This window comes from Pseudophryne corroboree, chromosome 3 (assembly GCF_028390025.1).
Source record: "Pseudophryne corroboree isolate aPseCor3 chromosome 3, aPseCor3.hap2, whole genome shotgun sequence".
NCBI classification, from domain to species: domain Eukaryota; kingdom Metazoa; phylum Chordata; class Amphibia; order Anura; family Myobatrachidae; genus Pseudophryne; species Pseudophryne corroboree.
This window is the reverse complement of record NC_086446.1, coordinates 805,435,304-805,723,661: the sequence shown is the minus strand read 5'-3', so window position 1 is coordinate 805,723,661 and position 288,358 is coordinate 805,435,304. Positions and strand designations below refer to the sequence as shown.

The window sequence follows — 288,358 nt, the reverse complement described above, 5'->3', positions numbered from 1 at the left end:
ATTTTTCGGGTTTTGTGTTTTGGTTTTGGGTTCGGTTCCGCGGCCGTGTTTTGGGTTCGACCGCGTTTTGGCAAAACCTCACCGAATTTTTTTTGTCGGATTCGGGTGTGTTTTGGATTCGGGTGTTTTTAAAAAAAAAAAACCCTAAAAAACAGCTTAAATCATAGAATTTGGGGGTCATTTTGATCCCAAAGTATTATTAACCTCAAAAACCATAATTTACACTCATTTTCAGTCTATTCTGAATACCTCACACCTCACAATATTATTTTTAGTCCTAAAATTTGCACCGAGGTCGCTGTGTGAGTAAGATAAGCGACCCTAGTGGCCGACACAAACACCGGGCCCATCTAGGAGTGGCACTGCAGTGTCACGCAGGATGGCCCTTCCAAAAAACCCTCCCCAAACAGCACATGACGCAAAGAAAAAGAAAAGAAAAAAGAGGTGCAAGATGGAATTGTCCTTGGGCCCTCCCACCCACCCTTATGTTGTATAAACAGGACATGCACACTTTAACCAACCCATCATTTCAGTGACAGGGTCTGCCACACGACTGTGACTGATATGACGGGTTGGTTTGGACCCCCCCCAAAAAAGAAGCAATTAATCTCTCCTTGCACAAACTGGCTCTACAGAGGCAAGATGTCCACCTCATCATCATCCTCCGATATATCACCGTGTACATCCCCCTCCTCACAGATTATCAATTCGTCCCCACTGGAATCCACCATCTCAGCACCCTGTGTACTTTGTGGAGGCAATTGCTGCTGGTGAATGTCTCCACGGAGGAATTGATTATAATTCATTTTAATGAACATCATCTTCTCCACATTTTCTGGATGTAACCTCGTACGCCGATTGCTGACAAGGTGAGCGGCGGCACTAAACACTCTTTCGGAGTACACACTTGTGGGAGGGCAACTTAGGTAGAATAAAGCCAGTTTGTGCAAGGGCCTCCAAATTGCCTCTTTTTCCTGCCAGTATAAGTACGGACTGTGTGACGTGCCTACTTGGATGCGGTCACTCATATAATCCTCCACCATTCTTTCAATGGTGAGAGAATCATATGCAGTGACAGTAGACGACATGTCCGTAATCATTGTCAGGTCCTTCAGTCCGGACCAGATGTCAGCATCAGCAGTCGCTCCAGACTGCCCTGCATCACCGCCAGCGGGTGGGCTCGGAATTCTGAGCCTTTTCCTCGCACCCCCAGTTGCGGGAGAATGTGAAGGAGGAGATGTTGTTGACAGGTCGCGTTCCGCTTGACTTGACAATTTTCTCACCAGCAGGTCTTTCAACCCCAGCAGACTTGTGTCTGCCGGAAAGAGAGATCCAAGGTAGGCTTTAAATCTAGGATCGAGCACGGTGGCCAAAATGTAGTGCTCTGATTTCAACAGATTGACCACCCGTGAATCCTTGTTAAGCGAATTAAGGGCTCCATCCACAAGTCCCACATGCCTAGCGGAATCGCTCCGTGTTAGCTCCTCCTTCAATGTCTCCAGCTTCTTCTGCAAAAGCCTGATGAGGGGAATGACCTGACTCAGGCTGGCAGTGTCTGAACTGACTTCACGTGTGGCAAGTTCAAAGGGCATCAGAACCTTGCACAACGTTGAAATCATTCTCCACTGCGCTTGAGACAGGTGCATTCCACCTCCTATATCGTGCTCAATTGTATAGGCTTGAATGGCCTTTTGCTGCTCCTCCAACCTCTGAAGCATATAGAGGGTTGAATTCCACCTCGTTACCACTTCTTGCTTCAGATGATGGCAGGGCAGGTTCAGTAGTTTTTGGTGGTGCTCCAGTTTTCTGTACGTGGTGCCTGTACGCCGAAAGTGTCCCGCAATTCTTCTGGCCACCGACAGCATCTCTTGCATGCCCCTGTCGTTTTTTAAAAAATTCTGCACCACCAAATTCAAGGTATGTGCAAAACATGGGACGTGCTGGAATTTGCCCAGATTTAATGCACACACAATATTGCTGGCGTTGTCCGATGCCACAAATCCACAGGAGAGTCCAATTGGGGTAAGCCATTCCGCGATGATCTTCCTCAGTTGCCGTAAGAGGTTTTCAGCTGTGTGCGTATTCTGGAAACCGGTGATACAAAGCGTAGCCTGCCTAGGAAAGAGTTGGCGTTTGCGAGATGCTGCTACTGGTGCCGCCGCTGCTGTTGTTGTGGCGGGAGTCCATACATCTACCCAGTGGGCTGTCACAGTCATATAGTCCTGACCTTGCCCTGCTCCACTTGTCCACATGTCCGTGGTTAAGTGGACATTGGGTACAGCTGCATTTTTTAGGACACTGGTGACTCTTTTTCTGAGGTCTGTGTACATTTTCGGTATCGCCTGCCTAGAGAAATGGAACCTAGATGGTATTTGGTACCGGGGACACAGTACCTCCAACAAGTCTCTAGTTGGCTCTGCAGTAATGATGGATACCGGAACCACGTTTCTCACCACCCAGGATGTCAAGGCCTCAGTTATCCGCTTTGCAGTAGGATGACTGCTGTGATATTTCATCTTCCTCGCAAAGGACTGTTGGACAGTCAATTGCTTGGTGGAAGTAGTACAAGTGGTCTTACGACTTCCCCTCTGTGATGACCATTGACTCCCAGCAGCAACAACAGCAGCGCCAGCAGCAGTAGGCGTTACACGCAAGGATGCATCGGAGGAATCCCAGGCAGGAGAGGAATCATCAGAATTGCCAGTGACATGGCCTGCAGGACTATTGGCATTCCTGGGGAAGGAGGAAATTGACACTGAGGGAGTTGGTGGGGTGGTTTGCGTGAGCTTGGTTACAAGAGGAAGGGATTTACTGGTCAGTGGACTGCTTCCGCTGTCGGCCCAAGTTTTTGAACTTGTCACTGACTTATTATGAATGCGCTGCAGGTGACGTATAAGGGAGGATGTTCCGAGGTGGTTAACGTCCTTACCCCTACTTATTACAGCTTGACAAAGGGAACACACGGCTTGACACCTGTTGTCCGCATTTCTGGTGAAATACTTCCACACCGAAGAGCTGATTTTTTTGGTATTTTCACCAGGCATGTCAACGGCCATATTCCTCCCACGGACAACAGGTGTCTCCCCGGGTGCCTGACTTAAACAAACCACCTCACCATCAGAATCCTCCTGGTCAATTTCCTCCCCAGCGCCAGCAACACCCATATCCTCCTCATCCTGGTGTACTTCAACACTGACATCTTCAATCTGACTATCAGGAACTGGACTGCGGGTGCTCCTTCCATCACTTGCAGGGGGCGTGCAAATGGTGGAAGGCGCATGCTCTTCACGTCCAGTGTTGGGAAGGTCAGGCATCGCAACCGACACAATTGGAGTCGGACTCTCCTTGTGGATTTGGGATTTTGAAGAACGCACAGTTCTTTGCGGTGCTACTGCTTTTGCCAGCTTGAGTCTTTTCATTTTTCTAGCGAGAGGCTGAGTGCTTCCATCCTCATGTGAAGCTGAACCACTAGCCATGAACATAGGCCAGGGCCTCAGCCGTTCCTTGCCACTCCGTGTGGTAAATGGCATATTGGCAAGTTTACGCTTCTCCTCCGACAATTTTATTTTAGGTTTTGGAGTCCTTTTTTTACTGATATTTGGTGTTTTGGATTTGACATGCTCTGTACTATGACATTGGGCATCGGCCTTGGCAGACGACGTTGCTGGCATTTCATCGTCTCGGCCATGACTAGTGGCAGCAGCTTCAGCACGAGGTGGAAGTGGATCTTGATCTTTCCCTAATTTTGGAACCTCAACATTTTTGTTCTCCATATTTTAATAGGCACAACTAAAAGGCACCTCAGGTAAACAATGGAGATGGATGGATACTAGTATACAATTATGGATGGACTGCCGAGTGCCGACACAGAGGTAGCTACAGCCGTGGACTACTGTACTGTGTCTGCTGCTAATATAGACTGGTTAATAAAGAGATGTAGTATGTATGTATAAAGAAGAAAGAAAAAAAAACCACGGGTAGGTGGTATACAATTATGGACGGACTGCCGAGTGCCGACACAGAGGTAGCTACAGCCGTGGACTACCGTACTGTACTGTGTCTGCTGCTAATATAGACTGGTTGATAAAGAGATGTAGTATGTATGTATAAAGAAGAAAGAAAAAAAAACCACGGGTAGGTGGTATACAATTATGGATGGACTGCCGAGTGCCGACACAGAGGTAGCTACAGCCGTGGACTACTGTACTGTGTCTGCTGCTAATATAGACTGGTTAATAAAGAGATGTAGTATGTATGTATAAAGAAGAAAGAAAAAAAAACCACGGGTAGGTGGTATACAATTATGGATGGACTGCCGAGTGCCGACACAGAGGTAGCTACAGCCGTGGACTACTGTACTGTGTCTGCTGCTAATATAGACTGGTTGATAAAGAGATGTAGTATGTATGTATAAAGAAGAAAGAAAAAAAAACCACGGGTAGGTGGTATACAATTATGGACGGACTGCCGAGTGCCGACACAGAGGTAGCTACAGCCGTGGACTACCGTACTGTACTGTGTCTGCTGCTAATATAGACTGGTTGATAAAGAGATGTAGTATGTATGTATAAAGAAGAAAGAAAAAAAAACCACGGGTAGGTGGTATACAATTATGGATGGACTGCCGAGTGCCGACACAGAGGTAGCTACAGCCGTGGACTACTGTACTGTGTCTGCTGCTAATATAGACTGGTTGATAAAGAGATATAGTATGTATGTATAAAGAAGAAAGAAAAAAAAACACGGGTAGGTGGTATACAATTATGGATGGACTGCCGAGTGCCGACACAGAGGTAGCTACAGCCGTGGACTACTGTACTGTGTCTGCTGCTAATATAGACTGGTTGATAAAGAGATGTAGTATGTATGTATAAAGAAGAAAGAAAAAAAAAACACGGGTAGGTGGTATACAATTATGGATGGACTGCCGAGTGCCGACACAGAGGTAGCTACAGCCGTGGACTACTGTACTGTGTCTGCTGCTAATATAGACTGGTTGATAAAGAGATGTAGTATGTATGTATAAAGAAGAAAGAAAAAAAAACCACGGGTAGGTGGTATACAATTATGGACGGACTGCCGAGTGCCGACACAGAGGTAGCTACAGCTGTGGACTACCGTACTGTACTGTGTCTGCTGCTAATATAGACTGGTTGATAATGAGATGTAGTATGTATGTATAAAGAAGAAAGAAAAAAAACCACGGGTAGGTGGTATACAATTATGGATGGACTGCCGAGTGCCGACACAGAGGTAGCTACAGCCGTGGACTACTGTACTGTGTCTGCTGCTAATATAGACTGGTTGATAAAGAGATGTAGTATGTATGTATAAAGAAGAAAGAAAAAAAAAACACGGGTAGGTGGTATACAATTATGGACGGACTGCCGAGTGCCGACACAGAGGTAGCTACAGCCGTGGACTACTGTACTGTGTCTGCTGCTAATATAGACTGGTTGATAATGAGATGTAGTATGTATGTATAAAGAAGAAAGAAAAAAAAACCACGGGTAGGTGGTATACAATTATGGATGGACTGCCAAGTGCCGACACAGAGGTAGCTACAGCCGTGAACTACCGTACTGTGTCTGCTGCGACTGGATGATAAATAATGATATAAAAAATATATATATATCACTACTGCAGCCGGACAGGTATATATTATATAATGACGGACCTGCTGGACACTGTCTGTCAGCAGAATGAGTTTTTTATAGAATAAAAAAAAAAACACCACACAAGTCACACGACGAGTGTTTAACTTTTTCAGGCAATCACAATATAGTATACTACTAACTATACTGGTGGTCAGTGTGGTCAGGTCACTGGTCAGTCACACTGGCAGTGGCACTCCTGCAGCAAAAGTGTGCACTGTTTAATTTTAATAATATGTACTCCTGGCTCCTGCTATAACCTATAACTGGCACTGCTCCCCAGTCTCCCCCACAATTATAAGCTGTGTGAGCACAGTCAGATATATACATAGATGATGCAGCACACTGGGCTGAGCAGTGCACACAGATATGGTATGTGACTGAGTCACTGTGTATCGTTTTTTTCAGGCAGAGAACGGATTATATTAAATAAAACTGCACTGTCTGGTGGTCACTGTGGTCAGTCACTACTAAACTCTGCACTCTCTACAGTACTCCTAAGCTCCAGTAAATCAAGTGTCTCTGTCTCAAATCAATCTCACTCTCTCTCTTCTAATCTAAATGGAGAGGACGCCAGCCACGTCCTCTCCCTATCAATCTCAATGCACGTGTGAAAATGGCGGCGACGCGCGGCTCCTTATATAGAATCCGAGTCTCGCGATAGAATCCGAGCCTCGCGAGAATCCGACAGCGTCATGATGACGTTCGGGCGCGCTCGGGTTAACCGAGCAAGGCGGGAAGATCCGAGTCGCTCGGACCCGTGAAAAAAAACATGAAGTTCGGGCGGGTTCGGATTCCGAGGAACCGAACCCGCTCATCTCTAGCGTGCATTACATCTGGGCAAATTCCAGCACGTCCCATGTTTTGCACATACATTGAATTTTGTGGTGCAGAATTATTTAAAAAACGACAGGGGCGTGCAAGAGATGCTGTCGGTGGCCCGAAGAATTGCGGGCCACTTTCGGCATTCAGCCACCGCGTGCCGAAAACTGGAGCACCACCAAACATTCCTGAACCTGCCCTGCCATCATCTGAAGCAAGAGGTGGTAACGAGGTGGAATTCAACCCTCTATATGCTTCAGAGGATGGAGGAGCAGCAAAAGGCCATTCAAACCTATACATCTGCCCACGATATAGGCAAAGGAGGGGGAATGCACCTGACTCAAGCGCAGTGGAGAATGATTTCAACGTTGTGCAAGGTTCTGCAACCCTTTGAACTTGCCACACGTGAAGTCAGTTCAGACACTGCCAGCCTGAGTCAGGTCATTCCCCTCATCAGGCTTTTGCAGAAGAAGCTGGAGACATTGAAGGAGGAGCTAAAACAGCGATTCCGCTAGGCATGTGGGACTTGTGGATGGAGCCCTTAATTCGCTTAACCAGGATTCACGGGTGGTCAATCTGTTGAAATCAGAGCACTACATTTTGGCCACCGTGCTCGATCCTAGATTTAAAACCTACGTTGCATCTCTCTTTCCGGCAGACACAAGTCTGCAGAGGTTCAAAGACCTGCTGGTGAGAAAATTGTCAAGTCAAGCGGAACGTGACCCGTCAACATCTCCTCCTTCACATTCTCCCGCAACTGGGGGTGCGAGGAAAAGGCTAAGAATTCCGAGCCCACCCGCTGGCGGTGATGCAGGGCAGTCTGGAGCGAGTGCTGACATCTGGTCCGGACTGAAGGACCTGCCAACGATTACTGACATGTCGTCTACTGTCACTGCATATGATTCTCTCACCATTGAAAGAATGGTGGAGGATTATATGAGTGACCGCATCCAAGTAGGCACGTCAGACAGTCAGTACGTATGCTGGCAGGAAAAAGAGGCAATTTGGAGGCCCTTGCACAAACTGGCTTTATTCTACCTAAGTTGCCCTCCCTCCAGTGTGTACTCCGAAAGAGTGTTTAGTGCCGCCGCTCACCTTGTCAGCAATCGGCGTACGAGGTTACTTCCAGAAAATGTGGAGAAGATGATGTTCATTAAAATGAATTATAATCAATTCCTCCGTGGAGACATTGACCAGCAGCAATTGCCTCCAGAAAGTACACAGGGACCTGAGATGGTGGATTCCAGTGGGGACAAATTAATAATCTGTGAGGAGGGGGATGTACACAGTGAAAGGGGTGAGGAATCGGAGGATGATGATGAGGTGGACATCTTGCCTCTGTAGAGCCAGTTTGTGCAAGGAGAGATTGATTGCTTCTTTTTTTGGTGGGGGCCCAAACCAACCAGTCATTTCAGTCACAGTCGTATGGCAGACCCTGTCGCTGAAATGATGGGTTCGTTAAAGTGTGCATGTCCTGTTTATACAACATAAGGGTGGGTGGGAGGGCCCAAGGACAATTCCATCTTGCACCTCTTTTTTCTTTCATTTTTCTTTGCATCATGTGCTGTTTGGGGACAATTTTTTTGAAGTGCCATCCTACCTGACACTGCAGTGCCACTCCTAGATGGGCCAGGTGTTTGTGTCGGCCACTTGTGTCGCTTAGCTTAGTGACACAGCGACCTTGGTGCGCCTCTTTTTTTCTTTGCATCATGTGCTGTTTGGGGACAATTTTTTTGAAGTGCCATCCTGCCTGACACTGCAGTGCCACTCCTAGATGGGCCAGGTGTTTGTGTCGGCCACTTGTGTCGCTTAGCTTAGTCACACAGCGACCTTGGTGCGCCTCTTTTTTTCTTTGCATCATGTGCTGTTTGGGGACTATTTTTTTGAAGTGCCATCCTGTCTGACACTGCAATGCCACTCCTAGATGGGCCAGGTGTTTGTGTCGGCCACTTGGGTCGCTTAGCTTAGTCACACAGCTACCTCATTGCGCCTCTTTTTTTCTTTGCATCATGTGCTGTTTGGGGACAATATTTTTAATCTGCCATCATGTCTGACACTGCAGTGCCACTCCTAGATGGGCCAGGTGTTTGTGTCGGCCACTTGGGTCGCTTAGCTTAGTCACACAGCGACCTTGGTGCACCTCTTTTTTTCTTTGCATCGTGTGCTGTTTGGGGACTATTTTTTTGAAGTGCCATCCTGTCTGACACTGCAGTGCCACTCCTAGATGGGCCAGGTGTTTGTGTCGGCCACTTGTGTCGCTTAGCTTAGTCACACAGCGACCTTGGTGCGCCTCTTTTTTTCTTTGCATCATGTACTGTTTGGGGACTATTTTTTTGAAGTGCCATCCTGTCTGACACTGCAATGCCACTCCTAGATGGGCCAGGTGTTTGTGTCGGCCACTTGGGTCGCTTAGCTTAGTCACACAGCTACCTCATTGCACCTCTTTTTTTCTTTGCATCATGTGCTGTTTGGGGACAATATTTTTAATCTGCCATTATGTCTGACACTGCAGTGCCACTCCAAGATGGGCCAGGTGTTTGTGTCGGCCACTTGGGTCGCTTAGCTTAGTCACACAGCGATCTTGGTGCACCTCTTTTTTTCTTTGCATCATGTGCTGTTTGGGGACTATTTTTTTGAAGTGCCATCCTGTCTGACACTGCAGTGCCACTCCTAGATGGGCCAGGTGTTTGTGTCGGCCACTTGTGTCGCTTAGCTTAGTCACACAGCGACCTTGGTGCGCCTCTTTTTTTCTTTGCATCATGTACTGTTTGGGGACTATTTTTTTGAAGTGCCATCCTGTCTGACACTGCAATGCCACTCCTAGATGGGCCAGGTGTTTGTGTCGGCCACTTGGGTCGCTTAGCTTAGTCACACAGCTACCTCATTGCGCCTCTTTTTTTCTTTGCATCATGTGCTGTTTGGGGACAATGTTTTTAATCTGCCATCATGTCTGACACTGCAGTGCCACTCCTAGATGGGCCAGGTGTTTGTGTCGGCCACTAGGGTCGCTTAGCTTACTCACACAGCTACCTCATTGCGCCTCTTTTTTTCTTTGCGTCATGTGCTGTTTGGGGAGTGTTTTTTGGAAGGGCCATCCTGCCTGACACTGCAGTGCCACTCCTAGATGGGCCAGGTGTTTGTGTCGGCCACTTGTGTCGCTTAGCTTAGCCATCCAGCGACCTCGGTGCAAATTTTAGGACTAAAAATAATATTGTGAGGTGTGAGGTGTTCAGAATAGACTGAAAATGAGTGTAAATTATGGTTATTGAGGTTAATAATACTATATGATCAAAATGACCCCCAAATTCTATGATTCAAGCTGTTTTTTAGGGTTTTTTGTAAAAAAAAAACGAATCCAAAACACACCCGAATACGACAAAAAATTTTCAGGGAAGTTTTGCCAAAACGCGTCCGAATCCAAAACACGGCCGCGGAACCGAATCTAAAACCAAAACACAAAGCCCGAAAAATGTCTGGTGCACATCACTAGATTAACCATGTCTTTCATAGGAGCTATGTGGGAGACTTCTGTCTCTGATCATGTCACAGGAATAATGCCATCTTTACAGCTGCCTGGAGCATCTTCAAGATTCTCCGAGCACTGGTGCAATTTCAGGTGCTTGTGGACCAGTCCCCTTTACACAGCATCATGATGTCATGCGCAAAGGAGGCGTGGCTGGCACAGGACGGTCAGAGCCTTTGTTACGGTGTTGCACCTGTATATACTGATGCATCCTCATACATCTAGCCAGGTCCCATGCAACTCTGCTAATGTTGGACGTCTTTTTTGGGCAAAAATGCATCTTAGTCGCAACGCAGTGTGATTAATATGTATAAGGACTCTGTGCTGAATAATGTGGTATATGACATGTGTATATTGTGTGTGTCTGAGGCTGTATACGGTGCAGAACACAAGTTGTATTAGAAAAAGCTGCAGCTGCTGCATTGTAGCACTTCATCTAAAGACTCGGAGACTTAGGGGTAAATTGACAAAGATGGGAGTTCTACAGTATTTAAGATGGGATGTTGCCATAGCAACCAATGAAATCCCAGGTATTATCTTCTAGAAGGTGCTAGATAAATGAGAAGTAGAATCTGATTATTTCATTTTTTTCTGGGCTTCATGGCAAAGGCTGTGAATACTTATGTACATGCGATTTCTTAGTTTTTTTATTTTTCATAAATTTGCACAAATCTCCCAAAAACTTTTTTCATGTTGTCATGGGATATTGAATATATTGTGTGTAGAATTTTGAGGGAAAAATGGAATAAGGCTGTAACATAACAAAATGTTGATAAAGTGAAGTGCTGTGAATACTTTCTGGATGCACTGTATTGTGTGATCTTCACAAATAACTTCCAACATCTATTACAAAGCATTCTCAATAATCAAATCATTGCTTTGCCCAAAGGTAACTTTCATTATCCATTGCACGATACGTGAAAGAATCAGAAATATCCTGTTAATCTTGTTTTTCCACAATATTTGTACCCATGTATTTTATTACTCGTTGTGTCACATTGTCAGACTGAACTCTTTCAAATAAGCATTAAAAAAAAAAAAAGTTTAAAAGAACCGTGAGAATGTGCGACACGGACTGTATCTTACATAAAACATATTTGAAAGTTTTTTTAGTTTCTCTTTATACATTTTATGGAGCAAAACAAGAGCACAAATTGTTCCCATTTTAGGTACGAGCAATAAAGAGATGTAAGAAATCCCGCATACGTAACATGGTCCCGAGAATATGCATCTAAAACCTGCGTACTGTAACATGGTCCCGAGAATATGCATCTAAAACCTGCGTACTGTAACATGGCCCCAAGAATATGCATCTAAAACCTGCATACTGTAACATGGCCCCAAGAATATGCATCTAAAACCTGCATACTGTAACATGGCCCCAAGAATATGCATCTAAAACCTGCATACTGTAACATGGCCCCCAGAATATGCATCTAAAACCTGCATACTGTAACATGGCCCCAAGAATATGCATCTTAAACCTGCATACTGTAACATGGCCCCAAGAATATGCATCTAAAACCTGCGTACTGTAACATGGTCCCAAGAATATGCATCTAAAACCTGCGTACTGTAACATGGCCCCAAGAATATGCATCTAAAACCTGCATACTGTAACATGGCCCCAAGAATATGCATCTTAAACCTGCATACTGTAACATGGCCCCAAGAATATGCATCTAAAACCTGCGTACTGTAACATGGTCCCAAGAATATGCATCTAAAACCTGCGTACTGTAACATGGTCCCAAGAATATGCATCTAAAACCTGCGTACTGTAACATGGTCCCAAGAATATGCATCTAAAACCTGCGTACTGTAACATGGCCCCAAGAATATGCATCTAAAACCTGCGTACTGTAACATGGTCCCAAGAATATGCATCTAAAACCTGCGTACTGTAACATGGTCCCAAGAATATGCATCTAAAACCTGCGTACTGTAAAATGGCCCCAAGAATATGCATCTAAAACCTGCATACTGTAACATGGCCCCAAGAATATGCATCTAAAACCTGCGTACTGTAACATGGCCCCAAGAATATGCATCTTAAACCTGCGTACTGTAACATGGTCCTGAGCATATGTATCTGAAACCTGCATACTGTAACATGGCCCCAAGAATATGCATCTAAAACCTGCATACTGTAACATGGCCCCAAGAATATGCATCTAAAACCTGCATACTGTAACATGGCCCCAAGAATATGCATCTAAAACCTGCGTACTGTAACATGGTCCCAAGAATATGCATCTAAAACCTGCGTACTGTAACATGGCCCCAAGAATATGCATCTAAAACCTGCATACTGTAACATGGCCCCAAGAATATGCATCTAAAACCTGCATACTGTAACATGGCCCCAAGAATATGCATCTAAAACCTGCGTACTGTAACATGGTCCCAAGAATATGCATCTAAAACCTGCGTACTGTAACATGGCTCCAAGAATATGCATCTAAAACCTGCGTACTGTAACATGGCCCCAAGAATATGCATCTAAAACCTGCGTACTGTAACATGGCCCCAAGAATATGCATCTAAAACCTGCATACTGTAACATGGCCCCAAGAATATGCATCTAAAACCTGCATACTGTAACATGGCCCCAAGAATATGCATCTAAAACCTGCGTACTGTAACATGGCCCCAAGAATATGCATCTAAAACCTGCGTACTGTAACATGGTCCCAAGAATATGCATCTAAAACCTGCATACTGTAACATGGCCCCAAGAATATGCATCTAAAACCTGCATACTGTAACATGGCCCCAAGAATATGCATCTTAAACCTGCATACTGTAACATGGCCCCAAGAATATGCATCTAAAACCTGCGTACTGTAACATGGTCCTAAGAATATGCATCTAAAACCTGCGTACTGTAACATGGTCCCAAGAATATGCATCTAAAACCTGCATACTGTAACATGGCCCCAAGAATATGCATCTAAAACCTGCATACTGTAACATGGCCCCAAGAATATGCATCTTAAACCTGCGTACTGTAACATGGCCCCAAGAATATGCATCTAAAACCTGCGTACTGTAACATGGCCCCAAGAATATGCATCTAAAACCTGCATACTGTAACATGGCCCCAAGAATATGCATCTAAAACCTGCATACTGTAACATGGCCCCAAGAATATGCATCTAAAACCTGCGTACTGTAACATGGCCCCAAGAATATGCATCTAAAACCTGCGTACTGTAACATGGTCCCAAGAATATGCATCTAAAACCTGCATACTGTAACATGGCCCCAAGAATATGCATCTAAAACTTGCATACTGTAACATGGCCCCAAGAATATGCATCTTAAACCTGCATACTGTAACATGGCCCCAAGAATATGCATCTAAAACCTGCGTACTGTAACATGGTCCCAAGAATATGCATCTAAAACCTGCGTACTGTAACATGGTCCCAAGAATATGCATCTAAAACCTGCATACTGTAACATGGCCCCAAGAATATGCATCTAAAACCTGCATACTGTAACATGGCCCCAAGAATATGCATCTTAAACCTGCGTACTGTAACATGGCCCCAAGAATATGCATCTAAAACCTGCGTACTGTAACATGGCCCCAAGAATATGCATCTAAAACCTGCATACTGTAACATGGCCCCAAGAATATGCATCTAAAACCTGCATACTGTAACATGGCCCCAAGAATATGCATCTAAAACCTGCGTACTGTAACATGGTCCCAAGAATATGCATCTAAAACCTGCATACTGTAACATGGCCCCAAGAATATGCATCTAAAACCTGCATACTGTAACATGGCCCCAAGAATATGCATCTTAAACCTGCGTACTGTAACATGGCCCCAAGAATATGCATCTAAAACCTGCGTACTGTAACATGGCCCCAAGAATATGCATCTAAAACCTGCATACTGTAACATGTCCCCAAGAATATGCATCTAAAACCTGCGTATTGTAACATGGCCCCAAGAATATGCATCTTAAACCTGCATACTGTAACATGGCCCCAAGAATATGCATCTAAAACCTGCGTACTGTAACATGGTCCCAAGAATATGCATCTTAAACCTGCATACTGTAACATGGCCCCAAGAATATGCATCTAAAACCTGCGTACTGTAACATGGCCCCAAGAATATGCATCTAAAACCTGCATACTGTAACATGTCCCCAAGAATATGCATCTAAAACCTGCGTACTGTAACATGGCCCCAAGAATATGCATCTTAAACCTGCATACTGTAACATGGCCCCAAGAATATGCATCTAAAACCTGCGTACTGTAACATGGCCCCAAGAATATGCATCTAAAACCTGCATACTGTAACATGGTCCCAAGAATATGCATCTAAAACCTGCGTACTGTAACATGGTCCCAAGAATATGCATCTAAAACCTGCGTACTGTAACATGGTCCCAAGAATATGCATCTAAAACCTGCGTACTGTAACATGGCCCCAAGAATATGCATCTAAAACCTGCGTATTGTAACATGGCCCCAAGAATATGCATCTTAAACCTGCATACTGTAACATGGCCCCAAGAATATGCATCTAAAACCTGCGTACTGTAACATGGTCCCAAGAATATGCATCTTAAACCTGCATACTGTAACATGGCCCCAAGAATATGCATCTAAAACCTGCGTACTGTAACATGGCCCCAAGAATATGCATCTAAAACCTGCATACTGTAACATGTCCCCAAGAATATGCATCTAAAACCTGCGTACTGTAACATGGTCCCAAGAATATGCATCTAAAACCTGCGTACTGTAACATGGTCCCAAGAATATGCATCTAAAACCTGCGTACTGTAACATGGTCCCAAGAATATGCATCTAAAACCTGCATACTGTAACATGGCCCCAAGAATATGCATCTAAAACCTGCGTATTGTAACATGGCCCCAAGAATATGCATCTTAAACCTGCATACTGTAACATGGCCCCAAGAATATGCATCTAAAACCTGCGTACTGTAACATGGTCCCAAGAATATGCATCTTAAACCTGCATACTGTAACATGGCCCCAAGAATATGCATCTAAAACCTGCGTACTGTAACATGGCCCCAAGAATATGCATCTAAAACCTGCATACTGTAACATGTCCCCAAGAATATGCATCTAAAACCTGCGTACTGTAACATGGCCCCAAGAATATGCATCTTAAACCTGCATACTGTAACATGGCCCCAAGAATATGCATCTAAAACCTGCGTACTGTAACATGGCCCCAAGAATATGCATCTAAAACCAGCATACTGTAACATGGTCCCAAGAATATGCATCTAAAACCTGCGTACTGTAACATGGTCCCAAGAATATGCATCTAAAACCTGCGTACTGTAACATGGTCCCAAGAATATGCATCTAAAACCTGCGTACTGTAACATGGCCCCAAGAATATGCATCTAAAACCTGCGTACTGTAACATGGCCCCAAGAATATGCATCTAAAACCTGCATACTGTAACATGGCCCCAAGAATATGCATCTAAAACCTGCGTACTGTAACATGGCCCCAAGAACATGCATCTAAAACCTGCATACTGTAACATGGTCCTGAGAATATGCATCTAAAACCTGCGTACTGTAACATGGTCCCAAGAATATGCATCTAAAACCTGCGTACTGTAACATGGCCCCAAGAATATGCATCTTAAACCTGCATACTGTAACATGGCCCCAAGAATATGCATCTAAAACCTGCGTACTGTAACATGGTCCTAAGAATATGCATCTAAAACCTGCGTACTGTAACATGGTCCCAAGAATATGCATCTAAAACCTGCATACTGTAACATGGCCCCAAGAATATGCATCTAAAACCTGCATACTGTAACATGGCCCCAAGAATATGCATCTTAAACCTGCGTACTGTAACATGGCCCCAAGAATATGCATCTAAAACCTGCGTACTGTAACATGGCCCCAAGAATATGCATCTAAAACCTGCATACTGTAACATGGCCCCAAGAATATGCATCTAAAACCTGCGTACTGTAACATGGCCCCAAGAATATGCATCTAAAACCTGCATACTGTAACATGGCCCCAAGAATATGCATCTAAAACCTGCATACTGTAACATGGCCCCAAGAATATGCATCTAAAACCTGCGTACTGTAACATGGCCCCAAGAATATGCATCTAAAACCTGCGTACTGTAACATGGTCCCAAGAATATGCATCTAAAACCTGCATACTGTAACATGGCCCCAAGAATATGCATCTAAAACCTGCATACTGTAACATGGCCCCAAGAATATGCATCTTAAACCTGCATACTGTAACATGGCCCCAAGAATATGCATCTAAAACCTGCGTACTGTAACATGGTCCTAAGAATATGCATCTAAAACCTGCGTACTGTAACATGGTCCCAAGAATATGCATCTAAAACCTGCATACTGTAACATGGCCCCAAGAATATGCATCTTAAACCTGCGTACTGTAACATGGCCCCAAGAATATGCATCTAAAACCTGCGTACTGTAACATGGCCCCAAGAATATGCATCTAAAACCTGCATACTGTAACATGGCCCCAAGAATATGCATCTAAAACCTGCGTACTGTAACATGGCCCCAAGAATATGCATCTAAAACCTGCATACTGTAACATGGCCCCAAGAATATGCATCTAAAACCTGCATACTGTAACATGGCCCCAAGAATATGCATCTAAAACCTGCATACTGTAACATGGCCCCAAGAATATGCATCTAAAACCTGCGTACTGTAACATGGCCCCAAGAATATGCATCTAAAACCTGCGTACTGTAACATGGTCCCAAGAATATGCATCTAAAACCTGCATACTGTAACATGGCCCCAAGAATATGCATCTAAAACCTGCATACTGTAACATGGCCCCAAGAATATGCATCTTAAACCTGCATACTGTAACATGGCCCCAAGAATATGCATCTAAAACCTGCGTACTGTAACATGGTCCTAAGAATATGCATCTAAAACCTGCGTACTGTAACATGGTCCCAAGAATATGCATCTAAAACCTGCATACTGTAACATGGCCCCAAGAATATGCATCTAAAACCTGCATACTGTAACATGGCCCCAAGAATATGCATCTTAAACCTGCGTACTGTAACATGGCCCCAAGAATATGCATCTAAAACCTGCGTACTGTAACATGGCCCCAAGAATATGCATCTAAAACCTGCATACTGTAACATGTCCCCAAGAATATGCATCTAAAACCTGCGTACTGTAACATGGCCCCAAGAATATGCATCTTAAACCTGCATACTGTAACATGGCCCCAAGAATATGCATCTAAAACCTGCGTACTGTAACATGGTCCCAAGAATATGCATCTTAAACCTGCGTACTGTAACATGGCCCCAAGAATATGCATCTAAAACCTGCGTACTGTAACATGGCCCCAAGAATATGCATCTAAAACCTGCGTACTGTAACATGTCCCCAAGAATATGCATCTAAAACCTGCGTACTGTAACATGGCCCCAAGAATATGCATCTTAAACCTGCATACTGTAACATGGCCCCAAGTATATGCATCTAAAACCTGCGTACTGTAACATGGCCCCAAGAATATGCATCTAAAACCTGCATACTGTAACATGGTCCCAAGAATATGCATCTAAAACCTGCGTACTGTAACATGGTCCCAAGAATATGCATCTAAAACCTGCGTACTGTAACATGGTCCCAAGAATATGCATCTAAAACCTGCGTACTGTAACATGGCCCCAAGAATATGCATCTAAAACCTGCGTACTGTAACATGGCCCCAAGAATATGCATCTAAAACCTGCATACTGTAACATGGCCCCAAGAATATGCATCTAAAACCTGCGTACTGTAACATGGCCCCAAGAACATGCATCTAAAACCTGCATACTGTAACATGGTCCTGAGAATATGCATCTAAAACCTGCGTACTGTAACATGGTCCCAAGAATATGCATCTAAAACCTGCGTACTGTAACATGGCCCCAAGAATATGCATCTAAAACCTGCATACTGTAACATGGCCCCAAGAATATGCATCTTAAACCTGCATACTGTAACATGGCCCCAAGAATATGCATCTTAAACCTGCATACGGTAACATGGCCCCAAGAATATGCATCTTAAACCTGCATACTGTAACATGGCCCCAAGAATATGCATCTAAAACCTGCGTACTGTAACATGGTCCCAAGAATATGCATCTAAAACCTGCGTACTGTACCATGGTCCCAAGAATATGCATCTAAAACCTGCGTACTGTAACATGGCCCCAAGAATATGCATCTAAAACCTGCGTACTGTAACATGGTCCCAAGAATATGCATCTAAAACCTGCGTACTGTAACATGGCCCCAAGAATATGCATCTTAAACCTGCGTACTGTAACATGGTCCTGAGAATATGTATCTGAAACCTGCATACTGTAACATGGCCCCAAGAATATGCATCTAAAACCTGCGTACTGTAACATGGTCCCAAGAATATGCATCTAAAACCTGCATACTGTAACATGGCCCCAAGAATATGCATCTAAAACCTGCATACTGTAACATGGCCCCAAGAATATGCATCTAAAACCTGCATACTGTAACATGGCCCCAAGAATATGCATCTAAAACCTGCATACTGTAACATGGCCCCAAGAATATGCATCTAAAACCTGCATACTGTAACATGGCCCCAAGAATATGCATCTAAAACCTGCATACTGTAACATGGCCCCAAGAATATGCATCTAAAACCTGCGTACTGTAACATGGCCCCAAGAATATGCATCTTAAACCTGCGTACTGTAACATGGCCCCAAGAATATGCATCTAAAACCTGCATACTGTAACATGGCCCCAAGAATATGCATCTAAAACCTGCATACTGTAACATGGCCCCAAGAATATGCATCTAAAACCTGCGTACTGTAACATGGTCCCAAGAATATGCATCTAAAACCTGCGTACTGTAACATGGTCCCAAGAATATGCATCTAAAACCTGCGTACTGTAACATGGCCCCAAGAATATGCATCTAAAACCTGCATACTGTAACATGGCCCCAAGAATATGCATCTAAAACCTGCATACTGTAACATGGCCCCAAGAATATGCATCTAAAACCTGCATACTGTAACGTGGCCCCAAGAATATGCATCTTAAACCTGCATACTGTAACATGGCCCCAAGAATATGCATCTAAAACCTGCGTACTGTAACATGGTCCTAAGAATATGCATCTAAAACCTGCGTACTGTAACATGGTCCCAAGAATATGCATCTAAAACCTGCGTACTGTAACATGGCCCCAAGAATATGCATCTAAAACCTGCGTACTGTAACATTGTCCCAAGAATATGCATCTAAAACCTGCGTACTGTAACATGGTCCCAAGAATATGCATCTAAAACCTTCGTACTGTAACATGGCCCCAAGAATATGCATCTAAAACCTGCATACTGTAACATGGTCCCAAGAATATGCATCTAAAACCTGCATACTGTAACATGGCCCCAAGAATATGCATCTAAAACCTGCGTACTGTAACATGGTCCTGAGAATATGCATCTAAAACCTGCGTACTGTAACATGGCCCCAAGAATATGCATCTAAAACCTGCATACTGTAACATGGTCCTGAGAATATGTATCTAAAACCTGCGTACTGTAACATGGCCCCAAGAATATGCATCTAAAACCTGCGTACTGTAACATGGTCCCAAGAATATGCATCTAAAACCTGCGTACTGTAACATGGTCCCAAGAATATGCATCTAAAACCTTCGTACTGTAACATGGCCCCAAGAATATGCATCTAAAACCTGCATACTGTAACATGGTCCCAAGAATATGCATCTAAAACCTGCATACTGTAACATGGCCCCAAGAATATGCATCTAAAACCTGCGTACTGTAACATGGTCCTGAGAATATGCATCTAAAACCTGCGTACTGTAACATGGCCCCAAGAATATGCATCTAAAACCTGCATACTGTAACATGGTCCTGAGAATATGTATCTAAAACCTGCGTACTGTAACATGGCCCCAAGAATATGCATCTAAAACCTGCATACTGTAACATGGCCCCAAGAATATGCATCTTAAACCTGCGTACTGTAACATGGTCCTGAGAATATGTATCTGAAACCTGCATACTGTAACATGGCCCCAAGAATATGCATCTAAAACCTGCGTACTGTAACATGGCCCCAAGAATATGCATCTTAAACCTGCGTACTGTAACATGGTCCTGAGAATATGTATCTGAAACCTGCATACTGTAACATGGCCCCAAGAATATGCATCTAAAACCTGCATACTGTAACATGGCCCCAAGAATATGCATCTAAAACCTGCATACTGTAACATAGCCCCAAGAATATGCATCTAAAACCTGCATACTGTAACATGGCCCCAAGAATATGCATCTAAAACCTGCATACTGTAACATGGTCCCAAGAATATGCATCTAAAACCTGCGTACTATAACATGGCCCCAAGAATATGCATCTAAAACCTGCGTACTGTAACATGGCCCCAAGAATATGCATCTAAAACCTGCGTACTGTAACATGGCCCCAAGAATATGCATCTAAAACCTGCGTACTGTAACATGGCCCCAAGAATATGCATCTAAAACCTGCATACTGTAACATGGCCCCAAGAATATGCATCTTAAACCTGCGTACTGTAACATGGTCCTGAGAATATGTATCTGAAACCTGCATACTGTAACAAGGCCCCAAGAATATGCATCTAAAACCTGCGTACTGTAACATGGCCCCAAGAATATGCATCTTAAACCTGCGTACTGTAACATGGTCCTGAGAATATGCATCTAAAACCTGCATACTGTAACATGGTCCCAAGAATATGCATCTAAAACCTGCGTACTGTAACATGGTCCCAAGAATATGCATCTAAAACTAGAGATGAGCGGGTTCGGTTTCTCTGAATCCGAACCCGCCAGAACTTCATGTTTTTTTTCACGGGTCCGAGCGACTCGGATCTTCCCGCCTTGCTCGGTTAACCCGAGCGCGCCCGAACGTCATCATGACGCTGTCGGATTCTCGCGAGGCTCGGATTCTATCGCGAGACTCGGATTCTATATAAGGAGCCGCGCGTCGCCGCCATTTTCACACGTGCATTGAGATTGATAGGGAGAGGACGTGGCTGGCGTCCTCTCCATTTAGATTATAAGAGACTGAGAGAGATTTACTGGAGTACTGTTACTGTAGAAGTGTAGAGACTGAGTGGAGAGAGTTTACTAGTGAGGACAGTGCAGTTTACTTTATAATCCGTTCTCTGCCTGAAAAAAGCGATACACAGCACACAGTGACTCAGTCACATACCATATCTGTGTGCACTGCTCAGGCTCAGGCCAGTGTGCTGCATCATCTATTATCTATATATAATATTATATATATCTGTCTGACTGCTCAGCTCACACAGCTTATAATTGTGGGGGAGACTGGGGAGCACTACTGCAGTGCCAGTTATAGGTTATAGCAGGAGCCAGGAGTACATAATATATTATATAGTGAGTGACCACCAGACACACAGTGCAGTTTATTTAATATATCCGTTCTCTGCCTGAAAAAAGCGATACACACAGTGACTCAGTCAGTCACATACCATATCTGTGTGCACTGCTCAGGCTCAGGCCAGTGTGCTGCATCATCTATTATCTATATATAATATTATATATATCTGTCTGACTGCTCAGCTCACACAGCTTATAATTGTGGGGGAGACTGGGGAGCACTACTGCAGTGCCAGTTATAGGTTATAGCAGGAGCCAGGAGTACATAATATATTATATAGTGAGTGACCACCAGACACACAGTGCAGTTTATTTAATATATCCGTTCTCTGCCTGAAAAAAGCGATACACACAGTGACTCAGTCAGTCACATACCATATCTGTGTGCACTGCTCAGGCTCAGGCCAGTGTGCTGCATCATCTATATATATTATATATCTGTCTGACTGCTCAGCTCACACAGCTTATAATTGTGGGGGAGACTGGGGAGCACTACTGCAGTGCCAGTTATAGGTTATAGCAGGAGCCAGGAGTACATAATATTATATTAAAATTAAACAGTGCACACTTTTGCTGCAGGAGTGCCACTGCCAGTGTGACTAGTGACCAGTGACCTGACCACCAGTATATATAATATTAGTAGTATACTATCTCTTTATCAACCAGTCTATATTAGCAGCAGACACAGTACAGTGCGGTAGTTCACGGCTGTGGCTACCTCTGTGTCGGCACTCGGCAGCCCGTCCATAATTGTATATACCACCTAACCGTGTTTTTTTTTTCTTTCTTTATAGTCATACTAGTAACGAGTATACTATCTCTTTATCAACCAGTCTATATTAGCAGCAGACACAGTACAGTGCGGTAGTTCACGGCTGTGGCTACCTCTGTGTCGGCACTCGGCAGCCCGTCCATAATTGTATATACCACCTAACCGTGGTTTTTTTTTCTTTCTTTATACATACATACTAGTTACGAGTATACTATCTCTTTATCAACCAGTCTATATTAGCAGCAGACAAAGTACAGTGCGGTAGTTCACGGCTGTGGCTACCTCTGTGTCGGCACTCGGCAGCCCGTCCATAATTGTATATACCACCTAACCGTGGTTTTTTTTTCTTTCTTTATACATACATACTAGTTACGAGTATACTATCTCTTTATCAACCAGTCTATATATTAGCAGCAGACACAGTACAGTGCGGTAGTTCACGGCTGTGGCTACCTCTGTGTCGGCACTCGGCAGCCCGTCCATAATTGTATATACCACCTAACCGTGGTTTTTTTTTCTTTCTTTATACATACATACTAGTTACGAGTATACTATCTCTTTATCAACCAGTCTATATTAGCAGCAGACACAGTACAGTGCGGTAGTTCACGGCTGTGGCTACCTCTGTGTCGGCACTCGGCAGCCCGTCCATAATTGTATATACCACCTAACCGTGGTTTTTTTTTCTTTCTTTATACATACATACTAGTTACGAGTATACTATCTCTTTATCAACCAGTCTATATATTAGCAGCAGACACAGTACAGTGCGGTAGTTCACGGCTGTGGCTACCTCTGTGTCGGCACTCGGCAGCCCGTCCATAATTGTATATACCACCTAACCGTGGTTTTTTTTTCTTTCTTTATACATACATACTAGTTACGAGTATACTATCTCTTTATCAACCAGTCTATATATTAGCAGCAGACACAGTACAGTGCGGTAGTTCACGGCTGTGGCTACCTCTGTGTCGGCACTCGGCAGCCCGTCCATAATTGTATATACCACCTAACCGTGTTTTTTTTTTCTTTCTTTATACATACATACTAGTTACGAGTATACTATCTCTTTATCAACCAGTCTATATTAGCAGCAGACACAGTACAGTGCGGTAGTTCACGGCTGTGGCTACCTCTGTGTCGGCACTCGGCAGCCCGTCCATAATTGTATACTAGTATCCAATCCATCCGTCTCCATTGTTTACCTGAGGTGCCTTTTAGTTGTGCCTATTAAAATATGGAGAACAAAAATGTTGAGGTTCCAAAATTAGGGAAAGATCAAGATCCACTTCCACCTCGTGCTGAAGCTGCTGCCACTAGTCATGGCCGAGACGATGAAATGCCAGCAACGTCGTCTGCCAAGGCCGATGCCCAATGTCATAGTACAGAGCATGTCAAATCCAAAACACCAAATATCAGTAAAAAAAGGACTCCAAAACCTAAAATAAAATTGTCGGAGGAGAAGCGTAAACTTGCCAATATGCCATTTACCACACGGAGTGGCAAGGAACGGCTGAGGCCCTGGCCTATGTTCATGGCTAGTGGTTCAGCTTCACATGAGGATGGAAGCACTCAGCCTCTCGCTAGAAAAATGAAAAGACTCAAGCTGGCAAAAGCAGCACAGCAAAGAACTGTGCATTCTTCGAAATCCCAAATCCACAAGGAGAGTCCAATTGTGTCGGTTGCGATGCCTGACCTTCCCAACACTGGACGTGAAGAGCATGCGCCTTCCACCATTTGCACGCCCCCTGCAAGTGCTGGAAGGAGCACCCGCAGTCCAGTTCCTGATAGTCAGATTGAAGATGTCAGTGTTGAAGTACACCAGGATGAGGAGGATATGGGTGTTGCTGGCGCTGGGGAGGAAATTGACCAGGAGGATTCTGATGGTGAGGTGGTTTGTTTAAGTCAGGCACCCGGGGAGACACCTGTTGTCCGTGGGAGGAATATGGCCGTTGACATGCCAGGTGAAAATACCAAAAAAATCAGCTCTTCGGTGTGGAGGTATTTCACCAGAAATGCGGACAACAGGTGTCAAGCCGTGTGTTCCCTTTGTCAAGCTGTAATAAGTAGGGGTAAGGACGTTAACCACCTCGGAACATCCTCCCTTATACGTCACCTGCAGCGCATTCATAATAAGTCAGTGACAAGTTCAAAAACTTTGGGTGACAGCGGAAGCAGTCCACTGACCAGTAAATCCCTTCCTCTTGTAACCAAGCTCACGCAAACCACCCCACCAACTCCCTCAGTGTCAATTTCCTCCTTCCCCAGGAATGCCAATAGTCCTGCAGGCCATGTCACTGGCAATTCTGACGAGTCCTCTCCTGCCTGGGATTCCTCCGATGCATCCTTGCGTGTAACGCCTACTGCTGCTGGCGCTGCTGTTGTTGCCGCTGGGAGTCGATGGTCATCCCAGAGGGGAAGTCGTAAGCCCACTTGTACTACTTCCAGTAAGCAATTGACTGTTCAACAGTCCTTTGCGAGGAAGATGAAATATCACAGCAGTCATCCTACTGCAAAGCGGATAACTGAGGCCTTGACAACTATGTTGGTGTTAGACGTGCGTCCGGTATCCGCCGTTAGTTCACAGGGAACTAGACAATTTATTGAGGCAGTGTGCCCCCGTTACCAAATACCATCTAGGTTCCACTTCTCTAGGCAGGCGATACCGAGAATGTACACGGACGTCAGAAAAAGACTCACCAGTGTCCTAAAAAATGCAGTTGTACCCAATGTCCACTTAACCACGGACATGTGGACAAGTGGAGCAGGGCAGGGTCAGGACTATATGACTGTGACAGCCCACTGGGTAGATGTATGGACTCCCGCCGCAAGAACAGCAGCGGCGGCACCAGTAGCAGCATCTCGCAAACGCCAACTCTTTCCTAGGCAGGCTACGCTTTGTATCACCGCTTTCCAGAATACGCACACAGCTGAAAACCTCTTACGGCAACTGAGGAAGATCATCGCGGAATGGCTTACCCCAATTGGACTCTCCTGTGGATTTGTGGCATCGGACAACGCCAGCAATATTGTGTGTGCATTAAATATGGGCAAATTCCAGCACGTCCCATGTTTTGCACATACCTTGAATTTGGTGGTGCAGAATTTTTTAAAAAACGACAGGGGCGTGCAAGAGATGCTGTCGGTGGCCAGAAAAATTGCGGGACACTTTCGGCGTACAGGCACCACGTACAGAAGACTGGAGCACCACCAAAAACTACTGAACCTGCCCTGCCATCATCTGAAGCAAGAAGTGGTAACGAGGTGGAATTCAACCCTCTATATGCTTCAGAGGTTGGAGGAGCAGCAAAAGGCCATTCAAGCCTATACAATTGAGCACGATATAGGAGGTGGAATGCACCTGTCTCAAGTGCAGTGGAGAATGATTTCAACGTTGTGCAAGGTTCTGATGCCCTTTGAACTTGCCACACGTGAAGTCAGTTCAGACACTGCCAGCCTGAGTCAGGTCATTCCCCTCATCAGGCTTTTGCAGAAGAAGCTGGAGGCATTGAAGAAGGAGCTAAAAGGGAGCGATTCCGCTAGGCATGTGGGACTTGTGGATGCAGCCCTTAATTCGCTTAACAAGGATTCACGGGTGGTCAATCTGTTGAAATCAGAGCACTACATTTTGGCCACCGTGCTCGATCCTAGATTTAAAGCCTACCTTGGATCTCTCTTTCCGGCAGACACAAGTCTGCTGGGGTTGAAAGACCTGCTGGTGACAAAATTGTCAAGTCAAGCGGAACGCGACCTGTCAACATCTCCTCCTTCACATTCTCCCGCAACTGGGGGTGCGAGGAAAAGGCTCAGAATTCCGAGCCCACCCGCTGGCGGTGATGCAGGGCAGTCTGGAGCGACTGCTGATGCTGACATCTGGTCCGGACTGAAGGACCTGACAACGATTACGGACATGTCGTCTACTGTCACTGCATATGATTCTCTCAACATTGATAGAATGGTGGAGGATTATATGAGTGACCGCATCCAAGTAGGCACGTCACACAGTCCGTACTTATACTGGCAGGAAAAAGAGGCAATTTGGAGGCCCTTGCACAAACTGGCTTTATTCTACCTAAGTTGCCCTCCCACAAGTGTGTACTCCGAAAGAGTGTTTAGTGCCGCCGCTCACCTTGTCAGCAATCGGCGTACGAGGTTACATCCAGAAAATGTGGAGAAGATGATGTTCATTAAAATGAATTATAATCAATTCCTCCGCGGAGACATTGACCAGCAGCAATTGCCTCCACAAAGTACACAGGGAGCTGAGATGGTGGATTCCAGTGGGGACGAATTGATAATCTGTGAGGAGGGGGATGTACACGGTGATATATCGGAGGGTGAAGATGAGGTGGACATCTTGCCTCTGTAGAGCCAGTTTGTGCAAGGAGAGATTAATTGCTTCTTTTTTGGGGGGGGGTCCAAACCAACCCGTCATATCAGTCACAGTCGTGTGGCAGACCCTGTCACTGAAATGATGGGTTGGTTAAAGTGTGCATGTCCTGTTTTGTTTATACAACATAAGGGTGGGTGGGAGGGCCCAAGGACAATTCCATCTTGCACCTCTTTTTTCTTTTCTTTTTCTTTGCATCATGTGCTGATTGGGGAGGGTTTTTTGGAAGGGACATCCTGCGTGACACTGCAGTGCCACTCCTAGATGGGCCCGGTGTTTGTGTCGGCCACTAGGGTCGCTAATCTTACTCACACAGTCAGCTACCTCATTGCGCCTCTTTTTTTCTTTGCGTCATGTGCTGTTTGGGGAGGGTTTTTTGGAAGGGACATCCTGCGTGACACTGCAGTGCCACTCCTAGATGGGCCCGGTGTTTGTGTCGGCCACTAGGGTCGCTAATCTTACTCACACAGCTACCTCATTGCGCCTCTTTTTTTCTTTGCGTCATGTGCTGTTTGGGGAGGGTTTTTTGGAAGGGACATCCTGCGTGACACTGCAGTGCCACTCCTAGATGGGCCCGGTGTTTGTGTCGGCCACTAGGGTCGCTAATCTTACTCACACAGCTACCTCATTGCGCCTCTTTTTTTCTTTGCGTCATGTGCTGTTTGGGGAGGGTTTTTTGGAAGGGCCATCCTGCGTGACACTGCAGTGCCACTCCTAGATGGGCCCGGTGTTTGTGTCGGCCACTAGGGTCGCTAATCTTACTCACACAGCTACCTCATTGCGCCTCTTTTTTTCTTTGCGTCATGTGCTGTTTGGGGAGGGTTTTTTGGAAGGGACATCCTGCGTGACACTGCAGTGCCACTCCTAGATGGGCCCGGTGTTTGTGTCGGCCACTAGGGTCGCTTATCTTACTCACACAGCGACCTCGGTGCAAATTTTAGGACTAAAAATAATATTGTGAGGTGTGAGGTATTCAGAATAGACTGAAAATGAGTGTAAATTATGGTTTTTGAGGTTAATAATACTTTGGGATCAAAATGACCCCCAAATTCTATGATTTAAGCTGTTTTTTAGTGTTTTTTGAAAAAAATACCCGAATCCAAAACACACCCGAATCCGACAAAAAAAATTCGGTGAGGTTTTGCCAAAACGCGTTCGAACCCAAAACACGGCCGCGGAACCGAACCCAAAACCAAAACACAAAACCCGAAAAATTTCAGGCGCTCATCTCTATCTAAAACCTGCGTACTGTAACATGGCCCCAAGAATATGCATCTAAAACCTGCATACTGTAACATGGCCCCAAGAATATGCATCTAAAACCTGCATACTGTAACATGGCCCCAAGAATATGCATCTAAAACCTGCGTACTGTAACATGGTCCCAAGAATATGCATCTAAAACCTGCGTACTGTAACATGGCCCCAAGAATATGCATCTAAAACCTGCATACTGTAACATGGCCCCAAGAATATGCATCTAAAACCTGCATACTGTAACATGGCCCCAAGAATATGCATCTAAAACCTGCATACTGTAACATGGCCCCAAGAATATGCATCTTAAACCTGCATACTGTAACATGGCCCCAAGAATATGCATCTAAAACCTGCGTACTGTAACATGGCCCCAAGAATATGCATCTAAAACCTGCATACTGTAACATGGTCCCAAGAATATGCATCTAAAACCTGCGTACTATAACATGGCCCCAAGAATATGCATCTAAAACCTGCGTACTGTAACATGGCCCCAAGAATATGCATCTAAAACCTGCGTACTGTAACATGGCCCCAAGAATATGCATCTAAAACCTGCGTACTGTAACATGGCCCCAAGAATATGCATCTTAAACCTGCATACTGTAACATGGTCCCGAGAATATACATCTAAAACCTGCATACTGTAACATGGCCCCAAGAATATGCATCTAAAACCTGCATACTGTAACATGGCCCCAAGAATATGCATCTAAAACCTGCATACTGTAACATGGCCCCAAGAATATGCATCTAAAACCTGCGTACTGTAACATGGCCCCAAGAATATGCATCTTAAACCTGCATACTGTAACATGGCCCCAAGAATATGCATCTAAAACCTGCATACTGTAACATGGCCCCAAGAATATGCATCTTAAACCTGCGTACTGTAACATGGCCCCAAGAATATGCTTTTAAAACCTGCGTACTGTAACATGGTCCCAAGAATATGCATCTAAAACCTGCGTACTGTAACATGGCCCCAAGAATATGCATCTAAAACCTGCGTACTGTAACATGGCCCCAAGAATATGCATCTAAAACCTGCGTACTGTAACATGGCCCCAAGAATATGCATCTAAAACCTGCGTACTGTAACATGGTCCCAAGAATATGCATCTAAAACCTGCGTACTGTAACATGGCCCCAAGAATATGCATCTAAAACCTGCGTACTGTAACATGTCCCCAAGAATATGCATCTAAAACCTGCATACTGTAACATGGCCCCAAGAATATGCATCTAAAACCTGCGTACTGTAACATGGTCCCAAGAATATGCATCTTAAACCTGCGTACTGTAACATGGCCCCAAGAATATGCATCTAAAACCTGCGTACTGTAACATGTCCCCAAGAATATGCATCTAAAACCTGCATACTGTAACATGGCCCCAAGAATATGCATCTAAAACCTGCGTACTGTAACATGGTCCCAAGAATATGTATCTAAAACCTGCATACTGTAACATGGTCCCAAGAATATGCATCTAAAACCTGCGTACTGTAACATGGCCCCAAGAATATGCATCTAAAACCTGCATACTGTAACATGGCCCCAAGAATATGCATCTAAAACCTGCATACTGTAACATGGCCCCAAGAATATGCATCTTAAACCTGCATACTGTAACATGGCCCCAAGAATATGCATCTAAAACCTGCGTACTGTAACATGGTCCCAAGAATATGCATTTAAAACCTGCATACTGTAACATGGTCCCAAGAATATGCATCTAAAACCTGCGTACTGTAACATGGCCCCAAGAATATGCATCTAAAACCTGCGTACTGTAACATGGTCCCAAGAATATGCATCTAAAACCTGCGTACTGTAACATGGCCCCAAGAATATGCATCTAAAACCTGCATACTGTAACATGGCCCCAAGAATATGCATCTAAAACCTGCGTACTGTAACATGGCCCCAAGAATATGCATCTAAAACCTGCGTACTGTAACATGGCCCCAAGAATATGCATCTTAAACCTGCGTACTGTAACATGGCCCCAAGAATATGCATCTAAAACCTGCATACTGTAACATGGCCCCAAGAATATGCATCTAAAACCTGCATACTGTAACATGGCCCCAAGAATATGCATCTAAAACCTGCATACTGTAACATGGCCCCAAGAATATGCATCTTAAACCTGCATACTGTAACATGGCCCCAAGAATATGCATCTAAAACCTGCGTACTGTAACATGGTCCTAAGAATATGCATCTAAAACCTGCGTACTGTAACATGGTCCCAAGAATATGCATCTAAAACCTGCGTACTGTAACATGGTCCCAAGAATATGCATCTAAAACCTGCGTACTGTAACATGGCCCCAAGAATATGCATCTAAAACCTGCGTACTGTAACATGGCCCCAAGAATATGCATCTAAAACCTGCGTACTGTAACATGGTCCTGAGACTATGTATCTGAAACCTGCATACTGTAACATGGCCCCAAGAATATGCATCTAAAACCTGCGTACTGTAACATGGTCCTGAGAATATGCATCTGAAACCTGCATACTGTAACTTGGCCCCAAGAATATGCATCTAAAACCTGTGTACTGTAACATGGCCCCAAGAATATGCATCTAAAACCTGCGTACTGTAACATGGTCCCGAGAATATGCATCTAAAACACGCATACTGTAACATGGTCCCAAGAATATGCATCTAAAACCTGCGTACTGTAACATGGTCCTGAGACTATGTATCTGAAACCTGCATACTGTAACATGGCCCCAAGAATATGCATCTAAAACCTGCGTACTGTAACATGGTCCTGAGAATATGCATCTGAAACCTGCATACTGTAACTTGGCCCCAAGAATATGCATCTAAAACCTGTGTACTGTAACATGGCCCCAAGAATATGCATCTAAAACCTGCGTACTGTAACATGGTCCCGAGAATATGCATCTAAAACACGCATACTGTAACATGGTCCCAAGAATATGCATCTAAAACCTGCGTACTGTAACATGGCCCCAAGAATATGCATCTAAAACCTGCGTACTGTAACATGGCCCCAAGAATATGCATCTTAAACCTGCGTACTGTAACATGGCCCCAAGAATATGCATCTAAAACCTGCATACTGTAACATGGCCCCAAGAATATGCATCTAAAACCTGCGTACTGTAACATGGTCCCGAGAATATGCATCTAAAACCTGCGTACTGTAACATGGCCCCAAGAATATGCATCTTAAACCTGCGTACTGTAACATGGCCCCAAGAATATGCATCTAAAACCTGCATACTGTAACATGGCCCCAAGAATATGCATCTAAAACCTGCGTACTGTAACATGGTCCTGAGAATATGCATCTAAAACCTGTGTACTGTAACATGGTCCCAAGAATATGCATCTAAAACCTGCATACTGTAACATGGCCCCAAGAATATGCATCTAAAACCTGCATACTGTAACATGGCCCCAAGAATATGCATCTAAAACCTGCATACTGTAACATGGCCCCAAGAATATGCATCTAAAACCTGCGTACTGTAACATGGTCCTGAGAATATGCATCTAAAACCTGCGTACTGTAACATAGCCCCAAAAATATGCATCTAAAACCTGTATACTGTAACATGGTCCTGAGAATATGCATCTAAAACCTGTGTACTGTAACATGGTCCCAAGAATATGCATCTAAAACCTGCATACTGTAACATGGCCCCAAGAATATGCATCTAAAACCTGCATACTGTAACATGGCCCCAAGAATATGCATCTAAAACCTGCATACTGTAACATGGCCCCAAGAATATGCATCTAAAACCTGCATACTGTAACATGGCCCCAAGAATATGCATCTAAAACCTGCTTACTGTAACATGGCCCCAAGAATATGCATCTAAAACCTGCATACTGTAACATGGTCCTGAGAATATGCATCTAAAACCTGCATACTGTAACGTGGCCCCAAGAATATGCATCTAAAACCTGCATACTGTAACATGGCCCCAAGAATATGCATCTAAAACCTGCGTACTGTAACATGACCCCAAGAATATGCATCTAAAACCTGCTTACTGTAACATGGCCCCAAGAATATGCATCTAAAACCTGCGTACTGTAACATGGCCCCAAGAATATGCATCTAAAACCTGCGTACTGTAACATGGCCCCAAGAATATGCATCTAAAACCTGCATACTGTAACATGGCCCCAAGAATATGCATCTAAAACCTGCATACTGTAACATGGCCCCAAGAATATGCATCTAAAACCTGCGTACTGTAACATGGCCCCAAGAATATGCATCTAAAACCTGCGTACTGTAACATGGCCCCAAGAATATGCATCTAAAACCTGCATACTGTAACATGGCCCCAAGAATATGCATCTAAAACCTGCATACTGTAACATGGCCCCAAGAATATGCATCTTAAACCTGCGTATTGTAACATGGCCCCAAGAATATGCATCTAAAACCTGCATACTGTAACATGGCCCCAAGAATATGCATCTAAAACCTGCATACTGTAACATGGCCCCAAGAATATGCATCTAAAACCTGCGTACTGTAACATGGCCCCAAGAATATGCATCTAAAACCTGCATACTGTAACTAGAGATGAGCGCCTGAAATTTTTCGGGTTTTGTGTTTTGGTTTTGGGTTCGGTTCCGCGGCCGTGTTTTGGGTTCGAACGCGTTTTGGCAAAACCTCACCGAATTATTTTTGTCGGATTCGGGTGTGTTTTGGATTCGGGTGTTTTTTTCCAAAAACACTAAAAAACAGCTTAAATCATAGAATTTGGGGGTCATTTTGATCCCAAAGTATTATTAACCTAAAAAACCATAATTTACACTCATTTTCAGTCTATTCTGAATACCTCACAATATTATTTTTAGTCCTAAAATTTGCACCGAGGTCGCTGTGTGAGTAAGATAAGCGACCCTAGTGGCCGACACAAACACCGGGCCCATCTAGGAGTGGCACTGCAGTGTCACGCAGGATGTCCCTTCCAAAAAACCCTCCCCAAACAGCACATGACGCAAAGAAAAAAAGAGGCGCAATGAGGTAGCTGTGTGAGTAAGATTAGCGACCCTAGTGGCCGACACAAACACCGGGCCCATCTAGGAGTGGCACTGCAGTGTCACGCAGGATGGCCCTTCCAAAAAACCCTCCCCAAACAGCACATGACGCAAAGAAAAAAAGAGGCGCAATGAGGTAGCTGACTGTGTGAGTAAGATTAGCGACCCTAGTGGCCGACACAAACACCGGGCCCATCTAGGAGTGGCACTGCAGTGTCACGCAGGATGGCCCTTCCAAAAAAACCTCCCCAAACAGCACATGACGCAAAGAAAAAAAGAGGCGCAATGAGGTAGCTGACTGTGTGAGTAAGATTAGCGACCCTAGTGGCCGACACAAACACCGGGCCCATCTAGGAGTGGCACTGCAGTGTCACGCAGGATGTCCCTTCCAAAAAACCCTCCCCAAACAGCACATGACGCAAAGAAAAAAAGAGGCGCAATGAGGTAGCTGTGTGAGTAAGATTAGCGACCCTAGTGGCCGACACAAACACCGGGCACATCTAGGAGTGGCACTGCAGTGTCACGCAGGATGTCCCTTCCAAAAAACCCTCCCCAAACAGCACATGACGCAAAGAAAAAAAGAGGCGCAATGAGGTAGCTGTGTGAGTAAGATTAGCGACCCTAGTGGCCGACACAAACACCGGGCCCATCTAGGAGTGGCACTGCAGTGTCACGCAGGATGGCCCTTCCAAAAAACCCTCCCCAATCAGCACATGATGCAAAGAAAAAGAAAAGAAAAAAGAGGTGCAAGATGGAATTATCCTTGGGCCCTCCCACCCACCCTTATGTTGTATAAACAAAACAGGACATGCACACTTTAACCAACCCATCATTTCAGTGACAGGGTCTGCCACACGACTGTGACTGATATGACGGGTTGGTTTGGACCCCCCCCAAAAAAGAAGCAATTAATCTCTCCTTGCACAAACTGGCTCTACAGAGGCAAGATGTCCACCTCATCTTCACCCTCCGATATATCACCGTGTACATCCCCCTCCTCACAGATTATCAATTCGTCCCCACTGGAATCCACCATCTCAGCTCCCTGTGTACTTTGTGGAGGCAATTGCTGCTGGTCAATGTCTCCGCGGAGGAATTGATTATAATTCATTTTAATGAACATCATCTTCTCCACATTTTCTGGATGTAACCTCGTACGCCGATTGCTGACAAGGTGAGCGGCGGCACTAAACACTCTTTCGGAGTACACACTTGTGGGAGGGCAACTTAGGTAGAATAAAGCCAGTTTGTGCAAGGGCCTCCAAATTGCCTCTTTTTCCTGCCAGTATAAGTACGGACTGTGTGACGTGCCTACTTGGATGCGGTCACTCATATAATCCTCCACCATTCTATCAATGTTGAGAGAATCATATGCAGTGACAGTAGACGACATGTCCGTAATCGTTGTCAGGTCCTTCAGTCCGGACCAGATGTCAGCATCAGCAGTCGCTCCAGACTGCCCTGCATCACCGCCAGCGGGTGGGCTCGGAATTCTGAGCCTTTTCCTCGCACCCCCAGTTGCGGGAGAATGTGAAGGAGGAGATGTTGACAGGTCGCGTTCCGCTTGACTTGACAATTTTGTCACCAGCAGGTCTTTCAACCCCAGCAGACCTGTGTCTGCCGGAAAGAGAGATCCAAGGTAGGCTTTAAATCTAGGATCGAGCACGGTGGCCAAAATGTAGTGCTCTGATTTCAACAGATTGACCACCCGTGAATCCTTGTTAAGCGAATTAAGGGCTGCATCCACAAGTCCCACATGCCTAGCGGAATCGCTCCCTTTTAGCTCCTTCTTCAATGCCTCCAGCTTCTTCTGCAAAAGCCTGATGAGGGGAATGACCTGACTCAGGCTGGCAGTGTCTGAACTGACTTCACGTGTGGCAAGTTCAAAGGGCATCAGAACCTTGCACAACGTTGAAATCATTCTCCACTGCGCTTGAGACAGGTGCATTCCATCTCCTATATCGTGCTCAATTGTATAGGCTTGAATGGCCTTTTGCTGCTCCTCCAACCTCTGAAGCATATAGAGGGTTGAATTCCACCTCGTTACCACTTCTTGCTTCAGATGATGGCAGGGCAGGTTCAGTAGTTTTTGGTGGTGCTCCAGTCTTCTGTACGTGGTGCCTGTACGCCGAAAGTGTCCCGCAATTTTTCTGGCCACCGACAGCATCTCTTGCACGCCCCTGTCGTTTTTAAAAAAATTCTGCACCACCAAATTCAAGGTATGTGCAAAACATGGGACGTGCTGGAATTTGCCCATATTTAATGCACACACAATATTGCTGGCGTTGTCCGATGCCACAAATCCACAGGAGAGTCCAATTGGGGTAAGCCATTCCGCGATGATCTTCCTCAGTTGCCGTAAGAGGTTTTCAGCTGTGTGCGTATTCTGGAAAGCGGTGATACAAAGCGTAGCCTGCCTAGGAAAGAGTTGGCGTTTGCGAGATGCTGCTACTGGTGCCGCCGCTGCTGTTCTTGCGGCGGGAGTCCATACATCTACCCAGTGGGCTGTCACAGTCATATAGTCCTGACCCTGCCCTGCTCCACTTGTCCACATGTCCGTGGTTAAGTGGACATTGGGTACAACTGCATTTTTTAGGAGACTGGTGAGTCTTTTTCTGACGTCCGTGTACATTCTCGGTATCGCCTGCCTAGAGAAGTGGAACCTAGATGGTATTTGGTAACGGGGGCACACTGCCTCAATAAATTGTCTAGTTCCCTGTGAACTAACGGCGGATACCGGACGCACGTCTAACACCAACATAGTTGTCAAGGACTCAGTTATCCGCTTTGCAGTAGGATGACTGCTGTGATATTTCATCTTCCTCGCAAAGGACTGTTGAACAGTCAATTGCTTACTGGAAGTAGTACAAGTGGGCTTACGACTTCCCCTCTGGGATGACCATCGACTCCCAGCGGCAACAACAGCAGCGCCAGCAGCAGTAGGCGTTACACGCAAGGATGCATCGGAGGAATCCCAGGCAGGAGAGGACTCGTCAGAATTGCCAGTGACATGGCCTGCAGGACTATTGGCATTCCTGGGGAAGGAGGAAATTGACACTGAGGGAGTTGGTGGGGTGGTTTGCGTGAGCTTGGTTACAAGAGGAAGGGATTTACTGGTCAGTGGACTGCTTCCGCTGTCACCCAAAGTTTTTGAACTTGTCACTGACTTATTATGAATGCGCTGCAGGTGACGTATAAGGGAGGATGTTCCGAGGTGGTTAACGTCCTTACCCCTACTTATTACAGCTTGACAAAGGGAACACACGGCTTGACACCTGTTGTCCGCATTTCTGGTGAAATACCTCCACACCGAAGAGCTGATTTTTTTGGTATTTTCACCTGGCATGTCAACGGCCATATTCCTCCCACGGACAACAGGTGTCTCCCCGGGTGCCTGACTTAAACAAACCACCTCACCATCAGAATCCTCCTGGTCAATTTCCTCCCCAGCGCCAGCAACACCCATATCCTCCTCATCCTGGTGTACTTCAACACTGACATCTTCAATCTGACTATCAGGAACTGGACTGCGGGTGCTCCTTCCAGCACTTGCAGGGGGCGTGCAAATGGTGGAAGGCGCATGCTCTTCACGTCCAGTGTTGGGAAGGTCAGGCATCGCAACCGACACAATTGGACTCTCCTTGTGGATTTGGGATTTCAAAGAACGCACAGTTCTTTGCGGTGCTTTTGCCAGCTTGAGTCTTTTCAGTTTTCTAGCGAGAGGCTGAGTGCTTCCATCCTCATGTGAAGCTGAACCACTAGCCATGAACATAGGCCAGGGCCTCAGCCGTTCCTTGCCACTCCGTGTGGTAAATGGCATATTGGCAAGTTTACGCTTCTCCTCCGACAATTTTATTTTAGGTTTTGGAGTCCTTTTTTTACTGATATTTGGTGTTTTGGTTTTGACATGCTCTGTACTATGCCATTGGGCATCGGCCTTGGCAGACGACGTTGCTGGCATTTCATCGTCTCGGCCATGACTAGTGGCAGCAGCTTCAGCACGAGGTGGAAGTGGATCTTGATCTTTCCCTAATTTTGGAACCTCAACATTTTTGTTCTCCATATTTTAATAGGCACAACTAAAAGGCACCTCAGGTAAACAAAGGAGATGGATGGATTGGATACTAGTATACAATTATGGACGGGCTGCCGAGTGCCGACACAGAGGTAGCCACAGCCGTGAACTACCGCACTGTACTGTGTCTGCTGCTAATATATAGACTGGTTGATAAAGAGATAGTATACTCGTAACTAGTATGTATGTATAAAGAAAGAAAAAAAAACCACGGTTAGGTCACTGGTATATACAATTATGGACGGGCTGCGGAGTGCCGACACAGAGGTAGCCACAGCCGTGAACTACCGCACTGTACTGTGTCTGCTGCTAATATATAGACTGGTTGATAAAGAGATAGTATACTCGTAACTAGTATGTATGTATAAAGAAAGAAAAAAAAACCACGGTTAGGTGGTATATACAATTATGGACGGGCTGCCGAGTGCCGACACAGAGGTAGCCACAGCCGTGAACTACCGCACTGTACTGTGTCTGCTGCTAATATATAGACTGGTTGATAAAGAGATAGTATACTCGTAACTAGTATGTATGTATAAAGAAAGAAAAAAAAACCACGGTTAGGTGGTATATACAATTATGGACGGGCTGCCGAGTGCCGACACAGAGGTAGCCACAGCCGTGAACTACCGCACTGTACTGTGTCTGCTGCTAATATATAGACTGGTTGATAAAGAGATAGTATACTCGTAACTAGTATGTATGTATAAAGAAAGAAAAAAAAACCACGGTTAGGTCACTGGTATATACAATTATGGACGGGCTGCCGAGTGCCGACACAGAGGTAGCCACAGCCGTGAACTACCGCACTGTACTGTGTCTGCTGCTAATATATAGACTGGTTGATAAAGAGATAGTATACTCGTAACTAGTATGTATGTATAAAGAAAGAAAAAAAAACCACGGTTAGGTCACTGGTATATACAATTATGGACGGGCTGCCGAGTGCCGACACAGAGGTAGCCACAGCCATGAACTACCGCACTGTACTGTGTCTGCTGCTAATATATAGACTGGTTGATAAAGAGATAGTATACTCGTAACTAGTATGTATGTATAAAGAAAGAAAAAAAAACCACGGTTAGGTCACTGGTATATACAATTATGGACGGGCTGCCGAGTGCCGACACAGAGGTAGCCACAGCCGTGAACTACTGCACTGTACTGTGTCTGCTGCTAATATATAGACTGGTTGATAAAGAGATAGTATACTCGTAACTAGTATGTATGTATAAAGAAAGAAAAAAAAACCACGGTTAGGTCACTGGTATATACAATTATGGACGGGCTGCCGAGTGCCGACACAGAGGTAGCCACAGCCGTGAACTACCGCACTGTACTGTGTCTGCTGCTAATATATAGACTGGTTGATAAAGAGATAGTATACTCGTAACTAGTATGTATGTATAAAGAAAGAAAAAAAAACCACGGTTAGGTCACTGGTATATACAATTATGGACGGGCTGCGGAGTGCCGACACAGAGGTAGCCACAGCCGTGAACTACCGCACTGTACTGTGTCTGCTGCTAATATATAGACTGGTTGATAAAGAGATAGTATACTCGTAACTAGTATGTATGTATAAAGAAAGAAAAAAAAACCACGGTTAGGTGGTATATACAATTATGGACGGGCTGCCGAGTGCCGACACAGAGGTAGCCACAGCCGTGAACTACCGCACTGTACTGTGTCTGCTGCTAATATATAGACTGGTTGATAAAGAGATAGTATACTCGTAACTAGTATGTATGTATAAAGAAAGAAAAAAAAACCACGGTTAGGTCACTGGTATATACAATTATGGACGGGCTGCCGAGTGCCGACACAGAGGTAGCCACAGCCGTGAACTACCGCACTGTACTGTGTCTGCTGCTAATATATAGACTGGTTGATAAAGAGATAGTATACTCGTAACTAGTATGTATGTATAAAGAAAGAAAAAAAAACCACGGTTAGGTCACTGGTATATACAATTATGGACGGGCTGCCGAGTGCCGACACAGAGGTAGCCACAGCCATGAACTACCGCACTGTACTGTGTCTGCTGCTAATATAGACTGGTTGATAAAGAGATAGTATACTACTAATATTATATACTGGTGGTCAGGTCACTGGTCACTAGTCACACTGGCAGTGGCACTCCTGCAGCAAAAGTGTGCACTGTTTAATTTTAATATAATATTATGTACTCCTGGCTCCTGCTATAACCTATAACTGGCACTGCAGTAGTGCTCCCCAGTCTCCCCCACAATTATAAGCTGTGTGAGCTGAGCAGTCAGACAGATATATAATATATATAGATGATGCAGCACACTGGCCTGAGCCTGAGCAGTGCACACAGATATGGTATGTATGTGACTGAGTCACTGTGTGCTGTGTATCGCTTTTTTCAGGCAGAGAACGGATTATAAATAAAAGTGGTGGTCACTGGTCACTATCAGCAAAACTCTGCACTGTACACTACTGAGTACTCCTAATGCTCCCCAAAATTAGTAAATCAAGTGTCTAAACGGAGAGGACGCCAGCCACGTCCTCTCCCTATCAATCTCAATGCACGTGTGAAAATGGCGGCGACGCGCGGCTCCTTATATAGAATCCGAGTCTCGCGATAGAATCCGAGCCTCGCGAGAATCCGACAGCGTCATGATGACGTTCGGGCGCGCTCGGGTTAACCGAGCAAGGCGGGAAGATCCGAGTCGCTCGGACTCGTGAAAAAAAACATGAAGTTCTGGCGGGTTCGGATTCAGAGAAACCGAACCCGCTCATCTCTAGTGTAGATTACCTGCAGAGAAAGGAGAGCAATTGTCATATTGGTCCGGCACAGCCCTTCAGTATATGGCAAACATGCAGCCACTATGTAGAAGTCCGGGGTAAGTCTATATTGTAATATTTTCATAACCCTTTTAAAAAAAGCCCTTATAATAAAGCCCTGTTCAGCCGGCTGTTGTTCAGCCAGGCATCTTTCCTTATGAATGGTAAGTATCCATGTGTCTCTAGTAATTGCAATCAAGGCCTAACATCCCACCCCCGTTTACAGAGCATGCCATAAAACTCAGCTAAAACAAATACTAAGATAGCAGTTAACAACTATATAAAGTTGCAAGACAGTTTCATCCTACAATACAATGAATATAGGATATAATATACAAATTGACAGTGTAGATTACCTAGTTATATTAACACTATCACTGATGCATATATATTCTCAGCAGATCCAAAATGCAAAGTAGTGTAGATTACCTAGTTATATTAACACTATCACTGATGCATATATATTCTCAGCAGATCCAAAATGCAAAGTAGTGTAGATTACCTAGTTATATTAACACTATCACTGATGCATATATATTCTCAGCAGATCCTAAATGCAAAGTAGTGTAGATTACCTAGTTTTATTAACACTATCACTGATGCATATATATTCTCAGCAGATCCAAAATGCAAAGTAGTGTAGATTACCTAGTTATATTAACACTATCACTGATGCATATATATTCTCAGCAGATCCAAAATGCAAAGTAGTGTAGATTACCTAGTTATATTAACACTATCACTGATGCATATATATTCTCAGCAGATCCAAAATGCAAAGTAGTGTAGATTACCTAGTTATATTAACACTATCACTGATGCATATATATTCTCAGCAGATCCAAAATGCAAAGTAGTGTAGATTACCTAGTTATATTAACACTATCACTGATGCATATATATTCTCAGCAGATCCAAAATGCAAAGTAGTGTAGATTACCTAGTTATATTAACACTATCACTGATGCATATATATTCTCAGCAGATCCAAAATGCAAAGTAGTGTAGATTACCTAGTTATATTAACACTATCACTGATGCATATATATTCTCAGCAGATCCAAAATGCAAAGTAGTGTAGATTACCTAGTTATATTAACACTATCACTGATGCATATATATTCTCAGCAGATCCAAAATGCAAAGTAGTGTAGATTACCTAGTTATATTAACACTATCACTGATGCATATATATTCTCAGCAGATCCAAAATGCAAAGTAGTGTAGATTACCTAGTTATATTAACACTATCACTGATGCATATATATTCTCAGCAGATCCTAAATGCAAAGTAGTGTAGATTACCTATTTATATTAACACTATCACTGATGCATATATATTCTCAGCAGATCCAAAATGCAAAGTAGTGTAGATTACCTAGTTATATTAACACTATCACTGATGCATATATATTCTCAGCAGATCCAAAATGCAAAGTAGTGTAGATTACCTAGTTATATTAACACTATCACTGATGCATATATATTCTCAGCAGATCCAAAATGCAAAGTAGTGTAGATTACCTAGTTATATTAACACTATCACTGATGCATATATATTCTCAGCAGATCCAAAATGCAAAGTAGTGTAGATTACCTAGTTATATTAACACTATCACTGATGCATATATATTCTCAGCAGATCCAAAATGCAAAGTAGTGTAGATTACCTGCAGAGAAAGGAGAGCAATTGTCATATTGGTCCGGCACAGCCCTTCAGTATATGGCAAACATGCAGCCACTATGTAGAAGTCCGGGGTAAGTCTATATTGTAATATTTTCATAACCCTTTTAAAAAAAGCCCTTATAATAAAGCCCTGTTCAGCCGGCTGTTGTTCAGCCAGGCATCTTTCCTTAATGATACTAATAAAAGTTACATTTTAGCTACTGTGTAATTTTTTTGTGCACCACATTGAGGACATTTTCCTTCTTCTTTTTTTGAATTATGCCCTCGATAACAGTATATGATGAAGAATTGCTATGACGGGCAGCGTTACCCTAGTACCGGGCTGTTCCTGCTCTTCTACCCACTGATCTGTGATTGAGTTTATGTTTTTACCCCAGAGCGGGAGTGAAGCTGTTGTCACCCCAAGTCAGCGTACCATGAGACAGGGGCAGGAGGGACTGTTACTGCTACCAGGACCATTTATGAAAAGACTGCAGATGTTTTTTTTAACACTAGGGGAAAAACAGTCTTTATTGGGTGCAGTTAACGGGGACACAGCAACACCCAGTAACTATAGCACAGTACATATACTGTACGCTGCCTCTCCAAGACACACACTCTTCAGATAACACAAATTCAATTAAATTATATAATTTAAGTACGGATAGTGTAGTGGTTAGCATTACTGCCACACAGGACTGAGGTCATGGGTTCTATTCCCAGCATGGTCCAAATGAGCCGTAAAGTTAGTAAGATCTATTGGTTGAAGAAAAGACACTGATAGTTTGCAGAATTTGCTCAGGTATCGTGTTTTACAAGAGGTTCCAAGAGGTTCCAAGAGGAATAGTCCATCAATCTCCCTGATTGCACCTGACCCCCATTATGCAGCTGTTACATTCTTGGGGGAAAAAAAGAAATCAGAGATAGATACATGCAAATGGGATCATCAGCGCCATTTCCCTACATTGGGTATAAGGCACAATGATCCCTATGGCTACATGCGTTTTAAATAAGGTTTCTTGTGGCCACTTACAGGCCACAAGAAACCTTATTTAAAACGCATGTAGCCATAGGATCATTGTGCCTTATACCCAATGTAGGGAAATGGCGCTGATGATCCCATTTGCATGTATCTATCTCTGATTTCTTTTTTTCCCCCAAGAATGTAACAGCTGCATAATGGGGGTCAGGTGCAATCAGGGAGATTGATGGACTATTCAGGGAGTGAGGGAGATCGCTGCTGCAGAATGAGGGAGGGTAGGCAACTATGGTGGAGTTTGTATATTCTCCCCGTACTTGCGTGGGTTTCCTCCGGATACTCCGGTTTCCTCCCACAATCCAAAAATATACTGGTAGGTTAATTGGCTCCCAACAAAAATTACCCCTAGTGTGAATGTGTGTGCGTGGGATAGGAAATATAGAGTGTAAGCTCCACTGGGGCAGGGACTGATGTGAATGGCCAAATATTCTCTGTACAGCGCTGTAGTATATGTCTGCGCTATATAAATAACTGGTCATTTTTACTTTTTACCATTATCATTTTACTTTATAACAGAGTAACAGGTATTTTTGGGGTCACCTCAGACACAGCGCGGCGTTCTTTAGACATATAACCCTGGAATCGTATCCACCCCCCCCCCCCCCCCAACCTCCTCCACCACTTCATGCAGCGATAGAGCGGTCTTCTATGTGCTGAGCTGTTACTGTGCTGCAGTCAGGGCAGTGGAGAGCATGACCGAGCCCAGGTACTTTTCAGGGTGTGTGGCCTAATTAGAGAAAAATACAGAAAAATCTTAACTCTTTGGGGGCCATTCACCACACAGTATTTGCGGCTATGTACACACGTTTTCGGGGGCTAGCTACAAATGCTATGTATCCCCCGAATGTATGAAGGAGGGATGGCAGCAGTTATGTCAGATGCCTGCTGTGATCCTTCCGTTGGCGCCAGCAGCCAGCCCGATGTATGACTGCGGTAACCCATTGTAATCTATGGACCACACATCGCAGAATGTAGTTCCGGCAGGATTCTCCAGGCATTGGGCCCCTTCATCAGACCTGGGCCCATGTAAATAGTACCTGCTCCCCCCTCCTCTCAGCACCACTGGCTGTAGTCAGTCCTTTCTCCCTGCAGAGGACAGCGGGAACCCCCAGGATCTGCCCCTGAATACCAGGGCCCAGCAGAGCTGTAGGCAGCCTGTTTGCAATACTGGACTGTAGGCGCTACTAGTGTCTCACACACACACACACACACACACACACACACGCACACACGCACAATGTGTTAGCAGTTGGGCAAAACCATGTGCACTGCAGGTGGGGCAGATGTAACATGTGCAGAGAGAGTTAGATTTGGGTGGGTTATATTGTTTCTGTGCAGGGTAAATACTGGCTGCTTTATTTTTACACTGCAATTTAGATTTCAGTTTGTACACACCCCACCCAAATCTGCCCCTCCTGCACTGCACATAGTTTTGCCCAACTGCTAACAAATGTGCTGCTGCGATCAACTCTGAATTACCCCCCTGTGTCCTAATAGCACCTACAGCCCACACCCTCTCACTACACCCTCCTGCGTGACATCTTATCTGTGCGGCCTCTTACAGTATATACACAATATCCATATTTTTCAGGAAATGCCATTTTGCCTCATGTGGACAATGAATTTGGCAGGAGTAATGTTTAGAGACGAGCGGGTTCTGTTCCCTGGGACCCAAACCCCCCTGAACTTCACACTCCGAGTCCGGCTTGGGACTTCCCACCAGACTCGGCAAGCAGAATGAGGCAAAACGCCATCATCCCGCTGTCGGATTCTCGTGGGCTTTGGATCCCATATAAACAGCCGCGCATCGCCGCCATTTTCACTCTGGACTTGGAGAGTGAGGGAGACAGACCTCTGTCTGTGGGTGGTGGCGTGGGGTGGGGTTAGTGTGTGCTCTGTAGGGGTGCTGCTGCTGTACATGTGTGTTGCTTTCCTGGCTGTCACTGGTGTTACTGCCGGGTGCTGCAGCTGTACATGTGTGTTGCTGTCCTGGCTGTCACTGGTGTTACTGCCGGGTGCTGCAGCTGTACATGTGTGTTGCTGTCCTGGCTGTCACTGGTGTTACTGCCGGGTGCTGCAGCTGTACATGTGTGTTGCTGTCCTGGCTGTCACTGGTGTTACCGCCGGGTGCTGCAGCTGTACATGTGTGTTGCTGTCCTGGCTGTCACTGGTGTTACTGCCGGGTGCTGCAGCTGTACATGTGTGTTGCTGTCCTGGCTGTCACTGGTGTTACTGCCGGGTGCTGCAGCTGTACATGTGTGTTGCTGTCCTGGCTGTCACTGGTGTTACCGCTGGGTGCTGCAGCTGTACATGTGTGTTGCTGTCCTGGCTGTCACTGGTGTTACTGCCGGGTGCTGCAGCTGTACATGTGTGTTGCTGTCCTGGCTGTCACTGGTGTTACTGCCGGGTGCTGCAGCTGTACATGGGTGTTGCTGTCCTGGCTGTCACTGGTGTTACTGCCGGGTGCTGCAGCTGTACATGTGTGTTGCTGTCCTGGCTGTCACTGGTGTTACTGCCGGGTGCTGCAGCTGTACATGTGTGTTGCTGTCCTGGCTGTCACTGGTGTTACTGCCGGGTGCTGCAGCTGTACATGTGTGTTGCTGTCCTGGCTGTCACTGGTGTTACCGCCGGGTGCTGCAGCTGTACATGGGTGTTGCTGTCCTGGCTGTCACTGGTGTTACTGCCGGGTGCTGCAGCTGTACATGTGTGTTGCTGTCCTAGCTGTCACTGGTGTTACTGCCGGGTGCTGCAGCTGTACATGTGTGTTGCTGTCCTGGCTGTCACTGGTGTTACCGCCGGGTGCTGCAGCTGTACATGTGTGTTGCTGTCCTGGCTGTGACTGGTGGTACTGCTGGGTGCTGCAGCTGTACATGTGTGTTGCTGTCCTGGTTGTGACTGGTGTTACTGCCGGGTGCTGCAGCTGTACATGTGTGTTGCTGTCCTGGCTGTCACTGGTGTTACTGCCGGGTGCTGCAGCTGTACATGTGTGTTGCTGTCCTGGCTGTCACTGGTGTTACTGCCGGGTGCTGCAGCTGTACATGTGTGTTGCTGTCCTGGCTGTCACTGGTGTTACTGCTGGGTGATGCAGCTGTACATGTGTGTTGCTATCCTGGCTGTCACTGGTGTTACTGCCGGGTGCTGCAGCTGTACATGTGTGTTGCTGTCCTGGCTGTCACTGTTTTTACTGCCGGGTGCTGCAGCTGTACATGTGTGTTGCTGTCCTGGCTGTCACTGGTGTTACTGCCGGGTGCTGCAGCTGTACATGTGTGTTGCTGTCCTGGCTGTCACTGGTGTTACTGCCGGGTGCTGCAGCTGTACATGTGTGTTGCTGTCCTGGCTGTCACTGGTGTTACTGCCGGGTGCTGCAGCTGTACATGTGTGTTGCTGTCCTGGCTGTCACTGGTGTTACTGCCGGGTGTTGCAGCTGTACATGTGTGTTGCTGTCCTGGCTGTCACTGGTGTTACCGCCTGGTGATGCAGCTGTACATGTGTGTTGCTGTCCTGGCTGTCACTGGTGTTACTGCCGGGTGCTGCAGCTGTACATGTGTGTTGCTGTTCTGGCTGTCACTGGTGTTACTGCCGGGTGCTGCAGCTGTACATGTGTGTTGCTGTCCTGGCTGTCACTGGTGTTACTGCCGGGTGCTGCAGCTGTACATGTGTGTTGCTGCCCGGGCTGTCACTGGTGTTACTGTTGGGTGCTGCAGCTGTACATGGGTGTTGCTGTCCTGGCTGTCACTGGTGTTACTGTTGGGTGCTGCAGCTGTACATGTGTGTTGCTGTCCTGGCTGTCACTGGTGTTACTGCCGGGTGATGCAGCTGTACATGTGTGTTGCTGTCCTGGCTGTCACTGGTGTTACTGCCGGGTGGTGCAGCTGTACATGTGTGTTGCTGTCCTGGCTGTCACTGGTGTTACTGCCGGGTGATGCAGCTGTACATGTGTGTTGCTGTCCTGGCTGTCACTGGTGTTACTGCCGGGTGATGCAGCTGTACATGTGTGTTGCTGTCCTGGCTGTCACTGGTGTTACTGCCGGGTGGTGCAGCTGTACATGTGTGTTGCTGTCCTGGCTGTCACTGGTGTTACTGCCGGGTGGTGCAGCTGTACATGTGTGTTGCTGTCCTGGCTGTCACTGGTGTTACTGCCGGGTGATGCAGCTGTACATGTGTGTTGCTGTCCTGGCTGTCACTGGTGTTACTGCCGGGTGATGCAGCTGTACATGTGTGTTGCTGTCCTGGCTGTCACTGGTGTTACTGCCGGGTGGTGCAGCTGTACATGTGTGTTGCTGTCCTGGCTGTCACTGGTGTTACTGCCGGGTGCTGCAGCTGTACATGTGTGTTGCTGTCCTGGCTGTCACTGGTGTTACTGCCGGGTGCTGCAGCTGTACATGTGTGTTGCTGTCCTGGCTGTCACTGGTGTTACTGCCGGGTGCTGCAGCTGTACATGTGTGTTGCTGTCCTGGCTGTCACTGGTGTTACTGCCGGGTGCTGCAGCTGTACATGGGTGTTGCTGTCCTGGCTGTCACTGGTGTTACTGCCGGGTGCTGCAGCTGTACATGTGTGTTGCTGTCCTGACTGTCACTGGTGTTACTGCCGGGTGCTGCAGCTGTACATGTGTGTTGCTTTCCTGGCTGTCACTGGTGTTACTGCCGGGTGCTGCAGCTGTACATGTGTGTTGCTGTCCTGGCTGTCACTGGTGTTACTGCCGGGTGCTGCAGCTGTACATGTGTGTTGCTGTCCTGGCTGTCACTGGTGTTACTGCCGGGTGCTGCAGCTGTACATGTGTGTTGCTGTCCTGGCTGTCACTGGTGTTACCGCCGGGTGCTGCAGCTGTACATGTGTGTTGCTGTCCTGGCTGTCACTGGTGTTACCGCCGGGTGCTGCAGCTGTACATGTGTGTTGCTGTCCTGGCTGTCACTGGTGTTACTGCCGGGTGCTGCAGCTGTACATGTGTGTTGCTGTCCTGGCTGTCACTGGTGTTACCGCTGGGTGCTGCAGCTGTACATGTGTGTTGCTGTCCTGGCTGTCACTGGTGTTACTGCCGGGTGCTGCAGCTGTACATGTGTGTTGCTGTCCTGGCTGTCACTGGTGTTACTGCCGGGTGCTGCAGCTGTACATGGGTGTTGCTGTCCTGGCTGTCACTGGTGTTACTGCCGGGTGCTGCAGCTGTACATGTGTGTTGCTGTCCTGGCTGTCACTGGTGTTACTGCTGGGTGCTGCAGCTGTACATGTGTGTTGCTGTCCTGGCTGTCACTGGTGTTACTGCCGGGTGCTGCAGCTGTACATGTGTGTTGCTGTCCTGGCTGTCACTGGTGTTACCGCCGGGTGCTGCAGCTGTACATGGGTGTTGCTGTCCTGGCTGTCACTGGTGTTACTGCCGGGTGCTGCAGCTGTACATGTGTGTTGCTGTCCTAGCTGTCACTGGTGTTACTGCCGGGTGCTGCAGCTGTACATGTGTGTTGCTGTCCTGGCTGTCACTGGTGTTACCGCCGGGTGCTGCAGCTGTACATGTGTGTTGCTGTCCTGGCTGTGACTGGTGGTACTGCTGGGTGCTGCAGCTGTACATGTGTGTTGCTGTCCTGGTTGTGACTGGTGTTACTGCCGGGTGCTGCAGCTGTACATGTGTGTTGCTGTCCTGGCTGTCACTGGTGTTACTGCCGGGTGCTGCAGCTGTACATGTGTGTTGCTGTCCTGGCTGTCACTGGTGTTACTGCCGGGTGCTGCAGCTGTACATGTGTGTTGCTGTCCTGGCTGTCACTGGTGTTACTGCTGGGTGCTGCAGCTGTACATGTGTGTTGCTATCCTGGCTGTCACTGGTGTTACTGCCGGGTGCTGCAGCTGTACATGTGTGTTGCTGTCCTGGCTGTCACTGTTTTTACTGCCGGGTGCTGCAGCTGTACATGTGTGTTGCTGTCCTGGCTGTCACTGGTGTTACTGCCGGGTGCTGCAGCTGTACATGTGTGTTGCTGTCCTGGCTGTCACTGGTGTTACTGCCGGGTGCTGCAGCTGTACATGTGTGTTGCTGTCCTGGCTGTCACTGGTGTTACTGCCGGGTGCTGCAGCTGTACATGTGTGTTGCTGTCCTGGCTGTCACTGGTGTTACTGCCGGGTGCTGCAGCTGTACATGTGTGTTGCTGTCCTGGCTGTCACTGGTGTTACTGCCGGGTGCTGCAGCTGTACATGTGTGTTGCTGTCCTGGCTGTCACTGGTGTTACTGCCGGGTGCTGCAGCTGTACATGTGTGTTGCTGTCCTGGCTGTCACTGGTGTTACTGCCGGGTGATGCAGCTGTACATGGGTGTTGATGTCCTGGCTGTCACTGGTGTTACCGCCGGGTGATGCAGCTGTACATGGGTGTTGCTGTCCTGGCTGTCACTGGTGTTACCGCCGGGTGCTGCAGCTGTACATGTGTGTTGCTGTCCTGGCTGTCACTGGTGTTACCGCCTGGTGATGCAGCTGTACATGGGTGTTGATGTCCAGTCTGTCACTGGTGTTACCGCCTGGTGATGCAGCTGTACATGTGTGTTGCTATCCTGGCTGTCACTGGTGTTACTGCCGGGTGATGCAGCTGTACATGTGTGTTGCTGTCCTGGCTGTCACTGGTGTTACCGCCTGGTGATGCAGCTGTACATGTGTGTTGCTATCCTGGCTGTCACTGGTGTTACTGCCGGGTGATGCAGCTGTACATGGGTGTTGATGTCCTGGCTGTCACTGGTGTTACTGCCGGGTGATGCAGCTGTACATGGGTGTTGATGTCCTGGCTGTCACTGGTGTTACCGCCGGGTGATGCAGCTGTACATGGGTGTTGATGTCCTGGCTGTCACTGGTGTTACTGCCGGGTGATGCAGCTGTACATGGGTGTTGATGTCCTGGCTGTCACTGGTGTTACCGCCGGGTGATGCAGCTGTACATGGGTGTTGCTGTCCTGGGTGTCACTGGTGTTACTGCCGGGTGCTGCAGCTGTACATGGGTGTTGCTGTCCTGGGTGTCACTGGTGTTACTGCCGGGTGCTGCAGCTGTACATGTGTGTTGCTGTCCTGGCTGTCACTGGTGTTACTGCCGGGTGCTGCAGCTGTACATGTGTGTTGCTGTCCTGGCTGTCACTGGTGTTACTGCCGGGTGCTGCAGCTGTACATGTGTGTTGCTGTCCTGGCTGTCACTGGTGTTACTGCCGGGTGCTGCAGCTGTACATGTGTGTTGCTGTCCTGGCTGTCACTGGTGTTACCGCCGGGTGCTGCAGCTGTACATGTGTGTTGCTGTCCTGGTTGTGACTGGTGTTACTGCCGTGTGCTGCAGCTGTACATGTGTGTTGCTGTCCTGGCTGTCACTGGTGTTACCGCCGGGTGCTGCAGCTGTACATGTGTGTTGCTGTCCTGGCTGTCACTGGTGTTACTGCCGGGTGCTGCAGCTGTACATGTGTGTTGCTGTCCTGGCTGTCACTGGTGTTACTGCCGGGTGATGCAGCTGTACATGTGTGTTGCTGTCCTAGCTGTCACTGGTGTTACCGCCTGGTGATGCAGCTGTACATGTGTGTTGCTATCCTGGCTGTCACTGGTGTTACTGCCGGGTGATGCAGCTGTACATGTGTGTTGCTGTCCTGGCTGTCACTGTTTTTACTGCCGGGTGCTGCAGCTGTACATGTGTGTTGCTGTCCTGGCTGTCACTGGTGTTACTGCCGGGTGCTGCAGCTGTACATGTGTGTTGCTGTCCTGGCTGTCACTGGTGTTACTGCCGGGTGCTGCAGCTGTACATGTGTGTTGCTGTCCTGGCTGTCACTGGTGTTACTGCCGGGTGCTGCAGCTGTACATGTGTGTTGCTGTCCTGGCTGTCACTGGTGTTACTGCCGGGTGCTGCAGCTGTACATGTGTGTTGCTGTCCTGGCTGTCACTGGTGTTACTGCCGGGTGCTGCAGCTGTACATGTGTGTTGCTGTCCTGGCTGTCACTGGTGTTACTGCCGGGTGCTGCAGCTGTACATGTGTGTTGCTGTCCTGGCTGTCACTGGTGTTACTGCCGGGTGCTGCAGCTGTACATGTGTGTTGCTGTCCTGGCTGTCACTGGTGTTACTGCCGGGTGATGCAGCTGTACATGTGTGTTGCTGTCCTGGCTGTCACTGGTGTTACTGCCGGGTGATGCAGCTGTACATGGGTGTTGCTATCCTGGCTGTCACTGGTGTTACTGCCGGGTGATGCAGCTGTACATGTGTGTTGCTGTCCTGGCTGTCACTGGTGTTACCGCCTGGTGATGCAGCTGTACATGTGTGTTGCTATCCTGGCTGTCACTGGTGTTACTGCCGGGTGATGCAGCTGTACATGGGTGTTGATGTCCTGGCTGTCACTGGTGTTACTGCCGGGTGATGCAGCTGTACATGGGTGTTGATGTCCTGGCTGTCACTGGTGTTACCGCCGGGTGATGCAGCTGTACATGGGTGTTGATGTCCTGGCTGTCACTGGTGTTACTGCCGGGTGATGCAGCTGTACATGGGTGTTGCTGTCCTGGCTGTCACTGGTGTTACTGCCGGGTGATGCAGCTGTACATGTGTGTTGCTGTCCTGGCTGTCACTGGTGTTACCGCCGGGTGATGCAGCTGTACATGGGTGTTACTGTCCTGGCTGTCACTGGTGTTACCGCCGGGTGATGCAGCTGTACATGTGTGTTGCTGTCCTAGCTGTCACTGGTGTTACCGCCTGGTGATGCAGCTGTACATGTGTGTTGCTGTCCTAGCTGTCACTGGTGTTACCGCCGGGTGATGCAGCTGTACATGTGTGTTGCTGTCCTGGCTGTCACTGGTGTTACCGCCGGGTGCTGCAGCTGTACATGTGTGTTGCTGTCCTGGCTGTCACTGGTGTTACTGCCGGGTGATGCAGCTGTACATGTGTGTTGCTGTCCTGTCTGTCACTGGTGTTACCGCCTGGTGATGCAGCTGTACATGGGTGTTGATGTCCTGTCTGTCACTGGTGTTACCGCCTGGTGATGCAGCTGTACATGTGTGTTGCTATCCTGGCTGTCACTGGTGTTACTGCCGGGTGATGCAGCTGTACATGTGTGTTGCTGTCCTGGCTGTCACTGGTGTTACCGCCTGGTGATGCAGCTGTACATGTGTGTTGCTATCCTGGCTGTCACTGGTGTTACTGCCGGGTGATGCAGCTGTACATGTGTGTTGCTGTCCTGGCTGTCACTGGTGTTACTGCTGGGTGATGCAGCTGTACATGTGTGTTGCTGTCCTGGCTGTCACAGGTGTTACTGCTGGGTGATGCAGCTGTACATGTGTGTTGCTGTCCTGGCTGTCACTGGTGTTACCGCCTGGTGATGCAGCTGTACATGTGTGTTGCTGTCCTGGCTGTCACTGGTGTTACCGCCTGGTGATGCAGCTGTACATGTGTGTTGCTATCCTGGCTGTCACTGGTGTTACTGCCGGGTGATGCAGCTGTACATGTGTGTTGCTATCCTGGCTGTCACTGGTGTTACTGCCGGGTGATGCAGCTGTACATGTGTGTTGCTGTCCTGTCTGTCACTGGTGTTACCGCCTGGTGATGCAGCTGTACATGTGTGTTGCTATCCTGGCTGTCACTGGTGTTACTGCCGGGTGATGCAGCTGTACATGTGTGTTGCTGTCCTGGCTGTCACTGGTGTTACCGCCTGGTGATGCAGCTGTACATGTGTGTTGCTGTCCTGGCTGTCACTGGTGTTACCGCCTGGTGATGCAGCTGTACATGTGTGTTGCTATCCTGGCTGTCACTGGTGTTACTGCCGGGTGATGCAGCTGTACATGTGTGTTGCTGTCCTGGCTGTCACTGGTGTTACTGCTGGGTGATGCAGCTGTACATGTGTGTTGCTGTCCTGGCTGTCACTGGTGTTACTGCTGGGTGATGCAGCTGTACATGTGTGTTGCTGTCCTGGCTGTCACAGGTGTTACTGCCGGGTGCTGCAGCTGTACATGTGTGTTGCTGTCCTGGCTGTCACTGGTGTTACTGCCGGGTGCTGCAGCTGTACATGTGTGTTGCTGTCCTGGCTGTCACTGTTTTTACTGCCGGGTGCTGCAGCTGTACATGTGTGTTGCTGTCCTGGCTGTCACTGGTGTTACTGCCGGGTGCTGCAGCTGTACATGTGTGTTGCTGTCCTGGCTGTCACTGTTTTTACTGCCGGGTGCTGCAGCTGTACATGTGTGTTGCTGTCCTGGCTGTCACTGGTGTTACTGCCGGGTGCTGCAGCTGTACATGTGTGTTGCTGTCCTGGCTGTCACTGGTGGTACCGCCGGGTGATGCAGCTGTACATGTGTGTTGCTATCCTGGCTGTCACTGGTGTTACTGCCGGGTGCTGCAGCTGTACATGTGTGTTGCTGTCCTGGCTGTCACTGTTTTTACTGCCGGGTGCTGCAGCTGTACATGTGTGTTGCTGTCCTGGCTGTCACTGGTGTTACTGCCGGGTGCTGCAGCTGTACATGTGTGTTGCTGTCCTGGCTGTCACTGGTGGTACCGCCGGGTGATGCAGCTGTACATGGGTGTTGCTGTCCTGGCTGTCACTGGTGTTACTGCTGGGTGATGCAGCTGTACATGTGTGTTGCTATCCTGGCTGTCACTGGTGTTACTGCCGGGTGCTGCAGCTGTACATGTGTGTTGCTGTCCTGGCTGTCACTGTTTTTACTGCCGGGTGCTGCAGCTGTACATGTGTGTTGCTGTCCTGGCTGTCACTGGTGTTACTGCCGGGTGCTGCAGCTGTACATGTGTGTTGCTGTCCTGGCTGTCACTGGTGTTACTGCCGGGTGCTGCAGCTGTACATGTGTGTTGCTGTCCTGGCTGTCACTGGTGTTACTACCGGGTGCTGCAGCTGTACATGTGTGTTGCTGTCCTGGCTGTCACTGGTGTTACTGCCGGGTGCTGCAGCTGTACATGTGTGTTGCTGTCCTGGCTGTCACTGGTGTTACTGCCGGGTGCTGCAGCTGTACATGTGTGTTGCTGTCCTGGCTGTCACTGGTGTTACTGCCGGGTGCTGCAGCTGTACATGTGTGTTGCTGTCCTGGCTGTCACTGGTGTTACTGCCGGGTGCTGCAGCTGTACATGTGTGTTGCTGTCCTGGCTGTCACTGGTGTTACTGCCGGGTGATGCAGCTGTACATGGGTGTTGATGTCCTGGCTGTCACTGGTGTTACCGCCGGGTGATGCAGCTGTACATGGGTGTTGCTGTCCTGGCTGTCACTGGTGTTACCGCCGGGTGCTGCAGCTGTACATGTGTGTTGCTGTCCTGGCTGTCACTGGTGTTACCGCCGGGTGCTGCAGCTGTACATGTGTGTTGCTGTCCTGGCTGTCACTGGTGTTACTGCCGGGTGATGCAGCTGTACATGTGTGTTGCTGTCCTGTCTGTCACTGGTGTTACCGCCTGGTGATGCAGCTGTACATGTGTGTTGCTATCCTGGCTGTCACTGGTGTTACTGCCGGGTGATGCAGCTGTACATGTGTGTTGCTGTCCTGGCTGTCACTGGTGTTACCGCCTGGTGATGCAGCTGTACATGTGTGTTGCTATCCTGGCTGTCACTGGTGTTACTGCCGGGTGATGCAGCTGTACATGGGTGTTGATGTCCTGGCTGTCACTGGTGTTACTGCCGGGTGATGCAGCAGTACATGGGTGTTGATGTCCTGGCTGTCACTGGTGTTACCGCCGGGTGATGCAGCTGTACATGGGTGTTGATGTCCTGGCTGTCACTGGTGTTACCGCCGGGTGATGCAGCTGTACATGGGTGTTGATGTCCTGGCTGTCACTGGTGTTACTGCTGGGTGATGCAGCTGTACATGGGTGTTGATGTCCTGGCTGTCACTGGTGTTACCGCCGGGTGATGCAGCTGTACATGGGTGTTGCTGTCCTGGGTGTCACTGGTGTTACTGCCGGGTGCTGCAGCTGTGCATGGGTGTTGCTGTCCTGGGTGTCACTGGTGTTACTGCCGGGTGCTGCAGCTGTACATGTGTGTTGCTGTCCTGGCTGTCACTGGTGTTACTGCCGGGTGCTGCAGCTGTACATGTGTGTTGCTGTCCTGGCTGTCACTGGTGTTACCGCCGGGTGCTGCAGCTGTACATGTGTGTTGCTGTCCTGGTTGTGACTGGTGTTACTGCCGGGTGCTGCAGCTGTACATGTGTGTTGCTGTCCTGGCTGTCACTGGTGTTACTGCCGGGTGCTGCAGCTGTACATGTGTGTTGCTGTCCTGGCTGTCACTGGTGTTACTGCCGGGTGCTGCAGCTGTACATGTGTGTTGCTGTCCTGGCTGTCACTGGTGTTACTGCCGGGTGCTGCAGCTGTACATGTGTGTTGCTGTCCTGGCTGTCACTGGTGTTACTGCCGGGTGCTGCAGCTGTACATGTGTGTTGCTGTCCTGGCTGTCACTGGTGTTACTGCCGGGTGCTGCAGCTGTACATGTGTGTTGCTGTCCTGGCTGTCACTGGTGTTACTGCCGGGTGCTGCAGCTGTACATGTGTGTTGCTGTCCTGGCTGTCACTGGTGTTACTGCCGGGTGCTGCAGCTGTACATGTGTGTTGCTGTCCTGGCTGTCACTGGTGTTACCGCTGGGTGCTGCAGCTGTACATGTGTGTTGCTGTCCTGGCTGTCACTGGTGTTACTGCCGGGTGCTGCAGCTGTACATGTGTGTTGCTGTCCTGGCTGTCACTGGTGTTACTGCCGGGTGCTGCAGCTGTACATGTGTGTTGCTGTCCTGGCTGTCACTGGTGTTACCGCCGGGTGCTGCAGCTGTACATGTGTGTTGCTGTCCTGGTTGTGACTGGTGTTACTGCCGGGTGCTGCAGCTGTACATGTGTGTTGCTGTCCTGGCTGTCACTGGTGTTACTGCCGGGTGCTGCAGCTGTACATGTGTGTTGCTGTCCTGGCTGTCACTGGTGTTACTGCCGGGTGCTGCAGCTGTACATGTGTGTTGCTGTCCTGGCTGTCACTGGTGTTACTGCCGGGTGATGCAGCTGTACATGGGTGTTGATGTCCTGGCTGTCACTGGTGTTACCGCCGGGTGATGCAGCTGTACATGGGTGTTGATGTCCTGGCTGTCACTGGTGTTACTGCTGGGTGATGCAGCTGTACATGGGTGTTGATGTCCTGGCTGTCACTGGTGTTACCGCCGGGTGATGCAGCTGTACATGGGTGTTGCTGTCCTGGGTGTCACTGGTGTTACTGCCGGGTGCTGCAGCTGTGCATGGGTGTTGCTGTCCTGGGTGTCACTGGTGTTACTGCCGGGTGCTGCAGCTGTACATGTGTGTTGCTGTCCTGGCTGTCACTGGTGTTACTGCCGGGTGCTGCAGCTGTACATGTGTGTTGCTGTCCTGGCTGTCACTGGTGTTACCGCCGGGTGCTGCAGCTGTACATGTGTGTTGCTGTCCTGGTTGTGACTGGTGTTACTGCCGGGTGCTGCAGCTGTACATGTGTGTTGCTGTCCTGGCTGTCACTGGTGTTACTGCCGGGTGCTGCAGCTGTACATGTGTGTTGCTGTCCTGGCTGTCACTGGTGTTACTGCCGGGTGCTGCAGCTGTACATGTGTGTTGCTGTCCTGGCTGTCACTGGTGTTACTGCCGGGTGCTGCAGCTGTACATGTGTGTTGCTGTCCTGGCTGTCACTGGTGTTACTGCCGGGTGCTGCAGCTGTACATGTGTGTTGCTGTCCTGGCTGTCACTGGTGTTACTGCCGGGTGCTGCAGCTGTACATGTGTGTTGCTGTCCTGGCTGTCACTGGTGTTACTGCCGGGTGCTGCAGCTGTACATGTGTGTTGCTGTCCTGGCTGTCACTGGTGTTACTGCTGGGTGATGCAGCTGTACATGTGTGTTGCTATCCTGGCTGTCACTGGTGTTACTGCCGGGTGCTGCAGCTGTACATGTGTGTTGCTGTCCTGGCTGTCACTGGTGTTACTGCCGGGTGATGCAGCTGTACATGGGTGTTGATGTCCTGGCTGTCACTGGTGTTACCGCCGGGTGATGCAGCTGTACATGGGTGTTGCTGTCCTGGCTGTCACTGGTGTTACCGCCGGGTGCTGCAGCTGTACATGTGTGTTGCTGTCCTGGCTGTCACTGGTGTTACCGCCTGGTGATGCAGCTGTACATGGGTGTTGATGTCCAGTCTGTCACTGGTGTTACCGCCTGGTGATGCAGCTGTACATGTGTGTTGCTATCCTGGCTGTCACTGGTGTTACTGCCGGGTGATGCAGCTGTACATGTGTGTTGCTGTCCTGGCTGTCACTGGTGTTACCGCCTGGTGATGCAGCTGTACATGTGTGTTGCTATCCTGGCTGTCACTGGTGTTACTGCCGGGTGATGCAGCTGTACATGGGTGTTGATGTCCTGGCTGTCACTGGTGTTACTGCCGGGTGATGCAGCTGTACATGGGTGTTGATGTCCTGGCTGTCACTGGTGTTACCGCCGGGTGATGCAGCTGTACATGGGTGTTGATGTCCTGGCTGTCACTGGTGTTACTGCCGGGTGATGCAGCTGTACATGGGTGTTGATGTCCTGGCTGTCACTGGTGTTACCGCCGGGTGATGCAGCTGTACATGGGTGTTGCTGTCCTGGGTGTCACTGGTGTTACTGCCGGGTGCTGCAGCTGTACATGGGTGTTGCTGTCCTGGGTGTCACTGGTGTTACTGCCGGGTGCTGCAGCTGTACATGTGTGTTGCTGTCCTGGCTGTCACTGGTGTTACTGCCGGGTGCTGCAGCTGTACATGTGTGTTGCTGTCCTGGCTGTCACTGGTGTTACTGCCGGGTGCTGCAGCTGTACATGTGTGTTGCTGTCCTGGCTGTCACTGGTGTTACTGCCGGGTGCTGCAGCTGTACATGTGTGTTGCTGTCCTGGCTGTCACTGGTGTTACCGCCGGGTGCTGCAGCTGTACATGTGTGTTGCTGTCCTGGTTGTGACTGGTGTTACTGCCGTGTGCTGCAGCTGTACATGTGTGTTGCTGTCCTGGCTGTCACTGGTGTTACCGCCGGGTGCTGCAGCTGTACATGTGTGTTGCTGTCCTGGCTGTCACTGGTGTTACTGCCGGGTGCTGCAGCTGTACATGTGTGTTGCTGTCCTGGCTGTCACTGGTGTTACTGCCGGGTGATGCAGCTGTACATGTGTGTTGCTGTCCTAGCTGTCACTGGTGTTACCGCCTGGTGATGCAGCTGTACATGTGTGTTGCTATCCTGGCTGTCACTGGTGTTACTGCCGGGTGATGCAGCTGTACATGTGTGTTGCTGTCCTGGCTGTCACTGTTTTTACTGCCGGGTGCTGCAGCTGTACATGTGTGTTGCTGTCCTGGCTGTCACTGGTGTTACTGCCGGGTGCTGCAGCTGTACATGTGTGTTGCTGTCCTGGCTGTCACTGGTGTTACTGCCGGGTGCTGCAGCTGTACATGTGTGTTGCTGTCCTGGCTGTCACTGGTGTTACTGCCGGGTGCTGCAGCTGTACATGTGTGTTGCTGTCCTGGCTGTCACTGGTGTTACTGCCGGGTGCTGCAGCTGTACATGTGTGTTGCTGTCCTGGCTGTCACTGGTGTTACTGCCGGGTGCTGCAGCTGTACATGTGTGTTGCTGTCCTGGCTGTCACTGGTGTTACTGCCGGGTGCTGCAGCTGTACATGTGTGTTGCTGTCCTGGCTGTCACTGGTGTTACTGCCGGGTGCTGCAGCTGTACATGTGTGTTGCTGTCCTGGCTGTCACTGGTGTTACTGCCGGGTGATGCAGCTGTACATGTGTGTTGCTGTCCTGGCTGTCACTGGTGTTACTGCCGGGTGATGCAGCTGTACATGGGTGTTGCTATCCTGGCTGTCACTGGTGTTACTGCCGGGTGATGCAGCTGTACATGTGTGTTGCTGTCCTGGCTGTCACTGGTGTTACCGCCTGGTGATGCAGCTGTACATGTGTGTTGCTATCCTGGCTGTCACTGGTGTTACTGCCGGGTGATGCAGCTGTACATGGGTGTTGATGTCCTGGCTGTCACTGGTGTTACTTCCGGGTGATGCAGCTGTACATGGGTGTTGATGTCCTGGCTGTCACTGGTGTTACCGCCGGGTGATGCAGCTGTACATGGGTGTTGATGTCCTGGCTGTCACTGGTGTTACTGCCGGGTGATGCAGCTGTACATGGGTGTTGCTGTCCTGGCTGTCACTGGTGTTACTGCCGGGTGATGCAGCTGTACATGTGTGTTGCTGTCCTGGCTGTCACTGGTGTTACCGCCGGGTGATGCAGCTGTACATGGGTGTTGCTGTCCTGGCTGTCACTGGTGTTACCGCCGGGTGATGCAGCTGTACATGTGTGTTGCTGTCCTAGCTGTCACTGGTGTTACCGCCTGGTGATGCAGCTGTACATGTGTGTTGCTGTCCTAGCTGTCACTGGTGTTACCGCCGGGTGATGCAGCTGTACATGTGTGTTGCTGTCCTGGCTGTCACTGGTGTTACCGCCGGGTGCTGCAGCTGTACATGTGTGTTGCTGTCCTGGCTGTCACTGGTGTTACTGCCGGGTGATGCAGCTGTACATGTGTGTTGCTGTCCTGTCTGTCACTGGTGTTACCGCCTGGTGATGCAGCTGTACATGGGTGTTGATGTCCTGTCTGTCACTGGTGTTACCGCCTGGTGATGCAGCTGTACATGTGTGTTGCTATCCTGGCTGTCACTGGTGTTACTGCCGGGTGATGCAGCTGTACATGTGTGTTGCTGTCCTGGCTGTCACTGGTGTTACTGCCGGGTGCTGCAGCTGTACATGTGTGTTGCTGTCCTGGCTGTCACTGGTGTTACTGCTGGGTGATGCAGCTGTACATGTGTGTTGCTGTCCTGGCTGTCACAGGTGTTACTGCCGGGTGCTGCAGCTGTACATGTGTGTTGCTGTCCTGGCTGTCACTGGTGTTACTGCCGGGTGCTGCAGCTGTACATGTGTGTTGCTGTCCTGGCTGTCACTGTTTTTACTGCCGGGTGCTGCAGCTGTACATGTGTGTTGCTGTCCTGGCTGTCACTGGTGTTACTGCCGGGTGCTGCAGCTGTACATGTGTGTTGCTGTCCTGGCTGTCACTGTTTTTACTGCCGGGTGCTGCAGCTGTACATGTGTGTTGCTGTCCTGGCTGTCACTGGTGTTACTGCCGGGTGCTGCAGCTGTACATGTGTGTTGCTGTCCTGGCTGTCACTGGTGGTACCGCCGGGTGATGCAGCTGTACATGTGTGTTGCTATCCTGGCTGTCACTGGTGTTACTGCCGGGTGCTGCAGCTGTACATGTGTGTTGCTGTCCTGGCTGTCACTGTTTTTACTGCCGGGTGCTGCAGCTGTACATGTGTGTTGCTGTCCTGGCTGTCACTGGTGTTACTGCCGGGTGCTGCAGCTGTACATGTGTGTTGCTGTCCTGGCTGTCACTGGTGGTACCGCCGGGTGATGCAGCTGTACATGGGTGTTGCTGTCCTGGCTGTCACTGGTGTTACTGCTGGGTGATGCAGCTGTACATGTGTGTTGCTATCCTGGCTGTCACTGGTGTTACTGCCGGGTGCTGCAGCTGTACATGTGTGTTGCTGTCCTGGCTGTCACTGTTTTTACTGCCGGGTGCTGCAGCTGTACATGTGTGTTGCTGTCCTGGCTGTCACTGGTGTTACTGCCGGGTGCTGCAGCTGTACATGTGTGTTGCTGTCCTGGCTGTCACTGGTGTTACTGCCGGGTGCTGCAGCTGTACATGTGTGTTGCTGTCCTGGCTGTCACTGGTGTTACTGCCGGGTGCTGCAGCTGTACATGTGTGTTGCTGTCCTGGCTGTCACTGGTGTTACTGCCGGGTGCTGCAGCTGTACATGTGTGTTGCTGTCCTGGCTGTCACTGGTGTTACTGCCGGGTGCTGCAGCTGTACATGTGTGTTGCTGTCCTGGCTGTCACTGGTGTTACTGCCGGGTGCTGCAGCTGTACATGTGTGTTGCTGTCCTGGCTGTCACTGGTGTTACTGCCGGGTGCTGCAGCTGTACATGTGTGTTGCTGTCCTGGCTGTCACTGGTGTTACTGCCGGGTGATGCAGCTGTACATGGGTGTTGATGTCCTGGCTGTCACTGGTGTTACCGCCGGGTGATGCAGCTGTACATGGGTGTTGCTGTCCTGGCTGTCACTGGTGTTACCGCCGGGTGCTGCAGCTGTACATGTGTGTTGCTGTCCTGGCTGTCACTGGTGTTACTGCCGGGTGCTGCAGCTGTACATGTGTGTTGCTGTCCTGGCTGTCACTGGTGTTACTGCCGGGTGATGCAGCTGTACATGTGTGTTGCTGTCCTGTCTGTCACTGGTGTTACCGCCTGGTGATGCAGCTGTACATGTGTGTTGCTATCCTGGCTGTCACTGGTGTTACTGCCGGGTGATGCAGCTGTACATGTGTGTTGCTGTCCTGGCTGTCACTGGTGTTACCGCCTGGTGATGCAGCTGTACATGTGTGTTGCTATCCTGGCTGTCACTGGTGTTACTGCCGGGTGATGCAGCTGTACATGGGTGTTGATGTCCTGGCTGTCACTGGTGTTACTGCCGGGTGATGCAGCAGTACATGGGTGTTGATGTCCTGGCTGTCACTGGTGTTACCGCCGGGTGATGCAGCTGTACATGGGTGTTGATGTCCTGGCTGTCACTGGTGTTACCGCCGGGTGATGCAGCTGTACATGGGTGTTGATGTCCTGGCTGTCACTGGTGTTACTGCTGGGTGATGCAGCTGTACATGGGTGTTGATGTCCTGGCTGTCACTGGTGTTACCGCCGGGTGATGCAGCTGTACATGGGTGTTGCTGTCCTGGGTGTCACTGGTGTTACTGCCGGGTGCTGCAGCTGTGCATGGGTGTTGCTGTCCTGGGTGTCACTGGTGTTACTGCCGGGTGCTGCAGCTGTACATGTGTGTTGCTGTCCTGGCTGTCACTGGTGTTACTGCCGGGTGCTGCAGCTGTACATGTGTGTTGCTGTCCTGGCTGTCACTGGTGTTACCGCCGGGTGCTGCAGCTGTACATGTGTGTTGCTGTCCTGGTTGTGACTGGTGTTACTGCCGGGTGCTGCAGCTGTACATGTGTGTTGCTGTCCTGGCTGTCACTGGTGTTACTGCCGGGTGCTGCAGCTGTACATGTGTGTTGCTGTCCTGGCTGTCACTGGTGTTACTGCCGGGTGCTGCAGCTGTACATGTGTGTTGCTGTCCTGGCTGTCACTGGTGTTACTGCCGGGTGCTGCAGCTGTACATGTGTGTTGCTGTCCTGGCTGTCACTGGTGTTACTGCCGGGTGCTGCAGCTGTACATGTGTGTTGCTGTCCTGGCTGTCACTGGTGTTACTGCCGGGTGCTGCAGCTGTACATGTGTGTTGCTGTCCTGGCTGTCACTGGTGTTACTGCCGGGTGCTGCAGCTGTACATGTGTGTTGCTGTCCTGGCTGTCACTGGTGTTACTGCCGGGTGCTGCAGCTGTACATGTGTGTTGCTGTCCTGGCTGTCACTGGTGTTACCGCTGGGTGCTGCAGCTGTACATGTGTGTTGCTGTCCTGGCTGTCACTGGTGTTACTGCCGGGTGCTGCAGCTGTACATGTGTGTTGCTGTCCTGGCTGTCACTGGTGTTACTGCCGGGTGCTGCAGCTGTACATGTGTGTTGCTGTCCTGGCTGTCACTGGTGTTACCGCCGGGTGCTGCAGCTGTACATGTGTGTTGCTGTCCTGGTTGTGACTGGTGTTACTGCCGGGTGCTGCAGCTGTACATGTGTGTTGCTGTCCTGGCTGTCACTGGTGTTACTGCCGGGTGCTGCAGCTGTACATGTGTGTTGCTGTCCTGGCTGTCACTGGTGTTACTGCCGGGTGCTGCAGCTGTACATGTGTGTTGCTGTCCTGGCTGTCACTGGTGTTACTGCCGGGTGATGCAGCTGTACATGGGTGTTGATGTCCTGGCTGTCACTGGTGTTACCGCCGGGTGATGCAGCTGTACATGGGTGTTGATGTCCTGGCTGTCACTGGTGTTACTGCTGGGTGATGCAGCTGTACATGGGTGTTGATGTCCTGGCTGTCACTGGTGTTACCGCCGGGTGATGCAGCTGTACATGGGTGTTGCTGTCCTGGGTGTCACTGGTGTTACTGCCGGGTGCTGCAGCTGTGCATGGGTGTTGCTGTCCTGGGTGTCACTGGTGTTACTGCCGGGTGCTGCAGCTGTACATGTGTGTTGCTGTCCTGGCTGTCACTGGTGTTACTGCCGGGTGCTGCAGCTGTACATGTGTGTTGCTGTCCTGGCTGTCACTGGTGTTACCGCCGGGTGCTGCAGCTGTACATGTGTGTTGCTGTCCTGGTTGTGACTGGTGTTACTGCCGGGTGCTGCAGCTGTACATGTGTGTTGCTGTCCTGGCTGTCACTGGTGTTACTGCCGGGTGCTGCAGCTGTACATGTGTGTTGCTGTCCTGGCTGTCACTGGTGTTACTGCCGGGTGCTGCAGCTGTACATGTGTGTTGCTGTCCTGGCTGTCACTGGTGTTACTGCCGGGTGCTGCAGCTGTACATGTGTGTTGCTGTCCTGGCTGTCACTGGTGTTACTGCCGGGTGCTGCAGCTGTACATGTGTGTTGCTGTCCTGGCTGTCACTGGTGTTACTGCCGGGTGCTGCAGCTGTACATGTGTGTTGCTGTCCTGGCTGTCACTGGTGTTACTGCCGGGTGCTGCAGCTGTACATGTGTGTTGCTGTCCTGGCTGTCACTGGTGTTACTGCCGGGTGCTGCAGCTGTACATGTGTGTTGCTGTCCTGGCTGTCACTGGTGTTACCGCTGGGTGCTGCAGCTGTACATGTGTGTTGCTGTCCTGGCTGTCACTGGTGTTACTGCCGGGTGCTGCAGCTGTACATGTGTGTTGCTGTCCTGGCTGTCACTGGTGTTACTGCCGGGTGCTGCAGCTGTACATGGGTGTTGCTGTCCTGGCTGTCACTGGTGTTACTGCCGGGTGCTGCAGCTGTACATGTGTGTTGCTGTCCTGGCTGTCACTGGTGTTACTGCTGGGTGCTGCAGCTGTACATGTGTGTTGCTGTCCTGGCTGTCACTGGTGTTACTGCCGGGTGCTGCAGCTGTACATGTGTGTTGCTGTCCTGGCGGTCACTGGTGTTACCGCCGGGTGCTGCAGCTGTACATGGGTGTTGCTGTCCTGGCTGTCACTGGTGTTACTGCCGGGTGCTGCAGCTGTACATGTGTGTTGCTGTCCTAGCTGTCACTGGTGTTACTGCCGGGTGCTGCAGCTGTACATGTGTGTTGCTGTCCTGGCTGTCACTGGTGTTACCGCCGGGTGCTGCAGCTGTACATGTGTGTTGCTGTCCTGGCTGTGACTGGTGGTACTGCTGGGTGCTGCAGCTGTACATGTGTGTTGCTGTCCTGGTTGTGACTGGTGTTACTGCCGGGTGCTGCAGCTGTACATGTGTGTTGCTGTCCTGGCTGTCACTGGTGTTACTGCCGGGTGCTGCAGCTGTACATGTGTGTTGCTGTCCTGGCTGTCACTGGTGTTACTGCCGGGTGCTGCAGCTGTACATGTGTGTTGCTGTCCTGGCTGTCACTGGTGTTACTGCTGGGTGATGCAGCTGTACATGTGTGTTGCTATCCTGGCTGTCACTGGTGTTACTGCCGGGTGCTGCAGCTGTACATGTGTGTTGCTGTCCTGGCTGTCACTGTTTTTACTGCCGGGTGCTGCAGCTGTACATGTGTGTTGCTGTCCTGGCTGTCACTGGTGTTACTGCCGGGTGCTGCAGCTGTACATGTGTGTTGCTGTCCTGGCTGTCACTGGTGTTACTGCCGGGTGCTGCAGCTGTACATGTGTGTTGCTGTCCTGGCTGTCACTGGTGTTACTGCCGGGTGCTGCAGCTGTACATGTGTGTTGCTGTCCTGGCTGTCACTGGTGTTACTGCCGGGTGCTGCAGCTGTACATGTGTGTTGCTGTCCTGGCTGTCACTGGTGTTACTGCCGGGTGCTGCAGCTGTACATGTGTGTTGCTGTCCTGGCTGTCACTGGTGTTACTGCCGGGTGCTGCAGCTGTACATGTGTGTTGCTGTCCTGGCTGTCACTGGTGTTACTGCCGGGTGATGCAGCTGTACATGGGTGTTGATGTCCTGGCTGTCACTGGTGTTACCGCCGGGTGATGCAGCTGTACATGGGTGTTGCTGTCCTGGCTGTCACTGGTGTTACCGCCGGGTGCTGCAGCTGTACATGTGTGTTGCTGTCCTGGCTGTCACTGGTGTTACCGCCTGGTGATGCAGCTGTACATGGGTGTTGATGTCCAGTCTGTCACTGGTGTTACCGCCTGGTGATGCAGCTGTACATGTGTGTTGCTATCCTGGCTGTCACTGGTGTTACTGCCGGGTGATGCAGCTGTACATGTGTGTTGCTGTCCTGGCTGTCACTGGTGTTACCGCCTGGTGATGCAGCTGTACATGTGTGTTGCTATCCTGGCTGTCACTGGTGTTACTGCCGGGTGATGCAGCTGTACATGGGTGTTGATGTCCTGGCTGTCACTGGTGTTACTGCCGGGTGATGCAGCTGTACATGGGTGTTGATGTCCTGGCTGTCACTGGTGTTACCGCCGGGTGATGCAGCTGTACATGGGTGTTGATGTCCTGGCTGTCACTGGTGTTACTGCCGGGTGATGCAGCTGTACATGGGTGTTGATGTCCTGGCTGTCACTGGTGTTACCGCCGGGTGATGCAGCTGTACATGGGTGTTGCTGTCCTGGGTGTCACTGGTGTTACTGCCGGGTGCTGCAGCTGTACATGGGTGTTGCTGTCCTGGGTGTCACTGGTGTTACTGCCGGGTGCTGCAGCTGTACATGTGTGTTGCTGTCCTGGCTGTCACTGGTGTTACTGCCGGGTGCTGCAGCTGTACATGTGTGTTGCTGTCCTGGCTGTCACTGGTGTTACTGCCGGGTGCTGCAGCTGTACATGTGTGTTGCTGTCCTGGCTGTCACTGGTGTTACTGCCGGGTGCTGCAGCTGTACATGTGTGTTGCTGTCCTGGCTGTCACTGGTGTTACCGCCGGGTGCTGCAGCTGTACATGTGTGTTGCTGTCCTGGTTGTGACTGGTGTTACTGCCGTGTGCTGCAGCTGTACATGTGTGTTGCTGTCCTGGCTGTCACTGGTGTTACCGCCGGGTGCTGCAGCTGTACATGTGTGTTGCTGTCCTGGCTGTCACTGGTGTTACTGCCGGGTGCTGCAGCTGTACATGTGTGTTGCTGTCCTGGCTGTCACTGGTGTTACTGCCGGGTGATGCAGCTGTACATGTGTGTTGCTGTCCTAGCTGTCACTGGTGTTACCGCCTGGTGATGCAGCTGTACATGTGTGTTGCTATCCTGGCTGTCACTGGTGTTACTGCCGGGTGATGCAGCTGTACATGTGTGTTGCTGTCCTGGCTGTCACTGTTTTTACTGCCGGGTGCTGCAGCTGTACATGTGTGTTGCTGTCCTGGCTGTCACTGGTGTTACTGCCGGGTGCTGCAGCTGTACATGTGTGTTGCTGTCCTGGCTGTCACTGGTGTTACTGCCGGGTGCTGCAGCTGTACATGTGTGTTGCTGTCCTGGCTGTCACTGGTGTTACTGCTGGGTGATGCAGCTGTACATGTGTGTTGCTGTCCTGGCTGTCACTGGTGTTACTGCCGGGTGCTGCAGCTGTACATGTGTGTTGCTGTCCTGGCTGTCACTGGTGTTACTGCCGGGTGCTGCAGCTGTACATGTGTGTTGCTGTCCTGGCTGTCACTGGTGTTACTGCCGGGTGCTGCAGCTGTACATGTGTGTTGCTGTCCTGGCTGTCACTGGTGTTACTGCCGGGTGCTGCAGCTGTACATGTGTGTTGCTGTCCTGGCTGTCACTGGTGTTACTGCCGGGTGCTGCAGCTGTACATGTGTGTTGCTGTCCTGGCTGTCACTGGTGTTACTGCCGGGTGCTGCAGCTGTACATGTGTGTTGCTGTCCTGGCTGTCACTGGTGTTACTGCCGGGTGCTGCAGCTGTACATGTGTGTTGCTGTCCTGGCTGTCACTGGTGTTACTGCCGGGTGATGCAGCTGTACATGTGTGTTGCTGTCCTGGCTGTCACTGGTGTTACTGCCGGGTGATGCAGCTGTACATGGGTGTTGCTATCCTGGCTGTCACTGGTGTTACTGCCGGGTGATGCAGCTGTACATGTGTGTTGCTGTCCTGGCTGTCACTGGTGTTACCGCCTGGTGATGCAGCTGTACATGTGTGTTGCTATCCTGGCTGTCACTGGTGTTACTGCCGGGTGATGCAGCTGTACATGGGTGTTGATGTCCTGGCTGTCACTGGTGTTACTGCCGGGTGATGCAGCTGTACATGTGTGTTGATGTCCTGGCTGTCACTGGTGTTACCGCCGGGTGATGCAGCTGTACATGGGTGTTGATGTCCTGGCTGTCACTGGTGTTACTGCCGGGTGATGCAGCTGTACATGGGTGTTGCTGTCCTGGCTGTCACTGGTGTTACTGCCGGGTGATGCAGCTGTACATGTGTGTTGCTGTCCTGGCTGTCACTGGTGTTACCGCCGGGTGATGCAGCTGTACATGGGTGTTGCTGTCCTGGCTGTCACTGGTGTTACTGCTGGGTGATGCAGCTGTACATGTGTGTTGCTATCCTGGCTGTCACTGGTGTTACTGCCGGGTGCTGCAGCTGTACATGTGTGTTGCTGTCCTGGCTGTCACTGTTTTTACTGCCGGGTGCTGCAGCTGTACATGTGTGTTGCTGTCCTGGCTGTCACTGGTGTTACTGCCGGGTGCTGCAGCTGTACATGTGTGTTGCTGTCCTGGCTGTCACTGGTGTTACTGCCGGGTGCTGCAGCTGTACATGTGTGTTGCTGTCCTGGCTGTCACTGGTGTTACTGCCGGGTGCTGCAGCTGTACATGTGTGTTGCTGTCCTGGCTGTCACTGGTGTTACTGCCGGGTGCTGCAGCTGTACATGTGTGTTGCTGTCCTGGCTGTCACTGGTGTTACTGCCGGGTGCTGCAGCTGTACATGTGTGTTGCTGTCCTGGCTGTCACTGGTGTTACTGCCGGGTGCTGCAGCTGTACATGTGTGTTGCTGTCCTGGCTGTCACTGGTGTTACTGCCGGGTGATGCAGCTGTACATGGGTGTTGATGTCCTGGCTGTCACTGGTGTTACCGCCGGGTGATGCAGCTGTACATGGGTGTTGCTGTCCTGGCTGTCACTGGTGTTACCGCCGGGTGCTGCAGCTGTACATGTGTGTTGCTGTCCTGGCTGTCACTGGTGTTACCGCCTGGTGATGCAGCTGTACATGGGTGTTGATGTCCAGTCTGTCACTGGTGTTACCGCCTGGTGATGCAGCTGTACATGTGTGTTGCTATCCTGGCTGTCACTGGTGTTACTGCCGGGTGATGCAGCTGTACATGTGTGTTGCTGTCCTGGCTGTCACTGGTGTTACCGCCTGGTGATGCAGCTGTACATGTGTGTTGCTATCCTGGCTGTCACTGGTGTTACTGCCGGGTGATGCAGCTGTACATGGGTGTTGATGTCCTGGCTGTCACTGGTGTTACTGCCGGGTGATGCAGCTGTACATGGGTGTTGATGTCCTGGCTGTCACTGGTGTTACCGCCGGGTGATGCAGCTGTACATGGGTGTTGATGTCCTGGCTGTCACTGGTGTTACTGCCGGGTGATGCAGCTGTACATGGGTGTTGATGTCCTGGCTGTCACTGGTGTTACCGCCGGGTGATGCAGCTGTACATGGGTGTTGCTGTCCTGGGTGTCACTGGTGTTACTGCCGGGTGCTGCAGCTGTACATGGGTGTTGCTGTCCTGGGTGTCACTGGTGTTACTGCCGGGTGCTGCAGCTGTACATGTGTGTTGCTGTCCTGGCTGTCACTGGTGTTACTGCCGGGTGCTGCAGCTGTACATGTGTGTTGCTGTCCTGGCTGTCACTGGTGTTACTGCCGGGTGCTGCAGCTGTACATGTGTGTTGCTGTCCTGGCTGTCACTGGTGTTACTGCCGGGTGCTGCAGCTGTACATGTGTGTTGCTGTCCTGGCTGTCACTGGTGTTACCGCCGGGTGCTGCAGCTGTACATGTGTGTTGCTGTCCTGGTTGTGACTGGTGTTACTGCCGTGTGCTGCAGCTGTACATGTGTGTTGCTGTCCTGGCTGTCACTGGTGTTACCGCCGGGTGCTGCAGCTGTACATGTGTGTTGCTGTCCTGGCTGTCACTGGTGTTACTGCCGGGTGCTGCAGCTGTACATGTGTGTTGCTGTCCTGGCTGTCACTGGTGTTACTGCCGGGTGATGCAGCTGTACATGTGTGTTGCTGTCCTAGCTGTCACTGGTGTTACCGCCTGGTGATGCAGCTGTACATGTGTGTTGCTATCCTGGCTGTCACTGGTGTTACTGCCGGGTGATGCAGCTGTACATGTGTGTTGCTGTCCTGGCTGTCACTGTTTTTACTGCCGGGTGCTGCAGCTGTACATGTGTGTTGCTGTCCTGGCTGTCACTGGTGTTACTGCCGGGTGCTGCAGCTGTACATGTGTGTTGCTGTCCTGGCTGTCACTGGTGTTACTGCCGGGTGCTGCAGCTGTACATGTGTGTTGCTGTCCTGGCTGTCACTGGTGTTACTGCCGGGTGCTGCAGCTGTACATGTGTGTTGCTGTCCTGGCTGTCACTGGTGTTACTGCCGGGTGCTGCAGCTGTACATGTGTGTTGCTGTCCTGGCTGTCACTGGTGTTACTGCCGGGTGCTGCAGCTGTACATGTGTGTTGCTGTCCTGGCTGTCACTGGTGTTACTGCCGGGTGCTGCAGCTGTACATGTGTGTTGCTGTCCTGGCTGTCACTGGTGTTACTGCCGGGTGCTGCAGCTGTACATGTGTGTTGCTGTCCTGGCTGTCACTGGTGTTACTGCCGGGTGATGCAGCTGTACATGTGTGTTGCTGTCCTGGCTGTCACTGGTGTTACTGCCGGGTGATGCAGCTGTACATGGGTGTTGCTATCCTGGCTGTCACTGGTGTTACTGCCGGGTGATGCAGCTGTACATGTGTGTTGCTGTCCTGGCTGTCACTGGTGTTACCGCCTGGTGATGCAGCTGTACATGTGTGTTGCTATCCTGGCTGTCACTGGTGTTACTGCCGGGTGATGCAGCTGTACATGGGTGTTGATGTCCTGGCTGTCACTGGTGTTACTGCCGGGTGATGCAGCTGTACATGTGTGTTGATGTCCTGGCTGTCACTGGTGTTACCGCCGGGTGATGCAGCTGTACATGGGTGTTGATGTCCTGGCTGTCACTGGTGTTACTGCCGGGTGATGCAGCTGTACATGGGTGTTGCTGTCCTGGCTGTCACTGGTGTTACTGCCGGGTGATGCAGCTGTACATGTGTGTTGCTGTCCTGGCTGTCACTGGTGTTACCGCCGGGTGATGCAGCTGTACATGGGTGTTGCTGTCCTGGCTGTCACTGGTGTTACCGCCGGGTGATGCAGCTGTACATGTGTGTTGCTGTCCTAGCTGTCACTGGTGTTACCGCCTGGTGATGCAGCTGTACATGTGTGTTGCTGTCCTAGCTGTCACTGGTGTTACCGCCGGGTGATGCAGCTGTACATGTGTGTTGCTGTCCTGGCTGTCACTGGTGTTACCGCCGGGTGCTGCAGCTGTACATGTGTGTTGCTGTCCTGGCTGTCACTGGTGTTACTGCCGGGTGATGCAGCTGTACATGTGTGTTGCTGTCCTGTCTGTCACTGGTGTTACCGCCTGGTGATGCAGCTGTACATGGGTGTTGATGTCCTGTCTGTCACTGGTGTTACCGCCTGGTGATGCAGCTGTACATGTGTGTTGCTATCCTGGCTGTCACTGGTGTTACTGCCGGGTGATGCAGCTGTACATGTGTGTTGCTGTCCTGGCTGTCACTGGTGTTACTGCCGGGTGCTGCAGCTGTACATGTGTGTTGCTGTCCTGGCTGTCACTGGTGTTACTGCTGGGTGATGCAGCTGTACATGTGTGTTGCTGTCCTGGCTGTCACAGGTGTTACTGCCGGGTGCTGCAGCTGTACATGTGTGTTGCTGTCCTGGCTGTCACTGGTGTTACTGCCGGGTGCTGCAGCTGTACATGTGTGTTGCTGTCCTGGCTGTCACTGTTTTTACTGCCGGGTGCTGCAGCTGTACATGTGTGTTGCTGTCCTGGCTGTCACTGGTGTTACTGCCGGGTGCTGCAGCTGTACATGTGTGTTGCTGTCCTGGCTGTCACTGTTTTTACTGCCGGGTGCTGCAGCTGTACATGTGTGTTGCTGTCCTGGCTGTCACTGGTGTTACTGCCGGGTGCTGCAGCTGTACATGTGTGTTGCTGTCCTGGCTGTCACTGGTGGTACCGCCGGGTGATGCAGCTGTACATGTGTGTTGCTATCCTGGCTGTCACTGGTGTTACTGCCGGGTGCTGCAGCTGTACATGTGTGTTGCTGTCCTGGCTGTCACTGTTTTTACTGCCGGGTGCTGCAGCTGTACATGTGTGTTGCTGTCCTGGCTGTCACTGGTGTTACTGCCGGGTGCTGCAGCTGTACATGTGTGTTGCTGTCCTGGCTGTCACTGGTGGTACCGCCGGGTGATGCAGCTGTACATGGGTGTTGCTGTCCTGGCTGTCACTGGTGTTACTGCTGGGTGATGCAGCTGTACATGTGTGTTGCTATCCTGGCTGTCACTGGTGTTACTGCCGGGTGCTGCAGCTGTACATGTGTGTTGCTGTCCTGGCTGTCACTGTTTTTACTGCCGGGTGCTGCAGCTGTACATGTGTGTTGCTGTCCTGGCTGTCACTGGTGTTACTGCCGGGTGCTGCAGCTGTACATGTGTGTTGCTGTCCTGGCTGTCACTGGTGTTACTGCCGGGTGCTGCAGCTGTACATGTGTGTTGCTGTCCTGGCTGTCACTGGTGTTACTGCCGGGTGCTGCAGCTGTACATGTGTGTTGCTGTCCTGGCTGTCACTGGTGTTACTGCCGGGTGCTGCAGCTGTACATGTGTGTTGCTGTCCTGGCTGTCACTGGTGTTACTGCCGGGTGCTGCAGCTGTACATGTGTGTTGCTGTCCTGGCTGTCACTGGTGTTACTGCCGGGTGCTGCAGCTGTACATGTGTGTTGCTGTCCTGGCTGTCACTGGTGTTACTGCCGGGTGCTGCAGCTGTACATGTGTGTTGCTGTCCTGGCTGTCACTGGTGTTACTGCCGGGTGATGCAGCTGTACATGGGTGTTGATGTCCTGGCTGTCACTGGTGTTACCGCCGGGTGATGCAGCTGTACATGGGTGTTGCTGTCCTTGCTGTCACTGGTGTTACCGCCGGGTGCTGCAGCTGTACATGTGTGTTGCTGTCCTGGCTGTCACTGGTGTTACTGCCGGGTGCTGCAGCTGTACATGTGTGTTGCTGTCCTGGCTGTCACTGGTGTTACTGCCGGGTGATGCAGCTGTACATGTGTGTTGCTGTCCTGTCTGTCACTGGTGTTACCGCCTGGTGATGCAGCTGTACATGTGTGTTGCTATCCTGGCTGTCACTGGTGTTACTGCCGGGTGATGCAGCTGTACATGTGTGTTGCTGTCCTGGCTGTCACTGGTGTTACCGCCTGGTGATGCAGCTGTACATGTGTGTTGCTATCCTGGCTGTCACTGGTGTTACTGCCGGGTGATGCAGCTGTACATGGGTGTTGATGTCCTGGCTGTCACTGGTGTTACTGCCGGGTGATGCAGCAGTACATGGGTGTTGATGTCCTGGCTGTCACTGGTGTTACCGCCGGGTGATGCAGCTGTACATGGGTGTTGATGTCCTGGCTGTCACTGGTGTTACCGCCGGGTGATGCAGCTGTACATGGGTGTTGATGTCCTGGCTGTCACTGGTGTTACTGCTGGGTGATGCAGCTGTACATGGGTGTTGATGTCCTGGCTGTCACTGGTGTTACCGCCGGGTGATGCAGCTGTACATGGGTGTTGCTGTCCTGGGTGTCACTGGTGTTACTGCCGGGTGCTGCAGCTGTGCATGGGTGTTGCTGTCCTGGGTGTCACTGGTGTTACTGCCGGGTGCTGCAGCTGTACATGTGTGTTGCTGTCCTGGCTGTCACTGGTGTTACTGCCGGGTGCTGCAGCTGTACATGTGTGTTGCTGTCCTGGCTGTCACTGGTGTTACCGCCGGGTGCTGCAGCTGTACATGTGTGTTGCTGTCCTGGTTGTGACTGGTGTTACTGCCGGGTGCTGCAGCTGTACATGTGTGTTGCTGTCCTGGCTGTCACTGGTGTTACTGCCGGGTGCTGCAGCTGTACATGTGTGTTGCTGTCCTGGCTGTCACTGGTGTTACTGCCGGGTGCTGCAGCTGTACATGTGTGTTGCTGTCCTGGCTATCACTGGTGTTACTGCCGGGTGCTGCAGCTGTACATGTGTGTTGCTGTCCTGGCTGTCACTGGTGTTACTGCCGGGTGCTGCAGCTGTACATGTGTGTTGCTGTCCTGGCTGTCACTGGTGTTACTGCCGGGTGCTGCAGCTGTACATGTGTGTTGCTGTCCTGGCTGTCACTGGTGTTACTGCCGGGTGCTGCAGCTGTACATGTGTGTTGCTGTCCTGGCTGTCACTGGTGTTACTGCCGGGTGCTGCAGCTGTACATGTGTGTTGCTGTCCTGGCTGTCACTGGTGTTACTGCCGGGTGCTGCAGCTGTACATGTGTGTTGCTGTCCTGGCTGTCACTGGTGTTACTGCCGGGTGATGCAGCTGTACATGGGTGTTGATGTCCTGGCTGTCACTGGTGTTACCGCCGGGTGATGCAGCTGTACATGGGTGTTGCTGTCCTGGCTGTCACTGGTGTTACCGCCGGGTGCTGCAGCTGTACATGTGTGTTGCTGTCCTGGCTGTCACTGGTGTTACTGCCGGGTGATGCAGCTGTACATGGGTGTTGCTGTCCTGTCTGTCACTGGTGTTACCGCCTGGTGATGCAGCTGTACATGGGTGTTGATGTCCTGGCTGTCACTGGTGTTACTGCCGGGTGATGCAGCTGTACATGGGTGTTGATGTCCTGGCTGTCACTGGTGTTACCGCCGGGTGATGCAGCTGTACATGGGTGTTGATGTCCTGGCTGTCACTGGTGTTACTGCCGGGTGATGCAGCTGTACATGGGTGTTGATGTCCTGGCTGTCACTGGTGTTACCGCCGGGTGATGCAGCTGTACATGGGTGTTGCTGTCCTGGGTGTCACTGGTGTTACTGCCGGGTGCTGCAGCTGTACATGGGTGTTGCTGTCCTGGGTGTCACTGGTGTTACTGCCGGGTGCTGCAGCTGTACATGTGTGTTGCTGTCCTGGCTGTCACTGGTGTTACTGCCGGGTGCTGCAGCTGTACATGTGTGTTGCTGTCCTGGCTGTCACTGGTGTTACTGCCGGGTGCTGCAGCTGTACATGTGTGTTGCTGTCCTGGCTGTCACTGGTGTTACCGCCGGGTGCTGCAGCTGTACATGTGTGTTGCTGTCCTGGTTGTGACTGGTGTTACTGCCGTGTGCTGCAGCTGTACATGTGTGTTGCTGTCCTGGCTGTCACTGGTGTTACCGCCGGGTGCTGCAGCTGTACATGTGTGTTGCTGTCCTGGCTGTCACTGGTGTTACTGCCGGGTGCTGCAGCTGTACATGTGTGTTGCTGTCCTGGCTGTCACTGGTGTTACTGCCGGGTGATGCAGCTGTACATGTGTGTTGCTGTCCTAGCTGTCACTGGTGTTACCGCCTGGTGATGCAGCTGTACATGTGTGTTGCTATCCTGGCTGTCACTGGTGTTACTGCCGGGTGATGCAGCTGTACATGTGTGTTGCTGTCCTGGCTGTCACTGTTTTTACTGCCGGGTGCTGCAGCTGTACATGTGTGTTGCTGTCCTGGCTGTCACTGGTGTTACTGCCGGGTGCTGCAGCTGTACATGTGTGTTGCTGTCCTGGCTGTCACTGGTGTTACTGCCGGGTGCTGCAGCTGTACATGTGTGTTGCTGTCCTGGCTGTCACTGGTGTTACTGCCGGGTGCTGCAGCTGTACATGTGTGTTGCTGTCCTGGCTGTCACTGGTGTTACTGCCGGGTGCTGCAGCTGTACATGTGTGTTGCTGTCCTGGCTGTCACTGGTGTTACTGCCGGGTGCTGCAGCTGTACATGTGTGTTGCTGTCCTGGCTGTCACTGGTGTTACTGCCGGGTGCTGCAGCTGTACATGTGTGTTGCTGTCCTGGCTGTCACTGGTGTTACTGCCGGGTGCTGCAGCTGTACATGTGTGTTGCTGTCCTGGCTGTCACTGGTGTTACTGCCGGGTGATGCAGCTGTACATGTGTGTTGCTGTCCTGGCTGTCACTGGTGTTACTGCCGGGTGATGCAGCTGTACATGGGTGTTGCTATCCTGGCTGTCACTGGTGTTACTGCCGGGTGATGCAGCTGTACATGTGTGTTGCTGTCCTGGCTGTCACTGGTGTTACCGCCTGGTGATGCAGCTGTACATGTGTGTTGCTATCCTGGCTGTCACTGGTGTTACTGCCGGGTGATGCAGCTGTACATGGGTGTTGATGTCCTGGCTGTCACTGGTGTTACTGCCGGGTGATGCAGCTGTACATGGGTGTTGATGTCCTGGCTGTCACTGGTGTTACCGCCGGGTGATGCAGCTGTACATGGGTGTTGATGTCCTGGCTGTCACTGGTGTTACTGCCGGGTGATGCAGCTGTACATGGGTGTTGCTGTCCTGGCTGTCACTGGTGTTACTGCCGGGTGATGCAGCTGTACATGTGTGTTGCTGTCCTGGCTGTCACTGGTGTTACCGCCGGGTGATGCAGCTGTACATGGGTGTTGCTGTCCTAGCTGTCACTGGTGTTACCGCCGGGTGATGCAGCTGTACATGTGTGTTGCTGTCCTGGCTGTCACTGGTGTTACCGCCGGGTGCTGCAGCTGTACATGTGTGTTGCTGTCCTGGCTGTCACTGGTGTTACTGCCGGGTGATGCAGCTGTACATGTGTGTTGCTGTCCTGTCTGTCACTGGTGTTACCGCCTGGTGATGCAGCTGTACATGGGTGTTGATGTCCTGTCTGTCACTGGTGTTACCGCCTGGTGATGCAGCTGTACATGTGTGTTGCTATCCTGGCTGTCACTGGTGTTACTGCCGGGTGATGCAGCTGTACATGTGTGTTGCTGTCCTGGCTGTCACTGGTGTTACTGCCGGGTGCTGCAGCTGTACATGTGTGTTGCTGTCCTGGCTGTCACTGGTGTTACTGCTGGGTGATGCAGCTGTACATGTGTGTTGCTGTCCTGGCTGTCACAGGTGTTACTGCCGGGTGCTGCAGCTGTACATGTGTGTTGCTGTCCTGGCTGTCACTGGTGTTACTGCCGGGTGCTGCAGCTGTACATGTGTGTTGCTGTCCTGGCTGTCACTGTTTTTACTGCCGGGTGCTGCAGCTGTACATGTGTGTTGCTGTCCTGGCTGTCACTGGTGTTACTGCCGGGTGCTGCAGCTGTACATGTGTGTTGCTGTCCTGGCTGTCACTGTTTTTACTGCCGGGTGCTGCAGCTGTACATGTGTGTTGCTGTCCTGGCTGTCACTGGTGTTACTGCCGGGTGCTGCAGCTGTACATGTGTGTTGCTGTCCTGGCTGTCACTGGTGGTACCGCCGGGTGATGCAGCTGTACATGTGTGTTGCTATCCTGGCTGTCACTGGTGTTACTGCCGGGTGCTGCAGCTGTACATGTGTGTTGCTGTCCTGGCTGTCACTGTTTTTACTGCCGGGTGCTGCAGCTGTACATGTGTGTTGCTGTCCTGGCTGTCACTGGTGTTACTGCCGGGTGCTGCAGCTGTACATGTGTGTTGCTGTCCTGGCTGTCACTGGTGGTACCGCCGGGTGATGCAGCTGTACATGGGTGTTGCTGTCCTGGCTGTCACTGGTGTTACTGCTGGGTGATGCAGCTGTACATGTGTGTTGCTATCCTGGCTGTCACTGGTGTTACTGCCGGGTGCTGCAGCTGTACATGTGTGTTGCTGTCCTGGCTGTCACTGTTTTTACTGCCGGGTGCTGCAGCTGTACATGGGTGTTGATGTCCTGGCTGTCACTGGTGTTACCGCCGGGTGATGCAGCTGTACATGGGTGTTGCTGTCCTGGGTGTCACTGGTGTTACTGCCGGGTGCTGCAGCTGTGCATGGGTGTTGCTGTCCTGGGTGTCACTGGTGTTACTGCCGGGTGCTGCAGCTGTACATGTGTGTTGCTGTCCTGGCTGTCACTGGTGTTACTGCCGGGTGCTGCAGCTGTACATGTGTGTTGCTGTCCTGGCTGTCACTGGTGTTACCGCCGGGTGCTGCAGCTGTACATGTGTGTTGCTGTCCTGGTTGTGACTGGTGTTACTGCCGGGTGCTGCAGCTGTACATGTGTGTTGCTGTCCTGGCTGTCACTGGTGTTACTGCCGGGTGCTGCAGCTGTACATGTGTGTTGCTGTCCTGGCTGTCACTGGTGTTACTGCCGGGTGCTGCAGCTGTACATGTGTGTTGCTGTCCTGGCTGTCACTGGTGTTACTGCCGGGTGCTGCAGCTGTACATGTGTGTTGCTGTCCTGGCTGTCACTGGTGTTACTGCCGGGTGCTGCAGCTGTACATGTGTGTTGCTGTCCTGGCTGTCACTGGTGTTACTGCCGGGTGCTGCAGCTGTACATGTGTGTTGCTGTCCTGGCTGTCACTGGTGTTACTGCCGGGTGCTGCAGCTGTACATGTGTGTTGCTGTCCTGGCTGTCACTGGTGTTACTGCCGGGTGCTGCAGCTGTACATGTGTGTTGCTGTCCTGGCTGTCACTGGTGTTACTGCCGGGTGCTGCAGCTGTACATGTGTTTTGCTGTCCTGGCTGTCACTGGTGTTACTGCCGGGTGATGCAGCTGTACATGGGTGTTGATGTCCTGGCTGTCACTGGTGTTACCGCCGGGTGATGCAGCTGTACATGGGTGTTGCTGTCCTGGCTGTCACTGGTGTTACCGCCGGGTGCTGCAGCTGTACATGTGTGTTGCTGTCCTGGCTGTCACTGGTGTTACTGCCGGGTGATGCAGCTGTACATGGGTGTTGCTGTCCTGTCTGTCACTGGTGTTACCGCCTGGTGATGCAGCTGTACATGGGTGTTGATGTCCTGTCTGTCACTGGTGTTACCGCCTGGTGATGCAGCTGTACATGTGTGTTGCTATCCTGGCTGTCACTGGTGTTACTGCCGGGTGATGCAGCTGTACATGTGTGTTGCTGTCCTGGCTGTCACTGGTGTTACCGCCTGGTGATGCAGCTGTACATGTGTGTTGCTATCCTGGCTGTCACTGGTGTTACTGCCGGGTGATGCAGCTGTACATGGGTGTTGATGTCCTGGCTGTCACTGGTGTTACTGCCGGGTGATGCAGCTGTACATGGGTGTTGATGTCCTGGCTGTCACTGGTGTTACCGCCGGGTGATGCAGCTGTACATGGGTGTTGATGTCCTGGCTGTCACTGGTGTTACTGCCGGGTGATGCAGCTGTACATGGGTGTTGCTGTCCTGGCTGTCACTGGTGTTACTGCCGGGTGATGCAGCTGTACATGTGTGTTGCTGTCCTGGCTGTCACTGGTGTTACCGCCGGGTGATGCAGCTGTACATGGGTGTTGCTGTCACTGGTGTTACCGCCGGGTGATGCAGCTGTACATGTGTGTTGCTGTCCTAGCTGTCACTGGTGTTACCACCTGGTGATGCAGCTGTACATGTGTGTTGCTGTCCTAGCTGTCACTGGTGTTACCGCCGGGTGATGCAGCTGTACATGTGTGTTGCTGTCCTGGCTGTCACTGGTGTTACCGCCGGGTGCTGCAGCTGTACATGTGTGTTGCTGTCCTGGCTGTCACTGGTGTTACTGCCGGGTGATGCAGCTGTACATGTGTGTTGCTGTCCTGTCTGTCACTGGTGTTACCGCCTGGTGATGCAGCTGTACATGGGTGTTGCTGTCCTGTCTGTCACTGGTGTTACCGCCTGGTGATGCAGCTGTACATGTGTGTTGCTATCCTGGCTGTCACTGGTGTTACTGCCGGGTGATGCAGCTGTACATGTGTGTTGCTGTCCTGGCTGTCACTGGTGTTACCGCCTGGTGATGCAGCTGTACATGTGTGTTGCTATCCTGGCTGTCACTGGTGTTACTGCCGGGTGATGCAGCTGTACATGGGTGTTGATGTCCTGGCTGTCACTGGTGTTACTGCCGGGTGATGCAGCTGTACATGGGTGTTGATGTCCTGGCTGTCACTGGTGTTACCGCCGGGTGATGCAGCTGTACATGGGTGTTGATGTCCTGGCTGTCACTGGTGTTACTGCCGGGTGATGCAGCTGTACATGGGTGTTGCTGTCCTGGCTGTCACTGGTGTTACTGCCGGGTGATGCAGCTGTACATGTGTGTTGCTGTCCTGGCTGTCACTGGTGTTACCGCCGGGTGATGCAGCTGTACATGGGTGTTGCTGTCCTGGCTGTCACTGGTGTTACCGCCGGGTGATGCAGCTGTACATGTGTGTTGCTGTCCTAGCTGTCACTGGTGTTACCGCCTGGTGATGCAGCTGTACATGGGTGTTGATGTCCTGTCTGTCACTTGTGTTACCGCCTGGTGATGCAGCTGTACATGTGTGTTGCTATCCTGGCTGTCACTGGTGTTACCGCCGGGTGATGCAGCTGTACATGGGTGTTGATGTCCTGTCTGTCACTGGTGTTACCGCCTGGTGATGCAGCTGTACATGTGTGTTGCTATCCTGGCTGTCACTGGTGTTACTGCCGGGTGATGCAGCTGTACATGTGTGTTGCTGTCCTGGCTGTCACTGGTGTTACCGCCGGGTGATGCAGCTGTACATGGGTGTTGCTGTCCTGGCTGTCACTGGTGTTACCGCCGGGTGATGCAGCTGTACATGTGTGTTGCTGTCCTGGCTGTCACTGGTGTTACCGCCTGGTGCTGCAGCTGTACATGGGTGTTGCTCTCCTGGCTGTCACAGGTGTTACTGCCGGGTGCTTCAGCTGTACATGGGTGTTGCTGTCCTGGCTGTCACTGGTGTTACCGCCTGGTGATGCAGCTGTACATGTGTGTTGATGTCCTGGCTGTCACTGAGTTGTACAGGGGGCAGGGGCACTGTGAAATATAGGGGTGCTGCTGATGTCTTAACATTACACTGGCCCTGTCTTGTATGTTGTAAAATTACAGGGGTGCTGTGAAAATACAGGGGTGCTGGCACTGTTTGCGGTTGCGATGCTTGACCTTCCCAATACTGTATGGGAAGAGGAGGCTCCTACCACCATTTACACACCCCCTGCAAGTGCTGGGAGGAGCACCGCCAGTCCATTTGCTGATATTGAAATTGAAGATGTCACTGTAGAAGTGCACCAGGATGAGGAGGATATGGGTGTAGCTGGCGCTGTGGAGGAAGTTGATGATGAGGATTCTGATGGTGATGTGGTTTATTTTAATAAGGCACCAGTGGAGACAGTTGTCCGTGGGATGAGAAAGCCCATAGTCATGCCTGGGCAAAATAACAAAAAAGCCAACTCTTCGGTGTGGAATCATTTCTCCACAAATACGGACAACAGGTGTCAAGCCATTTGTTGCCTTTGTCAATCTGTAATCTGTAATCCTCCCTTATACTGTACGTCACCTGCAGCGCATTCATCAGAAGTCATTGTCAAGTGACAAATTAAATTAAAGTGAAGTACATTGTCAAGCATGTGCTGTTTGGGGCCTAGTTTTTAAAACTGCCCTCCTGTCTGACACTGCAGTTCCACTCCTAGATGGGCCAGGTGTTTGTGCCGCGCACTTGTGTCGTTTAGCTTAGTCATACAGCCACCTCGGTGCAACCTTTTGGCCTAAAAACAATATTGTGAGGTGTTCGGAATAGACTGGAAATGAGTGGAAATGACTGTTATTGAGGTTAATATTATCGTAGGATCAAAATTAGCCCCAAATTCTGTGATTTTATCTGTTTTTGTTTTTTCCTCCAAAAATCATCCAGATCCAAAACCAAAACCAAAACACACATCTCTAGAAATGTTATGACTTGATGTGACTTGAATTTGATGGTTGAAAATGAGGCATGCCTCAGTTTGACTCCGTACCCAAAAATGTGTCTGCATTCAGATTGCAGGAGAACTGAAGCACTCATCTGTGCTTCACATACTCAGAATTACAAAGCTTATAGCGCCTGCATTAAGTGTCTGCCGGTGGTGTATGAGGTTGGGTGTTCAACCAACTATATTCTGAGCAATGTGTGTCCTAAATACTGTACACAGGGATCTCACTACAATTATCACTGAGGACTCACAAGCTAAGGGTATGAATTTTTGGATAAATTTACTAAGCATCAGTCCGGGGATTTTGCAGCGGTTACTTCAAAACTGATGGGCATTAATGGTGGATCAGAGTTTAAGTGAAACAAAAGTACATTTACCCCTTGGTGTACAAATCCCTTGCTTGGTGTGTTCCTAAGCAGTAACTTTTCTCCAAACAACATCTGAGACCACCTGTGTTTCGGAACCAATGAGTATGACTATAGAATGTTTTATGACCACTGACCCGTTTTCTTTTGATATACTGTATAGGGCAGGATGTAACAGAGTCAGAGTTCTTCCGACGGGCGGGATGGCGGCTGAACGCAGATGTTGTTTTAAAGGGGCAATCATTTACAAGGCGTGGTTATGAGTTGTAAATGATTGCCCCGTTAAGAAAAACGTCCGGGTTTGGCCAAAATCCCGCACGCCGGGCTAACTTGGACTCCATTACATCTCGCATTTGCATTGAATAGACGAGTCTAGAACCCAAACTGCTGCATAGCCAGGAAGCGTCCAGAGGTCGGGAGGACACAGGAGAAGAAGGAGGCGGGAGACACGGTTACACCATTATCACTTTATTACTGTCACCCTGAGCAGAGTGATGCCGGGGAGGATTAAGGACAATGGTGGAGAGTCTGAGGAACGCCGTCTCTCGTGATCGCATTACCGCAGAACTTGTACCTGGAATAAATACAGAGGGAGTGTAAATATCGATAGAGGGAACATTAATCTACTTATTATCCAGAGTTCTCCATTCCCTTCTCTGAGGGGCCTATTATCAACATATATTTGGGGTACAGCCCCCGTCCATTTTGGGGAAATATTACAGCAATTCAGCGTTCAGCTCCCGTAGATTTTTTTCTCAATTCCAGATGTTACCAAGATCCAGAATTAGATGGGGTCAGCCATTGTAGCCTATAGGCAATATGGTATCCGTTTGGCAGGTCAACCCTACTTAAGTCAACAGTCACTAGGTCGACCACTATTGGTCAGCACTGACATGGTCGACATGGGTAAACTGTTGACACAGTAAAGGTCAACACATGAAAATGTCGACACGGCTTTAAAAAAATAATAATAGATTTTTACTTTTTCATACTTTACCATCCACGTGGGCTACGATTGGGAATAGTAACCTGTGCTGAGTGCAGCGGTAGCGCAGCGAGGCACCTTACTCTTCGCTCGCCATGCAAGGGGACGCGGTTCACTAACTGGGGTTCCTGGTCATGCTACGGAAAAAATTACACCAAACACAGTTCAAAAATCCATGTCAACCTTTTCATGTGTTGACCTATCCCGCGTTGACCATTTTCATGTGTCGACTATTTGTCCATGTCGACCTAATGACTTTAGACCTTAAGATGGTCGACCATTCATACCAGGACCAGGCAATATATAGCAGGCAGCATGCGCAGTAGCATGCCTGGGCCGCGCCGGTGAAGGGAAGTGACTGCATTAGTGACGTCTCACACATTGTCGCAGCACCCGTCCTCCTGGGTGAACTTAATTTCTTACTGTCATGATAAATGGGCAATAAGACATTACAATGATTTGGTGTACTACCCAGTAATTGATAAATATGCCCCCTTAGCTCATACAAAAGAGACTCCTCTTAAAGGTTAATTTGAGATAATGATGTATTATTTAACCCTGAACCCGTACTAGCAGAGCCGTGCGCTGCCCCCGAACACGTGATGTCAGGACATAGAGCCTGATTCAGCTTCAGTTGTAGAAATGCAGAAATCGTTATGTGCGAGGACTTAGATGGCAATCGCATGCGCTCACAATCTAAGTCCCGGGGGGAGGTGACGTTGCATCACTTTATGGACAGCGTCGCGGCATTAACGGGGTGCGTTCTGGACAACGGAGGCATGTCCTTTTTGTGGGGTGGGCCGCGGTGGCTGTGTGACATCACATGTAGTGGCTGTGAGCCAAAACATGGCGGCCTGGCAACTGCCGATACTGTTTAGCGATGCGCTCGCATTTTAGTGGGGAGGAGGACCTTGCCCCATGCTGGGTGGCCCCCGCGTGCTTGAGAAAGGAGTTGTAGTTGTGCGATTTCTCACAAAACTACAACTCATGCTGAATTAGGCCTGTAGTGAAGAGCTGCACTGGCCCAAAGGGAAGATTCCTAGTGGCCAACCTGCATCCAAGGACAGTTTTCTGCCATTTATGGTAAAATTAACAGTCATGTACAATCGATGGTTTCTAATCATAATATAAAATGGCCAACCTTACACAGAGCCTGCGCACAGGCCCACTCCTCTCCTAAACCTCTCCTGAAGATGGCGCTGCTCGCTGAAGCTTATAAAGGATAGGGTGGACAGGGTATAGAGAAGAGTACAGAGTAAGGGAAGGCATGAGCTGGAGTGGTAGGAGTAGGAGTACACAGCAAGAGTACAGAGTAAGGTAAGACATGAGCTGGAGGAAAGGAGTAGAGATACACGGCTAGAGTACAGAGTAATGGAAGGCATGAGCTGGAGAAGTAGGAGTAGAGGTACACGGCTACAGTAAAGAGTAAGGGAAAACATGAGCTGTAGGGTAGGAGTAGAGGTACATATCTAGAGTACAGAGTAAAGGAAGGCATGAGCTGGAGAGGGAGGAGTAGGGGTACATGACTAGAGTACAGAGAAAGGGAAGGCATGAGCATTTAGTAAGGGAAGGCAAGAGCTAGAGACTCTAACCCACTCCTCTCTTAAACTGCTCCTGGAGATGGCACTGCTCGCTCAAGCTTAGAAAGGATAGGGTGGAGAGGGTATGGAGAAGAGTACAGAGTAAGGGAAGGCATGAGCTGGAAAGGTAGGAGTAGGGGTACACAGCTAGAGTACAGAGTAAAAGAAGTCATGAGATGGAGAGGTAGGAGTAATGGTACATGGCTAGAGTACAAAGTAAGGGAAAGCAGGAGCTGGAGAGTGATGGGTAGGGGTACATGGCAAGAGTACAAAGTAAGGGAAGGCATGAGCTGGAGAGTTACGGGTAGGGGTACATGGCTAGAGTAGAGTACAGAGTAAGAGAAGGCATGAGCTGGAGAAGTAGGCGTAGGGGTACACGGCTAGAGTACAGAGTACGGGAAGTCATAAGCTGAAGAGTTACGATTATGGGTACAAGGCTAAAGTACAGAGTAAGAGAAGGCATAAGCTGGAGAAATAGGTGTACACGGCTGGAGAACAGAGTAAGGGAAGGCATGAGCTGGAGAGTTATGGGTAGGGGTACATGGCTAGAGTGCAGAGTAAGGGAAGGCATGAGCTGGAGAGGTAGGAGTAGGGGTACACAGCTAGAGTACAAAATGAGTTATAAGAACACGTCGGAGGGCTGGAAGTTTGGATGAAACTCTAATGAAATGAAGGACAGCTTTCCACAGGTTAGGAGGGAGTATGTTAGGTAATGAGGCTGGAGGTATAGGGAGGAGGTGAGGCAGCAATCATTAGAAAAGTGAACAGGGCGTGAGGGAGTTTGTGAGGTATTGAGGCTGGAGGTGTAAGGAGGAGGTAAGGTGGCAATCATTAGCAGAAAGAAGAGGGCAGAAGGGAGCATGAGAGGTAATGAGGCTGGAGGTGTACGGAGGAGGTGAGGCAGCAATCATTAGTAGAATGAAGAAGGTAGGAGGGAGCATGTGAGGTAATGAGATAATAAAGTAAAGAGGCATGGAATTTCCGTGTCCATGTGGGCTAATTCCCCTCCCCTAACTCTTGCAAGACAACTAGGTGAAGAGGGTGTATGATACCTTTAGGAGTGTCCAGCAGTCCAACATTGAGCTGGTTAAAAACTAAAAGGGTGGGAGGGGGTGAGTGCAGCTGAGGGTATAACTATTACTCTCTCAGCAATATGCGTGTTCATTTTCACGGGATGTAGCTACAGCCAGAAGTGACCCAATGAACTCACCTGTGTCATCTCCACAGATGGATCCTAAATTTGTGTTTAACTTTAGGCTTCTGAATTATTATCTCCTTTTATTTTTGTTTGAGATTGTACCGTACTCTGTGTGTATTCTTAAAATAGTCTTAATAATTTTTGTAACTCTTTTTGTAACTAAAGCTCTGAAGTATTCTTGGAATTAAAATCTGAATTCTAATTCCTGACTCTGTGCCTCTTAAAACCTAAGACCTCGTGTGGCCCATGTCTACCTATTTTTTCTAAGTATTGCAGTGTGTTTGTCGGTAAAAGCAAAAGTGTACCTTAAGCACAGCACTAAATTAGTATTTTGCTGGTGTCAGCAAATGTGTTTTTATAACCCCGTGTGTCCAAAGTGACCCCCACGTCATCGATTCTCAGATTGGCATATCTGGAGAAGGGACCAGCAGATCCGTGACAGGGAGTATGTGAGGTAATGAGGCTGGAGGTGTAGGGGGAGGTGAGGCGAAAATTGTATATTATATATATATTGGATCCCCAGCCATGCAGGAATCTGACACTTCATGAATGCCTGATGATACGTTGCAGATAGTATAACATGCAGACTGACAGGACACGGGGAGAAGCCTCATCTCCACTGTACACCTGAGGAGTGGTTCTGACCTCCTGACAGACAGAATTACAGGCATCTTCCATCTATGAGACGTATCTGAGTCATACATACACTGTTCCTTTTCCGTCCTGCACGGTCACAGATTTCGCTCCCAGCTTTTGATTAAAGAGATTAAGTAATATTTTCCAGATAAATGTAACATTAGTGACAGGACCGGGAATTCTTGCATCGATGAACTTTGAGTATGTGCCGCCTGCAATTACCCCGCTGTGGGTGTAAAGGGAGAAGAAATTGGTTCCTTTAAGTCACAAATACAGTAAAAATACAAACAACCTTGGGGTCTATTCATGAAGCAGTGAAAAGTGTGGAGAAGTGAGCCAGTGGAGAGTTGCCCATGGCAACCAATCAGCATTGAAGTAACATTTATAATTTGCATACTAAACAATTGTACGGCGCAGCTGATTAGTTGCCATGGGCAACTTCTCCACAGACTCACTTCTCCACTCATTTCACTGCTTCATGAATAGACCCCATAATACAGAAGTGACATAATATGGTGCACAGTGAGAATGCAGACAGGCACCTGCGCACCCAAAGCACCCGCGTGGAAGCAGTGTGGGGGACCTAGACCCCTAACTGGCAGCTGCCAGATCATCCGCATCGCATTGCTGCGCCCCTGGACAGAGCCCCTTTCCGTGCTGTAGTAATAATATCACTGGACCCGACCTCCGGACTCTTTCCCCAATGCTGGTCTCTCCCACTGTATGTGACAGTGCAGGGAGAGGACATCACACTGCAGCGCTGGTATATAGGGGACGTTCTCTTCCCATGAAGTCTGCGGAATCTCCCCTGTGGGTGAGCGATCACACAGACTCTGCGGTTACAGTGTAGTCACTTGCTCCGCTCCTGGGTGTAACCCGCACATTGGGCGGGATAAGGCAATCTATTCCTCCAATGATCGCATGCATATCTGCATCTATTAACGCCGTATGCATGTGAAGGACAGATCTCCCCCGTAACAGCTGTCCCTTGTGATGTGGGGTCTTCTGGGTTTGTGACACGTGCGCAGCAGGGGACACTGGGAGAGATCTGATTGGGTCGCTCTCAGTGCAATACACATTAAAGAAGCCCATAGGCTTCTACTGGGTAACGCCATCTGCAGGTGTCCTTACCTGCCGGGTCCAAGCTCTGGAATGGATCGCATTGTATCGCCTTCCGGAGCTCGGTGTATGTGGGAATGTGGCCAGATTTTCGTAGGTTTGACCAGAAAATGACCTTTCATGCCCCCCGCCCATTGCCAGTCACAGTCACTACCCCAGGGCACCTGCGTTGGGATTACAGGGTTCCTGTAATGGCGCGCTGCAGCCAGTAGTGTCGCCCAGAACTTCTCTAGGACGCTCCAGGTAGTATCTTCTTCCTGGTGCGGGGCCGGCGCAGGGCGGATAACCACCCTGTTACGGCGCGGATTCATGGACAGTATGCTTGTAGGACGTTTGTATAACTCTGTGCTCAGCTGAAGAAAACTTCCTAATGTGGGAACACGCAGCAGAGGAGTAAGCTGGGTACACACCTACACAATCGCCGGGCCGTCCGCTGTATATGTGTGTGTGCGCTGTGCCGATGCCGGAGCGGTAGTCAATAAACCGCTTGTACCCGAACGCTTCTGCAACAGTCAGGACTGGGAGGTCGCGTCTTGTGTCCCGATCCTCATAGAGGAGCCGCTAAACCTCCTCCCCCCGCGCTACTGCCGCCGCTGCCTCACAAGGGGTCACGGCTTGACACACACCGCTCGGCTGATCAGGAGCGTTTAACCTGATCAGCCGGGGGATCAAATGCATGTGGGGTCTATGTACAAAGCCTTGGAGAAGATAAAGTACCAGCCAATCAAATCCTGTCATTTTTCAAAAACAGCCTGTGACATGACAGGAGCTGATTGGTCGGTACTTTATCTCTCTCCATTTTATCTCTTTTCAAGGCTTAGGGCCTAATTCAGTAAGGATTGCAAATTCTGCTAATTCTGCCATAGCTGGGCAAAGCCGCGTAGCATGCTGACCGGCGCCTCCCCCACTTCAACAAGCAGAAATTGCGAACGCATTACAATTTATGCTCGTTAGAAGAAACTGTGGAAGCCTCCTGCCGGCGCAGCTTAGTTGCGCCCGCAGGATTCCTGCCATGTTCTCGATCACATGATCACGCCCCCGTTTGTTCTTTTCCGCCCCCTGCTCGCGCCGCACTCTGGAAGTGGAGGGTTGCCCGCCCCGCGACTGCCTCTGACTGACAGGCATCACATTTTCTGAGCCCCCCACAGAAAATGTGGGTGCATGCGCCCGCATCTTTTTCTCAAAATTTGCAGCTGGATTGCACACTGCGATCCAACCTGAATTAGGCGCTTACTACATAGACCCCTCAGTTAATGATAAATGCCTCAGTTATTCTGCTCTGCAACATTCAGCTCCGATATCATACTTTAGGCGTTTCTATAATGGGTGTAATGTGTGCGGTACAACACAGGCACCTGGGTCACGGAGGGGCCCACACCGCACACACACTGCACCCATTTTTAATACTTACCTTTCTGGAGTCAAGAGTAAGGCGCTGTGTAGCGGTTAAAATGTCTGCCAAAATGGCCGCCGCGCATGCACAGTAGTGATTTTGGCCTCCAGAAAATGGTGGATGCCATGTTTCTGGAGATCTGCGCATGCTCAATAGACTACTGCAACGAACAGAGGAAGAAAATAAATAGCTACAGTGTATATATATATATATATATATATATATATATATATATATATATATATATGTATATATGTATATATATATATATATATTTGTATGTATGTCTATATGTATGTCTATATATATATATATATATATATATTAGTATGTTCCCTTAGTGCGCTCTTATTATACACTACTGAAATGTCTAATTACTTTATGTCAGTTAGTGTCTGAGTTTACTAACATAAATACTATTATATTTCCAAACGGGAAAGCAAGCTTCAACACAGAGAGAATCCTTTGTCGGTAAGGATCAAAAATAGATAAAAGAAGAAATATCTCTATGGAGCGCTCTTATTCTATAATCTGATATAATTAGATGACTGTTGGTGGATGTTATATAAAGAGAGGATGACCTTACACATTTATACACCCATATTAGAATCACATATATCTCTTTATTAAAAGATTTTGATTTAAAACTTATCATAAAACTTTTTCTTTTCTTTTACATTGGAGATACAATTGTATATTTCAACATTATTTGTATAAGGAAAAAAACAACAATATAATGAGCTTTCACCCAATGCGTTTCGTCTATATCGACTTCTTCAGGGGTGTTTTCTAAATAACAGCTCTCTGTTTATATTGGAATAACTGTACTATTCAAAAGGTATGAAGTTCTAATTGAACCAAAGTTGTACTGAAAAATATTTATTACCAAGTTGAAAAAACTTAAAAGAAAATTATTCCCAGAATATGATAGCGTTTATTGGGATTCCTTATTATAGGCCACCTAATGAATTATATTCTTCTCCAGCATGTAGATATATATTTCATTCATTTTTCTTGGCTCATTGGGTTGGCATTTCCTCAGTTTTTCAAAGTATCAGTGAAGTCCAACAGAAGGGATCCACTTGTAAACTTAGGATAAAAATATCCCTTTAATTTTCCAGCAGTTGTCCTATAGGTCTGCCTGCATAGGTATCCAATATTGGATACCTATGCAGGCAGACCTATAGGACAACTGCTGGAAAATTAAAGGGATATTTTTATCCTAAGTTTACAAGTGGATCCCTTCTGTTGGACTTCACTGATACTTTGAAAAACTGAGGAAATGCCAACCCAATGAGCCAAGAAAAATGAATGAAATATATATCTACATGCTGGAGAAGAATATAATTCATTAGGTGGCCTATAATAAGGAATCCCAATAAACGCTATCATATTCTGGGAATAATTTTCTTTTAAGTTTTTTCAACTTGGTAATAAATATTTTTCAGTACAACTTTGGTTCAATTAGAACTTCATACCTTTTGAATAGTACAGTTATTCCAATATAAACAGAGAGCTGTTATTTAGAAAACACCCCTGAAGAAGTCGATATAGACGAAACGCATTGGGTGAAAGCTCATTATATTGTTGTTTTTTTCCTTATACAAATAATGTTGAAATATACAATTGTATCTCCAATGTAAAAGAAAAGAAAAAGTTTTATGATAAGTTTTAAATCAAAATCTTTTAATAAAGAGATATATGTGATTCTAATATGGGTGTATAAATGTGTAAGGTCATCCTCTCTTTATATAACATCCACCAACAGTCATCTAATTATATCAGATTATAGAATAAGAGCGCTCCATAGAGATATTTCTTTTTTTATATATTTATATATATATATATATATATATATATATATATATATATATATATATGTATGTATGTATGTATGTATGTATGTATGTATGTATGTATAATATCTCTCTCCGCGTACCGCTGTAGTAGATAGATTTCAGTCCTTAGCCTCTGTGCAGTGAGGCCAGTGTCTGGGGCTTGCAGCGGGTGCCGGATGTCAGAGGGGCAGCAGGTGATGGTCCCCTGTCGCCGTCCCCTGTAAGCAGCAGCTGCCAGGTGGTGAAGATGCAGGCGGAAGGGTTTGCAGGAGGCGCTACTCGGCGGGCAGGAAGAGGGAGACACGGACACGCAGCCGCGGCGGGTCCATAGGGAGCAGCTGTCAGGGAACCAGGCAGAGATCTCCGTTCCCCCTCAACTCCCGTGCCTGGGGCACATGCCCCCTTAGCCTCCCCCCTAGTTACAGCCATGAAGTGGGGGTAACTCAGACCTGATCGCAGCAGAAAAATTTGTTAGCAGTTGGGCAAAACCATGTGCACTGCAGGTGTGGCCGATGTAACATGTGCAGAGAGAGTTAGATTTGGGTGCGGTGTGTTCAAACTGAAATCTAAATTGCAGTGTAAAACTAAAGCATCCAATATTTACCCTGCACAGAAACAAAATAACCCACCCAAATTTGCTGCTGCGATATGGTTGGAATTACCCCCAGTGTCCACTAAAGAGAATCAAATCCACCATGCAGAACAGGGGAAGTGGTACTGTGCAGCTTTCCATACATACAGGAAAAGGATAGAAAATGAGAATTACACCCAGCATGCAGAACAGCGGAAGTGGTACTGTGCATCTGTCCATATGTACAGGAAAAGGATAGATAATGAGAATTACACCCAGCATGCAGAGCATGGGAAGTGACACTGTGCAGCTGTCCATATGTACAGGAGAAGGATAGATAATGAGAATTACACCCAGCATGCAGAACAGGGGAAGTGGTACTGTGCAGCTCTCCATACGTACAGGAAAAGGATAGATAATGAGAATTACACCCAGCATGCAGAGCAAGGGAAGTGGCACTGTGCAGATATCCATATATATAGGAAAAGGATAGATAATGAGAATTACACCCAGCATGCAGAACTGGGGAAGTGGCACTGTGCAGCTGTTTATATGTACAGGAAGAAAGGAGATTTATGGTGAGACTTAACCTTGTTAAATCTCTTTCTGAGAGGTACACTGGATTCTACAGGGAATAACATCGGGGGGTGGGGGGGGGGTGTAGAGTAGGATCCTGATCCGAGGCACCAACAGGCTAATAGCTTTGACTGTTCTCAGGATGCTCAGCGCCGCCTCCTCTATAACCCCGCCTCCAGGCACAGGAGCTCAGTTTTGTTAACCAGTCCGATGCAGTAGCAGGTAAAAGTGACGACAACAGTTAGTAGCCACATACACCACATTCTCACGACCGGAGAAGGTACCAGCGGCTAATGCCATACAAACTAAAGCTAAGTGCGTCAGGGTGGGCGCCCTGTGGAATCCAGTCTACCTCGCAGAAAGAGATTTAACAAAGGTAAGCTCTTACCATAAATCTCCTTTTCTGCAGCGGGATACACTGGTATGCCACAAGGAATAACATCGGGGATGTCCTAAAGCAGTTCCTTATGGGAGGGGACAAACTGTAGACCATAGCGGATCTTGCCATGGGCAAGCAGGACTTTTGCTCGGGGCACCGCCTTCCGGAGGGCGCCGCACCATGGCAAGATCCGCTACTGCTGTGCCCTCCGCTGCCCGCTGTGTCCCCCTGTGAAGGGAACTAGACGCTACGCGTCTAGTTTCCCTTCGTGGAGAGGACCTTTGCTGTGTGGTGCGCGATGACGTCATCGCGCACCGCTCAGCATTTCAGCGGAGCTACTACTGTACAGGGGGCGTAACTGACCACGCCCCCTTATGAAGCCACACCCCTATTTCCTGCCCGGGGCGCAAAAAGGGCTCGAACCGGCCCCGACTGTAGCGGGCACAAGAACCCGGCGTCCAGAGGAAGCTTCCTGGGAGGCGGAAATATCGAAGGCATAGAACCTTATGAACATGTTCACTGAGGACCACGTAGCCGCCTTGCACAATTGTTCAAGGGTCGCACCACGGCGGGCCGCCCAAGAAGGTCCAACAGACCGAGTAGAATGGGCTTTGATGGTAGCAGGAGCTGGAAGGCCAGCCTGTACATAAGCTTGTGCAATCACCATTCTAATCCATCTGGCCAAGGTCTGCTTGTTAGCAGGCCAGTCATGTTTGTGAAAACCAAACAGTACAAATAGAGAATCAGACTTCCTAACGGAGGCTGTCCTCTTCACATAGATACGGAGAGCCCGTACAACATCCAAAGACCGCTCTTTGGAGGACAACTCAGGAGAACTAAAGGCCGGAACCACAATCTCCTGGTTAAGGTGGAAAGAAGACACCACCTTAGGTAAATAACCAGGTCTAAGAACCGCCAGGTCACAGTGAAAAATCAGAAAGGGAGACAGACAGGATAAGGCACCAAATCTGATACCCGTCTAGCAAAGGCAATAGCCAGCAGAAAGAAAACCTTTAGAGTAAGCCACTTAAGGTCCGCAGACTCAAGAGGTTCTAACGGAGACTCTTGCAAGACCTCCAGGACCACCGACAAATCCCATGGATCCACAGGTGGGACATAGGTAGATTGAATCCGTGAAACACCCTGAGTGAAGGTATGAACATCAGGCAGAGTCGCAATTTTTCTCTGAAACCATACCGACAAGGTAGAAATATGAACCTTAAGGGAGGCCAGCCATAGGCCCAAGTCCAGGCCCTGTTGTAGGAAAGCCAAAAGTTTGGCCGTACTAAACTTGTAAACGTCATGATTGTTAGATGCGCACCAAGCAAAGTAAGAATTCCAGACCCTGGCTTACGGGCTTATAGGCCTTCAACATAGTTTGAATGACTGCCTCAGAAAATCCTTTGGCCCTCAGTAGGGAAGCTTCAAGAGCCACGCCGTCAAAGCCAGTCAGGCCAAATCCTGGTAAACACAAGGGCCCTGAATGAGGAGGTTTGGTCATTGCGGAAGCAGAAGAGGACGCTCTAGCGAGAGACCCTGTAGGTCTGAGAACCAATGCCGTCTGGGCCACGCTGGAGCTATTAGAAGAAGGATTCCTCCTTCTTGCTTGAACTTCCGCACTACTCTGGGCAGGAGTGACACCGGAGGGAACACGTGCGGCAGCCGAAAGTTCCATGGAATTGCCAGTGCATCCACAAACGCCGCTTGAGGATCCCTTGTTCTTGCTTCAAAGACCGGAATCTTGTGATTGTGTCGAGACGCCATCAGGTCTGCATCTGGTAGGCCCACTTGTCCACTAGGAGTTGAAATACTTCTGGATGAAAGCTCCACTCTCCAGCATGTACATCCTAACGACTGAGGAAGTCCGCTTCCCAGTTGAGGACCCTCGGAATGAATATGGCTGGCAGATGGCATTCCACCCATTGAAGAATCTTTGACACTTCCAACATTGCCATGCGGTTTTGAGTGCCGCCTTGATGATTTATGTACGCCACCGTGGTGGCGTTGTCTGACTGTACTTGAACAGGCCTGTTCAGTACCAGATGGCTGGCCAGGTTCAGAGCATTGAACACTGCCCGCAATTCCAGAATGTTTATTGGGAGGAGAGACTCCTCCCTGTTCCACCGACCCTGAAGAGAGTGTTGCTCCAACACCACGCCCCAACCCCTCAAACTGGCATCCGTCGTCAGAAGGACCCAGTTGGAGATCCAAAAGGGACGACCCCTGCTCAATCGATGGTCCTGCAGCCACCAGCTCAGTGACAGATGGACCTCCGGAGACAATGAGATCATTTGAGACCTGATATGGTGAGGCAGGCCGTCCCACTTGGCAAGAATCAGTTTCTGCAGAGGGCGGGAATGAAATTGAGCATACTGCACCATGTCGAAAGCTGAGGAAGCAACGTATCTTGTCCTGAAGCTTCAGGACTTTCTCCTGTGACAAAAGCAACCTCTGGTTATGTGTGTCAAACAACGCTCCCAGATGCACCATGCTCTGGGCAGGGACCAGGGATGATTTCTTCCAGTTGATGAGCCACCCATGGGCTTGTAGAAACTGGACTGTCAGATCCAAATGACGGAGGAGAACTTCTGGGGAACTGGCCAGGATCAGCAGATCGTCCAGATATGGCAGGATCCGGATGCCCCAACGGCGGAGTGAAGCCGTCATAACTACCATAACCTTGGTGAAAATTCGCTGAGTCGTGGTCAGATCAAACGGTAAGGCCCAGAATTGGTAATGGAGATTGCCAATAGCAAACCGCAGGTATTGCTGATGTGACATGGCAATAGGGATATTCAGGAAAGCATCCTGTATATCCAGGGATACCATATAGTTCCCTGGTTCCAAGGCAAGGACAATAGAGCGAAGGGTCTCCATACAAAACATGGAGACCCTCACAAACTTGTTCAAAGATTTGAGGTTGAGAATTGGCCAGGAGGAACCATAAGGTTTGGGGACTAGGAACAACGTTGAATAGTACCCCCTGCCCCTCTGAGCCAGAGGCAACGGTACTACCACTCCAGTGTCCAGGAGAAATTGTACCACTAAATGGAGAGTTGCTGCCTTCACCTGATCCGAAGGGATATCCGTCAGGCAACAGCGAGGAGGGGGACGTGTCTTGAAGGATATAGCGTATCTGTGAGTGATGACTTCCTGCACCCAAGTGTCTGAAGTGGTCTTCAACCATACCTGGGTGAACTGTAGAAGTCGGCCTCCCACCCTGGGATCCCCCAGGGAGAGGCCCGCCCCGTCATGCCGCAGGCTTTTCAGATTTGGAAGCCGGCTGACGGGCAGCCCAGGCACGTTTAGGCTTGGGCTTGGTGGTTTTGGAAGTGCAAAACTGTTTTGGGTACGCCTGACCCTTTGCTTTACCCGGAGGGCGAAAGGAACAAAAAGAAGTACTCTTAGCCTTCGGGGCCGAAGGAGTAGTACTAGGTAGACATGCAGTCTTGGCAGAAGCCAAGTCAGCGACAATCTTGTTGAGTTCCTCACCAAAGAGGATGTTTTCTTTAAACGGGAGCACCACCAGTGTTTTCTTAGAGTCCAAGTCCACCGACCAGGACCGCAACCAGAGAATACGGCGAGCCAAAATGGATGTCATAGCAGCCTTGGCCGCCAGAACACCTGCATCTGAAGCTGCTTCTTTAATGTAATGAGAATCAGTGACAATATAAGAGAGACATTGTCTGGCATGTTCAGAAAAATTGGACAGAAACTCAGCCTCTATTTCCTAAGCTCACGCCTCAATAGCTTCTGCGGCCCAAGTAATCGCAATGGTGGGCCTATGCGCAGCCCCTGCAAGGGTATAGATAGCTTTTCAGCAGCCCTCCACACGCTTATCCGTTGGCTCCTTGAGAGAAGTGACAGTAGTGACAGGCAGACCAGATGACACCACCAGCCAAGCGACTTGCAAATCCACCGGCGGTGGCGTTTCCCAATTTTTACTCAATTCTGCTGCAAGGGGATAGCAGGCTAGCATCTTCTTGTGCGGGGTGAATTTCTTTCCTGGGTTCTCCCAGGATTCCTGACGTATGTCAACCAAGTGGTCAGAATGAGGTAAAACCAATTTAGTAACCTTCTGACGTTTGAACCTGTCCGGTTTCTTAGATGTAGTAGCAGGCTCAGGGTCAACATCAATCTGAAGAATGAGCCTGATAGCTTCTAACAGATCAGGAACATCCACCTGTGAAACAGATTCCCCATCAGAAACGTCATGATCAGAGTCTGTGGGGTCAGCATACATGCCATCTTCATCGGAAGAGGTATCCGGAACATGCGTGGATTGAGAGGAAGTAACAGCCTGCTTAGAGGACTTCTTAGGTTTAGTCTTAGGCAGGCGAGGGTCAGGAATACGTTTATACAAAGAGCTATTCAATTGCTGTAACTGAGTGGACAGAGCATCTGACAATGGCGGATTAACCGCAGAGACCATATAAGGCTGATAAGGCACAGGAGGTCCCATAGGGGGCACAAGTCTAGTTACCAGCATAGTCAGTAAATTAGAAAAGGCAGACCAAGGCGGGCCCTGATGTGCCCCCGTTGTTACAAACTGACTGGGGGGTACAGAACCCCCAAAACCTGAACCCTCAGCAGCCATGTTATCCTCAAACGCATCTGGGACATCATAACCGCGCACGGCGGAATCAGCCCCAGACCCATTGCCCCCTGTAGCTGATATGATATGAAAGCGTAAACCACGGGCGACACAGTACAATATCAGCAGATATAATACCTAACACAACCCCCTCCCCCCCCCCCCCCCCCCCCCCCCCCCCCCCCGGGCAGTGTGACAGCACAGACAGAGGATTTCTGGAGGTAAAATGTGACTGAAAAACACAGGAGAAAAATACAAAATACGTATATCCTGTGAAAATAGGATTATAATTACCTACCGGTAAATCCTTTTCTCATAGTCCATAGAGGATGCTGGGGTCCACATTAGTACCATGGGTTATAGACGGGTCCACCAGGAGCCATTGGCACTTTAAGAGTTTAATAGTGTGGGCTGGCTCCTTTCTCTATGTCCTCTTACCAGACTCTAGAGTCTAGAAACTGTGACCGAGGAGGAAATAAACAGATAGTGGCGAGATTCACACCAGCTCACACAAACAAAGCAAACCAAGCTAACTAGCTTGAAACTCAGCAATAGCTGAAAACATTACTTAACCAAGTAGCAATGCAGCACTTAACAAAGTCGTACTGAATCAAGTAACTACTGCAGGATAACGAAGCGCTGGGCGGGCGCCCAGCATACTCTACGGACTACGAGGAAACGATTTACTGGTAGGTAATTGAAATCCAATTTTCTCTTACGTCCTAGAGGATGCTGGGCTCCACATTAGTACAATGGGGATGTACCAAAGCTCCCAGAACAGGAGGGAGAGCACGGAGGCTCCTGCAGAACTGATTGACCAAACTTCAGGTCCTCAAAGGCCAAAGTATCGAACTTGTAGAACTTAGCAAATGTGTACGACCCCGACCAAGTAGCCGTTCGGCAAAGCTGTAAAGCTGAGACACCCCCGGCAGCCGCCCAGGAAGAGCCCACCTTACAAGTAGAGTGGGCCTTAACAGATTTTGGACACGGCAATCCTGCAGTAGAATACGCATGCTGGATAGTGATCCTGATCCAGCGAGAGATCGTCTGCTTAAAATCAGGACACCCAATTTTCTTTGGATCATACAGGACAAACAGAGAGTCTGACTTTCTGTGATGAGCAGTCCTCTTCACATAGATTTTCAGAGCCCTTACCACATTCAAGGACTTTGAAGTAATTGAGGAGTAAGTAGCAACTGGCACCACAATAGGTTGATAAATATGAAAAGCCGACACGACCTTAGGAAGAAACTGCTGACGTGTCCGGAGCTCAGTCCTATCTTCATGGAAGATCAAGTAGGAGCTCTTAAAAAGACAAAGGCCCCATCTCCGACACACGTCTAGCAGAAGCTAAGGCCATCAAAGTGACAGCCTTCCACGTGAGAAACTTGACCTCAACCTCCGGTAGAGGCTCGAGCCAATCCGATTGGAGGAACTGTAACAACCCCTTAAGATCCCAGGGTGCCGTAGGTGGCACAAAGGGAGGCTGGATGTGCAGAACCCCTTTCAAAAAAGTCTGTACCTCAGGGAGGGAAGCCAGCTGCTTCTGGAAGAAAATGGATAGGGTCAAAATCTGGATCTTTACGGATCCCAACCTCAGACCCATATCCACACCTGCCTGCAGGAAGTGGAGAAACCGTCCCAGTTGAAACTCCAACGTAGGAAGCTTCTTGGATTCACACCAAGAGATATACTTCTTCCAAATGCGATGGTAATGCTTAGATGTTACTCCTTTTCTAGCCTGTATCAGGGTAGGAATAACCTTGTTCAGAATGCCCTTCTAAGCTAATATCTAGCGCTCAACTTCCATGCCATCAAACGTAGCCACGATAATTCTTGATAAGTGAACGGCCCCTGTTGTAACAGATCCTCCCGAAGAGGAAGAGGCCTCGGATCTTCCAGCAGTAGATCATGAAGATCTGCGTACCAAGCCCTTCTTGGCCAGTCTGGAGCAATGAGGATCACCTGAACTCTTGTTCTCTTTATGAGTTTTAGAATCCTTGGAATGATTGGAAGTGGAGGAAACACGTACACTGACTGGAACACCCACGGAGTCACCAGGGCGTCCACCTCCACTGCTTGTGGGTCTCTTGAGCTGGAACAGTACTTCTGAAGCTTCTTGTTGAGACGGGAGGCCATCATGTCTATTTGAGGTACACCCCAAAGATTTGTCACCTCCGTGAACATGGAGGCTCCACTCTCCTGGATGGAGATCGTGTCTGCTGAGGAAGTCCGTTTCCCAGTTGTCTACTCCCGGAATGAAGATTGCTGACAGTGCCAACGTGTGTTTTTCTGCCCAGAGGATAATTCTGGTTATCTCTGACATTGCAGCTCTGCTCTTCGTTCCGCCCTGTCGGATTATGTAGACTACCGTCGTTACATTGTCCGACTGCACTTGAATGGCTCGATCTCGCAGAAGATGAGCCACTTTAAGAAGACCATTGTAGACGGCTCTTAGTTCCAGAATATTTATTGGAAGACTGGATTCCAGGTTGACCATCTTCCTTGGAAGGCTGAGTGACTGCACCCCAGCCCCGGAGGCTTGCATCCGTGGTCAGAAGGATCCAGTCCTGAATCCCGAACCTGCGGCCCTCCAGAAGGTGAGACATTTGCAGCCACCAGAGGAGTGAAATTCTGTCTTTCGTCGACAGACGTATCCTCAGGTGCATGTGTAAGTGAGATCCCGACCACTTGTCCAGGATATCCAGCTGGAAGGACCGAGCATGAAACCTTCCATACTGTAGAGCCTCGTAGGAGGCAACCATCTTCCCTGGAAGACAAATGCACTGATGAACCGATACCCGGGCTGGCTTCAGGACATCCCGGACCATTGCTTGAATCACCAACGCTTTCTCCTCCAGCAGAAACACCCTCTGCACTTCCATATCGAGGATCATCCCCAGAAAAGACAATCTCCTTGTCGGTTCCAAAGGTGACTTTGGAAGGTTCAGGATCCAACCGTGTTTCCAGAACAGATGAGTCGTGAGAGCAATGGACTGCAACAACGTCTCCCTGGACGACGCCTTTATCAGTAGATCGTCCAGATATGGAATTATGTTCACCCCCTGTGTGCGGAGTAGAACCATCATCACTGCCATCACCTTGGTGAAGACCCTCGGTGCAGTGGAGAGGACGAACATCAGTGCCTGAAACTGACAGTGACTGTCTAACAGTGCAAATCTGAGATAAGCCTGGTGCGGCGGCCAAATCAGAATGTGGAGGTACACATCCTTGATATCCAGGGATACCAGAAACTCTCCCTTCTCCAGACTGGAGATCACCGCTCTCAGAGACTCCATTTTTTATTTGATTTCCCTCAAGTAAGGGTTTAGCGACTTCAAGTTCAAAATTGGTCTGACTGAATTAACCGGTTTCGGTACCACAAAAAGGTTCGAATAGTAACCCTTGCATTGCAAATACGGTGGAACTGGGACAATGACCTGTGACATTTCCAATTTTCGGATGGCGTCCTGTAGGATCGCCCTGTCTGTCAGCAACGCTGGCAAGCCTGATTTGAAGAATCGGTGAGGTGGGAGTTCTTGAAACTTCAGTCTGTACCCCTGGGACACAATATCCTGTACCCAGGGATCCAGGCCAGATGACACCCAGACGTTGCAGAAAAGTCTGAGTCTCGCACCCACCAGCCCATCCTCCAGGCTGTGCGTTCCACCATCATGCTGAGGATTTTGAGGAACCAGATGCAGGTTTCTGGTCCTGGGAGCCTGCAGGTGTAGGCTTTTTGGATTTTGCACGACCACCCCTAAAGAAGGTGGTATGAGGCTTGGACCTTTTTGACCTAGCGGTCCGAAAGGACTGCGATGCAGTTGGGGAAAAATATTTCCTCGTAGGTGTAGCAGAGGGAAGGAAAGGTAACTTGCCCGCGGTTGCCGTGGCAATCCATGCATCCAATGCTTTCCCAAATAGCGCATGACCTGTGTAGGGTAGGTTCTCCACACTTCTCCTAGATTCCGCGTCTGCAGACCATTGGCGTAGCCAGAGTCTCCTGCAATCCGAGACCGACATGGCAGATATCTGTGCAGTCAGCGTACCCAGGTCCTTCATGGATTCCACCATGAACCCCGCAGAATCCTGTATGTTACGTAAAAACAATTCAATGTCACTTCTATCCATTGTATCCAAATCCTCTAGTAATGTGCCTGACCACTTTACTATAGCTTTAGAAATCCATGCACAGGCAATGGTTGGCCTTAACGCCACACCCGAAGCAGTGTATATGGATATGAGTTTAGTGTCAATCTTACGATCAGCCGGTTCTTTTAACGCGGTAGGTAGATCCAGGTGCAGGTAAAACCACCTTTTTAGACAGTCTGGAGACAGATGAGTCAACTATGGGTGGGGTTTCCCACTTTTTTCAATCCTCATCAGGGCAGGGAAAGACAACAGGAACCCTTTTGGGGATCTGGAACTTTTTCTCCGGGTTTTCCCAGGATTTTTCAAATATAGCGTTTTAATTCTTTAGACGCAGGGAAGGTTAGCGAGGCTTTCTTATTATCTGTAAAGTAAGCCTCCTCAACCTGCTCAGGTGGCGTGTCAGTAATGTTTAATACATCTCTAATGGCCTCAATCATGAGCTGCACCCCCTTTGCAATGGATGCTGCCCCCCTTAGCACGTCCCCATCACCGTCTGCTGTATCAGAGTCAGTATCCGTGTAATCTTGCATAATCTGGGCAAGTGCACGTTTCTGTGGGAACATGCTAGAGGGTCTTGCCGGAATAGGAACAGAACCGGACCAAACTGCCATAGAATTCTTTAACACCTGAGTTTCTGTCTCAGTATGTGCTACCCTAGTAGAAATCTGAGAGATCATTCCTTTAATGGAGGTCTACCAGTCAGGCTCAATCATAGGGATCTGAGACAATTCTTGTGTACATGGAATGGATTCCTCCTGAGAAAAAACATCCTCTGCAGCATATGACACAGAGTCCCTAGACATGGCTATGGGAGATAATAAACACCCACACACACATGGAATTGTAGACACAATTTCCACCCCAAGTATGCTACAGAGAGACACAGAGATTGGAGCCAACCCACACACAGCACTTCCTGAGGTAGATATAATACAACTACCTAGCGCTTACTATGTACCTTAATAGACTACACAGTATTTACACAGCCTCCCCCCTCTTCTACAACCCCCTGGTACTGCACAGGATAGCTGGAGTTGTGTGGAGGGACAGTTTCCCCTGTCAGTGTCTGTGTACAGTAACTGCAGGCAGGAAAATGGCGCTGAACGCTGCTGGGTCTGCTCTGAGGAGAAGCTCCGCCCCCTGAAGATGGTGCGTCTTCCCGCACAAATTCTTTATACTGGCCTGAGGATTCCGTCGCTAGCCGTGGGATTCAGTCCCCGGTTAGCGTCTGTGTACTGAGGATTCTGTCGCTAGCCTGGGGATTCAGTCTCTGGTTAGCGTCTGTGACCAGTTTAGGATATTTAGATGCTGACTCAGGACGCCCCTCATAGCGCCAACACTGTGTGCCGCTGAGCCTTCCCTGGAATGCAGCCATTCAGAGCTGCACTCCAACCCTTGTGCCGCCGTATCTCACCACCGTAAATCTTCTGGCTCTGTTAGGGGGTGGCGGAATGCTGTGGGAGTGAGCGTTCGCCTGGGGCGGCTAACAATCAGCACACTCAGGAGCTCAGTGTCCTGTCAGCAGAGATAGTGGCTCGGACCCCTCAGGGCGGACACTACCACCCACCCTCTAAGTCCCTCGAAGCAGGGAGGCTGTTGCCAGCAGCCTCCCTGTGCCTAAACTCTAAAAAAAAAAAAAAACTAGAAAAACTCCTATGGAGCTCCCATAGCTGTGACCGGCTCCTCCCTAAACTGAGTTTGGCAGGAGGGGCATAGAGGGAGGAGCCAGCCCTCACTATTAACTCTTAAAGATTCAATGGCTCCTGGTGGACCCGTCTATACCCCATGGTACTAATGAAGACCCCAGCATCCTCTAGGACGTAAGAGAAATACCTATATTATCTAATAACCCTGATGCACGGAGCCCCCTCAGGTTACAGAATATAGGGATAGCAGTAGGAGTGAGATACACAGAGTAGAGATCACCCAGCAGCTATATGCACACACACACACACACACACACACACACACACACACACACACACACACACACACACACACACAAACACGGTCACATGTACAATGCAGGAATTATGACAAACAATAAAACTGCACTGGACTAGGAATACTATTACTGAGTAAGGCTATGTATATAAACAGATATATCAATGCACAGTAAAAACTGGATGAATATCACAGGGTACTTGTACTAAATAACCCTGAAGTATGCACTTGTTCTTAACTAACACTGTCTAAATGACATGTAGAATACTAAAGTATCCTGTGAATGCACATCGCTGATGATGTAGGCGGCTTTACAGAGGAGGCATCACCCAGCAGTCCCAGAATCAGCGCAGCTGTGTGTAATGGCGCCCAAACGCTGACAGGGAGTGAGGGAGACAGAGAGATGCAGCTCACTGGCGTTTCTATAATGGGTGCAATGGGTGGGGTGCACACGGGCCCACACCGCACCCATTTTAACACTTACCTTTACAGAGTCCAGCGCTAGGACCTGCAATCGCGGCAGAAGTCACCGCCAAAATGGCCGCCGCGCATGCGCGGTAGCCAAATTGGTCTCCGGATCATGGCGGAGTCTACAGCACCGTACAGAGGAGGGGGCCACCCGGAGGTGCACACGGGTGAAAGAGACAATATTATACTAAAGCAGCTACCAGCCATTTTGCATAATGGCAGCCATTCTAGATGTATTTCAAGCTATTATTATAGGTTTATAAGTAATGCTGACATTTATATGATATATGCATGAGACCCTTAGCCCTAGCAACCTGTATAAGAAATATACACTCCAACATATTGATAATGGTCAAGGATCAGCTCAGATGCATATATGGGTTATTAAACCTACCCCTTTAAGAGTTTTAAGTGAATCTTTGTACTACATAAAAACAAAACTTATTGATAAGAAATAATAGCTTGTTAAAAATAATCACCTGTTAGGGAAGAGACTCCCTATTAGCTTGTCAGGTTAAGGAATTTACACCTGCAGATATATAATTGCTAGATAGGAGTTTTTTGGCAAGATTCCCAGATATTAGCAAGACGCCCAGAAAATGACCTTAAAGTATTTCTGAAGGAATTAAAATAGTTTTAAATATAAAATCATCTTTATAACCATTTTAAGTTTTGTATTTAATAACCAAAAGCATGTATAATGTTATATAATAGGTTTCAACCCAATAAGCAGTTATTTGATTCTAGGGCCCTTATTCCGAGTTGATCGGTCGCAAGGCGATTTTAGCAGAGTTACACACGCTAAGCCGCCGCCTACTGGGAGTGAATCTTAGCTTCTTAAAATTGCGACCGATGTATTCGCAATATTGCGATTACTAACTACTTAGCAATTTCAGAGTAGCTCCAGACTTACTCTGCCTGTGCGATCATTTCAGTGCTTGTCGTTCCTGGTTGACGTCACAAACACACCCAGCGTTCGCCCAGGCACTCCCACCGTTTCTCCGGCCACTCCTGCGTTTTTTCCGGAAACGGTAGCGTTTTCAGCCACACGCCCCTGAAACGCCGTGTTTCCGCCCAGTAACACCCATTTCCTGTCAATCACATTACGATCGCCGGAGCGAAGAAAAAGCCGTGAGTAAAAATACTTTCTTCATAGTAAAGTTACTTGGCGCAGTCGCAGTGCGAACATTGCGCATGCGTACTAAGCGGATTTTCACTGCGATGCGATGAAAAATACCGAGCGAACAACTCGGAATGAGGGCCTATGTTTCATAATTTGGTATTCGTTTGGAATGTTCATTGCAATAATCAATGAACATAGCCAGCTAGTACATGTAATTTCCTTAAATGAATTACATAGATGTTTCTGTGAGAAACTATTTTGTTGAGAGCAATATGAATTCTCCAGCTACAGTCACAAGGACATCTAGTTAACTCCCAGGCCGAGATAAAACTTTAATTGCATATGAGAACATTAAAGGAGTATGTTTTGGAATGTCCAAGTGACAATAGAAAGAAGGCTTTCAAGATAAATGTCCAGATGGCGATAAGGAAAAGGCCTCATTAAATTAATGAACAGATACTGATAAGAATATACATACAGGAATGTTAATTGGTTTAATTAAATCATTGTTTATCTTTGCACACAGTATGCTTTGATTGGCTAACACACTGTCATACCTTTATTCCTTTGTTCATTTGTGTATAAATAAAGGCTCCTAAAATAACAAGTCAGATCAGAAATTACTTGCAGAGCTTCTACATATCTCCTATGTGTTGTCTCATTATTTCTGGTCTCCAGCCGGCTGCTAAGTACAGAACCATTGACTGATGTTCAAGGGTATTAAACAGATAACCGAAGAGCGTTGATATACGGAGTCTATCTCCAACACGGGCACCCTCCTCTGTAGAAACGCCCCCGATGCAGCTCCAGGATGGGAACACTTACTCTAAATGGCGCCCAGGGGCTGGGGGAGGGGCTACAGGTCAGAGCCTTATCCCCTTGCTGGACTTCACCACTGGGTTCTGCGGGCCTTAATAAACTGGATTATAGCCTAATCCGACCTGTGCCCTTGCCCTGGTGGTCTAGTGGGGTCCCTTTACTGCCACAGTGTCCATGCCAGTGCGCATGTCCCGCCTCCTAATGGCCATGGCGGATCGCGATATCCAGCTGGTCCCGCCTAGGGGACCCTCTTACCTCCTCCCTGAGTGCGGCCACACGATCCCGGAGAACTTCGGTTAGTGTGTGTGCCCTGGGTAAAGAACTGGAGCCTACGCTGTAAGTACTAGGCAACCAGGGACGCGGGAGTATACAGTGCTGCTGGGGGAGGTGATGGAGCTGCAGCAGGAGATAGAATGATATCTAGCACTAGAGTGCCTCTGCTGCAGCCCTTGAAGTCTTCTATCTTCTTTAAAATCACTCTTCTTAGGGCTGCTGGAGCAGCCCTGCCTGTTAGCTGCCTGTGCACGGAGGTGGGGTTATAGAGGAGGCGGCGCTGAGCATCTTGGGAACAGTCAATGATTTTAGCCTGTTGGTGCCTTGGATCAAGATCCTACTCTACACCCACCCCCCTACCCAATGTTATTCCCTGCAGAAGAATATCAGTGTACCCGCTGCAGAAGGTTTGATAATGCGAAGTACACCCAGCATGCAGAACAGTGGAAGTGGTACTGTGCAGCTTTCCATACATACAGGAAAACGATAGATAATGGTACTTACTCCCAGCATGCAGAACAGGGAAAGTGGCACTGTGCTGTGTTCATACATACAGGAAAAGTAAAGATAATGAGAATTACACCCAGCATGCAGAACAGGGGAAGTGGCACTGTGCAGCTGTCCATATGTACAGTAAAAGGATAGATAATGAGAATTACACCCAGCATGCAGAACAGGGGAAGTGGCACTGTGCAGCTGTCCATACGTACAGTGAAAGGATAGATAATGAGAATTACACCCAGCATGCAGAGCAGGGGAAGTGGCACTGTGCAGCTGTCCATACGTACAGTGAAAGGATAGATAATGAGAATTACACCCAGCATGCAGAGCAGGGGAAATGGCACTGTGCAGCTGTCTATACATATAGAGAAAAGACAGTTAATGAGAATTACACACAGCACATATAGGTAAAGACGTTCACTGTACAGATATACAATGTACGGAAAGGTTTCAGAATTGCAGCCAGTAATTATGTAATATATTATTTTCAGTTAAAAAAAATGACGTCAGGTCCTGAAAGGTTCTCGGTTACACATGGAAGAGAATTGCACCAGCTGCTCATACAGAGAAGTCACAATAACAGGCAATGACTATAAATAAGGCAGATGTGTATGTACCTGTATATCTCATTGTCCTCCGAGCAATTGGAAGGATTACACAGAGTGACTTGTAGAGATCCGAGGACTGCGCTACCGGTGATCTGAAGGGTGACATTGTATCTCCAGCCTGCAGGACAACACAGGAAATGTAATTTATTCTCCTCGTCCTCTCTCCTGCCTCTGACATTGTGGACCGCCCGCACCTACTGCAAATCCTTCACTTCGTTGGTCTGCGTGATACTGCCCTCTCCTGGCTGTCCTCCTACCTCTCTGACCATTCATTCTCTGCCTCCTCTCCTGGCTGTCCTCCTACATCTCTGACCATTCATTCTCTGCCTCCTCTCCTGGCTGTCCTCCTACATCTCTGACCATTCATTCTCTGCCTCCTCTCCTGGCTGTCCTCCTACATCTCTGACCATTCATTCTCTGTCTCCTCTCCTGGCTGTCCTCCTACCTCTATGACCATTCATTCTCTGTCTCCTCTCCTGGCTGTCCTCCTACCTCTCTGACCATTCATTCTCTGTCTCCTCTCCTGGCTGTCCTCCTACCTCTCTGACCATTCATTCTCTGCCTCCTCTCCTGGCTGTCCTCCTACATCTCTGACCATTCATTCTCTGCCTCCTCTCCTGGCTGTCCTCCTACATCTCTGACCATTCATTCTCTGCCTCCTCTCCTGGCTGTCCTCCTACATCTCTGACCATTCATTCTCTGTCTCCTCTCCTGGCTGTCCTCCTACCTCTCTGACCATTCATTCTCTGTCTCCTCTCCTGGCTGTCCTCCTACCTCTCTGACCATTCATTCTCTGTCTCCTCTCCTGGCTGTCCTCCTACCTCTCTGACCATTCATTCTCTGTCTCCTCTCCTGGCTGTCCTCCTACATCTCTGACCATTCCGTCTCTGTCTCCTCTCATGACTCCACCTCACCCCCACTTCCACTAACTGTAGGTGTCCCCCAAGGTTCTGTTCTTGGTTCTCTCCTAGCTATCTATACATCCTCTTTAGGTGACTTCCAATATATGTATGCTGATGATTCTCTGATCTACCTTTCCTCCCCTGACCTCCCCCGGCTCTCCTCACTCGTGTATCCAACTGTCTCTCTGTTGTTATCTCCTTCTAGATGTCCCAGCGCTCTTACACTTAACATGTCTAAAGTTGGTTACACACAAAACGATTACAGACATAATGTGGGCGTTCCCGATCAAACGGAAGGACACATCATTTACATCGTTCCATATGTATAAACGATACCGATGGTGATGCGCGCACTTGCAGGTCACTAGCGACAGCCCCTGATCTTTTGAAAATGTAAGAAGATCTGGGGCTGTTAGTGGTGCCATGCTGCAGACTGCTCTACCCCTCCCCCACCCCTCGGCGCTGTTCGTTCCTCTTCCGGCATTGTTCAGTGACATATCATGCCGTGTGACTTCACCTTAATACTGAGCTGATCATCTTCCCGCTCTCCTGCATAACCTCACCACCCACACTCTCATTATCTATAGATGGCACTACTATCTCCTCTAGCCACCAAGTGCGCTGTCTTGGAGTCATCCCTCTCCTTCACACCACACATTCACCACATCTCACACTCCTGCCACTTCTCATCAGAAACATCTCAAGGATCAGACCCTTTCTCACCCAGGATGCCACTGAGACCCTCATCCACTCACTGGTCATCTCTAGACTGGACTACTGTAATCTCCTCCTATCTGGTCTCCCTGACAATTACCTCTCTCCACTCCAATCTATCCTCAATGCTGCTGCCCGGCTCATCTTCCTCACCAAACGCACTACGTCCACCTCCCCTCTCAGACAAGCCCCTCACTGGCTCCCCTTCCCTTTCAGAATTCAATTCAAGCTTTTCACACTCACTTACAAAGCCCTCACCCACTCCTCTCCCATCCACATCTCTGACCTTATCTCCCTTTACTCTCCCACCCGTCCTCTCCACTCTGCTAATACACGCCACCTTTCCTGCCGGTATGCGGTTAGTATACCGCTCATTGGGATCCCGGCTGTCACAATAGTAACGCTGCGATCCCAACAGGGCCAACATACCACCACCGGTATACCGGAGAGGTAGGTGATTCAGCACACATCTCTTCCCCCACTCGGCACAGCACAATGTGTGCTGAGTGAGTGGGGGGGACACACGGTGGGCCACTTATTTCATCCAGCGGTGAGATTGCTTAGAAAATAAGTGAACATCGGTCCGCGTGTTCCCCATCTTAACACATACCGATCTTCTCCTGCCTAGGTGAGTAACTGCTCCCCGAGTGTCCTGGCTGGAGGTGAGTAATTGTTCCCCGAGTGTCCTGGCTGGAGGTGAGTAACTGCTCCCTGAGTGTCCCGGCTGGAGGTGAGTAACTGCTCCCTGAGTGTCCCGGCTGGAGGTGAGTAACTGCTCCCTGAGTGTCCCGGCTGGAGGTGAGTTACTGCTCCCTGAGTGTCCTGGCTGGAGGTGAGTAATTGTTCCCCGAGTGTCCTGGCTGGAGGTGAGTAACTGCTCCCTGAGTGTCCCGGCTGGAGGTGAGTAACTGCTCCCTGAGTGTCCCGGCTGGAGGTGAGTAACTGCTCCCTGAGTGTCCTGGCTGGAGGTGAGTAACTGCTCCCTGAGTGTCCTGGCTGGAGGTGAGTAATTGTTCCCCGAGTGTCCTGGCTGGAGGTGAGTAACTGCTCCCTGAGTGTCCTGGCTGGAGGTGAGTAACTGCTCCCTGAGTGTCCCGGGTGGAGGTGAGTAACTGCTCCCTGAGTGTCCTGTCTGGAGGTGAGTAACTGCTCCCTGAGTGTCCCGGGTGGAGGTGAGTAACTGCTCCCTGAGTGTCCCGGCTGGAGGTGAGTTACTGCTCCCTGAGTGTCCTGTCTGGAGGTGAGTAACTGCTCCCTGAGTGTCCCGGGTGGAGGTGAGTAACTGCTCCCTGAGTGTCCCGGCTGGAGGTGAGTTACTGCTCCCTGAGTGTCCTGGCTGTTTAAATGTTTTTTTACAATTTTTATACAGTGCGTTACTGTGGCCTTTTTTTCTATCAATCCATCAGTACCCCTACTCTCACCCTTCTTCCGCTCTTTTGGTGAGGATGGGCAGCAGATGGGGGTAACTGTCCATTGGATTGTACTGTCTCTCTCCACTCTCCATACAAATAGCCTGAAATATCTCACAGTAATAAATATGATTTCAGTTTTATGGTTATAATTAACTAATAGGTGCACCTATAAGCCTAGTCTATAAAATATTCTCCAGACAGATCACATTGGTATAACAGTGAAAATGAAGGTGACATTTGTCCCTCACCGTATACTACATTAAGTCCTGATGTAAGGTCTTATATGTGATAATTTGCAGCTCTGTGTGTTGAACAAGGAGGGTAATGCCTTTTGGTGAAAAAATGACCATGTATAATGTGTATATAATGTGTTTCAGGCAATAATGTATGTGATTGATATGGCAACATTGTAAGTGACTGTTACAGGTCTTTATATAAACAACCGAGGCCGTTTCAGGCCGGATTCTGATTCATCAGGGAAACATGTTGGAGAGAAATCCAGCTCTGTAACAATCTGCTATCTGGCAATTAAGTATCATTTGTGCTGAGAATAATCTTAGAAGCATTGCAGAGCTGAATTAGGGGGTAATTCCAAGTTGATCGCAGCAGGAAATTTTTTAGCAGTTGGGCAAAACCATGTGCACTGCAGGGGGGCAGATATAACATGTGCAGAGAGAGTTAGATTTGGGTGGGTTATTTTGTTTCTGTGCAGGGTAAATACTGGCTGCTTTATTTTTACACTGCAATTTAGATTGCAGATTGAACTCACCACACCCAAATCTAACTCTCTCTGCACATGTTATATCTGTCCCCCCTGCAGTGCACATGGTTTTGCCCAACTGCTAAAAAATTTTCCTGCTGTGATCAACTTGGAATTACCCCCTTAGTTATGTGGAACACACAATTATTAACAGTGAAAATGACCTTCTAGCAATATGTGAATCATGAGAAATGTTTAGGAAGTGGTTTTAAATTGCATGTGATTATATGAGGTATACATAGAAAACAATCTTTTTCCTCTGCAAAGATAGCCATGTGATGTGTGTTCGTCTAAAGTCTTTATGACATGCTATCTTCAATAACCACAGTGTCTTGAAACTGCACTTTAAAGAAAAAAAGGAAACTATATGAATGTGTTGATTTATTTAAACACAATGGGAGATAAAGATACCCACTAAATACGAGTGATAATCACTCTATTGTTTTTTGTTTGTTGTTGTATTTTTATTATTTTTTGATTATTCTCCCTCTTATTTTAGATAGGTTAGAAATAAAAACTAAGTTTTAATACTAGTCATCAATTCTTTATGCAATACATCAATAATTATCTTAAAAGAGTGCTCCAAAATGGAATTTTCTTTGGGGCTAGTCCCCACAATATTTTTGCATATAAGTCTTTCATAATTCCAGGAGCACCTCCAGCCGATTTATGATGCAGATGGGAGTGTTCTAAGCATTTAGAGTAGCTGTTTTTTTTGTTAAATGATGTTTAACAGGTAATAAATATTACATATCTGGTGCAGGATAACAATTTTAGCCTTACAAGCCATCTGCACATACATAACACCCTTCAGTACATTGGTCTAGTGTAGGTGTGGGGGGAAATGTCTCTATGGTTCCTTACATCATCTGCACATTTAGCTACGGGCGCCATCTACCATTTCTGATCAGCACATCGGAATCTGCATAAAACGTCCATCTGCTGCAGGTTGTTAGTGGTCTTCCATACAACATTATACTTGTTTCTTAAATCAGGATATCCAAATGTAACTCACGTTCATAGTCATGTTCAGGTCCAGTATTCAGATAATAGTTCTGGCAGGTTGCGTCACCTTCGTCTCTTGTATTGTAGCCCATTAGTGTGCAGCTGCCGTTGGGACAAGGGAATCCAGCACCCTGAGGTGGGAAGAGCAACAGATTTACCTCTGATATGTGCGGAAGAGATTTATTCCCTGACTGCTTGGTACTTACAGCCGTGAATGAGGGATAGTCGTCGGCACAGTAGGCCATGAAACCACCAGGGTTGATGACTGATTCTGTGAACAACTTGACACTGGCGACATGACTGCACTTAAAAATATTCAAAGCCCCTGGAGGGGCAAAGAGAGAAGAGAAAAAACATATAAGCCATGGATGCTAATGACACAATGCATTGTACATATGGAGGTGCAGTACCGAAATAGGCCTATCTGAGGGAATTGTGGGACTGTGTCCTGGTACACCATCCTAGCTTCTTGTGGGCATTGGGGGACTGTGTCCTGGTACACCATCCTAGCTGCTGCGGGAATTGGGGGACCGTGTCCTGGTACACCATCCTAGCTGCCTGAGGGCATTGGGGGACTGTGTCCTAGCTGCCTGAGGGCCTTGGGAACTGTGTCCTGGTGCACTATCCTAGCTTCCTGAGGGCATTGGGGGACTGTGTCCTTGTACACCATCCTAGCTGGCTGAGGGCATTGGGGCTGTGACCTGGTACAGTATCCTAGCTTCCTGAGGACATTGGGGGACTGTGTCCTTGTACAGCATCCTAGCTTCTTGAGGGCACTAGGACTGTGTCCTGGTACACCATCCTAGCTGCCTGAGGGCATTGGGGGACTGCATCCTGCATATCCATCCTAGCTGCCTGAGGGCATTGGAGATGTGTCCTGGTACCGCATCCTTGCTTCCTGAGGACATTGGGGCACTGTGTCCTGGTACATCATCCTAGCTTCCTGAGGGCATTTGGGGACTGTGTCCTGGTGCACCATCCTAGCTGCCTGAGGGCATTGGGGACTGTGTCCTGGTACAGCATCCTAGCTTCCTGAGGGCATTGGGGGACTGTGTCCTGGTGCACAATCCTAGCTGCCTGAGGGCATTGGTGAACTGTGTCCTGGTACAGCATCCTAGCTTCCTGAGGGCATTGGTGGACTGTGTCCTGGTACAGCATCCTAGCTTCCTGAGGGCATTGGTGGACTGTGTCCTGGTACAGCATCCTAGCTTCCTGAGGGCATTGGGGGACTGTGTCCTGGTGCACCATCTTAGCTGCCTGAGGGCATTTGGTGACTGTGTCCTGGCGTAGCATCGTAGCTGCCTGAGGGCAATGGGGGACTGTGTCCTGGTACAGCATCCTAGCTTCCTGAGAGCATTGGGGGACTGTGTCCTGGAACACCATCCTAGCTGCCTGAGGGCATTGGGGATATGTCCTGGTACAGCATCCTAGGATCCTGAGGACATTGGGGTACTGTGTCTGATACAGCATCCTAGCTCCAAGCTTCCTGAGGGCACTATGGGACTGTGTCCTGGTACACCATCCTAGCTGCTAGAGGGCATTTGTTTACTGTGTCCTGGTGTACCATCCTAGCTGCCTGAGGGCATTGGGGGCCTGTGTGGTACAGCATCCTAGCTTCCTGAGGGCATTGGGGGACTGTGTCCTGGTGCACCATCCTAGCTGCCTGAGGGCATTGGTGGACTGTGTCCTGGTGCACCATCCTAGCTGCCTGAGGGCATTTGGTGACTGTGTCCTGGAACACCATCCTAGCTGTATGAGGGCATTGGGGATGTGTCCTGGTACAGCATCTTAGCTTCCTGAGGACATTGGCGGACTGTGTCCATAAATAGCACCCTAGCTTCCTGAGGGCACTAGGGGACTGTGTACTGGTACAGCATCCTAGCTGCCTGAGGGCATTGGGGGACTGTTTCCTGGTACAGCATCCTAGCTGCCTGAGGGCATTGGGGGACTGTGTCCTGGTGGGATCCGGTCTGAAGATTGACAGTGTCTAGGTCGACAATGTTTAGGTCGACCACTATAGGTCGACAGTCACTAGGTCGATATGGATGGAAGGTCGACAGGGTTTCTAGGTCGACATGTGCTAGATTGACAGGTCTAAAGGTCGACATGAGTTTTTCACAATTTTTTTTTGTTTTGGGATTTTTTCATACTTAACGATCCACGTGGACTACGATTGGAACGGTAAAGTGTGCCGAGTAAAGTGAAGGCACCATGCCCGAAGCATGGCGAGCGAAGCGAGCCATGCGAGGGGACGCGGTGCACTAATTTGGGATCCCGGTCACTCTACGAAGAAAACGACACAAAAAAAAAAATCCTCATGTCGACCTTTAGACCTGTCGACCTAGCACATGTCGACCTAGAAACCCTGTCGACCTTCCATCCATGTCGACCTAGTGACTGTCAACCTATAGTGGTCGACCTAAACATTGTCGACCTAGATACTGTCGATAAAACGAACCACACCCGTCCTGGTACAGCATCCTAGGTGCATGAGGGCATTGGGGGACTGTGTCCTGGAGTAGCATCGTAGCTGCCTGAGGGCAATGGGGGACTGTGTCCTGGTACACCATCCTAGCTTCCTGAGGGCACTAGGGTACTGTGTCCTGGTACAGCATCCTAGCTGCCTGAGGGCATCGGGGTACTCTGTCCTGGTAACCCGTCCTAGCTGCAAGAGGGCATTGGTTTACTGTGTCCTGGTGTACCCTTCTAGCTCTCTGAGGGCATTGGGGGCCTGTGTTGTACAGCATTCTAGCTTCCTGAGGGCATTGGGGGACTGGACTGTGTCCTGGAACACCATCCTAGGTGCCTGAGGGCCTTGAGGACGTGTCCTGGTGCACAGTGGTAGCTGCCTGAGGGCATTGGGGGTTTGTGTCCTGATACAGCATCCTAGCTGAGTGAGGGCATTGGGAACTGTGTCCTGGAACACCATCCTAGCTGTATGAGGGCATTGGGGATGTGTCCTGGTACAGCATCCTAGCTTCCTGAGGACATTGGGGGACTGTGTCCTGGAACAGCATCCTAGCTTCCTGAGGGCAGTAGGGGAATGTGTTCTGGTACACCATCCCAGCTGCCAGAGGGCATTGGTTTACTGTGTCCTGGTGTACCATCCTAGCTGCCTGAGGGCATTGGGGGCCTGTGTGGTACAGCATCCTAGCTTCCTGAGGGCACTGGGGGACTGGACTGTGTCCTGGAACACCATCCTATGTGCCTGAGGGCATGGTGGGACTGTGTCCTGGAGCACCACCCTAGCTGTCTGAGGGCCTTGAGGACGTGTCCTGGTGCACAATGGTAGCTGCCTGAGGGCATTGGGGGACTGTGTCCTAGAACACCTTCCTAGCTGCCTGAGGGCATTGGGGTACTGTGTCCTGATACAGCATCCTAGCTGCCTGAGGGCATTGGGGTTTGTGTCCTGATACAGTATCCTAGCTGAGTGAGGGCATTGGGGGACTGTGTCCTGGTGCAGCATCCTAGCTGCCCGAGGGCACTGGGGGACTGTGTCCTGGTGCACCATCCTAGCTGCCTGAGGGCATTGGGGGAGTGTGTCCTGGAACACCATCCTAGCTGCCTGAGGGCATTAGGGGACAGTGTCCTGGTACAGCATCCTAGCTTCCTGGTGGCATTGGGGGACTGTGTCCTGTTACAGCATCCTAGCTTCCTGAGGGCACTATGGGACTGTGTCCTGCTACACCACCCTAGCTACCTGAGGGCATTGGGGGAGTGTGTCCTGGAACACCATCCTAGCTGCCTGAGGGCATTGGGGAACTGTGTCCTGGTACAGCATCCTAGCTTCCTGAGGACATTGGGGTACTGTGTCCTGGTACAGCATCCTAGCTGAGTGAGGGCATTGGGGAACTGTGTCCTGGAACACCATCCTAGCTGTATGAGGGCATTGGGGATGTGTCCTGGTACAGCATCCTAGCTTCCTGAGGACATTGGGGGACTGTGTCCTGGAACAGCATCCTAGCTTCCTGAGGGCAGTAGGGGAATGTGTCCTGGTACAGCATCCTAGCTGCCTGAGGGCATTGGGGTACTCTGTCCTGGTACACCATCCCAGCTGCCAGAGGTCATTGGTTTACTGTGTCCTAGTGTACCATCCTAGCTGCCTGAGGGCATTGGGGGCCTGTGTGGTAAAGCATCCTAGCTTCCTGAGGGCATTGGGAGACTGGACTGTGTCCTGGAACACCATCCTAGGTGCCTGAGGGCATGGGGGGACTGTGTCCTGGAGCACCACCCTATGTGCCTGAGGGCCTTGAGGACGTGTCCTGGTGCACAATGGTACCTGCCTGAGGTCATTGGGGGACTGTGTCTTGGTACAGCATCCTAGCTTCCTGAGGGCATTGGGGGACAGTGTCCTGGTACACCATTCTAGCTGCCTGATGGCATTGGGGGACTGTGTCCTGGTGCAACATCTTAGCTGCGTGATGGCATTGGGGGACTGTGTCCTGATACAGCATCCTAGCTGCCTGAGGGCATTGGGGGTTTGTGTCCTGATACAGCATCCTAACTGAGTAAGGGCATTGGGGGACTGTGTCCTGGTGCAGGATCCTAGCTGCCCGAGTGCACTGGGGGACTGTTTCCTGGTGCAGTATCCTAGCTGCCTGAGGGCATTGGGGAACTGTGTCCTGGTGTAGCATCCTAGCTGCCAGAGGGCACTGGGGGACTCTGTCCTGGTACAGCATCCTAGATTCCTGAGGGCATTGGTGGACTGTGTCCTGGTACAGAATTCTAGCTTCCTAAGGGCATTGGGGGTGTGTGTCCTGGTACAGAATTCTAGCTTCCTAAGGGCATTGGGGGAGTGTGTCCTGGTGCACCATCCTAGCTGCCTGAGGGCATTGGGGGGGGGGGGGGTCCTGGAACACCATCCTAGCTTCCTGAGGGCATTGGGGATGTGTCCTGGACCAACATCCTAGCTTCCTGAGGGCATTGGGGGACTGTGTTCTGGTACAGCATCTTAGCTTCCTGAGGGCATTGGGGGACTGTGTCCTGGTGCACCGTCCTGGCTACCTGAGGGCATTGGGGGATTGTGTCCTAGTACACCATCCTAGCTTCCTGAGGGCATTGGGGATGTGTCCTGGACCAACATCCTAGCTTCCTGAGGGCATTGGGGGACTGTGTCCTGGTGCACCGTCCTGGCTACCTGAGGGCATTGGGGGATTGTGTCCTAGTACACCATCTTAGCTTCCTGAGGGCACTAGGGGACTGTGACCTGAAACAGAATCGTATGCCTAGGACACTAAGGGGTCTATTTACGAAGACTTGGATGGAGACAAAGTCGACGGAGATATAGCCCTAGCCAATCGGCTCCAAACTGACATGTCACAGGCTGGGTTTGAAAAATTACAGAAGCTGATTGGCTGTTACTTTATCTCCATACACTTTATCTCTGTCCAAAGCTTAATAAATATCCCCCTAAGGGGTCTATTCACTAAGCTTTGGATGGAAATAAAGTCGCTGAAGATAAAGTACCAGCCAATCTATCTATCTGTCCGTCTGTCTATCTCAATATCACGGTGTCCCCCACCCCCGGACCCTTGGTCTGTTCCTGCTTCATATTGTCTTTATGTCTGATACATTGTTTTCCCATAGAAAAAGTGCATTTTTGCATTTGAATTAGCTTGCTGCACACTTTAAGGTAAAACATTCCGCAATTACCAGTGCTCAAGTTGGAAAGTTGATAGTTAACGAGGTCAAGAGTAGTCTGCAGTATGCTACACCCCGGCTGATTTCGTCCTCCATTTGGATTGAAATCTTTGTGTCCCACTGATTGGTCTATCCCAAGAAGACCTGAAATATAGATGACACACAGTATATTGCTATGACATGAATACATGCAGGGTCTATGTCATGGTGTATAAGTAGTAACAAATAACACTTTACACTGAATGAAACACAGAAGTAACCCTCTGCTTATATCTGGCAATCACATACAGCAGATACTGTCAGGATCCCCGGACGATACTCTGTGTCAGCTGCTGTACCGACATACGAGGTGCGGCTATTAAATAACAAGACACCATACTGTGTCAGTTACAGGGGAGGGGGGAACATTGACTTTGGACTATCCCAAAACAGTTTTGCAAGTCCCCCCCCCCTCTCGCACAGGTAGTGTGCTGCCACACAGCGTTGGAAGAAGTTGTGTTTTTCCCGAGCGAAGAGCGACGCGTTACCCTTACCATTATGGTTAAATTGAACAATGCACCCACCGAATCTTTACCTAGGCTAGCCGAGGCTTACGGGGAAGATTGTATGTCATGCACATGTGCATAAGTGGCACAAAGGATTTAGTAATGGACATGAGGATGTGGAAGATGCTGAACGTCCTGGAAGGCCTTGCACATTAAAAAAAAAAAAAAAAGTGTATTTTTTTTTCAATTTGCGTGAGTTGACCGCCGACTCAGCATCAGAATATCGGCAGAAATGGGAAACGTTGACACAGAAACTGTGAGGCAAGTTTTGCATCAAGATTTTAACATCACAAAAGTTTGCACTAAGATGGTTCTGAGGCTTCTCACTGCCGAGCAGGAAGGAAAGCAAAAGTGAATTTGTACAGACCTTGTGGAACAAATTCAAGTGGATTCACTTTTTCTAGATAAAGTTATTGCCTGTGATGAAACACAGATCTTTCTGTGCGATCCGGAAACCCCAATGCCAGTCCATGCACTGGAAACACCATCATGAAAGCGTCACAGCAAATTCAAAGCCCTGTTACTGGTTTATTTTACATCAAGGGGGTTATTTGGAAAAACTGAGGACCAAAAGGTGCAATAGTGAACCAACATCACTACAAAAATGTTCTAGAACCTTTGCAGGAAAGAATCAGAAGGAAGAGGCCAGAACTGTGGGAAACAGTCTAATCCTCCATCAGGACAGCGCACCGGCCGCATAGCGCTCTCTGTGACACAGTGTTTGGCCAGGGAACAGATTGCAGTGCTAGATACCCCCCATACTCACCCCAAAGTCACATCTGTGCTCAGGAGACCCTGTTCCGCATCAGGTACTGAGGGAAAGGAGAAATTGACGGAGCTGTGAGACAGCCGACAGATAATGAGCGACAGCACGGCTCTGACCAATGGGATATAAGAGTACAGCGGTGTGTGGATGCCGGGAGGGGGGGGGGGGAGGGGGGGGGAAGTAGTGCATAGAAGGGAAACAGAGATATAATGTTCTTCATGTAATTAAACGTAAATTATAGCATCAGTCTTGTTATTTAATAGCCACACCTAGTATGTAATGCCGCAGGTGATGTGAACCACTGCTCGCAAATTGATCTAAATTCATTATTTGTCTTTGAGTTTGCATAAGTAGAGAGAGCACCATGTCCGTCAAACTCAAACTGACAGGTGGCAACGCCCCTAAGTATGCAAATCCCATCCCTAACCACATCCCTAACCAAACCCCCAACACGCCCACTGTTCATCCCCTTCTGATGTTTTATATAAAATAAGCTTACAAATTAGTTATAAGCGGTGTGTATTAACTCTTAGATGTTGCATCAGTGCATATTATTTCCAATTGATTTGTTTGTTGTTAACGCTTAGTTGCAACAGTAAACAGTAACAGTAAATGTTATTTCCAATTGATTTATAAAATAAGCATGCAAGCTATGAATGCTGTTTATTAGATTTGAGTGGATTTGAGTGCGATATCTATAAAAGTGTATGCTGCTATGCCTGCGGACAAAAGAAGCGTCGTGTTTCGAGGGTCGGCTAACCGAAAAAAGCATATGAAGAATGCGTATTACACCGTATTAAACCCAGGGAGTTATAGCGGCATTGATAAGTTTTATGCATCGAATAATGATGTGTTTAAAAGTGGCGATATTAAAGGATGGCTGTAAAAACAAGATGCGTATACATTACATAAGCCGGTCAGGAAAAACTATAAAAGGAACATGATCTGCGTATCGGATATAAATCATCAATTGCAATGTGGATTAAAATTATTTAGCATTATTTTTGCACACATAGTGATCTTACACAATGTCTATGGTATCCTTATACAGATGAGTAATCCATTAATGGCCCATGCACACAGACAAGACAGTTATGTTAATTAAGATTGGTATCCTTATTGTGACCGATAGTTAAACTATTATTGCAAACAACCAAAGACAGAAATGCACCCACACCAATTTGCGCTATATGTGTAGGTGTTTATCCTAACCCAAAAACAATACAAATATAGAAAAAATGGGCTAACCCCTTCTCTGAGCCTCCTAAAAAAATTAATACCATATATTTCTACTTAACTTATGGATGGGTGGAGCTCTCTCAATCTGCTAACTTCTTCTTAATTAATGAGAGATGTGGTGTCCAGATAGATAAACATGTAAAAATATAAAAGAGCAATCTAGTGTAGCATAATTTACAAGCGATATTAGTCATATAACTTTATCAACCTGTGATTCACTCATAACAGATAAGCATGCATTTCTTAAAAACAGTTTTTTTAATAAAAATTCATCATAAAATATCCAGGCACGGAAATGATGAATAATCCACAGATGTTACATCCATACGAACATTTATGAGGGTGGCTTCCTACCAGATTTACGGAGTATAAGGTGCACATAAATGAAACCAATAGATGTTCCAAAAAATCCCCGGGAAAGATTTCAGCTCCAAGAATGGATCACCCGTCTTCTCCTCGTCTGGTCAGGTCGCCGTTCTGTCCCTCTCATCAGCCAACGCGTTTCAATCAGTGGTTCTGATCTTTTTCAAGGCATTGTCTTGAAAGCATATAGTTAGGAAAACTGAGAACCTGGGATAATTTATCTCAGGCTGATCCCAATTGGGATCCATCTGTGTTGATGCTTTCAATAATGTCCAAATATCTTAAACCACCTGACATGGCCACTCTTGAGCAAGTTATTGTCTCCACCTTTCAAAGCATCTTATTCTATGTTCTACCTATACCTTAATGTATGGCTCAGTGGCTCATGTGGTTTAGCCACTGACCCTGTGTAGATAGAGACCTGGGTTCGGTTCCCGGTCCAAAAACTTATTTTTAGTTTTATTTATTATTTTTTATAAATCACCTGATATATGTACCATTATTGTTACTTTTTATTTCTATTAGACATTTGTGCTCATATAAGCATCTTATACATAAGTAGAGCTACAAACAATCGTTTAAATGAACTTCAAAGATCTTTTTTCATCATCTAGTTATGATGTAGATATAATTCTATTAGATTTATGTCTTTTAATTATTATTATTTTTTGTCAATAAACTCATGTCAGATATAGCCATATGGAGATTCAAATTGTCTGAATTATATATTCTCAGTTATATATATATTATGCATCATTATTATTTGTTTATTTTTATTGCACCTGTATTCCTGTTTTTTTTTATTTTTACTTTCATTCTGATATTATGAGCTGTTTATTCTGTAATAGACTGAAGTAGATGTTTATAACTACTTTATTGAGACATTTCTAAACTGCCTCTACTAAAATTTATTAGGCACTTTAGTATATGAACTGACATTTTAAACCACAACAGTTTCTTAATGATTACTTCTTTTATCTTGTACACCTGTATACACTTAGCCACTTTGGCTTTAAATACTGCTGAGCACAGAGGTAGGAATACACCTTTGAAAAAGTCACGTGATACGTGACGAAACGCGTTAGGACCCCGCCTCATCATCCACCTTGATCCGGGTATCTACACCAGCAACTCTCTGCCAAGATCCAACGGACTTTCATACCGGCACTTCGGTTCCCGCAAGCCGCACACACCAGCACGCGGCTCCTATCAGCTACATCTGTCTCACGTACTACATCAGCCCGGCGGCTTTTACCATCTCCTTGCTGCATAGCACGAGTGGGCAACGCAGGATCAAGAACCGGGGACGCCCGGTCTCGGACCAGCCCACAGGAGAGGTATACATTACAGCAACACAGCTTTGTGACGGGCACATTGTGCACTATTTGGGACCGTTTTTAATTTATCATCTATACAAATGAATCCACAAGTGAAAACCTTGTGAGTAATTACGGATCTTCAACAAGTCTCCTTATATAAGCTGCTCCTAAATTTCCTACGATACCTATATTCATCAAGGTGTGTTTCATTATACAGTTATACATACTACTAACTTTTAAATTATTTGTTTTATAAAAAGCATATTTTTATTCAGTATTCACGGTTAATAAATTGTGTTAATTTTTAAACAAAACGTCGGCTCTTTTCATTTTTTCCCTGATAAACTGCGCAGCCGTTTCCCTGTTTTTTTTTATATTAATGCTGTGGCCTGACAGTCTGTATAGTTTTTTTTAAGTGTTACAATATGGATACATTAACAATACTTGACAGACATGGATACATGCGTATTAAACCTAAATGTTGCTAAAATATATATGCGATAGCAATGATTATATATATATATATACACACACACACACACACACACACACACATACATACATATATATATATATATATATATATATATACACATACATACATACATATATATATATATATATATATATATATATATATATATATATATATAGAATCACATGCCAAACACTCGGGGTGAGGTTTAAGACAGAACCAGCACTCTGCGTAGTTTTCAAGACAGATTTTACTCCAAACTGTACTTCAATCATGAAATAGTCACATCGACATCAGCATAAAACGACAAAGGCATATACTCATCGCATCAAGATGATAATGTGGCACTGGAAAACTCCCTAACAGCCGTTTTCGGTGAACAACCTTCCTCAGGGGAATAACCAGGCAAAGGGTCTAGCTGCCATGTGAAAAAGTGCTTGCGTGTCGTGCAAACGGCTGTTAGGGAGTTTTCCAGTGCCACATTATCATCTTGATGCGATGAGTATATGCCTTTGTCGTTTTATGCTGATGTCGATGTGACTATTTCATGATTGAAGTACAGTTTGGAGTAAAATCTGTCTTGAAAACTACGCAGAGTGCTGGTTCTGTCTTAAACCTCACCCCGAGTGTTTGGCATGTGATTCTATTATTCAGCATTTAACCGGACACCTGCTTTTTATCAATGGAGAGTGTCAGTGCGGCTTCCCGGGACTTTGTTCTGTGATTTTGCTATATATATATATATATATATATATATATATATATATATATATAAAATGTAAACCTAATATCGCTTGTAAGTTTATATTCAAAATGTTGGCAGTGTTCTATGTAAGATAATGCCAAATAAGTTAAATGTATCACATTATCAGTTGTAAAATTATGTGTTTATTAATAAATAAGCTGTTTTTTTAAACTCAATTTGTACATGCCCCCTATAGCTCCACCCGCAGGGTCTGAGTTTTGCATGTGTCAACAACATTTCAGCTTTATAAGGGGCGTCCTGTATCCATTCAATGACAGCGTTGAAATCTCTCACACAGAAGATACTGAGCCAGGAATATGTAAGTATTATAATTATTCACTTTTTTTTTAATTATGTTTTTCCATCTTAGACACTAATGCCTCTGACGTTATCAATTTTCTTATACAGCATGTTTACATTAATTACCGCATGTTTCATTTGTGCTAGTGTATCTATTGCTAACCTTGTCTGTGAAATAATTTTTTCCTAAAAGTTGATTTGTTGCTAATAACCGCCGGGTGCAGTGCATTACTTATTTTGAAGAATGTTGCATGTGTTGTATATATAAGTTTATATGATAATTTTTGTATATAGATGTGTGTTATATTTTAAAAATCAACTACGTCTATTACGTATGAGTGACATCTAGTGGTTTATTTTGTATTAGCAAATTAACATTTTATGTTTTAATTTAAAAAGTATTTAAAAGATTATCACAATTACATGTTCAGTGTTTTAACGTATTTAAAATATAGTATATAATATTTTTGTGATTCATAAGTGTTGTGTAAATATGATATTTAGCGTATATGTTTTATTTATGTATATTTAAAATACATTTATTATAATTTTTGTCTTACAGCATTAAGATTATTTCAAGACGCTGCCTCGGATAAAATAATAATGGAGGTATGTGTTTATGTATGGTTTATTTGATCATAGAGTCATTAAAATATCTTTACAAGCTAGCATTATTATGTAAAAACATAAGTTAATTATAAAAAAGATATAATGTATATTATATTTATATTTAACAGTCAGCAAGTCGTGAAGTATTTGAAATTTCTGATGATGACGTGATCGCGTATCTTTCACAAGTTGATGAGCATCTTTAATCAACCGCTATCCCGTAAGTGGTCATATGATGTTTAACAATATTAGAAAAAACAGAACAGGACAAGTGTCCCTCACTGATTTTCTCCCGGCGCTAATTACAATTAATACTTAGTTTAATAGTGAAACATAGCAGCTGAGTAAGGCAACTTGCTAAGTTGCCAACAATTAAGAACTATTAAAAAGAAAAAGAAAACTCTGTGCTAAATGTACACTGTATCAGACTAGAGTGTGCAGTCTGTCATGTAAAGTAATTGACTCAGTAAGACTCCAAAAGTACATAAAAATCAGTTTATATTCAATAATCTTTAAAAAGTGACAGATTCTAACAAGCAAGCAGCATATACTTTGCAACAATTATCTAATCTGTATTAACCACATTAATTGGTATAACAAACAATATATTAAAGCTAGTTGGTTGGTTCTGTTTGGTAAGTAAAATTAACAACACTGGTGTCCCAGTGATTAATTGAATAGAAAGTCCCGCAAAAGGTGGTCACAGCTTTATAATAAAAAGCTTTAGGGAGATGGTGATGTATAATTACCCATGTGCTGGTTCCTGAAATATTCTGTAGACAGGGTCCATATAATGATTGTGCACAAATAGGTGAATTTTACTTGTGAAGCTGATTAGAAGACTACCGTTCTGTTGACAGATTGCACTGCTCCGAAAGACAGGTAATCGCTGGTATAGAACCCTGTTGGTAAAACCTCCAAAGACTCTCTCCATGTCACGGGTGTTAGACCTCACAGCGGGTGCCAATAGTATTCACTCGATGAGGGCAGATGGAGTCCTGGACATCAGCGGTATATTGCAGAGAACGGAGACAGTGTTACAGCTGGTAGCCGCCGGCTGGAGCGCCCAGCGTGTAGCAAACCGTAGTAGGTTAGAGCTGTGGAGAGCCGTATGTGGGCTCAATTAGCGGGTTGAAACCAAACAACTGAACGTAGAAAGTGGGCGTCAACGCGTTTCGTCTCCTTGGTAACCAGAGACTTCCTCAAGACTTCTATTCAATTAATCACTGGGACGCCAGTGTTGTTAATTTTACTTACCAAACAGAACCAACCAACTAGTTTTAATATATTGTTTGTTAATACAGATTAGATAATTGTTGCAAAGTATATGCTGCTTGCTTGTTAGAATCTGTCACTTTTTAAAGATTATTGAATATAAACTGATTTTTATGTACTTTTGGAGTCTTACTGAGTCAATTACTTTACATGACAGACTGCACACTCTAGTCTGATACAGTGTACATTTAGCGCAGAGTTTTCTTTTTCTTTTTAATACGATGTTTAATGGTGCATAAGTAATGTTATTTTATATGTGTGTGTATATATATATATATATATATATATATATAAAATGTTAAATCTTGTGATCGTAAGTTCATCGACTGCTGAATAATTTTAATTTGTTTTTAAAATGCTTATTCTCGCATAATTAACAAGAATTAATCTTACGCAGGATCAGTCGGTCAAGGGCTGAGAAGGACAGATATATATGTCATAGAATGTGCAATTGGTTCTGCTGTTGAAAACGATTCAGAAGCCTTATACAACATACGCGGATTCACCGAAGTCTCAAAGCAGTTGTATGTATATGTTTGTGAATTTATCTTTTTAAAATAAATGATTCATTTTTACCGAGTGCGCAAAGTAACTGTGTGTGTATTAGAAACATAGAAACATAGAATTGGACGATAGATAAGGACCACTTGGTCCATCTAGATAGCACCTTTTTTATCCTTTAGGTAATCTCAAACCTTTTTGAACCTTAATTCTTTGTAAGGATATACATTTCTCTATACCAAGCATGTTTAAAATGTTATTACGTCTTAGCAATTATCACGTCTTATGGTATGAAATGATTTTAAATTACTCAATTGTATTTCGCAGATAGCCCTAACCGACTATGCATGGAAAAGTATATGCGCGATATGCAAATGCGCCTGCTGCCATCAGCGGAGTCAGAATCGCCAGCTGAGTTTTCTATGAATAGTAAGTTAATTAAACGACGCTATTCGGTTTGTTACAAGCATTTAAAACTAACATTTTTTCACAGAGAAAAATGTAAATCATAGCTGTACATCTAACTAATTGTTTTCTATCGATAGTAAGTTAATTAAATGACGCTATACGGGTTGTGTTACACGCATTTAAAACACTAATTTTTCCACGGAGCAAAAATGTAAATCATAGCTGTACAACTAATTATTTTTGTTTTTTAGGATTCGATGAGGTCTTGTATAACATGGATCCTACGGGATATTGTTGTATAAATACATTGGATGATTAAATGATCGAAGAAGCATCGCCCCGTACAAGCACACCCGATACAATGTCGCATTGCCCCGATGACAAAGAGAATCAATACAGACAGCCGCCAAACAGACATTTACGACTAGTTGGTTCTACACCATTGATAATGAATCAGATGTACAGTAAAATTAATCCCAACAGTCGTGTGAGTGATGTGTCGCGCATAACGCATTGGGTGAATGAAAAACCTAAACAACGGGGTATGAAGAGGAAATTGGAATATACAGACAAAGCAGAGTCTAAAAGAAGGAGGTTGACTACATTACAAGAGGTGCCAATTAGCTGTAACAACAGCAACAAATTCAAGATGTTATATAAGAAATTTCACAAGTGCGCCCGTTACAAATGTATGGTCAGTTGTGGTGCTGACCGTAAATAAACAATACCAATATACAATAACTAATAAGAAAATATGTGTATTTATTTTCTGCAGTGATAATAAATGCACTCTGAATAGGTGATGTTTTCTACTGTGGTGCTGAAAATAAACAATACCAATAACACAGTAACTAGTAAGAAAAAATGTGTGTTTATTATCTGCAGTGACAACTTCTGCTGTATGCAGAGGGGAGAGGGGAGGGGGTTGGGAAGGGAATGGGCAAGAGTAATGCTGGTGCTTTGGGTATGGCAGTGACCTTTAAGTATATAGGAACACCCTCAGGTGGGTGTGCTGGTGCTCCACTTCTAGAGGTGGCGTCCCACCTAAGTAGTGGAATAATGTCCTTGATTTGAATGTGGATATTCCAGAGCCAATAAAAATAAAAATAATAATAATAATAATCAAAGCAGTCACAGTAAACCAAGGACACTCATATCAGAGCCGCACACTAAAGAGTAAGAGGAGGAGGAAAGCAAGTGGAGAGAGCTGCTAATCATCGAGACCTCACTGCGGTCACGTGATCGGGACAACCCGGAAGTGAGGGAGGACGCCGGACGCAGCTGAAGCAGAGACATCGGAGGAGACCGCGAGCGGAGGGAAAGGAGACAGAGCAGCAGCGATCAGGTAAGGGACTCTGTAGGAGAGGAAAAGGCAAAGCGGATAGCTCTATAGGGCTAGAAGCAGTGTCCTTCTCTCTCTCCAAGACAAGCAACCGATCCCCTGTCGTCTAGAGAACCGCGGTGCGCTCACCAGAGCAACATCGGGGTAGATCAGGACATAAAGGGGACACGGTTTGTCCGGAGTCCTCATTTCCTTGAGCACTAGCTCTGTCCCAGTACCCGCACCGCAAGTGGTCACTCAGGGGTACCCCACGCCTTACCTACTGGACTTCATCATTATCAAAAAGACATTTTACTCATCAGCATTATTATTATTATTTTTATTGGCTCTGGAATATCCACATTCAAATCAAGGACATTATTCCACTACTTAGGTGGGACACCACCTCTAGAAGTGGAGCACCAGCACACCCACCTGGGGGTGTTCCTATATACTTAAAGGTCACTGCCATACCCAAAGCACCAGCATTACTCTTGCCCATTCCCTTCCCAACCCCCTCCCCTCTCCCCTCTGCATACAGCAGAAGTTGTCACTGCAGATAATAAACACACATTTTTTCTTACTAGTTACTGTGTTATTGGTATTGTTTATTTTCAGCACCACAGTAGAAAACATCACCTATTCAGAGTGCATTTATTATCACTGCAGAAAATAAATACACATATTTTCTTATTAGTTATTGTATATTGGTATTGTTTATTTACGGTCAGCACCACAACTGACCATACATTTGTAACGGGCGCACTTGTGAAATTTCTTATATCACTGTTATTGATGTGGAGTTTCTAGAGGTACTCCAATAACAAGTTGCTGCCCAAACGCACCCGAATATCCACACGCATGAGCGCCGGATACTCCGATTATAAATTCAAGATGTTGCCTGATCAGGACGATGATGAACAATCGAACTGTGTTAGTGTTAAAACTGATGAATCAGAGATTGCAAAAGGTAAGGGGGTCAATAGGCTCTCAAAAAAGTACAAGATCAAACATACAAAAGAAAATAGGATTATAATAACATCAGTCACTCAGAATGATCCCATTATAATTCCAGACACACAGGTTAATCCCATTATAATTCCAGACACACAGGTTGAACCCGTTATAAATACAGATGTCAGTTATGATTTACTTCAAGACGCAGCACAGTCATTTTATATGTCTGACATAGAAGCTGTGGATGGTCACGAGTATGTTGATATTTCAGAAGTTCCAAACAAAGGGGTTAGAGCATCTGTGGTTGAGTCGCATTCTGCAACGATGGACGATATTGTTGCCGGTCCATCAGGTATTGATGTTAGACAACAACAACGGCCATCACGTCAGAGCACGTTGGCTGAGGCTGACAACGGTCCATCAGGCGCAGTTTTTAACAGGTACGGGTATTGGTCAACAAAACACTACAGGCAAACCCACAAGGGCAGAGTGTGCGAGTAAAGCAGCAGAATTAAAATATAATGTGTTAGGGGCAGTTTGGAGAGAGGTCACTTACATGAACTATGCGTCTACCGGGCTGTTAACACGACTCGCAGAAATAATACACAGTGACAAACGAGACCAGCGAATGCTTAATAAATTTATTAAACTCTATATGGAACTCCCAATAGAACAGAACAACCTAGTTAGGGAGACCTGTGATTTCCTAGAGGTCAACGCATTTGGTAAAAAAACACAGACATGACTATTTATGACAGGGTGCGGTTTGAACAGCATTGCAACGCGTAGAACACAGGGCCATAAAAATACAAACAGGAATTTAAAAGTAAAATGGTCCATAAGAACGTTAATAAACTTAAGAAAACAAAGCAACTTAGACTGGCACGACAAGGTACGCGTAGATTTAATGACCAGAATGACAACATACCGTCACGACACATAGATAGACCACCATCACAGACGGATAGCCTTGAGCTTGTAGCATCACCCGGACCGGATGGTCCAGAAACGCCTAGTAATAATGAGGCGACGCACCCTGGTTTTTTTAGAAAAACATCGACGGGCACGAACGAAATCAACCCAATTTCAGGGCGTCTGAATTACACCATCATTTCCATTTTATTAACTTGAATAGAATCACATCATTTGTAGACGCTATGAGGGCAATACATGAAGCAATAAAGACTATGATCGACAGCTACATGATTAATGTCGACCCTAACCATCATATACAGTTAAGGTTGGAAGGTGGAGGGTTACACAATGCCATCTATTCACACCGTAAGCCGCACAGTTCATTAGACGCCGTCAGTTTTTTGAATCAGATAACAAACATGCTGAAAAGTAATGCTGAGGTTTTATTTGATACAGAGTTGAAATTTGTGATCTCAGTTTTCAAGAATCGCATAGGTGGTGCCCTGATGGGCAGGAGCCTTCGGAGAATACCTCACAGTCTTATTATTGAGAAACGCAGACGATTTCAATAACAGCGGTAACAATCTGTGTCTGGCGGCTAGCCTCTACAAACTTCTGGACAAAGATAACTCCACAGACCACGTGATACACGAGAGGGCTCTCGAGATTCATAAAGCTTTGAATTTGCCCCTTGATAAAATGATCAGCTTAAGCAATGTTTGTTTTGAAAACCATTTAAAGGCATCAATTAAGATTCTCTATTACAGTAACGGAAGCTGGAATTGTTATAGCACAGAGTGTCGATACAAAGACAACATACTGCTCATATTATGGCACAATGATCATTACTATGGTATTTTGGACATTAAAGCTTTTGTGGGTGCCCGTTACTTCTGTAAATTTTGCAACATTGTGTACCACCACAGAAATAAGCACGACTGTCTTTTCTTTTGCAAGTCATGTCTCAGACAGGATTACGTTGATACAGGTCAGGCAGAATTAAGGTGTACACAGTGTAGGGTGTTTTGCAGGTTAACAGACTGTTTAGAGACGCACAAGTCTTTAGCGTTGGCTATGAAAATGTCGTGCCTTCAAAAAATGTATTGCGATTGATGTGGGATGTACACCAATCCCAACCACACGTGTCGGGGTATGAAATGCCCCATTTGCAAAGTGAATGTTGACAATTTTGCAGGTCATTTGTGTTACATTCAAAACATTAAACCTGCAATTCCTACTTTAAAATAATTTTTTTATGATTTTGAATGCATGCAAAAAACGAGCGTGCACATACCTAATTTCTGTTACGTATTAACGCTAGTGGATGAGAAATCCTGGGAGTTTCAGAGCTCTGATTGTATCGAAGATTTTGTAAAAACATTCATGAGACCAAAATTTGCGGGATACACATTCGTAGCCCATAATGCCGGGTGTTATGATGCGTACTTTGTAATGCGACAATTGATTAAGGAAAAATTGAAAGCCTCTGTGTTGGCACAAGGCGGTAAACGGTTCAGCATAACGGTGAGTGATTTAAATATTCGATTTATCGATTCTTTAAATTTTTTGCCCATGCGCCTCAGTCGTTTACCAAAAGCAATGGGTTTTGAGGGTTCAAAAGGATATTTCCCAATTTTTTTTAACAAAGCCGCTAACCAAAATTATGTAGGTGCCATGCCGGATATTCAGCATTTTTTCACGCAATATATGATGGGAACAGAAAAGGTTGAATTCAAAGAATGGTATGAGAGATATAAGCATAAGCCATTTAACTTCCAGGATGAACTTAAATGCTATTGCAAGGAGGATGTAGTAATATTACAGAGGACTTGTAAGGTTTTCCGAGATGCTGTTATATCGATGACCAAACAGGAAGATGTCATATATAAGAAAAATAAGCCGGTTATTGTTGAGATATGTTGATACCTTTCAACTAGTCACTCTGGCCGCTGCTTGCATGGCCATGTACCGATGTAGATTTTTAAAGGATAACACGTTGGCGCTTGTACCGGCTGATAACTATCACAAGACTCAGAAGCGTTACTCAACACCAGCCATGCAGTGGTTAATGTACATAGCGCATACAGAAGGCGTAGACATAAGACACGCATTACAAGGAGGTGAGAAGAAAGTTGGTAGCTACTACCTGGACGGCTATTCAGTGATCGATGGGGACCAAATGGCGTTTGAGTTCCAAAGTTGTTTTTTTCACAGTTGTAGCGCTTGTTACAACCCCGATGATGAAAGCAAAGTGACTCAAACGACCTACGGTCAATTATGCCGCAAGATGCAGGTGAGAATTAATTTTCTTAAGCTCGGCGGATTTCATGTGCGTGTTATTTGGGAGTGCCAGTGGAAAAAAATGTTACAGGATGATGCCTGTCTACAGGAGTTTCTTAAGGGCAAAGGTTTGCCCGAACCCTTGGACCCACGAGATTCGCTTTACGGCGGATGTACAAATGCCATAAAGCTGTATCACAAAGCACAGCTGGATGAACAGATACACTACTATGATTTTACCAGTCTGTACCCATTTGTCAACAAAAACAAATCATATCCTGTAAAACATCCCAGGATCATTTATAAAGATTCTGATGATATCACAACATTTTTGGTAACGCTAAAGTAAAAGTGTACCCGCCGTGTGGGCTTTTCTTTCCAGTTCTACCTGTTAAAATGCTCTGTAGACTAATGTTTCCTTTATGTCGCACATGCGCTGTCTGGACTGGCAGAGTAGTGCGAACATAGTGATGAGGTACGAGCACTCGTCGGTACGTGGTGTACCGTAGAAATAAATTTAGCAGTTGACAATGGCTACAAAGTCTGTAAAATCTATGAAGTGTGGCATTTTGATGAATGATCTGACAACTTGTCTTCAGGTTACATTAAAATGCATCTTAGGGATAAACAAGAGGCTTCTGGTTATCCCGATTGGTGTACAGACTCTGAGAAACGCGGGCGTATATAGACGCCTATCAAAAAAATGAAGGTGTGTCTTTACGACCCGATCACATAGAAATCAACCCCGCAAAAAGACAAATTTCAAAATTGTTTTTAAACTCCTTATGGGAAAGTTTGGTCAACATAATAACATGCCCAACACTAGTCTAGTGTCTGATCCCGACAAGCTTTTTGAATACGCGTTTTTACCTCACTATGGAGGTGTCTGCTTTAGACTTTATTGATAACGACACTATCATGGTAAATTGAAAGTACGCCAAAGATCATTACACCCGATCAAGTAACTGTAATACTTTTACAGCTGCGGTTACAACAACGCATGCTAGAATTGAACTGTACAAACTATTGGATAGATTACAATAAAGATGTCTTTTACATGATACAGGCGAACTGACTAGCGAAATACCGGCCAGTATGCATATAACAGAGTTTGTTTCATCAGGCCCCAAATCATACGGCTATCGTCTAAATAACGGAAAGACCAGTTTAAAAGTTAAAGGTATCACGCTCAACGTTGATAATGCACAATATGTCAACTTTGACAGCCTGAAAGAGTTGGTCTTAGATTACCCTTTAAACCCCGAAGGTGGCGACCAGAAAAAAATTGTGATACATCAATCTGGCATAGTGCGGATTAAAAAATATTGGCAAATTGAAACGTGCATGCTGCAGAAAACGCAAAAATGCGTTTACACTAAACTTACAGATAACTTCACGACGCTTCCATTTGGTTATTAAGATGGATGTCAGACTGCAACATCCCTTTTCATGTATTTTAGCAGGCCCCTTCAATTTGGGTAAAAGTTATTTTGTTAAAATGCTGCTGCACAATGCAACTACGCACATGTCACATGTGCCTGATAATATTGTTTGGTTTTATGGCTGTTGGCAACCTATGTACGATCAGCTTCTGCGTGATTACCCAAGCATGCATTTTATAGAGGGTCTACCAGAGACTTTTAACGACGACCAACTTTTCCCCCCTGATAGGATTAATTTAGCGGTTGTTGATCTGATGGAGTTGACTAGTAATAATTCTGAGATTGAGAAAGCATTCACAAAGTATGTACACCACAGAAACCTCTGTATCATGTACCTAGTGCAAAATGTCTTTTACCAAGGTAAAAAGAGCAGGACGATACATCTAAACACAAAATATATGGTCCTTTTCAAAAATCCATGGGATAAATTGCAGGTGACGACGCTGGCTAAACAAATGTACCCCAGTAATAGTCTGTTCTTTCTGGACACATTCCAAAATGCGACATCAACACCGTATGGCTATTTACTGGTTGATTTAAGAACCAATACGCTTGACGAATACCGTTTACGAAGCGGCTCATTTCCACCAGATGAGCCGGTTGCTTATGTCATTAAAAAGCATACATCTAGAAAGCTGTAATTCCAAAACTTTTAGTCATTTATCTTAGCGCCACTAGCAGTGAGCATGTCGATGCATTTACGTCATAATTGGATGCTTTTAAAAATGTTAATAAAGGCAACACCTGCTCAAAGAAATGCTATTTTATCCAACGCTTCAAACGATTTGGTGACAACCATTTGTTAGATAGCCCTCAACATACTTTAAGGTAAAATACCATTGACACAACGTCAGTTGAATTACCTTAAAAAGAAGCGGGCCCTTATAAAATCGCTTTGTAATAAGAAATGCAACATTGGTAAAAAGAAGCAGTTGGTGAAACAGTCCAATGGCTTTATTGGCTCGTTGCTTTGTTTTGCCATACCGTTAAAAACAGGTCTCCTGACTAATCGTTGATGGAATATGCTGAGAAAATGTATCTAGTGCCTCAGCAGCAGGTAGAATGTTTACGCAACAAACCTGTTAATGATGATATACGTAAAACAGTCACCCAAGGTCTGGATGTGGAAATCATAAACATACTACAGAATAATGATTTATCGGAATATGATAAAGCTATACGTTACACAGCCACTTTGCAGAAATATCTGGTGCTGAGTAAGCAATCTGATAGAGAAATGTCATCTTTAACTCCTTTAACGCCCAAAATGCCAACTGATCCACAAACAAACAACTCTGATCAGTCAGACGGTTCTGACTCTGTTTATCACGATGTTGTGGACGGCGTTAATGCCAGGTATAGGAAGAACTCTGAAATTCTTGTGAGTGAAATGGCCGGGTCTAAACACATCACAAACTGGAACGCTAAAGGCGAGTTTCTGTATAAAGGTAAGCTGTACAGGGATCCAACAGGTTAGATTTAATAAGACATTACGCAAAGCCACAGCGTGTCGAGCCGTAAAATGCCGAATGGGTGGATTGAAATTATGCATGTTATGGCTGAATTAAATATTCCATCCACTGTAGTCAGCAACGCATCAAACAGAATGTACCTAGTTCATTTAAAAGCAGAAACATACTCCGTTGATGATGACTTTTTATTAACTCCAGCGCTAGAAGCATATAAAAAAAGACGCTTAAATGTTTTAAGCAGCCCCGGTTTAACAACCACTCATGGTTACTTAATGCCTAGGAAACGAACTGTAGGATTGTTACAGGATTTACTGTGGTTGAGTCTATGATCTATTTCTATTATATATTGTTTTTAAGCGTTGGCATTGTAATAAAGTTTTAAAAAGTTTGTTTAAAATAGTTATGAAACATTGTATATAAAATGCTTCAAATATCGTACTGATTACAATTGTTATAATATTGCAACATTAATGTATCTGTAAATATGCTTTTTACGTTACAATAAAATATCCTTATGATTTATAATGGTCTGTTTTGTTCTTTGTTTCTAATCGGTGTTTTTGGAAGAAGATCACACTTGCACAACAACAAAGTTTAAAATCATTTATTATAGTTATGAAACATTGTACATAAAATGTTTCAAACACAGGGATGATTACAAGTTACACATTTCTGTATACATTTATCCATATAGCGACTCAAACATTGACTTTTCGGCAGGCGCCTTACAAACATTGCAACTAAACGGTCATTACATTTTGTATCAATACTAAATCGGGTCAGTATTTCCTCATATTTGTAGTTTTTACACATCATAAATATAAAGTAAATACAGTATTGACCGCATACAGCGCTTGAAAAATCTTGTAACCGACTGTTTTTAATTCAAAAAGTATTTGTCACCAAATGTAAAAACTTTATGATATTCTTTGGGAAAATGTCACTGTCCGGCGAGAGACCATAGGAATCAAAGAAATAACAAAATGCCGTGTTCATTAAAATAAATGGCCAACCAGTTTTCGCCTGGCTGCCCGCTACTATGCGTGTTGATTACAAACGCGCAGGGGTAATGCGTCAGTTTATCGGTAGGCAACAGATCACACGGATACGTTCCTTTAAAAATATGCCTTGTGCTTTGCGCAGTGTACAGAATAGTGTTTATCTGTAATGTGTTCATTTTTCAGCAGCGTAGTGTTAATTTATTTCATTTATAGATAATCGTACAGCACATCGCGCCTTTGATTAATTTCGATAATGTTATCAAATAGAGCGTATATTATCACATTGACTGTCTGGTCCAACGCTTCTGCAAAACGGAATTCAGCACATAGATTGCCTGTTCTTATCACGGAAAGGTGTTCTCCACATTCCTGCTCCGGCGACAGATCAAAAGCGAATAGCGTATAGCCGTTGAGGTACTCTTCGCGGTCAGTCAGTATGCCGGCGTCAGATTTCTGCTTATTTGTGATTTGTATGAGCGGCATATACTCTCTTACGGCATTACCATGTTCAAAGTCTGGTTGAAATGGTTTTGCAGGGTGCGGTGTTCAATCCAGATAAAGGGATGCAAAGCTTACATTTTTATGTTCAGAACAAAGTGGATTCCGATTAAGGACTCCTGAAAATGCTTCGTTGTCCACAAAGCCGGCTATGACAGTTTTAGGAACTTGATTTGTGGCTTGTCCGATAACGTCTTTCGCAATATTATGTGCCGCGTTCTTCATGTGCAGTTTAGCTAGCTCTAAACCTCTCCGGAAAAGAGGCACTGCTTTTCTGAAAATACTTCGAGAAATACCGCCTAAACCGCATCCGTACATATACGCGCTGCCGTGAAAACCTGGTAATCCATTACCAGCTTGCGTTTTATAATATTGCGCATAGAGACCCGGATCGCCATCATTTTTAACAGCGACCATTCTGTTTAGTTAATAAATATCGCTTTTGCGTTGTCTAAAGTGTAGTTTCACGATCACTTTACCAAACTTAAATGAGATGTTCTTGTTCTGGTCGTTCTTTATGGCTACTGTGTCAAAATGCGCTTTGCACAAAAGGTATGTAATTGGGCTTCTCGTATGTGATCACTTGACTAACACGTATTTTCGATCTCTGACCATCTTATTTTTTAAATTCTTTTCCACTTTGAAAATTCTTTTATAGTTTTTGGGTATGCTTTGAAGTTCTTCGGGGTAAAAACTACCTGTTATAACTTCACCGTACAGATCTGTCAACTTATAAAGCGGCTTAAGACCTTTAGTGTTCACACTCTGTATGACAAATATTTCCTCAGAATAATTCTCTTCGCAACCTTTCTGAAATATATCCTTATATTTGGATATGCACACGTGTTCGCCGATGGATAAACACAGCGCTTGTTTACCGGCTTTAAAGTACACCATCTTGAAAATTCTCAAAGCGTTAGAGGGCTTCACTTCACACGGTGCACAATTAATCGTTCTGTGATACGTATTATTATAGCTGTATATAAAGTCCTGTAAAACATCTATATATCTGTAAGTATTCTGTGCTGTGAAATAGCGCCACATTCGTGTTTTTAAAGTTCTATTAAAGCATTCTATGACAGCCGCTTTTACATCGTTATTAGTCATAAAATGATGTATATCGTATTTTTCTAACACTTTTTTTAAGGTTTTGTTTAGAAACTCTCTACCACAGTCAGTTTGTAGCTTCTTTGGTACGCAACCCTGCTGGAATATTTTTTCAAAAGCATTAGCGACGGATGTAGCATTCTTAGTCATTAGGCTTTCAGCCCACAATCTCTTACTGAAAATATCGATGATGGTTAGTATGTACTTAAATCCATCGTTGTACTTCGCAAGATCTATGAGCGAAACCAAGTCGCATTGCCATTGATTTATATTCGATACGCATATCATGTTCCTTTTATAGTCATTCCTGACCGGCTTATGTAATGTATATGCATCTTGTTTTTGCAGCCATTCTTTAATATCGCCACTTTTAAACACATCTTTATTCGATGCATAAAACTTATCAACGCCGCTATAACTCCCTGGGTTTAATACGGTGTAATACGCATTCTTCATATGCTTTTTTTGGTTAGCCGACCGTTGTAACATGATGCTTCTTTAGTCCGCAGGCATAGCAGCATACACTTTTATAGATATCACACTCGAATCCAATAAACAGCATTCATAGCTTGCATGCTTATTTTATAAATCAATTGGAAACAACATTTACTGTTGCAACTAAGCGTTAACAACACACAAGTCAATTGGAAATAATATACAATGATGCAACATCTAAGAATTAATACACAGGAGGCTTTTCAATGATTAAACACCGCTTATAACTCATTTGTAAGCTTATTTTATATAAAACAACATCAGAAGAGGACGAACAGTGGGTGTGTCGGGGTTTGGGTAGGAGTGCGGTTAGGGGTGGGATTTGCATATTTAGGGGCGTTGCCACCTGTCAGTTTGAGTTTGACGGAACATGGTGCTCTCTCTACTTGCATATGGCAATGAGTAGTGAGCAACTTCTGACAAATAGAACAATTTTACCATGTACAAAAGTGAACACAGGGCCTAATTCAGATTTGCACGTAATCCTGATGGTGCGCATGTACAGAACCGGTCTTGTGATATTGCTGGCAGCCCTCTCTTGACATGCTGCAACATTTGGGGGGCAGAGCAGGGGCATCACCTGACACTATTCTTCAAAACGGGGGCGTGTCATTCCCGTTTAGAAGGCGTGATGGGTCCAGGGTGTATATCGTCAGATGTAGACTTACTGGACCCGGATGTCTGGATCTGATGTCCATCCTGAGTAAGCTTCAGCTTACGGAGGCTGACCACTGTCTAGCACGGTGAATCGACAATGATGGTTGCGACGATGATCTGAGGCTGCCTCCACAGATGTAGCACTCGAAACTCGCAAGTCTATCGCCTACAGACGTCTCCTGCTGCATTGCAATGACACAGAATTGCGCAGCCACTTCCCTGCGCTTCCTTGTGGCTGTGCAATTCCATGCAAATGTGAATTAAGCCCACAGTACAGGTAACAGTCCATGCAATGAATGACATTCCTGCTACATAGATAAATACTGCACCTCTATTTGTGTGGATAGCGTAAACACGTAGACCATCCGTGGGGTCAAGACGAACTACCGGAGCAGTATCCTGGAAGAATGGTCCAGCGGGGTCCAGACCTGTAACCAGTAACCTCCATTTGTTAGATATATAATATGATTACGGCTATTTATATGGCGCTGACAAAGCCTTTGTGGCACAATATGAATTAAAGAATAATAAACATAAGAATAATAATTATGGAGAAGAAAGGAAAGTGGCGTTTGCTTAGTAACAGGATGCAATTCTCTGCTCCGTCGCTACCTTTACATCAGAGAGGAATAGCACTGATTCTGTCATTTGGAGAAATAGGATAAAATGTTAGAAAACACAACAAAGTCAGAGTTGGTTTATTAATAGATTGTGTGACCGGGTGCACCTCGCTGCACCAGGCCATCACACACTTGTTTGATCCCATAGGACCTGGGCCAATAGGGGATCCCTTGTTACCGTCTGTAACCGCAGGCCTCTTTTTCTCCTAATCCAACACACAATACCACAGGGGAAATTCCGTCCAGTGGTTTTTATCCTATCAAATTAAGTGCATGTGCCTGACATGAACGAGGAATTACACCTTGTAAATGGGGAGTGGCCTCTCCTCTGTGCATGAGCCCACCTGAAGTGATAGTCGCCGCCCAAGTGCCGACACGTCTAGAGTGGGGGTATGTTTCCCTCCAATACTTACTTCCTGGATGCTGCTAAGGGACCAAGCCTGACACCTCTATCCTGAATCCGAGCTCCAGAGATCGGCAAATCAGGTCCCCAGGCAGAGTCTACTGGCCACGGAGTGGAAGGTCTTTGGAGCTACAGGGAAAGATTTTGTGGCTGTAGTGGCCAGCTCTCTCTATGTCCTCCTGCCACTTTACTGAGGGAGGCTGCAGTGTAAGACATTCTATTTACCAGGAAGCAGGGCTGAGGGACCCAGCAGCCCAGAGAGCTCCAGATTCCTCCTAGACCGCCAGGGAAGAGAGTAAGTGCATTTTTCTTTAAATACATTTAAAATACATACTTTGTGCCTGGTGTCCTGCACCAGGCTTTAACCACCGCACCACTGCACTCAGGACCTATGATCCCGGCTCAGAACTGCACATATATGTTATTTTACTTTCTTACAGTTTACTTTAAACCTTATTCTACACTTGCTTTTATTTTTACTACTGTAGTCCTGCAGTTTGGGACTGCTGGACATCTCCCCAGCCTGCAGTGCAGTGCAACGGGGGTTAACAGCTTTGGTGCTCACACTGGTAACTGGCTTTCCCGGTTCCCCAATCGTTCACCTCCATGTACACTCCTACAAGTGGTCTACTAGAGTGCCACAGCTAGAACAATCGGTTTGGCTATGGGTTCTCCTTTCTGTCCCCTCCCAGCACCCGGAGTACAAGGATCTGGCTTACTCGGTCCTCCTTTGTGCAGCCACTCATAGTCCTGGAGCCTGGGACTTCATCCAGGCTGCAGTGGTTCTTCAGCACCTAGTCCATTTGTGAAGCGCACCGGGGGTTAATACACAGCACTGCCAGGGCCACCAGAGAGGGACCGGGCCCACAGCACATCAAACAGATTAAAAATACATTAGTAATACAATTTCAACATGGCACCTAGCAACGGTCTTACATTTGATTGCCACCTAGCGCAGTTAGGTCTCTTTAAAGATAGCGACTGCCGTGAAGGGTTAACCACGGACTCTAACCTTACCCTAAACATAACTCTAATCCCAAACCCTATTTCAAATAAAAAGGAATAAATTTACAGAGTGTAACACGCAGCCTATTCTATGCTTCAGGCACAGATGAAAATGATGGTGGATTCTCTCAACCAGACTGATCCCCAAAGTCTGAACTAGAGCAAAAAAACTCCCATACCTTTTTTTATCAGCTTACCTCCACACACACATACCTTCTTCGGACAGAGTTGATGTCATGACCAGGTGTCTGATGACTTGTCTTACTAATCCAACATCTATTTGAGGACTGCCCACATTACTATTAACCTAAGTACAAATAAGTGTGCATAATTTCCCATGTGTAATAGCTACATGACATATGGTTTGCTTACATTTAGCTCTATTATAAAAGCTATAATATGATTATAAATAATACATCTCACAGAAATGTGATTGGTAAGATACTTAATTTCCCATATGACACGGAGACCCATTTATCATTGTATATTAATTCCCGAATATCTGCTGTGATTTCTCCATTCCCGCTGGCAGCCACATCCCTCATAGGTTTCTAGGAAAAAGTCTTAAGAAGGTGAATATTTCCTTATGTTGTGATCACTGCTGTTGTACTATTTTCAGTTCATTTCCATCCAGATCTCCAGTATTAATCCCAAATATACAGAGAATAAATATCCGACCTACAGTACACTGATAATCTCTACCCTTACCATGGACATTTGGGGCCATGTTGTTACCTATCGCCCTCTGATGAATCATCCTGTACATTCCACTGTGCTATATATGGGCTTTTATTAAGTTACTTAACAACCACACTGTGTCAGGTTTCTGGTTTTGTCTGTCCCTGGAGGGGGCAATAGTAGGTCAGTGTAGGTGCAATGTATTACACAAGGAGACCGAAGAATAGTCCTGTGCATAGGCGTGATATTTATTATGTCACAGGGGTCACAAAGCAATTGAATAACAGGTGCAGTGGAATGCAATTGATGATAACTTGAAAACCAGAAATAACAGGAACTGAAGTTTGGATGATAACTGGTACAACTGATAATAGGAATAATGAATGGTAACTTAATCCAAGGAAATAAATATTCAAAAGTCACTGGTAACACAAATGAGGAATGAAGGTAAACTTGATAACTGGATGCAAACTGTTTTGAAAAATATAAAGTCACTAGGTGATTGATCGCGCCCTACGGGCGCTCTTCACAGCGTCGTAAGGGGCTACGCCCCGGTAAACTCAACAGAAAAGTGAAGGAGTAGAATAGTAGATGGTGAAGTTGTGGTGGAATGGTGTGTTTGGAGGGTGCGTCTATTGTGTTTTTGTGGTAGCGGTGGGTGAATTGTTTATGTGTGTGGCAAGGTGAAGTGGATGTGGTGTTAGGGTGTTTGTTGGGGGTAGAGGTGTGTTATGTTAGCAGATGTTGGAGTTAGAATTGGCGTATTAGTGGCTTTAGGCTATGGGGGTAGTCTTGTGGGGTAGCTGGTGTTTTAATGGTTTGACTGAATTAGTTGGGTGCAGAGGGAGGGCGGTGGGTGTGCGATAGGGTTAGGGTGGTGTGTGGCTGGATTGTGGAGGGTGTTGAAGGAAATGTGTGTGGTGGAGTGTTTTTTGTGAAGGGTACGTAGTTTGGCGTGTGGTTTTATGAAATGCTGTGGGTAATGATTTATGGTCCTTGGGCAAGTGTGTGGAGAGGGGTCACTGCCTGTATATGTTTTTGCGTAGGGGTGAGGGATGGTGGTGGTGATAGGAGGTGTAGTGTGGGATGGAGTTGGGTGGCAGGGGGATGGGTGAGAGGGTTTAAAGTTGGCATGGGTGGAGGAGGTCCACATAGGATGGGTGGTTGGATGGTGGAGGGTTTTTGTGTGGGGGGGGGGGGAAAGGAGGGGAAAGGGCAGTGGAGGGTGCGTGCGTGTTGTTAGGAGTATGGAGGGTGAGTGTGTGCATGTGTAGGGGGGGGAGGGGAAAGTGGAGGGTGTGGGCGTGTGGAGGGTGTGTTTGTGTGTGTAGGGGGGAGGGGAAAGTGAAGTGGAGGGTGCGTGCGTGTTGGTAGGAGTGTGGAGGGTGAGTGTGTTGGGGGGAGGGGAAAGTGAAGTGAAGGGTGCAGGCGTGTTAGTAGGAGTGTGGAGGGTGAGTGTGTGCATGTTTTGGGGGGGGGAGGGGAAAGTGGAGGGTGTGGGCGTGTGGAGGGTGTGTGTGTGTAGGGGGGAGGGGAAAGTGAAGTGGAGGGTGCGTGTTGGTAGGAGTGTGGAGGGTGAGTGTGTGTGTGTGTGTGTTGGGGGGAGGGGAAAGTGAAGTGGAGGGTGCGTGCGTGTTGGTAGGAGTGTGGAGGGTGAGTGTGTTGGGGGAGGGGAAAGTGAAGTGGAGGGTGCGTGCGTGTTGGTAGGAGTGTGGAGGGTGAGTGTGTGTGTGTGTGTTGGGGGGAGGGGAAAGTGAAGTGGAGGGTGCGTGCGTGTTGGTAGGATTGTGGAGGGTGAGAGTGTGTGTGTAGGGGGGGAGGGGAAAGTGAAGTGGAGGGTGCGTGCGCATTGTTAGAAGTGTGTGTAAGGTAGAAGTGGTTGCAGTGTATGTGGTGATAGGTGTTGGTATGTGTGGGGCCATGAGGCTGCTACTTGTTTCCCCCCTTGTGATGGACAGGGTGCGAGTGGGGCTTGGTGCAAGTGGTAGGATGGGTGATATGGGGGGCACGTCATACGCAAGTGGGTGAGTGGGGGGCGCTGTCTGCACAACACGGGGTAACAGTAACACAGGCCATAGCTGTACATGCGGCATCACCCTGACAGCACGCCACACCTGACTCTGTACCAGCGCTATCTCTGTCGCTGCTGCTGGCTCGGACCCGACGACCCTGCTGGACGTTTGGAAACAGACAGATTCATGGGGTCGGAGGCAGCAGCGGTGAGAGAGATAACGCTGGTACAGAGTCAGGTGCGGCGTGCTGTCAGGGTAATGCCGCATGTACAGCTATGGCCTGTGTTACCCCATGTTGCGGACGGCGGGTCCCGGGCAGCGTGTCAGTGGCTGCATGTGGGAACAGGCGACAGGCTGGTGCAGAGGGAGGGGTGTGGGGTGCGGGTGTCAGTGGGCTCCCGAGCAGTGTGTCCTGTCTGTGGCATCGGTGGCTGGATGCTCTGCTCCCCCCACCGCCGGATCCGATCCCTGCGGCACACAGCCGCAGCGGCCTCTGCTCCCCCGCACCGCCGGCTCCGATCCCCGCGTCACACAGCCGCAGCGGCCTCTGCTCCCCCGCACCGCCGGCTCCGATCTCCGCGGCACACAGCCGCAGCGGCCTCTGCTCTCCCCACCACCGGCCCCGATCCCCGGGTCATACATCCGCAGCGGCCTCTGCTCCCTCCACCGCCGGCCAGTGTGTGCAGCGGTAGTGGGGAGGGGAGAGCGGTATGTGCGGCCGGGGTGTGGAGGGCGTTTAGTTGTGAGTGTGTGGCCGCGTCTGCAATCTTAAAGAGGTTAGCGGCGGCCTCGGTTGCGGGTGTGTGTCCCGCCGTGGTGGGGAAGGTGGGTGTTTGCAGGGGAAGGGTGGTGTGGGGTGCGCCTGGCTAGGTGGCCATGCTTACCTGGCAGTGTGGGGCGTAAGTGCGCTGCTGGCTTGTGGCAGGGAATGGTGGGTGGAATCTCTGGCTGGTGCTCCCTTCTGCTATTGGTGTGTGCTGTGCTGACACTGGGACAGGGCAGGAGCTGCTAAGTCCGCCCAGGTCTTTAACTCCACCCAGCGTTAGAAATGCAGCCACAGAGTCACAGGGCTAATATATAGGAGATAATTAGGTGCACAGGTTTAGGCAATGAATTAACACCAGAGGAGAGTCTCTTACTGCAGATGGATTGTAGCAGGCTGTGGCTGGAGTCTGAAGCAGGCAAGAGAGATGAAGGCTGAAAAATTAGATGATCAGAATAACAACGGGGAAATCACTGGAGACCGGAACACGGGAACCAGGAGAACTTGCACACCAAATGTGACTCGTTGTCCAAGGCGATGAGACTGAGCCACGGACTGGAACTTATACCGCTTGCTCTGTGATGGTTGGATGTTGAACTCGGTGAGAACACACCCCGCTGGATTGGGTGTCCAGATCAGCTGAGAATTAGCTGGAGCTAATGATTCATCAGGAGAGTAATTCTGTAGACCGTTAATGCAATGCACTGCTGGTTGCTGGCTGGGCTCAGTAGTACACCAGGAGTTAATGCTGTTAACTAGAAGCACTGTGTACTCCAGGCTGCTGGCTAAAACCAGTAGTTTACCAAATGATAGTACTGGTTGGGTGGAGCAGTGAGCTGTGGGCTGCAGGAGACTGACCAGCAGAACCAGGAGCCAAGAGATGTGGTTCAGGGGTACTCAGCGACATTAGTTATGACGCTCGCAGACAGTGCATTCATGCAGCCGCAACTGGGGCAGTGAACTCCGGAGGCCTGCACACCAGCGCGCCGGTAAGTGAGATGCTGCTGAACGCCGATTCCTGACACACTGGCTGTTTCTTTCACCGCTATATAAAAGGATAAAGGAGGCAATATAATAGGTATATAAACCTATCTATAGATTGTAAGCTTGCGAGCAGGGCCTTCCTACCTCTATGACTGTTATCACCCAGTTTGTAATTGTTATTTCAAATTGTAAAGCGCAACGGAATTTGCTGCGCTATATAAGAAACTGTTAATAAATAAATAAATAAATATAAACGAAAGGAGAAAAACAAAAGGTGGAATAATAAAACTAAAGAAAGAGACTGGGGGTCTTGTTGAGGGAGACAATGTAATGGCAGATTATCTTAATTATTTTTGCTCGGTATTCACTACAGAAAGAGAGGGGAAGGGGCTACAATTAAATTGCAGGGTGTCACGTTTGAATAGAGAGAGGAGGATCACAAATTATATGTGATCCAAGGTGTGGTGATTACCTGCAGGAATAGTCACCAATAATGTTTTCAAGTGACTGTATATATATAATTTTGTATTCTTTCAGCCGAGATGTGACAACATGGCTGACATGCAATGTCCTGCATTTGACCCCCATAGGTCCAGGCCTAGAGAGATCTGCAGTCCATAAAGTTTGAGATGACATTCCTACATCAAAAGCAGAGATTTGCAAGCTCTGGACATTGAGGGCTGATAAGGCCATTTGTTGTTGTGTCAACAGAGGGGCTGTAAACAGACCAGGAATCCTGTTTCCTGGCTAATGTCATAAACCTTGCTTTCTTTGAAAGAGATTGCTACAGTATACTCATTACCTCCTCCCTTGGCTGTAGCCAAGCACCAAGTATGTAAAACCTGGTGTAGGTGTTTTGTCCAGCAGGAAAGTGGTTAAAAATCCCAAGGGAGGGGGCCTGATGAAGCTGGAGACTATATCTGTCCCACTCATGAAGATAGGAGTTGTGATCTCTTGGGGATACAGCTAGTATGCTGGAGGTGACCTGAGTTTCTGTGAAGTCCCCCACAACAGAAATACTTAAAACTTGTTTGCGTAAGTGTAAAGATTTCTGTAAGTTTTATTTCCTTTTCATTTATTGAGATTGCTGTATTCTGTGTGTGTTTTTAAAATATTCTTAATAATCTTTGTAACCTTTTTGTAACCAAAGCTCTGAAGTATTCTTGAAATTAAAATCCTAATTTTAGTTCTGATCCTGTTGTTCTTATGAACTCCAACGCCTGTGTGGCTCACGTCTATCTATTTTTCTAAGTATTGCAGTGTGTGTGTGACAGGTAAAGCTAAAGACGCCTGCAACGTCCGTAATACGTTGAAAAGTCTTTGCTGGTGGCAGCTGAAAGTATTTAAATAATCCCGTGTGTCAAAATTGACCCCCGAACGGCGCATGCGGCAATTCTCAAATTGGCGTATTTGTGGAATTGGCCGGCAGCGTCGTCACAAAGTGGTGGCAAGCGGTGGGATGATAATTGTTTGTTTTTATCTAAGAACTTAAGTGAAGGTGGTAATAATTCCGTGAGCGGAACATCCACTTCACCAGAATCAGAACTCAGAGCTTTATTATAATTGTAAAATCCACACAGTGAGTGGCAATCTCTGTTCCCCTCCCCATCTCTTGTTTTTCTTTTCTATTATTTTATTTTGGCGAAAATGAGATCAAAGATGACTAAGTCTAAACATCTGATGAAGGATGATGGCAAATTTGTGCGTGGGAATGATGCATCGCCCTGTGCTGCCGAGACAGTAGGGGATGTATTGCGCACTGGACTGTTACGTACTGCGGGTAGTAATGGTGCCATGCTGATTTCTGATGTAGACTCTGTTATTGACACGAGGCCTGTGCATATGGCCTTGGATGAATATTCGCAGACTGATATCAAGTATGGGAAAGAAACAGAGCATCATGATGGCTGCAAACCTGTGCGTGGGAATGATACATTGGCCTGGGCTGCCGAGACAGTAGGAGATGTATTGCGTACTGGACTATTACGTTCTGCGGGTAGTAATAGTGCGACGCTGGATTCTGATGTGGACTCTGTTATCGATGTGAGGCCTACTGTGGCTGCCTCAAATGTGGATCTTATCCCCCCGTTCCTGGAAACTGTCGGAGCTGCGTGCTGGATAGGGAAAAAGTGTTCCAGTGCACGAGAGGAGAGAGATATAGGGCCTGCCAGTGCTGCACAGCTGGTGCAGAGGGAGAGTCCTATGGCAGAAACGAGTTCTGAAAACCGAATAGCTAAGAGAGAATGTGAGCTACAAATTGCATCGCGACAAGAAAGTGATTGCTCGCGATACCATGAGACCAGGGAGGTCACTGTTAAACCTTGCCTGGATCAAGTCCCTAGTATGACGGACTATGTGAACGTGGACAGTACTGCAAATACCCAGTGGAGGTCAGGCACCTCTTACATCTACACTGAAGATCCTGACCTGGATAAGTATTTACAGAGTGCAATTTCAGCTATGAAGTCATCTCCAGCCTGGGCAGCCCTTATGCATCTGGAGCAACAGATCCTTGCCAAACGCCATGCAGCTCTGGAACGTGAGGCTGCCAGGGAGATGGCAGAAATTGCTGGGCCACCATCCGAGACAGCGTCAGAAGAGCAATGGGGGTATGGCCCAGATGACCTGTTTTCCAGGATGAGTACGGAGGAGCTAATTAAAGAATGTCAGCTGCAGGGTCTTGTATGCCGTGACAATACCCGCAGCAAGATGCTCTGTCAGCTCTGGTGGGCAGAGGTGAGCGAGTGCAATGCCTTCAGCAGGTATCGATCCACCCTTCTGCGGTCAGGTTCCGAGATAAGTTCTACGTACCTGCTGCGTGTGTTGGAGGAATGTTTTGAAGATGCATGGAGAGAGGCACACAGTTTGAGGAAGCTCGATACCCCATTCTGGCACGATCAGTGTCGCAGAGTGGATGATGAAAGACAACGTCTGCAAAAGCTTCTTTTATCAGCGGAAGAAGCAGTAATCCAGCCTGCAGGGGTGCCCCAGGAGGAACAGGTACCCCCATCATCTACAGTCGGTGTGGACTATGTTACGGAGTTCTCGCTTCCAAAGGTGCAGTGTACCCTACTGGGAGGAGATGTTGGTACGAACAGCATATTACCACCGTCTGCGCAGAATTTGCAGCTGGAAGAAGCTGATTTTCAGGAGAACCTGATTGTGGAGGAGATTATGTCGACAAGAGAGGTGGGAGTGTCAGATATTATTCCCAAGAATGTGTTCGTGAGAACTGACTTTGGACAATTGATAGCACAATCTGTGCCTGACATTTCTAAGTCTGTTGAAATATGTGAATCATCTCAGGTAGTATGTGATGATGCTAAACCTTGCAATGGTAGTGCTCTGTGTACAGTACCTGTAATGCTATGTGATACTGCTGGATCTTGCACAGAAGTGACTCTGGGTAAAAACGTAGTGCCCCATGAACATGTTGCATTTCCTACTGTGACAGAGACTTGTGATAATACCAGTGAAATGAACTGTATTGCTGCAGGAAATAACCCTTCTTTTCCTCAGGGGACCCCCGCTGATCCACACAACATTATTGCCAATGTATGTGATGCTGAGAATGTTACCAACCAGTGTGAACTAGAAAATAACATGCCAATGTCTATGTGTAGGGACAAAGAAATGACTCCCTGTATTGTTGAAAATGTTCAAATTGATTTGCAGGTACTGAGGGGCCCCGAAAACAGGCAAATGTCTATGTATAAAGGAGGGCCAATGATTCCTTGTATTGATGATGATACTGTGTTGAATACTTTATGTAATACCACGCCTGGGATAGCAGTAATGACACGCAGCGCAGCAGCACAGAAAAGCTGTGATTTAACCCCTGCAAGTGGGGAGGGTGACTCAAAAGCCAGAGATCCCCCTCCGCCCCCCTCCCTCCCTGTGAAAGTTGCAAGCTCAGATACTGGCCTAGGGAAGGGAGTCAATGAGGATGATGTATTGTCTTGTATACGCGTTACTTCTGATGATGCATGTATCAATGTAGGAAATGATGTGTCTGTCGGGGGTGCTGCCAGCATGTTAGGTACCAGGGTTGTGTCAGGGAAGGGGGCTGTGTCACCAGCTGAGAAGGGAGAAACACACATTGCTGTCCCTCCCCCTCAGACCCCCCTTCCTGCCTTGCTCTTGCATGCAGACACCCAGCAGGGATTCCCATACACTGAGGCTTCAGTGGAAAACTTACCTCTCCAGGCTGAACAGAGAGCCAGTCCCAATACAGCACAAGGGCAGGAAGAAATTGTTTGGGAGAAGTGTCTAGGTGTATTTTCCCCGGTATGTGTTACTGAGGAAATTTCTCCCCATTGTGGCACCACTAGACCCACGGAGTTACAGACACCTGGGAATGATGTGGGCACACTGTATAAAGATGTGCTTGATGTGAGGTGTGACCTAGCTATAGGTACCCAGCACAGGGCAATGCAGAAGGGCTGCACATTAACCCTTGGAAAGGAATCAGAAAGTATTTCTGCTGATAAGAGACTGTCTCCTTTACACTTAGCAATGAAAGTAGAAAGCTTATCAGTGTCAGGAATGGCTGTGCCTGACATAGGCACTGATGTATGTAAAAGGCCTGAAATTGTGTGTAATCAGAATGAGAATTCCCATTTACAAGTGCCAGGTGATAAGATGAACAAAAGGTTTGGACAGGAGTGTGATGCAAGTCCTGCCATGCAAACCCCCCTCTGTCCTGACAGCGAGCAGCCAGGGAGGGGTGGGCCACAGTCAGATGCTGCAGAACCTCTGAGGGCGAGGGCCTATCAACCTTCTCCTGAGGCTGAGCCAGGAAAGGAACATGTTATTCTCTCTCCAGGTGTAAGTAACAGGAGTGCAGAAGTATACAGTGGTTATTCACAGAGGTTGTGTATGGAGGTGGGCGACCCCAGTCTTGTGGAGGTAGGCCGTAGCGGTGACGTCACTGATACAATAACAGCAGAGATAGCAACACAGGGAGCACCGTGTACGAAAGAGTGTGTTCCCATCACAAAACACATATTTGCCCACTATACCAAGGAAGGGCAACCAGCTGATCCTGACTTAGCATCTGTAAGGACGCAGATCATTCAGAGAGGCTGGGGAGATAAATCAGGAAGGCTTTATCTCAGAAAAGCACATTTAGGTGAGGATCCCAATGTCCTAGGTATACCCCAAATGATGTGCAGGGAAACCTGTCCAGAGCATCCTGTAGGACAAGATGCCCTGACCTCCGGGCCCGTGTGGGTGAGGGGCAGGCCACCATATCAGGAAAGGGCACAAGGTGAGATTATGTGGAAGAAGAACATAGTCACCTGTCCCACCATGAGCATTAATCATGAGAGTACTCCCGTTGGTAATATATTCACCCACGTAGAGTTGGAAGTAACAGGGGATCATGTGAACCAAACGTGTAAAAATGTGTCTGATGTCAGTCAGAGTAAACTTAATAGATTGTCTGGAGACAATAGGAAACTCCTGAGATGGAGTCTCACCTTGCAGCAGGGTGAACAAGTGGTCAGTAGCGCAGCAATGAGTCGGTGACGTGGGTCACCGCCCCTTGTGCGCCATTTGCCGGGGGAGATGTCACGTTTGAATAGAGAGAGGAGGATCACAAATTATATGTGATCTAAGGTGTGGTGATTACCTGCAGGAATAGTCACCAATAATGTTTTCAAGTGACTGTATATATATAATTTTGTATTCTTTCAGCCGAGATGTGACAACATGGCTGACATGCAATGTCCTGCATTTGACCCCCATAGGTCCAGGCCAAGAGAGATCTGCAGTCCATAAAGTTTGAGATGACATTCCTACATCAAAAGCAGAGATTTGCAAGCTCTGGACATTGAGGGCTGATAAGGCCATTTGTTGTTGTGTCAACAGAGGGGCTGTAAACAGACCAGGAATCCTGTTTCCTGGCTAATGTCATAAACCTTGCTTTCTTTGAAAGAGATTGCTACAGTATACTCATTACCTCCTCCCTTGGCTGTAGCCAAGCACCAAGTATGTAAAACCTGGTGTAGGTGTTTTGTCCAGCAGGAAAGTGGTTAAAAATCCCAAGGGAGGGGGCCTGATGAAGCTGGAGACTATATCTGTCCCACTCATGAAGATAGGAGTTGTGATCTCTTGGGGATACAGCTAGTATGCTGGAGGTGACCTGAGTTTCTGTGAAGTCCCCCACAACAGAAATACTTAAAACTTGTTTGCGTAAGTGTAAAGATTTCTGTAAGTTTTATTTCCTTTTCATTTATTGAGATTGCTGTATTCTGTGTGTGTTTTTAAAATATTCTTAATAATCTTTGTAACCTTTTTGTAACCAAAGCTCTGAAGTATTCTTGAAATTAAAATCCTAATTTTAGTTCTGATCCTGTTGTTCTTATGAACTCCAACGCCTGTGTGGCTCACGTCTATCTATTTTTCTAAGTATTGCAGTGTGTGTGTGACAGGTAAAGCTAAAGACGCCTGCAACGTCCGTAATACGTTGAAAAGTCTTTGCTGGTGGCAGCTGAAAGTATTTAAATAATCCCGTGTGTCAAAATTGACCCCCGAACGGCGCATGCGGCAATTCTCAAATTGGCGTATTTGTGGAATTGGCCGGCAGCGTCGTCACACAGGGATATTCAGGAAAATGAAACAAGTACATTTACAGAGGAGAAGGTCCTAATAGAACCCTCAAAGCTGAAAGTGGACAAATCTATGGGGCCAGATGGGATACATCCAAGGATACTAAAAGAACTTAAAGAGGTGCTGGTAGCACCATTGACAGAATTATTCAGCCAGTAATTAGCTATAGGAGTAATTCCAGAGGACTGGAAAAGAGCAAACATAGTCCCACTGCACAAAAGTGGAAGCAAGGAAGATGCAAACTACAGACCAGTGAGTCTTACATCAGTAGCAGGGAAATTGATGGAAACACTCTTAAATGAAAGACTGGTAGATGGAAACACTCTTGAATGAAAGACTTGTAGATTATCTCAATTACAGCGATTTACAGGGTCCCAAACAGCATGGATTCACTGGGGGGGAGATCATGTCAAACAAACCTTATTGACTTTTTTTTTACTGTGTGACTAATGTGATGGATAAAGCTGGAGCAGTGGATATACTGTAGCTTATCTACACATTAGTAAGGCTTTTGACACTGTCCCACATTGCAGACTGCTAAAAAAAAAAACTCGAATTGGGATTAGATACTAAAATGGTTGAATGGATAAGATCTTGGTTGCAGGATAGAAAACAGAGAGTTGTAGTAAATGGAGTGCATTCACAGGAGGGAAATGTTACCAGTGGAGTACCCCAGGGATCTGTACTTGAACCAGTGCTTTTTAATATCTTTATTGGTGACATTGCAAATGACATTAAAGGGAAAGTATGCCTTTTTGCAGATGACACAAAGGTATGCAACAGGGTAGAAACACCAGGAGGGGTAAAACAAATGATTGAGGATCTAGGTAGACTAGAGGAATGGTCAAGAGTGTGGCAATTACAGTTTAAATGCCAAAAAATGCAAAATCACGCACTTTAGTCTCAGATATCCAAAGGATAAATATAGTATTAATGGCACTATACTGGAAACTCCTGGGGAGGAAAGGGATCTAGGAGTCACTATTTCAGGTGACATAAAGGCTAAATCTAGTATTAATGGCACTATACTGGAAACTACTGAGGAGGAAAGGGATCTAGGAGTCACTATTTCAGGTGACATAAGGGATAAATATAGTATAATGGCACTATACTGGAAACTACTGAGGAGGAAAGGGATCTAGGAGTCACTATTTCAGGTGACATAAAGGCTAAATCTAGTATTAATGGCACTATACTGGAAACTACTGAGAAGGAAAGGGATCTAGGAGTCACTATCTCAGGTGACATAAAGGCAGGTAAGCAATGTAACAAGGCAATGAGGAAGGCTAGTCAGATGCTTGGCTGCATTGGGAGAGGAATCAGCAGCAGAAAGAAAGAAGTAATAATGCCACTGTATAGGTCATTGGTGCGGCCTCATCTAGAATTCTGTGTTCAATTCTGGAGGCCATATCTTCAGAAGGATATTAATACATTAGAGACTGTACAAAGAAGGGCAACTAAAGTGGTGCATGGCCTACATCACACAACATACCCAGAAAGACTAAAAATTCTCAATATGTATAGTGTGGGGCAGAGAAGTGAAAGGGGGGACATGATAGAAACGGTCACATCTATCAAGGGTTTTAACAAAGTCCAGGAGGGAAACATTCTTCAAATGAAGAGAAGTAATAGGACACGAGGACATGCACTGAGACTGGAGGGGGGGAGGTTCAGGGGAAATTTAAGGGAAAATTACTTCATGGAAAGGGTAGTAGACAAGTGGAATAGCCTCCCATTAGAGGTGGCAGAGGATAAGACAGTAGAGCAATTTAAACATGCATGGGATAGACAAAGATATCCTTACACAGAAATAAGAATCAAATAAGGTTTGAGGAAAAAATATGGTAAAAAATGGGGCAGTCTCATACTTGCCTACCTTCCCGGAAAGGCCGGGAGGCTCCCAAAAATTGGGTGGCCCTCCTGGCCCCCCCGGAAAGGTGGGCAAGTGTCCCGCTTTTGCTGGCAGCCCCCGCACTCCCCCTCGGCCGCCCACAGCAGAGAACAAGTGGGCAGTCCGAGGGGGATACGATGACATGATTCGCGTCATCATGTTTTCTCAGCACTGTCTAGCAGGGTAGGGGCCACGATGACGCAACTATGGTGCCACGCCCACAGACCGCTCACTTTCCCCATCGTCCACGCCCCTGGGCCGCCCACATTGCCGCTGGACATGCCCCTATTAGCTTACCATGCTGCAGCCTCGCAGAGGATGGTGCAACAAGGTAAGCAACTATGGGCAGTCTAGATGGGCCAAGTGGTTCTTATCTGCTGTCATGTTCTATGTTTCTATCCACACTAGCAGAAATATATAAATATCAATTTTCCACCGTCACCCAGGATATACAATACTATAGAGATTCTCTATTCTAGAATCTTAATCTTTCTGAAGAGTGCACCCTATAATAATATATATCAGTGAAAGGAAAGTATGGGGCACATTAGCGACTGTGGCATATATTAAAACAGTCGTTCTCAAACTCGGTCCTCAGGACCCCACACGGTTCACGTTTTCCATGTCACCCAGAAGCTGCACTGTGTATCACCAACTGTCACATTTTAAAAATCTACAGGTGACCTGCAAAACATGGACCGTGTGGGGTCCTGAGGACCGAGTTTGAGAACCTGTATATTAAAATATAACTTTTATTACGTTTATTAAAAGTGAATTATAAACCTTATCGTGTTGTGTTTTTATTTTGTTGTGAATACAGTATAATGTTGTCTATTAAAATATGTAACATAGTAACATAGTATCTAAGGTTGAAAAAAGACAATTGTCCATCGGGTTCAACCTGTGTTAATTGACCTTCAAGATACAAATATCTACCTACATATGGCTCTTGTGGTGTGGTGTATATTGCAGCTGGCCCTCTGGTATATTATTCTCACGGTAATCTAAATTATACCAATTCATTTGGTGATCACCACTTTCAAAAACCTGGGGCCTCAGTTATAGGTATAAATTATCACAGTTACGTGGTTTGTTGTAAGTTTCCTCGCTAGACGTTAATCGTCTGCAGATCCACTGGGGGAAATTCAAATGTTTGAAAAGTCGGTTGGGTGTCTGTTTTTTCCGGTCTATTAAATAAGAAAAAACAGACACCCAACTGACTTTTCAAGCATTTGAAGTCCCCCCACTATGTCAGTCCCTCCATAGGTTACCTGTACTCTACCGGTATATTATTGTTATTTACACACAAGGCTATTAACAATACTACACCAACATACATCGCATCACTTATCTCATAATATCTCCCCACCCAACCTCTGCGCTCTACACAAGATCTGCGTCTCTCATCCACACTCATTACTCACTCCCATGCACCATTACAGGACTCTCTCTGCGCTGCACCCACTCTGTGGAATTCTCTACCACGCACGTACAATAAGACTCTCCTCTAGTCTTCAAACCTTCAAGCGTTCCCTGAAAGCTCACCTCTTCAGGCAGCTTATCACACTCCAGACCCACCCACATAACCTTCACAGAGGCGGAACTACCGCCAGGGCAAGCAGTGCGTTGCACTGGGGCCCGCCTCTGTCCAGGGGCCCAAGCATGTAATGAGTCAAATTGACTCATTACATGCCGCTGTGCACTGCGGGCAACCGCTGCCCGCAGCGCACAGCCGCCCACAGAGGAGAGGAGCAGCGGCACGGACAGGGGAAGGAGGAGGAGGGAGCCGCAGCAGCGCTTTGTTACTGGTGGAGGCGCTGCTGCCCCTCTGCTTCACTATAGGCTGTCTTCCGAGAACAGCCTATAGTGAAGCAGAGGGGCAGCAGCGCCTCCACCAATGACACAGCGCTGCTGCGGCTCCCTCCTCCACCTACCTCCTCCTCATTCTCTACTGCCCGGGAATCGTCTGACGCTGCACCGAGGAGCCTCAGCCAGCGGAGAGGGTAAGTATAATTCTTCTTTCTGTCTTTCTTTCTTTCTTTCTCTCTTTTTCTTTCTTTCCTACAAAAAAGGGGGACTCTGTGCCGCAATGTGTAAAAACGGGGAATCTGCCTGCCGCAATGTGTAAAAATGGGGAATCTGCCTGCCGCAATGTGTAAAAATGGGGAATCTGCCTGCCGTAATGTGTAAAAACGGGGAATCTGCCTGTCGCTATGTGTAAAAATGGGGAATCTGCCTGCCGCAATGTGTAACAAGGGCACGCTGTCTGCCGTTATGTGAAAAAAGTGTACGCTGTCTGCCGCTATGTGTAACAAGGACACGCTGTCTGCCGCAATGTGTAAAAAGGGGGAATCTGCCTGCCGTAATGTGCAACAAGGGCACGCTGTCTGCCGTTATGTGAAAAAAAGTGTACACTGTCTGCCGCTATGTTTAACAAGTGTACGCTGTCTGCCATTGTGTGAAAAAAGTGTACGCTGTCTGCCGCTATGTGTAACAAGGGCGCGCTGTCTGCCGTTATGTGTAAAAAGGGGACGCTGTCTGCCGTTATGTGTAAAAAGGGGACGCTGTCTGCCGTTATGTGTAAAAAGGGGACGCTGTCTGCCGTTATGTGTAAAAAGGGGACGCTGTCTGCCGTTATGTGTAAAAAGGGGACGCTGTCTGCCGTTATGTGTAAAAAGGGCACGCTGTCTGCCGTTATGTGTAAAAAGGGCACGCTGTCTGCCGTTATGTGTAAAAAGGGCACGCTGTCTGCCGTTATGTGTAAAAAGGGCACGCTGTCTGCCGTTATGTGTAAAAAGGGCACGCTGTCTGCCGTTATGTGTAAAAAGGCACGCTGTCTGCCGTTATGTGTAAAAAAGGGGGACGCTGTCTGCCGTTATGTGTAAAAAAGGGGACGCTGTCTGCTGTAATGTGTAAAAAGAGGAATCTGTCCGCTGTAAGATGTAAAAGGGTCTCTACCTGGTGTAGTGGTGCTACTGTGCGGTGTAATTTGAATAATGGAGACTACTGTGTACCGCTTTATGAATTGGTATTATTTTGTGGCCACACCCCTTCCCCACGAAGCCACGCCACTATGTATTTTTGCGCGCCTACTTTGCGCACTGCCCCTGTTTTGCATGCAGGGGTGGGGCTCCAATGCAGTTTCTTGCACACAGTGCTAAAATGTCTAGTTACGGCACTGTTACTAGGTATCCATTTCTCTGGCCCTGAGCAGGTCCCCCTCACCAGATCCTCTCCAGGGGTGAGGGGGTGGACTTGTATGGGATGGGGGGGGGGGGGCCCAAGCCATTTTGTCGCACATGGGCCCACCGCTCGCTGGTTCCGCCACATAACCTTCATAAGCATTCCTATCCAATGACATCCCCACTGTACAGTCTGCACATATACTCACATTACTTTCTTCACTCTCCTTGCCTCCAGACCCTGGTTCATCACTGCTGTGATGTGATATCATGCAGCCCACCAAGAACCTTTACAATCTGATGGACAACCATGCAATCGATAGCACCTATCCTTGTGTACCTATTTTCCCATAGATTGTAAGCTTGCGAGCAGGGCCCTCCTACCTTTATGACTGTTTGATATTACTACCCAGTTTTGTCTTCCCATTGTGTCCAGCTGTAAAGCGCAATGGAATTTGCTGCGCTATATAAGAAACTGTTAATAAATAAATAGATAAATAAATAATAAATTGTTGTGGCCTCCCTGATTAATCCTAAATTCTCTTTATGACTGCGTTATAGACCTTTAATTTACAGCATGACTATAACAGCTTACAGAGGGCCTGATTCAGAGCTAAACGTAGAAATACTGCATCACGCAAATCTGATTATCGGGAATCAGCATCTGCACAAGTTCCGTTCTGCATGTGCACAGAATGGACATTGCAATGTCTCTCATAGTTTTCATGTTCCACTTCCTGAGTGACAGGCAGCGGTGTTGAGGGGTGGGGAAGGGGCGGGGGCGACCTGCATTTCGGGACTTGACGGCGCTGCCCCTGTCTTCTGGGATGGGAGAGCCAAGGGTCTTTGTGTCAGACTTCCTGGCTTCATAGATCCCCCTTCCATTGGTCAGCTGTGTAAACGGAGGCTTACTGATAGGCGCAATGTTGGATCCCAGCTTTCGACATCGGCCGCAGCGCTGACATTGCAGCTACATTCAAGAGACGTCTGTTCTACCGAGATGTCTCCTGAATGTGTCTCCTTCAAATCAGATGGAAATTCAAAGCCACTGCAATCAGCATTGCATTTTCATCCATCTCTGTCTGAATCAGGCCCAAAGTCTGTGTGTAGTGGAATTTTATTCTAGAGGTTTTCATTGGTTCATTACAAATGTATCACAAACATTAAATCTCTCATTAGACATATCCAGAATCCTGCCAAAGCCGCCACAGATCATCACTGACACAAATTATTATTATTATTATCCTTCATTTATATGGTGCCACAAGGGTTCCGTGGCGCCCAATTACAGAGTACATATGCACATTATCAAAACAGGAAAACAGTGACTTACAGTTGAAGACAATATAGGACAAGTACAGGGTAACTAAGCATAACTACACCAGTAGACGACAGAGATAAATTCCGAGGTGGCCAAAAAAACTGCTGGATTTGGGCAGTTGAGGATTATTAAAGTAAGAAAAGGATAAGCACATGAGTATGTTTAATTTGTTAGAAAAGGAGAGTTATGGTAGACTTTATAGATGGAGCATCCGTTATCTTTGCTGTTTCTCCGCCTAAACGGAGGTTTAGTCACACCTAGGCGATAGCTTAGGTTGCTGAGTTTGTGCACAGACAGGCGCATTGAGGCACGACTACATACTCAGCATGCAATACACATCTCCACCACTGGGTGGCTAATGCTCCACTAATCCAGTACTTTAGAGCGAATAGCGGCGGATTGATCTACAGTGCAAGCTCTGGCAAATGGTCAGTGATGACTGTAATGTTAATGTACTGTATACTGTACACAGACCAATTGGCAGACGGAGAGTCGATAAAAAAATAAAAATAAATTGTTTATACGGATGCAAACGACCATGTAAAAACACTTACTGTATCCATTGCTGTGTTACTGTATGTGAGCATCCAAGTCACGTAGACAAAGCAAACAGACGCAACTAATGTGTAAAAGTAATAATGTAGTTCAGTGAAGTAAAAATATGTACCGTGTTCTGCATGTGAGCGTCCAAGTCCTGTAACGTAATCGCTACGGGATTTGGACGCTCACATATCCCTAACATCAATAGACCATACCTGTAACACGTTCGTTTGCGTCTGTGTACACTACTATTTTTAGGTGTTGATTTCGGGACTTGGATGCTCAAATATTCCTAACGTCAATGGACTATACTGTGGATTTATCACGTTCGTTTGCATCTATATACTGTACTACTGTATTTGCGTCTGTACACTGTAATATACTGTATGACATATTGTAGCATATTGTAGCGTAATGAGACGCACCAGTAAAGTAGTTATTACGCTGTAGTTCAGTATTGTATTTTAATGGAGACCACATGCGCAGCGGTGATTTAAAAAAGCAACATCTGGTGGATAATCGCAGGTATTACACTTAAAGGTAATGCCAAATGCTCTGTGCACCTCCCTACAACTAAGAAAGCTTCCTTGCGCCCAGACGCTGCGTATGCCTGATCGCGAAAGCTTTAACTGTTTAGTGCCTGACTGTCATTCACCACCTACAACCCTGATGTTCCCTGTGGAACCTATGAACCCTGATGAAGAAACAATGTTATACATTTAGCAAGGATGTCTTTATGCTCAAATACTGAAATTATTCACCAATATAACCTACCAAATATCACCGGCACACCCGGCCTTCTCTTTCCAGCTTCCCCGACGGCATGAGCTCCCAGGCTGTGTCCGATGAGGATTGTATTGTCCAGGGGGCAGCTCAAGTTAGTCTAAAGAGATAAAACATTAAAATGGGAATGGTTAGTGTCTTACAGGTGAGGGTAGCAGCAGCAAAAGGTAAGCTGGCAAAGAAAGGGCGTCCAGAATCAGAGCCAGCTATCGGCCATGCAACTTTCACATGGCGGGAGAGGGAGCAGCGACCCCCAGGTGCCTTTGTCATCATAATTTCAGCTGCTCTAATTCACGCCATTTGTGTTCCACCCAGAAGGGTGAGGCCACAGCCCCAGGTAGGGTGTTATCAGTGAAGCCCTTATTGTGGAGGAGAGTACACCCAACTACTGCACCTGTGTGCCACGGCTCTGCTGATCTTACCGGCCAAGAGAACAACCAAAGCAGGAACAGCCACCAATACAGCCACGAGGGAGAGAGGGAGAGGCACAGCCACCAATATAGCCACAAGGGAGAGAGGGAGAGGCACAGCCACCAATATAGCCACGAGGGAGAGAGGGAGAAGCACAGCCACCAATATAGCCACGAGGGAGAGAGGGAGAGGCACAGCCACCAATATAGCCATGAGGAAGAGGGGGAGAGGAACAGCCACCAATATAGCCACGAGGAAGAGGGGGAGAGGAACAGCCACCAATATAGCCACGAGGGAGAGGGGGAGAGGCACAGCCACCAATATAGCCACGAGGGAGAGAGGGAGAGGCACAGCCACCAATATAACCACGAGGGAGGGTCAGCATGAGGGAGGCCTCAATTCAAAACACAGCAGGTTCAAAACCCTCTCTCCACAGTCTATCTCTACAGAGACACCTGATTGGTCTACACAGCCTGCCAGGCGTACATCACCCTTAAGCACATCGTTAAAGGCTTAAGGTAGGAGATTAAGCCATAGCCGACCCCTGGAGGGTTAGGGTAAGGGAGAGGGGTAAAATACTTACCCTCCTCTGATGTCAGGATGTCACTGTCAGGATGCCGTGGTTGGTCATGTGACCAACGGCATCCTGACGGCCGGTATTTCATACCCAGCGGACCTTGGGCAAATGGCACCACAATGGTGGCCGGGTGTGTGTCAACGCTTCCCTTAAGAGAAGTGATTTTCCATGAGGGGTCTACAAACAATCAGAGCAGCGTTCTCCCAACCTAACCAATCAGAGCAGCTTTCTCCCAACCTAACCAATCAGTGCAGCTTTCTCCCAACCTAACTAATCAGAGCAGCTTTCACCCAGCCTAACCAATCAGAGCAGCTTTCTCCCAACCTAACCAATCAGTGCAGCTTTCTCCCAACCTAACTAATCAGAGCAGCTTTCTCCCAACCTAACCAATCTGAGCAGCTTTCTCCCAACCTAACTAATCAGAGCAGCGTTCTCCCAACCTAACTAATCAGAGCAGCGTTCTCCCAACCTAACCAATCAGAGCAGCGTTCTCCCAACCTAACCAATCAGAGCAGCTTTCACCCAGCCTAACCAATCAGAGCAGTTTTCTCCCAACCTAACCAATCAGAGTGATGACGCTCTGTATTAGATAGTTGAAGAAAGGTGACTGACCTGACTTACCAGGATTTCTTCATTATTATTATTTATCTCTGCAGATCTCAGTGCTCATGGTCAGTAGCAGCAGCACAAATCTTTGCTCCTGGTGTAAAGTATCTGCAGCAGATTCACCTTCCGACAGGCATACTGTACCTGCGGCCAGAGATAGACTAGGGCTGCCAGGGGGCGTGGCCTCGCGGCACACCTGGTCTCTGCATGTCCGCCGAGTAGTTCGCCAGGAGGTGAAGCTGCTAGGCCAGCTCTCTGGGTGGCTGGAATTGGCTCCTCTGGCATTTGCCGGTAGTGACAGATGACCAGTCCGGCCCTGCCTGCGGCCACATCTACCTGATCTGCACTTACGCTAACCCACCCTTGTAGATGATGCTTCTGCCTGCACTCCTCTTCCCTCCCCTCGCCAGGTGTAGAACGGTCAGGGATCATCTGACATATATAATAATAATAATAATAATTTTATTTATATAGCGCTCTTTCTCCAATAGGACTCAAGGCGCTTAACAGATACATAGCATAATATAGTACAGAAAATAATGAAGTACATTTTCATAAAATACAGAAGCATGTAGATACTAAAAAGGACATTATGGGAATGCTGAGTAAACAGAAAAGTCTTGAGTCTACTTTTGAAGGATTCTATAATTGCGGCCTCTCGCACTGTGCGGGGAAGTGAGTTCCATAGAGTCAGAGCCGCATGACTAAAAGCTCGACCCCCAGATGAATTACGGGAGATTCTAGGTACTGCTAAAAGTCCTTCATCTACAGATCGCAGTAATCGAGTGGGGCAGTATGGGGTCAGAAGCTGTTTCAGGTACCTTGGGCCCTGGTCATGTAATGCTTTGAAACTCAGTAAGCTAATCTTGAAGATGATTCGCCATCGTACAGGCAGCCAGTGAAGGGAGTAGAGGATGGGTGTTATGTGGCTAGAACGGGGCTGGTTGGGTAATAGCCTGGCAGCTGTGTTTTGTACCAGCTGTAAGCGTTGCAATTCTTTTGCTGGTAGACCAAGGTAGAGGGCATTACAGTAGTCTAAACGAGATGATACAAATGCATGTATGACTTTTGGCATATCATCTGAGGGAATTAAGTGCTTGATTCTGGCTATGTTCCTCAGGTGAAAGAATGAGGATTTGATTGTGGCTGATATCTGATGTTTAAATGTCAAGCCACCATCCAGGACAACGCCAAGATTCCGCACACGATCACTGGTCTGTAATTCTGAATCCCCGAGTGTAAGTCCAGTTGGTTGGCTATGCTGCAGTCTTGTCCTTTGATGTTGCGGTCGTATCATAAAGACCTCTGTTTTATCCCGGTTCAGTCGCAGCCAACTGGCGCTTATCCACTCCTGTAGTTCAGCTAGACAGCCATTTAGGGTTGCTATTGGGTTATCAGTGCCCGGAGCAAAGGACAAGTACAGTTGTGTATCATCTGCATAGCAGTGGTAGACCAGGCCATGGCGCCTGATTATTTCACCCAATGGGAGCATGTATACTGCAAAAAGCATGGGGGATAGTATAGAACCTTGTGGGACACCACATGGCAATGGCACTGGTGGTGATGAGTATAATCCTGACAATACTCTCTGTGACCTGCCTGTGAGAAATGATTTGAACCAGCTTAGGACTGTGCCATCCAGACCACAGAAATGTATCAGTCGCTCAATCAGAAGCCCATGGTCCACGGTATCAAATGCTGCTGAGAGATCCAGAAGGATTAATATTGAACAGTCACCTCTGTCTTTTGCCATCAGAAGATCATTTAACACACACACCAGGACTGTTTCAGTGCTATGTCTTCTCCTGAATCCTGATTGAAATGGATCGCAAATATCATGGGTTGTCAGGCGGGTTTCCAGTTGATTTGCAACCACTTTCTCAATAACCTTTCCTAGGAAAGGAAGGTTTGATACCGGTCTGTAGTTGGTCATGCAGTCGGGATCTAAATTAGGTTTTTTAAGAAGCGGTCTAACAATTGCTTCCTTTAGGGGTCCAGCAAAAATGCCTGTCTGCAAAGAGCATTGAACAATTTTTGCAACGACAGGACCAATTATATCCATACAACCTATTAGAAGCTTGGTTGAGGCCGGGTCCAGATCACAGGTGGTGGGACGCAAAATCCGAGCAATTTCAGCAGTGTCCTTTACATCCACTGGGTCAAAGCTGGTCCATGTAGGCAGGTAGCTTATATTGGCAGGCTTTGTGTAGTTTGGCACTCCTTTGATGGCACTGTGGAGATTCCAGCCCGGATGGTGGATATTTTATCTGCAAAGAAGTTTGCAAACTCATTGCATCTTGCCTGGGAGAGGGTCTCATCAGTCTGCAGGCATGCTAGCTTGCAAAGCATTTCCACTGTGCGGAAAAGTTGAGCTGGCCTATTGTTTGCTGCTGTGATCTAATTTGACAGGAACTGTGATTTCTTACGAGTGATTGTCGATTGATATTCTTCGTTATGCTTTATTAGTTTTATTTTGTCATCCACTAGGTTAGTCTTCCTCCATCGTCTTTCCAGTCTACGACCCCTTTTCTTGAGCTCACTAACACTGTTGTCGAACCATGGAGTTTGACGTTGTGGTTTACGAGGACTTAAACGCACAGGGGCGATAATATCAATTGCAGCCATAACATCCCTATTATAATAACGGACTAGCGAACAGGGTTCTTCACAGGCACCCAGTATAGCAGAGAGATCCAGATTTGCTGCAAGAGCCTGGGGAGTCATACCCCTCCTTGGACGATACCTGGTCAACTCCACGGGCAGAGATCTTATTTGAGGGGTTGCAACTGAGAACCAGAGGGAGTAGTGGTCTGACCAGATGACTGGGTTTATTTTTAGGTCAGTGACTTCTAATCCAATCTGAAAGACAAGGTCGAGAGTGTGACCACTTTTATGTGTGGCAGAGGGAATGACCTGTGTGAAGCCCAGACCATTCATTGTGCACAGGAGGTCTTGGCCAAGGTGTGAGAGCTCATCATCCACCCATGCATTGAAATCCCCGAGGATGAGCGATCTTTGATGTTCCAGAACCAGGCCAGCAACAGTGTCTGCAATTTGTTGTAGAAATATCTTTCCATCTCCAGGTGGCCGGTAAATGAGAAGTACTCTGAAACCTAATCCTGTCGAACTCCGGGCAGCAATGCACTCAAATGAGCGAGTAGTTTCAATAGGGTGGACCCTAAGTTTAAGTTCTTTTTTGAAGCAGATAGCCACCCCGCCACCCCTGCGGTCCAGTCTTGGGTTGTGGATGACGGAGTAGTTTGTTGGTACTGCAGCCTCCAATATAGCTGCATTTTCATCTAGCCTGGTCTCTGTAATACAGGCTAGATCTGCAGATTCAATAAGGTCAGCAATTGTTGCAGTCTTGTTTCTTATAGATCTGGCATTACAAAGGACTGACCTGATTGGGCATACCAGAGGGCCTTCAGTTTTCTTTAGGTTAAGTGCAGGAGCTCTGGGTATGGGGGTCACAAAGTGAGAGTTGACAGTTCTGCCCTTCCAAACACAGGGCCGTCTTTTGGGTATCACTTCTATTTGATTGTTCTTTGAGTATGGGGGTGAGCAGGTGGGCAAAGGACTTAGATGGTTACCGGGGGAAATACATTTCCGGCCTGCTCGCTTCCCACGAATGCGCCTGTGTTTTCTTTTTAAAATGCCAAGGGATTGGAGAAAAGAAGCCTGTGATGGTGTGATAGGAACTGCAGAACGTGGTGGGCGGAGTGAAAGAATGAAGCTGGAGCAATACGTATACATTTGGTCATCAATGACAGATTACTATAAGTTTGAGCTGCATATGATGATGAGAGAGGGAGAGAAAGCAGTGGGTTTTTTATTTTTTTGTTCTTGTATTTTTTTTTTTCCTTTTTGTGTTTTGTTTTCCCCCAATTCGGTATGTGATCCAAAATTATAATGGGATTATGAACAAAGTTATTGCTATAACCCACAGGTTCTCAAACTCGGTCCTCAGGACCCCACACAGTGCATGTTTTGCAGGTCTCCTCACAGAATCACAAGTGAAATAATTAGCTCCACCTGTGGACCTTTTAAAATGTATCAGTGAGTAATTGATACACCTGTGCACTTGCTGGGTTACCTGCAAAACATGCACCGTGTGGGGTCCTGAGGACCGAGTTTGAGAACCACTGCTATAACCTATTGGGTGTATTTGAAGCAAGTAATAAATAAAATAACTGCTGATTTAGTCAATTATCCTAGGATAGGCAGTCTTTTGGAAAGGTGTTAGAAGCCAATTCCTACTGTGTAGGTGTGAAAAGTCTCAGTGTGAGAGGCCTTTGAAGTAGATTTTTTTGTGGGGGTAGTGATAACGTGTCCTGGAAATGGATCCTGATTTTAAACAGTGAGCCTTCAGCAATTCAGAGCCTGAATATACTGATATTAGTAGATTAATGCAATAAGTCAGTTATTTGTTGCTCAGAGAACAGAGGTGGATGATGTCTAAGTGAGGGGCTGGATGTAGCCAAAGATAGGTTGTAATCCACAGTACCGTATCTGAGTAATGTCCAATGCAGAGTACAGCAGCTGCTAAACTGAAGGATTTCTCAGTGGAGATATGCAGAGGATTCAGTCCAGGATTCAATCCAGTGTGTATCTCAGCGCAGGAATGCAATCCGTTGGTTTTGATGAAATGTCCGCGTAGAGTAGTACAAGTTCAAGGTAAGTCCTTGGATATTTATGATGATTCATAGGTCAGTTGTGGTGAATTTAAGCTGTTTTATGGAGATGATCAGGAGCATACAAAAGGTGAGGCAGCCATCTTGGGTGCCAGTATTAGACCTCCATATACATGTTTCTGCTGGGAATGAGCTGTCAGCTCTGCCGCACGGTCCCTCTAATGTGTATATGATGGCAGATTCTTTATGTCCAGTATACAAACAGAAGTATGTCACCTGTGTACATACCATGGTAACGTTAATAAAATGTGCAATCTCTGCCCCAACGACTTGGACATTGTTTGCCGCCTTCGTATAGAGAGCATAGGATCCCCCGCTCCAGTCCACACAGATGCAGTTCACGTCGTACCGCTGTAAAATGACCTGCAAATAGACAAAATGATTATTTCCTCAAAGCTTTGCTGGTCAGATAACACAGCCAATAGGCCAATCAGCTCCTCACTGCCGTCTCTCTAAACCCTCATTACATAACAGTTACACAGGACTCAGGCACCCAGGCGGGAAGGAGGAGTAGCTGGGATCCCTGTGTCACTTACAGCTCTCTCCTCCATCCTCTCTCTCCTGTGGCCGGAAAGCTCTGGCGGTATCTCATGAAACATGATATTCCTGTGTCTCTGCCTGCACTGCATACTGTCCTGTTCATATTCTGGCTGCTGGTTCTGCTGCTGCTTAAGAGGGAAAGCTAGTGATGTCAGTGTGCTCTGGAAGGGGGGCCCCCTGACAAAGGGGAACCTGGGGTACAGTGTGCCCTGCATCCACCCCTTAATCTGGCTATGATAGTAAGTGTCACAAAGGTTATCAGGAATAACCTAAAATGTCAGGTCACAGCACAGTGCAATACAGAATACATGACCTGCAGACAATAATTTGATATTACGTTTTTAGGAATTTATTTAACTCGACTGCTTCATATAATGTCTCTCCGCTGTAATCGTCAGAATAGCATCGCAGTACCAGTAACGGAGCACTACGCTGCCCGACACACAGCATGGAACATACAGGTCAATGGGCCTAATTCAGACCTGATCGCAGCAGCAAATTTGTTAGCTAATGGGCAAAACCATGTGCAGTGCAGGAGGGGCAGATGTAACATGTGCAGAGAGAGTTAGATTTGGGTGGGATGTGTTAAAACTGAAATCTAAATTGCAGTGTAAAAATAAAGCAGCCAGTATTTACCCTGCACAGAAACAAAATAACCCACCCAAATCTAACTCTCTATGCACATGTTATATCTGCCCCCCCTGCAGTACACATGGTTTTGCCCATCTGCTAACAAAATTGCTGCCATGTTCAGGTCTGAGTTACCCCCATTAGTCTGAGGGGATTGAAACAAATGAAAGTTTATATTATGGAGCACAGCTGATCCTGTCTGGACTGTTGCAGTGTGTTCCTCACTGTGAGCAGTAACTTCTCAGTGTAACCATCTACCCTGGTCTATCAGTAACTCTATACTTCTGGTGTCTTTGTAGCTTTCTGTCAGGGGTGAGTATTTAGAAAATGGGTGCATGTGCGAAGGGGGCCCCCTCTGGACTCAGGGGCCCGTCTGCACCGCACACACTGCACCCATTATAGAAACGCCAGTGTATGGTACCACACACTGCGTATAGTACCGCCCTTCCATCACTTGATTGGCCCCCAAAAGTGTTAGTGGCCCATTTATCATAGGTTGCATTTGTTAGAGGGTGTTAAAATGTTATAGAGTTAGGGTGTTAACACAGTAACATAGTATCTAAGATTGAAAAAAGACAATTTGTCCATCGAGTTCAACCTATCTGTGGTCTCCTATGCAGGATTATTTTGGTCTAAATTTTGTCTGATGCGGATGTCGGCCGTTGTGTTTTATCCCTCTTTTCATAGTAACTATAGTGCGTGACTACGCACCATAACCCATTCTTAAAGGTGATGACTTTAAATTCTTAAAGGTGATGACTGAGTCGGCCATTACAACTCCCTCAGGCAGGGAATTCCAAACACGTATTGTCCTTACTGTGAAAAAACCTTTACGCCGCATTGTGCGGAATCTCCTCTCCTCTAACCGAAGCGAGTGACCACGTGTCCTCTATGCTGATCTTACCAAAAACAGGTCCCGCGCAAGCTCTGTGTATTGTCCCCTTATATATTTGTAGATGTTGATCATGAACCCTCTTAGTCTCCTCTTTTCCAGTGTAAACATGCCTAGCCTTGCAAGCCTTTCCTCGTATTCCAGCGTTTTCATGCCCTTAATTAGTTTGGTCGCTCGCCTCTGAACCTTTTCTAGCTCCAGAATATACTTTTTGTAGTATGGTGCCCAAAATTGCACACAGTATTCAAGATGTGGCCTCACTAGTGATTTATATAATGGGAGTATAACACTCTCATCCCTTGCATCAATTCCCCGTTTTATGCATGCTAATATCTATTAGCCTTCTTTGCTGCAATCCTACTTTGGGTACTGCTGCTTAGTTTGCCATCTATGTGAACCCTTAAGTCTTTTTACAGTACAGAATACCCTAATATTACTCCATTTAGTATGTAGGTGTTATTTTTGTTCTTGCTACCACAGTGCATTACCTTACACTTGTCTGTATTGAAGCGCATTCTCCATTTGGCTGCCCATGCTTCTAGTTTAACTAAGTTGTTCTGAAGAGACTCAGCATCCCCCTCCATATTTATAACCTTACACAATTTGGTATCGTCTGCAAAAATTGACACCATGCTCTCTAGACCTTCTGTTAGGTCGTTAATGAAAATATTGAACAATAGCGGTCCTAATACTGAGCCTTGCGGCACACCACTTAGCACTTCAGTCCAATTTGAAAATGATCCATTAACCACAACGCGCTGCTCCCTATTATCTAACCAATTTTTGACCCAAGTGCATATTGTGCTTCCTAGCCCTATTTCTTGTAGCTTATTATTTATTATTTATTTATTTATTTATTACCAGTTATTTATATAGCGCACACATATTCCGCAGCGCTGTACAGAGAATATTTGCCCATTCACATCAGTCCCTGCCCCAGTGAGTGGAGCTTACAATCTATATTCCTATCACATGTACACACAGACACATTCATGCTAGGGTTAATTTTGCTGGGAGCCAATTAACCTACCAGTATATTTTTGGATTGTGGGAGGAAACCGGAGTACCCGGAGGAAACCCACGCAAGTACGGGGAGAATATACAAACTCCGCACAGTTAGGGTCATGGTGGGAATCGAACCCATGACCTCAGTGCTGTGAGGCAGTAATGCTAACCATTACACCGTCCGTACTGCCCTATAGCTTATAGATAAGTTGCATGTGTGGTACAGTGTGGAAAGCTTTGGCAAAGTCTAAAAAGATTACATCCACCTCCTTAGCCTGATCAAGGTTCGCACTTACTGTTTCATAAAAGCCAAGTAAGTTGGTTTGACATGATCTGTCCTTCACAAATCCATGTTGATTCCTTTTAATGACCTTACTGGCTTCAAGGAACTTCTGAATACTATCTCTTAGAATACCTTCCAATACTTTCCCCACTATAGATGTAAGGCTAACTGGTCTATAATTACCCGGTTCAGCTTTGCTTACCTTTTTGAATATAGGCACTACTTCTGCTATACGCCAGTTTTTAGGAACCATACCTGATATAAATGAACCTTTAAAGATCAAAAATAGTAGTCATGCAAGTTCAGAGTGAAGCTCCATTAGATCCCTTGGGTGAATTCCATCGGGACCCGGTGATTTATTAATCTTTACATTTTTTAATCGGTCACAGACTATCTCCTCACTTAAATAAGCACTTATCAGTGGGACATTGTCATTATTGAGATTGTGTGTTAGTCCCTGAATTTGGTCCTCTCTTGTAAATACCGTTGAAAAAAACTCATTTAGTTTGTCCGCTATGTCATTATCATTTTGATTAAGACTCCCAACTTATCTTTTAAAGGGCCTATACTCTCCTTCTTTAATCTCTTGCTGTTGATGTATTTAAAGAATTTTTTGGGATTCGCTTTGCTTTCCTACTAGTTTTTCAGTTTCTACTTTAGCCGCTCTTATTTCTTTTTGCATATTTTGTTACAATCCTTACAGTGCTGAAATGACTCCGCATTCCCTTCAGATTTGTATTTTTTAAATGCTCGCCTTTTTGTTGCCCATAAGTTCCTTTATCTTTTTGTTAAGCCACATCGGTTTGGGATTTTTATTCCTTTTTTTGCTGCTCGTGGCAATAAATTTGAGAGTATTTTTAACTAGCAGTGATTTTAATACATCCCATTTCTCTGTAGGATTTTTTCCTTGAAACAAAATTTCCCATTCAATATCCCTTAAAGCATGGGTCTTCATCCTGTGGCCCTCCAGCTGCTGTGAAACTACACATCCCAGCATGCCCTGCCACAGTTTTGCTATTAAGGTATGCTAAAACTGAGGCAGGGCATGCTGGGATATGTAGTTCCACAGCAGCTGGAGGGTCGCAGGTTGAAGACCCATGCCTTAAAGCTTCCCTCATCATGTCAAAGTTGGCTTTGCAAAAGTTTAGAGTCCTAGTTGAGCCAGTATAGGACTGCTTATGAAAACTGATATTTAATGTGATCATATTGTGGTCGCTGTTTCCTATGGGTTCCCCTACTATAATACTTGAAACCAATTCCCCATTATTTGTTAATACCAGGTTTAAGATTGCATTGTACCTAGTAGGTTCCTCGATTAGTTGAAGTAAGTAATTATCATTTAGTGTGTTTAAAAACATATTGCCCCTAGCAGTATCACATGAATCGTTTTTCCAATTTATCTCTGGATAGTTAAAATCTGTCATCACTACTATGGGGGTAATTCCAAGTTGATCGCAGTAGGAAATTTTTTAGCAGTTGGGCAAAACCATGTGCACTGCAGGGGGGCAGATATAACATTTGCAGAGAGAGATAGATTTGGGTGTGGTGAGTTAAATATGCAATCTAAATTGCAGTGTAAAGATAAAGCAGCCAGGATTTTACCCTGCACAGTAACAAAATAACCCACCCAAATCTAACTCTCTCTGCAAATGTTATATCTGCCCCCCCCTGCAGTGCACATGGTTTTGCCCAACTGCTAAAAAATTTCCTGCTGCGATCAACTTGGAATTACCCCCAATGTCTCCTACTCCTGCTGCTCTTTCAATTTGTTTCAGTAACAATTCCTCATCAGACACATTAATACCAGGCGGCCTGCAGCATAAACCCAATACTAACGTTTTTATTCCTTTACCCCCGCATGCAATTTCTATCCATAATGTCTCAACAGTGTCTACAGTCCCCTCCTGAATATCTTCCCGTATATCAGATTTTAAAAACGGCTTTACGTAAAGACACACCCCTCCACCCCGTTTATTTAATCTGTCTCTCCTGAGCAGCGTGTAACCCTCTATATTGACTGTCCAATCATGAGATTCGTCCCACCAGGTTTCAGTAATGTCTATAATATCATACCGTTTGCTTGTTGCAAGTATTTCTAGTTCCCCCTTTTTACCTGTAAGGCTTCTAGCGTTCACATACATACAACTAAGATAAGTATTTCCTCTTGTGCTAGGGACATCATTCACCTTATGTAGCAACGATGACCCGTAATCGACATTAGTTAGTGTTTTGGTAAAACCTTTTTTAGTACCCATGTTAATACCCTTGCCGGCTGCTCTTACCCTCCCCTTACTCATCCCTCATTTAGTTTACTACCACCTTTCTGGTAGAATGGGCCTTCACCGATTTCGGTAACGGCAATCTAGCCGTAAAACGAACAAGCTTAATCTTATTACAGATCCAGCATGCAATAGTCTGCTTGGAAGCAGGAACCCCAATCTTGTTGGGATCAAACAGGATAAACAGATCCTCCGTTTTCCTGATCTGAGCCAATCTGGCAACACAACATTTCAAAATTCAGACCACATCGAGATACTTCGATGTCGCCCAGGCGTCAGTAGCCACCGGCACCACAATTAGTTGGTTCAAGTGAAACCGATGAAACCACTTTTGGCAGAAATTGCTGCCGAGTTCTCAACTCCGCTCTATCTTCATGGAAGATTAAACAGGGCTCTTGTGAGACCAAATCGCCAACTCAGACACCCGCCTCGCGGATGCCAAGGTCAACCACATGACCACTTTCCAAGTGAGGAATTTCAACTCAACCATACTGAAAAGTTCAACCAAAGAAATTGCAGGAACTGCAACACCACGTAAAGATCTCATGGTGCCACAGAGGCACAAAGGGAGGATGGATGTGCAAGACTCCTTTTACGAAAGTTTGAAACTCTGGAAAGGAGGCCAATTGTTTTTTGAAAGAAAACCGATAAGGCTGAAATCTGAACCTTAATCGAGCCCAACCCAAGATTGCATCCACACGATCTTGTAAGAAAAGAATGGAGAAAACAATCCAACTGGAATTCTTCCGTAGGAACCTTCTCAGATTCACACCAAGACACATAATTTCCTCCAAATATGGTGGTAATGTTTTAACGTTACTTCTTTTCTGCCTGAAGAAGAGTAGGGATGACTTCACTGGGAATACCCTTTCGGGCTGGGATCAGACGTTCAATCTCTAAGTCTTCAATTGGAAATCGCGGTAAATCTTGGAACACACATGGCCCCTGCTATAACAGATCCTCTCGCAGAGAAAGAGGTCAGGGATCTCCTATGAGTAATTGCTGAAGATCCGGATACCAGCCCTCCTTGACCAGTCTGGAACAATGAGGATCACCTGAACCTTTGTTCTTCTTACAATCCTTAACATCTTTTAAAAAGAGTGGAAGTGGAGAGAACACATAGACCGACCTAAACACCCACGGTGTCACTAGGGCGTCCACCGATATCGCTTGAGGGACCCTCGACCTGGAACAAAATGTCTGAAGTTTCTTGTCGAGGGGAGACGCCATCTTGTCTATTTGCGGAATTCTCCAAATACTTGTCACTTCTGTGAAAACCGCTTGATGAAGACTCCACCCTCCTGGACGGAGAACGAGTCTGCTTCCCAGTTGTCCACTCTTGGAACGAACATCGCTGATAGAGCGCGGAAATGTTTCCGTCGCCCAGCGGAAAATTTTTCTGGCTACTGCCATTTCTTCTCCGGTTTTTGTCTGTAGAAAACCATTATAAACGGCCCTTAACTCTAGACCGTTAATGAGGTGACAAGTATCCTAACATGACACTTGTCCTCGGTGAGAATTGCGCCGCTACAACAGGAGCGAGATACAGGTCTTGAAACCATGATTATCCCAGGCGGGAACCGGAACACTTATCCAACAGGTCCCGCTAAACACTCAGGCCTGCAACCTACCCACTGAATGGCCTCGTAGGCCGCAACCATCTTTTTCAGCAACTGAATGTATTGACGGATTGACACCGTTGCAGGTCCGCCAGACTGAATTCTCAGAGCTTCCCTTTTTTTTTTTAGAAGCAAATAAACTGTCCTCAGTACTGCCTCTAATAATATTGCCCAAGCCGATCACCAGGGCTGTCTTAACAGCAGTGTAGGCCCCTGGGTACAGCAATGCGCTGGAGCCCCTACCCATGCTCCAGTGGAATGGGTGGGGGGAGCCATCAGCGGCAGCTTTGATGTCCCGCGGGTAGGAGGGGGTGTTCTATCTTCTGCTCAGCATGTAAGACCTGGAGCAGTAATTTCTGCTAATTACTCCTTTACTGCACAGATGGGGCTTGACCACAGATATCTCAAGCTCCCGGATATAGATTTCTTAGCTTTGAATTGGATAAAAAAAACTAGAGAGTCCCACCTTCCAGGAGATACTGGGGACTTGGGGATTAGAGTTCAGGAGCCAAAGCAATCCACCAACGAAAATATAAAACTTCATATTTGACGTGTGGAGCTGGAGCAAGGATCAGCTGCTTGAAGACTGATATCTCTGGTTCTGGCAATAGTAGAGGCAAGCTGCCAGTGTCCACCAGAAGAGTAGAGTCCCAGCTTTTGGAGTATACCCTCAGAAAAACTTTATGTCAGACAGAACCCAAGATATCTTGCTGGGAAGAGCAATCAACAGGCTTGGATGGGGACAACTGCTTTGAAGTCGGATATCTCTGGTTCCCGAGTGCCGATTTTCAAAAATCTGGTACCCCTGGAAAGAGGGGACCCTAAGCTATCATTCTAGGGCCCTTATACTCCTGGGGCCCTTGGGCAAGTGCCCATTGAGCCCATACGAAAAGACGGCCCTGCCGATTACCGCGTCGTTGGGACCAACAGGGATTCTGGCAAGTCCTGTTGTTGAAGAACTGTCAAGGAGAAACAACGTTTTGCACCATTTGGCTTCTTAATATCTCTGTAATTCGGAGAACGATCCAGTACAGAATAATTATGACTCCTTACTATCGAAGGAAACCCATCATACCGCCATCACCCTGTTGAAATGGTAACAATCGCAAACCTCAGGTAAGCCTAATGCGGAAGATACCGTAATTAGACCTCCTTACTCCACTTTCAGATTGGAGAACCCTGCCATGAGAGATTCCCTCATGGAGTTTAAGTAGGTAAATTGGGATTTGTCTGACTGAGCCGTCCGGCCTCGGGAGCACGAAAAAGCTTGAATAACAGCTTCTTCTCTTTTTTTTTTTTTATGACCGGAACAGCAGGACAATGACCTGATCCTGACACAACTCTTGTATTGCATCACATACTACCTCCCTGTCATGAGGAGGATCGGTAAGGTCGATTTGAAAAAATCGGTGAGGGAAACGTCTGGAACTCCCGTATGTCCCCTAGGGACTCTATCCTAAACTCACTGGTCCATGTCCTTTCCAGGACTAACGAGTTTTAGACGTGGACCCACCGGTATGGGCCCCCGCAAGATAGACCCAACGTCCCGCGGTTGACGTGGCAGAAAACAATGGATGATTTCTGCTCCTGTGAACCTGAAAAGGCAGCTGACCTCTTACCTTTTTTACCTTCCTTTACCTGCAAAGAAAGGGGAATCTTTATCTATTCGGTTGAAATGACTGCATCCTACAACAACGCGTCACCAACCATTGTGAGGGAACATAGAGCAAGAAGGTAGACTTACCCGTGGCACCTGCTGAGAGCATATTAACTAGGCCATCACCAAACCAGGCTTCACCTTCATGGGGAAGAGACTCCACTCTTTTCGGAGTCAGCATTTGCATCCCTTTGGTGAATCCACAACGCCCTCCTAGCCGAGACCGCCATGGAAGTGGCCCGCGCACCCAAGAGTCCCATCCCTTGTAGTCGCACGGCAGTACGTTGCAATGTTCTAGATATGACCCAACTTAAGGAGCATCACATCTCTCCCCAGGGTAATTATATCGGATGACAAAGTAACCGACCATTCCTGAATACAAGCACTCCCCCCTGCGCATGCAATGCAAGTATAATCAAAGCATATAATTAAAATATCACTTAGCTTCCTGTAAACGATCCTTTGTGACAGGGCCCCGTGCAGAACAGGGGTTGACTCTCACTTTATTCTATCCATGGCGGGAAAAGAATAAACACTCGGACTCCTCGTGATGATTTGAAACCATCTTGTCCCGGCTGACCTAGAGTTATTCAACAGAGCGACCAGCGCATGAGAAGGAAAAGTTTACTTCAGCATTCATTATAAATTTCTTGTATAAATATACACATTTAAATACACATACATCTATATATACATATCTCATATATTTTTTTTTTTTTTGTCAGGAACAGCAGGGTCCCTAGTGAGATTAATACGTTCTTAATGTGTATGAAACATGTACTGAATGCTGATGTTGTGGATCTAATCAGGAAACATTATGGTCGACATAAGACATAGTATTCGTGTCGACAACAGGGAGAAGTAACTGGGCAAAATCAAATTTTTGTGACCCCGAGGGGTCTGAGGGAAATATATATATATTATTAATATTACGCCCCCACAAATATTACTACGTCTGTGCTTGAGCAACAGATCAAAGCAACCATACCATATATATATATATATATATATACATACTGTAACACTGTAGGGGTGCAAGGTGCATTTTCCTGGGGAATATGGCAGCACGCAGCAGCTGAGGAACAACACAAGTCCAGTTTCTGGTACAACTGACCCCGGCCAGTTTTATTGAAACAGAAAATAAAACAAACCCCAAAATAAAAATACCTTGCCTGTCCGGCACTAACTAAACATAAGACGTTCCTAACTGTCACTAAACAAAACACAGAGTTCTTCAGTACATACTGTATAGCTTACTTGCATCAGAAAGTGTGTCTCTCACACACAGATCCTGCAGCCTTCCCAGGCAGTCTGCCCATACTAATCAGGTTAGAAGCACTATATCACTCTTACACAGCTGAAACCCTGATTAGCCCTCTGTGAGGCCAAAGACCCGAACTGGGCCCAATGTCTAGAACTCGCCTTATCTCTCTCTCAGAGCCTTTACCCAGCTTTTACAGCAAACTGAAAAGGTTCAGACAAAACAAAAAGCATTTTTCCTAGAAGTTAACATTTTCTAAAACATGTAAGACAAGAACCTGGGACAAATATACCTGCCCTCAAACACTATCCCAGTGTTCTTGTCACATATCCCCCTCCCCTGTTTCGACCTAGGGGCCGGAACACTTGTAGCCCCCAAACAGAAGATGCGAGACAATGCATCTGCGTTGGCCAATTGTGTTCCCGGTCTATGTTCGACAGTAAACTTAAAGTCCTGCAACGCTAGAAACCATCTAGTTACACGAGCATTCTTGCCTCTATTTACATACATCCATTTTAAAGGGGCATGGTCTGTCACTAGTCTGAATTGTCTACCCAAGAGGTAATATCTCAAGGTATCTAGTGCCCACTTAATGGCCAAAGCCTCCTTTTCCACAATGGCATACCTTTTTTCATGCTCATTGAGTTTCCTACTCAAATAAATGATAGGGTGTTCGTCCCCATCTCTGGTTTGGGACAGCACAGCACCTATCCCTACCTCTGAGGCATCTGTCTGTACCACAAATTCTTTTGAAAAATCTGGTGTTATCAACACCGGTTGTGAACACAAAGCCACTTTTAACGCTTGGAACGCCTTTTCTGCATCAGGGTTCCATTTCACCACATTTGACTGCTTCCCTTTGGTAAGGTCTGACAACGGCACCGCTGTGGTCGCAAAATTAGGAATAAACCGTCTATAGTACCCAGTAATTCCCAAAAAAGCCCTTACCTGTTTTTTATTCACTGGACGAGGCCAGTTTTGAATAGCATCAACTTTATTCAATTGGGGCCTAATCAGACCTCTGCCTATGGTGAAGCCCAAGTATTTGACCTCCTCCATTGCGAGGCAGCACTTCTTTGGGTTAGCAGTTAACCCTGCCTCTCTGATTGAGTCCAGTACTGCTTGTACTTTAACCAAATGTGACCCCCAGTCTGTACTGTGAATTACCACATCATCCAAATAGGCAGCTGCATATTTTCTATGGGGCCTCAAAATTTTATCCATCGCCCGTTGATAGGTTGCTGGAGCCCCATGCAACCCAAAGGGTAACATCTTATACTGGTACAGCCCCTCCGGAACCGAAAAGGCTGTTTTTTCTTTGGCGCTATCAGATAAAGGTATTTGCCAGTAACCTTTGGTCAGGTCCAATGTGGTGAGAAACCTGGCTGTTCCCAGCCTTTCTACAAGCTCATCCACACGGGGCATGGGGTATGCGTCAAACTTGGACACCTCATTTAACTTACGAAAGTCATTACAGAAGCGTATGCTACCGTCGGGCTTCGGGATGAGCACTATGGGACTGGACCACTCACTGTTAGACTCCTCTATGACTCCAAGTTCTAACATGGTTTTAACTTCCTTAGAAATAGCTTCTCGCTGAGCTTCAGGAATCCTATATGGCTTTAAATGAACCCTGACCCCTGGTTCTGTGACAATGTCATGTTTTATTATGGTCGTTCGGCCAGGCAGCTCTGAAAATACCTCCCTATTTTGGATGAGAAATTCTTTAACCTGATTGTTCTGATCAGCTGATAATGTCTCTGACACCTTCACTGCGGGAAGCAACCGGGGTGAAGACACCGAAGGGCAAGGCTCCGCTGACAGAGACAACCTATCTTTCCAGGGTTTGATTAAGTTAACATGGTAGATCTGTTCGGGTTTTCTCTTTCCCGGCTGGTATACTTTGTAATTAACCTCATTCATTTTTTCCCTAATCTCAAATGGACCCTGCCATTTAGCTAGGAATTTGCTTTCCACAGTGGGTACCAAAACAAGAACTCTATCTCCAGGAGCAAATTCCCGTATCTTGGCACTCCGGTTATAGACCCTCTGTTGAGCACTTTGGGCCTGTTCCATGTGCTCTCTGACAACAGGTACCACGGCTGCAATCCTATCCTGCATTTGTGTTACATGCTCAATAACGCTTCTATAAGGAGTGGGCTGTCCTTCCCACGTCTCTTTGGCAACATCCAACAGCCCTCTGGGGTGTCTACCATACAACAAATGAAATGGAGAAAACCCCGTAGAGGACTGAGGAACTTCTCTGATGGCCATTAACAAGTAGGGCAACAAACAATCCCAGTTTTTCCCATCTCTCTCAACAACCTTTTTTAACATACTTTTTAATGTTTTATTAAACCTTTCCACCAACCCGTCAGTTTGGGGATGGTAGATGGACGTCCTGAGGTGAGTGACCTTAAATAACTTGCACAATTCTTTCATGATCCTTGACATAAATGGAGTACCTTGGTCAGTCAAAATTTCTTTTGGTATTCCCACTCTACTAAATACCTGCACCAGCTCCCTAGCTATCGCCTTGGTTGTGATAGTGCGTAAAGGGACAGCCACTGGATATCGAGTGGCATAGTCCATAATTACCAGGATATACTGATGGCCCCGAGCAGACTTTAACAAGGGCCCCACGAGATCCATGGCTATTCTGTCAAACGGGACCTCTATAATAGGCATGGGAACTAGTGGGCTCCTGAAATGGGGTCTAGGGGCATGATACTGGCATTCAGGACAGGAAGAACAATATTCAGACACTTCTTTATAAACCCCTGGCCAAAAGAACCTTTGTAAAACTCTTTCAGTGGTTTTTTCTGCCCCTAAATGTCCTGCGGTAACGTGACTATGAGCTAAATCTAGTACCGTTCTCCGATAAGGCTGGGGAACTACCAGCTGTTCCACCACATCCTCACCCCTTTTGACAATGTGGTACAAGAGCTCATTACAGATGGCCATGTGGGAATACGTAACCCTGTCACCTGGTACCACAGGTTCCCCATTAACAATCTTAACATTCTCTCTAGCCTTTATTAAGGTAGGATCCTTTAACTGTTCAGACGCAAACAGATCCTTCTTTACCTCCAGGTCAGGCACGCTTTCAGTTCTAACTACTATGTCTCTGTTCCCGGCAAGAGGGTCCTCACTGGACTCCCCATCTGTCACTTCCCCAGCCAAACTAGCAAAAGGCAAAGGGCCAGAAAGTTCGGAAGACCCACGTACATCCATAAAATCACCGGTATTATCAACTGGCTTTTTACTTCTCACATCTGTTGATAACCGTGATTCCCACAGTTTCCAAAAATGAGGAAAATCCCTCCCTATTATGGCCTCATGCACCAAGGTAGGGACCAGTCCCACTTTAACCATTGCTGACCCACAACAAGTTTCTATATTCACCTCAGCAGTGGCATAATGTTGGGTATCCCCATGTATGCAAGTTACCCCAATAGGTATTTGCTGGACCTTTAAGGGGTTCACTAACCCAGCTTTCACGAGGGTAACTAAACTTCCTGAATCTAGCAAGGCCTCTACCCGGTTACCTTCTAAGAACACATCACACATTTGTTTTTCCAGCTCAGGTGAAGGTACCACAGTACAGGCTAACCTAGCAAAGAAAGACATTCTGCGACATTCAAAGGCAGCATCACATTGCATGGGTTCTTGCGTGACTGGGCAATTGGCAATAACATGACCTGGCATACCACACCTAAAACATTTAACCACACGATTATCAACCCATTTGGGCAGCATAGACCGTTCTAGCCCCATTGGCCTGTTTCCAGGGCCAGTGTTTACAGTCTCTCCAGCCTTGCGTTCTCTTAACCGCCCAGCAACGTTTTCCCACGGAACAGTCTTACCAGTCTTTACTGAAGGGCGCTGTCGAGGATCTATGGGTTGCTGGGTGGTCATCAGTAGTTCCTCTGCTGCCAAATACCTCTCTACCATGTCCACTAATTGGTCAGCAGTACCCGGGTTTCCATGGCTCACCCACTTGCGCAGGACCATGGGCAAAGATCTCAAGTAGCGGTCCATGACGACTCTTTCCACCATCTGGGGACCAGTTAATGTCTCTGGCTGTAGCCATTTTTTTGTTAGCTGAATAAGGTCGTGCATCTGGGAGCGCGGAGGCTTCTCCATGGCGTACAGCCAACGGTGCACCCGTTGTGCTCGTACTGACAGCGTGACTCCCAGGCGGGTCAGGATCTCAGTCTTTAGTTTATCATAGTCCCGAGCCTCAGCAGGGCTTAAATCAAAGTAAGCTTTTTGGGGCTCACCTGACAGGAAAGGTGCCAGCAGACTGGCCCACTGTGCTTTCGGCCAGTTCTCACGCTCGGCAGTCCTTTCAAACGTGGTCAGATAGGCCTCCACATCATCAGCCTCTGTCATTTTCTGCAGGAAGTGACTGGCTCGTATAGAACTAGAGCTGGTTGGAGCACTCACGGCCACATCTCCAACCCGAGCTGCAAGTCTCTGCACCACTTCTGCTAAGGCCTCTCTATCCTGACGCTGTTGCCTGTAAAGTTCATCAACAACTGCCTGCTGTTGTCTCTTATTTTCCTCCATTGCCACCTGCTGCTGTCTGTTGGCCTCCTGCTGTAGTCTCCAATTTTCCTCCATTGCCACCTGCTGCTGTCGGTTGGCCTCCTGCTGAGCCGCTGTAGCTTGCAGCAAGGCTTTAAGCAGATCCTCCATGTCAACAGATTTTTCAGGCGGCTTTGCAGCTGCTTTCACTCAGGACATATATCAAACCCTCAGGGGTGAGTCTCAGTAACTTCATACTGGGCTGTATCTGCATAAACCACCGTTTTCTGCAGGCCTCACAAAGCTGCTACTTTCACTTATGCGCAGAACGGCCTGCTCGCATTCTCCACCAAGTTGTAACACTGTAGGGGTGCAAGGTGCCTTTTCCTGGGGAATATGGCAGCACGCAGCAGCTGAGGAACAACACAAGTCCAGTTTCTGGTACAACTGACCCCGGCCAGTTTTATTGAAACAGAAAATAAAACAAACCCCAAAATAAAAATACCTTGCCTGTCCGGCACTAACTAAACATAAGACGTTCCTAACTGTCACTAAACAAAACCCAGAGTTCTTCAGTACATACTGTATAGCTTACTTGCATCAGAAAGCGTGTCTCTCACACACAGATCCTGCAGCCTTCCCAGGCAGTCTGCCCATACTAATCAGGTTAGAAGCACTATATCACTCTTACACAGCTGAAACCCTGATTAGCCCTCTGTGAGGCCAAAGACCCGAACTGGGCCCAATGTCTAGAACTCGCCTTATCTCTCTCTCAGAGCCTTTACCCAGCTTTTACAGCAAACTGAAAAGGTTCAGACAAAACAAAAAGCATTTTTCCTAGAAGTTAACATTTTCTAAAACATGTAAGACAAGAACCTGGGACAAATATACCTGCCCTCAAACACTATCCCAGTGTTCTTGTCACAATACATACATACATACATACATACATACACACACACACACACACACACACACACACACACACACACATACATACACACACACATACACAGGTATAGCTTTTTGAAATGCATCACATCATGTTAATTTATACCCAGTCAGATTAGTTGGTGCAGACAGGGTCAACCACATACGTCTGTCTCCCATATAGTTTTTTTCTTTTGGAAAAGCTTACAACTACTGACATGCTGACACTTAATCTCATGAATCAAGTACCATTAGGAGTCGGCGATGCCGACAGAGGGATTCCCATAGCCGTTTGTGGCAGAGCACCCAGACATGCCGACACACGTGTACTAAACACTGACTATAAGGGGTAGATCCCAGTATCTGACAGGGAAAACACAGAAAACGTTTACCAGCTCATTTACCACACGCTCATTATATATAGTGCTTTATTTTTGTACATATATTGCACTAAACCACTGTGCCCCCCCTCGTTTTACACTGTGAACTGTTCAACAGTGCTTTGGCAAGGGTGGTCTTCAGTATGCCGACTGACGGGATCCCGGTGCACAGTATACCGGCGCCGGAATCCTGACAGCCGGCATAGCGACACTTTTTCTCCCTCGTGGGGGTCCACGATTCCCCTGGAGGGAGAATAAAATAGCGTGGCGCACGTAGTGAGTCACCGTGCCCGCAGCGCGGTGAGCGCAGTGAGCCCGCAAGGGGCTCATTTGCGCTCGCCACGCTGTTGTATGCCGGCGGTTGGGCTCCTGGCACCCTTTGGCAGGGCCAGCGTTTCTGTGACGAGAAAATGGCGCTGGATAGAGTTGTGAGGGCTAAGCCACGGCCCCTTATCGGCGCGCTTCAGTCCCACTACTTTTTCACATTTTTATACTGGCGGGGGTCTGTATACAGTGCCACCTCTTTGCCAGGCTATATATATATATGAGGTATATTGCTGCCCAGGGCGCCCCCCCCCCCCCGCACCCTGCACCCTTGTAGTGCCGCTTGTGTGTGGGAGCAATGACGCGCAGCGCGACCACTGCGCGGACCCTCAGACACTGAAGTCTTCTTTCTTCTGGCTCTGTGAGGGGGGTGACGGCGCGGCTCCGGGAACGAGCAGCTAGGCGTACCAAGTGATCAGACCCTCTGGAGCTAATGGTGTCCAATAGCCTAAGAAACAGAGCCTTTAAACTCACAGAAGTAGGTCTGACTTCTCTCCCCTCAGTGCCACGAAGCAGAGAGCCTGTTGCCAGCAGAGCTCCCTGAAAATAATAAACCTAACAAAGTCTTTTCAGAGAAACTCAGTAGAGCTCCTCAGTGTGTGACCAGTCTCTCTGGGCACAGAATCTAACTGGAGTCTGGGGGGAGGGGCATAGAGGGAGGAGCCAGGTAACACCCATTCAAAGTCTTAAAGTGCCCATGTCTCCTGCGGATCCCGTCTATACCCCATGGTCCTTTTGGAGTCCCCAGCATCCTCTAGGACGTATGAGAAAAATAATATATATAGTAAATACTGCTAGTGCATGCATGATAATGTACCAGATTAATAACTGCAATGCCCTGTAGAAAATACACCATAGTCCTGTGCAGTATAATGTAACATATTCATAATGCATAATTGAGAGGGTGGGCTCCAGGCAGTGGGGCCCACAGGTGGTTTCCCCTGTACCCCTATGGGCCAGTCTGAACCAGACTACCACCATCCCCACTATTCTCACTGCATGACCCGTAGTTTCTAGCTAAATCCTCCCCTCAGGCTCCTAGTTTAAAATCTCCTCCAACCTTCTAAACATCGCTCCCCCCAGCACCGTAGCCCCCTCCTCATTCAGGTGCAATCCATCATGACAAAAATGATGGCACCTGACTGGGAAGTCCACCCAGTGTTCCAGGAAAACAAACCCATCTTTCCTGAACCAATCCCTAAGCCACACATTTACCTCTCTAATCTCCCTCTGCCTCCCTGGGCTAGCGCGTGGCACGGGTAATATTTTGGAGAATATTACCTTAGATGTGCCGCACCCGAGCAACCGGGAGACAACAGACTGTACAGTGATAACGGCCCCGGTAGCAGATTGCCCTATCTGTCTTCCTGATCATTCTGACTAGGTACCTCACTATCTTTTATCCCAACTTCACCAGAGGGACCGCTCATCTGGTTGCTATAGGAAACAGTCTCCTCCGGCACAGTCATTTCCTCACTACCATCCTCAGAATCCTCATCCAATCGGGCAAATTTGTTGGGGTTTGATAGTTCAGAGATGTCGAGCCTCTCCCTCTTTTTCTTCCTTCTAACTGTGACCCAACTAGCTGCCTGTTCATCCTCATCCTCATCTACCGGTGACCCCTCCCGCAACTCCTCCACCGTTCTATCTAGGCCTTGCTCAAGATTGTAAATCCCCCTGAGCTGCGTAGCGGTTTGCTCTAGATCAGTTACCTGGGCTCAGTGGCGGAACTAGCGAGCGGTGGGCCCAGGTGCGACAATATGCTTTGGCCCCCTTCCCTCATCCCATCCAAGTCCACCCCCTCACCCCTGGAGAGAATCTGGTGAGGGGAACCTGCTCAGGGCCAGAGAAATGGATACCTAGCAACAGTGCCGTAACTAGACATTTTAGCACTGTGTGCAAGAAACGGCATCGGAGCCCCACCCCTGCATGCAAAACAGGGGCAGTGCGCGCCTTAGGCGCGCACAAAAATACATAGGGGCGTGGCTTTGTGGGGAAGGGGTGTGGCTACAAAATAATACCAATTCATAAAACGGTGCACAGTAGTCTCCATTATTCAAATTACGCCGCACAGTAGCACCACTACACCAGGTAGAGACCCTTTTACACGTTACGGCAGACAGATTCCCCTTTTTACACATTACAGCAGACAGCGTCCCCTTTTTACACATAGCGGCAGACAGCGTGCACTTTTTATACATTCCGGCAGACAGCATCCCCTTTTTACACATTATGGCAGACAGCATGCCCTTTTTACGCATTATGGCAGACAGCGTGCCCTTTTTACGCATTATGGCAGACAGCGTGCCCTTTTTACATATTACGGCAGACAGCGTGCCCTTGCTACACATTACGGCAGACAGCGTGCCCCTTTTTACACATTACGGCAGGCAGATTCCCCCTTTTTACACATAGCGGCAGACAGCATCCCCTTTTTACACATAGCGGCAGACAGCATCCCCTTTTTACACATAACGGCAGACAGCATCCCCTTGTTACACATAGCGACAGACAGCCAGGGCCATAACTACGTGTGTGCCAGGTGTGCCTGGCACACAGCGCAGTTGAAAGGTAAAGAAGATATTATCTGCGCAAACTCCTTAAGGATAAAGAGTTTAAGATTTAAATTTGCAGCCGTAGAACAAACCGTTGCCCTTACTGGTTATAGATTTGAAATGTGAGATCCTGGCGCGGCATTTAAATTAGAAAATAAAGAAAAGAGAAGAAGAGAGAATGAGGAGAAATATCAGACTGAATGAATTAAATTAAAACACATTTATTCATCAAAAATGATTAAAAATCTGTATAAGCACAATAAATAGGACCAGTAAACACAGTTCGTATCTAGAATCTTTTTCCAGTATCAGTCCCTCTAAATTAAAACTCATCTACAAAGTCACAGCCTAATCGGCTTCAAGTGTCCTGAGACCTGGTTTCCCTTGCCACAAGGGCTTCTGGTATTTAAAAACCGTGCTTGTATATAGAAGTGGTGTGCTTATAGAGTCACACTAAGGTTTCATTTGGTGCTTCTGTGAAATTAGAACAAAACAATAGGACCTTGTACACCCTATTTGGATTAGTGTATGCTGACACAGTTATTTCCTGATAGCAGTAAGCGCTGCTCGTATACCTTTTGCCCTCCGCTCCGTCTGCCGGGTCTCCGTCTCTGTCCGGCCCCCCTCCTAACTAAACAACAAGAAACAGTTTTGAGTAAATGGTTAAAATATGCACCCCAAAAGAATTTAAATAAATTCGAAACATACATTAGCCTACATAAATTCGTAAGGAATCTGACACTGAAAAAATACTTCATGAAAACCCGGGAGGAAAATACAGGTGCAACAGAATCTTCCGTCTATCAGCATACCACTCTAAAAAAGAAATCTAAATTCTACCCCATTCACCAGAAGGGTCCCTTTGTGGAGACATTCCAACGTATGGTGGAGAAGGAACTGGAAGACCTTACAATAAAAAATAAGAAGTACAACTTGACAACACAAAAGCACAAGGCACTAAAGGAATTGGAAGCCAATCCAGATATATGCATCAAACCAGCAGACAAGGGAGGTGGTCTGGTGATTATGGATAGGTCGCAGTATGTAGGAGAAGCCATGAAAACCTTAGGAGATACTTCCACCTATGAAAAGCTTTCCAAGGATCCCACGGGGGAATATAAAGTGGAATTGGAAAGTATGCTAAAAGAAGCACTCCATTTGGGGATTCTAAACAAAAAGGAGTACGACTACATCTATCAAGACCATCCGAAATTGCCAGTGTTCTATATCCTGCCCAAGATCCATAAGGATAAGAGGAATCCACCAGGCAGGCCCATAGTGGCTGGAATAGATTCTCTCACCAGCAACCTCTCAGAGTACATCGATCAATTCCTTCAGCCACTAGTACCAAAACAACAGAGTCACCTAAGGGATTCTATGGACATTCTACAAACCCTAGAGGAGTTTGATTGGAAAGAAGGTTACATTCTAGCCACTTGCGATATCACCTCGCTATATAGTGTGATCGAGCATGAAGAGGGATGTGAATACGTGGAAAGAATCCTTTGTGAGGACAACACCATCCATCATCGACAGATTAATTTTATCATTGAGGCGATTAGATTTATCCTGAGCCACAATTACTTTTGGTTCGAGAACACCTACTACAGGCAGGTTCGCGGGACCGCGATGGGAACGAACCTGTTTGTGGCGGAATGGGAGAACCAAAGGATCTGGAATAATAATCCAATGCGAGACAATATAAAATTGTGGAAAAGATTCATAGATGTGATATTCGTCTGGTCAGGGACACAAGAGGACCTGGATAGATTTATTACATACATGAACCATAATGAACTGAATCTTTGCTTTACTGCAAATTGCAGTAAAGAAAAAGTCATTTTTTTTAGATCTGGAAATTTATGAGGAGAACAACCTACTCGAGACCCGAACCCATATAAAGTAAGTTGATTGCAACACCTACATCGAGAAGACTAGTGCCCATCATCCAAACTGGCTAAGAAATATCTCGAAGGGCCAGTTCAAGCGATTGAAAAGAAATTGCTCTAAGAATGGTGAATATCAGAAACAGGCCGAGGAAATGGCGAAAAGGTTTATGGAAAAGGGATATGACAAAACCGAACTAAAAAGGAACCACGAAGAAGTAGGTGAACTGGACAGAATAGCCTCATGATTCCCAAGATTCACAGAAGCACCAAATGAAACCTTAGTGTGACTCTATAAGCACACCACTTCTATATACAAGCACGGTTTTTAAATACCAGAAGCCCTTGTGGCAAGGGAAACCAGGTCTCAGGACACTTGAAGCCGATTAGGCTGTGACTTTGTGGATGAGTTTTAATTTAGAGGGACTGATACTGGAAAAAGATTCTAGATACGAACTGTGTTTACTGGTCCTATTTATTGTGCTTATACAGATTTTTAATAATTTTTGATGAATAAATGTGTTTTAATTTAATTCATTCAGTCTGATATTTCTCCTCATTCTCTCTTCTTCTCTTTTCTTTATTTTCTAATTTAAATGCTGCGCCAGGATTTCACATTTCACACAGCGCAGTTGCCCTGAGGGCGCAACGGCCAGCGGCATGTAATGAGTCAAATTGACTCATTACATGCCGCCTCTGCTGTGTGCCGTGCGCCGCGCTGGAGAGGAGAGAGCAGCAGCCGCGCCGGGCAGCGGAGAAGTAGGAGGAGGGAGGGGGACTGGAGCCACAACAGTGCTAGGTTATTGGTAGGAAGCGCTGCTGCAGCAGTCCCCTTTCCTTCCGTATAGGCTGCCCGGCGCTGCTGTGAATGCTGGGATGCGGTTCCTCCATCCGAGCAATCACAGTGGCGCCGGGCAGCCTATACGGAAGAAGAGGGGACTGCTGTACTACCAATGACATAGCGCTGCTGCGGCTCCAGTCCCGCTCCCTCCTCCTCCTTCTCCGATGCCTGCACCGAGGGAGCTGCCAGCACGAGGAGCCTGACGGTCAGCGGGGAGATGGTAAGTATCTCTCTCTCTCTCTGGGGGACACAGTCTGCCGTAATGTGTAAAAAGGGGGACTGGCTGCCGCAATGTGTAAAAAGGGGGACGCTGGCTGCTGCAATGTGTATAAAGGGGGACACCATTTGCCGTAATGTGTAAAAAGGGGGACGCTGTCTGCCGTACTGTGTAAAAACGGGGACGCTGTCTGCTGTAATGTGTAAAAAGGGGACGCTGTCTGCCGTAATGTGTAAAAAAGGGGACGCTGTCTGCCGTAATGTGTAAAAAAGGGACGCTGTCTGCCGTTATGTCTAAAAAAGGGTGACGCTGTCTGCCATAATGTGTAAAAAAGGGGACGCTGTCTGCCGTAATGTGTAAAAAAGGGTGACGCTGTCTGCCGTAATTTGTAAAAAGAGGGGATGCTGTCTGCCGTAATGTGTAAAAAAAGGGGACGCTGTCTGCCGTAATGTGTTGTAATGTGTAAAAAAGGGGGACACTGTCTGCCGTAATGTGTAAAAAAGGGATGCTGTCTGCCGTAATGTGTAAAAAAAGGGGACGCTGTCTGCCGTAATGTGTAAAAAAAGGGGACGCTGTCTGCCGTAATGTGTAAAAAAGGGACGCTGTCTGCCGTAATGTGTAAAAAGGGGACGCTGTCTGCTGTAATGTGTAAAAAAGGGGGACGCTGTCTGCCGTAATGTGTAAAAAAAAAGGGGACGCTGTCTGCCGTAATGTGTAAAAAGGGGACGCAGTCTGCCGTAATGTGTAAAAAGGGGGACTGTCTGCTGTAATCTGTAAAAGGTGCTCTACCTGGTGTAGTGGCGCTACTGTGCAGCGAAATATGAATAATGGAGACTACTGTGCACTGTAGTATGAATTGCTATTATTTTGTGGCCACGCCCCTTCCCCATGAAGCCACGCCCCTATATATTTTTTTGCGCGCACTGCCCCTGTCTTGCATGGGGAGGGCCCCAATGCCGTTTCTTGCACACAGCGCTAAAATGCCTAGTTACGGCACTGCAGACAGCGTACACTTTTTACACATAAAGGCAGACAGCGTGCCCTTGTTACACATAGCGGCAGACAGCGTCCCCTTTTTACACATAACGGCAGACAGCGTGCCCTTGTTACACATTACGGCAGACAGCGTGCCCATTTAACACAGTACGGCAGGCAAGTGTCCCCATTTTAAACAGCGCGGCAGGCAGGTGTCCCCATTTTTAACATTGTGGCAGGCAGGTGTCCCCATTTTTAACATTGCGGCAGGCAGGTGTCCCCATTTTACACAGTGCGGCAGGCAGGTGTCCCCATTTTACACAGTGCGGCAGGCAGGTGTCCCCATTTTACACAGTGCGGCAGGCAGGTGTCCCCATTTTACACAGTGTGGCAGGCAGGTGTCAAGTGGGGGGAAAGGAAGGGAGAGGGAGGGGGGGAGAGAGAGAGAGAGAGAGAGAGAGAGAGAGAGAGAGAGAGAGAGAGAGACTACTTACATAGAGGATCTACCTGCTCTTTGGGTCGGGACGCCTCACCTCCCTCGCGCCGGCCGCCTCCTCTTTCCAGGCTTGTCTGCTCCTCCTCCCTCTTGAGTACTCCTGCTCGGGGGGCGGGGTTTCGCAGAATGACGCGTCATTCCGTGAAACTCCGCCCCCGAGCAGGAGTGCTCAGGAAGAGGGAGGAGGGGGAGATAAGGACACGCTAAGTGCCGCGGCGGGCGCCCTGTGCGGTTGCACGGCTCGCCCGCCGCTAGAAACGGCACTGGCTGTGTGCTGCGGGCAGCGGTTGCCTCATTCAGTTTGACTCATTACATGCTTTGGGCCCCTGGACAGAGGCGGGCCCCAGTGCAACGCACTGGTTGCACTGGCGGTAGTTCTGCCTCTGCCTGGGCTTCCAGGGCAACCGTTCGCTCACACTTCAGTGTTCAGTGTTACAGTGTGTTTGACTGTTAGAGGGTGTTACCATGTCAGAGGGTGTTACCATGTTAGACTATTAGAGGGTGTTACAATGTATTTCACTGTTAGAAGGTGTTACCATTTTAGAGTGTTAGAGGGTGTTACAATGTGTTTCACTGTTAGAGCGTGATACAATGTTAGAATGTTAGAGGGTGTTACCATGTCAGACTGTTAGAGGGTGTTACCATGTCAGAGTGTTAGAGCGTGTTACCATGTCAGCGTGTTAGAGCGTGTTACCATGTCAGAGTGTTAGAGCGTGTTACCATGTCAGAGTGTTAGAGCGTGTTACCATGTCAGAGTGTTAGAGGGTGTTACAATGTCAGAGTGTTAGAGTGTGTTACAATGTGCTAGTCTGTTAGAGCCTGTTACCATGTTAGAGTGTTAGAGTGAGATATCATGTTAAACACATTGTAACACCCTCTAACAGTCTGACATTGTAACACCCTCTAACACTATACGGCACTTTGTCAGGAATCACTATATGGGCTTTGAGAAAACATCCACAAAATTCTGGACTTTTATTATTATCTTCATTCTATTATTCTATTCTGTTATCTGCTATTTATGCAGTATATGTCCTCGGTTCACTAATCACATTATCACACAATTGTTTATATAGTAGTTGGTGCCATAATTGTGAGTCATAGCACCGACATTCCTCCATTTCACTGCTTTTAATGATGGGTTATCCTATATCCCTCAGCAGCCCACACAACTTCCACACAACCCACATGCAACTTCCACACAACCCACATGCAACTTACACACAACCCTCATACAACTCATAACACCCCATTAGACACTGAGCGTTTGTTTAACCAATGCAGAACATTCTGTATATGAAGGCAATCTCTGTGATATACTGTATGCTAACTGAAAGCTGAATGCAATAAGTACTGCTCCATCTGTAGAGGTACACTGTCATGCTACACAGACAAACAATGAATAATGTTTTACCTGCTACATAGTGTCAGTTTGTAGCCACTTACCCGACACAGACCAACCAGCCAGGGATCAGTGCCTTTCTCAATAAATCCATGCACAATATATATCGTCTTTCTGCTGCAGTTATAATTTGATTCCCGCAATGAGGAGAGATTATATGCGCTAACAACCTGCGGAGAGAAAATAGTTATCCAGGGTCATTGTCTCAGATGGTAAGTACATGCTCTTGGTGATGAGTGGAGGTCATGTATGGATGGGAATGGGAGAACAAGCTCAGGAGTCTTTTCCTATTGTTATTACACCCCATGCCGTCTCCTGGCACAGGGCTTGATTCAGCCCCGGATGCCATCTCTATTAGGCCAGTGTTGTTTTATTCTTGCGTATGCGTTGGTGCTACAGTTTGCATGAGCAGTGAGATGTTGTGGCTCTGGTCGCAGTGTGCACTGGCTTGCAGTGTGATTGGCACACTGGAGCCCTTTGGGGTTGGGGAGATGGAACCTATCACAAAACGGTGGAAGTTACGGCCCCATCTCTGAGCAATGCGAAGCCACTGGCTGTGTTGTTGGATGCAGAATCACTGTCCTCAGCAGCATAGGTGTGGCTGGGATTCTGAGCAAGCTTAGGGTAGCCCAGATGCCCAATGTGTAGCCACATGGTCCCGATGGTGATCTGATGCTGCAACTATGGACGCATACAGCAGTGCTGAGAAGCCACAGGTATGCGTGACACCTGCATCATGTACATGGAAGGATGTTGGTCAAGTGATAGGAGGATGAACTGATAATGTCGATACTATCTTAGACCGATAAGCTATACCTCTAGATACACTATTACCGTGGAGCCGCTATGGCCGCTAGACTGAATACACGTGCTACGCACTTTGTACGCTATTTGCGTACAGAGTCCCGCACGTGGTATGTACTTGGCGTACACACGCCGTGCTGAGTGTTCAAAGTACACACAGCGTGCGCACACACAATTGATAACCTTTAAACCTTGTTAATGATACAATGCAATGATATGATTACACTTTAAACCCTTAGCAGCAAAGTACTGCAATCGATGTTATACCTTAAACCTTAAGTAGCGCTGACGGTATAAAGTACCCGCAGTGCGTACACCTTATCAATACTTATACACCTTATACAGATAAATACACTCTAAAACCCTTGCAGGAAAGTGAAGACACAACACTGATTTGTAGTTGCAACCACAGGGTTCTAAGGCCACAGTGGATTAATTCCAAAAGGTAAAACAGTACAAATCATACACTACAGGCTAACAAGTAAATCTAAACAGAATAATGGCTACAAAGAATGTACATACGTGAGAATGTTCGCAAGTGCAACCCGGCCTGTCCTCCGCTGGTCATACAGATAGCATTCAGAGTCTTCTGACCGGCCAGGCAACAAATGGCTTTTTATACACAACATGCATACACAATACAATGGTCACTGTAATCTCATTGTCCATTGGACACAGGGATGTGTCTTTACATTACAGAAGAGGTCATAGGTGGATTTGAATAGGTGGGCGATGTCTTTCCCCAACTGCTCTTGTGGGTGGTATCCTCTGGATTCCCGCCGCATACATAATATACAGTAAATACAGTTAATGTTCACATTCTACTTTTGCACATAACTATACGCAGGAACATGCGATTTTTCTCTAACTAACACCGGAATGTTACCCTCAAAATACCCTACAGCTGGATACTAGACATCACCTTCCAACCTTTATCTGACCCTTCCTATCATGCAAAGGTGAATCTCTTAGTCCAGGAACTGTTTAAACTATTAATACTCGCTGATGTGGTGTAGGGGAACTATATCTAAAATGTACACTATTTGGGTTAAATTTGTAATGTTCTAATAACCCTCTATGCGTTCACAAACTCTATCGTAAATGCGCATATCACGCTCTAAGGCGCATGACCGTGGAAAGCTACTTTACGCAAATTGCGGATATGTGCATGCACGGCAGACTGAGTGCACGCGCAGCGGGCATGTGCATGGGGTTAGTACAAGGCATATGCATTACAATATTTTTCGACTTTGACAGAAGGATGGATGATGGTATGGTGATGAGAGAATGGTGGGTCGATGATGGAAGGATGATGGGACAATGATGGACAGATGACAGCAGGAACATGGGGAAATTATAGGAGGATGATGGGGGGAGATGATGGTGAGAGGATGATGGGGGGGATGATGGAGAGGGGATGATGGAGAGACGATGATGGGGGGGATGATGGGGAGAGGATGATGGGATGATAAAGAGATGATGATGGGGGGATGAAGGAGAGATGGTGATGAGGGGATGATGTAGAGAGGATGATGGGGGGGATGAAGGAGAGATGGTGATGAGGGGATGATGGAGAGAGGATGATGGGGGGGATGAAGGAGAGATGGTGATGAGGGGATGATGGAGAGATGATGATGGGGGGATGATGGAGAGATGATGATGGGGGGATGATGGAGAGATGATGGAGAGATGATGGAGAGATGATGATGATGGGGGGATGATGGAGATGATGATGGGGGGGATGATGGAGATGATGGAGATGATGATGGGGATGATGGAGATGATGATGGGGATGATGATGATGATGGGGGGGATGATGGAGAGATGATGATGGGGGATGATGGAGAGATGATGATGGGGGGGATGATGGAGAGATGATGATGGGGGGGATGATGGAGAGATGATGATGGGGGGGATGATGGAGAGATGATGATGGGGGGGATGATGGAGAGATGATGATGGGGGATGATGGAGATGATGATGGGGATGATGGAGATGATGATGGGGATGATGGAGATGATGATGGGGGAGTTGATGGAGAGATGATGATGGGGGGGATGATGGAGAGATGATGATGGGGGGGGGTGATGGAGAGATGATGATGGGGGGGGATGATGTAGAGAGGATGATGGGGGGATGATGGAGAGAGGATGATGGGATTGATGATGAGATGATGATGGGGGAATGATAGAAGGACAAGAGGATGAAAGGTGGTTTATGGGAAGATCATGAGTGGAAGATGATGATGGGAGGATGATCACGGGAGGATGATAGGCAGTATATGGTAGGATGACAGTACAATGGTGGTAAGATGATGGTAGTCAGATGGGAAGATGATGGGAGGATGATAAAGGGAGATGATGGCAGGGCCATTCCTAGGGGAGGACCAGCTGTGCAGTCACATGGGGTGCCGGCCCGCGGCCAGTGGGTGCAGTATTCTATGCAGTCTGTCCGGCTGCATAAAATACCATGAAAATGTCTCTCGTAAAATGGCAATTTTGGGAGGGACATTTACAAGACAGAGCAGGAGGGAGGTGTGGCCGGAGAGACTAGCCAGCCACACGTGTAATGGCGTCTGCGGCACTGAAGGGGTTAACCCTCGTGCCCGGCGCCATGTTACGGACTGTTTAAAAGTTTGTTTAATGATGTGTTTTACTTTTAACATGTCATATGTAGTGCTCTGTGCACCATTGCAGGAAGGCATGTTTAACTGTATCTATTTTGTATTCAAGACAGGCTTGGTGTATATTTAAAGGAAAAATGCAGTTACTATAGCTGTCTGAATAAGCAACTCTTATCCTCTGGAAATAGGAAGTGGCATGCTAAGGGCCCTGTCCTAGCAGTGAGGTGTGAAGGACAATACCTTTTGATGTGTAAGTTCCTTAGAGAGAGATACTAATCACTGGGTCTATGGGCTTGGAATCTGTTTCATGTAGGGGATGTAATTGATATACGATCCGTGAATGGCAGATAAAGGAAGGAAGACCGTTTGTTTGTATTGTAGCTATTCCTGTTGTAATCTTAAACACTGGGATTGCCTGCAGATGGGAATGACCAGACACATTTGTATTTTGAAGATATGTGATAAATTTATCAATAGTGAATGTTAATCTGATACCAAACGTTGTCTGGGTGACAGGAAGGAGGATATTGTTTTATTGCACTTATATCCTTGTAAAATGTAATTTATTGGTATTTTGTAAAATAACCTGATTGGTTGGAGAAGACAGGGAGGGCTTACCCCCCTGTGATACTGTGTGGAAAACTGACATAAAAAGGAGACCTGCGTGCCTCCAGAGTTGTAGTTGTACCATCTTTATTCTGCTGAAACATCTGATTGTATGCTGTTGCCCCTAGCAATAGGGAAGGGTTCTCTTTAGAACTATTGAGCAAATAAACATCTTTGCCTCAAGAAGACTGCTTCATCTTGTGACCAACAGGGTTAGGCCAAACCTAGCCCCGTCCTCCGGCTGTCCAGGGAAGCACCTAGCGTCTCCAAGCTCCGCCTTCCGCCAGCTACCGGTAGAGGCCTAGCAAGTGGCTAGTGGGGATTCGTCAGCACCACACAGCTGTGGTAAAGCAGTGCGTCGGCACATACAGAGCAGAACCGTGGTTCCAAACGCCACGGCAGGTTAGGAGTTTGGTGGTGGCAGCGAGAACCCGCCCACAGCGCAGTGGGTGGAGTCAGTAACAGGCGGTTACTGACGGTAAGCGGGAATCCCCTATGTGGTCAGGCCTCGTGCGGCTTGACTTTCCATTCTGTGCGCAGTCGACGGGACGCGGCAAGCGGCGAGTGCTTCCGTACGGTACCGTCCTGTCACAGAAATTGGTGGCATAGTGGTGGGATAATCCCAGGCGGCTTTTCATCACCCGATTGGAGAAGCCGAGTTACTCAGGAGAGGAGTGACTGCAGCACAGGAGAACGCACAAGATGGCGGAATTCGGCGGAATGTCCAAGGAGGATCTGGAGATCGTATGCCAGGTGAAGGGTGTGGATATCCCTTTCAACGCGTCCAGAGGCGTCATGAAGGCGGCGCTCAGGAGCTGGGAGGAGTCTCATCGGGCGGAGGTGGAAAGCACTGACGGCGTCAGCATCGCAGAGGACAGCCCAACAGTGGACCTTCGTAAGGAACCGGTGAGAACCACAAGCCCCGCCCTCTCTCACAGCAGCAATGTTTCCCAGCAATCCCTAGCAGGGCCAGGATCCCAAAGTCCCAGGGGGGGCGGCCCGGATACCCTAGCAGATCGGCTAGCGGAATTGGGGGAAAGGGCAACGGAGCAAGAACGCATGCTTGTCATTCGGATGTGGCATGCGGAGCGGGCATCACAGGCCGTGGTACCCCGGGAGCCGTTGTCAGCTGTTGTACACAGATCAGGACGAGTTCAGTTTGCCAAGTTTGCAGACAGTGATGGGGACATTGATGGACATTTACAAGTTTTTGAAAGGACTTGCAAACTACACGATCTACCTAAGTCAGAGTGGGTGAGACACCTTGTGCCCACTCTGCATGGAGAGGCCTTGGAGGCCTATCGAGGAGTGGCGACGGAGGACTGTGGGAACTACGACGAAGTCACGAAGGCCCTCCTCCAGCGATTCTTCATCACTCCAGAGTCTTACCGGAAGAAGTTCAGAGACTTGCCCAAGAATCCTAGCAGCACCCATGAGCAGTTCGCCAACCAGCTGCGGCAGTACGTGGTGAAGTGGGTGAAGGATTCGGAAGCCACTACATGGGACGCACTGATCGACCTGATCTGCAGGGAGCAGTTCTACCGCAGGTGCGCCCAAGAAGTGAAGGAGTGGGTGCTAGATCGGGAGCCACCCAGCTTAAAAATGGCTGCCCAATTAGCCGACAAATGTGGGGCAATTCGGCCACGGGGGCAGAAGCGCCCCGCCAGCAGCCAGCTCCAACAGACTGTACCACCAAGGGGACCCCCCTCTTCAGCTCATCACCCCCAAAGACAAGCATCTTCCAACCCGGGTGCTCTTGGCCAGCAACCGCACCGTCCCTGCAACTGATCAGAGATCATCGGTGCCACGCCTGGAGAAGAAGTGCTACGGCTGTGGGAAAATCGGACATCTGAGGATGAACTGTCCTGCATCCCAAGCACCCCAGACTCGTGCCCCAAATCCGAGTGCTGGAGCCCGGCTCGCTTGTTTGACGAGAGGAGATGAGCCTACAGAGACTGTTCCCCCTCCAGTCAGTCCGATGGAGTGTGGCGAGAGACAGGTGCACTCTGCGGAGAGAGTCACCTGCATGGCCAAACAGCCCCTACACAACATGTGGAGGCACCTGCAGCCAGTCCACGTGGGACCCCTGCAGGGAGAAGGCCTAAGAGACTCTGGGGCCTCAATCACTGTGGTGAGCCCCCACCTTATAGATCCTGCTGCAGTATTGCAGGGTCGCACTGCCACGGTCACCCTGGCAGAAGGAACAGAAAAAGCGGTTCCCATGGCAAGAGTCTACCTGGACTGGGGAGCTGGACCAGAGTTGCGAGAAGTTGCCGTCATGGATGGTCTCCCAACTGATGTGGTCCTAGGAAATGATCTGGGTGGTGTGATCGTCACTACGTTTGTTGGCGCCATTCCCCGGAGTCAAGTTCCAAACCCACCGTTGACATCAGCTACTCCAGCACAGCCCAGCCCAGAGGAAAAGACTACAGCTGCTAGACAACTGCCAGCACAGCCAACCACAGCTTCAACCAGCCCAGAGGAAAAGATTACAGCGGCTAGATCAGCACATCGACCCCGCATGCCTTTTGCCTCTGGTATGCCCACGTCCACTAGCAACGCAGAGGATGTCGGTTCCAGCTCGTTTGATCCTGTGGGGTTGCCCAATGATGCTCCTGACCCAAGTGGTTTGCCAACTCCGGCGGCGAGTATGAGAAACCACACAGACTTTTCCATGACTGACCCCTACCAGACTGACCCTAGTAGTCCCCACCTAGATCCCCCTGTAGAGCGTCCCAATTTAGGAGAGATTGAGGGCCACAGGCAGGAGTTTAGGGAGGCTCGACTCTCTGACCCATCCCCGAAAGGCATGAGGCGCCACTCTGGCAGTGGCCTTGACAGGGTTGGGGCGGGAAGTTTGACCTGGCGGGAAGGGTTAAGGTACAGGGTAGACAGGAAAGTGGGAGGGGATAGACCAGATAAGGAATGTGTCCAACTGGTCCCCTCAGGGAACGTTCCTGCGCAACCGGTGTCGGTTGCCAGTGAAACCCCTTTGGACAGCAACCCGGAGACAGACCGTACCCTGAAGTGCCTGACACAGAGCTTACCCTGGTCTGGAATGTCGGATGACGCCCAGACCAACTGTAAGGCTGGTGCCATGCGTTGGCAGCTGGGGCACTCCAGCGGTTGTGTTGTCTCTGGGCCTCTGCCCATAGGAGAACCCTTGCAGCAAGTTGCTGTGGACATAGCAGGTCCCCTGCCTGTGCGCAGTAGATCGGGGAAGACACGCAGCCTCCCTGTAGTGGATGCCACACAGGATCCAGAGGCTGGTGGTCTGGCCGCCATCACTGTGGCACAGGTAGCGGCTGAGGAGGAAGGAGTAGGCCTAGGTGACAGGCTAGGTTTCCCGAGTCATAGGTCGACAGAAGAGGATTGGAGGGCAGGTCTGACAGTTAGGGCAGACAGTTGCCAGATAGGTATGACGGAGGTGCAGTGCCTGGGGCACCATGTGGGAGGAGACAGGGGTAGGCCCAACCCAGAGGGGGTGGAGGCAACCAGAGGCTGTCCCCGACCCACATCACCCAGACCGGTACTGACCTTAGAACCTGTAAGGCCCTACGGACATGTTGTCATTGACTTTAGTCCTGTAGTGAACCCCTTGACAGAGATGGCTAGGAAGGGCATTCCCAAGTCAGTGGACTTTGCACCCGCTTGCGAGTTGGCATTCCAGTCATTGAAGGAGGTTCGGGTACCCGCTCCAGTGCTGATGGCGCACATTCTTGACCAGGACTGTGTGTTACGAACTATTGCGCCACTGCACGGACTGGGAGCAGTACCGAGCCAGAAAGAGCCACATGGGCAGGAGCACCCCGTGGCCTGGTTGAGCAGTATACTGCTATTGTGGGAGGTGGGGTATGAAACAGTTGGGACACCGTGGGTGGCACTTGTTTGTAACCGGCCCCCCACCGTGGTGACTTACCACCTACCTGTTAGGTGGCTGCAACCTACCTTGGGGAAATTGGACAGACTTTTGTGGTGGAGCCTTGAACTTGGACTTCAGGTGGACTATTTGAACATTGTGCACCCACGAAGAGAGGCCCACTGCACTATGGATGAACTGTCTAGGCCGGAGCCTACACACCCTAGGTAGCGTCCCCTTCAACACAAGGGACTGCGGGACCAGGACCCAAATCGTTGGGACATGGGTCCCTGGTTGACCCGCTTGAATGGGGGGGGGGGGGGGGAGGAATGTGGCCGGAGAGACTAGCCAGCCACACGTGTAATGGCGTCTGCGGCACTGAAGGGGTTAACCCTCGTGCCCGGCGCCATGTTACGGACTGTTTAAAAGTTTGTTTAATGATGTGTTTTACTTTTAACATGTCATATGTAGTGCTCTGTGCACCATTGCAGGAAGGCATGTTTAACTGTATCTATTTTATATTCAAGACAGGCTTGGTGTATATTTAAAGGAAAAATGCAGTTACTATAGCTGTCTGAATAAGCAACTCTTATCCTCTGGAAATAGGAAGTGGCATGCTAAGGGCCCTGTCCTAGCAGTGAGGTGTGAAGGACAATACCTTTTGATGTGTAAGTTCCTTAGAGAGAGATACTAATCACTGGGTCTATGGGCTTGGAATCTGTTTCATGTAGGGGATGTAATTGATATACGATCCGTGAATGGCAGATAAAGGAAGGAAGACCGTTTGTTTGTATTGTAGCTATTCCTGTTGTAATCTTAAACACTGGGATTGCCTGCAGATGGGAATGACCAGACACATTTGTATTTTGAAGATATGTGATAAATGTATCAATAGTGAATGTTAATCTGATACCAAATGTTGTCCGGGTGACAGGAAGGAGGATATTGTTTTATTGCACTTATATCCTTGTAAAATGTAATTTATTGGTATTTTGTAAAATAACCTGATTGGTTGGAGAAGACAGGGAGGGCTTACCCCCCTGTGATACTGTGTGGAAAACTGACATAAAAAGGAGACCTGCGTGCCTCCAGAGTTGTAGTTGTACCATCTTTATTCTGCTGAAACATCTGATTGTATGCTGTTGCCCCTAGCAATAGGGAAGGGTTCTCTTTAGAACTATTGAGCAAATAAACATCTTTGCCTCAAGAAGACTGCTTCATCTTGTGACGAACAGGGTTAGGCCAAACCTAGCCCCGTCCTCCGGCTGTCCAGGGAAGCACCTAGTGTCTCCAAGCTCCGCCTTCCGCCAGCTACCGGTAGAGGCCTAGCAAGTGGCTAGTGGGGATTCGTCAGTACCACACAGCTGTGGTAAAGCAGTGCGTCGGCACATACAGAGCAGAACCATGGTTCCAAACGCCACGGCAGGTTAGGAGTTTGGTGGTGGCAGCGAGAACCCACCCACAGCGCAGTGGGTGGAGTCAGTAACAGGCGGTTACTGACGGTAAGCGGGAATCCCCTATGTGGTCAGGCCTCGTGCGGCTTGACTTTCCATTCTGTGCGCAGTCGACGGGACGCGGCAAGCGGCGAGTGCTTCCGTACGGTACCGTCCTGTCACAGGAGGATGCAGACGCAACAGCATAGCTGTACCGGGAATGAGGCGGTGGCAGTGGAGGGAGCAGCAGCATAAAACAACCCCTAACAATGAGTAGGTAGAGTGGCAATTTGAAGGGGCATTACTATGTGAGGCATGCTGTATAATATTGTGGCTGCATCATTTGGTGCAAGGGGCATTTTTGTGTGAGGCATAACAAGGGGCAATACTGTGTGGGGCATAATTTGGTGCAAGGGGCATTACTGAGTGGGGCATAACAAAATGCAGTACTGTCTGGGGTACAATATGGTGTAAGGGGCACTATTGTGCTGGTGTAATGTAGTATTTTCCTGCAAGGCCACTGCAACAAGGCCACACCCACTGCAACAAGGCCACACTTTTGTAGGGGGGGGGGGAGGGGCATTTTTCTGTGTTCGCATAGGGCTCCAAATAGTCTAGAATCTGATCTGGATGATGACGGACAGATGATGGGAGGATGATGGGCAGAAGATGGGTAGTCGATGGTAAGATGATGGGGTGATTGTACTGGACGGATGATGGGACACTGATGAGCAGCTGAAGGAAGGATAATAGGACAGTGATAAGTGGATGATGTAGAGATGTTGGAATGATAATGGGCAGATGATGGGAGGATGATGATGATGAAAGGGTGATGGGCAGATGTTGGTGTGATGATGGGCAGAAAATGGGAGGTTGATGGGAAGATGATGGGGTGATTGTAATGGACGTATGATCAGCAGCTGACGGAAGGATAATGGGACAGTGATAAGATGATGATGGGGAGATGTTGGAAGGATAATGGGCAGATGGTGGGGGAACGATGGGAAGAAGACTGAGAATAAGGGGAGGATGTTTAGAAGATGAAGGGTTGATGGGCAGCTGATAGGAAGATCGTCATGCATAGCCAGGTACACACTAGAATGATCTCGTCCCAATATGTAATTTCCAGCAGATTTGGAACGAAACTGTATATCGGCAATATCGTTCAGTGTGTGCACCTCAGCAGTTGTTAGCATTGTCTTCTGGTTGGCCCTGCTGCAGAGTTAATAAGACAACACCGCTAGTGATGCCATGCTGCCAAATATAGCATGGCCTCCCCACTGCTCCATCCTCCCCCTGAACTGGATCATCACCCCCGATATTGGCCGGCTACACGTCGCTCTAGTGTGTACCCGGCTTAAGGATATGGGAAAATGATTGGCAGATGATAAAAGGATGATGGGAGGATGATCAAGGGAGGATGATGGGCAGATGGTTGGAGTATGATAGCAGATTATAGTAGGATGATGAGCACCAGATGGGAAGATGATCATAGTAGGATGATGTGTAGAAGATGCAGGGCCGGTGCAAAGTTCCTTGGCACTCTAGGCAAGAATTCAGCCTACGGGCCCCCCTTCACGCAACCCAGACACCAATATGCTCCTCAGGCATTGGAATATCTATAATGGGTGCTGGGTATGAGGTGCACACAGGACCCTGGGTCCAAAGGACCAACACCGCACTTCCTGCACCTCTATAAATATACATACTCCTCCGGAGTCCTTCGGCACCCGTCACTGGTGACATAAATCATTTACCCTGTGATTCATGCACGCATCATAGAAATGTCCCTGGGAATAAGGCACAGGAGCCATTTTCCCTGAGTTCTGCACATGCGCTGTAGACTTTGGCACAAAGCCAGAGTATACAGTGCTTCAGCCACACTGACAGGGAGGAGGGGGTCCACAAGGAGTATGCACAAGGGACCCCTCCTCTCTTTAATCAGCCCCTGCCATCAGGTGAAAAGTGTGGAGTTAAACTTAAAAAGTTTAACAAATGGCGCCTGTATTAAGGCTCAACAAAGATGCATCCCTCAGAGACATCCTTAATTTCATGGTAGGCATGGGCGCCCTGCAGATCAAAGTGCCCTAGGCAGCTGCTCAAAGCTGCCTAATAATAAAGCTGGCCCTGAGAAGATGTTCGTTTGATGGGAGGAGGATGAGCACATGATGCGGGAATGATGAGCAGATGATGAGGGGGTAAATGATAATGTGCTAATGTGAGGATAATAGGAGGTTGATGGGAAGATGATCATGGAAGGATGATGGGACAATGATGAGCAGATGATGGAAGGATGATGGGACAATGATGAGCAGATGATGGAAGGATGATGGGACAATGATGGGCGATGATTGTGGGATGATGGGAGGTTGATGGCAAGCTGATGGGAAGACAATCATGGAAGGATGATGCGACAATGATGGGCAGATTATAGGAGGATGATGGAGGATTAACGGGGATGATGGGAGAATGATGAGTAGAAGATGGAAACATGATGGGCAGATTATGGGAGGATGAGGGGACAACGATGGGCAGGTAATAGGAGGATAATGGGTTGATTATGGGTGGATGGTTGCAGATGACGGGAGAATAATTGGAAGATGATGGGTGGATGATGTTCAGATGATTGGAGGATGATGTAACAATGATGGGCATATGATTAAAGGATTATGGGGTCACCAACAGCACAGAGTATATCAGGAGATGAGTGATGTGTTAGTAGGGATAGGGCTGCATGTGACATGATGTGAGGAGGGGTATGGAGGCAGCAGGAAGCCCCAGACTGAGAGTTATATAGTGGGAGGAGCAGGGTCCTCAGCAGCACAGAGTATATCAGGAGATGAGTGATGTGTCAGTGAGGACAGGGCTGCATGTGTCAGGGGCAGTGACATGATGTGGGGTGGGGAATGGAGGCAGCAAGAAGTGATGGGAGGTGCAGGGTCCCCATCATCATGGATAAGTGACTTGAGGTTCCCGATGAAGGACGACTGGTGACAAAAGCAGCCAAAATTAAATGAAATTCATATACCCAAATTATTATTATTATTTTTTTCATATTAGGACTATTATATTGGGTCCAGTGCATAAATGATTTCAGCAATGAGCAGATATTCCTACCTGATAGTGGTCGGTATTATCCACAGTGAACAGAAGGAATCGGGTGTTAATAGTTTTTGGAGAATCAGGAAAGATAGATAATGGTCTCAGCAGTAAGTCTCCATATGGACCGTCATTTGTGAAACATCCAAGGTTTTCGTAGCATTTGGTTTCAGCTATAGAATTGAACAGATATATATATTATTACATACGGTGTATACTGCACATACATTACATGGTGTTTATAACAAAGAAGATGCTTTATCATTATTAATATAGTGACCTACCTTTATCTGATACTACTAAATGCCAGGGGCGGAGCACTGTGATGCCATGCCTCAAAGCCTTGGCCTAGCAGAGAATGGGTAAGGTGAGATGGCATTGCCAGGTGCATGGTCTGAGCCCATGGCAGCTCCTGTGGCGGGTTTAGTCCACACATAAAATCAGTGTCACCAGTGCAACAAACTGGCATGATTCATTTCAAAATGAGCGAGCCCCGTTCCGATAGCTCACAATCTAATGGTGCTCCTGCATGTGAACCCAATCACAAAAGATTGTCTTGTACAGAGGACCAGCCATATATACACCCAGAAGACATACTGTAGTGTCTAGCAGTGGCGGCTCCAGTGGTGGGGCTTCAGCGCAGTCCAAATTCCACATAGGGGAGCCGCACCCGCTGCCGGTGAGTCAGTTTGGGATGACAGTTGGTGGCAGTAGGTAACATAGGTGGTCATTCCAAGTTGATAGCTTGCTGCATTTGCTCGCAGCGCAGCGATCAGGCAAAAAAATGGCAGTTCTGCGCATGCGTATGCGGCACAATGCACACGCGCATTGTACGGGCACAACAAACAATGTAGTTTTGCACAGGGTCTAGCGAAGCATTTCAGTCGCACTGGTGGACGCAGAGTGATTGACATGAAGTTGGCGTTTCTGGGTGTCTCAGGGAGTGTTTGGTAAAACGCAGGCGTGCCAGTAAAAACACAGGCGTGCCAGTAAAAACGCAAGTGTGGCTGGGCGAACGCTGGGCAGGGTTGTGACCTCAAAACAGGAACTGAACAGTCTGAAGTGATCGCAAGCGCTGAGTAGTTTTTGAGCTACTCTGAAACTGCGATATATTCGTTCGCACTTCTGCTGAGCTAAAATACACTCCCAGTGGGCGGGGGCATAGCGTTTGCATGGCTGCTAAAAACTGCTAGTGGTCAACTCGGAATGACCCCCCTAGTATCTAAGGTTATAAAAAGAGAATTTGTCCATCAAGTTCAACCTATTTGTGGTCTCCTATGCAGGATTATTTTGGTCTTAATTTTGTCTGATGCTGATGTCAGCCGTTGTGTTTTATTCCTCTTTTCATAGTAACTATAGTGCGTGACTACGCACCATAACCCTGGATATCCTTATCCATTAGGAATTTATCTAACCCATTCTTAAAGGTGTTGACTGAGTCCGCCATTACAACTCCCTCAGGCAGGGTATTCCAAACACGTATTGTCCTTACTGTGAAAAAACCTTTATGCCGCATTGTGCGGAATCTCTTCTCCTCTAACCGAAGCGAATGTCCACGTGTCCTCTGTGCTGATCTTACCAAAAACAGGTCCCGCGCAAGCTCTGTGTATTGTCCTCTTATATATTTGTAGATGTTGATCATGTCCCCTCTTAGTCTCCTCTTTTCCATTGTAAACATGCCTAGCCTTGCAAGCCTTTCCTCGTATTCCAGCATCTCCATGTCTTTAATTAGTTTGGTCGCCCGCATCTGAACCTTTTCTAGCTCCAGAATATACTTTTTGTAGTATGGTGGCCAAAATTGCACACAGTATTCAAGATGTGGCCTCACTAGTGATTTATATAATGGGAGTATAGCACTATCGTTCCTTGCATCTATTCCCTGTTTTATGCATGCTAATATCTTATTAGCCTTCTTTGCTGCAATCCTACTTTGGGTACTGCTGCTTAGTTTGCTATCTATGTGAACACCCAAGTCCTTTTCCAGTACAGAATCCCCTAATATTACCCCATTTAATATGTAGGTGTAAATTTTTGTTCTTGCTACCACAGTGCATTACCTTACATTTGTCTGTATTGAAGCGCATTCTCCATTTGGCTGCCCATGCTTCCAGTTTAGTTAAGTCGTTCTGAAAAGACTCAGCATTCCCCTCCGTATTTATAACCTTACACAATTTGGTATAGTCTGCAAAAATTGACACCATACTCTAGACCTTCTGTTAGGTCGTTAATGAAAATGCTGAATAGTGGTCCTAGTACAGACCCTTGTGGCACACAACTTAGCCCGTCAGTCCAATTTGATAATGATCCATTAACCACAACGCGCTGCTCCCTATTATCTAACCAATTTTTGACCCAAGTGCATATTATGCTCCATAGCCCTATTTCTTGTAGCTTATAGATAAGTCGCATGTGTGGTACTGTGTGGAAAGCTTTGGCAAAGTCTAAAATGATTACATCTACCTCCTTACCCTGATCAAGGGTCACACTTACCATTTCATAAAAGCCAAGTAAGTTGGTTTGACATGATCTGTCCTTCACAAATCCATGTTGATTCCTTTTAATGACCTTATTGACTTCAAGGAACTTCTGAATACTATCCCTTAGAATACCCTCCAATACTTTCCCCACTATGGATTTAAGACTAACTGGTCTATAATTACCTGGTTCAGCTTTACTTCCCTTTTTGAATATAGGCACTACTTCCGCTATATGCCAGTCTTTGGGAACCATACCGGATATTACTGAATACTTAAAGATCAAAAATAGCGGTCTTGCAAGTTCAGAGTGAAGCTCCATTAGAACCCTTGGGTGAATTCTAGTGATGTGCACCGGACATTTTTCGGGTTTTGTGTTTTGGTTTTGGATTCGGTTCAGCGGCCGTTTTTTGGATTCGGACGCGTTTTGGCAAAACCTCCACAAAATTTTTTTGTCGGATTCAGGTGTGTTTTGGATTCGTTTTTTTTTTACAAAAAACCCTAAAAAACAGCTTAAATCATAGAATTTGGGGGTCATTTTGATCCCATAGTATTATTAACCTCAATAACCATAATTTACACTCATTTTCAGTCTATTCTGAACACCTCACACCTCACAATATTATTTTTAGTCCTAAAATTTGCACAGAGGTCGCTGGATGGCTAAGCTAAGCGACACAAGTGGCCGACACAAACACCTGGCCCATCTAGGAGTGGCACTGCAGTGTCAGGCAGGATGGCACTTCAAAAAAATTGTCCCCAAACAGCACATGATGCAAAGAAAAAAAAGAGGCGCACCAAGGTCGCTGTGTGATTAAGCTAAGCGACCCAAGTGGCCGACACAAACACCTGGCCCATCTAGGAGTGGCACTGCAGTGTCAGGCAGGATGGCACTTAAAAAAAATTGTCCCCAAACAGCACATGATGCAAAGAAAAAAAGAGGCGCACCAAGGTCGCTGTATATATACTGGTGGTCACTGTCAGCAAACTGCAAAACTAAAATGCACCACAGGTATAGAATGTAGATGGATAGTATACTTGACGACACAGAGGTAGGTACAGCAGTAGCCTTCCGTACCGTACTGCTATATATACTGGTGGTCACTGTGTCAGCAAACTGCAAAACTAAAATGCAACACAGGTATAGAATGTAGATGGATAGTATACTTAATGACGACACAGAGGTAGGTACAGCAGTGGCCTTCCGTACCGTACTGCTATATATACTGGTGGTCACTGTGTCAGCAAAACTCTGCACTGTACTCCTCCTATATATATATTATACTGGTGTTCCCCAGTCCCCACAATAAAGCAGCACACTGAGCACAGATATGGAGTGTTTTTCAGGCAGACAACGTATACTGGTGGTCACTGGTCAGCAAAACTCTGCACTGTCCTCCTGCTATATAATACTGCTGCTCCCCAGTCCCCACAATTAAGCAGTGTGAGCACAGATATATGCAGCACACTGAGCACAGATATGGAGTGTTTTTTTCAGGCAGAGAATGGATAAAACTGGTGGTCACTGATCAGCAAAACTCTGCACTGTACTCCTCCTATATTAATATAAAGCTGCTCCCCAGTCCCCACAATGATATAAGCAAGCACAAATATTTGCATCAACTCAACAATGAATAAACGGAGAGGACGCCAGCCACGTCTTCTCCCTAACATTTCCAATGCATGAGTGAAAATGGCGGCGACGCGCGGCTGCTTATATAGAATCCGAATCTCGCGAGAATCCGACAGCGGGATGATGACGTTCGGGCGAGCTCGGGTTAACCGAGCCATATGGGAGAATCCGAGTATGGCTCGGACCCATGTAAAATGGGTGAAGTTCGGGGGGGTTCGGTTTCCGAGAAACCGAACCCGCTCATCACTAGTGAATTCCATCGGGACCCGGTGACTTATTAATCTTTACATTTTTTAATCGGTCACAGACTTCCTCACTTAAATAAGCACTTATCTGTGGGACATTGTCATTATTCAGATTGTGTGTTAGTCCCTGAGTTGGGTCCGCTCTTGTAAATACCGTTGAAAAAAACAAATTTAGTTTGCCCGCTATGTCATTATCATTTTTGACCAAGACTCCCAACTTGTTTTTTAAAGGTCCTATACTCTCCTTCTTTAATCTCTTGCTATTAATGTATTTAAATAATTTTTGGGATTCGCTTTGCTTTCCTTTGCTACTAGTTTTTCAGTTTCTACTGTAGCCGCTTTCTTTTTGCATATTTTGTTACAGTCCTTATAGTGCTGAAATGACTCCGCATTCCCCTCAGATTTGTATTTTTTGAATGCTCGCCTTTTCTTGCCCAGAAGTTCCTTTATCTTTTTGTTAAACCACATCGGTTTGGGATTTTTATTCCTGTTTTTGCTGCTCGTGGGAATAAATTTGAGAGTATTCTTAACTAGCAGTGATTTTAATACATCCCATTTCTCCAGAGTATTTTTTCCTTGAAACAAAATTTCCCATTCAACGTCCCTTAAAGCTTCCCTCATCATGTCACAGTTGGCTTTGCTAAAGTTTAGAGTCCTAGTTGAGCCAGTATAGGACTGCTTATAAAAACAGGTGTGGTTTCCCTATTTGAAATTTGGACTGCGCTGATGCCCAACCATTGGAGCCGCCACTGCCTAGCAATGCTGCATGACCGGGGGAATCAGGGAGCACGGGCAGGAGGGTGGAGTGCTGATCACTAATATTCTGTGCAAAGAAGATGCAATTCCTGTGCGGTGACCGTCACAGCGCAGCATCTCTAGTACACGGTGACAGTCACAGCCCGGCATCTCTAGTACACGGTGACAGTCACAGCCCGGCATCTCTAGTACACGGTGACAGTCACAGCCCGGCATCTCTAGTACACGGTGACAGTCACAGCCCGGCATCTATAGTGCACGGTGACAGTCACAGCCCGGCATCTATAGTACACGGTGACAGTCACAGCCCGGCATCTCTAGTACACGGTGACAGTCACAGCCCGGCATCTCTAGTACACGGTGACCGTCACAGCCCGGCATCTCTAGTACACGGTGATCGTCACAGCCCGGCATCTCTAGTACACGGTGACCGTCACAGCCCGGCATCTCTAGTACACGGTGACCGTCACAGCCCGGCATCTCTAGTACACGGTGACAGTCACAGCCCGGCATCTCTAGTACACGGTGACAGTCACAGCCCAGCATCTCTAGTACACGGTGACCGTCACAGCCCGGCATCTCTAGTACACAGTGACAGTCACAGCCCGGCATCTCTAGTACACGGTGACCGTCACAGCCCGGCATCTCCAGTACATGGTGACAGTCACAGCCCAGCATCTATAGTACACGGTGACCGTCACAGCCCACCATCTATAGTACACGGTGACCATCACAGCCCAGCATCTCTAGTACACGGTGACCGTCACAGCCCAGCATCTATAGTACACGGTGACAGTCACAGCCCAGCATCTATAGTACACGGTGACCGTCACAGCCCAGCATCTCTAGTACACGGTGACCGTCACAGCCCGGCATCTCTAGTACACGGTGACCGTCACAGCCCGGCATCTCTAGTACACGGTGACAGTCACAGCCCGGCATCTCTAGTACACGGTGACAGTCACAGCCCAGCATCTCTAGTACACGGTGACCGTCACAGCCCGGCATCTCTAGTTTACAGTGACAGTCACAGCCCGGCATCTCTAGTACACGGTGACCGTCACAGCCCGGCATCTCCAGTACATGGTGACAGTCACAGCCCAGCATCTATAGTACACGGTGACCGTCACAGCCCACCATCTATAGTACACGGTGACCGTCACAGCCCAGCATCTCTAGTACACGGTGACCGTCACAGCCCAGCATCTATAGTACACGGTGACAGTCACAGCCCAGCATCTATAGTACACGGTGACCGTCACAGCCCAGCATCTCTAGTACACGGTGACAGTCACAGCCCGGCATCTCTAGTACATGGTGACAGTCACAGCCCAGCATCTATAGTGCACGGTGACAGTCACAGCCCAGCATCTATAGTGCACGGTGACCGTCACAGCCCAGCATCTGTAGTACACGGTGACAGTCACAGCGCAGCATCTCTAGTACACGGTGACAGTCACAGCCCGGCATCTCTAGTACACGGTGACAGTCACAGCCCAGCATCTCTAGTACACGGTGACAGTCACAGCCCGGCATCTCTAGTACACGGTGACCGTCACAGCCCGGCATCTCTAGTACATGGTTACAGTCACAGCCCAGCATCTATAGTACACGGTGACCGTCACAGCCCACCATCTATAGTACACGATGACCGTCACAGCGCAGCATCTCTAGTACATGGTGAGCGGTGTTTAGCTGCAACGCAAAGGCAGTACGCTGCACCTCTCGAAACAGCTCAGAGGCACCAGCCATCGCGCGTTGTACGGCGCATTGATGCTGGGTCTATGAGGACACATCTGTAAGTCCTGGGTAACGTAGGAGCACTATAAGCTTCCAAAAAGCTGTATTTATTATGGAATCTGGTCCATTCGTGCACATTATTGCCTCCTAGATTTCTTACCTTGTACAGCTGCGACCATGGATAAGAGCACGACATATACAGGGATCATCTGCAAGCAGAAACATTACACCGTTATACACCGGAGGTCTGGTAAGAGCAGAGCACTGTATGTGGTAACGTCTGGAACCTCACACTGCCCCTAGTGGCAGATCATTAGATTGCATGCTGTATGATGTTTATGCCACAGAATATTAAAAATAGCACATCTACAATCAAAAATTCTGACATGCGGGGGACGCCCAGCACAGGGATAGTCCTCTCTACAGGTCAGTCCCTAACGCCCCGCAGAGGTGCGGCAGCATTGCACAGCGGTGATGCTCTCACACCTGAAGAGTAGCTCCCTGCCTATGCAGCCTAGCTGTGGATGCAGGCAGTTACCCGCCATGTTTTGGGATGCAGTGGCTGCATGTGACATCACGCACCTGCCGCAGCCCGCCCCAGCAATGGTCGGGACACACCTGCATTATCCAGATCTTGGCCCATCCAATCGCGTTCAAACGCTGTTGTTACGGCCCCTCCAGCCCGGCGACCGCCTCTGATTGTCAATCAGGCAGAGGTGATTGCACAAGTGAGGTACTTTCGCATCTCACTGCGTGCACACGCCCAATGCGACCGCTGTGCGTGTGCACAGCACAAAAGGCTTCATGGTGCAAACGCTTATGTTGCAGCGATCGGCTCTGAATTAGGCCCAATATCTCAAGACACTATGGGGTATATTCAATTGAAGTCGAAAGCTGCCGTCTGTCGAAATGATGGCAGTTTTTGACTTTTTAAGGTCGAATCATGATTCGACCTATTCAATATAACCCAAAATTTTTCGACAAGTCGATGAATTGGACTTGTCGAAAAGCACATGGATCGGCAGAATAGCTGCCGATCCACGTGCGTGTGTCGAAAACGGGGCCAATACCTAGGTTTTGTCCCCCTTATCGACCATCTCAGTTTGACTTTAAAAAAAGTCGAATGAAATGGGGACAGCAGCGCCGGAGACGGGTAGAGCCGAGGCGGGGACGGGGAGAGCAGCGCTGGAGGACAGCCGCCGCTCACAGCAGCGTCCACCCGGCTCTTCCTTGCTGGAGCCGAGTGAACGCTGCCGTGAGCGGCAGCTGTGAGAGAGGGGGAGACGGAGAGTGGCAGTGGCTGTGACAGGGGGGACGGAACGGCGGCTGTGACAGGGGGGACGGAACGGCGGCTGTGACAGGGGGGATGGGGGAGAGCTGCAGGCAGACAGGGGAGAGCAGCGCTACAGCAGCAGCTATATAGCTGCTGATGAAGCGCTGCTCCCCCCCCCCCCCCCGCATCTCAATTCGACTTTTGTAAATGTCGAATTGAGATGTCCATTGAATAGGCCAGCTCGGATCCATTCCGACAAATGGATGTTGGAATGGATCCGACTTCAATTGAATATACCCCTATATCTCAGTCAGTAAATAAATAAATAAATAAATAAATAAATAAATAAAGTTGCAAAATAAAATAAAAAAAGAAAAGCAGATAAATGCAGGAACTTTATACACAGTAACAGTAAGGGACACATGTAATAGAGTGAGAGTGTCAGAAAGTGAGAGGTTTGGGAAGGTTTTGCAGTTTTGTATAAAGTGGCAATCATTTACACTGCAAAACCAGGTTGCTCTCGCTGTGTAAATGATTGCCACTTTAAGAAAAACTGCAAAACCTACCAAATCTCTCACTTTCTGACACTCTCACTCTATTACATTTGACCCCAAGTGACAGATGGAATGAGGTTTGCAGGTCACGGCTGAATTCCCTTCAAGGGAGCGGCTAAGGGAACAATGGGAAAAGCAGGTTTTATCTTATTGATTTGTTTCTATTTTTCTTTATGTAATTATCTCTGTAATAATAAAAAAAAGTTATTTTCCAATACAGTTTTTAAAGGAAATTAAAAAAATATATAAAATTTGCTGAAGTTAATAATAAAGACGATAATCGCAGAGACACCGGACAGAAGGGAATACGCAGGAGTATATACAGCACTGATTCCATATCCCCTGACGTCAGGCAGCAGACGTGGCACTGGGTGTATGCAGGAGAGCACATGTAAACTCTCTTCTAATAAGGATCCTCCTCAGGTACAGGGAACATTAGAAACATTCCGTTTTTAAGGATAGTGTTTGGAAATAATTGTATCATCAGTTGGGGGTAATGAATGGATAGAAGTATAAATGGTAATTTGGGAGGAAGCTCGTTAAGTGGTTGGGACCCGGCTAATAAGACGACCCTGGAGTGGTTACATAGCCTGCAGCATAATTGTAACGTTTCTGTCTGCTCACCCGCTTACCTTTGTGTAGCGCTACAGTGTGCGACTTCCAAATACAACCGGGACGATGTCACAGTCTGAGCAAGGAGAAATAAACAGATGTCACAATCTGAGCAAGGAGAAATAAACCGATGTCACAATCTGAGCAAGGAGAAATAAACCGATGTCACAGTCTGAGCAAGGAGAAATAAACCGATGTCACAGTCTGAGCAAGGAGAAATAAACCGATGTCACAGTCTGAGCAAGGAGAAATAAACCGATGTCACAGTCTGAGCAAGGAGAAATAAACCAATGTAATCTTCATGTACAGAATGTTCAGATATTAACAGACGTTTAACCACAATGTACACACTTTATACAGCATTGTGGTGTTTGCTGGGAATGCCTGGAGCAATTTACACCAAACTTGGTACACATATCACTTACAAACTGGAAAAAAATACTGCAGGGTAAGACACCCATAGCACCCCTAGTGGTGGGGGTGGGAAGGGGGTCACATGTAAAAATCCATCGTTTTCGGGATCGCTAAGCTGATTGCATTTTGAAAATGTATATGTTCCTCAGACTGGCCGTTAACATATAGGCTATGTATATTCACGCTAATTCTGTTAGGGGTTGGGTAGTAAATGTAAACTTGAAGATAGGCGCAATGAAAATAGTCTTATTGTGTTAAGAAATCCACGTGGGCGAAGCCGCGGGCAAAAAGCTAATATATATATATATATATATATATATATATATATATATATACACACACACACACATATACACACACACACGTTGAGTATCCCTTATCCAAAATGCTTGGGACCAGAGGAATTTTGGATATGGGATTTTTCCGTATTTTGGAATAATTGCATACTATAATGAGATATCATGGTGATGGGACCTAAGTCTAAGCACAGAATACATTTATGTTTCATATACACCTTATACACAAAGCCTGAAGGTCGTTTAATACAATAATTTTTCTAAATGTGTATTAAACAAAGTGTGTATACATTGAGCCATCAGAAAACAAAGGTTTCACTCTCTCACTCAGAAAAGTCTGTATTTCGGAAATATTCCGTATTTTGGAATACTTGGATATGGGATACGCAACCTGTACATACACACACACACATATACAAAAAACCCTGCACTCTCCTTAGCAGTTTCATTCACCTTAATGCTTTAATATACGACTAGATAAACAATGGGGTTTTGGTTTATGAATTGTACAATGCATGTAAGCTTGCAGCCCACTCCACGGGACCCCAATCCACCGCAAGTCCTGCTCTATCACATAAACTTTCACATAGATTTTCTAGAGACCTGGCAGCTGCTGCTTCATAGGGAGAAAATGTGCTGCTCACCTGGTTTACTGCTCGCCTGCCAACTGACTTCTGGCTTTCTGAGACAGTCACCAACACACCTAAACAGCAGCTGACCCAAGTTAAAGGTAAATGAGCTGAGGGGGAGGGAGGGAGAGAGAGGGGGAGAGAGCTGTATTCAATAACTGTCGGAAGCTGCAGTCTTGTCGGAAAGACGGCAACTTCTGACAGAAATAGGTCGGAAGGGTTTCCGACCTATTCAATAGGGGCTGATTTTTTCAGACAAGTCGGGAATTCCCGACTTGTTCGAAAACACGTGGATCGGCGTAATAGCTGCCGATACATGTGCTTCTGTCCAAATAGGGCCAAATCCAACAGGTTTTGTCCCCCTATCCAACAAACTCAATCCAACTTGAAAACAAGTCGGATTGAGGTGAGAAGACAAGCAGTGCTGCGGCCCGCAGGGGGAGCAGAGATCGGCAGCCGGCAGGGGGAGCTGGCTGCGGGGTAACATGTCTGCAGCGGCAGGGGAAATCTCCCTGCAGCTCTTCCCCCGCTGCAGACATGTCCACCCGCAGCCAGCTTCCCCCGCCTGCTGCAGATCTCTGCTCCCCCTGCGGGCCGCAGGCACCGCTTTTCCTGCACCCGCTGCCCCAGACATGTCCCCCCGAAGCCAGCTCCGGCTGCCAATCTCTGCTCCTCCCCGCTGCCCAGCTTACCCCCGCCGCTGTCCCGCTCACGGCAACCACCATCTGCAATCCTGGCTGCTGCTGTCAGCGCAGCCGCTGAGAGCAGTGGCAGGACAGGACCCTGTGTACGGCCAAATCAGACAGTCGGATTTGGCCGTCCATTGAATAGGGGTTGTCGGATCCATTCCGACAACTGCATGTTGGAATGGATCCGACTCTTATTGAATATACCCCAGAGAGGGGGGGACCACAAATGGGCCAATTAAAATCAGGTGAGCAGCACACTTTATCCTATGAAGCAGCAGTTGCCAGGTCTCTAGAAAATCTATGTGAAAGTTTATGTGATAGAGTAGGACTTGCAGTGGATTGGGGTCCCGTGGAGTGGGCTGCAAGCTTACATGCATTGTACAATTCATAAACCAAAACCCCATTGTTTATCTAATTGTATATTAAAGCATTAAGGTGAATGAAACTGCTAAGGAGAGTGCAGGGTTCTTTGTATATGTATATTTGAGTTAGGTGGTCACAGACCACCGCACCCCAACCTAGGGGTGGGGAGTACGTGAGTGCTCCCCCCTCCTGGGAATGGTGAGTGCTGTGGATTCCTGTACTGTATGTGTGTATATATATATATATATATATATATATTAGAGATGAACGGGTTCGGTTCGTCAAGATACGAACCCCCCGAACTTCACCTATTTTACACGGTTCCGAGGCAGCCTCGGATCTTCCCGCCTTGCTAATCCGAGCGCGCCCGAACGTGATCATCCCGCTGTCGTATTATCGCGAGATTCGTATTGCATATAAAGATCTGCGCGTCGCCGCCATTTTCACTCGTGCATTGGAGATGATAGCGAGAGGACGTGGCTGCATTCTCTCAGTTTCTGTGTTCAGTGTGCTGCAAATATCTGTGCTCAGTGTGCTACAAATATCTACATTCTATGCCTGAAAACGCTCCATATCTGTGCTGCATTGTAGTATATAGTAGGAGGACAGTGCAGAATTTTGCTGACCACCAGTACATATATAGCAGTACGGTACAGTAGTCCATTGCTCTTCCTCTGTGTCGTCAAGTATACTATCCATCCATATCTGTGCTGCATTGTAGTATATAGTAGGAGGACAGTGCAGAATTTTGCTGACCACCAGTATATATATAGCAGTACGTTACAGTAGTCCATTGCTCTACCTCTGTGTCGTCAAGTATACTATCCATCCATATCTGTGCTGCATTGTAGTTGTGTGCAGTATATAGTAGGAGGACAGTGCAGAATTTTGCTGACCACCAGTATATATATAGCAGTACGGTACAGTAGTCCATTGCTCTACATCTGTGTCGTCAAGTATATTATCCATCCATATCTGTGCTGCATTGTAGTATACAGTAGGAGGACAGTGCAGAATTTTGCTGACCACCAGTATATATATAGCAGTACGTTACAGTAGTCCATTGCTCTACCTCTGTGTCGTCAAGTATACTATCCATCCATATCTGTGCTGCATTGTAGTTGTGCGCAGTATATAGTAGGACAGTGCAGAATTTTGCTGACCACCAGTATATATATATAGTAGTACGGTACAGTAGTCCATTGCTCTACCTCTGTGTCGTCAAGTATACTATCCATCCATATCTGTGCTGCATTGTAGTATATAGTAGGAGGACAGTGCAGAATTTTGCTGACCACCAGTATATATATAGCAGTATGGTACAGTAGTCATTGCTCTACCTCTGTGTCGTCAAGTATACTATCCATCCATATCTGTGCTGCATTGTAGTTGTGCGCAGTATATAGTAGGAAAATAGTGTAGAATTTTGCTGACCACCAGTATATATATATATATATAGCAGTACGGTACAGTATTCCTTTGCTCTACCTCTGTGTCGTCAAGTATACTATCCATCCATATCTGTGCTGCATTGTAGTTGTGCACAGTATATAGTAGGAGGACAGTGCAGAATTTTGCTGACCATCAGTATATATATAGCAGTACGGTACAGTAGTCCATTGCTCTACCTCTGTGTCGTCAAGTATACTATCTATCCATATCTGTGCTGCATTGTAGTTGTGCGCAGTATATAGTAGGAGGACAGTGCAGAATTCTGCTGACCACTAGTATATGTATAGCAGTACGGTACAGTAGTCCATTGCTCTACCTCTGTGTTGTCAAGTATACTATCCATCCATATCTGTGCTTCATTGTAGTATATAGTAGGAGGACAGTGCAGTATTTTGCTGACCACCAGTATATATATAGCAGTACGGTACAGTAGTCCATTGCTCTACATCTGTGTCGTCAAGAATACTATCCATCCATATCTGTGCTGCATTGTAGTATACAGTAGGAGGACAGTGCAGAATTTTGCTGACCACCAGTATATATATAGCAGTACGGTACAGTAGTCCATTACTCTACCTCTGTGTCGTCAAGTATACTATCCATCCATATCTGTGCTGCATTGTAGTTGTGCGCAGTATGTAGTAGGAGGACAGTGCAGAATTTTGCTGACCACCAGTATATATATATAGCAGTACGGTACAGTAGACCATTGCTCTACCTCTGTGTCATCAAGTATACTATCCATCCATATCTGTGCTGCATTGTAGTATATAGAAAGAGGACAGTGCAGAATTTTGCTGACCACCAGTATATATATAGCAGTACGGTACAGTAGTCCATTGCTCTACCTCTGTGTCGTCAAGTATACTATCCATCCATATCTGTGCTGCATTGTAGTTGTGCGCAGTATATAGTAGGAGGACAGTGCAGAATTTTGCTGACCACCACTATATATATAGTAGTACGGTACAGTAGTCCATTGCTCTACCTCTGTGTATTCAAGTATATTATCCATCCATATCTGTGCTGCATTGTAGTATATAGAAGGAGGACAGTGCAGAATTTTGCTGACCACCAGTATATATATAGCAGTACGGTACAGTAGTCCATTGCTCTACATCTGTGTCATCAAGTATACTATCCATCCATATCTGTGCTGCATTGTAGTAGTGCGCAGTATATAGTAGGAGGACAGTGCAGAATTTTGCTGACCACCAGTATATATATATAGTAGTACGGTACAGTAGTCCATTGCTCTACCTCTGTGTCGTCAAGTATACTATCCATCCATATCTGTGCTGCATTGTAGTATAAAGTAGGAGGACAGTGCAGAATTTTGCTGACCACCAGTATATATATAGCAGTATGGTACAGTAGTCATTGCTCTACCTCTGTGTCGTCAAGTATACTATCCATCCATATCTGTGCTGCTTTGTAGTTGTGCGCAGTATATAGTAGGAGGATAGTGTAGAATTTTGCTGACCACCAGTATATATATATAGCAGTACGGTACAGTATTCCATTGCTCTACCTCTGTGTCGTCAAGTATAATATCCATCCATATCTGTGCTGCATTGTAGTTGTGCACAGTATATAGTAGGAGGACAGTGCAGAATTTTGCTGACCATCAGTATATATATAGCAGTACGGTACAGTAGTCCATTGCTCTACCTCTGTGTTGTCAAGTATACTATCCATCCATATCTGTGCTTCATTGTTATATATAGTAGGAGGACAGAGCAGTATTTTGCTGACCACCAGTATATAGCAGTACGGTACAGTAGTCCATTGCTCTACATCTGTGTCGTCAAGTATACTATGAATCCATATCTGTGCTGCATTGTAGTATACAGTAGGAGGACAGTGCAGAATTTTGCTGACCACCAGTATATATATAGCAGTACGGTACAGTAGTCCATTACTCTACCTCTGTGTCGTCAAGTATACTATCCATCCATATCTGTGCTGCATTGTGGTTGTGCGCAGTATGTAGTAGGAGGACAGTGCAGAATTTTGCTGACCACCAGTATATATATAGCAGTACGGTACAGTAGACCATTGCTCTACCTCTGTGTCATCAAGTATACTATCCATCCATATCTGTGCTGCATTGTAGTATATAGAAAGAGGACAGTGCAGAATTTTGCTGACCACCAGTATATATATAGCAGTACGGTACAGTAGTCCATTGCTCTACCTCTGTGTCGTCAAGTATACTATCCATCCATATCTGTGCTGCATTGTAGTTGTGCGCAGTATATAGTAGGAGGACAGTGCAGAATTTTGCTGACCACCACTATATATATAGTAGTACGGTACAGTAGTCCATTGCTCTACCTCTGTGTATTCAAGTATATTATCCATCCATATCTGTGCTGCATTGTAGTATATAGAAGGAGGACAGTGCAGAATTTTGCTGACCACCAGTATATATATAGCAGTACGGTACAGTAGTCCATTGCTCTACCTCTGTGTCATCAAGTATACTATCCATCCATATCTGTGCTGCATTGTAGTTGTGCGCAGTATATAGTAGGAGGACAGTGCAGAATTTTGCTGACCACCAGTATATATATATAGTAGTACGGTACAGTAGTCCATTGCTCTACCTATGTGTCGCTAAGTATACTATCCATCCATATCTGTGCTGCATTGTAGTATATAGTAGGAGGACAGTGCAGAATTTTGCTGACCACCAGTATATATATAGCAGTATGGTACAGTAGTCATTGCTCTACCTCTGTGTCGTCAAGTATACTATCCATCCATATCTGTGCTGCATTGTAGTTGTGCGCAGTATAGAGTAGGAGGATAGTGTAGAATTTTGCTGACCACCAGTATATATATATAGCAGTACGGTACAGTATTCCATTGCTCTACCTCTGTGTCGTCAAGTATACTATCCATCCATATCTGTGCTGCATTGTAGTTGTGCGCAGTATATAGTAGGAGGACAGTGCAGAATTTTGCTGACCACCAGTATATATATAGCAGTACGGTACAGTAGTCCATTGCTCTACCTCGGTGTCATCAAGTATACTATCCATCCATATCTGTGCTGCATTGTAGTTGTGCGCAGTATATAGTAGGAGGACAGTGCAGAATTTTGCTGACCACCAGTATATATATATATAGCAGTACGGTACAGTAGTCCATTGCTCTACCTCTGTGTCGTCAAGTATGCTATCCATATCTGTGCTGCATTGTAGTTGTGCGCAGTATTATAGTAGGAGAACAGTGCAGAATTTTGCTGACCACCAGTATATACATATAGAAGTACGATACAGTAGTCCATTGCTCTACCTCTGTGTCGTCAAGTATAATATCCATATCTGTGCTGCATTGTAGTTGTGCGCAGTATTATAGTAGGAGGACAGTGCAGAATTTTGCTGACCACTTTTTTTAAGTGCTGACTATTTTTTTAAGTGCCATCCTGTCTGACACTGCAGTGCCACTCCTAGATGGGCCAGGTGTTTGTGTCGGCCACTTGGGTCGCTTAGCTTAGCCATCCAGCGACCTCGGTGCACCTCTTTTTTTCTTTGCATCATGTGCTGTTTGGGGACTATTTTTTTGAAGTGCCATCCTGTCTGACACTGCAGTGCCACTCCTAGATGGGCCAGGTGTTTGTGTCGGCCACTTGGGTCGCTTAGCTTAGCCATCCAGCGACCTTGGTGCACCTCTTTTTTTCTTTGCATCATGTGCTGTTTGGGGACTATTTTTTAAATCTGCCATCCTGTCTGACACTGCAGTGCCACTCCTAGATGGGCCAGGTGTTTGTGTCGGCCACTTGTGTCACTTAGCTTAGCCATCCAGCGACCTCGGTGCAAATTTTAGGACTAAAAATAATATTGTGAGGTGTGAGGTTTTCAGAATAGACTGGAAATGAGTGGAAATTATGGTTATTGAGGTTAATAATACTATGGGATCAAAATGACCCCCAAATTCTATGATTTAAGCTGTTTTTGAGGGTTTTTTTGTAAAAAAACCACCCGAATCCAAAACACACCCGAATCCGACAAAAAATTTCAGGGAGCTTTTGCCAAAACGCGTCCGAATCCAAAACATAGCCGCGGAACCGAATCCAAAACCAAAACACAAAACCCGAAAAATTTCCGGTACACATCACTAATATATATATATATATATATATATATATATATAATAAACAATTTCCCAAGTGTGCTTCACAAACTAAGCTGGAAACTCCTGACTGACAAGTCAGGAATTTGTCAGTCAGGAGTTTCCAGCTTAGTTTGTGAAGATACTCCCTCTCGAGCTCGCGCCTTGATAAAGGTGAGGGAGTATCTAGAGTTAAGACCACACAACAAACACACTGGTTGTTCTTTACTGGCACTATTATTATTTTTTAATTACATCTCTGTAAACATTACAGTATGAATTTTATGTAAAAATTGCATTTGTCTAAATCAGAGGTTCTCAAACTCGGTCCTCGGGGGCACACACGGTGCATGTTTTGCAGGTCTCCTCACAGAATCGCAAGTGAAATAATTAGCTCCACCTGTGTACCTTTTAAAATGTGTCAGTGAGTAATTAATACACCGGTGCACCTGCTGGGTTACCTGCAAAACATGCACTGTGTGTGCCCCGAGGACCGAGTTTGAGAACCTCTGGTCTAAATCATAGGTTCTCAAACTCGGTCCTCAGGACCCCACACGGTGCATGTTTTTCAGGTCTCCTCACAGAATCACAAGTGAAATAATAAGCTCCACCTGTGGACCTTTTACAATGTGTCAGTGAGTAATTAATACACCTGTGCACCTACTGGGTTACCTGCAAAACATGCACTGTGTGGGGTCCTGAGGACCGAGTTTGAGAACCTCTGGTCTAAATGTATGTTATTAAAACAATTTTTTACTAATTGGCCTTTGGCCTCTGGTTTGGGTGACTATCTTGGTGAGGGGTGTCCAGTACAGGTTCCTAGACGCAAATCTTCTCCAGTACTCAATTCTTACCTACGGAAAAAACACTGGAAGAATCTTTGTAGATACGTTTTTATTTAGCGCACTTGGGAAATTGTTTTTATTTTGTATGCTATTGAGGTCTTTCAACAGGGACCTCTCCCATTGTGCTGCTTTGAGCTTGGCGCAAGATAAAGATACTGTTTTATATATATATATATATATATATATATATATATATATATACAGGTTGAGTATCCCTTATCCAAAATGCTTGGGACCAGAGGTATTTTGGATATCGGATTTTTCCGTATTTTGGAATAATTAGATACCATAATGAGATATCATGGTGATGGGACCTAAATCTAAGCACAGAATGCATTTATGTATCATATACACCTTATACAAACAGCCTGAAGGTAATTTTAGCCAATATTTTTTATAACTTTGTGCATTAAACAAAGTGTGTGTACATACACACAATTCATTTATGTTTCATATACACCTTATATACACAGCCTGAAGGTCATTTAATACAATATTATTAATAACTTTGTGTATTAAACAAAGTTTGTGTACATTGAGCCATCAAAAAACAAAGATTTCACTATCTCAGTCTCACTCAAAAAAGTCCGTATTTCGGAATATTCCGTATTTCGGAATATATGGATATGGGATACTCAACCTGTATATATATAATTTGCAAAAAACGAGGCGGCACTCAGGAGACTGTGGTAAACAGGTGAACTCTGTCAAGTGGAACTTTATCACGTTGATAAAGTTCCACTTGACAGAGTTCACCTGTTTACCACAGTGTCCTGAGTGCCGCCTCGTTTTTTGAAAATCATACATACCCAGACTGCCTAGTCTGGGAGGGAAGGCACCGGAGCAGGAGCTTTGCTCAGATAGCCCAAGGGGAGTGCCAGACAATTTGCCCAGTATATATATATATATATATATATATATAGTAGTAGCAGATATCCTATACTAGTATAGCTAAGATAGGGTTAAATGCTCCGGTGCCCTCCAAGGGTGCTGCGTCCCAATAAGTTTGAGCAGATTGGCGCCACTCAGAGACTGTTTGTTGAGCTGCAAACGTGCTTTAATTCAACGTTTCGGGCATCAGCCCGTCGTCAGGAATAGCAAACATAGTGTGTTACATATAACAGATATTTATACATACACAGACAAACACAAATTTACCTGATCAGACGCAGGTGAGTGTGCGCTCCGGGCGCCGACCTCCACGAGTCCCGCCGCATCATCACAGGCGCGTCCCCATAGTGTCGTCATCCAGGAGCGTCCACTCTTCGCAGCCAATCAGGGTGCATGACGTCCCGTTGCCCCAGCAACCGGGCAGCAATGATAATACACAAATCTGATGAATAAAAACAATAAAAAAACAGGAAACTTTCTGACGATATTGGCAGTAACAACTAATATACCTTTATGGCATATCTATTTATCAACATACTGGCAGGGTTATAAATTGCTGATACATTTCTAGATGGACTATTATTACGGGCTAATGGAACTACAAAAAACATTGTAATCCCAAGGAGTATTGCTTTTATTCATCAGATTTGTGTATTATCGTTGCTGCCCGGTTGCTGGGGCAACGGGATGTCATGCACCCTGATTGGCCGCGGGGAGTGGACGCTCCTGGATGACGACACTATGGGGACACGCCTGTGATGATGCGGCGGGACTCGTGGAGGTCGGCCACCGGAGCGCACACTCACCTGCGTCTGATCAGGTAATTTTGTGTTTGTCTGTGTATGTATAAATATCTGTTGTATGTAACACACTACGTTTGCTATTCCTGACAGGCTGATGCCCGAAACGTTGAATTAAAGCACGTTTGCCGCTCAACAAACAGTCTCTGAGTGGCGCCAATCTGCTCACACATATTGGGACGCAGCACCCTTGGAGGGCACTGGAGCATTTAACCCTATCTTAGCTATACTAGTGCTGGATATCTGTGTCACGATCCGGGTATCTGGACGCCATTACTTGCCTTTCAGATGTCTCCTGAGGCTGGCTCAGCATTCCAAGGCCGGATCTCATCTGTGTCCACATTCTGCATATCCCTCCTGTCACGCTGAGACGCTGTCACAGCGGCGCCATGTTTGAATCCTGCATGTTTGAATCCTGCATGGCGTCTCCTGTCCTCTGCGGCCGGCGCCGCCATTACTGTTATGTTTCCACATGGTTTCCAAACCAGCTTTCCCTCCAAGTTCTAACATGGGCGCAGCCATGTTGGATCCAATCACATGTCTCAATTCCACCAATCCACTGCCTCTGGAAATCTGCATAATTGCCCAGCCAATGCCTGCATTGCTGCAGGTATAAGTATCCTGTGCCTGGGCCAGGAAATCGTCAGTGCTTTGTTTGTCATACCTTGTTCCAGTCTGTCTCTCTCCTGTGGTTGTTTTCCAGGTTCCAGTTCCTGTCTCCAAGCTTCCACTAAAGAGACCTGCTCCAGTCTACCACCTGCAGTGCAGCCTGACTCTCCAGTCCTCTGGGACTCATCTGTTTCCAGCTACAGATTCACCTGCTTCCAGCATTTAGCTTCCAGCAGAGATCAGCTCTTCTTAAAGTGCCGGTACCATTTCTGCAGATTTCCATTTACCACCGGTACTAATATTTCACCGTTCTCGAGCTTCATTTATCATTTGTATTTCATCGCTCTCAAGCTTCATTTATTATTTGGCTGGTTCCATCCAGTATCCACTCCGTGTTTACATCTGTCTGGTTCCAACCAGTACCCACAGTAGCCACTTTATCTACAGCAGCCCAGCTTCCCATGGAACGTCAGCTGGTATGATCCTGGGCTATCTCCATTACTACAGTCGGGTCTGGTAAGGACTTTCCATCTAGAGGTCAATAAGAACTGTACCCATACTACCAGAGCCCTGTGGCCATTGCCATCCTGTAGTACCCAGGAACTGTGTTATATTACTGCTGATTTTACGTTTCTCTTTTATTACTGCTGTGTTGCATGGAGTTTGTCAAATAAACATCATTGACTTTTATCTTGGTTGTCGTGGTCACGCCTTCGGGCAATCTCTCTACGTGTAACTTACATGTCCAGGGGTCTGATACAACCTCCCAGGTTTCACTACACCTCAGCCCCTACAACTGAGGCTGCCTCCCGTCAGCTCAGGCCCTCAGTTGTGACAGTAAGCACTGACCATATGAATCCAGCCGGAGACCAGGATCAAGCGGCTAGGCCGATGCAAGAACTGGCAGCCAGACTCGAACATCAGGAGGCTGCACAAGGCCACATCATCCGCTGTCTCCAGGATCTCTCTACGCGGCTGGATGGGATTCAAACGACCCTTCGTGGACCTGGCACGTCCGGTGCGTCCACTACAGTGACACCAGAAGTAACCCCACCCTCCTTACCCATTTCCATTCCACGTCTTCATCTCCCAACGCCAGCAAAGTTTGACGGATCTCCAAGGTTCTGCAGGGGATTTCTTAACCAATGCGAAATCCACTTTGAGCTTCAGCCTGGCAATTTTCCCAGCGACCGAACTAGAATTGCCTATATCATTTCCCTTCTCAGCGGCTCAGCCCTTGACTGGGCATCACCTTTATGGGAGAAGTCTGATCCCCTGCTGTCCGACTTTGTGGCAACATTCAGGTGCATCTTCGACGAGCCAGGCCGGGTAACCTCTGCTTCATCTGAGATTCTCCGTTTACGCCAGGGAACACGTACTGTGGGACAGTATCTCATACAGTTCAAAATCCTGGCATCCGAACTGGCATGGAACGATGAGGCCCTGTATGCTGCATTCTGGCATGGCTAATCAGAACGCATCAAGGATGAGTTAGCTACCAGAGACTTGCCTTCTAAGTTGGATGAGCTAATTTCTCTTTGCACAAAGGTTGATCTACGTTTCAGAGAGAGAGCAACCGAGCGAGGAAGATCGTTTGCTCCAAAATCTTCTGCTCCTCCTCTTCGTCAACCGTCTCCATCCAAGGATGAGCCCATGCAAATTGGCCGTTCCCGTCTATCTCCCGCTGAGCGCCGAAGACGTCTCTCTGAGTCTCTCTGTCTCTATTGTGCAGCTCCGTCTCACATTATCAATGCTTGTCCCAAACGTCCGGGAAACTCCAAATCCTAGCTCGCCAAGGAGAGGGCCGGCTAGGAGTAATGATCTCCTCTCCATCTCCTCATGATTGTAATCTCCCAGTCTCGCTCCAAATTGCTCAACGTTACAGGAACGTCATTGCCCTCCTTGATTCCGGAGCAGCTGGGAATTTCATAACCGAAGCTTATGTTAAACGGTGGTCCCTACCCACCGAGAGACTTCCTTCATCCATCTCCATAACTGCAGTAGATGGCAGCAAGATTTTCGACGCAGTTATTTCTCTAAGGACTCTACCAGTTCGTCTGAGAGTGGGAGTTCTTCATGCAGAATTTATTTCCTTCCTAGTGATTCCAAGAGCCACACATCCAGTGGTTTTGGGCCTTCCATGGCTCCGTCTCCACAATCCGTCGATTGACTGGACGACTACGCAAATACTAGCATGGGGTCCCTCCTGTGCTAAAACTTGTTTATCCAAAGTGTTTCCTGTTTGTTCTTCTTTCCCCAGGTCATCTGATGTTCCACCTCCTCCATATCAAGACTACACGGACGTGTTCAGTAAGGCTTCTGCTGATATCATTCCTCCTCATAGAGAATGGGACTGCCCAATTGATCTCATTCCAGGGAAGGTTCCACCTCGAGGCCGAACTTACCCGTTGTCTCTGCCTGAGACGCACTCCATGGAGGAGTACATCAAAGAGAACCTGGCGAAAGGTTTTATCCGACCTTCTTCTTCTCCAGCTGGCGCAGGCTTCTTCTTCGTTAAGAAGAAGGACGGTGGTCTGCGACCGTGCATCGATTACAGAGGTCTGAACGACATTACCGTCAAGAACCGGTATCCTTTACCTTTGATTACAGAGCTCTTCGATAGAGTCAGCGGAGCAACCATCTTTACAAAGTTGGATTTGAGGGGTGCCTACAATCTCATCCGGATCCGTGAGGGCGACGAGTGGAAGACCGCTTTTAACACCCGTGATGGACATTATGAGTACCTCGTCATGCCCTTCGGTTTGAGCAACGCTCCAGCTGTCTTCCAACATTTCGTGAATGAGATCTTCAGGGACATTTTATACCGCCATGTCGTGGTTTATCTAGATGATATCCTCATCTTTGCCAATAATCTGGAGGAACATCGTTTCTGGGTAAAGGAGGTTCTGTCCCATCTCCGTGTAATCATCTCTATTGCAAATTGGAGAAATGTGTCTTTGAAGTTAAATCCATTCCGTTCCTAGGTTACATCGTGTCCGGTTCCGGACTAGAGATGGATCCTGAGAAACTACAAGCAATCCAGAATTGGCCGATAACCTTAACCCTCAAAGGGGTCCAGAGGTTCTTAGGGTTCGCCAATTATTACAGAAAGTTCATACGAGACTTTTCCACCATTGTGGCGCCTATCACTGCATTAACCAAGAAGGGTGCTAACCCGTCCAAGTGGTCTGAAGAAGCTACGCAAGCTTTTCATCTTCTAAAACAACGTTTCATCTCTGCACCAGTTCTGAAACAGCCCGACACCGACTCTCCTTTCATCTTAGAGGTGGATGCCTTCTCCGTTGGAGTAGGAGCGGTTTTATCCCAGAGGGCTAAAGATGGCCATCTACATCCTTGCAGTTTCTTCTCCCGGAAGTTCTCCCCAGCTGAGCGCAACTATGCCATTGGCGACCAGGAGTTGCTAGCCATCAAGCTCGCTCTAGAGGAGTGGAGATATCTGTTGGAGGGAGCTTCTCATTCAATCATGATACTTACCGACCACAAGAATCTTTTATACCTGGAAGGCGCACAATGTCTTAACCCTCGTCAGTCCAGATGGGCACTTTTCTTTTCCAGGTTTGACTTTAAACTCCAGTTCTGTCCGGGCTCTCAGAATCGCAAGGCCGATGCCCTTTCCCGCTCTTGGGAGCAAGAAAACGAGTCAGAGTCTTCAGACAAGCATCCTATTATTAATCCGTTGGCATTCTCCACGGTAGGGATGGACTCTACGCCCCCACCAGGGAAAAGTTTTGTGAAGCCGGTGTTAAGGAAGAAGCTCATGCATTGGGCCCATGCTTCCCGTTTTGCCGGACATACAGGCATTCAGAAAACCCTCGAGTTTATCTCTAGGTCCTACTGGTGGCCAACTCTGAAGAAGGACGTCAAGGAGTTTATTGCCTCTTGCCCAAAGTGTGCCCAACACAAAGTTCCCCGCCAGTCGCCTGCGGGGCAACTGGTTCCATTATCTGTTCCCAGTCGACCGTGGACCCATTTGTCAATGGACTTTGTTACAGATCTGCCTATATGCAACAAGTTTAATACCATCTGGGTGGTAGTTGACCGGTTCACCAAGATGGCACATTTCATACCCCTCACCGGTCTCCCGTCAGCTTCCAAGTTGGCCCAAGTGTTTATCCAAGAGATCTTCCGACTTCACGGTCTTCCTGAAGAGATCATCTCCGATCGTGGAATACAATTCGTAGCCAAATTTTGGCGAAGTTTGTGTCAAGCCCTCCAAGTCAAGTTAAAGTTTTCTACAGCTTACCATCCTCAGACCAATGGTCAGACCGAGAGGGTGAATCAGGACTTGGAGGCCTTCCTCCGCATTTATGTGTCTTCCTCCCAAGATGACTGGGTTCAACTCCTTCCTTGGGCCGAGTTTAGCCACAACAATCAATACCATTCCTCATCTTCTTCAACACCATTCTTCATCAACTATGGATTCCACCCTAAAGTTCCAGAATTCCAACCGCTTCCAGCAACTTCTGTTCCAGCAGTGGATGTCACCTTGCGTCAGTTTTCAAATAACTGGAAGAATGTCCGCGCGGCCCTGCTTAAAGCCTCATTCAGGTACAAGAAGTTTGCCGATAGGAAGCGTAGAGCAGTTCCTGCTCTCAAGGTGGGTGATCGTGTATGGTTGTCCACGAAGAATTTGAGGTTGAGAGTTCCCAGCATGAAATTTGCACCTCGTTTCATCGGTCCTTTTAAAATTGAACAAGTCATCAATCCCATTGCTTACAGACTCCAGTTACCTCCATTCTTGAAAATACCCAGGACATTCCATGTTTCCCTGTTGAAACCGCTGATCCTGAATCGGTTTCATTCTGCACTTCCTCCAGCTCCTAAAGTTCAAACTCAACGGGGAGTCGAGTATGAGGTGGCCAAGATTCTGGACTCACGTTTCCGTTACGGTCAGTTGCAGTATCTTATTGACTGGAAGGGCTATGGTCCTGAAGAACGCTCTTGGACCAATGCCTCAGATGTCCATGCTCCTGTCTTGGTCCGGAATTTCCACTCGAAGTTTCCTCTAAAGCCTAAGAAGTGTCCTGGGGCCACTCCTAAAGGGGGGGGGGGTGCTGTCACGATCCGGGTATCTGGACGCCATTACTTGCCTTTCAGATGTCTCCTGAGGCTGGCTCAGCGTTCCAAGGCCGGATCTCATCTGTGTCCACATTCTGCATATCCCTCCTGTCACGCTGAGACGCTGTCACAGCGGCGCCATGTTTGAATCCTGCATGGCGTCTCCTGTCCTCTGCGGCCGGCGCCGCCATTACTGTTATGTTTCCACATGGTTTCCAAACCAGCTTTCCCTCCAAGTTCTAACATGGGCGCAGCCATGTTGGATCCAATCACATGTCTCAGTTCCACCAATCCACTGCCTCTGGAAATCTGCATAATTGCCCAGCCAATGCCTGCATTGCTGCAGGTATAAGTATCCTGTGCCTGGGCCAGGAAATCGTCAGTGCTTTGTTTGTCATACCTTGTTCCAGTCTGTCTCTCTCCTGTGGTTGTTTTCCAGGTTCCAGTTCCTGTCTCCAAGCTTCCACTAAAGAGACCTGCTCCAGTCTACCACCTGCAGTGCAGCCTGACTCTCCAGTCCTCTGGGACTCATCTGTTTCCAGCTACAGATTCACCTGCTTCCAGCATTTAGCTTCCAACAGAGATCAGCTCTTCTTAAAGTGCCGGTACCATTTCTGCAGATTTCCATTTACCACCGGTACTAATATTTCACCGTTCTCAAGCTTCATTTATCATTTGTATTTCATCGCTCTCAAGCTTCATTTATTATTTGGCTGGTTCCATCCAGTATCCACTCCGTGTTTACGTCTGTCTGGTTCCAACCAGTACCCACAGCAGCCACTTTATCTACAGCAGCCCAGCTTCCCATGGAACGTCAGCTGGTATGATCCTGGGCTATCTCCATTACTACAGTCGGGTCTGGTAAGGACTTTCCATCTAGAGGTCAATAAGAACTGTACCCATACTACCAGAGCCCTGTGGCCATTGCCATCCTGTAGTACCCAGGAACTGTGTTATATTACTGCTGATTTTACGTTTCTCTTTTATTACTGCTGTGTTGCATGGAGTTTGTCAAATAAACATCATTGACTTTTATCTTGGTTGTCGTGGTCACGCCTTCGGGCAATCTCTCTACGTGTAACTTACATGTCCAGGGGTCTGATACAACCTCCCAGGTTTCACTACACCTCAGCCCCTACAACTGAGGCTGCCTCCCGTCAGCTCAGGACCTCAGTTGTGACAATCTGCTACTACATATTGGTGGTCATTCCGAGTTCTTCGCTCGTTGCCGATTTTCAAATTGGAGCGATTAGGGCAAAAATGCGCATGCGCATGGTACGCATCGTGCATGTGCTAAGTACTTTCACACAAAACTTAGTAGATTTACACAAGGCCGACCAACGTTTTTTCATCGCTGGAGGGAACATAGTGTGATTGACAGGAAAGGGGCGTTTCTGGGCGGCTACTGAGCGTTTTCCGGGAGTGTGCTAAATAAACGCAGGCGTGCCAGGTAAAAACGCAGGAGTGTCCGGAGAAACGGGGGAGTGGCTGGCCGAACGCAGGGCGTGTTTGTGATGTCAAACCAGGAACTAAACGGACTGAGGTGATCGCAATCTAGGAGTAGGTCTGTAGCTACTCAGAAACTGCAAGGAAATATTTAGTAGCAGTTCTGCTAATCTTTCGTTCGCAATTCTGCTAAGCTAACATACACTCCCAGAGGGCAGCGGACTAGCGTTTGCAATGCTGCTAAAAGCAGCTAGCGAGCGAACAACTCGGAATGACCACCATTGGGAGAGCTGGAATGCTTACAGCTGTCTCTCTATTAAGGCACAGTTTTCATCATTTCACAGGACACATGCATTGTCCCATGCTGGATTAGCAAGTTATTTGTGGATTTGATCCACACTACAGGAACTTTTTGGACACTCATATTGAGCAGTTTACACAATGGCCACGGGCATAGTGGAACCTAAGGACATGGCTCAAAATCTCATGGAGATGGATACTCAAGAACAATACAGTTACACTGATTCAGAGGCTGACTCCATCCTATATAAAGACAAGTTTACCGAGGATACCAGCAGTCAAACCACAGATGACCTACTTAAAGAACTTTTCAATCTTAAAAAACGTGAAATAGATTTTTACTATCACGGCAGTACCTTATCAGAATATTACCGCGACAAACTCATTCCTAGGGGCTTTAGGATTCGTAATATGCCGACTATTGGCATATATTCGGTACCATTTTGTCACAAGAGGATCTCCATCTTGAACAAATGTTCGATGTATTTGATGTTAGCAGTTATTGAAGAGTCCACCAGAGAAATGAACAGCACTAAAGACAAAATATTGGCCTTTGAATTGCAACATAAAGAACAACTGGATCGTGACATAGAGGACAATTGGCATTCTAAATTAACTGCCCAGGTGGATCAATACAAACGAGATTTGATAAAGTTCAAAAAAGAAAAATATAAAAAAGTTCAGCAAGATTATCAAAAACATCAGGTATACTCCTGGTTAAATTCCACCAACAATATAGCACGCAATAAACCACCAGCTCGTTACAGACGTCATTACAGGGATAAACAAATGCGCAATGACACAAGCACTTCAGCAAGTGAATCTGAGCTACAATCCCAGACGTCATCCACCCTGGATCACCCTTTAGGGCAGCCTTCAAAGATCCAGTCACAAAAGGACGCGGAGGGGGCGCCAAAACAAAACGCAAAACAAAAAGCAAGCCTCCAAAGAACAAATAATAAGGTATTCAACCTTTCGCCTACCCACTTAACGCCACAAGAAACATCTATCCTCGCCACTGGACTTTATCAAACCTCGTGGTAGGGACAAAGGTGAGGACCTTTGTCCCCACCACGAGGTTTGATAAATTCCAGTGGAAAATAGATACTTACTGTATAGATTAAACCGATCACTTCGATTAAAGGAATACTTTAAGGACTCCCAAGCTGCCATAGATCAAGAACTTATGACCACCATACCAGCCAAATTAAGAAAACTACAGCCTAGGTCATAATTTGATCCTATCAGCAACAGCCCCTCCATCAAGACATTTACCAGACTGATGGACCAATTAGATACACAGGCACCAAGTGGAACTCCTTATCGTAACAACCTTACAGAGGCAGAACGTGGTACTATCAAAGCACTAAGTGCACGTACGGACATCATCATTAGCACTGCTGACAAGGGAGGGGCCGTGGTAATTCAGTCACTTGAGGACTATGATTGTGAATGTCTTTGGCAGCTGTCCGATACCAGTACATCTGCCCTTCTTTCTAGTGATCCTACATCAGAGTACAAACTAGAATTAGATAACATATTGAATACAGCAGTTTGTAAGGGGTACATTACTAAAGAATTAAGGCAGGCCTTGACGGTTCAGTATCCAGTAACGCCAGACTTTTACACGGTTCCTAAGATACATAAAAGTCTGGAGAAACCCCCTGGCAGACCTATTATATCTTCCAGGGGTTCTCTCTTTCAGCACATAGCAGTTTACTTGGATAGCCTACTTAACCCCTGTGTACAACAGGTTAATTCATATCTTAAAGACACCACAGAGTTGTTGATAAAATTGGAAAATTTGGGATCCTTGCTTACAGGTACTCTGCAATGTAGCGCAGATGTCAGCAGCCTGTATACCTGTATCCCGCATCAGCATGGGATTGCAGGCTGTTGAGATGCTGTTAACTGAGAATACACAATACACAGGTCCACCTGTGGAATTTTTCATGCAATTACTACATTTGGTGTTGACTAAGAATTATTTTATGTATGACACTAAATTTTACCTTCAGGTGGCAGGTTGTGCGATGGGGTCCAATGTGGCCCATCGTACGCTAATGCTTACAGGTTCATGGTAGAAAAACAACTGTTTCATCAGCAAGTGTATCTCAGATTATATCTGAGATAGATAGATAGATGATTTATTAATTTTCTGGACAGGAAGTGAGAGATGTTTGATAATGCTACTGGACATGAGGTACAACTAACGTACACCATTTCCCCAGTATCAATACATTTTTTAGATGTCAACATCACTCTGACTCCAACTGGTATAAATACCACCATTTACATAAAAGAAATGGACAGAAACACCATCCTCATGCATGACAGCTTCCAACCCCAACCTCTGCGGGAGGGGTTACCCTACTCGCAGATGTTGAGAGTCCGAAGAATTACCAGTGATCCCAGGCAAGCAGAGTTGGCCATTGGACGATATGGTCCATAAATTCCAAGAAAGAGGATATCCACGTAGACTATTAGAGAAAATTAGACAGAAGGTCTCCAACATTTCCAGACATGACACCATTCACACTAATAGAGCACCGATCAGCAACACACAGGTGCTACCTTGGGTTGATAGCTTTAATACCAAGAGTAAAATCACCAAGCAAATAGCCAAAACATTTTGGCCTATTATTAACACTGACAAAAACTTACCAGCTCTGACTGGTAGAAGGCTGCTCCCATGGTATACTCGTGCTCACAATCTTGGAGACCTGCTTGTAAAAAGGGACATTATGAAACTCAAAAAGCAGGCCGCTGCAACACATTTTCTTAGTCAAAAGGCAGGTTGTCACAGGTGCTTGGGCTGCACTACTTGCAGATCCCTAATACCGGGTGACCCCATTACACATCCATACTCAGGGAAAAAATATAAGATCAGGCACGCCCTCACTTGTACCACTAGGTTTGTCATTTATGTTCTGACTTGCCCATGTGGCTATAGCTCCAAGGGGTTTGAATGATGTGTCTCCAAGGGGTTTGAATGACTCCTTGGGATTACAATGTTTTTTGTAGTTCCATTAGCCCGTAATAATAGTCCATCTAGAAATGTATCAGCAATTTATAACCCTGCCAGTATGTTGATAAATAGATATGCCATAAAGGTATATTAGTTGTTACTGCCAATATCGTCAGTAAGTTTCCTGTTTTTATACTGTTTTTATTCATCAGATTTGTGTATTATCGCTGCTGCCCGGTTGCTGAGGCAACGGGACGTCATGCACCCTGATTGGCCGCGAAGAGTAGACGCTCCTGGATGACGACACTATGCGGACGCGCCTGTGATGATGCGGCGGGACTCGTGGAGGTCGGCGCCCGGAGCGCACACTTACCTGCGTCTGATCAGGTAATTTTGTGTTTGTCTCTGTATGTATAAATATCTGTTATATGTAACACACTATGTTTGCTATTCCTGACGACAGGCTGATGACCGAAACGTTGAATTAAAGCACGTTTGAAGCTCAACAAACAGTCTCTGAGTGGCGCCAATCTGCTCACACATATATATGCAGCGGGCATTTTTTGGGTTTTGTGTTTTGGTTTTGGATTCAGTTCCGCGGCCGTGTTTTGGATACGGACGCGTTTTGGCAAAACCTCCCTTAAGAATTTTTGTCGGATTCAGGTGTGTTTTGGATTCGGGTGTTTTTTTTCAAAAACCCCTCAAAAACAGCTTAAATCATAGAATTTGGGGGTAATTTTGATCCTATAGTATTATTAACCTCAATAACCATAATTTCCACACATTTCCAATCTATTCTGAACACCTCACACCTCACAATATTATTTTTAGTCCTAAAATTTGCACCGAGGTCGCTGGATGACTACATTTCTGGAAGTAACCTCCTACGCCGATCGCTGACAAGGTTACCGGCTGCACTAAACACTCTTTCGGAGTACACACTTGTGGGAGGGCAACTTAGGTAGAATAAAGCCAGTTTGTGCAAGGTCCTCCAAACTGCCTCTTTTTCCTGCCAGTATACGTACGGACTGTCTGACATGCCTACTTGCATGCTGTCACTCATATAATCCTCCACCAATCTTTCAATGGTGACAGAATCATATGCAGTGACAGTAGACGACATGTCAGTAATCGTTGGCAGGTCCTTCAGTCCGGACCAGATGTCAGCCATCGCTCCTGACTGCCCTGCATCACCGCTACCAGCTGGTTTTGGAAATTTTATCCTTTTCCTGGCAGCTCCAGTGGCGGTAGAAAATGAAGGAGGAGCTGTTGGCGGGTCACATTCCGCTTGACTTGACAATTGTCTCACCAGCAGGTCTTTGAACATCTGCAGACTTGTCTCTGCCGGAAAGAGAGATACAACGTAGGACTCTCCTTGGGGATTTGTGATTTAGAAGAACGCACAGTTCTTTGCTGTGCTTTTGCCAGGTTAACTCTTTTCATTTTTCTAGCGGGAGGATGAGTGTTTCTATCCTCATGTGAAGCTGAACCACTAGCCATGAACATAGGCCAGGGCCTCAGCCGCTCCTTGCCACTCCGTGTCGTAAATGGCATATTGGCAAGTTTACGCTTCTCCTCAGACGATTTTAATTCAGATTTTTGGGTCATTTTCCTGAACTTTTGTTTTTTGGATTTTACATGCTCTCTACTATGACATTGGGCATTGGCCTTGGCAGACGACGTTGATGGCATTTCATCATCTCTGCCATGACTAGTGGCAGCAGCTTCAGCACTAGGTGGAAGTGGATCTTGATCTTTCCCTATTTTACCCTCCAAATTTTTGTTCTCCATTTTTTAATGTGTGGAATTATATGCCAGTAATAAATCTGGAATTAGACGGCAGTAATGTCTGGAATTAGATACCACTAGATAGATACCAGATACCACTGTGACTGGAATGATGATGACCTATGCACAGTGACAGGACACTACCACAGCACCCTACAGCAGCAAGATGCAGCACAAGACACTGGACTTTTAGTAATGTACTGTAGTATACTGGTCACAACAATGCAGCACTGATACTGAGCACAGATATTGAGCACTGATGAGGACACTAGAACTGACATGGAGCAGCAAGATACAGCAATGGACTATTGTACTGTAGTAGTATTATATACTGGCCACCACAATGCAGCACAAGACAATGAGCAGAGATACTGAGCACTGATGAGTATACTAGAACTGACACTGGTCAGCAAGATGCAGCACTGGACTAATTGTACTTTAGTACTATATACTGGTCACCACAATTCAGCACTGATACTGAGCACAGATATTGAGCTGATATTGAGCTTTTCACTCAGAGAACGTAGCCACGTCCTCTCCGCTCAATCTACAATGCACGAGTGAAAATGGTGGCAACGCGCGGCTCTTTATATGGAATCCGAATCTCGCGAGAATCCAACAGCGAGATGATGACGTTTTGCCTCGTTCGGGTTTTCCGAGTCAGGCGGGAAGAACAGAGGCTGCCTCTGACCCGTGTAAACCACGTGGAGTTCGGGGGGGTTCGGTTCTCGGAGAACCAAACCCGCTCCTCTCTAATCACTTCTAGGCGTAACCTATTCCACCCCTGTAATCCTACTCATTGCGCCCAATATGGCTGCCTCACCTATTTCCTTTCATGGGCGAATAGATAACCCACGGAATGTATTGCACAAAATGACTGCACCAACCGTGCATTATGCTTACTGTGACCTCTTGGTTCTTTTTTTTTTTCTGTGTGGTTTTCTACTTGCTGTAACCAGGGGTGTAGCGAGGGTGGCTCGGGTGGAGCGCGAGCTCCAGGCACCAGAATAGTTAGAGGCCTCGCCATAGAGCAGGAGGAGGAGGAGCAGAGGAGGCGCACACTGACTCGGACTCTGATACTAGGTAGTGAACAGGACAGGCAGAGGCAACAGCAAGAGGCACTGACAGCCAGCACATGCTGGAGCTCAACCTGCCCCTCAAGCTGCTGTAGAGCAGCTATTTCTGCCCCTCGCACAATTCTGGGACATTATTTTCATTAAGGGATATATAATATATATATTTTTTAATTGATTATTAAGATAATACGACCACACTTTCTTGACCTGAGAAAGAAAACAAATTCCCCCAGCACACCGTCACAGGTCCACAAGAAAGACATACCTCCTGCGTGGTAATAGTAATGCAGATGCTGTATCTTAGTTACATACATTTGCAAACATACAGTATGGTAAGTTATAAGTCGCGGTAAGACGTCTGCTCCGCTGGTCTTACACTACCTGATAATAGCACCCACTTTGGGTCATGTATTTATGTAGTTCTAAATTGAGAGCTAACTCATCTGGAGGCACCCCAAGATCCTCCAATATGGCACTACAAGGATCAGCAAACCCTAAAAATTCTGATCCGTTCATGCCTCTCAGAACAATGATACACAGAATGGTAGCTGTCATACAGTAGTTAGCGTGGGACCACCAGAGCAGAGACGCCTTGCCGTGGCTGGTGGCTTACCATTTGGTGGCAAATGCATGTAACTGAGATCTCTGCATGACTTATGTACAGATGGAACCACACTTATCTGAGGCAGCTCCATCGCAGGCGTGCACTCCCGGTGTGACTAGGCGATCCACCCACCTATTCATACCAGGAGTGCAAAGAGATGCTCTCCCATTCTCTAGTCGCTTGGCGCACCTGGACGGGCGCGTCCAGGCACAGATGGAACCACGACTAGCGTGGCACCATCTGTATGTACATCTTTCTGCTGGTCATTATCATGTGCTGGGGGAATTCCTAGTCTACATTATCCCCTCCCTTACACGTTCCTGTGAAGGACCAATACATGGATTCTGTGTAGACCCTGGACATGTCAGCAGGTTGTCCAGGTCCTCTAATACCCATCACTGGAGACCTGAAGCCTCTGAAGGGTTTTCCCTCATCACCTTTTCTCCTCTGTAAGATCTAACATGGGACTTACAGTATACTGGTTGCCCCATATTGGCCCCCGTGTAGACAACCTCCCATGGATGGAATATAAGCACCTTCTCAGGACTACACTTGTTGGCTGGATAATGTGTTTTAGCGAGGAGATTTGAACACGCGTTTAACATTGCATCTATTGCACAGGTAGAGCTTGCTGACAGATGTAATAACACTGGAACTGCTGTATTTACATTTTAGAACATCGCTGGCACTGACGTCACCTATCTGTAACGCCCTTTCATGGGCTCATGTATGCAGATCAGTGTGATGAGCCCTTAATGAGACCTTGGGAACAGTCTGGGGGTAGTAACGGAAGGGCTCATCCCAGTCACAGTTTCTGTTGTTTTCTCTGGAATCGTGGAAGATCTTTAATCTTCAGTAAAAGAGGCCTAATTCAGACCTGATCACAACAGCAACATTTTCCTCTAATAGGCAAAACCATGTGCAGTGCAGGTGGGGCAGATGTAACATGTGCAGAGAGAGTTAGATTTGGCTGAGGTGTGGCAGGTGGAGCAGATGTAACATGTGCAGTGCAGGTGGAGCAGATGTAACATGTGCAGAGAGAGTTAGATTTGGGTGTGGTGTGTTCAAACTGAAATCTAAATTTCAGTGTAAAAATAAAGCAGCCAGTATTTACCCTGCACAGAAACAATGGGGGTCATTCCGAGTTGATCGCTAGCTGCCGTTATCAAGACAACGAGGAAATACCATTTGAATCCCGGGGCGCTCAGAAAAAACTAATTAAATAAATACTCATAGTGTATTATGTATAGACAAATGAAGACCAAATAACAAAAGTCTTTTAGTGCGTCTTATACCTAAAATGTTGGTCTACTGTTTTTAGGAGTAGACATTCATGCTTTTTGTGGGAGCTGGATTTCCACCAGTGTCAGTTCCTAAAACCTTTGACTCCTCCTCCAGAAAACGATACCCAAAAGAGAGAAATAATAGCCTCCGATGGTGTAACACTTTTTAATCACTGCTTAAAACATATAATAACAAATGGGGAATAGATGGTCTCTCACCCTTAGAAGTGGTCTACAGACAAACAGTAGACAAAACAGCAAGTTTAAAAGATGATATATCCGGGCATCCCCAAAAACAGCTGTACAGCTCCACGGGTGATGTCCCAATCGTCTTCCCCACAACGAGCGAATCCTCCAGCCGACGCGTTTCGACACACACGGTGTCTTCCTCAAGGCATAAGGAGGATGAGCAATCCTTATCTATTTATACCCTACCCACTTAAACCCCACCTATTTCCAGACATGGATCAACTAACATCTGAAATTCCTATCCTAACAAGTTCAGTCAGTCCCATTTACAATCCAGTCCTTACTTTCGTATTCATCATACTTTCCCGCTTAAACGGGGAACCTGTCATCCTTGTGAGTCATTTACCGTCGGCCGGAAGTTGTCATCGCGGCCGCGACCGGAAGTGCGTCATCGTAAACATTGCGGACGGAAACGCATCATCCGCGTCACTGGTCCTCAGCTACACCCGGAAGAAGCGAGTCTATGACTTCATATATGCTCCCGGAAGTGTGATGTCTCCTTATCTACTTCTTCCTCTAGTGGATCTATTATTTTCATTTGCCGGCGGCCATTTTAGAGAATTTTCGTCCGTTAAAAGTTCAATAGCAAATCATTTGTCAGGAATAAGTGGCCTCAGGAGAAGGGGGAAAAAATATATTTAAACCACAGCAGGTTTCATGTAAACATGCAAAAATATAATAAAAACATTCACATTTCATAAAGACCAAATGTTCAATTTTTTTTTTTTAAATGACTATTATTTGTCAAATTCAAAGAAAAGAATTTTTATAATAAAAGTTAATCATAATTCTTTATAAAAACCACTTCAATTCGAAGTATTTATTAAGACCCTTGGGGACAAGAGTACCACAATTAAAAATCATGCTCATTTCTGTTTCAGCTAAGATAGACCCTATATCTTTTCCTCTAATATTGCCTCTAATGTGTTTTAGACCACAAAAATTCCTAATCTGGGTTATATCACAATTATGAACATTTTTAAAATGTAGAGAAAGCGCATGAGTCTCCATGCCCTTAGCAATATTTCTCAAATGTTCCCCCAATCTCACTTTTAGGGGTCTACTTGTCCGCCCAATATAAAACTTATCACAAGTGCATTGGATGCAGTAAACTACATTTGAGTTGTGGCACGTGATCAATTCCTTTATTCTGATTGTTTTATTATTGATCTTAACCTCTATTATTTTCATTCCAAAGGTATTTTTCACTTTCTTGCAACTAGTACACATTCTGCATCTAAAAAAACCCGTAGATATAATTTTTGGGCCTTTAGGGGATGCAGGGCATAAACTTCGTACTAGGTTTGACTTAAGATTAGGAGCTCTCCTAAAAATGCACATCGGATTTGTTGGTAACTCATCCCCTATTATTGGATCTTTCTTTAACACTGGCCAATGTTTCCTGAAAATCCGTTGGACCTTGTTGTGTTGGGAGGAGAAATTGGTGATAAAGGCCCACTTGAACCTTTCATTTTGGTTCTCTTTTGTTTTACTCTCTGATTTTCTTAAGACATTTTCTCTATCTAACTCAGAGACTTCCTGAAAGGCCCGTTGCGTCTTCTCTTTATCGTACCCACATCTATTGAAACATTGTGCCATTTCTGTAGCCTGTGTGTGGAACACTTCCTTCTACGAACAATTTTTCCTTAATCTTTTAAATTGTCCTGATGGTATAGACTCTAGCCATCTTTCATGATGGCAACTGTCCCTAGCAATAAAAGATCTCGAATCAGTGGGTTTAATAAAATTCTTCGTCTTCAAGGTACCATTTTCCACATATATCGTTAAGTCAAGAAAGTTTACACTGACTTGACTAATATCAAAAGTTAACACTATATTCCGTACCACTATATTGGTATTTAAAAAGGAGCAGAAAAGATCAAGCTCTTCCATCGCACCCTTCCGAATAAAAAATATATAATCGATATATCTACGCCAGGACACTAGGTTCGCCCCATAGGGATTGTTCTCCCAAATTGAGGTATCCTCCCAATCCCCCATGAAAATATTAGCATAAATTGGGGCGAACCTAATGCCCATGGCGGTACCCCTCCTCTGGATATAAAAATCATCTTTAAAAACAAAATAATTGTTTGATAAGATAAAACTGATCCCATCTACTATAAAGTCCCTTAAATTAGAGTCCATATTGGAGTGTCTTAATCTCTTTGTCACTGCGTCTATCCCTTGTTTATGTTCGATAATGGTGTATAAAGAACTGACGTCAGATGTCACTAGAAAAAAGTCATCCTTCCATTCTACAGCTGGCACCAAATCCAATACATCTCCCATATCCTTTAAATGGGATCTATTGGTTTGAACTAATGGCTGCAAATGAAAGTCGATGAAAAGGGATAAGTTTGCCGTGAGTGAATCCACCCCGGACACTATGGGGCGTCCGGGTGGATCACTGACACTTTTATGTACTTTGGGTAAAATATACATAGTGGGTATGATGGGATTTTCTATTAGAAGAAATTTCGATTCTGTCTCTGAAATAGTTCCCTTTCTGACAGAAGTCTCAACCAGAGTTCTAAGCTGTAAACTCATTTTCTTGGTAGGGTCTCCTCTAATTTTTCTGTATGTCATTCCATCACTCAACTGTCGAGAAACTTCCATTTCATATTTAGTTTTATCCATTAAAACCACCGCCCCGCCTTTATCGGCTGACTTAATGATTAGACTCCTATCATTTGACAAAGTGTCTAGGGCCCGTCGCTCCTTAAATGTTAAAGTATGTTTCAGTGACGTCCTAGTGGATGCTGGGTACTCCGTAAGGACCATGGGGAATAGACGGGCTCCGCAGGAGACTGGGCACTCTTAAAAGAAAGATTAGGTACTATATCTGGTGTGCACTGGCTCCTCCCTCTATGCCCCTCCTCCAGACCTCAGTTAGAATCTGTGCCCGGCCAGAGCTGGATGCACCTAGTGGGCTCTCCTGAGCTCACTAGAAAAGAAAGTATTTGTTAGGTTTTTTTATTTTCAGTGAGATCTGCTGGCAACAGACTCACTGCTACGAGGGACTGAGGGGAGAGAAGCAAACCTACCTGCTTGCAGCTAGCTTGTGCTTCTAAGGCTACTGGACACCATTAGCTCCAGAGGGATCGAACACAGGGCCCGACCTCGATCGTCCGTTCCCGGAGCCGCGCCGCCGTCCCCCTTGCAGTGCCAGAAGACGGAAGATAAAGATGAAAAACGGCGGCTGAAGACTCCTGTCTTCATTAAGGTAGCGCACAGCACTGCAGCTGTGCGCCATTGCTCCCATAGCACACCACACACTCCGGTCACTGTTGGGTGCAGGGCGCTGGGGGGGGGGGGGGGGGCGCCCTGGGCAGCAATTAGTTTACCTTTTTGGCACAAATAGCACATAATACAGTGTATAACACTGTATATGTGCAAAAACCCCCGCCAATAACATTATAAAACGTGGGAGAAGCCCGCCGCTGAGGGGGCGGGGCTATCTTCCTCAGCACAGCCAGCGCCATTTTCTCTTCACAGCTCCGCTGGAAGGACGCTCCCCAGGCTCTCCTCTGCAGTATCCAGTACAACAAGGGTAAAAAAGAGAGGGGGAACACATAAATTAAGGCGCAATTTGTGTTAATAAGCAGCTATTGGGAAAAATCACTCAGTATAGTGAAAATCCCTGTGTTATATAGCGCTGTGGTGTGTGCTGGCATACTCTCTCTCTGTCTCCCCAAAGGACTTTGTGGGGTCCTGTCCTCAGTCAGAGCATTCCCTGTGTGTGTGCGGTGTGTCGGTACGGCTGTGTCGACATGTTTGATGAGGAAGGCTACATGGAGGCGGAGCAGGAGCCGATAAGTGTGATGTCGCCCCCTACGGGGCCGACACCGGAGTGGATGGATATGTGGAAGGTATTAACCGACAGTGTCAACTCCTTACAGAAAAGGTTCGATGACGCAGCAGCCTTGGGACAGCCGGCATCTCAGCCCGCGCCTGCCCAGGCGTCTCAGAGGCCATCGGGGGCTCAAAAACGCCTGCTAGCTCAGATGGCAGACACAGATGTCGACACGGAGTCTGACTCCAGTGTAGACGAGGATGAGACAAATGTACAATCCACAAGGGCCATCCGATGCATGATTACGGCAATGAAAAATGTGTTGCACATTTCTGACATTAACCCGGTTACCACTAAAAAGGGTATTATGTTTGGGGAGAAAAAGCAGCCAGTGACTTTTCCCCCATCTGACGAATTAAATGAATTGTGTGAAGAAGTGTGGTGTTCCCCGGATAAGAAACTAGTGATTTCTAAGAGGTTACTGATGGCGTACCCTTTCCCGCCAACGGATAGGTTACGCTGGGAGACATCCCCTAGGGTGGACAAGGCGCTCACACGATTATCTAAAAGGGTGGCACTGCCGTCTCAGGATACGGCCGCCCTAAAGGAGCCTGCAGATAGAAAGCAGGAGGCTATCCTGAAGTCTGTATATACACACTCAGGTACTATACTGAGACCTGCTATTGCTTCAGCATGGATGTGTAGTGCTGCAGCAGCATGGTCTGATACCCTGTCAGACAACATTGATACCCTCAACAGGGATGCTATTTTGCTAACCATAGAGCATATAAAGGACGTCGTCTTGTATATGAGGGATGCACAGAGGGACATTTGCCGGCTGGCATCTAGAATTAATGCAATGTCCATTTCTGCCAGGAGAGTATTATGGACTCGGCAGTGGACAGGTGATGCTGATTCTAAAAGGCACATGGAGGTTTTGCCTTATAAGGGTGAGGAATTGTTTGGGGACGGTCTCTCGGACCTCGTATCCACAGCAACAGCTGGGAAGCCGACTTTTTTACCTCAGGTTCCCTCACAGCCTAAGAAAGCACCGTATTATCAAGTACAGTCCTTTCGGCCTCAGAAAGGCAAGCGGGTCAGAGGCGCATCCTTTCTGCCCAGAGGCAGGGGTAGAGGAAAAAAGCTGCACCAGACAGCCAGTTCCCAGGAACAAAAATCCTCCCCTGCTTCCACTAAGTCCACCGCATGACGCTGGGGCTCCACAGGTGGAGCCAGGTGTGGTGGGGGCGCGTCTCCGGAACTTCAGCGACCAGTGGGTTCGCTCACAGGTGGATCTCTGGGTTCTACAAGTGGTATCTCAGGGGTACAAGCTGGAGTTCGAGGCGACTCCCCCTCGCCGTTACCTCAAAACAGCCTTGCCAGCGGCTCCCAGGGAAAGGGAGGTAGTACTGGCGGCTATTCACAAGCTGTACCTTCAGCAGGTGATAATCAAGGTTCCCCTCCTTCAACAGGGACGGGGTTACTATTCCACAATGTTTGTGGTACCGAAACCAGACGGTTCGGTGAGACCCATTCTAAATTTAAAATCCTTGAACACTTATGTAAGGAAGTTCAAGTTCAAAATGGAATCGCTCAGGGCGGTTATTGCAAGCCTGGAAGAGGGGGATTTTATGGTGTCGCTGGACATCAAGGACGCTTATCTGCATGTCCCCATTTACCCACCTCACCAGGAGTACCTCAGGTTTGTGGTACAGGACTGTCATTACCAATTCCAGACGTTGCCGTTTGGTCTGTCCACGGCACCGAGGGTATTTACCAAGGTAATGGCTGAAATGATGATACTCTTTCGGAAGAAGGGCGTTATAATTATCCCGTACTTGGACGATCTCCTTATAAAGGCGAGGTCCAAGTAGCAGTTGTTAGTCAACGTAGCACTATCTCGGGAAGTGCTGCAACAGCACGGCTGGATTCTGAATATCCCAAAGTCGCAGCTATGTCCTGCGACGCGTCTGCTGTTCTTGGGCATGATTCTGGACACAGAACAGAAGAAGGTGTTTCTCCCGGTGGAGAAGGCCCAGGAATTGTCATCTCTGGTCAGGGACCTCCTGAAACCAAAACAGGTGTCGGTGCATCACTGCACGCGAGTTCTGGGAAAGATGGTAGCTTCTTACGAAGCAATTCTCTTCGGCAGGTTCAATGCAAGGATCTTTCAGTGGGATCTGTCAGACAAGTGGTCCGGATCGCATCTTCAGATGCATCGGCTGATCACCCTGTCCCCGAGGGCCAGGGTGTCTCTGCTGTGGTGGCTGCAGAGTGCTCATCTTCTCGAGGGCCGCAGATTCGGCATACAGGACTGGGTCCTGGTGACCACGGATGCAAGCCTCCGAGGTTGGGGGGCAGTCACTCAGGGAAGGAACTTCCAAGGACAGTGGTCAAGTCTGGAGACTTCCCTTCACATAAATATTCTGGAACTAAGGGCCATTTACAACGCCCTGAGTCAAGCAGAACCCCTGCTTCAAAACCAACCGGTGCTGATTCAGTCAGACAACATCACGGCGGTCGCCCATGTAAACCGCCAGGGCGGCACAAGAAGCAGGATGGCAATGGCAGAAGCCACAAGGATTCTTCGATGGGCGGAGAATCACGTGCTAGCACTGTCAGCAGTGTTCATTCCGGGAGTGGACAACTGGGAAGCAGACTTCCTCAGCAGGCACAACCTCCACCCGGGAGAGTGGGGACTTCATCCAGAAGTCTTCACGCTGATTGTAAATCGTTGGGAACGGCCACAGGTAGACATGATGGCGTCCCGCCTTAACAAAAAGCTAAAAAGATATTGCGCCAGGTCAAGGGACCCTCAGGCGATAGCTGTGGACGCCCTGGTGACACCGTGGGTGTACCAGTCGGTTTATGTGTTCCCTCCTCTTCCTCTCATACCCAAGGTACTGAGGATAATAAGAAAGAGAGGAGTAAGAACTATACTCATCGTTCCGGATTGGCCAAGAAGAACTTGGTACCCAGAACTACAAGAAGTGATCTCAGAGGACCCATGGCCTCTGCCGCTCCGACAGGACCTGCTGCAGCAGGGGCCCTGTCTGTTCCAAGACTTACCGCGGCTGCGTTTGACGGCATGGCGGTTGAACGCCGGATCCTAACGGAAAAGGGCATTCCAGATGAAGTGATTCCTACGCTGATAAAAGCTAGGAAGGATGTGACAGCAAAACATTATCACCGCATATGGCGAAAATATGTTGCTTGGTGTGAGGCCAGGAAGGCCCCAACAGAGGACTTCCAGCTGGGTCGATTTCTGCACTTCCTACAGTCAGGAGTGACTATGGGCCTAAAATTGGGATCCATTAAAGTCCAGATTTCGGCCCTGTCTATTTTCTTTCAAAAAGAACTGGCTTCACTGCCTGAAGTTCAGACGTTTGTTAAGGGAGTGCTGCATATTCAGCCCCCTTTTGTGCCTCCAGTGGCACCTTGGGATCTCAACGTTGTGTTGGATTTCCTGAAATTACATTGGTTTGAGCCACTTAAGACCGTGGAGTTGAAGTATCTCACGTGGAAGGTAGTCATGCTGTTGGCCTTGGCCTCAGCTAGGCGTGTGTCAGAATTGGCGGCTTTGTCATGTAAAAGCCCATATCTGATTTTCCATATGGACAGGGCAGAATTGAGGACTCGTCCACAATTTCTCCCAAAGGTGGTGTCAGCGTTTCATTTTAACCAACCTATTGTGGTGCCTGCGGATACTCGGGACTTGGAGGATTCCAGGTTGCTGGACGTAGTCCGGGCCCTGAAAATCTATGTTTCCAGGACGGCTAGAGTCAGAAAAACTGACTCGCTATTTATCCTGCATGCACCCAACAAGCTGGGTGCTCCTGCTTCAAAGCAGACTATTGCTCGCTGGATCTGTAGCACGATTCAGCTTGCGCATTCTGCGGCTGGACTGCCGTATCCTAAATCAGTAAAAGCCCATTCCACGAGGAAGGTGGGCTCTTCTTGGGCGGCTGCCCGAGGGGTCTCAGCTTTACAACTTTGCCGAGCTGCTACTTGGTCGGGTTCAAACACTTTTGCAAAATTCTACAAGTTTGATACCCTGGCTGAGGAGGACCTTGAGTTTGCTCATTCGGTGCTGCAGAGTCATCCGTACTCTCCCGCCCGTTTGGGAGCTTTGGTATAATCCCCATGGTCCTTACGGAGTACCCAGCATCCACTAGGACGTCAGAGAAAATAAGAATTTACTCACCGGTAATTCTATTTCTCGTAGTCCGTAGTGGATGCTGGGAGCCCGTCCCAAAGTGCGGACTCTCTGCAATACATGTATATAGTTATTGCTTAACTAAAGGGTTATTGTTATGAGCCATCTGTTGACTGAGGCTCAGTTGTTGTTCATACTGTTAACTGGGTATAGTTATCACAAGTTGTACAGTGTGATTGGTGTGGCTTGTATGAGTCTTACCCTGGATTCCAAATCCTTTCCTAGTAATGTCAGCTCTTCCGGGCACAGTTTCCCTAACTGAGGTCTGGAGGATGGGCATAGAGGGAGGAGCCAGTGCACACCAGATATAGTACCTAATCTTTCTTTAAAGAGTGCCCAGTGTCCTGCGGAGCCCGTCTATTCCCCATGGTCCTTACGGAGTACCCAGCATCCACTACGGACTACGAGAAATAGAATTACCAGTGAGTAAATTCTTATTTTTATTTTCTCCGAATCTAGTTTTTCTAGATCTCCCAATACCAGTGCACTAAAAGATTCTAAAAAACACCCTTTAAGGTGTGAGGGGAAAAAATTGGATTTTGGTCTAAATGGAAGACTCTCAATAATTTCATTAACCGAATTTTCATTAGATTTCATTTTAAAAAACTTTTTTAAGGTTAACTTTCTTATAAATTTTTGGATATCTACAAAAGTGTTAAATTGATCTATTTTTGTTGAGGGGGAGAATTTTAATCCCTTTTCCAAGAGAGTTCGTTCCTCCTTCATTAAGATATGTGAACTCAGATTAAAAATTTTTACACTATGATCCTCTATTGAAGACTCCTGTGAGACATTTATACCGGGACCAATGAACTCTTTCTTTTTCCTCTTTGTCCTTTTCCGTTTGTTTCTCATTTTAATTTGGTTGCTGTTTTTCCCACCCCTTTTCCCTCTATGTGTACGTCTTATCTCCATAGAGGGGCCTTTCTCCCCCTGTCTAAAAAAGGGGATGGGTTTGGTGAAGATACATCCTCTATTGGAAGAAAACGATTGGGATGTGTGAAATTGGGTGCTCTGCCCCTTCCGTTCCAATTATCCCATCTATTGTCTTCTCTACCCTTTCTCCAATTATTCTGACCTTCTCTCATCCACCCATCCTCATTCTCAAACCTTATGGGCCCTTCATTCAAATATCTTTCCCTCCGTCCCATCTGGTAATACCTTGAGTTATCTGCATAGAAGGGTTTTCTGTTCGATTTCTGCCCAGATCCGGGAATCATTCCATCTGGGCGGAATCGATTATTATTAAATTTCCGTTGTCCCTGTTTCTGATTTTCCATTTTGTTAATAATAGGATCTACCCTTGTATCCTGAACTTTCGGGATATCAGGGCATACCTCTATGTCTCTATCACGCTTACATTTCATAGTTTTCCTTGTAACTAGGATTTTCTCTGCATGCATAATTCTAAACTCAATGGTTTTTTCTTTCTCTTTAAAGTCTGCAAGATCGGAAAAAGGTGCAATCAATCTTTTAAATTCCCGTATTTCCTCCTCTAACTTCATAAGGTCATTTTTCCTTTCATTCACAATCAGTCTCATTAGATCAAATGAGCAATTCTCAATGATCATGTCCATTTCTGTTTGAAACCTTCTGTGGGTGTGGTAAAACTGACCTGTTTGTTGATTTTCAAACCCTTAGGGATCATTTTAGAAGCTAAGTACTTTTCGAGGGTAACTACCTCCCACCAAATTCTGTTTTCCTTTAAAAGGGTATTTTCTAATTTTTGTAATACATTATCCAAATCCTCATCTGCTAAGCTAATATCACTCTCAGCAGAATCAAAAACACTGTGTAATTTCTTCAGTCTTTCTTCCCTAAATTTAAACATTCTGGCTGCACACAATTATCAAAAATAGGTGAGAGCAATAGAAACAGAAATAGGTTATGATAAAATACCGTGCGCCAATACTGGCTGCCCTTGAGTTCAAGATGGATGGAAAAGTGTCACCCAACACTTCAGTTATCAAGACAACGAGGAAATACCATTTGAATCCCGGGGCGCTCAGAAAAAACAAATAAAATAAATACTCATAGTGTATTATGTATAGACAAATGAAGACCAAATAACAAAAGTCTTTTAGTGCGTCTTATACCTAAAATGTTGGTCTACTGTTTTTAGGAGTAGACATTCATGCTTTTTGTGGGAGCTGGGTTTCCACCAGTGTCAGTTCCTAAAACCTTTGACTCCTCCAGAAAACGATACCCAAAAGAGAGAAATAATAGCCTCCGATGGTGTAACACTTTTTAATCACTGCTTAAAACATATAATAACAAATGGGGAATAGATGGTCTCTCACCCTTAGAAGTGGTCTACAGACAAACAGTAGACAAAACAGCAAGTATAAAAGATGATATATCCGGGCGTCCCCAAAAACAGCTGTACAGCTGCACGGGTGATGTCCCAATCGTCTTCCCCACAACGAGCGAATCCTCCTTCCGACGCGTTTCGACACACACGGTGTCTTCCTCAAGGCATAAGGAGGATGAGCAATCCTTATCTATTTATACCCTACCCACTTAAACCCCACCTATTTCCAGACATGGATCAACTAACATCTGAAATTCCTATCCTAACAAGTTCAGTCAGTCCCATTTACAATCCAGTCCTTACTTTCGTATTCATCGTATTTTCCCGCTTAAACGGGGAACCTGTCATCCTTGTGAGTCATTTACCGTCGGCCGGAAGTTGTCATCGCGGCCGCGGCCGGAAGTGCGTCATCGTAAACATCGCAGACGGAAACGCATCATCCGCGTCACTGGTCCTCAGCTACACCCGGAAGAAGCGAGTCTATGACTTCATATATACTCCCGGAAGTGTGATGTCTCCTTATCTACTTCTTCCTCTAGTGGATCTATTATTTCCATTTGCCGGCGGCCATTTTAGAGAATTTCCGTCCGTTAAAAGTTCAATAGCAAATCATTTGTCAGGAATAAGTGGCCTCAGGAGAAGGGGGGGAAATATATTTAAACCACAGCAGGTTTCATGTAAACATGCAAAAATATAATAAAAACATTCACATTTCATAAAGACCAAATATAGGGGTACTGATGTCTTAATAACATTACACTGACCCTGTCTGCTATAAAAATTCAGGGGTGCAGTTCTTACAAATTAAGAGGAGGAAGGAGTTGAGGTAGAGTCTGTAACCGTTATATGTACTGTGCTGGAGGAAGGAGGTGAGGTAGAGTCTGTAACCGTTACATGTGCTGTGCTGGAGGAAGGAGGTGAGGTAGAGTCTGTAACCATTACACGTGCTGTGCTGGAGGAAGGAGGTGAGGTAGAGTCTGTAACCATTACACGTGCTGTGCTGGAGGAAAGAGGTGAGGTAGAGTCAGTAACCATTACACGTGCTGTGCTGGAGGAAGGAGGTGAGGTAGAGTCTGTAACCATTACACGTGCTGTGCTGGAGGAAGGAGGTGAGGTAGAGTCTGTAACCATTACACGTGCTGTGCTGGAGGAAGGAAGTGAGGTAGAGTCTGTAACCATTACACGTGCTGTGCTGGAGGAAGGAGGTGAGGTAGAGTCTGTAACCATTACACGTGCTGTGCTGGAGGAAGGAGGTGAGGTAGAGTCTGTAACCATTACACGTGCTGTGCTGGAGGAAGGAGGTGAGGTAGAGTCTGTAACCATTACACGTGCTGTGCTGGAGGAAGATGGTGAGGTAGAGTCTGTAACCATTACACGTGCTGTGCTGGAGGAAGGAGGTGAGGTAGAGTCTGTAACCGTTACACGTGCTGTGCTGGAGGAAGGAGGTGAGGTAGAGTCTGTAACCATTACACGTGCTGTGCTGGAGGAAGATGGTGAGGTAGAGTCTGTAGCCATTACACGTGCTGTGCTGGAGGAAGGAGGTGAGGTAGAGTCTGTAGCCATTACACGTGCTGTGCTGGAGGAAGGAGGTGAGGTAGAGTCTGAAACCATTACAGGTGCTGTGCTGGAGGAAGGAGGTGAGGTAGAGTCTGTAACCATTACACGTGCTGTGCTGGAGGAAGGAGGTGAGGTAGAGTCTGTAGCCATTACACATGCTGTGCTGGAGGAAGATGGTGAGGTAGAGTCTGTAACCGTTACACGTGCTGTGCTGGAGGAAGGAGGTGAGGTAGAGTCTGTAACCGTTACACGTGCTGTGCTGGAGGAAGGAGGTGAGGTAGAGTCTGTAGCCATTACACATGCTGTGCTGGAGGAAGATGGTGAGGTAGAGTCTGTAACCGTTACACGTGCTGTGCTGGAGGAAGATGGTGAGGTAGAGTCTGTAACCATTACACATGCTGTGCTGGAGGAAGATGGTGAGGTAGAGTCTGTAACCATTACACATGCTGTGCTGGAGGAAGGAGGTGAGGTAGAGTCTGTAACCATTACATGTGCTGTGCTGGAGGAAGGAGGTGAGGTAGAGTCTGAAACCATTACACGTGCTGTGCTGGAGGAAGGAGGTGAGGTAGAGTCTGAAACCATTACACGTGCTGTGCTGGAGGAAGGAGGTGAGGTAGAGTCTGTAGCCATTACACGTGCTGTGCTGGAGGAAGGAGGTGAGGTAGAGTCTGTAACCATTACATGTGCTGTGCTGGAGGAAGATGGTGAGGTAGAGTCTGTAACCGTTACACGTGCTGTGCTGGAGGAAGGAGGTGAGGTAGAGTCTGTAACCATTACATGTGCTGTGCTGGAGGAAGATGGTGAGGTAGAGTCTGTAACCGTTACACGTGCTGTGCTGGAGGAAGGAGGTGAGGTAGAGTCTGTAACCGTTACACGTGCTGTGCTGGAGGAAGGAGGTGAGGTAGAGTCTGTAGCCATTACACATGCTGTGCTGGAGGAAGATGGTGAGGTAGAGTCTGTAACCGTTACACGTGCTGTGCTGGAGGAAGGAGGTGAGGTAGAGTCTGTAACCATTACATGTGCTGTGCTGGAGGAAGATGGTGAGGTAGAGTCTGTAACCATTACACGTGCTGTGCTGGAGGAAGGAGGTGAGGTAGAGTCTGTAACCGTTACACGTGCTGTGCTGGAGGAAGGAGGTGAGGTAGAGTCTGTAACCGTTACACGTGCTGTGCTGGAGGAAGGAGGTGAGGTAGAGTCTGTAACCATTACACGTGCTGTGCTGGAGGAAGGAGGTGAGGTAGAGTCTGTAACCGTTACACGTGCTGTGCTGGAGGAAGGAGGTGAGGTAGAGTCTGTAACCATTACACATGCTGTGCTGGAGGAAGGAGATGAGGTAGAGTCTGTAACCGTTACACGTGCTGTGCTGGAGGAAGGAGGTGAGATAGAGTCTGTAACCGTTACACGTGCTGTGCTGGAGGAAGGAGGTGAGGTAGAGTCTGTAACCGTTACACGTGCTGTGCTGGAGGAAGGAGGTGAGGTAGAGTCTGTAACCATTACAGGTGCTGTGCTGGAGGAAAGAGGTGAGGTAGAGTCTGTAATCATTACAGGTGCTGTGCTGGAGGAAAGAGGTGAGGTAGAGTCTGTAACCATTTCACGTGCTGTGCTGGAGGAAGGAGGTGAGGTAGAGTCTGTAACCATTACACGTGCTGTGCTGGAGGAAGGAGGTGAGGTAGAGTCTGTATCCATTACATGTGCTGTGCTGGAGGAAGAAGGTGAGGTAGAGTCTGTAACCATTACACGTTCTGTGCTGGAGGAAGGAAGTGAGGTAGAGTCTGTAACCATTACACGTGCTGTGCTGGAGGAAGATGGTGAGGTAGAGTCTGTAACCGTTACACGTGCTGTGCTGGAGGAAGGAGGTGAGGTAGAGTCTGTAACCGTTACGCGTGCTGTGCTGGAGGAAGATGGTGAGGTAGAGTCTGTAACCATTACACATGCTGTGCTGGAGGAAGATGGTGAGGTAGAGTCTGTAACCATTACACGTGCTGTGCTGGAGGAAGGAGGTGAGGTAGAGTCTGTAACCATTACACATGCTGTGCTGGAGGAAGATGGTGAGGCAGAGTCTGTAACCATTACACGTGCTGTGCTGGAGGAAGGAGGTGAGGTAGAGTCTGTAACCATTACACGTGCTGTGCTGGAGGAAGGAGGTGAGGTAGAGTCTGTAACCATTACACGTGCTCTGCTGGAGGAAGGAGGTGAGGTAGAGTCTGTAACCATTACACGTGCTGTGCTGGAGGAAGGAGGTGAGGTAGAGTCTGTAACCGTTACACGTGCTGTGCTGGAGGAAGGAGGTGAGGTAGAGTCTGTAACCGTTACATGTGCTGTGCTGGAGGAAGGAGGTGAGGTAGAGTCTGTAACCATTACAGGTGCTGTGCTGGAGGAAAGAGGTGAGGTAGAGTCTGTAATCATTACAGGTGCTGTGCTGGAGGAAAGAGGTGAGGTAGAGTCTGTAACCATTTCACGTGCTGTGCTAGAGGAAGAAGGTGAGGTAGAGTCTGTAACCATTACACGTTCTGTGCTGGAGGAAGGAGGTGAGGTAGAGTCTGTAACCGTTACACGTGCTGTGCTGGGGGAAGTTGGTGAGGTAGAGTATCTAACCGTTACACGTGTTGTGCTGGAGGAAGGAGGTGAGGTAGAGTCTGTAAACGTTATGTGTGCTGTGCTGGAGGAAGGAGGTGAGGTAGAGTCTGTAACCATTACACGTGCTATGCTGGAGGAAGGAGGTGAGGTAGAGTCTGTAACCGTTACACGTGCTGTGCTGGAGGAAGGAGGTGAGGTAGAGTCTGTAGCCATTACACGTGCTATGCTGGAGGAAGGAGGTGGGGTTAAGTCTGTAACCATTACACGTGCTGTGCTGGAGGAAGGAGGTGAGGTAGAGTCTGTAAACGTTATGTGTACTGTGCTGGAGGAAGGAGGTGAGGTAGAGTCTGTAAACGTTACACGTGCTGTGTTGGAGGACGTTGGTGAGGTAGAGTCTGTAACCATTACGCGTGCTGTGCTGGAGGAAGGAGGTGAGGTAGAGTCTAACCATTACAGGTGCTGTGCTGGAGGAAGGAGGTGAGGTAGAGTCTGTAGCCATTACACGTGCTGTGCTGGAGGAAGGAGGTGAGGTAAAGTCTGTAACCATTACACATGCTGTGCTGGAGGAAGGAGGTGAGGTAGAGTCTGTAACCATTACACGTGCTGTGTTGGAGGACGTTGGTGAGGTAGAGTCTGTAACCATTACGCGTGCTGTGCTGGAGGAAGGAGGTGAGGTAGAGTCTAACCATTACAGGTGCTGTGCTGGAGGAAGGAGGTGAGGTAGAGTCTGTAACCATTACACGTGCTGTGCTGGAGGAAGATGGTGAGGTAGAGTCTGTAACCATTACACGTGCTGTGCTGGAGGAAGGAGGTGAGGTAGAGTCTGTAACCATTACATGTGCTGTGCTGGAGGAAGGAGGTGAGGTAGAGTCTGTAACCATTACATGTGCTGTGCTGGAGGAAGATGGTGAGGTATAGTCTGTAACCATTACACATGCTGTGCTGGAGGAAGGAGGTGAGGTAGAGTCTGTAACCGTTGTGTGTGCTGTGCTGGAGGAAGGAGGTGAGGTAGGGTCTGTAACCGTTACATGTGCTGTGCTGGAGGAAGGAGGTGAGGTAGAGTCTGTAACCATTACACGTGCTGTGCTGGAGGAAGGAGGTGAGGTAGAGTCTGTAACCATTACACGTGCTGTGCTGGAGGAAGATGGTGAGGTAGAGTCTGTAACCGTTACACGTGCTGTGCTGGAGGAAAGAGGTAAGGTAGAGTCTGTAACCATTACACGTGCTGTGCTGGAGGAAGGAGGTGAGGTAGAGTCTGTAACCATTACACGTGCTGTGCTGGAGGAAGGAGGTGAGGTAGAGTCTGTAACCGTTACATGTGCTGTGCTGGAGGAAGGAGGTGAGGTAGAGTCTGTAACCATTACACGTGCTATGCTGGAGGAAGGAGGTGAGGTAGAGTCTGTAACCATTACACGTGCTGTGCTGGAGGAAGGAGGTGAGGTAGAGTCTGTAACCATTACACGTGCTGTGCTGGAGGAAGGAGGTGAGGTAGAGTCTGTAACCGTTACACGTGCTGTGCTGGAGGAAGGAGGTGAGGTAGAGTCTGTAACCGTTACACGTGCTGTGCTGGAGGAAGGAGGTGAGGTAGAGTCTGTAACCATTATACGTGCTGTGCTGGAAGAAGTTGATGAAGAAGAGTATGTAACCATTACATGTGCTGTGCTGGAGGAAGATGGTGAGGTAGAGTCTGTAACCGTTACATGTGCTGTGCTGGAGGAAGATGGTGAGGTAGAGTCAGTAACCATTACATGTGCTGTGCTGGAGGAAGGAGGTGAGGTAGAGTCTGTAACCATTACACGTGCTGTGCTTGAGGAAGATGGTGAGGTAGAGTCTGTAACCATTACACGTGCTGTGCTGGAGGAAGGAGGTAAGGTAGAGTCTGTAACCGTTACACGTGCTGTGCTGGAGGAAGCAGGTGAGGTAGAGTCTGTAGCCATTACACGTGCTGTGCTGGAGGAAGGAGGTGAGGTAGAGTCTGTAACCGTTACACGTGCTGTGCTGGAGGAAGGAGGTGAGGTAGAGTCTGTAACCATTACACATGCTGTGCTGGAGGAAGGAGGTGAGGTAGAGTCTGTAACCATTACACGTGCTGTGCTGGAGGAAGATGGTGAGGTAGAGTCTGTAACCATTACACGTGCTGTGCTGGAGGAAGGAGGTGAGGTAGAGTCTGTAACCGTTACACGTGCTGTGCTGGAGGAAGGAGGTGAGGTAGAGTCTGTAACCGTTACACGTGCTGTGCTGGAGGAAGGAGGTGAGGTAGAGTCTGTAACCGTTACACGTGCTGTGCTGGTGGAAGGAGGTGAGGTAGAGTCTGTAACCATTATACGTGCTGTGCTGGAAGAAGTTGATGAAGAAGAGTATGTAACCATTACATGTGCTGTGCTGGAGGAAGATGGTGAGGTAGAGTCTGTAACCATTACATGTGCTGTGCTGGAGGAAGATAGTGAGGTATAGTCTGTAACCATTACACGTGCTGTGGTGGAGGAAGTAGGTGAGGCAGAGTCTGTAGCCATTACACGTGCTGTGCTGGAGGAAGGAGGTGAGGTAGAGTCTGAAACCATTACACGTGCTGTGCTGGAGGAAGGAGATGAGGTAGAGTCTGTAACCATTACAAGTGCTGTGCTGGGGGAAGGAGGTGAGGTAGAGTCTGTAACCATTACACGTGCTGTGCTGGAGGAAGGAGGTGAGGTAGAGTCTGTAACCATTACACGTGCTGTGCTGGAGGTAGGAGGTGAGGTAGAGTCTGTAACCATTACACGTGCTGTGCTGGAGGAAGGAGGTGAGGTAGAGTCTGTAACCATTACACGTGCTGTGCTGGAGGAAGGAGGTGAGGTAGAGTCTGTACCCATTACACGTGCTGTGCTGGAGGAAGGAGGTGAGGTAGAGTCTGTAACCATTACACATGCTGTGCTGGAGGAAGGAGGTGAGGTAGAGTCTGTAACCATTACACATGCTGTGCTGGAGGAGGGAGGTGAGGTAGAGTCTGTAACCATTACACGTGCTGTGCTGGAGGAAGGAGGTGAGGTAGAGTCTGTAACCGTTACACGTGCTGTGCTGGAGGAAAGAGGTGAGGTAGAGTCTGTAATCATTACAGGTGCTGTGCTGGAGGAAAGAGGTGAGGTAGAGTCTGTAACCATTTCACGTGCTGTGCTAGAGGAAGAAGGTGAGGCAGAGTCTGTAACCATTACACGTTCTGTGCTGGAGGAAGGAGGTGAGGAAGAGTCTGTAACCATTACAGGTGCTGTGCTGGAGGAAAGAGGTGAGGTAGAGTCTGTAATCATTACAGGTGCTGTGCTGGAGGAAAGAGGTGAGGTAGAGTCTGTAACCATTACACGTGCTGTGCTGGAGGAAAGAGGTGAGGTAGAGTCTGTAACCATTACACGTGCTGTGCTGGAGGAAAGAGGTGAGGTAGAGTCTGTAATCATTACAGGTGCTGTGCTGGAGGAAAGAGGTGAGGTAGAGTCTGTAACCATTTCACGTGCTGTGCTGGAGGAAGGAGGTGAGATAGAGTCTGTAACCGTTACACGTGCTGTGCTGGAGGAAGAAGGTGAGATAGAGTCTGTAACCGTTACACGTGCTGTGCTGGAGGAAGGAGGTGAGGTAGAGTCTGTAACTGTTACATGTGCTGTGCTGGAGGAAGGAGGTGAGGTAGAGTCTGTAACCGTTACACGTGCTGTGCTGGAGGAAGGAGGTGAGGTAGAGTCTGTAACCGTTACACGTGCTGTGCTGGAGGAAGGAGGTGAGGTAGAGTCTGTAACCATTACAGGTGCTGTGCTGGAGGAAAGAGGTGAGGTAGAGTCTGTAATCATTACAGGTGCTGTGCTGGAGGAAAGAGGTGAGGTAGAGTCTGTAACCATTTCACGTGCTGTGCTAGAGGAAGAAGGTGAGGTAGAGTCTGTAACCATTACACGTTCTGTGCTGGAGGAAGGAGGTGAGGTAGAGTCTGTAACCATTACACATGCTGTGCTGGAGGAAGGAGGTGAGGTAGAGTCTGTAACCATTACACGTGCTGTGCTGGAGGAAGGAGGTGAGGTAGAGTCTGTAACCGTTACACGTGCTGTGCTGGAGGAAGGAGGTGAGGTAGAGTCTGTAGCCATTACACGTGCTATGCTGGAGGAAGGAGGTGGGGTTGAGTCTGTAACCATTACACGTGCTGTGCTGGAGGAAGGAGGTGAGGTAGAGTCTGTAAACGTTATGTGTACTGTGCTGGAGGAAGGAGGTGAGGTAGAGTCTGTAAACGTTATGTGTGCTGTGCTGGAGGAAGGAGGTGAGGTAAAGTCTGTAACCATTACACATGCTGTGCTGGAGGAAGGAGGTGAGGTAGAGTCTGTAACCATTACACGTGCTGTGTTGAAGGACGTTGGTGAGGTAGAGTCTGTAACCGTTACGCGTGCTGTGCTGGAGGAAGAAGGTGAGGTAGAGTCTAACCATTACAGGTGCTGTGCTGGAGGAAGGAGGTGAGGTAGAGTCTGTAACCATTACACGTGCTGTGCTGGAGGAAGGAGGTGAGGTAGAGTCTGTAACCGTTACGCGTGCTGTGCTGGAGGAAGATGGTGAGGTAGTCTGTAACCATTACACGTGCTGTGCTGGAGGAAGATGGTGAGGCAGAGTCTGTAACCATTACACGTGCTGTGCTGGAGGAAGGAGGTGAGGTAGAGTCTGTAACCATTACACGTGCTGTGCTGGAGGAAGGAGGTGAGGTAGAGTCTGTAACCATTACACGTGCTGTGCTGGAGGAAGGAGGTGAGGTAGAGTCTGTAACCATTACACGTGCTGTGCTGGAGGAAGGAGGTGAGGTAGAGTCTGTAACCGTTACACGTGCTGTGCTGGAGGAAGGAGGTGAGGTAGAGTCTGTAACCGTTACACGTGCTGTGCTGGAGGAAGGAGGTGAGGTAGAGTCTGTAACCATTACAGGTGCTGTGCTGGAGGAAAGAGGTGAGGTAGAGTCTGTAATCATTACAGGTGCTGTGCTGGAGGAAAGAGGTGAGGTAGAGTCTGTAACCGTTACACGTGCTGTGCTGGGGGAAGTTGGTGAGGTAGAGTATCTAACCATTACACGTGCTGTGCTGGAGGAAGGAGGTGAGGTAGAGTCTGTAACCATTACAGGTGCTGTGCTGGAGGAAAGAGGTGAGGTAGAGTCTGTAATCATTACAGGTGCTGTGCTGGAGGAAGGAGGTGAGGTAGAGTCTGTAACCATTACACATGCTGTGCTGGAGGAAGGAGGTGAGGTAGAGTCTGTAACCGTTACACGTGCTGTGCTGGAGGAAGGAGGTGAGGTAGAGTCTGTAGCCATTACACGTGCTATGCTGGAGGAAGGAGGTGGGGTTAAGTCTGTAACCATTACACGTGCTGTGCTGGAGGAAGGAGGTGAGGTAGAGTCTGTAAACGTTATGTGTACTGTGCTGGAGGAAGGAGGTGAGGTAGAGTCTGTAAACGTTACACGTGCTGTGTTGGAGGACGTTGGTGAGGTAGAGTCTGTAACCATTACGCGTGCTGTGCTGGAGGAAGGAGGTGAGGTAGAGTCTAACCATTACAGGTGCTGTGCTGGAGGAAGGAGGTGAGGTAGAGTCTGTAGCCATTACACGTGCTGTGCTGGAGGAAGGAGGTGAGGTAAAGTCTGTAACCATTACACATGCTGTGCTGGAGGAAGGAGGTGAGGTAGAGTCTGTAACCGTTACACGTGCTGTGCTGGAGGAAGGAGGTGAGGTAGAGTCTGTAACCATTACACGTGCTGTGCTGGAGGAAGGAGGTGAGGTAGAGTCTGTAACCGTTACACGTGCTGTGCTGGAGGAAGATGGTGAGGTAGAGTCTGTAACCATTACACGTGCTGTGCTGGAGGAAGGAGGTGAGGTAGAGTCTGTAACCGTTACGCGTGCTGTGCTGGAGGAAGATGGTGAGGCAGAGTCTGTAACCATTACACGTGCTGTGCTGGAGGAAAGAGGTGAGGTAGAGTCTGTAACCATTACACGTGCTGTGCTGGAGGAAAGAGGTGAGGTAGAGTCTGTAACCATTTCACGTGCTGTGCTGGAGGAAGGAGGTGAGATAGAGTCTGTAACCGTTACACGTGCTGTGCTGGAGGAAGAAGGTGAGATAGAGTCTGTAACCGTTACACGTGCTGTGCTGGAGGAAGGAGGTGAGGTAGAGTCTGTAACTGTTACATGTGCTGTGCTGGAGGAAGGAGGTGAGGTAGAGTCTGTAACCGTTACACGTGCTGTGCTGGAGGAAGGAGGTGAGGTAGAGTCTGTAACCGTTACACGTGCTGTGCTGGAGGAAGGAGGTGAGGTAGAGTCTGTAACCATTACAGGTGCTGTGCTGGAGGAAAGAGGTGAGGTAGAGTCTGTAATCATTACAGGTGCTGTGCTGGAGGAAAGAGGTGAGGTAGAGTCTGTAACCATTTCACGTGCTGTGCTAGAGGAAGAAGGTGAGGTAGAGTCTGTAACCATTACACGTTCTGTGCTGGAGGAAGGAGGTGAGGTAGAGTCTGTAACCGTTATGTGTGCTGTGCTGGAGGAAGGAGGTGAGGTAGAGTCTGTAAACGTTATGTGTGCTGTGCTGGAGGAAGGAGGTGAGGTAGAGTCTGTAACCATTACACGTGCTGTGCTGGAGGAAGGAGGTGAGGTAGAGTCTGTAGCCATTACACGTGCTATGCTGGAGGAAGGAGGTGGGGTTGAGTCTGTAACCATTACACGTGCTGTGCTGGAGGAAGGAGGTGAGGTAGAGTCTGTAAACGTTATGTGTACTGTGCTGGAGGAAGGAGGTGAGGTAGAGTCTGTAAACGTTACACGTGCTGTGCTGGAGGAAGGAGGTGAGGTAGAGTCTGTAACCATTACACGTGCTGTGCTGGAGGAAGGAGGTGGGGTTGAGTCTGTAACCATTACATGTGCTGTGCTGGAGGAAGGAGGTGAGGTAGAGTCTGTAAACGTTATGTGTGCTGTGCTGGAGGAAGGAGGTGAGGTAGAGTCTGTAACCATTACACGTGCTGTGCTGGAGGAAGGAGGTGAGGTAGAGTCTGTAGCCATTACACGTGCTATGCTGGAGGAAGGAGGTGGGGTTGAGTCTGTAACCATTACACGTGCTGTGCTGGAGGAAGGAGGTGAGGTAGAGTCTGTAAACGTTATGTGTACTGTGCTGGAGGAAGGAGGTGAGGTAGAGTCTGTAAACGTTACACGTGCTGTGCTGGAGGAAGGAGGTGAGGTAGAGTCTGTAACCATTACACGTGCTGTGCTGGAGGAAGGAAGTGAGGTAGAGTCTGTAACCATTACACGTGCTGTGCTGGAGGAAGGAGGTGAGGTAGAGTCTGTAACCATTACACGTGCTGTGCTGGAGGAAGGAGGTGGGGTTGAGTCTGTAACCATTACATGTGCTGTGCTGGAGGAAGGAGGTGAGGTAAAGTCTGTAACCATTACACATGCTGTGCTGGAGGAAGGAGGTGAGGTAGAGTCTGTAACCATTACACGTGCTGTGTTGAAGGACGTTGGTGAGGTAGAGTCTGTAACCGTTACGCGTGCTGTGCTGGAGGAAGAAGGTGAGGTAGAGTCTGTAACCATTACACGTGCTGTGCTGGAGGAAGGAGGTGAGGTAGAGTCTGTAACCGTTACGCGTGCTGTGCTGGAGGAAGATGGTGAGGTAGTCTGTAACCATTACATGTGCTGTGCTGGAGGAAGAAGGTGAGGTAGAGTCTGTAACCATTACACGTGCTGTTCTGGAGGAAGATGGTGAGGCAGAGTCTGTAACCATTACACGTGCTGTGCTGGAGGAAGGAGGTGAGGTAGAGTCTGTAACCATTACACGTGCTGTGCTGGAGGAAGGAGGTGAGGTAGAGTCTGTAACCATTACACGTGCTGTGCTGGAGGAAGGAGGTGAGGTAGAGTCTGTAACCGTTACACGTGCTGTGCTGGAGGAAGGAGGTGAGGTAGAGTCTGTAACCGTTACACGTGCTGTGCTGGAGGAAGGAGGTGAGGTAGAGTCTGTAACCATTACAGGTGCTGTGCTGGAGGAAAGAGGTGAGGTAGAGTCTGTAATCATTACAGGTGCTGTGCTGGAGGAAAGAGGTGAGGTAGAGTCTGTAACCATTTCACGTGCTGTGCTAGAGGAAGAAGGTGAGGTAGAGTCTGTAACCATTACACGTGCTGTGCTGGGGGAAGTTGGTGAGGTAGAGTATCTAACCGTTACACGTGTTGTGCTGGAGGAAGGAGGTGAGGTAGAGTCTGTAACCGTTACACGTGCTGTGCTGGGGGAAGTTGGTGAGGTAGAGTATCTAACCGTTACACGTGTTGTGCTGGAGGAAGGAGGTGAGGTAGAGTCTGTAAACGTTATGTGTGCTGTGCTGGAGGAAGGAGGTGAGGTAGAGTCTGTAACCATTACACGTGCTATGCTGGAGGAAGGAGGTGAGGTAGAGTCTGTAACCGTTACACGTGCTATGCTGGAGGAAGGAGGTGAGGTAGAGTCTGTAAACGTTATGTGTACTGTGCTGGAGGAAGGAGGTGAGGTAGAGTCTGTAACCATTACGCGTGCTGTGCTGGAGGAAGGAGGTGAGGTAGAGTCTAACCATTACAGGTGCTGTGCTGGAGGAAGGAGATGAGGTAGAGTCTGTAGCCATTACACGTGCTGTGCTGGAGGAAGGAGGTGAGGTAAAGTCTGTAACCATTACACATGCTGTGCTGGAGGAAGGAGGTGAGGTAGAGTCTGTAACCATTACACGTGCTGTGTTGGAGGACGTTGGTGAGGTAGAGTCTGTAACCATTACGCGTGCTGTGCTGGAGGAAGGAGGTGAGGTAGAGTCTAACCATTACAGGTGCTGTGCTGGAGGAAGGAGGTAAGGTAGAGTCTGTAACCATTACACGTGCTGTGCTGGAGGAAGATGGTGAGGCAGAGTCTGTAACCATTACACATGCTGTGCTGGAGGAAGGAGGTGAGGTAGGGTCTGTAACCGTTACACGTGCTGTGCTGGAGGAAGGAGGTGAGGTAGAGTCTGTAACCATTACACGTGCTGTGCTGGAGGAAGGAGGTGAGGTAGAGTCTGTAACCATTACACGTGCTGTGCTGGAGGAAGATGGTGAGGTAGAGTCTGTAACCATTACACGTGCTGTGCTGGAGGAAGGAGGTAAGGTAGAGTCTGTAACCATTACACGTGCTGTGCTGGAGGAAGGAGGTGAGGTAGAGTCTGTAACCATTACACATGCTGTGCTGGAGGAAGGAGGTGAGGTAGAGTCTGTAGCCATTACACGTGCTGTGCTGGAGGAAGGAGGTGAGGTAGAGTCTGTAACCATTACACGTGCTGTGCTGGAGGAAGGAGGTGAGGTAGAGTCTGTAACCATTACACGTGCTGTGCTGGAGGAAGGAGGTGAGGTAGAGTCTGTAACCATTACACGTGCTGTGCTGGAGGAAGGAGGTGAGGTAGAGTCTGTAACCGTTACACGTGCTGTGCTGGAGGAAGGAGGTGAGGTAGAGTCTGTAACCGTTACACATGCTGTGCTGGAGGAAGGAGGTGAGGTAGAGTCTGTAACCATTACACATGCTGTGCTGGAGGAAGATGGTGAGGTAGAGTCTGTAACCGTTACATGTGCTGTGCTGGAGGAAGATGGTGAGGTAGAGTCTGTAACCATTACACGTGCTGTGCTGGAGGAAGGAGGTGAGGTAGAGTCAGTAACCATTACATGTGCTGTGCTGGAGGAAGGAGGTGAGGTAGAGTCTGTAACCATTACACGTGCTGTGCTGGAGGAAGATGGTGAGGTAGAGTCTGTAACCATTACACGTGCTGTGCTGGAGGAAGGAGGTAAGGTAGAGTCTGTAACCGTTACACGTGCTGTGCTGGAGGAAGGAGGTGAGGCAGAGTCTGTAGCCATTACACGTGCTGTGCTGGAGGAAGGAGGTGAGGTAGAGTCTGTAACCGTTATGTGTGCTGTGCTGGAGGAAGGAGGTGAGGTAGAGTCTGTAACCGTTACACGTGCTGTGCTGGAGGAAGGAGGTGAGGTAGAGTCTGTAACCATTACACATGCTGTGCTGGAGGAAGGAGGTGAGGTAGAGTCTGTAACCATTACACGTGCTGTGCTGGAGGAAGGAGGTGAGGTAGAGTCTGTAACCGTTACACGTGCTGTGCTGGAGGAAGGAGGTGAGGTAGAGTCTGTAACCGTTACACGTGCTGTGCTGGAGGAAGGAGGTGAGGTAGAGTCTGTAACCGTTACACGTGCTGTGCTGGAGGAAGGAGGTGAGGTAGAGTCTGTAACCGTTACACGTGCTGTGCTGGAGGAAGGAGGTGAGGTAGAGTCTGTAACCATTACATGTGCTGTGCTGGAGGAAGATGGTGAGGTAGAGTCTGTAACCGTTACATGTGCTGTGCTGGAGGAAGATGGTGAGGTAGAGTCAGTAACCATTACATGTGCTGTGCTGGAGGAAGGAGGTGAGGTAGAGTCTGTAACCATTACACGTGCTGTGCTGGAGGAAGATGGTGAGGTAGAGTCTGTAACCATTACACGTGCTGTGCTGGAGGAAGGAGGTAAGGTAGAGTCTGTAACCGTTACACGTGCTGTGCTGGAGGAAGAAGGTGAGGTAGAGTCTGTAGCCATTACACGTGCTGTGCTGGAGGAAGGAGGTGAGGTAGAGTCTGTAACCGTTACACGTGCTGTGCTGGAGGAAGGAGGTGAGGTAGAGTCTGTAACCATTACACATGCTGTGCTGGAGGAAGGAGGTGAGGTAGAGTCTGTAACCATTACACGTGCTGTGCTGGAGGAAGATGGTGAGGTAGAGTCTGTAACCATTACACGTGCTGTGCTGGAGGAAGGAGGTGAGGTAGAGTCTGTAACCGTTACACGTGCTGTGCTGGAGGAAGGAGGTGAGGTAGAGTCTGTAACCGTTACACGTGCTGTGCTGGAGGAAGGAGGTGAGGTAGAGTCTGTAACCATTACAGGTGCTGTGCTGGAGGAAAGAGGTGAGGTAGAGTCTGTAATCATTACAGGTGCTGTGCTGGAGGAAAGAGGTGAGGTAGAGTCTGTAACCATTTCACGTGCTGTGCTAGAGGAAGAAGGTGAGGTAGAGTCTGTAACCATTACACGTTCTGTGCTGGAGGAAGGAGGTGAGGTAGAGTCTGTAACCGTTACACGTGCTGTGCTGGGGGAAGTTGGTGAGGTAGAGTATCTAACCGTTACACGTGTTGTGCTGGAGGAAGGAGGTGAGGTAGAGTCTGTAAACGTTATGTGTGCTGTGCTGGAGGAAGGAGGTGAGGTAGAGTCTGTAACCATTACACGTGCTATGCTGGAGGAAGGAGGTGAGGTAGAGTCTGTAACCGTTACACGTGCTGTGCTGGAGGAAGGAGGTGAGGTAGAGTCTGTAGCCATTACACGTGCTATGCTGGAGGAAGGAGGTGGGGTTAAGTCTGTAACCATTACACGTGCTGTGCTGGAGGAAGGAGGTGAGGTAGAGTCTGTAAACGTTATGTGTACTGTGCTGGAGGAAGGAGGTGAGGTAGAGTCTGTAAACGTTACACGTGCTGTGTTGGAGGACGTTGGTGAGGTAGAGTCTGTAACCATTACACGTGCTGTGCTGGAGGAAGGAGGTGAGGTAGAGTCTGTAGCCATTACACATGCTGTGCTGGAGGAAGGAGGTGAGGTAGAGTCTGTAGCCATTACACGTGCTGTGCTGGAGGAAGGAGGTGAGGTAAAGTCTGTAACCGTTACATGTGCTGTGCTGGAGGAAGGAGGTGAGGTAAAGTCTGTAACCATTACACATGCTGTGCTGGAGGAAGGAGGTGAGGTAGAGTCTGTAACCATTACACGTGCTGTGCTGGAGGAAGGAGGTGAGGTAGAGTCTGTAACCGTTACACGTGCTGTGCTGGAGGAAGGAGGTGAGGTAGAGTCTGTAACCGTTACACGTGCTGTGCTGGAGGAAGGAGGTGAGGTAGAGTCTGTAACCATTACAGGTGCTGTGCTGGAGGAAAGAGGTGAGGTAGAGTCTGTAATCATTACAGGTGCTGTGCTGGAGGAAAGAGGTGAGGTAGAGTCTGTAACCATTTCACGTGCTGTGCTAGAGGAAGAAGGTGAGGTAGAGTCTGTAACCATTACACGTTCTGTGCTGGAGGAAGGAGGTGAGGTAGAGTCTGTAACCGTTACACGTGCTGTGCTGGGGGAAGGAGGTGAGGTAGAGTATCTAACCGTTACACGTGCTGTGCTGGAGGAAGGAGGTGAGGTAGAGTCTGTAACCATTACACGTGCTATGCTGGAGGAAGGAGGTGAGGTAGAGTCTGTAAACGTTACACGTGCTGTGCTGGAGGTAGGAGGTGAGGTAGAGTCTGTAACCATTACAGGTGCTGTGCTGGAGGAAGGAGGTGAGGTAGATTCTGTAACCATTACACGTGCTGTGCTGGAGGAAGGAGGTGAGGTAGAGTCTGTAACCATTACACGTGCTGTGCTGGAGGAAGGAGGTGAGGTAGAGTCTGTAACCGTTACATGTGCTGTGCTGGAGGAAGATGGTGAGGCAGAGTCTGTAACCATTACACGTGCTGTGCTGGAGGAAGGAGGTGAGGTAGAGTCTGTAACCGTTGTGTGTGCTGTGCTGGAGGAAGATGGTGAGGTATTGTCTGTAACCATTACACGTGCTGTGCTGGAGGAAGGAGGTGAGGTAGAGTCTGTAACCATTACACGTGCTGTGCTGGAGGAAGGAGGTGAGGTAGAGTCTGTAACCATTACACATGCTGTGCTGGAGGAAGGAGGTGAGGTAGGGTCTGTAACCGTTACACGTGCTGTGCTGGAGGAAGGAGGTGAGGTAGGGTCTGTAACCGTTACACGTGCTGTGCTGGAGGAAGGAGGTGAGGTAGAGTCTGTAACCATTACACGTGCTGTGCTGGAGGAAGGAGGTGAGGTAGAGTCTGTAACCATTACACGTGCTGTGCTGGAGGTAGGAGGTGAGGTAGAGTCTGTAACCATTACACGTGCTGTGCTGGAGGAAGGAGGTAAGGTAGAGTCTGTAACCATTACACGTGCTGTGCTGGAGGAAGGAGGTGAGGTAGAGTCTGTAACCATTACACGTGCTGTGCTGGAGGTAGGAGGTGAGGTAGAGTCTGTAACCATTACACGTGCTGTGCTGGAGGAAGGAGGTGAGGTAGAGTCTGTAACCATTACACGTGCTGTGCTGGAGGAAGGAGGTGAGGTAGAGTCTGTAACCATTACATGTGCTGTGCTGGAGGAAGGAGGTGAGGTAGAGTCTGTAACCGTTACAGGTGCTGTGCTGGAGGAAAGAGGTGAGGTAGAGTCTGTAATCATTACAGGTGCTGTGCTGGAGGAAGGAGGTGAGGTAGAGTCTGTAACCATTACAGGTGCTGTGCTGGAGGAAAGAGGTGAGGTAGAGTCTGTAATCATTACACGTGCTGTGCTGGAGGAAGGAGGTGAGGTAGAGTCTGTAGCCATTACACGTGCTGTGCTGGAGGAAGGAGGTGAGGTAGAGTCTGTAACCATTACACGTGCTGTGCTGGAGGAAGGAGGTGAGGTAGAGTCTGTAACCATTACACGTGCTGTGCTGGAGGAAAGAGGTGAGGTAGAGTCTGTAACCGTTACACGTGCTGTGCTGGAGGAAGGAGGTGAGGTAGAGTCTGTAACCGTTACACGTGCTGTGCTGGAGGAAGGAGGTGAGGTAGAGTCTGTAACCGTTACACGTGCTGTGCTGGAGGAAGGAGGTGAGGTAGAGTCTGTAACCATTACACGTGCTGTGCTGGAGGAAAGAGGTGAGGTAGAGTCAGTAACCATTACAGGTGCTGTGCTGGAGGAAGGAGGTGAGGTAGAGTCTGTAACCATTACACGTGCTGTGCTGGAGGAAGGAGGTGAGGTAGAGTCTGTAGCCATTACACGTGCTGTGCTGGAGGAAGGAGGTGAGGTAGAGTCTGTAACCGTTACACGTGCTGTGCTGGAGGAAGGAGGTGAGGTAGAGTCTGTAACCGTTACACGTGCTGTGCTGGAGGAAGGAGGTGAGGTAGAGTCTGTAACCGTTACACGTGCTGTGCTGGAGGAAGGAGGTGAGGTAGAGTCTGTAACCATTACACGTGCTGTGCTGGAGGAAGGAGGTGAGGTAGAGTCTGTAACCGTTACACGTGCTGTGCTGGAGGAAGATGGTGAGGTAGAGTCTGTAACCATTACACGTGCTGTGCTGGAGGAAGGAGGTAAGGTAGAGTCTGTAACCGTTACACGTGCTGTGCTGGAGGAAGGAGGTGAGGTAGAGTCTGTAGCCATTACACGTGCTGTGCTGGAGGAAGGAGGTGAGGTAGAGTCTGTAACCGTTACATGTGCTGTGCTGGAGGAAGGAGGTGAGGTAGAGTCTGTAACCGTTACACGTGCTGTGCTGGAGGAAGGAGGTGAGGTAGAGTCTCTAACCGTTACGCGTGCTGTGCTGGAGGAAGGAGGTGAGGTAGAGTCTCTAACCGTTACGCATGCTGTGCTGGAAGAAGTTGATGAAGAAGAGTATGTAACCATTACATGTGCTGTGCTGGAGGATCAGTGGTGCAAGTAGAAAAAATGTCTTACGAGTACTGTGTGCAAAAAAAATGGGTGTGGCCAAATGCCACATGGGGCGTGGCCAATGAAAATGGGGGCGTGGTACACATATGGGGGGAGGTGCAGATACACGTATGACCCCAATAGTGCCAGATACACGTTGCCCCACAGTGCCAGATACACATTGCCCCACAGTGCCAGATACACATTGCCCCACAGTGCCAGATACACATTGCCCCACAGTGCAAGATACACATTGCCTCACAGTGCCAGATACACATTGCCCCACAGTGCCAGATACACATTGCCCCACAGTGCAAGATACACATTGCCTCACAGTGCCAGATACACATTGCCCCCCGTGCCAGATACAGAAATGCCCCTACAGTGCCAGATATGCCCCCAGTGCCAGATATCCCCCAGTGCCAGGTATACATGCCCCCCTGTGCCAGATATCCCCCAGTGCCAGGTATATATGCCCCCCTGTGCCAGATATCCCCCAGTGCCAGATATATATGCCCTCCTGTGCCAGATATGCCCCCAGTGCCAGATATCCCCCAGTGCCAGGTATATATGCCCCCCTGTGCCAGATATCCCCCAGTGCCAGGTATATATGCCCTCCTGTGCCAGATATGCCCCCAGTGCCAGATATCCCCCAGTGCCAGGTATACATGCCCCCCCCCCCAGTGCCAGATATCCCCCAGTGCCAGGTATATATGCCCCCTTGTGCCAGATATCCACCAGAGCCAGGTATACATGCCCCCCCCCAGTGCCAGATATCCCCCAGTGCCAGGTATACATGCCCCCCTGTGCCAGATATCCCCCAGTGCCAGGTATATATGCCCCCCTGTGCCAGATATGCCCCCAGTGCCAGATATCCCCCAGTGCCAGATAGAAATGCCCCCCCAGTGCCAGATATCCCCCAGTGCCAGATAGAAATGCCCCCCCAGTGCCAGATATCCCCCAGTGCCAGATAGAAATGCCCCCCCCCCCCAGTGCCAGATATCCCCCAGTACCAGGTATAACATGCCCCCCCCCTTCCCTGCTCACCGCTGCCCGCTGCCGTCCTGTCTGTCATGTGAGGGAAGCAGAGCGCAGCCTGCTCCTCTCCTTCCCCTCAGTCTCCGGCGGGTGTCTCACAGTTTAATTCAGCGCCGATCCGTGAGCCAATCAGAGCTTGCGGTGCAAGCTCTGATTGGCTCACGGATCGGCGCTGAATTAAACTATGACACCCCGCCGGAGACTGAGGGGAAGGAGAGGCGCAGGCTGAGGTCTCCTCCCCTCACATCAGCGGCGGTGCGGCGATGCGGCGGGGACGGCGGGTGCGGCGTGGAGCAGCAGAGGGAGGGAGCGAGGGAAGAGGAGCGGCGGCCCATCGGCGTCGGTACGGCGTACCCACGGCTAAATTCTTACGGGTACGCCGTACCCACCCGTACCCGCCCACTTGCACCACTGTGGAGGATATAGAGGAGTATAATTTACGTTTTCTTGTTCTTTTACCATGACATGGCCTGGCATCCAGCATTTATTGCACTCACCTGTTGTCCATATGTGTCTCTTCCATCAGGTACATTGTGCTATGCACCCGTGTATTCGGGGATCATGCTAGTCTTGATTGCCATACCTGTTCAACACCATAGCCGGAGTAGAGTCACTGTTAAGGGCCTCAACTAATCAGATAATAGTAGATGCATTGGATGCTACCATGGCCGTCATGGCTCCAGTGATGCGCAGTGCTACACGTTGGCAGCTGTTATACGTGATTCCTCCTAGTAAACCACTGGCATGAACATGGGAGAGGTGTTGTATGTTTTCCAGGTCACCCGGCAGCTGCACTGTGTATCGCCAACTGTCACATTATACACATCCACAGGTGACCTGGAAAACATGGTCTGCATCACCTTCTATCTTCAATGATTCACCGCCTTTCACCACCACATGATCATTCGGCCACACCCTCCTATTTTATATTTGTCTTTGAAAAAAATTCTCAATTAAATTTATGTAAAAAGAAAAAAGATTATTCAGACTTCTCCAAGGACCAACTAAGCCGCTTTTTGTTCCTGGTATCTGCGAGTGCTCGTGAAGGGTGCTGGCTGGCGCTGCTCACAGGGGTCTACTGTGAGTCAGGGGGGGCCTAGTCTTGTGCATGCTCCCATATTTCATAGCAACAGACACTTCAGGCGCTGCTCAAGGGGGAGTGCCACGAGTCGGGGGGGGGGGGGGTGTGGACTAGCGGCATGTCCCCATATTTCCTAGCAGATGAGGTTGGGACAAATGAGAGATCCATAAGTTGCATCACGCGCAGCCTTCCCACCTCTCTGTGTGACCGGACTGGCCCACTCTGGCTCATCGGTCCTGAAGTTCCAGATGGGCAGTCCATCCCTGCACTTCAGTCATTGCCTGGCCACTGCGTGTGGGTTATGGCTTGTTGGCAATATTACAGTTTTCGGGAGTAACGTTTCCCTTTATAGTTAGATATGATGTTTTCTTAAAGACTCATACATTGCTTAGATTAGGAGGCCCTTACACCGTCTTCCTCCTTGGCCCCCGATAACAGTGTATGATGAAGAATTGCTATGACGGGCAGCGTTACCCTAGTTCCGGGCTGTTCCTGCTCTTCTACCCACTGATCTGTGGTTGAGTTTATATTTTTACCCCAGAGCGGGAGTGAAGCTGTTGTCACCCCAAGTCATACTTACCTACTCCGGGAGGAGGCAGCATTGTAGGTGCATGGGGGCCTGGCTGGCAGCAGGATGGGCAGTCTGGGGGCGTGGCTGACAGGGAAGTGGCCAGTGCGGGGGCGTGGCATCAGGGTTGCATCATCGTGGCTCCGCCCCCCGATGTGCAGTGCCGAGAAAAAAGGCGCTGTATAGCGGGGGCAGAGCAAACAATGACACGATTCAGCGCGAATCGCGTCATCGGACCCCCTCCGGACCCACCCACCTTGTTCTCTGCTGCGGGCGGCCGCGGAGGGTCATAGAGGGGCTACAGCAGAGGTTCTCAAACTCGGTCCCCGGGGGCACACACAGTGCATGTTTTGCAGGTAACCCAGCAGGTGCACAGGTGTATTAATTACTCACTGACACATTTTAAAAGGTCCACAGGTGGAGCTAATTATTTCACTTGCGATTCTGTGAGGAGACCTGCAAAACATGCACTGTGTATGCCCCCGAGGACCGAGTTTGAGAATCTCTGGGCTACAGGGTAAGCGGGAGGGTTGCCCACCTTTCCGGGGGGGAAGGGAGGGCCACCCGATTTTCGGGAGCCTCCCGGCCATTCCGGGAGGGTAAGCAAGTATGCCCCAAGTCAGCGTACCATGAGACAGGGGCAGGAGGGACTGTTACCGCTACCAGGACCATTTATTAAAAGACTGCAGATGTTTTTTTAACACTAGGGTAAAAACAGTGTTTTATTTCCACTTACATTTTGTCTTTTTTGGGTGCAGTTAATGGGGACACAGAGACACCCAGTAACTATAGCACAGTACATATACTGTACGCCGTCTCTCCAAGACACACACTCTTCAGATAACACAAATTCAATTATGTAATTTAAGTATGGATGGTGTAGTGGTTAGCATTACTAAACTAACTGTGTGGAGTTTGTATATTCTCCCCGTACTTGCGTGGGTTTCCTCCGGGTACTCCGGTTTCCTCCCACAATCCAAATATACTGGTAGGTTAATTGGCTCCCAACAAATATTACCCCTAGTGTGAATGTGTGTGTGTGATAGGGTATATTGAGTGTAAGCTCCACTGGGGCAGGGACTGATGTGAATGGCCAAATATTCTCTGTACAGCGCTGCAGTATATGTCTGCGCTATATAAATAACTGGTCATTTTTACTTTTTACCATTATTTTATTTTATAACAGAGTAACAGGTATTTTTGGGGTCACCTCAGACACAGCGCAGCGTTCTTTAGACATCTAACCCTGGAATCGTGTACAACCTCCTCCGCCACTTCATGCAGCGATAGAGCGGTCTTCTGTGTGCTGAGCTGTTACTGTGCTGCAGTCAGGGCAGTGGAGAGCATGACCCGGGCCCAGGTACTTTTCAGGGGGGCGTGACCTACTCATGGGGGGCGTGGCCTGCACACTTAGAGAACATACAGAAAAATGTTTACTCTTTGGGGGCCCATTCCACCACAGTATTTGCGGCTATGTACACACGTTTTCGGGGGCTAGCTACAAAGTGCTATGTATCCCCCGAATGTATGAAGGAGGGATGGCAGCAGTTATGTCAGATGCGTGCTGTGATCCTTCCATTGGCGCCAGCAGCCAGCCCGATGTATGACTGCGGTAACCCATTGTAATCTATGGACCACACATCGCAGAATGTAGTTCCGGCAGGATTCTCCCAGGCATTATGCCCATGTAAATAGTACCTGCTCCCCCCTCCTCTCAGCGGTATCCGGACGGCTTATCGAACCAGCAAAGGACCGACAACCAAGAGATCGACAACCTAAAATCGAACTTAACTTGATCGACAACACTTAAAGGTCGACAAACATTACATCGACAACAACAATAGGTCGACAACAGCATGTCCGACAACAAAACAACACCGACCAAACACAACATAGACACATGACAACATCGACACATGTTCACAGACAAAAGAAAACATAGAACGGAAATATCACAGACATCAACAATCATCGACAACAAACATCATAGACATTCAAACTGATCGACACTAAACATATATACAAACCAATAGTTCGATAATACACTCATCGACAAACACAAACCTAGACAACAAGAAACATAGACAACAAATAGATCGACAAAAAAACATCGACACAACAACAATAGACCTCACGTGAATCAGACACAACGTAAGATAGACAAACATAAAGGTCGACAACATTAAAACAGACAACAAACAGATCGACACAACATAAATAGACATCACATGGATCAGACACACCGTAAGATAGACAAACATAAAGGTCGACACATTAAAACAGACAACAAACAGATCGACACAACATTAATAGACATCACATGGATCAGACACACCGTAAGATAGACAAACATAAAGGTCGACAACATTAAAACAGACAACAAACAGATCGACACAACATTAATAGACATCACATGGATCAGACACACCGTAAGATAGACAAACATAAGGTCGACAACATTAAAACAGACAACAAACAGATCGACAAAATATACATCGACATAACAATAATAGACCTACCAATATTTCTACAATACTGTGATGACCCCCCCTGCAACCCTTCCAAATTCCTCCTGAATCAGACGTTACCCCCCGCTAATAGATTCAGCCGCCCGACTTTCCTCTTATGCGTGGAACTACAAGTACAAGGCTGCCCGCCAATCTCCCACAAGCCTTTACCCACTGCCGTCAATCATTTCCCTGCATGGTACACTAGCCCCCCCCCATCCCTGCGCACCCCTCTATTTCTGGACGTACACTCCTATGTGTTCTCTTCACACTCCACCCCCCTGCACCCCCATCAGGCGTCTTGCATTAGACGCTACCCCCCGTTGATAGCTTTCAGCCGCCCGACTCTCCTCTTATGCCTGGAACTACAAGTCCAAGGCTGACCGCCAAGCTCCCACAAGCCTTTACCCACTGCCGTCAATCATTCCCTGCATGGTACACTAGCCCCCCCCATCCCTGCGCACCCCATCAGGCGTCTTGCATTAGACGCTACCTCCGCTAATAGATTCAGCCGCCCGACTTTCCTCTTATGCGTGAACTACAAGTCCAAGGCTGACCGCCAATCTCCATCAAGCCTTTACCCACTGCCGTCAATCATTCCCTGCATGGTACACTAGCCCCCCCCCCCCCCATCCCTACGCACCCCCTCTATTTCTGGACGTACACTCCTATGTGTTCTCTTCACACCCCACCCCCCTGCACCCCATCAGGCGTCTTGCCATTAGACGCTACCCCCGTTGATAGCTTCAGCCGCCCGACTCTCCTCTTATGCCTGGAACTACAAGTCCAAGGCTGACCGCCAAGCTCCCACAAGCCTTTACCCACTGCCGTCAATCATTCCCTGCATGGTACACTAGCCCCCCCCATCCCTGCGCATCCCATCAGGCGTCTTGCATTAGACGCTACTCCCGCTAATAGATTCAGCCCGCCCGACTTTCCTCTTATGCGTGGAACTACAAGTCCAAGGCTGACCGCCAATCTCCATCAAGCCTTTACCCACTGCCGTCAATCATTCCCTGCATGGTACACTAGCCCCCCCCATCCCTGCGCACCCATCAGGCGTCTTGCATTAGACGCTACTCCCTCGCTAATAGATTCAGCCGCCCGACTTTCCTCCTTATGCGTGGAACTACAAGTCCAAGGCTGACCGCCATCTCCATCAAGCCTTTACCCACTGCCGTCAATCATTCCCTGCATGGTACACTAGCCCCCCCCATCCTTGCGCACCCCCATCAGGCGTCTTGCATTAGACGCTACTCCCGCTAATAGATTCAGCCGCCCGGACTTTCCTGTTATGCGTGGAACTACAAGTCCAAGGCTGACCGCCAATCTCCATCAAGCCTTTACCACTGCCGTCAATCATTCCCTGCATGGTACACTAGCCCCCCCCCCCATCCCTGCGCACCCCTCTATTTCTGGACGTACACTCCTATGTGTTCTCTTCACACCCCACCCCCCTGCACCCCATCAGGCGTCTTGCATTAGACGCTACCCCCGTTGATAACTTCAGCCGCCCGACTCTCCTCTTATGCTGGAACTACAAGTCCAAGGCTGACCGCCAAGCTCCACAAGCCTTTACCCACTGCCGTCAATCATTCCCTGCATGGTACACTAGCCCCCCCCATCCCTGCGCATCCCATCAGGCGTCTTGCATTAGACGCTACTCCCGCTAATAGATTCAGCCGCCCGACTTTCCTCTTATGCGTGGAACTACAAGTCCAAGGCTGACCGCCAATCTCCATCAAGCCTTTACCCACTGCCGTCAATCATTCCCTGCATGGTACACTAGCCCCCCCCATCCCTGCGCACCCCATCAGGCGTCTTGCATTAGACGCTACTCCCGCTAATAGATTCAGCCGCCCGACTTTCCTCTTATGCGTGGAACTACAAGTCCAAGGCTGACCGCCAATCTCCATCAAGCCTTTACCCACTGCCGTCAATCATTCCCTGCATGGTACACTAGCCCCCCCCCCCATCCCTGCGCACCCCTCTATTTCTGGACGTACACTCCTATGTGTTCTCTTCACACCCCACCCCCCTGCACCCCATCAGGCGTCTTGCATTAGACGCTACCCCCGTTGATAGCTTCAGCCGCCCGACTCTCCTCTTATGCCTGGAACTACAAGTCCAAGGCTGACCGCCAAGCTCCCACAAGCCTTTACCCACTGCCGTCAATCATTCCCTGCATGGTACACTAGCCCCCCCCCCCATCCCTGCGCACCCCTCTATTTCTGGACGTACACTCCTATGTGTTCTCTTCACACCCCACCCCCCTGCACCCCATCAGGCGTCTTGCATTAGACACTACCCCCGTTGATAGCTTCAGCCGCCCGACTCTCCTCTTATGCCTGGAACTACAAGTCCAAGGCTGACCGCCAAGCTCCCACAAGCCTTTACCCACTGCCGTCAATCATTCCCTGCATGGTACACTAGCCCCCCCCATCCCTGCGCACCCCATCAGGCGTCTTGCATTAGACGCTACTCCCGCTAATAGATTCAGCCGCCCGACTTTCCTCTTATGCGTGGAACTACAAGTCCAAGGCTGACCGCCAATCTCCATCAAGCCTTTACCCACTGCCGTCAATCATTCCCTGCATGGTACACTAGCCCCCCCCCCCATCCCTGCGCACCCCTCTATTTCTGGACGTACACTCCTATGTGTTCTCTTCACACCCCACCCCCCTGCACCCCATCAGGCGTCTTGCATTAGACGCTACCCCCGTTGATAGCTTCAGCCGCCCGACTCTCCTCTTATGCCTGGAACTACAAGTCCAAGGCTGACCGCCAAGCTCCCACAAGCCTTTACCCACTGCCGTCAATCATTCCCTGCATGGTACACTAGCCCCCCCCCATCCCTGCGCACCCCTCTATTTCTGGACGTACACTCCTATGTGTTCTCTTCACACCCCACCCCCCTGCACCCCATCAGGCGTCTTGCATTAGACGCTACCCCCGTTGATAGCTTCAGCCGCCCGACTCTCCTCTTATGCCTGGAACTACAAGTCCAAGGCTGACCGCCAAGCTCCAACAAGCCTTTACCCACTGCCGTCAATCATTCCCTGCATGGTACACTAGCCCCCCCCATCCCTGCGCACCCCATCAGGCGTCTTGCATTAGACGCTACTCCCGCTAATAGATTCAGCCGCCCGACTTTCCTCTTATGCGTGGAACTACAAGTCCAAGGCTGACCGCCAATCTCCATCAAGCCTTTACCCACTGCCGTCAATCATTCCCTGCATGGTACACTAGCCCCCCCCCCCATCCCTGCGCACCCCTCTATTTCTGGACGTACACTCCTATGTGTTCTCTTCACACCCCACCCCCCTGCACCCCATCAGGCGTCTTGCATTAGACGCTACCCCCGTTGATAGCTTCAGCCGCCCGACTCTCCTCTTATGCCTGGAACTACAAGTCCAAGGCTGACCGCCAAGCTCCCACAAGCCTTTACCCACTGCCGTCAATCATTCCCTGCATGGTACACTAGCCCCCCCCATCCCTGCGCATCCCATCAGGCGTCTTGCATTAGACGCTACTCCCGCTAATAGATTCAGCCGCCCGACTTTCCTCTTATGCGTGGAACTACAAGTCCAAGGCTGACCGCCAATCTCCATCAAGCCTTTACCCACTGCCGTCAATCATTCCCTGCATGGTACACTAGCCCCCCCCATCCCTGCGCACCCCATCAGGCGTCTTGCATTAGACGCTACTCCCGCTAATAGATTCAGCCGCCCGACTTTCCTCTTATGCGTGGAACTACAAGTCCAAGGCTGACCGCCAATCTCCATCAAGCCTTTACCCACTGCCGTCAATCATTCCCTGCATGGTACACTAGCCCCCCCCATCCCTGCGCACCCCATCAGGCGTCTTGCATTAGACGCTACTCCCGCTAATAGATTCAGCCGCCCGACTTTCCTCTTATGCGTGGAACTACAAGTCCAAGGCTGACCGCCAATCTCCATCAAGCCTTTACCCACTGCCGTCAATCATTCCCTGCATGGTACACTAGCCCCCCCCATCCCTGCGCACCCCATCAGGCGTCTTGCATTAGACGCTACTCCCGCTAATAGATTCAGCCGCCCGACTTTCCTCTTATGCGTGGAACTACAAGTCCAAGGCTGACCGCCAATCTCCATCAAGCCTTTACCCACTGCCGTCAATCATTCCCTGCATGGTACACTAGCCCCCCCCCCCCCATCCCTGCGCACCCCTCTACTTCTGGACGTACACTCCTATGTGTTCTCTTCACACCCCACCCCCCTGCACCCCATCAGGCGTCTTGCATTAGACGCTACCCCTGTTGATAGCTTCAGCCGCCCGACTCTCCTCTTATGCCTGGAACTACAAGTCCAAGGCTGACCGCCAAGCTCCCACAAGCCTTTACCCACTGCCGTCAATCATTCCCTGCATGGTACACTAGCCCCCCCCCCATCCCTGCGCACCCCTCTATTTCTGGACGTACACTCCTATGTGTTCTCTTCACACCCCACCCCCCTGCACCCCATCAGGCGTCTTGCATTAGACGCTACCCCCGTTGATAGCTTCAGCCGCCCGACTCTCCTCTTATGCCTGGAACTACAAGTCCAAGGCTGACCGCCAAGCTCCCACAAGCCTTTACCCACTGCCGTCAATCATTCCCTGCATGGTACACTAGCCCCCCCCATCCCTGCGCACCCCATCAGGCGTCTTGCATTAGACGCTACTCCCGCTAATAGATTCAGCCGCCCGACTTTCCTCTTATGCGTGGAACTACAAGTCCAAGGCTGACCGCCAATCTCCATCAAGCCTTTACCCACTGCCGTCAATCATTCCCTGCATGGTACACTAGCCCCCCCCATCCCTGCGCACCCCATCAGGCGTCTTGCATTAGACGCTACTCCCTCTAATAGATTCAGCCGCCCGACTTTCCTCTTATGCGTGGAACTACAAGTACAAGGCTGCCCGACAATCTCCCACAAGCCTTTACCCACTGCCGTCAATCATTCCCTGCATGGTACACTATCCCCCCCCCCCTCCCTGCGCACCCATACTAAACAAATTAAATCATGTTTATGTCTCCCGTACACCCCTATCTGTAGACTCCAAGTCTCTTACATACAAACACCATACTAATCCGAGTCACATAAAGTTCACCACTTATCTTATTGTCTCCTCCAGACCCCATGTCTCTCCTGTCAAAACCTTTGAATGATCACGCACCCAAGAACATGTTGGGTGCGTGTTGTTTTCAAACTCCAAATAATAAACCCCCCCCCCCCCCCAGACTATTCTATGCACCCTCATTGAAGTCATCACCCTTCCCAAATTTACACCCCCCCCAATCCATCCAAAATGAAAAGCTTCCTCCGCTAATTTCCAAATCAAATACCCTCCTCTAAAGCATTGAACTACAAGTCCAAGGCTGCCCGCCAATCTCCCACAAGCCTTTACCCACTGCCGCCAATCATTCCCTGCATGGTACACTAGCCCCCCCATCCCTGCGCACCCCATCAGGCGTCTTGCATTAGACGCTACCCCCGCTAATAGATTCAGCCGCCCGACTTTCCTCTTATGCGTGGAACTACAAGTACAAGGCTGCCCGACAATCTCCCACAAGCCTTTACCCACTGCCGTCAATCATTCCCTGCATGGTACACTATCCCCCCCCCCCCTCCCTGCGCACCCATACTAAACAAATTAAATCATGTTTATGTCTCCCGTACACCCCTATCTGTAGACTCCAAGTCTCTTACATACAAACACCATACTAATCCGAGTCACATAAAGTTCACCACTTATCTTATTGTCTCCTCCAGACCCCATGTCTCTCCTGTCAAAACCTTTGAATGATCACGCACCCAAGAACATGTTGGGTGCGTGTTGTTTTCAAACTCCAAATAATAAACCCCCCCCCCCCCCAGACTATTCTATGCACCCTCATTGAAGTCATCACCCTTCCCAAATTTACACCCCCCCCCAATCCATCCAAAATGAAAAGCTTCCTCCGCTAATTTCCAAATCAAATACCCTCCTCTAAAGCATTGAACTACAAGTCCAAGGCTGCCCGCCAATCTCCCACAAGCCTTTACCCACTGCCGCCAATCATTCCCTGCATGGTACACTAGCCCCCCCCCATCCCTGCGCACCCCATCAGGCGTCTTGCATTAGACGCTACCCCCGCTAATAGATTCAGCCGCCCGACTTTCCTCTTATGCGTGGAACTACAAGTACAAGGCTGCCCGACAATCTCCCACAAGCCTTTACCCACTGCCGTCAATCATTCCCTGCATGGTACACTATCCCCCCCCCCCCCCTCCCTGCGCACCCATACTAAACAAATTAAATCATGTTTATGTCTCCCGTACACCCCTATCTGTAGACTCCAAGTCTCTTACATACAAACACCATACTAATCCGAGTCACATAAAGTTCACCACTTATCTTATTGTCTCCTCCAGACCCCATGTCTCTCCTGTCAAAACCTTTGAATGATCACGCACCCAAGAACATGTTGGGTGCGTGTTGTTTTCAAACTCCAAATAATAAACCCCCCCCCCCCCCAGACTATTCTATGCACCCTCATTGAAGTCATCACCCTTCCCAAATTTACACCCCCCCCAATCCATCCAAAATGAAAAGCTTCCTCCGCTAATTTCCAAATCAAATACCCTCCTCTAAAGCATTGAACTACAAGTCCAAGGCTGCCCGCCAATCTCCCACAAGCCTTTACCCACTGCCGCCAATCATTCCCTGCATGGTACACTAGCCCCCCCCATCCCTGCGCACCCCATCAGGCGTCTTGCATTAGACGCTACCCCCGCTAATAGATTCAGCCGCCCGACTTTCCTCTTATGCGTGGAACTACAAGTCCAAGGCTGACCGCCAATCTCCCACAAGCCTTTACCCACTACCGTCAATCATTCCCTGCATGGTACACTAGCCCCCCCTCCCTGCGCACCCCTCTATTTCTGGACGTACACTCCCATTCTTCTCATACCTCCCCCTGTACCCCTTTATGTGCCTCTAATGAGACTCTGGCACCCACAAAGTTATTTTTATTGCGTGTCGCTACAAGTCTCATTCCAGACCATGAACAATCGTATGACGGCACTCTCCATATATTATTGACAAACCTCTCTAAGTATACATTTTTTATATTTTATACTAGTATAGGTATGTATCCTAATAAAAGTTTTTTATTTAAATCCAATCAATATCCCAACGTTTTACCATAAAAAAATATTTGTTAATTTTAACCCTCCCACTTATTTAAATTTAAAGTTTTGGTCATTGGTTACATTTGAATATATTTTAACTCTCCTCCCTCTTCAAAATGCTATAAAGAGTTACTCTTTGCTCAGGTCTACATAATCGACATTCATCCAGCCTTCTGATCAAGTACTCATTCGTATTTCAACTATGGCTGATGAACCTTCATGTCGTTTGGTTCCTTCTACAAGAGGAATGCTCTTAAACATAGACGGATATCTTTTGGCAAAAAACAAGCAGCGTGGTGATGTCGTCTATTGGCACTGCACAGAGAGGAAGACCGGCCCTTGTTCATGTTTTGCAAAGACGACCATTGTTGCAGGACAGCACCAACTTAATACTCATGGAGAACATACTCATACTCCGAAGGCTGAAAAAACAGATGTTGCCATTGCCAAGGCATCAATAAAGCAACGTGCAAGGGATACCAATGATCCACCATCTGTAATAATTCAAGCGGTTACTGCCCAAATGCCGTCTACCAGTGCTGCCTGTCTTCCTAACAGTGAATCCCTCCGTAAACTTGTGAAAAGGGTAAGGAGAGCGGATTGCCCACCTGAGCCAACCACACTCGATGATATTGATATCCCACATAATTTGGAATACATTGATGGGATAAAATTTCTTGGAAAGGACAGTACTTTCCACAACGAAAGGACACTATTATTCAGTACAGAAGCTAACTTGCGGAAGCTTCATGAGGCACCGTATTGGGTAATGGATGGCACTTTCAAAACGTGTCCAACCCTATTTAGACAAATATACTCAATTCATGCTATGGTTGGCACAGATGACAGTACGCAACGCTTCGTCCCACTGGTCTATGGATTGCTTAGTAGCAAAAGTGAGGTTTGTTATATCCGTTTTTTAGAAGACCTACAGGATTATGCACAGGAATATGATATTCTATTTTCTCCTCTTTACATTTTGACAGATTTTGAGAATGCTGCAATACAAGCAGCTAAACAAGTTTTTCCGAGTAGCACACATAAGTGTTGCTTGTTTCATTTAGGTCAAAATATTTGGCGAAAAATTCAATCATGTGGCTTATCTGTACAATATGGACGTGATCATGCATTTGCTATGAAACTTAGGAACCTTCAGGCACTTTCCTTCCTCCCAGCAGACGAAATCCCTGCTGCATTTGAACAATTAAAATCAGAAATGCCTCCTAATGCTGCTACATTAGTAACTTATTTTGAGGAGACATATATATTGGGCCGGCTTAGAGAACGAACCAGAAGTCAAAACAGATCTCCCCCACTGTTTCCACCATGCATGTGGTCAGTGCATGACAATATGGTTGGTGGGATTCCAAGGACCCAAAATAAGTTGGAAGGATGGCACAGGAGATGGAATATTCTCCTGGGAGAGAAAAAGTTTGGAGTCTACAAACTTATCTCCTATCTTCACAAGGAGCAACAAATGACCACCAAGCTCATTGAAAAAGTAACCTTTAATGTTGCCCGAACACCAACCAAACGTGAAAATACTGCTCGAGAAGATGCACTACAGAAATGTTTTGCCCAACTTGGTTTCATAGATTTGATGGAATTTCTAAATGCCATTGCCTTCCATCTCAAGTTGGAGTAACTTTAAAACTAATTATAAACATTGTTATTTTTTCATTTTAAAGTTAAGTTTCATATTTCCTATGGTTTATTTTTCATTAGTTGACTTTCAATCATTTAAAATACCATAAAAAAAAAACCACTTTTCACATATTGAATTTTGGGATGCTATCATTACTGGTAAGTAGAATTTTTATAATTATAGAAATTAACTATTATTCAAGTATTTTCTACATTATGTTTTCCATTCTAAAATATACATCAATCAAAAATCTCTAGCTATATTTTAAAGATTTAAAATATAATGGTTTCCCATTTCAGTTTAGCACAGTTGTACCCATGTAATGTTTTTGATAAAGTTTCCCTTCATTAATTTTAACATAAATTTTATTAATATTCTTCAATTAAAACAATTATATTGTTTATCAAACAGATTTACAATATTTTCTATATGAAAACAAATATATATATATATATTTGGTTGCACCATTTTGGCAATCCTATTTTTACTGCAACGGTTAGATTTTTTTATTTGCCTAATTCATGGTGGACATGCTGTGGTTCTCCATTTGCTGTTGAAATAAACATCCCAGCATGCACTCTCACAGGTTTGCTTTTATTATATTTAAACATGTTGTCCATGCTTGCTGGGAGGTGTATTTAAAATGCCGAAGGAAACCATGGACTAGGTAATGGTTAGGCAACCTTTGTCTCACCAACTTCTGTGTAACTAAACTACCCAGCATGCACTGCCACAGTGTTGGCATCACTATACTAAAAAAAAAGTTTAAAGGCATGCTGTATGCTGTGGTTCCATAACTCATTTAGACACATGCTGTGTTATCCTGGCCTTATCCTTATGAAATAACTGTTTTTAACACAATGAGATAAATTCTAATTTATGTATAAACTGTAAAAATGCAAAACACTGATAGGTATTAATTAAATTTTTAATGTTTTCTTGTGCATGTAACATACTAAATATTATGATTGGTTAATAACAATCTTACATTGTTACACCTCATTTCTCAAACAAGCAATACCCCCTTCCCTTAAATTTGATTATTTTTTTAAATTATAAAGAATTTATTAGCACACAAATGTCAATATAGTATAGTAGACACTAACTCTAAATTGATGTAACTGTAATGGTCTGCATGCAGGCTCAATCTAGCAGCAGCGATAGCGATGTTCGTCACCGCGCATCGCTATCGCAGAGGGGGCTACACACGAGTGATATGTGCAGAAAATTTAATCAATCTAGTCAGATTGATTAGATTTTAGCCATGGATCTCTCCATGAGTACCCCCCTTAATATTGCTCTCTAAATTGTATACAATTTCAAAGTGCATATCAACTATTCTAAACATTTGCTAACTTTTCTGCAGTGCTAATATATTTACTCAATTTTTTTAAATTAGTTTACTGTTCTGACCTCCCAATCATCATCTGCAAGCCAAAGAAGATTTTTTCTCCTTATTACTTTCCAGGTAATATGCATTTTCAAACAATTTGATGTAGATAATTTGTCTTCTATTTATGTACCTTAATCATCTGTTCTAATGTAATAGTTTAATATTGACATTGTTAATTATATTTTTTTTTTACCTAAACTAGTTATCTTGTTTGCCCTTCCAATCAACTGCAATCCGCTGATTAGGACTCCTCATTATTTGGTTTTGCGGTAACTATACCTATTGAAACAGTTTTTAGCATTTTTATATTTAGCCTGTTTACGTACTTTAATCAGCTCTTAACAAAACATATTACATACATTAAATAATATTTTTAATTTATTTCTTACATAATCTTGTTAACTGTTATGACCTTTGAAATGTCTGATATCCATATCTTCATTTTTAGATTCATTCCTTTTTTTTTAATTTAATTATAATTCTAAACTAAATTGTACTTCTAACATGAATCCTGGAATCATGTACCTTTAAAAATATTAACATATCTAAAATGAACATATTTGCTTTACCTATACACTAATATATATATTACTACACAGGACCATATCTCTAACTTTGGAAATGCCTAGTAAGGATCCACTCTCTATTGTTAATATTACATAACAATAAAATATTATTCAACTGAATATATTTATTTGAAAAAATATCATATTTAACTATATTGTTATGACAGCAATATATTTAACATTTTCCTATTGAATTATTTGAAACAATAACAAAAATAAAATGTTCTTAATTTTTATCCATCATTAATATAAACACTGTCAGATTCGGATGGCAATAGTATTTCCACATCTTCTTCAGAAACTGTGTATATTTACCAAAATATAGTACAATAAGAAAATTATACAATACGAATGAAACAGTGTAATATCTCTCAATGTTTGGGTATTAAAGTTGACAGATTTTTTCCCTTAATGTAAAATAAAAAACGATTACTCTTAGATTAACAAATATGACAAAAAAAAGTTTTGGTTTTTTTTACATTATTATATAGAAAACACGTAAAAAAAGTTCATTTTTTTAATTTTTTTATTGAATCATCATTGTTTGTGCACACAGTGTATGACTATTTTTTCAATACAGGAAAAGAAACTTGATCCACAATGAATCCACAACAAAGAATATGAAAACCATCTTGATCCTACATAACATAATCTGATGCAGTGATATTATTCTTATTAATCTTTATTATAGAAACATATACAATATATTTTTTTCAAGATTTATTTATAAATCTATTACCAGTTATAATATGTTAACCTGTTCAAAGTTCACACTTTAGAAAATAAAAGTTTTATTCATTGAAAATACTATGTTAACTTATTTTTTTTTTTATTATTCCTCATACTTACAGCACCCTAAAACTTAAATGACGCAATATGTGGGAAATACATACGCGTATATGTATTTGAGGGAAACATGGGAAATGATGATAGCGTCAATTGGCTAGATGGTTTACGCCATCAAAGAACCATATATATTTGCTAATCTGATCCCATCCTTACCTTCATAATTTTAATTTTGAAATCCAATTTTTTATATATCAATATTAAAAATTTACTATTTTGCGAGTTTGGAAGCAAAATTGTGTAATGTGTACCTTAACGCGTTTCTCGGCCCACAACGCTGGCCGTTTCATCAGAAGGAAATGAATTTCATTTCATTTCAAAGGTACTCCTTTGAAGGACCTCATTTGGACTGCTATATTCTCCTGACACCCTGTGAGCCGCATGCATCGAGTGGACCGTAGCCGCAATTAATACAGATTTTTCCACCAGCGGACGGAGAATCTGCTGCTCCAGTCTTTTTACACTGTTGCATATCCAGACTGGTACAGCATCCTTCAGCAGAATTAAACAACCGTGTTCATCTGGATGGTACACCGGTGACGAGACCAGCTGTACGTTCACTGCACTGAGCCGCTGCAAACCCGGCTCAGTACAGCGCCTTTGACGGAGAGGCTTCTACATCAGGTGATATACCACAAATTGAATTTGACCATCACTATCCATTTGCCACATAATACTACAGCACGGTTGTCCGCAAGTCCAGTACTGGGACACTCTCTACCAATGAGATTCTATTGTGTATAAGGAGGACAGTGACTTATAACAGAGGCACTTTTTATCAGTCTCCTTTTTACAATCATTTCAGCTCGTGGACGCACGGCTGATTTTCATGAAGCATTAATGCAGCCCTAACTAGGGTTTATTAAAGGTTTTTTATTCATATTTGTTCAGGAGATATGGCAGTCTCGTTTACATTTATATAATATCAATTGTTTGTTCTTAGGCTAGTTCATGTACTGCATTTTTATGTGGATGACATATTAATATTTTAAATAAAACAATATATTGGATTCATTCTGCGCTCCCACTCTTTCTTTTTTCACACTCACTTTGATCCATTGTTGGGGCAGCCCGCCCACAACTGGTGAGCAGCCGCCTGAATCCAACCACATATAGTGTGTGTATTGTAGAGCGCCAATCTTTTGTATATATTTTTAGAATATATAAATGCATTGTTAAGCAAATGCAAATTATTAACAATACAAAACTTGCATTAATTTTTTTGGGATATTATTAGAATATAATATATATATATATGCATGAACAATCACTGTAATATGGAATATGTGTCTGTACATATATTTTCTCTATTTTTATCTTGAACATATTAGTATGTGAACCCCCCCAACATGAACAAACCAAAACAAAACAAAATAAATTTAGAACATTTTCAGGAATGCACGACTTGAAGTATCTCAGAAAGTATATTCCTATTATCGATTTGTCTTTTCAAACAGGACACATGGATGACTCTGTATCCCTCTGTCTTCAGTTCCTTCACCCTGGCTCGCAAGACCGTTTGTGACATATCTAAAAATGAAGTAAAACAGGTAAGTTCTTGAAAGTTAATTTCCATACTTTTGTCCACCTTATCTTTAACTGTAGTCTTCATTTTAAAAGAAATGCAAGGTTTAAAGGTAACAACCCTAATTATAATAAAATATTACAATATATATTTCTCATTGTGACTCTAGATCAGTAGTGCACCGAAGATTTTTCCATCATTGGTATTAACAATGGTTAAGTTAAAGATATACAAGCACTATAGTAATGGGTTCCATCATAAATTATGTTTCACGGCACAGACAAAATTATCATGTCCAAACAACCAACCCCAAAATATTCCAAAAATACCCATTCAATGGAAGCACTACTGACTAATAAAATACATTCTGAAAGAATGCATTTCTTTGACAAAGCAATGCCGTATTTCTGAGTTTAATTTATTAGTCTGCGGTGCCGATGTTTGATGTATGTATATATATATATATATATATATATATATAGTGTCAGTTTGTACTGTGCTCCAAACAATAAATACAATATGCTGCAGTGACCTCCTCGTCAGCTTGGCATAAGATGACTATGTAGATGAAAGGTAATCGGCTGCACTCACACTGCCGTATTCAATGATGCAAAAAGTGTCCCTTTATTGCCTACATGTTTTGTTAAAAATCCCCTTCTTCAGGGACAGATTTCTGTCCAAATAACTTAAAAATATCTACATATATTTAAAAGTTTATTATATCCTGTTTAACACTCTTCTTCCTTATGTCTTTACTCTTTTTTTATTTGTTTTCCTTTTATATTTCAGGCAACTTTGTCTACATGTGTGTTTCCAGAGCTCTGGTCCTCTACATAAAACAAATATATTTGTATGCTACATGCCAGCATTTTGCTTATACTCCACTCTTGTGATGTCTAAACTTGTAGCCTATAACACTCTGCTAAGACTGTATCCAAAGTAAATCAAATGATGGTTTTTTTTTGAAAAATTTACAAACCATACACAAAATTACAATAGAAAATCAATGTAGGATTAACTTAGTTTCCTATTGAGTTTGGTGATTCAAACTCGCAATTTGAATAAGAAGCCTATGGCTAAAACTAATTAAAAATAATAAATGTTAGTGTTATATGTAGAGATGAGCGGGTTCGGTTTCTCTGAAACCGAACCCGCACGAACTTCATGTTTTTTTCACGGGTCCGAGCAGACTCGGATCCTCCCGCCTTGCTCGGTTAACCCGAGCGCGCCCGAACGTCATCATGACGCTGTCGGATTCTCGCGAGACTCGGATTCTATATAAGGAGCCGCGCGTCGCCGCCATTTTCACACGTGCATTGAGATTGATAGGGAGAGGACGTGGCTGGCGTCCTCTCCATTAGAAATTAGATTAGAAGAGAGAGAGAGATTGTGCAGAGTCAGACAGAGTTTACCACAGTGACCAGTGCAGTTGTTGTTAGTTAACTTTTATTTATTTTAATATAATATATCCGTTCTCTGCTATATCCGTTCTCTGCCTGAAAAAAAACGATACACAGCAGCAGCCAGTCACACAGTGTGACTCAGTCTGTGTGCACTCAGCTCAGCCCAGTGTGCTGCACATCAATGTATAAAAGGCAAAGCTTATAATAATTGTGGGGGAGACTGGGGAGCACTGCAGGTTGTTATAGCAGGAGCCCCCAGGAGTACATAATATTATATTAATTTAAAATTAAACAGTGCACACTTTTGCTGCAGGAGTGCCACTGCCAGTGTGACTAGTGGTGACCAGTGCCTGACCACCAGTATAGTAGTATATTGTTGTATGTATTGTATACTATCTCTTTATCAACCAGTCTATATTAGCAGCAGACACAGTACAGTGCGGTAGTTCACGGCTGTGGCTACCTCTGTGTCGGCAGTCGGAACTCGGCAGGCAGTCCGTCCATCCATAATTGTATTACAATATATACCACCTAACCGTGGTATTTTTTTTTCTTTCTTTATACCGTCGTCATAGTGTCATACTAGTTGTTACGAGCATACTACTATCTCTTTATCAACCAGTGTACAGTGCGGTAGTTCACGGCTGTGGCTACCTCTGTGTCGGCAGTCGGCAGGCAGTCCGTCCATCCATAATTGTATTATTATTATAATATATACCACCTAACCGTGGTTTTTTTTTCATTCTTTATACCGTCGTCATAGTGTCATACTAGTTGTTACGAGTATACTACTATCTCTTTATCAACCAGTGTACAGTGCGGTAGTTCACGGCTGTGGCTACCTCTGTGTCGGCAGTCGGCAGGCAGTCCGTCCATCCATAATTGTATTATTATTATAATATATACCACCTAACCGTGGTTTTTTTTTCATTCTTTATACCGTCGTCATAGTGTCATACTAGTTGTTACGAGTATACTACTATCTCTTTATCAACCAGTGTACAGTGCGGTAGTTCACGGCTGTGGCTACCTCTGTGTCGGCAGTCGGCAGGCAGTCCGTCCATCCATAATTGTATTATTATTATAATATATACCACCTAACCGTGGTTTTTTTTTCATTCTTTATACCGTCGTCATAGTGTCATACTAGTTGTTACGAGTATACTACTATCTCTTTATCAACCAGTGTACAGTGCGGTAGTTCACGGCTGTGGCTACCTCTGTGTCGGCAGTCGGCAGGCAGTCCGTCCATCCATAATTGTATTATTATTATAATATATACCACCTAACCGTGGTTTTTTTTTCATTCTTTATACCGTCGTCATAGTGTCATACTAGTTGTTACGAACTTACGAGTATACTACTATCTCTTTATCAACCAGTGTACAGTGCGGTAGTTCACGGCTGTGGCTACCTCTGTGTCGGCAGTCGGCAGGCAGTCCGTCCATCCATAATTGTATTATTATTATAATATATACCACCTAACTGTGGTATTTTTTTTTCTTTCTTTATACCGTCGTCATAGTGTCATACTAGTTGTTACGAGTATACTACTATCTCTTTATCAACCAGTGTACAGTGCGGTAGTTCACGGCTGTGGCTACCTCTGTGTCGGCAGTCGGCAGGCAGTCCGTCCATCCATAATTGTATTATTATTATAATATATACCACCTAACCGTGGTTTTTTTTTCATTCTTTATACCGTCGTCATAGTGTCATACTAGTTGTTACGAGTATACTACTATCTCTTTATCAACCAGTGTACAGTGCGGTAGTTCACGGCTGTGGCTACCTCTGTGTCGGCAGTCGGCAGGCAGTCCGTCCATCCATAATTGTATTATTATTATAATATATACCACCTAACTGTGGTATTTTTTTTTCTTTCTTTATACCGTCGTCATAGTGTCATACTAGTTGTTACGAGTATACTACTATCTCTTTATCAACCAGTGTACAGTGCGGTAGTTCACGGCTGTGGCTACCTCTGTGTCGGCAGTCGGCAGGCAGTCCGTCCATCCATAATTGTATTATTATTATAATATATACCACCTAACTGTGGTATTTTTTTTTCTTTCTTTATACCGTCGTCATAGTGTCATACTAGTTGTTACGAGTATACTACTATCTCTTTATCAACCAGTGTACAGTGCGGTAGTTCACGGCTGTGGCTACCTCTGTGTCGGCACTCGGCAGGCAGTCCGTCCATCCATAATTGTATTATATACCACCTAACCGTGGTTTTTTTATACCACCTAACCGTGGCAGTCCGTCCATGTGCTGATTGGGGAGGGTTTTTTGGAAGGGACATCCTGCGTGACACTGCAGTGCCACTCCTAGATGTGCCCGGTGTTTGTGTCGGCCACTAGGGTCGCTAATCTTACTCACACAGCTACCTCATTGCGCCTCTTTTTTTCTTTGCGTCATGTGCTGTTTGGGGAGGGTTTTTTGGAAGGGACATCCTGCGTGACACTGCAGTGCCACTCCTAGATGTGCCCGGTGTTTGTGTCGGCCACTAGGGTCGCTAATCTTACTCACACAGTCAGCTACCTCATTGCGCCTCTTTTTTTCTTTGCGTCATGTGCTGTTTGGGGAGGGTTTTTTGGAAGGGCCATCCTGCGTGACACTGCAGTGCCACTCCTAGATGGGCCCGGTGTTTGTGTCGGCCACTAGGGTCGCTAATCTTACTCACACAGCTACCTCATTGCGCCTCTTTTTTTCTTTGCGTCATGTGCTGTTTGGGGAGGGTTTTTTGGAAGGGACATCCTGCGTGACACTGCAGTGCCACTCCTAGATGTGCCCGGTGTTTGTGTCGGCCACTAGGGTCGCTAATCTTACTCACACAGTCAGCTACCTCATTGCGCCTCTTTTTTTCTTTGCGTCATGTGCTGTTTGGGGATGGTTTTTTGGAAGGGCCATCCTGCGTGACACTGCAGTGCCACTCCTAGATGGGCCCGGTGTTTGTGTCGGCCACTAGGGTCGCTAATCTTACTCACACAGCTACCTCATTGCGCCTCTTTTTTTCTTTGCGTCATGTGCTGTTTGGGGAGGGTTTTTTGGAAGGGACATCCTGCGTGACACTGCAGTGCCACTCCTAGATGGGCCCGGTGTTTGTGTCGGCCACTAGGGTCGCTTATCTTACTCACACAGCGACCTCGGTGCAAATTTTAGGACTAAAAATAATATTGTGAGGTGTGAGGTATTCAGAATAGACTGAAAATGAGTGTAAATTATGGTTTTTGAGGTTAATAATACTTTGGGATCAAAATGACCCCCAAATTCTATGATTTAAGCTGTTTTTTAGTGTTTTTGGAAAAAAACACCCGAATCCAAAACACACCCGAATCCGACAAAAATAATTCGGTGAGGTTTTGCCAAAACGCGTTCGAACCCAAAACACGGCCGCGGAACCGAACCCAAAACCAAAACACAAAACCCGAAAAATTTCAGGCGCTCATCTCTAGTTATATGTAGGATTTTTTA

The 288,358-nt window shown here is 47.2% G+C and overlaps 1 protein-coding gene across 4 annotated transcripts; it reads right to left on the bottom strand.

Moving 5' to 3' along the window:
* Nucleotides 1-81,359: 81,359 nt before the first annotated feature.
* On the bottom strand, nt 81,360-211,712 carry LOC135056918 (pancreatic lipase-related protein 2-like). 4 transcript variants are annotated; one of them, XM_063962691.1, is made up of 14 exons: nt 211,634-211,712; nt 210,300-210,355; nt 208,001-208,049; nt 201,011-201,165; nt 188,613-188,738; nt 164,095-164,229; nt 157,573-157,681; nt 137,117-137,215; nt 116,110-116,241; nt 110,664-110,782; nt 110,468-110,588; nt 105,674-105,782; nt 85,377-85,532; nt 81,360-81,481 (listed from the first exon to the last, which is right to left on the bottom strand). In XM_063962691.1, exons 3-14 carry the CDS (start codon nt 208,047-208,049, stop codon nt 81,415-81,417), a joined length of 1,377 nt encoding a protein of 458 aa, XP_063818761.1. In that variant the 5' UTR covers nt 210,300-210,355; nt 211,634-211,712; the 3' UTR covers nt 81,360-81,414. The 4 variants fall into 4 exon arrangements, with proteins under 4 accessions (XP_063818761.1, XP_063818762.1, XP_063818763.1 ...); XM_063962692.1 differs by having other exon boundaries at nt 210,300-210,387; nt 211,634-211,669; XM_063962693.1 differs by lacking the exon at nt 211,634-211,712 and adding an exon at nt 211,593-211,614.
* Nucleotides 211,713-288,358: the final 76,646 nt, after the last annotated feature.

Excerpts from the sequence above, each read along its gene's own strand:
- LOC135056918 (XM_063962691.1), bottom strand. The coding sequence starts at position 208,049 with ATGATCCCTGTATATGTCGTGCTCTTATCCATGGTCGCAGCTGTACAA. Across the intron at positions 157,682-164,094 it reads ATTTTATTAACGTTACCATG|ACTAACTTGAGCTGCCCCCT; the intron begins GTATGTACACAG and ends TTATCTCTTTAG. Across the intron at positions 81,482-85,376 it reads CAGGACGGAAAAGGAACAGT|GTACAAGTTCTGCGGTAATG; the intron begins GTATGTATGACT and ends TATTTATTCCAG.